At 48.5% G+C, this 237,267-nt stretch overlaps 4 protein-coding genes, 2 long non-coding RNA genes and 1 pseudogene across 30 annotated transcripts; 3 read left to right on the plus strand and 4 right to left on the minus strand.

Moving 5' to 3' along the window:
* Nucleotides 1-5,989: 5,989 nt before the first annotated feature.
* Nucleotides 5,990-58,220, minus strand: EFCAB8 (EF-hand calcium binding domain 8). The gene is given in 27 exon segments (XM_086332382.1): nucleotides 5,990-6,645; nucleotides 7,869-8,032; nucleotides 8,035-8,255; nucleotides 9,824-9,956; nucleotides 13,816-13,984; nucleotides 16,383-16,520; nucleotides 17,064-17,285; nucleotides 20,449-20,583; nucleotides 21,545-21,757; nucleotides 22,596-22,800; nucleotides 23,837-23,907; nucleotides 25,094-25,321; nucleotides 26,469-26,582; nucleotides 27,936-28,073; nucleotides 29,952-30,103; nucleotides 30,425-30,492; nucleotides 34,657-34,787; nucleotides 36,905-36,978; nucleotides 38,916-39,040; nucleotides 40,131-40,215; nucleotides 40,447-40,552; nucleotides 43,819-43,954; nucleotides 44,425-44,528; nucleotides 46,061-46,179; nucleotides 51,375-51,543; nucleotides 54,075-54,126; nucleotides 58,002-58,220. Coding segments are annotated over 27 exon segments (3,858 nt in total). The 5' UTR covers nucleotides 58,091-58,220; the 3' UTR covers nucleotides 5,990-6,348.
* Nucleotides 58,221-64,686: 6,466 nt separating this feature from the next.
* MAPRE1 (microtubule associated protein RP/EB family member 1) lies at nucleotides 64,687-92,677 on the minus strand. Of its 6 annotated transcripts, none has more exons than XM_086332377.1 (8): nucleotides 92,626-92,677; nucleotides 88,006-88,129; nucleotides 77,867-78,012; nucleotides 75,991-76,198; nucleotides 73,654-73,734; nucleotides 73,329-73,450; nucleotides 68,388-68,540; nucleotides 64,687-66,391 (listed from the first exon to the last, which is right to left on the minus strand). In XM_086332377.1, exons 2-8 carry the CDS (start codon nucleotides 88,124-88,126, stop codon nucleotides 66,335-66,337), a joined length of 888 nt encoding a protein of 295 aa, XP_086188503.1. In that variant the 5' UTR covers nucleotides 88,127-88,129; nucleotides 92,626-92,677; the 3' UTR covers nucleotides 64,687-66,334. The 6 variants fall into 6 exon arrangements, with proteins under 6 accessions (XP_086188503.1, XP_086188502.1, XP_086188504.1 ...); XM_086332376.1 differs by having other exon boundaries at nucleotides 92,592-92,677; XM_086332378.1 differs by lacking the exon at nucleotides 92,626-92,677 and adding an exon at nucleotides 92,115-92,365.
* Nucleotides 92,678-98,275: 5,598 nt separating this feature from the next.
* DNMT3B (DNA methyltransferase 3 beta) lies at nucleotides 98,276-133,144 on the minus strand. 12 transcript variants are annotated; one of them, XM_086332386.1, is made up of 23 exons: nucleotides 132,173-132,307; nucleotides 120,305-120,467; nucleotides 119,480-119,541; nucleotides 117,924-118,031; nucleotides 116,910-117,035; nucleotides 116,049-116,258; nucleotides 114,901-115,059; nucleotides 113,084-113,191; nucleotides 112,146-112,290; nucleotides 111,542-111,601; nucleotides 110,402-110,527; nucleotides 110,226-110,270; nucleotides 109,023-109,102; nucleotides 108,615-108,727; nucleotides 108,044-108,227; nucleotides 107,519-107,603; nucleotides 106,475-106,620; nucleotides 106,059-106,149; nucleotides 105,593-105,741; nucleotides 104,491-104,576; nucleotides 101,981-102,050; nucleotides 101,172-101,290; nucleotides 98,276-99,846 (listed from the first exon to the last, which is right to left on the minus strand). In XM_086332386.1, the coding sequence occupies exons 2-23, from the start codon at nucleotides 120,459-120,461 to the stop codon at nucleotides 99,705-99,707; spliced, it is 2,571 nt and encodes an 856-aa protein (XP_086188512.1). In that variant the 5' UTR covers nucleotides 120,462-120,467; nucleotides 132,173-132,307; the 3' UTR covers nucleotides 98,276-99,704. The 12 variants fall into 12 exon arrangements, with proteins under 12 accessions (XP_086188512.1, XP_086188511.1, XP_086188510.1 ...); XM_086332385.1 differs by having other exon boundaries at nucleotides 120,296-120,467; XM_086332384.1 differs by having other exon boundaries at nucleotides 120,287-120,467.
* Nucleotides 133,145-144,288: 11,144 nt separating this feature from the next.
* Nucleotides 144,289-172,507, plus strand: COMMD7 (COMM domain containing 7). 8 transcript variants are annotated; one of them, XM_086332397.1, is made up of 9 exons: nucleotides 144,289-144,438; nucleotides 156,142-156,195; nucleotides 156,293-156,395; nucleotides 168,800-168,856; nucleotides 168,939-168,976; nucleotides 169,411-169,501; nucleotides 169,818-169,867; nucleotides 170,718-170,766; nucleotides 171,756-172,507. In XM_086332397.1, exons 1-9 carry the CDS (start codon nucleotides 144,355-144,357, stop codon nucleotides 171,830-171,832), a joined length of 603 nt encoding a protein of 200 aa, XP_086188523.1. In that variant the 5' UTR covers nucleotides 144,289-144,354; the 3' UTR covers nucleotides 171,833-172,507. The 8 variants fall into 8 exon arrangements, 7 of the variants coding, with proteins under 7 accessions (XP_086188523.1, XP_086188524.1, XP_086188525.1 ...); XR_015139137.1 differs by lacking the exon at nucleotides 169,411-169,501; XM_086332398.1 differs by lacking the exon at nucleotides 170,718-170,766 and having other exon boundaries at nucleotides 171,773-172,507.
* Nucleotides 172,508-181,713: 9,206 nt separating this feature from the next.
* On the minus strand, nucleotides 181,714-182,036 carry LOC147360411 (coiled-coil domain-containing protein 167 pseudogene; annotated as a pseudogene).
* Nucleotides 182,037-199,925: 17,889 nt separating this feature from the next.
* Nucleotides 199,926-206,582, plus strand: LOC147360412 (uncharacterized). 2 transcript variants are annotated; one of them, XR_015139138.1, is made up of 3 exons: nucleotides 199,926-202,406; nucleotides 202,921-203,045; nucleotides 204,624-205,182. It is a non-coding gene; the product is annotated as an uncharacterized LOC147360412 (long non-coding RNA). The 2 variants fall into 2 exon arrangements; XR_015139139.1 differs by lacking the exon at nucleotides 204,624-205,182 and adding an exon at nucleotides 206,364-206,582 and having other exon boundaries at nucleotides 202,268-202,406.
* Nucleotides 206,583-214,555: 7,973 nt separating this feature from the next.
* On the plus strand, nucleotides 214,556-217,947 carry LOC147360413 (uncharacterized). The gene is made up of 2 exons (XR_015139140.1): nucleotides 214,556-214,863; nucleotides 216,176-217,947. It is a non-coding gene; the product is annotated as an uncharacterized LOC147360413 (long non-coding RNA).
* The last annotated feature ends 19,320 nt before the right edge of the window (nucleotides 217,948-237,267 follow it).

Raw genomic sequence — 237,267 nt, forward strand, 5'->3', positions numbered from 1 at the left:
AATGACCACTGTCAACCTCTGGCCCCAGGCAGGTGATAAGAGGCCCAGTCCTTGGGGACAAGGTGATGCTGTCCGAGATGGGGGCAGGCTGGTCCAGTTGGAAAGGGCACAGGAAGTCTTCAAGGGAGGGACTTCATAAAGCCAGAGACAGGCAGGTGGAGAGGCTGGCAAGGGCTCAACTGGGCGTTAGAAATGTAGGTAAATCAGAAACATACTTGTCTCCTGAGAGATCATCCTGGACAAGCCTCTGTCCTACTGCAGAAGCTGCCCCTCTGGCCATCAGTCAGGCTCCTCACCAGCCCCTGGGGACTCACCAGCCCCTGGTGACCCTCCAGCACATGGCCCCAGGGCCTGTCCTTTGATGGTCTCCATGGTCAGAGGGGGCTTCAAGGGGTCACAGCATCCTGACACTCCCTGTCCCTCCCAGCACTCAGTGGACCTGGGAGCCACACATATCCAACCTGGTATTATCCCACAGTTTCTATGAAAATTATTCTTGTTATTAGTAAGAATGTTATTAACACACCATATTGAGGTTTGAGGAAAAGTGAACCCAGAGACACCCCACTCCCTCCCCCAAATGCCTCTCCCAATCTCACTCTTCCAGTCATCCTACAACTTTCTTCCAAAAATTTGTCTTTTAACTTTATTCAAAGTATTTTATTTTTTTAGAAAATGTTATGTACAAAGTCAAATCAGTCTTTTCCTTTGTAGCTTCTAAGATGTATGTGTTGCTAGGAAGGTTCTGCCCAGTTCCAAGATTACAACAATATATTCCTATACTTCCTTCTAGTAATTTTATAATTTATATATGATGTATATACATACCTACATACTGTAGATATAGATATGAGCTCTTTGGTGCACACATATAAGATTTAAATGTGTAAAAGCTTTATAATGCATCTGAAATTTATTTTTATTCCTGGTGTAAGATAGAGATCTAGTTTAATTTTAAAACTAAATTGCTTCCTAGAAACCACAATACTGTATTAAATGGTCCATCTTCCATCTGTAGCTTGGAAACAGAGTCAGTGCAGAGCCTCTGGGCTTCATCACTTCATTGGGTTCCCTGCTTTGTCCTGTACGAAACCGTACTCTTCAAGTTACTCCAGCTTTGGAATGTGTGTTGGTATGTGCTGTACTGAGTGTGTGCGCGCATGCTCAGTGGCTAAGTTGTGTCTGACTCTGCAACCCCATGGACTGTCCCCTCCTCTGTCCATGGGATTATCCTGCCAAGAATATTGGACTGGGTTGCCATTTCCTCCTCCAGGAGCTATATTGAGTACCATTCTCTTTATTTCTGCTTTTCATACACTTCTCTTTCAAGGCAAACATTTTTTTCTTTTTTTGGCAGCAACAGGTCTTAGCTGCAGCCTGCAGACTTCTCTCTAGTTGATGCATGTGGACTCAGTAGTTATGGGATGCAGGCTTGGTTGCCTCTCAGCATGTGAGATCTTAGTTCTCTGGCCAGGGATCAAACCCACATCCCCTCCGTTGGAAGATAGTCCTAACCACTGGACAACCAGGGAAGTCTGTCAAGGCAAACTTTAGAATCAGCTTTGTCAAGTTGCATTTTTTTAACAGCTAAACTTGCACTGGTTTTATGAATTCGTGGATGAAAACTAAGTGTCTTGGCCACACGTCAGCTCTTCTCCTTCCGGAACATGGGATCCTACTTCAACACCTTTAATGAAGTGCCATTGCTTTCTTCATATGAATTCTCTGCCTTTCTGGTCAGATTTTAGTTCCAGATATTTTAATCAGTTTTAGGCTGATTGTAAATGGGATCTTTACCCTCAGGGACATTCTCTATGGTCACAGCTGCTGTGGAAGAAAATCATGCAACCTCACTCCGCCATGGTCCTCTCCCTCTTGAGTTTTCTAGACGGACAAGCGTATTGTCCACAAACATTCCATAATGCACAGGTGCGCTCACACTCATCTTCCCACCTCCTCCTCACCACAGGGACCAAGCCTCCCTACAGACAGGGCAACTGAGGCACCGAGAGGTGGAGTCATTTCCTAAGGTGACGGAAGGGGCCATGGCGGAGCTGCAACACCAACCCAGACCTTCCTGGCCCAAAGTGCTTGCTCACCCACCCAAGCCCTCTCACATCATTTCAAATTCCAGTCGGTTCAGGTGGACTGATTATGGAAGCCGAAGGGAGGGCAGGATTCCAGGGTCTGTCCCCACTGTGCCCCAGAGAGCAGCCTGCCCGTCCCGCCCACTCCAGGCTGCTGAGTAGGTGCACAGACTGCAGGGAAGGGCACAGCCAGGGGGCTCTCATCCACGGGGAGGGGGTGGGGCTGCTCTTCACCAGGACCCCTCACTGCAGGCAGCTCAGCCTTTTGCTTTATTCAGGTCCTCCTTACTCACCACTGTCCTCCCTTCACCTGCCCCAGAAGTGTCCCTTCCATGCCCCACAGCACCCGTCCTTCAAAATCACTAGACCCTGGGTTGGGCATTGCAGTCCCCAGAGCCTTTGAACAACCCCACTGCACAGACAAGGAGACGGGCCCCTTGTTGTTCAGTCGCCAAGTCATGTCTGACACTTTGCAACCACATCGGCTGCAGCATACCAGGTTCCTCTGTCCCTCATAATCTCCCGGGGTTTGCTCAAACTCATGTGCATTGAATTGGTGATGCCATCCAACCATCTCATCCTCTGTTGTCCCCTTATTCTCCTGCCCTCAATCTTTCCCAACATCAGGGTCTTTTCCAATGAGTCAGCTCTTCACATTAGGTGGCCAAATTGGACCTTCAGATTCAGTATCAGTCCTTCCAATGAATATTCAGGGTTGATTTCCTTTAGGATTGACTGGTTGGATCTCCTTGCAGTGCAAGGGGCTCTCAAGAGTCTTCTCCAACATCGCAATTCGAAAGCATCAGTTCTTCAGCACTCAGCCTTCTTTATGGTCCAACTCTCACATCCATACGTGACTACTGGAAAAACCATAGCTTTGACTAGACAGAGCTTTGTCAGCAAAGTGATGTCTCTGCTTTTTAATATGCTAAGTTTGTCATAGCTTTTCTTCCAAGGAGCAAGCATCTTTTACTTTCATGGCTGCAGTCACCATTCACAGTGATTTTGGAGCCCAAGAAAATAAAGTCTGTCACTGTTTCCATTTTTTCCCCATCTATTTGTCATGATGGACCCCTAGAGGGACCCAGAGCAATCCAAGGCCTACAACATAGGCCTGCTCTAGTCAGAAGGGGCTTGGCTCTGGGGCAGCATCCTGCAGGAGAACAAAGGGGTCTTGCGGCCTACCCCCATTCCCCACACCCATTCCAGGCCCACAATGCACAAGGCTTGCCGCCTTCCCACCACCCGGCCCACCCACTAGACAGGAGCAGAGGAGCAGGCGGCCAGCCAGGGTGGGAGTTTACTCTCTGCAGTGACCAAGACAGAACCGGAGGTACAGAGCGCCAAGTCATCCCCCACGGTCCCCGGAGTGGCGCCTCCGGTAAGCCTAGCTCAAGCCCCAGGATTTTCATTAATCCTACTAATCCCTGAATGCCAGGCCAGGTAGGCCTGGGGCTGATGGGCAGGGCCTCCCTTCTGCAAGACTCAGAGCTGCCTCAACCAGTGATGAGGCAAAATCCTAGGCCCTGCCCCTGCCCTGAGCTCCCTCACCCTGCGACCTGGACAAAGTTTCCCTCTTAGCCTCAATTTCCCCATATTGTGCCCAGGAGATACTAGTCCTCACCTCCTCCCAGAGGCCAGAGTGAACCGAGGCCCCCAAATCCTGGCATGGAAGGCCCTTGTCGATTGTGATGATGGCTATGAGCCCTTCACACAAAGTGGAGGAAATAATACAGCCTTTACTTCTCCAAACCAGAGCCAGCTCTGAGGAATCACACAGCTTGGCCAGTGGGAAGCCCTACAGTGGTCACAGTGGTTTCTCAGGCCACTTTCACCCTCCCAGGGCTCTGGGGATGACTCATCTCTACAGAGGAGGGATTGAGACTGCTGGTTACCATGTGTCATGGTCAAGGTCAGGGAGCATAAACTGGAGTGCCCCTATCCACCCCTCTTCCCCATCATGGGGCCTACAGGCTTATGGGAAGCTCTAGGTAGCCTGGAAGGCTGGCCCAGACTCTGGGGTCCTAGAATCCCCTCCATCCTGGGTGTGTGGACACCACCTGGTCCTGCCTCTCACTCTGGTAAAGAGCCTCCTGCTCTGTTCTGTTCTCAGACACTGGCCCTGGGGCAGTTCCCTGGGGCTGGGCTCCAGGAGGGGTCTGTCCCCAACACTCAGCCCCAAGTCCTTTGAGTCCCTCAGCTTTGGCAGTGGTTCTGGAGTCAGAAAGGGGAGGAAAGGGAGGCCTCGTTCACCGCCAGAGCTCAGAACAGCAGACCTCCTGGCGCCCTCTCCCTTCTTAACCTGCCAGTTTGTCTCCCATCAATGCTACCAACCCACCACGTGGCCAAGTGAGGACATCCCCTCCAGAAGGTCCCTCTGTGACAGGAAGGAAGGTCTCAGGTGACCCTTCAAAAGAGCACAGACACATCAGGCAACATCCTAGGATACCTGAGACCTGGGCTTCGCAAGGGAGGGGAGAAATAAAAATCACCCTAATAAGCACCCTTCATGGAGGGCTTGCCCTGCTGGACCTGTAGATGGGAACTCACTGTACCGCCCCCTGCCCTCTTCTCCTGGCAGCCCCTCGAAAGAGGCACAACTTTGGGAAACGAGAGGGATGTGGCCTGTATGTGGTCACAGAGCTCAAGAGTTGCAGGGCAGGAATTCCAGCCTGGCTATCTGGCTCTGCAGTCACTGCTGACGGGGTGTCCAGGAAAGGAAGGGCTGGTGATAGGGGTCCGTAGTGGGCACTAGGTCTCTCCTGTGGCCCCTGTAAGAAGCTGGGGGCACACGGTCTGGCATCCCCACTGCCTCCCTCATCACCTTCCTGGACAGAACTGGGCCAAAGCAGGAAGTAAACATGGATGCCACCTAAGGAAGGATGTTCTAACAGTCCCCAACTCTGCAAGGACTGAGCCCCTTGTCCCAGGAGGTATGCAAGCCAGGTGGGATAGCGTTGAGAGACTAGGATTGAGAGACCTGGATTTTCTGGATTCTCTCACCAGGCTTTAGAGGTATCTCTTTCCTCCTCCACTCTGAGAGGTCTTCAGCCCTAGACTATCTATCCAGTGTCACCCACTGAGAACACTGTCTTTTATTTTAATCTTTTAAAACACCAGGAGGGTCTGCCTAGCTTTCAGACAGGACTGGGAGAGATTTAGTCCTGGCAGATGGTCACCCAGCCAGTGTGGGGCGAGAACACAAAGGCACCCTGGAGAGGGAAGCCGGGCTCAAGCGTCAGCCTGGCCTGGGTGCGGATCCCACTCTGGCTTCCATGCTGGATGACCCCGGGCAAGTTACTTCCCCTCTCTGAGCCTCTGTTCCCTTCTGTAAAATGGGGAGAAGATGACTACCTTCCTGGGAGTTCAGTAGGACTTGCCGTGTACAGGCCTCAGGACAAAAACCAGCCAAGTCGGGCAAGACACTCTCACCCCCACAGTCTGCTCTGCACATCGGCACCCCCACCTTCACCTCCTGACCATCCCCCTCACCCTCTGACCAGCTCCGCCATCGCTGCTCAGAACAGCCTCCTCTCGGCTCCGCTTCAATCCCATCATGTCGCACTCTGGCTCCAGCCCCTGCAATGGCTCCCGTCTCACTCAGAGTCACTCCAGATGTGTTTTCCTGGTCTTCAAGGTCCCACCCGCCTGGCTGACCTCCTCTCCTCTCCTCCGCTGCTTCCCCCTCTCCGCTCACTCGCACTACCCACCACAGCACCTCCAGGGCTTGTGAAGCCCCTGCCCCTGCTTTGGCCTGTTACTTGCCAGCCAGCCACACCAGGTGTCCTGAGAGGAGGGACTGTCCTCCCCACGTCCCCTTGCCTAGGGGAGCACAACCCCAAATCAGAGACACAGCCTGGTGCCTAAGGTGTGAGGGACACACAGCCCAATCCCAAGGCCGGTGGGGCTTCAACATCTGAGAACATTTATTTTTCTTCTCCAGGACTCTGGCGAAGAAGGTTGGCTTCACCAGATGGCAGAGTGGGGAGAGCCAGGGCGAGGTCTGTACCCTCTGGGCCTGGCAGAGGGTAAGCCAGGGACAGACAGGACCTCATGAGCCTGGTGGCCCTGCTGGCGGACTGGAGAGAGGATGGGCCACCTCAGAGCCTAATGTGGGAGGATGGAAGGTGGGCCTTCAGAGGCCTGGAGAGCAGCCTGAGGGAGGGGCCGTGGGGCAGGGAAGACACCAGCCTCTGCAGGACGTGCCCGGATACCTGGGACAGGTCCACGGGGGAGGACAGGGTGCAGGAGTGGATGGGGGCTACAAAAAGGATCGGGAGGGCTGGGACCATGAGGAAGGGGCCAGGCCAGACGCCAGGAGCCCGGAGCCCGAGGCTGACAGCGAGGGTGAGGAAGGCGAGGAGGCCGTGGTGGTGGGCGAGCTGGCCGGGTGCTCAGGCACGGTGTCCCTGTAGGGACCCAGGTCCTTCCGGATGCGCTGGGTCACCAGGAGGGTGAGCCAGCTCTGCTGGTCCAGGACTTTTTGTGTCTTAAAGGCAGGGTTCTGGGTGGACGCCAGCTCATTGAAGCGCAGGCTCTGGTAGATCTGAGGTGAGATCTGCAGGGAACAGAGCAGGGGAGCGTGGAGAACAGCAAGGGCCAAGAGCAGGTTCCCAGGGAGGACGGACTCTGGGGGCTTCCTTTGAGAGAGGAGCCATCCCCAGAGTTGCACGCCTGTTGCTGATGACCTGGGAGGGACAGGGAGGCCTGGAATGCTGCAGTCGTTGGGGCCACAAAGAATAGGATGTGACTTAGCGACTGAACAGCAACATTAGTGATGACCACACTCGGCCGAGCAGTGAGCCCACTGGGCACCAGGCCCAGCCCCCGGCCCTTCTCTTGGTGCTACCAACAGTCCTGTGAGGTCAGTGCTGGACCATCCCCATCTCACAATGAGGCCTCGAGCTGGACCCTGAATGGGGCTCGAATGCAAGGAACTCTCCAGACATGCCCCCACCTCTCCCAGCAGCACTCGCCACGCTGTGCTGGGAGTCCCATCTCCAGGAAAGGGCAAGGAAGCCAAGTTCCTTTTTGGCACTGGCCTCTCCCCAGCCTGGGGCCAGGGGTTTGCCTTTGAGTCCACATCCCAGAGGATGGGAGATCCCCCGAGGAGGAGAAAGAGGTTGAGAGAGGCTGGGATCTGCCCAAGCAAGAGGGAGGATGGGACTCTAGGCTGGTCTGTCCAAAGTCCCTGGTCCCTTTCTCTCCCCAAGGACAGGCCTGTTCCACTCCCTCTGTCTCTTGCTGACTGTGTGCCTAGCACCGTGAGGCCCTGTGTCTGCTCCAGAATGGCACCCATTGAGACCCCATGGACCGCAGCCCACCAGGCTCCTCTGTCCATGGGATTTTCCAGGCGAGAATGCTGGAGTGGGTTGCCATTTCCTTCTCCAGGGGATCTTCCTGACCCAGGGATTGAACTGGGGTCTCCTGCACTGCAGGCAGATTCTTTACCAACTAAGCTACAAGGGAAGCCCAGCAAACAAGCAGACTCTGGGAAATGCTTTGAAGGCGAGCAACAGATTCCAAGTCCACAAACAACCTCCTCCCATAGGCTTGATGAGGTTTGTCCTCAAGGACAAAAACTGTGTCCATGGCCTCAAGCAGGGCCTTGGCAAACAAACCAGCCAGAACAGCTTCATCCCAGAGCTGCCTATGGCCCAGAATCCTGCTAAGGAAAGGTGCGCCCCTCACTCCCACTGGAGGGCCATGTGGGCATGATGGAGGTGGGAGCCCCAGCCTCTAGGCCCAGCATCTCAGGGAGCTAACCCCACCCTGACTCACCTGGTGCCTCATGCAGCCATACTGCACGTTGGTGAACAGGAGTCCAGGGCTCCGCAACCGCTCCTTGGGCTTGTATGCTGCTCCCAGGACTTTGCTCTCCTGCAGGGGTCCCAGGCAAGGGCGAGGGCTCAGGGCTGAGGGTTGAGGGCTTCCCTACCCACTCAGTGCCCCGCCAGCCTCACCTGCTTGCCCTTGGATTCCCACTTGCACCAGGTATCCTCAATGTCTTCCGGGGAGCGCTTTCCAGTCCATGGGGACATCGGGGTTATCTTTTGCAGCCTGGCCCAGGCTTTAGCCTCCGTGTCTGCCTTCCCATTCAGCAGATCCAAGAGGACTACCTGTTCCCGCCGCTGGTACATCAGGGCCTCAGCAAGATCTCGCTCCTCCCTGATGTGAGGGGCTTTCCTTCACAAGATGCCCTCTGTACCACGTGGTGGGACATCCCTCCCCAGGCAGGTTTCTCCTTTCTGGGCTGGATCCTCTCCAACCTTCTCATCCCTCCCCTGAGGCTGTACAGCCCAGGGCCCATCAGTGGGCAAGTGTTCAATTAACACTAACAAAGCCCTGCTTATCCTGGCCTCCAACAAGTCCTGCGACACCTCCCACCACCCGACATACTCTTCTATGGAGGCCTGACACCCCATCCAGACTTCCCCTGGGCCTCCCCTTGTAGAACACCTAAACTTCCTCTCCCTGCAAGGGGAACCTTGCCTCTGTCTTGTTGATATATCCTGATAGGACTGTAAAAGCCTAAGCCTTGACAGGAGCATAGGAGCCACGAGGACTCTATGGTGCCTGACAAACTCTTACCTACATGACAAAACCCAACTCCAAAATCTCTCTTCTATGAAGCCTTCCTTACTTGCTCCACCCAGTCAGGTGATTATCCTCTGAGCCAAGCCTGTCTTAATAGTCCTATTGTTTACCACATAGAACTGTAGCCATGGGTTACATATTCATCTCCCTCATTGGACTGGGAGTTCTCTGAGGCAGGACCTATGTCTGGATAGTTTTGGATGTCCAGAACCTAGCACAACCTGGCAGTCAATAAATATTTTTTGAATGACCCAACCAAAGCTATGGTTTTTCCAGTAGTCATGTACAGATGTGAGAGTTGGACCATCTCTCAAAAGACTGAGTGCCAAAGAATTGATGCTTTCAAACTGTGGTGCTGGAGAAGACTCTTGAGAGTCCCTGGGATGCAAGGAGATCAAACCAGTCAATCCTAAAGGAAATCAGTCCTGAATATTCATTGAAGGACTAATACTGAAGCTCAAGCTCCAATATTTTGGCCACTTGATGCAAAGCGCTGACTCATTGGAAAAGACCCTGATGCTGGGAAAGATGGAAGGCAGGAGGAGAAGGGGACAACAGAGGATGAGATGGTTGGATAGCACCACTGACTCAATGGACATGAGTTTGAGCAAACTCTGGAAGATAGTGAAGAACTGGGAAGCCTGGTGTGCTGCAGTTCATGGGGTCGCAAAGAGTTGGACATGACTTAGCAACTGAACAACAAAAAATTTATCTGAGACTTGGTCAGGAATAGGGATAGAGCACAGGTGGAGGAGGAACCTGTAGAGGAAAGAACAGGTAGCAAGCAACCTGCCTCCCCCAACTCAGAGAAATAACACATATGTCAAGACCAGAACCCTGGGCTGTCCCAGCAGGGGCCCTGATTCTGGAGCAGGGTCCCCATCTAAGGACTTGGGTTTTATATTTTCTGGTTTTCACTGCTCAATCTTACAGCTGATCTGGGCTAGTACGGAGCCTCGGGCTCTGAGGCCACAGCCACCACCTGTAGAGTCAAGTCACCTGCAATTCCCATGCCTGTGACATTCTGAAGGCCCTGCCTGCATATGCCCAGCACTACCCTACAAGGGGGAGCTCCTGGGATCCAGACCAGAGTTAACCAGTTGACCAGTGACTGACTAGTGACCATTGTGATAACTCACTGCAGCTCTAGATGGAAGGTCTTCTCATTGGGGTCGAAGAAGTCACCCTCCTTCTTTAATCTTTCATTTAGTTCGCCATCAGTCATCATTGGGGTATCCTGCAGCCTTTTCCAAACACTCAAGCCAAACGTCCCTGTGATTTAACCAGACCCAGTTCAGTAGCAAGGACTGGCCAGCCACTCCCTCCTCTAAACACTCTGTCCCTCACCACCCACCCTCAAGAGGCAGCCAGCAATCCCTTATTCCTGGCCTACACCTAACTATGCCCAACATATCCCAGGCATTATGCTAGCTACTTGGCAAATATCTGGAGGAGTCAGACCCTAAGCCTAGGATATACTTGGAGTTCAGGCCTAAAGCATCCTGCCCCACATATAGGCTAAGATGGAGAAGGTTCTATGGCAATGACTGAATAGTCCTCAGATGGGCTTTAAGTGGCTCACACATAAAATGGCAATGGTGCAAGACTACAGGCATCTATCAGCCACCTATCAGATGTGAAATTAGGAATGGGTCTGTGGAGGATCAGGGCTGGGGTAGAAAGTAGGTAGTAAGAATAGAGAAATATGAGTCCTACTTCTGGGCAGGGCATAGTGAGTTGTAGGCCATTTTCATGCTGCAGAATTCTTTTTAATTAAGAAAACCAAAGCAGATGTGTTACAAAGTCATATTTTTACAAATCACTGGAGAAGAATAAGATATCACCTCACACCAATGAGAATGGTGATCATCAAAAAGAACACAGATAATGAATGTTGGCGAGGATCTGGAACAAAAGGAACCCTGTACACTATTTGTGGGAATGTAAATGAGTGCGGCCGCTGTGAAAAACAGCATAGGGGGTTCTCCAAAACTAAAAATAGGACTACCATACAATCCAACAACTCCACTCCTGGGTATACATGCAAAAAGAAATCAAAAAGATACAGCCCAATGCTCATAGCAGCTTTATTTATAATTGCCAAGATACGGAAGCAACCTAAGAAGATGTGGTATGTATATCAATACATATAATTGATATGTAAAAAGCTACTTTATGACTGAAAGCTACTCAGTCATAAAGAAAAAACAAAATTTCACCGTTTGTGGCAACAAGAATGAACCTAGTGAAATAATCAGTCAGTCAAAGACAAACATTATATCGCTTATAAGTGGAATCTAAAAAATAGAACCAATTGATGAATATAATAAAAAATAAGCAGACTCACAGACATAGAGAACAAACTAGTGATTACCAGCGGGGAGGTACAAACTATAGGTGTAAGACAGGCTCAAGGATGTACGCTGCCCAACACAGGGAATTCAGCCAATATTTTGTAATAACTGTAAATGGAAAGGAACTTCTAAAAACTGTATTTAAAAAAATCACTGGAGAGCTATAGAAGCAAAGAAGACTAGACAAACCAAATTACAGAAAGGAAAGAGTCCTTCCCAGAAGAACTAAAATTGGGAACTGCTTTTTTCTCTGGGAGCAATTTTCTGAGTATGGACACATGGTGAATGAGAATCAGGCTCCGTTTAGCAGAAGAAAGATACCCAAAGATAGGGAAACCAGCAGAGTTTCTAAGAGCCAATCTGGCTGGCATGACAGATTAAGTCTAGTGGAGTCCCAAAGGCATGGTTGTTTTCCCTACAGGAGAGCTTAGAGAATATGACTCAGTCATAAAAAAAGAGAAGTCTTGCCATTTGTGACAACACGGGTGGCTCTGGAAAGTACTGTGTTAAGTAAAACAAGTTAAAGAAAGACAAATGCCTCATGATCTCAGTTATATAATCTAAAAAACGAAACAGACAAATGAAACAAACAAAAACAGACTTAGAGATCATAGGACAAATGAGCGGTCGCCACGTGGAAAGAAGATCAGGGCCTGCAATTGCTTAAGTTCTGAGGGTTGGGCTAGAAAGACAGAATGAGCTCACTAGGAGTCAAGAGTCTCACTGGAGGAAGAAGCCAACAGCAAACACAACAGGCTTTACCCTGGAATCAGCTGAACCCAGAAGTAAACTAGGGCTTCTGGAGCTACAATCTAGCCCCAACCCAGCTCACTTCCTAACCGCACTGAGACGAGAAGCGCTATGCAGAGGAAAGAGCAACGCACTGGAGGAAAATCATATCAGCTTCAGTCTTTGCAGTTTCTTTTCTACAAAGTTCAGGAAAGTTCAGCTTGATTTGGGTTGGGTTTTTGTTCGGTTTGGTTTCATGGAGTTTTTCTATACATGACATGTGAAAATGCAGGAAAATATAACCAATAATCAAAAGAAGAAATAGGCATTAGAATCAGACTCACAGATAATTCAGACATTGGAGTTAATAGGTAAATACTTTAAAACAACTGTTGTAAAAATGTTAAATAAAATAAAGGAAAATATGAATAGAATGGAGGAAAAGAAGCAGAATTTCAACTATTAATCGACATTTGTAGAAAAAATCAAATGAGTGTTCTAGAACTAAAAAATACAGTATCTGGATGGATTTAATAGCAGGCTGCACATAGGAGACAAGATTAACGAACTGGAAGGCAGGTCAGTAGAAAATATTCAAAATGGAATGCAGAGACAGGAAAAAAAAAAATGTAAAGAACAGAAGAGAGAATGAGAGATATGGGACAACTATAAAATATACAATTGATCAATAAACATATGATCAATAAATACATAAATAGATATTCAACCTCTACTCATCAGGGATTCAAATTAAAACCGCAATAAAATGCCACTACATATTCACCAAAATGGCTAAAATTTAATGCAATGACGATATCAAGCGGTCACAAAGTTATGACTCAGTAAGAGCCGCTGTATGCAGCTGGTGAAAGAGTGAAAACTGGTGAGCACTTTGAAAGATAGTTTAAAGCATCTACTGACACTGAATGTGTATACTCTGTGGTTCAGCAATTCCATTATAAATACATATCTAACAGAAATGCATACACTTGTTCAAAAAAAAACCTGTATGAGGGTGTTCACAGCAGTGTTTGTTTTTAATAGCCTGCTGCTGCTACTGCTAAGTCGCTTCAGTCGTGTCCGACTCTGTGCGACGCCATAGATGGCAGCCCACCAGGCTCCCCTGTCCCTGGGATTCTCCAGGCAAGAACACTGGAGTGGGTTGCCATTTCCTTCTCCAATGCATGAAAGTGAAAAGTGAAAGTGAAGTCGCTCAGTCGTGTCTGACTTTTAGCGACCCCATGGACTGAAGCCCACCAGACTCCTCCGTCCATGGGATTTTCCAGGCAAGAGTACTGGAGTGGGGTGCCATTGCCTTCTCCGTTTAATAGCCTACAATAGTCCTAATGCCCACCAACAATAGCACAGATAGACAAAGTACGGTATCAACAACAGAATACCACTCAGCAGTAAGAATGAATGAGCTGCTACAGTCAACGAATGGCTGAATGGCACAAACATATGGTGTTTGAAAGAAAGAAGCCAGACACAAAGGAGAAACTATCAAATGATTCCATTTAGACAAAGTTCAAAGTGAGACTAATATAAGCTTTGGATTTAGGAACCAGAACAGTGGTGACTTTTGGAAAGGTGTTGGTAGAGACAGTGGGTCGGGAGGTGAGGGAAGCCCTGAGTCCTGGTGATGTTCTGTTTCTTGATACAATGATGGTTATACGGCTATACGTTTACCTCCTGAAAATTCACTAAGCTGAGAATACTTTTGGTTTGTGGGCTTTTCATTACATATGTTATACCTCAAGAATTAAGTTTATTTTTAAAAAGTAAATGGACTGTACCTTATCAGATATATGATCTGATATGCAAAGGCAAATAGTGTTGAGCAGATGAGTGAATGAGCGGATGGACAGACTGCTGAATGGACAATTGGACAGACTCACACCTTGTGATACTATTTGAGGAAAGACAGCTGCTGTGGTCTGAAACTCCCACCCCATGGGATATGAGGTTTATGCCAGCTTGTGTTCTAACAGGGTCAGGGCCAGGAAGGGCCATGGTGCATGACTGAGCTTCAGCAGGACCGTCCGTACCAATGGCGTCACCAGAGAGTTTCCAAGCCTTGACGTCCCGGTCCTGGCCAGCACTTATAACCAGCTGGAGGCTGTCCACATATAGGATGTCTGCCACACTATCCAAATGGGCCTTCCAGCTAATCAGAAGCTGGGGTGGAACCAGGGAAATGGTCTGGCCGGCCTCCACCTACAGGGGACAGTGCAAGAGAATTAATTAAACTCCCAAGACGCTGGCTCAGCAGAGAGCACCCAGGGATGGAGGTAGCAGAGGCTTCTGGAAGGAGCTGGGACATGGGCCACAGTTCTAGTTCTAGATACACCCCCACATGAACTTTCTGGTGACCTTACGTAAATCCAAGCACTTCTCTGGCCCTCACTGGTCCCTTCAGTAAAATCATTAAAAAAAAAAAAATGCATATTGTTGTATTGCTTGCCCGCTTCCTGTGTACAGATTTTTTCGTTTGCACATCAGAATAACCTTATGGGATGTGTATGAGTCTCACCACTGCAGAGAGGAGAGAAGTGAGAGTCAGAAACATTCAGTAATCAGCCCAGAACCACACAGCTAGAAAGCGATGGGGCTAGACAAGAACCCAGGTCTTTCTTTCAAGATATTTAGTTGGGCATCAGGCATGGAATAGTGAGAAATGGAGTGATATATCACAGTGTACTATGAAAGAATAAAATCCTACTTAATTGGAAAATGAGTGTAAATATCCAAGACTATTTTCAAATAAAACAAAATTAATGAAGGAGGACATGTTTTATCATACTCGAGTATGTTACATCACAGTAATAAAAACTAGACAATGGAAGACAATATCTCAGAAACCAACCCAAATATATATTTAAAACGTTGATAACAAGAATGGTAGGAAATTGGTGGTGATAGAGAACAGGATTCAATCAACAGTGTTGGAATTCCTGATAAACTAAGTAGTGAAACTTAAATCATTGTCTTATAAGTAAACACTAGAAGGGTTGAAGAATCCTTTTTAATGAAACCATAAAATATTGAAGAGAAAGAATGACTATTATCTCTGATAAGGAAGTGATAAGCGACAGGAAATATCACAATGGGAAGAAAAATTGACCACCAAAAAATATGTTGTAATTTAAAACTCATCATAAATTAAAAGGCAAATGACAACCTGGGGGGAGGGGATGTTTGTAATACATATGACAGGCAATGAGTTAATGTCTTTTAATATGTTTTAAGATGATTGTACATCATTTATAAAAGATGGTCACCACAAAAGAAAACTGGACCAAGGACATGAAGAGGTAATTCACAAAATATATATAGCCAATAAAATAAGGACAGATGTCAATATAAGCAAAGATATTTTCAGAAAATCAAAAGAAACTGTTTATATCTAAAAATCAGTAAAAGGTTTTTTTTTCACTTTAAACATTTATTTATTGAATGCCTTCTATATCTATCAGGGGGTGCTCACTCAGATAAATACTGTTAATGATAAAAACTTTATGCTGTCAAGGATAAAGCAAAACAAACTAATAAAGTGAAAACCTACATAAACTTTCTGGAATGCAGTACGGCAGTAGCATTAAAGGCCTTAGATTGACGTCCTTTTACATACTACTTCCTTGGGATAAATTACCAGATGTGTAGATAAACAATTACAAACAAAGATTCGTTAAAAAAAAAAACAAAACCAAAAAAGAATATTTGTCCTATTGTTTCTATAACTTTTAAACACAGTTTTATTGAAATACAATTCACACACAACGTACCTATTTAAAGTGCTGGCTTCGGTGGCTTTTCATATATTCAGAGTTACAACCATCAAAATAAGCAATTTTAGATTGGTTATCACCAGTTGACCTATATTCTTGCCAATATTTGGCATTGCCTGTCATTTCAGTTTTAGTCATTCTGGTAGATAAGCAGTGATATCACCTTTGGGTTTTAATTTACATTTTCCTGACAACTAAGGAAAAGGTGCTCAAATTCACTAGTCATCGGGGAAATATCCAGTGATTTCTGAGCTACGTAGATGCATTATCTGGGCTTCCCAACATGGCCTTATTGGTAAAGAACCCGCCAGGAGACAAAAGACACGTGGGTTCGATCCCTGGGTTGAGAAGATCCCCTGCAGGAGGGCATGGCAACCCACTCCAGTATTCTTGCCTAAAAAATCCCAAGGACAGAGAAACCTGGCAGGCTACGTCCATAGAGTCACAAAGACTGGGACACGACTGAAGCGACTTAGCACACACGCAAATGCATTACCTACTCAAGAAAATACATAAATATTTTCATTACTTTTTAAAGGAATTTATGACCTCAGGGCCTTCATTGCAAAGATCAAAGCCCATGGAAGGTATGCATATGTGTGTACGTGTATACATGTGTGTGCACGTGAGTGTGTTTGGTGTGTGCATACTTATGTTTCACTGGTTAATAGTGACTTCTGGTGAGCAGAAAACCTTTTCCACATCAATCAGACAACCTTGGACGGAAAACATGGAAGATTCCTAATCTCAGTGTGGGACCCATGGTCCCAACTCATTGGCGGGGCTCAGAGGCACTTTTCTCAGCAATTGCCCAGTAATCATCCTACCTTCTTCTCCTCCGGGGGACTGTAGTTTGGGAGGCTGACCTGAATCCGTTCAGAAATTAAGAACCGAAACTTGTTGATCTCACTAGGATGGTTTGTCTGCTTGTCAGAATGTGCACAGTAATCCTTGATGTCCCAGATCTAGACACAAAGCATGGATTAGTAGCCCAGCACTCCCTGACCCCCAACACCGACTCACTCTGAGGGTCCCCCCCAGACCATTTCTCTTCACTGCAGGGGGCTGGTTCTTACCCACACCCCCGAGGGGACCATGGCATCTTCTAGGCCAGACCTTTAGCTAGCATACAGGGAGAGTGTGACAGACCCAGTGATGGAACATTCACACCCCACATCACCACAAAGCACAAAATCAGCTCCTGAGACAGCTGATCACAGATCAGAGGCACAGCTGGGGGTGAGGGAGCAGCAGGAAGAGAATTCTAAAGCACAGGACCCACAGGAAGGCTTCTGGGCGGGGGACCCCCTGATCAAACCCTCTTTCACTTCCCTGGGCCCACGAGGGCAGGAGAGGACTCTGAGGGAACCCACCCCACCACCCACTGTGTTACAAGTGAATCAAGTGCCCAGAGGACATAGGGATGGGGCGAGGACCACCGATGGCAAAGAGGAGGCCAGAGCATGGCTCAGGCCAGCCCCTCGATCCCAGGGCCAGTTCTTTCTCACCTTGATGCACCCTTTGCAATCCCCTGTGACAAGAATCCAGTCATTTTGATCCGTGGCCATGGCACCCACAACCACGTCCCCCTCGTCTACAGAGTCCACAGGGAACTTGCCCAGCAGGCCTCCGCTCCCGTGGATGGACCAGGCATAGATGTAACCGTCCATGCAGCTGCTCAGCAAGGCAGCCGAGTGTGGCAGGCGAGGCCTGGTCTGTAAGAAGATTATCTGTGCGAGAGAGGCGAACCCGCTCAGGGGTGCTGGGAGCCGGAGCTCCCCTGTGGCACAGTGCTGAGATGCCTGGGCAAGGAGCCACACCCACCTGGTCCCCCAGTTTCCTAGACGCCCAGTGAGAACAGTGATGGAATACCACCTTACCTACCCAGTTGGTGACTAGGAACGTTTGGCCAGACTATGAGCTCCCCAAGGACTGGGATTTGTATCTTTTTTGTTCATGACTTTATCCCATATGACACTGCCTGACACATCATAATAGATCAATGAACGGCTACCGAATGAAGACAGGAATACCAGACCACCTGACCTGCCTCTTGAGAAATTTATATGCAGGTCAGGAAGCAACAGTTAGAACTGGATATGGAACAACAGACTGGTTCCAAATAGGAAAAGGAGTACGTCAAGGCTGTATATTGTCACCCTGCTCATTTAACTTATATGCAGAGTACATCATGAGAAACGCTGGACTGGAAGAAACACAAGCTGGAATCAAGACTGCCGGGAGAAATATCAATAACCTCAGATATGCAGACGTCACCACCCTTATGGTAGAAAGTGCTGCTGCTGCTGCTGCTAAGTCACTTTAGTTGTGTCCGACTCTGTGCGACCCCATAGACGGCAGCCCACCAGGCTTCCCCATCCCTGGGATTCTCCAGGCAAGAGTACTGGAGTGGGGTGCCATTGCCTTCTCCATGGCAGAAAGTGAAGAGGAGCTAAAAAGCCTCTTGATGAAAGTGAAAGTGGGGAGTGAAAAAGTTGGCTTAAAGCTCAACATTCAGAAAACGAAGATCATGGCATCCGGTCCCATCACTTCATGGCAAATAGATGGGGAAACAGTGGAAACAGTGTCAGACTTTATTTTTTGGAGCTCCAAAATCACTGCAGATGGTGACTGCAGCCATGAAATTAAAAGACGCTTACTCCTTGGAAGGAAAATTATGACCAACGAGATAGCATATTCAAAAGCAAAGACATTACTTTGCCAACAAAAGTTCGTCTAGTCAAGGCTATAGTTTTTCCTGTGGTCATGTATGGATGTGAGAGTTGGACTGTGAAGAAGGCTGAGTGCCGAAAAATTGATGCTTTTGAACTGTGGTGTTGGAGAAGACTCTTGAGAGTCCCTTGGACTGCAAGGAGATCCAACCAGTCCATTCTGAAGGAGATCAGCCCTGGGATTTCTTTGGAAGGAATGATGCTAAAGCTGAAACTCCAGTACTTTGGCCACCTCATGCAAAGAGTTGACTCATTGGAAAAGACTCTGAAGCTGGGAGGGATTGGGGGCAGGAGGAGAAGGGAACGACAGAGGATGAGATGGCTGGATGGCATCACTGACTCGATGGACATGAGTCTGGGTGAACTCCGGGAGTTGGTGATGGACAGGGAGGCCTGGCGTGCTGCGATTCATGGGGTCGCAAAGAGTCAGACACGACTGAACAACTGAACTGAACTGAAGGCTCAAACAAGATTTTTCTAAAGACCTGTACTCAACTCAGAATGATGCAGAAAACAAACTCGTTCCCCTTGATATATTTGTACAGTGAGATGCCAGGGTTCGGTCCCTAGTCCGGGAAGATTCTACATGCCGTGAAGCAACTCAGCCACACGCCACAACCACTCAGCCCGTGCTCTAGTCTCCAGGAGTCGGAACCACTGAAGCTGCGTGCCCTAGAGCCCACGCTGTGCAACAAGAGAAGCCTACGCAGTGAGAAGCCTGTGCACCTCACCCAAGAGTAGCCTCTGCTTACTGCATCTAGAGAAAGGCCTGTGCACAGCAATGGAGACCCAGAGCAACCAAAAATAAAACTAATTAACTAATTAAAAAAAAAGTTAAAACCTCAATGTGACACCCTGAAGGCTGATGAGGTGAAAATATCTCCAAGACACAACAGGCAAAGGATTCATTTCCAGAACATATAGACAGCTCCAAGAAATTAACACAAAAAAGAATGGAAAAGGATATGAATATGCATTTATGCCACTGTCTTCAGTCTATGCAACTGTCTAACAAAAATACAAAAAGCTCAGCATCACAAATAACCAAAGAAATATCAAAAGACAATATTTTCCACGTATCAAACTGGCAGAAATGAAGACAAGGCTGATGTCTAGGACCGGCTTAGTGTGAGGACAAAGGCAGACTCATGTACTATTAAAGAAATGTAGATTTAAGAAAATAATTTTTTAACCTAACAAAGGAATAAGCTGAATCCAAATCACTAAGGAGAAAACATATCCATAATATAGTTAAATTTTAAAAGCAAATGCACGTAGCTATATAATTTAACATCACTTCCCTAAAAAAAAAAAAAAAAAAGACAAAGCTAAACCAACCTTTTCATAGTGATTGCGACCACTGTTGGGGGATGAGACGGAGTACACAGTGAGAAACATGGACCTTTTATTTTTTGCTTTACACATATTTCTATTTTTTTAACCAATACTACTTTTTTAAGTTTTGGAGGGTTTTTTTAAGCCATGTTTTTAAAAACAGAGGAAAGCACATTCAGAACCTGAAGGAGAGAAGGTCCAGCCCCTGGTAGCTCTCTGCTCCATTCCACAGGACCCAGTCCCACAGGACACTGCTCCCCTGTTCTTGAGTCCCAGAAACTGGGCCATGGAGCAGCCCTGCTGCAACCTACAGCTATTAATTATATTCTCATTGGGCTCATGGTAGGAGCCTAGGGGACCCATATAGAATTACCCTATTATTTCAGATTAAACCTGGAAGGGGCCTTAGAGGTCACCTTACCCAGGGGTGACAGCAGAGGGAGACGTGTCCAAGCTCAGAAAGGGGGAAGGTACAGGAGGAGGAAGAACAGAGATAACCCAATCCCCACTCACGCATCACGCAAAATTCAGGAGGGCATTTCACCAGTGGGTTCTGAACATGCCTCATCTCCTACCTCCCAGTCCAGCCCCCCAACCAGGAAGGAACACTGCTCCCCTCCCTGGACAGCCCCACACACTGGGGACACCCCCCAAATGGCAGCCCTGTAGCCAAGATCCTGAGCACTGCCATCACGTCCAACAGGCTTCTCCAGGTCCTGGGAGAACGAGGCTGGGCTCCCAGACCCCCAGGTGCCACATCTCCAGTCTGCATCCCAACTGTCCAGCCCCTGGCTCACAACCCAGCCCCTGCCTGAACATGGCCAACCTTCTCCACCGATGCATTGGACTGCAGCAACAGCTTCTTCTGGAAGTCTGCTTTTTTCCTTTCAGCCTCTTTGAGAGTTGAGTGTCTGTCAAGGGATAATCTTGACTGACTGAGGCTGCTAGCACTGAGAGGTTTCTGGAAAAAAAAAAAAAAATGGGCCTCCCAGTTCAGCTTGAGACAATCTCTGGGGAACAGAGACAGAGGCAAATGCTGAAAGAGTGGACACCTCCCCCCAAAAGATACAGCTGGGTGTTCAAAGGATCCTGGGCATAAAGACACTCCAACGCTGGAGAATCTCAGGTTTAAGTTACCGGCAGCTTCTGCTTTCAGGGCAGAGAGCACAGTTGGCTTCTGGGGAAGCCCCCTCCTTCATCCTGGGAAAGACACTCTGGCTAGAGGTGAGGATCAAGGGCTGTGTATGTAGTTATACAACCCTGACACTTCAAGGATGGTCTGAGAGCCTCAGAGTGACAGGTGTGCATGTATCCAGCAGATTATGTGGGTTGAGGTTCAGACTGCCCTGTGCCTCACAAGCTCTCTGTGTCTGGGGAAGGTGGGGTTTCTCACTGAGGCCCAGCTCTCCAGAATGGGAATTAGACTGCAGGTGCTGAGACAATCTGACTGGTCCCTCAAGCCTCTCACTGGAGATAACGGTCTTCGTGGCTGAGGGTCAGAGGCCAATGCACGCTGAGTCAGCAGGAGACAGTAGATACCCCCTGCTCTTCCTTCCAACTCCCCCGCTCCAGAACAGGGCTGTCAGACAAGCCTGGGGAGGTTAACCTGGGGCAGAGGCCAGGACTCAGAGGAGGAGGGAAGTGGTGGCTGCCTCTGGGCTTCAGACCCCCACAGCTCGTTCTCTGGGGCAGGAGGCATGGTGGCTCATCTTTGCCTGGGTGATGGGAGCCCAAGGACAGAGAAAGGCTTGAACTTCAGCTGTACCCTTGACCCTCGAGCCTGCAGACACTAGGTCTGTACTGGCCGTGCTCCTGGAAGAGACTGGGCCCAGGCCCGAGGCAGCAATGGGCCTAATCGGAAGGGACCCCACCCGGGCCTGGCCAAGGCGCCTCCTTGGGTGGTGGGGACATGGGGCGGCCACCTTCAGGGGCACCGGCTTGGCCGGCTCCTTGTCTCTGGGGTGTCTCATCACTGGAGGCGCCGACATCAGGTTCCGTCGCAGGTTGGCATCGACCATGGCCCTCGTGCGAAGGCCTGGGGGCTGTAGGTGCAGTTTGTAAGCCCACTTCTCCTGCTCGATGCAGGGCTTGCTGGGCCTGTGGCTATCGAACACACAGTCGTTCACATCCTTCACCTGTGCATGGGAGGGAGCCCCATGAGGCATTGCAGCGTCCCGGTTGGAAGGGAGGCCTCCCTGCCCAAAGCCAACACCACAGGGCCCTCCGGGTGTGTTGGGCTTGCTTCCCAGAAACCCTGTACCCTTAACAGCATTGAACCAAAGCTTAGAAGCCTGTCCCCGGGGCACCCACGGGCAGGGGACAGTGTCCAGGAAGGACTCGGTCTCCCCAACTGTAAGTGGACAGTGCTTCCCAAGTATTTTTGAAGTAGTTTTTAGTCTGAAGGGAAACTCCAAAGTGTAAAATACACAAAAAGCTGAAGCGTCCTGGAGAAGCTGCTGTAATAGCCTCTAAGCCTCTCTCCACAAGTTTGGAAAACTACTGGACAGGGTGACCCCAAAGGTCCCTTCCAGCTTTAATCCACAAAGATACAGTCATTCAGAGACTGTGGGGGCTTCCCAAGTCCTACCAAGAGCCCAGTGAGCCCAGAGCAGTAATCTGTAGTAGTGATGGGTCAATGTGAGCCACCTTCAAAGAGACAGTAATCTCCTCGGGAGACTAGGATTAGAGCCACAAGGCTCTGGAGTCAGACAGCCTGGATTTGGATCTATTACTTGATGGCTGTGTGACCTCAGGAGAGATACTTAACGTCTCTGTGCCTGTTTCCTCATGTGTCAAATGAGAATAATTATAAGAACTACCACCTACCTCCCTAGCTCCCAAACTCCTTCAGAACAAGTCACCATCACTCCGTTCCACCTCCCAGGGTGTCCCTGACCCACTCCCCAGCCCTACATGGTTCTGGCCCACAGCTAAGAGAGCACGAAGAAGACAGCATGCTTCTGCTGACTGTACCCTCTTGGGCAGCAAGGGCAAGGGGCTCTGAGAGGCGTTGAAATTGAGGATGGGCCTGAAGGTGCCGATGTTCCAGAACAGGATGTCCCCGTTGTAGGAGGAGGTGGCGATGAACTGGTTCTGGTACTTGGCCATGCTTAGGACATCCTCCGTGTGGAAGGTCTGCCAGTGGTGGCATAAGAGCACCGGCTTGATCTTGTGGAACCTGCACACGTGCCCGGAGGCAGGAGGGTGGAGCGCTCAGCCTTATTGGTATCCTGGGAGAAGAACATCCAAGCCTCTGGGATTCCAAGCTCTGACCCAGAGGAGGACCCCTCCAGAGGAGGCGTAGAGCAGAGTTGGAGTTCTGCCCGGCTGACTGCATTAACTGAGCATCTGCTATGTGCCTGCTGTAAAGGCCTGGTCCTAGGGGCTTCACATACACTAATCTTACAGATTCGCCCCCTTCAGACACCTGAGTAAGACCTCAGGCTGAAAGAAGGGGAAATCATGACCCTAGAAAGGCTCTCTGAAGAGGACGGGACCCTACACTTGCTATTCCTCTGCCTATAATGTCGCTCCTGTCCCCAGCCCCTCACTGCTTCTCTAAGACCTCTCCTGCTCACTCTTCAGATCCCACTCCACTCATGACACCTCAGATGACCCTTTTCTGATGGCCCCTGACACTAGATCAGATTTTGTCCCCTCCCCATAGAAACCTGTATTGTTTTTTTCATAGCACTGAACAGACTATCATTATAAATTAAGTTATTTGATTAGTGTCTGAGTTCCAGGAGGATGGAGACTTCATGTTCTTGCTTATATCCATTCCCAGCACCTAGTACAAAGCCTGTTGGCCTCATGGAGTGATGAATAAGTGGACAGATGAGAGGACGAAGCAGTAAACCTCACCCTGCACTAATTTCCTGCTTGGTGTTCCAGCCGCCAGCAACGTTAGGGATGGAGGAGCCCATCTTTAGTAAAGAAAGAAGGGCCAGCTGCCCTTACCCCCCACGTGCGCCCTGGCCACTGGCAGTGATTTCCGCGCTCAGTCATGTCCGACTCTTTGCAACCCTGTGGACTGTAGCCCGCCAGGCTCCTCTGTCCATGGAATTCTCCAGGCGAGAATACTGGAGTGGGTTGCCATTTCCTTCTCCAGAGGATCTTCCCATCCAAGGGATTGAACTCGGGTCTCCTACGTTGCAGGCAGATTCTTTACTGTCTGAGCCAAATCAGGGAAGCCCTGTACCCTGGCTACTCACGTGTAATAAGTGATTCTCTTACTCCATCCAGTCGTGTAGAACACTTTGTTCATGTGGACAATCCCACTAATCTATTGAAGAGGAAAGGAAACAGAACACTAAGGTACCTCAGAGAAAATGGCCCCAGGCCCCAAATGTCTTCCTAACCATACCAAGCAGGAAATCCAAACTCTCCATGATAATGAGACTTCCCCTAGCGGTGAAACCACTATATTTTTTTTCAGAGTGCTCTCACATCCCATTATCCATGTGATGGACCTGGAGGTGGCAGATTGGGTAAGTGTCCATGTCCATCTCATAGGGGACAGGAGGGAAGCCAAGGTCAAGCCTGGCTAAGGTCACACAACTGAGTCATAGGATCTGGACCAGTCCCTAATCCCTGGCTTCTTGGCCAAGTGCTCCTTCTGAGTTTCTTAAAGAACTGTGTCACAAGTTTGTAACAGGCTCAAGTCCCAAAGAGGAACTGCTGGCTTTGCACTTTGCCACAGCCACAGATCTTCCTCACAACCCTGGCAGGCATTTCCCAAACAGGGGTATGGGTGGCTCTGAATCACAGGACCCCACTGCCAACGATGCCACCTAAAGTCCTAAGATGTAGGGCACCTGTGTGCTCAGTCGCTCAGTCGTGTCTCTTTGCGATGCTATGGACTGCGCCCACCAGGCTCCTCTGTCCGTGAAATTCCCCAAGCAAAAATACTGGAGCAGTTTGCCATTTTCTATTTCAGGGGATCTTCCTGACCCAGGGATCAAACCCACTAACTCAGGACCTCCTGAGTCTCCTGCATTGGCAGGTGGATTCCTTACCACCGGAGCCACCTGGGAAAATCCTCCCAAGATATAAGATGAGAAGAGTAGCTGACATCCGAAGAACATTTGTGGAGGACAGGCCCTATTATCTATCTTCATTTTATTTATTAAGATTTTTTTTATGTGGACCATTTTTTGTCTTTATTGAATTTGTTACCATATTGCTTTTGTTTTATGTGTTGGGTTTTTTTTTTTTGGCCTCAAGGCATGTGGGATCTTGGCTCCCCAACCAAGGATCAAACCTCCACCCCCTGCAATGGAAGGTGAAGTCTTAACCACTAGACCTTCAGGGAAGTCTCAACTAGCTTCATTTTATGCACAAAGCCTCAGGGAGGCAAAAGCCAGGGAGTTTGTGTGCACAGCCTTTCAGGGAGACATGAAAAATAGCATGTGCTGGGGTCACAGGAGCTGTGAGGGGCCCCCAGGCCCCAGATGATGGGCCAGACTGACCTCTAACTGGTCCGCTTTGGGGAAGGTCAGCAGGCATTCGCCAACGCTGTAGTTCCACATCTTCACGGTGCCATCACGCAGACCCGTGAGCAGGCACCCCTCTGACTCATCCAGGGACATGGCGGTCAGCTCCACTTGCTGGTCACCCGTCACTGAGAACTCCATCAGCCTCCTGCCCGTCACGACCTCCCACACACTCACCATGCCGCTCAGACAGCCGCTCACCACCTGTGGGGGAGCACACAGCCAGGCCTCCTGGGGAGGGGAAGGCCCCCACTCCCAAGGGCAGCCGCCAGCTGGCATGACTGCTGGTAGCCCAGCCACCACTCAGTGTACCGAGAAGACAGGCACTCTGAGCCCTCCTGCTGCAGGACAACCCACTCTCGAAAACAGGCCTTCCTCTGCCCTGTGCAAACTGGCACAGTTCTTTTAGAAGGAACCGCTTTGGTGAAATCCCCTTTAACTCTGAAATGGAATTTATCAGAATCTTTCCAGAGAAAATCATACCAAATCCAGAAAAGACACTTACTGAAAAAGCATTAACATGGAGGATAGGAAAAAAACAACAAGAAATACACTAAAGGCCCCCTAAGCAGGGAAATGTTGGTTAAAGATAGGTCACCCCAACCTGAAGCAACATCACGACTGTGACGATGAAACAGCAACAGGAGATGTTCCTTCAGACTAACCTTCCCATTGAGAACATCTAGAAAAGCTAGATAAGGAGGGTTTTTTTAAAACTGGTTAAGGGCATTGAGAAGCCCTAAGGTATGAGGAGTGGTGGTGCCAGGAGCCAGAACGAGAGAGGGAAACCCAAAGAGGTAAGTGCTGGCCTCCCACCGCCAAGGCCACGTTGCAGCAGACAGAGCCGCCCTACCCAGAGCCCCAGCCAGGAAATGGGTACCAGTGAGAGGGGGCAGAGGGCCCAGGAGCCCCTGCTGTCCCCACACTTCAGAATCTACATGCCTAGTTGCTCTGCCCAATGCAGAGGTCTCTGCTCAGGACCACAGCCTGGGCCTCCCTCCCCTTCCATAACAAAGCTGAACCACGGTTTCCCTGGAAATGACCTCCAGGGGCAACACCCACCCCAGGATCCTCAAAGAGCAGCCCACACCCCGTGTTCCATCACACACAGCGGAAAGAAGGCTGCCCAGAGCTGACCTGGGGTGGTAGCCAGGGGCACACAGGCTCAGAGGAGTTTGGTGACCCAGTGGCCACTTGGTGGAGCTCCGGTCTCCCCCAGGGCAACCCTTGTGCAAGACAGCTGCTCGCCGACCTCCCGCTGCCCATACCACCACCCAAGCTCTGAGAGTCCTGCCCCAGCCCGCCCCCTGTGCCTGCTGCCAGCCCTAGAGATAAGCTGCTGCCCACTGACCTGCTTGAAAACCTTGCTGTAGAGGACGGCGCACAGGGGCGTGCTGTAAGTCGTGGTCTTCTCCTCTGCTCTCCCAGGCCCCTGCGTCTCCAGGTACCCTTTCAGGATTCCAATCTGTAGGGGAGGAGGTGCAGACAGTTGGACAGTCAGAAGGGCCCGCTGTCAGTGACTGGCCCCAGGGAGAAACTTCCAGTAAACCAAGACACCAAGACATCCTCAACCGCATGTAGGCTTACTGACAGCTCACCCCAAATCCATGCCCCCACTTCCTGAGATCAGAGCTTCCAAACCCTAGAGCTCCTACAACCCCAAAGCACAAATCCAAGTCCCTTTTATAACTTCTGAAAAGCATAACGCCTCGATCTGGTGTTCCCTCCTCCAGGAAGCCTTCCCTGACTGCCTTAGCCTCCAGCCAGGCTCGGGATCCTTTCTCTGTGCTCCATGAGGCACCCAGCACACATCTACATATAATGCACAGCATTTTCTATTAAAATTATCTGTTATGCTACTCCCCCATGAGTTCCTTGAGGGATGGGCCAGTGCCTAATTAATATACTCTCTGCTTTGAAATGAAATTCAAAGGTCTGTTGAATTCAACAATCGCTGACAGCCGTCCTGACACTCAGCAGAGGGGAAGGAACCCACCAACTCCCTTCTCAGGACACCTGCCATCTGGGAGAGTCAGCCAACGGCACAAGGACACTGAGTGTGTCAGCTGGCCAACAGAGGGAAGAAGAGCCATGTAGGGCTACCACTTCCTCTCAACCACAGGTGACACCCTCGTCTCCCTTTCTGGATCGAACCTCTTCTACTGGCTGCCAAGCATCCCTATAGCCCCCTAACTTCCATCTTGTCACATCGCTGCCCCCCTCCCCGCACTGGCACCATGGACAGTCAGCCCTTTGTGCTTCTCCCAGGCTGTCCCACCCTGAGGGGTTCAGGGCAGACCTCACATGGGCACCAGCTGAGTCACGGCTCACAGGCAGGCTTCACGGCAGGTCCCCCCAGGTTCTCTCCTTCACAGGGACTGCTCGGGTGTGGGTGTGGGCCCTGCCCTCCTGGGGTTCATGATTTGGCAGGAAAGACAGTCATGTAATCATGACAGGACAGAGTCATAAGGGCTGTGATCCAGGCCAGGCAAAGGAGCTTGGAGTGAAGGCTTCTAACCTAGCCTGGGGGTCAAGGCGGGCTTCCAGAAGGAAGGACTGGAGGAGGCAAAGGTCAAGAGAGCAGCAAGAGCAACATAGAGGGTGACCACTGGGGGCCTAGAAGCAGTCCTCCAGGAAATCGCAGGGGATAGCACTTTGAGGGCCAGGCCACAGAGCCCAGCAGCTTTGTCCTCATGGCATAAAGCAGTCTCGGTCAGGACAGGATGTGACCACCCCTCAGTGTCCTGTGGGTCAGCAGACCATGGCCCCTCCCCTCCTCGTGCAGCCGTGGCCCGCCTCCCTCCCGCACAGCACTCACTGAATAGGTGCTGCAGATGAGCGAGTTGTCCTCTTTGTGGAAGTAGATGCTGGTGATGGGGCAATGTCCCAGGGCAAAATGCTTCCCGCAGAAGGACTGAAGACACTGGTAGTCTTGCATGTCCCACACGCGAATATTCTGGGGGTGGGAAATCAGCAGAGAGGTCAAGAGTGGGTTCTCAGGGATGCGGCTGGCCCGAGGCCTGGGGGTGCTCCTGGGAGCACAGCCACCACGCTGTCACTGCCACAGACCACAAGCCCATGACAGAGACACTGTGCGTGTATGCTTGGTCGCTCAGTCATGTCTGACTCTGTGCGACCCCATGGACTGTAGCCTGCCAGGCTCCTCTGTCCATTGGATTTCCCAGGCAAGAATACTGGAGTGGATTGCCATGCCTTCCTCTGTGGGACCTTCCCTATCTAGGGATCAAACCCACATCCCTTACATCTTCTGCATTGGCAGGCAGGCTCTTTACCACTAGCTCCACCTGGGAAGCCCAGAGACATCGTTCAGTTCAGGTTCAGTTCAGTCACTCAGTTCAGTTGCTCAGTCGTGTCTGACTCTTTGCAACCCCATGGACTGCAGCATACCAGGCTTCCCTGGCCACCACCAACTCCCGAAGTTTACTCAAACTCATGTCCATTGAGTCAGTGATGCCATCCAACCATCTCATCCTCTGTCGTCCCCTTCTCTTCCTGCCTTCAATCATTCCCAGCATCAGGGTCTCTTCAAATGAGTCGGTTCTTGGCATCAGGTGGCCAAAGTATTGGAGTTTCAGCTTCAGCATCAGTCTTTGCTTATGGTCACATGAGGCAACTGAGCCATACACACCACTCCCAGTCTCCTCCTCCCCAGACGTCTACCCTGCTTGAGCACCTGCTGCTCATCAGCTGAGGATGGAGACCTCACCAGGCAGCCCATGCCCCCTAGACACGCAGCTCCCACCCCGGCATCCCTCCAGTAAAGCCAGGCAGGGCACAGACAGAACTGCCAACTTAGTTGCCCAAAAGGCCAGCCTGTTCCCCTGGCTTCCTCCCAGGTTACGGAAGTGTCCCCAGAGGGCCCGTGGAAGTTCCTGTGGGACACTCCTCACCCGGGGGCATCGGCAGCAAACCGGACAGGGCAGGGGCTTGAATCCACGGACCCATCCACATCCTGGCTCCACTCATCACTGACCATGAGTGTCTGTTTCCATCTCCCCACCCCTCCAGTCTCAGAGTCTCCATCAGAGGGGATGATGCCCAGCTCCTGGTGCTGCCAGCAGCATTCCAGACAATAAGAAGTGTGGGGTGTGCTGGGGAGCATGTCCTGGTGACCCAAGGGCCCTGCCTGCTCCTGATCTACCGAGTCCCAGAAGACACAAACTTGTCCCCTGCAGGAAGACACCTGGGACTGTTGACGTGCAGTCCCCAGTAGGTGGGGAGAGATCCTGAACCCATAGCTCAGAGGAGCAGAGTAACGGACCTGAGCAGAGGAGCTGGGGCATTTGAGAAAGGTCCAGCCAGAGCAGGCAAGCGAGGTCACTGGGAGAGCTGAGAGCAGCAAATCTGGGTCTGGGGGAGGGGAAAGGCTCACCTGTGTTGTACACCTACTATGTGTCAGTCCGGCCACTGCTCCTTTACCAGCTGCCCTCCTCTAAACCACTCAACAGCCATTCTCTGGATGAGGAGACTGAGACCCAGTTAAGCGAAGGGCCCCGCCCAGGACCACAAACCACGTAGCCAGGCTGGGCCACATGGAAAGCAGCTCTAGTGGGCTGCTCAGAGCTGGGCTCAGGCTTCTATTGTGGTGGGGGGTGAGGTGGTCAGAGACCCATGGTGCCACCTGGGGTACCCCCCTCTAGGCCTTTGGGCAGGGGTGGGACCATGGGCAGGGAGGTGCCACCATTCCCTGAGCCTCTCCAACTGGCAGCCCCCTGGCTGGCTGAGCTAGCTCATTATCAATGGGCCAGCATCTTTGGGAAACGGGAACTTATGGGCCGGGGGGCGTCAGGGCTGGGCTCCCCCAGGGTGACACCTTGTCCTTGGAGACGCTGAGGAGGATGCTGCTGTCCTTGCTGTTCACAACGATGTGTGTCACCGAAGTCTGATGCCCCTTCATCATCCACACGGGCTTTCTTGAGAAGAAGGGGTTCCACAGGCGGATGAGGGGGTCATAGCCACCAGTCACTGGAGTTGAAAACCGTGTATCAGCCACTAGGGGCTTGTGCTGGGACCTTGTCCTGGACAGGCCTCAGACTCCGGCCAGATGACAGCTGCTGTTACGACCCATACCTGCCCTCCCCACCCCATCCCCTCCACCACCAAGCCAAGCAAGCCCGTGTCACCACTCCACCCCAGGTGCCCATGAGCGGGCACCGGAGCTGCCAGAGGCCAGATGCCAGATGCCACGAGGCCTCCCCCTCAACTCTAATAGGTCGCACACCCTCAGCAGCCCTCACCCTCATTCTGCCAGACCAGCACCTTCCACATGATACAAAGGTTACTTACCCAGGACGTTCTTGTCTGGGCAGTAATCGAAGCAAAGAATCCCTTTTCTCAAATTCAGCACGGACACCCTACAACAGCAAAGGAGGCAGGGGTTCCGGGAAGGTCAGGGAGAAAGTCAAGCCCAATGGCCTCACAGGCCCCAGAGCCCTAGAAGCTCTGTGCCTTTGCGCGTGCTATTCCCTCATGTCCACACATCCTGCCCCACCAACTCTTTCTATTCAAACTCTCCCTTCAAAACTCAACTCTAGGCCTTTACTGGTGGCACAGTGGATAAGAATCATCCTGACAACGCAGGGGGTATGGGTCGATCCCCAGTCCAGGAAGATCCCACATGCTGTGGAACAACTAAGCCCGTGCGCTGCAACTACTGAGGCCCGTGCACCTCCAGCTTGTACTCTGCAATAAGAGAAGCCCCTGCAACGAGATGCTCCCGCACTGCAGTGAAGAGCAGCCCTCACTCACAGCAACTAGAGAAAGCCCGCACATAGCAATGAAGACCCAGCACAGCCATAAGTAAATGAACTCAACTCCAGCATGTTCTCAACCAAACTTGGCCCTGAACTGCTCCTCTGCCACTACCCGGGGGCCTAAGCCTGGTTATCACCGTAGAGGCTCCCTCTCCTGAATTCCCATTATTCAGCCGAGCCCCAAATCCTCTTTGCCCACATCCCACCAGGGCCCAGGCCCCCTTCACTTCTGTATCAGCCTCCTGGGGTGGGGGGCTCTTAATCTCCTGCCTTTCTGCCACTTCCCTGTGCTCCCCACTCCACAGCCAGAAGGATTCCTCTAAAACTCAAAAGTTCAAGAAAAGCATATGAAATATCTGTGTTGTCAAACCAGATATATCTCCCTCCACACTGAATGTATGCAAAGAAATATTCTGGAAGAACTGTCACAAAATGTTACTAGAAATTATTTCAGGCTGATTCACCCATCTATTCAAGGAAGGTTTCCCAGTTCCTATGCCCTTCCAGGATGAGCAGACAGGATGCTCCTGCCTTCACTGGAGCTTCCCTTCTAGAGGAAAACCACTGAGAGAGTAAAGAATAGAGAGACAAGGAAATGGGCATGTACACATCATGGCAAGTCCTGCAGGGAAATAAACAGACCGCTGGAGGAGACCAGGTCTGCAGGAGACTTCTGTGTGGAGAAGAGATTGGAAGGTCAGGGTATGACTCAGGGAAGAAGTCCACAAGGCCACTCCAGAGGCAGAATTTGGGTTGACAGTGCCAGCCCCACCTGCAGAGGCCATGCCCCAAGAGGGCATCACCTAACTCACTGGAAAAGACCCTGATGCTGGGAAAGATTAAAGGCAGGAGGCGAAGAGGATGACAGAGGATGAGATGATTGGAAGGCATCATGGACTCAATGGACATGAGTTTGAGCAAGTTCCGGGAGTTGGTGATGGGCAGGGAAGCCTGGCGTGCTGCAGTCCGTGGGCTCGCAGCCCTGAACTCAACTGAGAGACTGAACAAGAGCAGTCAATGGTGTCACCTGCTGGCCAGGGTGTGTACTGCACTCACACATGAAGAAACGGGGTATGTGCACATGTGTATAACTATATATTCTGCAACCCACCCCTAAAATAAATCTCGATGTCCACTCCTGGCGGACTCCAGGCCACCATCGTGTGTGCCCTGAATTAATACAATGGCATCCTTACTGGTGTCCTTATTTCCCCTCCTGCCCATATACAGCTTCCCTCTTAGCTCAGTGGGTAAAGAATCTGCCTGCAATGAAGGAGACCCGGGTTAATTCCTGGGTCAGGAAGATCCCCTGGAGAAGGAGACAGCAACCCACTCCAGTATTCTTGCCTAGAGAATCCCATGAACAGAGGAGCCTGGCAGGCTGCAGTCTATGTGTTCACAAGAGTTGGACACGACTTAGCGACTTATACCACCACGACCACCACTTGCAACAGAGCAGCCAGAATGATGCTCTGCATGTCAGACCACACCATTCCTCTGCCCAGAACCATCCTAGAAACCTTGCCCATATCTAATTCCAAATAATAATAAAAAGATGTTTTTGAGACACTTGGGTAAAGATTAACTTGGATAGTACTAGGAATATTAAAGTGTTAGTTGCTCAGTTGTGTCCAACTCTTTGCAACCCCATGGACTGTAGACCACCAGGCTCCTCTGTCTATGAGATTTTCCAGGCAAGAATACTGGAGTGGGTAGCCATTCCCTTCTTAAGGGGAATCTTCTCAACCTAGGGATCAAACTTAGAAAGCATTATACTATTTCTCTACTTCTATTTGTTTAAAATCTTTCATAAAAGGAAAAATGTTTCAAAAACAAAACAAACAAACAAAAAAAAAAACCAGGCAGACAGGACCAATGCAGGCCTGGGGGCAGGAACATGCTTGAACCACGAGGGGGCCAGTGTGGCTAGAGTGGGAAGGCAGCAGGGCCAGCCACCGAGGCCCTCGTGGCCACAACGCAGTAATCCCCATGACAGCCTCCTGCCACTGAGACCCAATAAAACAAGAAGCTGAATGAAAGACATATCACCAACATGAGGTAATACTCCCACCAAATCAGAGGAACCAAACAGACAAACCAGCTCCAAGCAAAATGCCACCACACCACTCCACTCAAAGCACAAAGGCAAGATAGAAGCCTCCCCATCACCTCAGGCATATGCTCCCCTCCTCCAGCCTAGAGTTAGTTCCAGGACTTGAGGACTGGATAAGGGAGCGGGGAGAGGAGGGGGCCCCACAAGATTCCAGATTCATTTATGTTTGAATCTTCTTTACGTATATACATATACCTGTATGACTAACAGCTGATTTTATTTTCTTGGCTGCACAACGCAGTTTGTGGGATCTTAGCTGTTCAATCATGGATGAAACCTGGGCCCTCAGTAGCGAAATCGTGGAGAAGGCAATGGCACCCCACTCCAGTACTCTTGCCTGGAAAATCCCATGGATGGAGGAGCCTGGTAGGCTGCAGTCCATGGGCTCGCTAAGAGTCGGACACGACTGAGCGACTTCACTTTCACTTTTCAGTTTCATGCATTGGAGAAGGAAATGGCAACCCACTCCAGTGTTCTTGCCTGGAGAATCCCAGGGACGGAGGAGCCTGGTGGGCCGCCGTCTATGGGGTCGCACAGAGTCGGACATGACTGAAGCGACTTAGCAGCAGCAGCAGCAGCAACCACTGGACCACAAGGGAATTCCTAACAGTTTATTTTCAAAAAAAAAAAAAGACAACAGAAGAAAATATTCCCTCTGGGGTAAAGGAATCAAACATGAAGGAAATATATTAGAACTGTCTCCAAAGAATTAGTGTGGCCAACTACCGAACACAGGCCACGTACAGTGCTCACTCACGTAAGCCTTGAGGTAAGTGAAGGGCTATTATCGTCCCCTTTGAGAACAGGAGGAAACTGAGGTTCACAGAAGTAAAGCAACCCACATTCATCCCTTCACTCAGAAAACATTTTTCTGACTGTCTCATTCTACGTGCCAGCCTTTGTGCTGAATTTTGTGTATAGATTGGTGGATAAAAGAGACCTTACATTTTTGCTGCTGGTGGCAATGCCAGAATGATTAAAACCAGACTCCATAAAAGTTCTCATCGCAGGAAAGGAAAAAAGGAACGTGTAACTGTGTGTGGTGATAGATGTTAACTAGACTTACTGTGATCATCTCACAATACATGTGTTTAGTCACTCAGTCATGTGCAATTCTTTGGGACCCCATGGAGCGTAGCCCGCCAGGCTCCTCTGTCCATGGGATTCTCCAGGCAAGAGTACTGGAGGGGGTTGCCCTGCCCTCCTCCAGGGGATCTTCCCAACCCAGGAGTCGAACCCAGGTCTCCCACATTGCAGGTGGATTCTTTACTGACTGAGCCACCAGGGAAGCCCTCACAAATTATATATGAGTATCAAATCATTCTATTGCACACCTGAAACTTAATATAATATTATATGTCAATTTTCAAAACTGACAATCTCAAATTTTAAAAATGAAAAACAGACTCCAGAGCCCATATTCCAGCCACCACAGCCCACTGTTGGCTCTTAGGACATACAGTGATTCTTTGTACCCAGCCTGATCCACAGGCCTCTGTACTGCCCACAGGAGATGCCACTGTCCTGGAGGCAGGCCACCTCTCAGCAGGGACGGCCATGTGTGGCTGAACTGAAGCTGGCATCTCAGAGTCAGTGTCACCACCCACCCTCTCCAGACCCACCACCTCCACCTGGAGATGGGTGCCCCTTACTTGAGGCTGTCTGGGACTTTGGATGGCAACACTGTCAGCACCAGAGAGGACTTGTCAATGGCTGAACAGGAGGCCACCAGGTTCAGCTGGGGGATGAACTTGACCTGTTGACACCAGTTGAGGTGGAGAGCCTGGAAAGAGAGCGATGGTGGTGGAAGACCCAACTCAAGCACAGTCGTCCAGGCCCAGCCCCACCTCGTCCAGGCCCAGCTCCCAGAAAGTGGCAGAGATCGGGGGCTGGAAGGGCCAGGAGATCCTGAGTCTAGTGCTAGTGATCAAGGCTCTGGCAAAGTGCTCCGGCCCCGCAGTTCTAGCCCAGGTAATGCGACCAGGACAGTATGGCCACCAGTTGTCAATGGAACAGGTGAGAAGCACTGAAATCTCCTGTCACGTGAACTCTTATTTATAGATCAGAGGACAGGCTAGGTCAAGTGCATACTAATACCATTCTCTGTGGCCCCATCCCAAGGTGGGAGGCAGGATGGGTCCAAGTCTGCCTAGTCCACAGTCCCTGTCATCCACCCTCATCCCTAGTCGACAGGGAACCAGCGCTCCCCTACACCCGCCTTGTGTTTGTCAGGATGAGGTATGCAGAACACGAGGATGTTATCTGGTGCAACTTGGGTGGAAAAAAGGCTGCAACCCACAGGCCAAGGGCATGGCCTAGCTGGATGCACTCTGAGGTCTGGCCCTATGCTTGGCCTTCCAGTTAGGAGATTTTCCTCTCCAGGACAAAAATGGACAAGGTGACTGGAGGGGTCGTCAGGCACTGAGCTGGGTCTCACATGCGCTGTTTCACCAAGTGCCTGTCACGGTCAAGGCTGGAGGATGATTTGATTACCAGTGGCTGACGAAGCGAGCAGTCATGCCTGCGTAACGAAGCCGCCATAGAAACCCAAAAGGATGGGATTCAGAAAGCTTCTGGGCTGGAGAACGCGTACAGGGAGAGTGGGGACCCAGACAGGGATGGGAGCTCCACACCCACTTCTGCCGTGCCTTCTGCATCTCTGCCACCTGGCTGTTCCTAAATTACATCTTTTTATTTAAAACAAAAACAACGGTGATCTAGTGAAGTAAAACGTTTCTCGAAGTTCTATGAGCTACTCTGGCAAATTAATCGAACCCAAGGAGGGCAGTCATGGGAACCTCACTTATGCCGGTGGGTCAGAATCACAGGTGACAGCCTGAACTTGCACTTGGCATCGGAAGTGGAGGGCAGTCACGTGGCATCGGAAGTGGAGGGCAGTCACGTGGGACCCTTAACCTGCAGGGTCTGAGGCTATCTTTGGGTAGACAGTGTTAGGATTGAGCTGAATTGTAGGAAAGCCAGCTCATGTCAGAGAACAGCTCAGAGGCATGGGAGAAAAACAGTCATCGTGACAGGCGCCACAGTCCTATATGCCAGGGGGTACCCGACCTCCAGGACCTAATGCCTGATGATCTGAGGTGGAACTGATGTAATAATAATAGAAATAAGGTGCACAATAAATGAAATGCACTTCAATCACCCTGACACCATCCCCTACCCCAGTCAATGGAAAAACTGTCTTCTATGAAACCATTCCCTCATGCCAGGTTGGGGACCACTGCTATCAGCACTGCAGCGCAGGGATGAAGGCAGAGGTGGATGGCAAGCAGGGCTGTGCTAGGCTGGCTGCTTAGGACCCAAAGCAAACAGAGGGGTGCGTACAGTAAGTGGGGGGAGAACACAGTAGCCTAAAGGAATGGCATGTGCCAAGGCCCTGCAGTGCCAAGGGCTTCGCACTCAGAGAACAGCAGTTTGCTGGCATTTCTGTGGCAGAGTGAGGAGAAGCAAGGTAGAAAGCAAGACCAGAAACAAGCCAGGGGCCAGAGCCCTTCCCGTCCTGATGGTCGTGGGGTGCACTTGAGACTTTGTTCAAACAGGACAGCTACTGGGATTTTGAGCAAATGAGTGACCTGACTGTATTTCTAGCTCATGATTCTTTAAGTTGCTGAATGCAGAAAGCACCATATGGAGAAAGGAATTGGGCAATGGTGAGAAGCCACCCAGGAGGGGCCGCAAGGAAGGTGTTGAGAGAGACCAGCCTCGCCTGGGGATTCTGCAGAAAGAGCTGGCGGGATCCAGCAGGTGCCTCCACCCCCTTCCCCGGGGACCATTGCCTAACGCCACAGACCCAAGGGCAGATCCACCTGCTGTATTTATTTCTGAGTGGTACATGTGTACAGCTAGTTACCATGGAAACAGCCAAGGAAAGAGCCCCCTTACCTTCAGCCGGTAACTTCTATACATAGGGGACTTCTCACTTAGAAGCCTCCGGGTAGAAACGTTGATCCAGTTATCTGATAGGGGAGAAAATCAAGGCCCAGGTCACCAGGTCTTCCCATTTGCAGGACAAACAAGACCTCAAGAGCAAGACCCCTTGAGCTGGTTTGCAACTCCCATGCATCTCAAAAGGCTTTCCCATACAAATGCTCGCTCAAGCTTCCCTGTGTCCTGGCAAGTTCAGTGCAGACACTGAACTTGGCACCCAGGAAACAGACCTGAGCCAATAAACACTGCTGCTCAGAGTCCCCCTGTCAGCCCCTGGCAGAGCTGGAGCCAGATTTTGGAGACTCAACTCTCCCCTGTTGAGTCTCCATTAGAGAGCTCGGACTCTGCAGGAGCGGAGAATGAACTGAGATCCTGGGCTCTTATTCATTCTGAAAACAGTCATTTGGGAGTTTGTCATTCTGCTTCAAACTACATGCCCCATCTTGTCTGGCAAATACAAGTTCCAAGAAGAAGTTGCATGCATGCGTCGTAAAGCAAGCATGTCTGGAGCCTGCATGGTGAGCATAGCCCTGCCCCCACTTTCTCTCCTTCCACCTCTAGCAAATCCATGAACTGAATGTGCTCATCCCCATTTGAATAAGGGAACCGAGGCACAGAGAGGTTCAGCCGCGGGGTCCAGGTCACACAGAGCTGGTCTGTCCAGCCCCTCCCAAGTCCGCGCACTGCTGGATGCCCCTTCTTGTTTGTCCCCGGCCCTCAGGCAGCATGTGACATGGAAGGACTCCCATCCAACACTCCAGCCTCATCCGCCTCCCTTCCAATTTCCTGTCCACCACTCAGCTCAAAGACCACCACAGCCTCCTGTGCCAATCTGCAGGGTGGCATAGTGACCAGGGTGGGCTGGCTCAGGACAGGGTGGGCACCAGGGGTAGAGGCTGATGAGGCAGGCACATGGGGTGCCAGACCCCTTCTGCGTCCAGGGCAGGACCCGTCTTCTGCCTGGCTGGTAGTGAATGCTGCCCAACAAGCTAGGCAGGAGGTGTCACCAAGGCCTGGGAGCCCCTGGAGAGAGGAGAGACCCGCTCAGAAACTCCGGAAGGCCAAGAGGCCGCTCTGGAATCCTGGATGGAGGGGAGCCAGTGTTCCTGGGGGCTGGGGCCCCTAGTGGCCTCCGCCTCCTCTAGATGGACGTGGAGCAGCCTGAAGGACTGCCACTGCGGGTCGAAGCCTCGATCCTGGGCAGGGTCCAGCTCAGACAAGCCCGGACAGCCCCAGGCTCCGAGGCCGTGGGATCCCTTGCCGCTTGGCAGAGCATCCCCAAACAGCACCCTCCAACATTTAGTCAGCTTGAGATACAGCCCAGCAAGAGGTTCAGGTGCCAGCTCTGGGGCAGACTGCCTGCCTGGGATCTCAGTCGTCACTGTGGGGCCTGTGCAAGCCTTCACCCCCTTTACCCTCCCCTGCTCCTCCCTTAACAGACTGTGACAACATCAGCCCCTCCTGGCACAGGTAAACTGTAGGAGGTGACGTGCTCAGCCCCCGAGGGCTCGGTGAAGGTCACGTGCTGATTCATGCTGTGGAGCTGGGCTTTCCTCCAGGCCCTGCAGAGCCCACCTTCAGGGCAGCCCCTCAGCTCCACCCTACTCCCCACCTACAGGCAGCTCCCAGCCATGGGGAGCAGAACTCTGCTCACACAATGAAGGAAGCATGCCCTTGTCCCAGAGCCCAGAGGGGTCACTCAGCTGCCACAGGTTTTTTCTCCCTAGGATGAGAAGGGTTCTGAAGACTCCCTGTTTCAGCCCCCGAACCAGCCCTCACAGGCACAATTTCCCACCTTCAGAGGGACTGCCTGTCTCCTCAGCCCTGTCCCTGCCCCGCGGTCACCCATCCCCTACCCCTATAGTGGTTCTGAGCTGAGCGCACTGGTGTGCCTCCTCCCCAGGGATGGGACAGGGAGGAGCTCCCAAGACAGGACCGTCTCCTCTGACTCCCCACGTCTCCCTACCCCATTTGGAGGTCCTGGGGAGGACTCGGGGGTTGAAGAGCCCGGTGGTCACATCGTCAGAGGTGAAGATGATGACATTGCCTTTGGTGTCCCCATAGCAGAACACAGCCCTGTGGTAGTCCGACCTGGAAACGGGGAGACAGAGAAGACCATGGAGCAGCTGGGCACGTCCGGCAGCACCGCCCACCTCTCCCTGGCTCCCGAGGCCCTCCTCCACCTCAGAAGTGAGGGCAGAGCCCACACAGCTTTCCAGCCTGGACCCCAACAGCTGACAAACATGGGTCCATCCACCCGGATCCAAACCATCAGGGAACCAGGTCCAAGAGAAATCAACACATTTTTAAAAAAGCAAAATATGTACCCCAATGTTCATCGCAGCACTGTTTATAATAGCCAGGACATGGAAGCAACCTAGATGTCCATCAGCAGATGAATGGATAAGAAAGCTGTGGTACATATACACAATGGAGTATTACTCAGCCATTAAAAAGAATACATTTGAATCAGTTCTAATGAGGTGGATGAAACTGGAGACTATTATACAGAGTGAAGTAAGCCAGAAGGAAAAACATAAATACAGTATACTAACGCATGTATATGGAATTTAGAAAGATGGTAACGATAACCCTGTGTACGAGACAGCAAAAGAGACACTGATGTATAGAACAGTCTTATGGACTCTGTGGGAGAGGGTGGGAAGATTTGGGAGAATGTCATTGAAACATGTGAAATGTCATGTATGAAACGAGATGCCAGTCCAGGTTCAGTGCACGATGCTGGATGCTTGGGGCTGGTGCGCTGGGAAGGCCCAGGGGGATGGTATGGGGAGGTTGGGAGGGAGGAGGGTTAAAAAAAAAAATAAAAATAAAAATAAAAAAGCAAAATAAATGGCTCCTTGCTCCTTCGGCTGCTCTTTGCCAGGTCACCCTACCAATGGACCATGATGTGCTCAGAGCCCTTAGGCCACAGCAGGACAGGCCAGTTTGACGGCTGACCCAGTTTGAGAGGGAAAGGAAGAGGAGCCGATGACGACTCTGCGGTCTGAGTGACCGCGAAGAGGGGCCTGACAGAGGAGCGGCTTGGAGGAAAGAGGACACAGGCGCAGAGGGTGGGGTCACTCCAGAGCCACTTCCAGAGAGGTTTTCTGGAGACCCCAGCCCCACTGAGTGATGCGGCTGCTGCCGAGACCCTGCAGCGCTCTCCCAGGAGACTCACCAGTAGTTCATGGTCAGGACGCAGCTGTCCAGATCAGTGAAGGTGAAGACCCGGGCACATTTGTGGCTACTGATATCAAAGAACTCTGGGGAAGAGACAGAGGAGTAGGCCCGCATGGGAACCCAAACCCGTGTCCTAGGCCAGAGGCAGGGGGTGGTCATCTCTGGTGACAGTGAGCAGCCTCACTAGTCACCACCCAGCAATCCTCCCAGGGACTCCAGTCCAGCTCATGGTTGGCTGAGCGACAGATCTCTCCCAGTGCCAATGCATGGCTGCCAGCGGCTGGGGGCGGGCCTGTGGGGTGGCGGGGACTCACCTATCTTCTGGTCTGTGGACGCCACGGCCACCAGGTTCATGTTGTGCAGACACACCATGTCGATGACCCACATCTGCTGGCTGTGGGACGGCTGGATCTGGTAAAGCTGCCAGAGGGGGACAGAGGACACCTGGTCCGGGGCGGCTCACCTGGGAGAGCACAGGAGCACAGGGTCCCCACAAACCCTCTCCTGTCCCCCGAGGCCCCAGAGCCAGGCACAGACCTGGTAAGGAGCCCAGCCTTACCACGAACTACAATAGTGGGCCTTGGATAAGCTTCCAATTTAAAAACCAATTTCCATGTCTGTAAAATGCTTGCTCCTTGGAAGAAAAGCTATGACAAACCTAGGTAGTGTATTAAAAAGCAGAGACATCACTGCGCCGACAAAGGTCCATCTAGTCAAAGCTATGGTTTTTCCAGTAGTCATGTATGGATGTGAGAGTTGGCCCATAAAGAAGGTTGAGTGCCGAAGAATTGATGCTTTTGAACTGTGGTGTTGGAGAAGACTCCTGAGAGTCCCTTGAACTACAAGGAGATCCAATCAGTCATCCTAAAAGAAATTAACCCTGAATATGGGGGAGCCTGGTGGGCTGCTGTCTATGGGGTCGCACAGAGTTGGACACAACTGAAGCGACTTAGCAGGGGCAGCAGCAGCATTTATTGGTATGACTGATGCTGAATCTAAAGCTCCAATACTTTGGCCATCTGATGTAAAGAGCCAACTTGTTGGAAAAGACCCTGATGCTGGGAGAGACTGAAGGCAGGAGGAGAAGGGGATAACAGAGGATGAGATGGTTGGATGGCATCACCGACTCAGTGAACATGAGTCTGAGCAAACTCAGGGAGATAGTGAAGGACAGAGAAGCCTGGCATGCTGCAGTCCATAGGGTCACAAAGAGTCAGACATGACTGAGCACTGAACAACAACAAAAAAACAAATTGGGCTTACAGAACACTTAGCCTCACAACCCCTTTTTAGAGCAGTTTGACAAGCTCATCCAAGTTTTAACTGTGCAGTTTGTGATCCTGGGATCCATTTCCAAGAGGCATCTAAGGATGTGTTTGCAGGTATTCACAGAGAAGCGTAAACAGGAACGGGCACTGCTGCCCAGCTATGATAGCAACAGACCAGACGTTGCCTGGAAAGGACGCCCTACATAAACCCACACACCAACTGCTGCCCAGACATTAGGAGCGAGGGAGCTGTGTACATACAAGGCAGAATAGTTACCAAGATCTATTATTAAGTGAAAAAGTGAGGTGAAAAGCAGCATTCTAATGTGCTACCACTTGTGTATTTAGAAAGAAAGGTGGGGTGTGTGTACAGGCTGTCCATGGAGGAGCACCCCCAAACTGGTCACAGCAGTTGCCTCCAGTGAACAGAATTAGAGTCGGAGAGAGACAGGGAAACTGACTTTTCCACACCTGCCCCTCTATGCCTGAATCTTTTTTCTCCGATTTTTACTGAGATATAATTGACACCTAACATTGGTATTCATTCTGTTTGTTTTGCCTGAATCTTGTTTACCATCTGCCAGTGTCACCTGGCTTATTAACGAGAAACCGACCTGTCAGGTTGTGAGGAATGAATGGAACCATGACAAATAAAGCATCTGAGTGCTGCCTGGCATCAGGGGGAGCTGGGCCAGGCAGGGGTGCCTCCCGCCCTGGTGCCAGCCTCGCACAACTCTTACACAGACAGAACCTGAGCTGGCATTCCCGGCGGGGGACACCCGTGCAAAGATGGGTCAGCAGAAATGAGCTGCACTGTCCAGGGAAGAGGAGGAACTTGCATTTTACTCCCTGAATAATGCCACGCAGGCTCTGAACTGTCCCATCAGAACCCAGAGCACCAAGAGCAGGGGCCTGCACTGACAGCAGAGGTGGTAAGGACACTGGACCAGGGCCCCAGAAGCCCCTCTCTGGCACCAGGCTAGGGTCTCACCCACACACAATGGAGGTGATGGTAACGCCCATCACCCCCTCTACCGCCCCCACCACACACACACACACACATGCTGGTGTTCAGACTAGAAATGGACCCCTGGGAAGTCTCAGAGACTTGCCCAAGCTTGCACAGTTGGTAAGTGAAGCCCAGACTCTGGGGCTTTCAGTCTGGACGACTGTGGACCTAAGTGAGTGTATGAGGCCGGTGCTTGGCGGCTCACTCTTGCCAACATCCACTTGCCCAAGCAGCCCCTCAGGGAAGGAGGCCCACATCTGCGGCCCTCTACAGGAGCCTCCCTCTGTCCTCTTTGGCCCTCCCAGGCTATGGCCCTTGGGAGTGCCGAGGTGACCAAGTAGGAGCCACAAGCAGAATCTCAGGCTATAATGTGTTCCCCCAATAAGCACACAAGAGAAAAAGAGGGTGGAATGTGCCAGAAACCCCAGCCTCAGGAACACAGGGACAAATTACCAGGAGCAGCTGAGCGAGTTCCTGGAACTCCAGGCCTCAGGTCCCTCCATCAGCCACCGGGGATGGGGGATGCCCCAGAATCCTCCCAGCCCAAAGGATGACGTGACCCCTGATGCAACTAGGAAACGCTCTGCAGGCACACAGCATGCTCACTCAGCCTCCCCTGAAGAGCAGCCTTCCTCATCTGCTGGAGGAGGCTGGACTGGCCTGGCAATGCCAAGTCCACAGCGGGTGTTCCTGAGCGTTTTATCATTCACCGCACTGGGCTGGGAGCCGACGGCTCAGACGACCGTGATGATGACAATGTCAGCTTATGTTGGTCAGGTGTTTACTGTGTACCTTGCCCTACTCCAAGCACCAGGCATGGGTTATGTCATGAAATTCTCCTGGCAGCCCTGTGTGTAGGGGGTACTATTACTAAGCCTACTTGACAGATGGGGAAACTGCTACATGGAGGGCGCTGTAGTCACTTCCGGGGTCACACAGCTGAGAGATGCTGCAGTCAGGCAGCATCTACGCCTGGCAGTTGGGCTCCAAGGCCCATGTTCATAGTCACTGTGACTTCCTCCCTGGTCCAAGCAGAAGATTTGAACCAGCAGGACTTGGTGGTGGAGTGGGTGGGACAGGGACAGGAGGTTGATCACAAGAACCTTGGTGGATGGTGATGCCATTCACTGCCTTGGGGGTACAGGACAAGGAAGTTTGGTGGACAAGGTAGGCTACAATTACAGTCAATTTGGACCAAGTGGGTTTAGGGTGTCTGTTGGGCATACAAGTGCAGTGGACATCCAGGTGGAATCCTAGTCTCAGAAGAGAAGCGTGAGGCTCATGGCCCCACAGGAAAGCCAGACCTGCCCCCAAGAGCAAGCACGGATGCCTAGCCCACAGGCCCAGAGGAGGAGCCTGCTGGGCGTGAAGGCAGAGGCTCTTCAACCACCCGTGTGGGCCCCGCTCACCCTGAAGGAGCTGGTCAGCATGAAGGATTCCGACCAGAACTGCAGGATGCCGTCCTTGGTGACAGTCAGGAAATGGCCAATCTTCTTGAGCCGCTGGACTAAGAACTCCACTTTCACGATCTCACACCCATGATTCCTGTGGAAGGTGATGAGAGGGGAGCCCAGGCCAAAGCGGAAAAATGCCCAGAGGACAGACAAGCTTCCCACACCGGTACCCCGAGAAGCTCGCTCCTTGAGATGCGGGCTCTGCCTCTCCCCCAGGGGACTGTCACCACTAACAATGGTGGGCAGAAAGGAAAGAGACCCACGAATGATGCTGGGGTGATGCGGGGACCCCAGAGTCAGAAGTTTAACCTGTGAAATAGTGAGTCAGCTCCCTCATGATGGGACAGGCCAGACAAGATAGGGAATAGATGTTCTTTTAAGGGAAAAACAGCCCACGGAAGGCAAGTAGAGTGGGCTTGTGATGAAAACTGCAAAATAAAAGTGTATCCAGCCACAACTCTAGTGCTTAGAGATGGAGAGGGGGCTCAGGAAGGGGCGCGGGTGCAGGCCGGCCCCAGCCTTGTCCAGACACACCCTTCAGCCCAGGGAGAGGCTCCTTACAGGGGGATGATCCTCATGGGAAGGTGGAAGCGTAGGCGGTACTGGCCCCTCATCATTTTCTCCTTCCCCTGGAACTCGCGCATCACGTAGTCCACGTACTCCTGCTGCCTCGGGAAGAAGCGCCAGCAGGTGGGTGTCGGCCAAACCAAGCACCGGCTTCCAGGGCCTTCCCCTTCTCCCCAGCCCCTTCCAAGGGTCTCTGGGAGCCCCTGGAGGCTCTGGTGGAGGGAGGCCACCAAGCACTGGTGCTGTTCTTGGATCTACACTGTGCAGAGGGCCTATTTGCACATGTAAGTGAAGACGGCACAACAGTACCTCCCACCTTATCTCATTCTGTAAGCAAATGATCCTCACCTCGCTCCACAGCTGGCATCTCCTCAGAGTCCCTTCATTCCTCCCACTGTACAGATAATAAGACTGAGGCCCACATAAGTATAGATGCGTTGCCCCAGCTCATATGTCAAGTCAATAGCAGAGAAGCACCCGTAAGCCACAAGGGCACCTCTAGGCTCTATTGAGCAGCCTCATGAAAATACGGCCAAGGCCAGAGCGGACCACCAGGTGAAGCCGTAACAAGAGACAGGGAGCTATGAAGAAAGATCATGGTGTAGATGACAGAGTGCTAGAAACATGTTTGTTATAGAATGTTAAGAGAAATGGGCAGTGGAGGTTCAAGAAGGAAGGGACATATGTATACTCATGACTGATCCACATTGTTGTGTGGCAGAAACCAACACAACGTTGAAAAGCAATTATCTTCCAATTAAAAGTAAATTTAAAAAAAGAAATGAAAGCAAAAACCGCATATAAAAACAGAATGCACATCCATGCTTGGGGGGAGGTGTGACAGAGCTGACTACACATGGACTCTTGGAGGAAAATCCCTAGGTCTGAAGACTGACTCAGCTAAAGTAACTCTGTAAGCTCGGGCCAGTTTATTCTTCTCTTGCCTCAGTTTCCCAGTCTGTCAAATAGAGGTACGTTACCAGCACCTACCCCGTAGGGTTCCTGCGAGGTTTGAGTATAATGATATTTAGACTGCTTAGGTCTATATCGGCTACAAATGCCAGTTGGCGTTGTCAGCATGGCTACATCAATACATCAGACTGATTTTTTCTGTACTTTACTGTGTTCTGCATTGTTAAATGTTGTATATGCTCATTGTAGAACATTTAAAATTGGGGCAGGAAGTAGCGTTATTATAAATATGCTCTAAAACTCTGACATTTTGTGATTTAACAGGCACTGTTAAATGAGTGAGCATCAAGGGCCAGGAGATGGTTGTGGCACTGGCGGGAACCCCCTTAGCCAAATGGGAGGCCGGTGTGCAGGAGCGTTACATGACAGCTGGAGGCCTCTGCTGCTCACCACTGGGGGCATAGCCGGCCTCATGCAGGGGTCACCAGCCTTTGTTACACACTCTCCTGTCCCCCCGAGGGGAACAAGCTGCAACGAGTCCAGCTCTCAGGAGTCTCAACAGGGCCCCCTTGAAGACTCCAAGTGTTCCCTCTACCCAGAAAGTCCCCCAGAATCTGCCCCCCAGATCCTCAGCCCTCCTTGTGCCCCTCTGACCAGCCACGGCCCATGCCTCCCAGCCTCCCCCAGCTCTCTGAGGCAGCAGGGGCGCCCTCCTCACCCAGGTGATGAAGCCGTTACAGTTCAAGTCCACCTTCAAAAACAGCGCCTCCAGCATCTCTTCTGACATATTGCTCAGAATCTTCTTCACAGCCTTAATGAAAGTTTTCATGTCCAGGGCTTCAAGAAAGAGAAGGGAGAACACCATCCTCTTCATTGCAAGTCCCCTGGCCCCATCACCAGCCACAGTGTTCCTGGACTTCTGGGTGTTGGGGGGCGGGGGGTTGGGCACACAGAGGGTCACGCTGCTGGGTCATCTTTTCCATCTTATCTGTTCAACATTCAATCACCCACAAATCCTGGCTCCACACCTGCTGCATGAGAGCACTGTGGTGGCCCCAGGGCAGTGAGGGGGGACGGGTACTAAAAAAGATCAGATCCAAGATCAGATCCCATTTCTGAGCAAATAAGACAGACCAGGCACTGAGACAAAGAAAACTGATGAAAACTCATAAATAAATAAATAGGAAAGGAGAAAAACTTCAACAATGGCAACAAAGAGACATAAATAAATCCAAAGCTATAGAGGGACAAGAGATGTGCATCTTTTAGAGGCAATTAAAATGCGACGTTGGGCTGGAGAGAAAGATGGAAAGGGGAGAGAAGCAAGGAACAGAAGGACAAGAACCAAATCCTTTTCCCCTGCTGGGTTTTGTGGCTACAAGGAAATCTGTCTGCAGATGGGTCAATTACTCCTGTCTAGGTTTTTAAAAAATAATCACGGTCTTTAAAAAGCGCACTCTATGGGGTGCTCCCTGCTGGTCCAGCTCCCAGTGCAGGGGGCCTCGATTTGATCACTGGTCAGGGAACTAGATCCCACATACCGCAAGTAAAGATACCCAGTGCCACAGCTAAGACACACTGCAGCCAAAAAAATAAATAGAAACATTTATTTAAGTGCTTCTAAAAAGCACTTAAAAAAGCACTTCAGGCCGAGGTGGAACTCTCACCTAGGCCTGAAGGCTCTTCTCTAGGACCTTACCTCCCACCACTGTCCCTTTCATTCTCTGCTGCAGCCACCATGTCACCTCAAGGCCTTTGTGCTGCCTGGTTCCTCCACAGGGAAGCCTTTTCCCAGAGACTCTCTAAGGAGGTGGCACACCACCCTGCCTGGTTCTGCTGCCCCCTGACCTTCCTCATTACCACCCTGGCCGTGAGCTCAGGGAGTACAGGGCTAAGCCTGATCCCTCCATGACCGAGTCCTTACGTGAAGCAGATGTTTGTTCCCTGAGTGTTTCCTTCAGCCCTGGGGGATGTGATGATGATGACTGAGTACCAGTATCATCTGAGTTTATTCACACTGACTGGCTGATGGTGGCAGGGGGTGGGGGGTGGGGGCTGGGGGGCAGGGCATGAGGAAACTGTGACACAAAGAGGTGGGCTGTGAGCCCAAGGTCACATAGCTGGTGAGTGGTGGCACCGAGCCATTCCCAGCAATCTGGGGTCATGCTCTCACCCTGCTCCGTGCTCCTCATGAAACAACCAGCTCTGTGCTACAGTGACAACTGTCATCGCTTATGGCTAGATTGAGGAACAAATGAAAGGCTGAACGAAAGGTGCCGTGCTTAAAGAAAGATCCAGCCTGCTCATCTGAAGTGATTGCCAAGAGCTTTACACGTTTGAGTGACACGTAACGGTCCCTCTGTGTATCAGACAGACGTCAGCCCACGAGCTCAGAGCCATCCCCTCGGGGAAGAGCTGGCAGTCAAAATGCCTTTGTGCAGAATTAATGAACAAACTCCTCTTGACAGCACTACAGGGAGAGTCCTTTCACTGCTGTTTAAGAACCTATATATATTGTTCACTGCCGTATTATTTTCATATTCTTCTCCTTAAAAACAGCTAACATTCAGAAAACTAAGATCATGGCATCTGGTCCCATCACTTCATGGGAAATAGATGGGGAAACAATGGAAACAGTGTCAGACTTTATTTTTCTGGGCTCCAAAATCACTGCAGATGGTGATTGCAGCCATGAAATTAAAAGACACTTACTCCTTGGAAAGAAGGTTATGACCAACCTAGAGAGCATATTACAAAGTGAGACATTACTTTGTTAACAAAGGTCCGTCTGGTCAAGGCTATGGTGTTTGCAGTGGTCATGTATGGATGTGAGAGTTGGACTATAAAGAAGAATAGAAGAATTATAATAGAAGACTATAATAGAAGAATTGGACTGAGTGCCAAAGAATTGACGCTTTTGAACCGTGGTGTTGGAGAAGACTCTTGAGAGTCCCTTGGACTGTAAGGAGATCCAACCAGTCCATTCTAAAGGAGATCAGTCCTGGGTGTTCATTGGAAGGACTGATGTTGAAGCTGAAACTCCAATACTTTGGCCACCTGATGCGAAGAGCTGACTCATTTGAAAAGACCCTGATGCTGGGAAAGAGTGAGGGCAGGAGGAGAAGGGGACGACAGAGGATGAGATGGTTGGATGGCATCACCGACTCAATGGACATGGGTTTGGGTGGACTCCAGGAGTTGGTGATGGACAGGCAGGCCTGGCGTGCTGCGGTTCATGGGGTCGCAAAGAGTGGGACATGACTGAGCGACTGAACTGAACTGAAAAAAACTGTTGAATATAAGAAGAGACTAGACACAAAGGTGTCCTGGAAAGGATGGGTACACTGTGGGAACCAGTCAGGTCCCCTGCACATTGCTGCTAAAAAGAAACACTCACCCAAGCTCACACGTATAATGAACAAATGGTTCATTAATAGCTCTTGTGGTCCAGTGGTCAAGAATCTACCTTGCAACACAGGGGACATGGGTTCAATCCTTGGTTGGGGAACTAAGATTCCACCAGCCGAGGAGCAACGAGGCCCACATGCTGCAACTCCTGAAGGCTGCGTGCTCTGAAGCCCATCTGACACCACTTGAGAGAGTCTGTGTGCCGCCAGGAAAGATCCTGCATGACTCAACTAAGACCTGACACAGCTAAATAAATACACAATTTTTAAAAATAGCTCTTGGAGCACAAAAGTGAAAATATCATGTCCCTGGGGAGGGAGGGAGGGAGGGAGGGAGGGAATGAGAGTCGCTCAGTCGTGTCCAACTCTTTGCGACCCTATGGATTGTATGTAGCCTGCCAGGCTCTTCTGTCCAGACAAGAATACTGGAGTGGGTTGCCATTTCCTTCTCCAGGGGATCTTCCTGACCCAGGGATCGAACACAGGTCTCCTGCATTGCAGGCAGATTCTTTACCATCTGAGCCACCAGGGAAGCCTGGCTACCCTTAATACATTCCCTAGGATCAGCATTGTAAAAATACTGTTATTTTTACTGTTATTGTTAAAAAAAAATAGTAGTCTACTTCAAAAATAGGGAGAGGTGATGGCACTTTTTAAATTTTGACCTGTGTGAATATATCACCTGTTCAAAACAAAATGCAATAAAACCTGTGGCCAAAACTGTGATTGTCGGGTCCTCCAAGACAGGGGTGGCGCCTCCTGGCCGCCAAACACCAACACCCAAAGAGCTCAGAGGAGGAAGCATCTCAGCTTCAGGTCAGACACAAACGGTCCCTCCCCAGCCTCACTCTGCTCTTTATAAACAGGCCATTTGTTACCCTTCCTGCCCACATCACAGTGTGGCTGTCAAACTCAAACTGACGGGGCAAGTAGCCATGGCCCCAGCATTGGTGCTCCGAGTCTACTGGATAGAAATAAAGATGCCTTAAAGAACTCCAGTAGGAATAATAAGTAAGCTTTATGTGTATTTTCCCAAGGGGAAAATTCAAGCTCTGAAAAGAAAAAAAACAAACAAACAAAAACTTATGTACAAAGGATGTTCTTCACAATGTTATTTAAACTTGGTAAAAATCTAAAAGTTGGGGACTTCCCTGGTGGTCCAGTAGTTAAGAATCCTTCTTGCAATGCAGGGGACATGGGTTCAGTGCCTGGTCAGGGAACTAATATCCCATATGTCGTAAGCCCATGCACTGCAACTGCTGAGACTGTGTACTCCAGGATCTGTGTGCTCCACGGACCCTCTAGTGCACACCACTAGAGGGTCCATGCACCGCCAGGAAAGATCCCGTATGAGGCAACAGAGACGCCAAGAGCCACAACAAATAAACAAATGTTTAAAAAAAAACTAAATGTTTCATTTAGGGAAATGGCTTAGTCAACCAGTGGAGCCCTTGCATTCACTGCTAATGATGGTTCAGCAGATCACATAACATATGAAAAAAAAAACTCTTAAGAAATTAACATTAAGAGAAAAAGGAGGGTGTGAAATTAAAGTATGGTTACAGACATGTGAAAACACACGTAGTCATCTGGGGCAAAGAGACTGAAGGTGACCCAGACCTCCTAGCATTCACACCCCGCTGAGTGTGGTGGAACCTACGCTTCTGACCAACGGAAGACGGCAAAGGTGACAGGCTATATGCGACTGTGTGCGCAGGACTATGTGATGGCAGCTCACCTCATGCTGATTTTCTACCTCCCTGCCTGGCTTGAGTGTTGAAGTCAGCCTTGTTGGTGAGTCCCAGAGGGCCAGGAACCGGGCAGCTCTAAGAGCTGAAGACAGTTGCCCTCCAATAGCCAGGACAAAATGAGAGCCCTTCGTCCTGTAGCTTCAAGAAACTGAATTCAGCCAACAACCTGCATAAACTTAGAAGTGGATCTTTCACAAGGACTTCCCTGATGGTTCAGTGGCTAAGACTCCACACCTCCCAAGGCAGGGGGCCTGGGTTCGATCGCTGGTCAGAGAACTAGATCCCACATGTCCCAACTAAAGATCTCAGGTGCTGCAGCTGAGAGTTCACACGCCTCAGCTAAAGATCCCAAATGCCACAACTAAGACCCAGTATAGCCTAATAAATAAATAAAATATTTTTTTTAAAAAAAGAAGTGAATCCTTCCCAATCAAGCCTAGTTGATACTGCAGCCCCAGCTGACTCCTTGATCACAGCCTAGTGAGACCCTGAGCAGAGGAGCCAGCTAAACTCTGCCCAGATTCCTGACTCACTGAAATGGTGAGATAGTAAACGTGGGCTGATTTAAGCCATGAATTCTGTAGAAATACCGTTACACAGCAATAGACAGGAAGTCATGCATATGAAATTGTTCAGTGCAAACATGCTGAAATGCTGACAGTGGTTACCTAAGTGTCTAGATCAGGGGTATTTTTTCCCTCGGTCCCAAATAGCCTCTACTGGGCTTACAATACTCACAGAGCATAATGATGAAAAGTTTTAAAGGACATACAGGATGCAAAAATGCTTATGCAGCCTGCACCCTCTGCCCAGGCTGGGTCCTGGGTCCCACCCTATGCAGAGGCCAAAGGCTGGGCCCATGACATAGCCTCACCTCCAGTTGAGTTGACCTCACTTTGAAACGTCTTCTCCATCTCAGCCAGGTGTGCCTCAGTGAACAGCTGAGATTCATACTGGAAGTCAGACGTCTGGCTAACAGAGATGGATGGTGCTGGGGAGCTGAGACCCTCTTTGCTCTTCCTGGGTCCACCTGCGAAGGACACCTGGAACGCAGATGATGACAAGAACCAGGCTCTGAGAGGGGTGACTTCCAGAGCCGAACAGCTTTAAGCACATCTATTGAAAGAGAACATCTGTGGGGTACGTAGTGTTATGGTGTGTTACTTACTGATGCAAACAAGTAGGTCTGAGCCACTTTTAGCCCTAAGAAGTCCAAGGAAGGTTTGACTGCATCCCCTGACTCTGGGGAGTTAACTGTTGCTCCTCTTTTACAGATGTGCTGTGATTGAGGCTTAGAGGTTAGTGCCCACAGCCAAGATCCCACCTCACACATCACAGGACTCTAATTTATAAGGTGCTTCAGTTTGGTATCTATATAGTTCCACATCTTCAGTGGTCGGAATTCAAGACCCCAAGGAGTCCAGCTCCATCTTCCACAGCTATCACGATCTTGTCCTGACCAGACCAGACACGCCAGGTCAGATCAGATCACCTGCACACACAGCCCAGCTCACGTAGTCCCTGCCATCAGGGACTCTCAGCTTCTTCCTCCTCCTGCTCACCTTCCCACATCCCCTACCTAGCCTTCCCCAGCCCTCCACAACACTTCTGCTCTGCAGCCCCTACACGAGACTCATTTTGACACTTAGCACATTGTTTCAGGTTACTGGAGGCTCAGGTCATCAAAGGCTGCCTCTCCCAGAAGACTCCAGGTGTGGACTATGTGATAACTGTTGAGTGTTGCCCACTGAAATACACTGCTCTGGGTGCTGGGCAGTCAAGGAGACATCGGTCCAGAAAGTCAAAGACAAGCAGAGGTTGGATTACTCACTCTCACTATGCCAAGTGCACCAACCACAGAGCTCATCCACCTGCAAATCCAACTGTGAACTTGCCCTCATTCACTCAGGGTCTATGCACATTTGTTGAGTCCCAGACACTGTGAACACACCAGTGAACAGAGTGGAGACCTGCCTTCATGGAGCCCAGCAGACGAGCTGGTTAATTCTCTCACCAGCCATGCAGCCGCCAGATTAGACATCCCAGCACCTCTGCCTCCCTTGCATTCTTACTGACCTTCATATTGCCTCTTACTGTAATCCAGTTCCTACATCTAAACCTTCCCCTCCCCGACCCCTGGCCCAACTTAAGCCCTAGCCTTCTGCTGGGACAAGTGCTGTGCCCTTCCCCAACTGGGACCAGAGTTTGTTCTTCCCTTCCAATCCACTGCCCAACACTGGAGCCAATCTTCTTTCTGGAAGGCAAGTCTGATCATGACTTGACCCCAGCTGACGCTTTCCAGATTACTCCCATCATCCCCATCAACTCCTGAGCATGGCACTCAAAGCCCTTTGCCATGCAGCTCTGACCTGCTTCTAGTTTCATTGCACACACCCCAGCCCAGGCACACAAACTGCTCTCCACCACCCCACAATCACAGCCAACATTCCACATCTACTCGCGTCTTTCCCTATCTGCGACACAGACCATCAATTCCAGAGGTGAAGTCACACCCATTCTTCAAAGTCTGGCTCAAATGCACCTCCTCCGAGGAGCTCCTCAGTGACTTTCAGGTGAGAGTCATCACCGCCACCTCTGTGCTCCCAAATTCTTTGTTCCTATCTGCCATGCATACATGACTCCTGTGCATGCCTGTCCATACATGTAGCAGCAAGGCATGGTGGGAAACATGACGGTAGAGTCCCAGATCTCTGGACTAGGATTCTGCCTGGCTCCCAGGCTCATTTAGTGTGGGCTTATTACCTCACTTCTCTGAGCCACAGAGAGACTCTCTCTCCCTAATACCCACCTTGCAGGGTTGTAGTGAGACAAAATGACATCTGAACACACGTGAAGCCCCACCACATTGTATCACACAATCCATGAGAACTGTTATATCTCTCCATCTCACAGTGAGCTCTTTATTTATTTATTTTTGGCTGCACTGGGTCTTCCCTGCTGTACACGGCCTCTTTGTTTGGGAGCACAGGGGCCTCTCTAGTTGTGGAGCACCAGCCCTTGGGCGCATGGGCTCAGTAGTTGTGACACGCAGGTTTAGTTACCCCATGACATATGGGATCTTAGTTCCCCGACCAGGGATCCAACCAACCCACATCCCCTGCACTGAAAGGCGGATTCTTAACCACTATACCCCCAGCGAAGTACCAAAGTGGGCTCTTGGAAGGCCGGGGCATTTTAAATTTATCCTCATTTAATCTACACTAGTTGTCTTTTCCCAGCCCCACGCACACAAAGGACACTGCATACTCATCTGACTTGATAATACTCTGTACAGCCCACCCCACCGTTATCGCAACGTGGCTGGACAAAATTAAGTAGAGTCCAAGTAGATACTACAGATCGGTGACCTCAGATTTATTGCATTTGGCCCATGAAGTGCTTCAAAAGGCAAAACCAGCCTACTGCAGCTTAGACTTAAGTTATCAACATTTTGTAAATATCTAAGCTTGCAACCCCTGGTGCGGAGGCTGATAACCTGATAATCAACAGATGTGGATGCTGTCTGGCAGCTCTGGAATACCCCTCCCATTACCAACTCTGATGATTTGCTTACCTTTCGAGGCAGAGGCTTGTCTCTTAAGTCCTCAGAAGACACAGCTCTTGACCTAGAATAGGGAATCATAGTGGCTTTAACTCTGATCTTTGTAAGGACCATGCAGAGGCTGACCTAGCTGAATCACAGGAGGATGGAAAAGAAGTTAAGGTCAAGGGAGAAGGTGGCTGCCCCAGGCCTGTGGACCCCCAACTCGCATTTGACAAGCACCCCACGTCCCATTGGGGCTCCTCCAACACAGAGCTTTTCCAGAGCTTATACCTGCAAGCCTTCTTTCCGCTGATGGGAGAGCTGTCTTCCTGATGACCTGAGGCTTCTCAGGTTACTATACTCCTGGCTTCATGCCAGCAGCTTCCTAAAGGGAGTCACCCATTTTACAGAAGTAGAAAGGGCTTAGAAGGTCATGCGGGGGGTCCAACTGTAATCCACAGATTAGGGAAATAATGTCCGAGGAAAGCACGTCTCCAGAGGGTCAAAGGTTTCCATTCATCAAAGGTGGGGCAAGAAGAGCCCCTGACTCTCCACGATGGGCACCCCCACGCCCAGCCCTCGATGTCCTTGGAGGAAGGACTTCTTTAGGGAGCTGACAGGACTCCCTGCACGCAGCATGGGGGCAGGTGCGAGTGCGTGGGAGAGGTCTGTTCCATGGAGCTCTGCTCTGAGAATACAAAGGGCACACCGCCTGGGTCAAGGAACCTCCACAGAGGGTGGTAGACAGTGTTGTGTTAGGGTTATTAGGAGCATCCATCCACCCCATCAGCAAGTACCACCAGCAGGAATCAAGGGGGCACTTCAGGACGGCAGGGGGATAGCCAGGAAAGAGATGAGTCCCAGACAAGCTCGGGGGACACAGCAAATGAGTCAGTTTGGCTAGACAAAGGCCTCCTGGGTGGGAGGGGAGGAATAGTGCAAGAGGAAGGAGGAGAGAAATGGAAGCAGAATCTTAAATACCTTCACCAGGAAGTCTGAACAGGACAAAGGGCAGTTACGAAAACTCTCCAGCATACGATGTGGGGAGTGAGAAGGAGGAAGACTAGATGACCGTCCAATGGTGTCCTAACCTAAACCGTGTCTCGGTGACAGCCCAGATATAAGGACCGAAGGCGAGAGAAGAGCCAAAGGAAAGGAGACTTGGAAGCCAGGAACCAAGTAACTGAGGGAAATGCCAGAAACATTTCCAGGAAAGGAAATAATGAGGGAAAGTGGTTTAATGCACGTGATGCTGGGCTATATGATTAGAAATAAAAAGCAAGTTCCTAGAAATATGGGGACTGAAAAATGGCTACACTGAGGGGATAGAGAGAGCAGGAAAAACACACAAAAGGCAGGGTGAGTCAACTCAAGTCTGGGATGCTCCAGAGTGAGCCGCGGTGATAAGGAAGGACACTGAACACGGCGATGCAAGGTCACCAGTGAGAAAGCTGCAGAGGTGTATTCATGAGTCCATTTCTGTTAAGAATATTCCATGGAGGTGTTGGCACATGCCTAGAGAGAGAGCCTGGAAAAATATACTCCAGAAGTAATGGCAGCTATTTCTGGCAGGTGAGATCAAAGAGAATGTCTACAGTATAAAACCATGCGTTTCTCTTTATTTTTTAATTCAGAAAAGATTCATGGTAATCTTGAAGATTTAAAGAGTGAATGGTGGGTACAATTTAGTCATCTGTGAAAGCTCACAGGAATGCTGGCGGCAGCGTCGTTCACAGCATCAGGTACGGCGGACGCCTCTCAGTAGACGAATGCTGAGTAAGTCAGTGCGCCTGCACTCAGGACGCCACCCAAGGAGCCAAAGGATGAACCAGACCTTCAGCAGACGACCAGGGGGAGTTTCCAGGAGACACTCAAAACAAGAGTGCACAGAATGAGGCCAATATTTACAAAAGGATGATGAATAGGTGCGTGCTGATACATAGAATGTGCGTGTACACATACACACATCTGTAAAGAGGTCTCCCCTAAGTTACGGGGCCAAGGGCAAAAGAATACTGGTCCACACAGCAAGTCTAGTTACTTAAAATGTTCATAGATCAATATACTGTTAAATAAAACACATTCTATTCACGTGCCTCCACAAATACTTTTCATAACGACCTGGAAGGCCTCCAAGCCCTCTGTCCTGCTGCCCTCTCATTCCTGCCGGTGGGGGGGGGGGTGGAGCTTGTAAATGGTGGCATGTGGATGGCCACCGTCACCCGTACACCCACACATCCCATGCCTCCACGGCTCCGTGGCCACCGCAAGCCTAGGCAGGACTGCCCTCAAGGCATGCACTGAGCGACTTCCCTGGTGGTCCAACGGTTAGGACTCCGCACATCCAACTGCAGGGGATGCAGGTTCCATCCCTGGTTGGAGAACTAAGATCTCATATGCTGCAAGGAACAGCCAAAAAATAAAAAGAATTTTTTAAAAAGGTTTTAATGATGCACTAAGGAATAGGCCCCCAGACTCTGGAATCAGGTTCAAAGGGATTTGGGCAGGTAATTCCAATATTGAGAGCAGTGCGGGAAGAGGGGCAGTGCACCAGCAGGGCTGACCAGCCATCCTCTTAGCCCCTGGGACCTCCCTCATCTAGTACAAAGGGACATGGTCAGACAGGGGACAGAGTAGGTTGCCTGGCTCAGAACAGGGGCCTTTCTGGCCTGGGTCTAAGGGGCTCCTGTACTGTTAGTACACACAAAACTATCAGCATCATGGAGAGTAGGGGTCCAGTGTGGCAAAAAAGGTGGGCCAGGAATAAAGGAATACAAAAAGTCTGCACTAACAGAAGGCGCATGTATCATCCCGTTTATATTAAAAAGGCAAGCATGGGTTTCTCTTTTGCTTTAAAGTCTGGGTTAACAAGTAACTAAAGTCAACATCACTCATGAGGGAGCCAAAGGCCATGCCTCACGGTGTGCTGGACTCTGGACCACTGCTTCTGCACTACAAACCCATAACCTGACAATCCCAAATTGAAGGACGTTCTACTAAGTAAGTGGGCTTCACTCTTAAAAATCTTAGTGTCATGAAGGACAAAGATTAAAGGACATCAAAGGTGGCTGCAGAGAGGTAACAACTAAAGGCAATGTGTGATCTGAACTGGATCCTAGACTCGGGAAGCAAAAGGTCTCAGGGCCATTAGGACCATCAGTGAAATTTAAACATGCCTTTACATTTTTAGGTGATATTGATGTTGTTTCCTGCTTATTAGAACTGGGCAAAGGGGAGTTCTTTATACTATTCTTAAAACTACTTAAAATTTTATTATTTCAAAACTATAAGTTTTATGAGAGAAATATGAGTTTAACCAGAAGAGCGGAGCTGTTTGTGTTCAAGGACTGAGGCCACAAAAGGGAAAAAATACTGGTGGAGGACAATTAATGATACCCAAGAGCAAAGCACAAGAAGCAGAGAGAAGTACTGGCAGGAAAAGTGGATTCAGCAGGAGAGTTAAATACCCATGTAGGATGAGAGCAGATGAGAGGAAGGAGGCTGGGGTTGGGGGCGCTGGGTGGGGTGCTACAAACCTGGAAACAAGAGTGGGAGCTTAGAACTGCCACTAGGGGAGCAGGCGGGCAATCGGAGAATAACTGGTTTGCTGTTTGTAAGCATCTGTAGCAGCATGTGACTGAAGACCAAGTGCAGCTGAGAGAGGCTCAGCTCTCCTGTCTGGCCTTGAGTCTCAGAACTGACTCATCAGAAAAGACCCTGATGCTGGCAAAGATTGAAGGCAGGAAAAGGGGACAACAGAGGATGAGATGGTTGGATGGCATCACCGACTGGATGGTCAGGAGTTTGGGCAAGCTCCGGGAGATGGTGAAGGACAGGGAAGCCTGGTGTGCTGCAGTCCATAGGGTGACAGAGCTGGACACAACTGAACGACTGAATCCTGGATCTTAGGGCCCAGGGGTCCAGTGTTTTAGAGACTAACCCCAGACTCTCACTCACCCTGACCCAATATGCTCTCCCCAGTTAATACTGCTCGTTGTATTTAACGGAGACTTATTGGCTTTCAACTTCCTCCTCGACTGAGACATCTTGGCAGCCACCAAGTCCAGAGTGGCTCCTCTGTGAAGTCGCTGTGGAACTCCGAGGGCCTCCACAGACTGCGGGGCCAGTTGGCCACACTTAGAACCAGGAAAATGAGATAGAATTCCACACAGAGAACACAAAATGGAACATCAGAATCCATCCCACAAACCGTTACCACACGGCCATTTTTCATCCAATCTGAGACATTCTTGTTATTGATGAAGTTGAACGAGAGCAGACAGCCAACAGGAGCTCCAGTACTTGGAGCCAGAACAAATATGAGTGGAGGACAATCCACAGGACAAAGGCAGCACGGAGAACCCACCTGCCATGGAAACCATGGAAAATGCCAGCAAGTCTAATGATAAATGCAGAAGGCCAACTGGCCCCACAGCTGGGGGACAGGAGAAGGCACAGCAGCCCCTAACATGAGCTACACAAGCTCCAGGTCTTCATCTGGCTGCACTGGGTCTCAGCTGCAGCATGCGGGATCGTCACTGCAGCCCTCTAACATGAGCTGCACAAGCTCCAGGTCTTCATCTGGCTGCACTGGGTCTCAGCTGCAGATGCGGGATCCTCACTGCCACTGGTGGGTCTTTTGTTGCAGCGTACCAACTCTAGTCGTGGCTCGAGGGCTCCAGTTACCGTAGCTCAAGGGCTCCAGGAGTTGAGGCTCGTGGGTTGAGTTGTTCTGTGGCAGGTGGGATCTTAGTTCCCCAACCAGGGACTGAACCTCTGTCCCCTGCACTGCATGGAGGATTCTTAACCACTGGACCACCAGGGAAATCCTGAGCTCCAAAACAGAGGAAGGTGACAAGAGAACTGTGTGTAACACGAGGGTCTTATAAACCCAGACTTCATGGCAGGCCTGGACTTGAGGCAGCACTGTTCAGTCTTAACCCTGGCACAATTCAGCAGCGTCAGTTGGTCAAAGGTAAATCTCTTGGGGGAGAATTCAACCAGGGACATGGATTCCACACTGAGTCACATTTCATGATCACCTAGATGTTACCAAAATGTTAACTGACCACTAAGCCAAGACCACCCTCCCCAGATCTTCACCACATAGAGACCACCCACAGACAGAAAAAAATTCCTGCTCCCATTTCATCAACAGTGAAGACAAAAGATTTCATCATATTGTAAAACATGAGAAGTAGAGTGGCTCAATGAAATGTCATAAAAGATGCAGGTCTTTTAAACCAGTTTTATTAAACTAGGTATTAATAAACTAGAAGGGTTTATTTAAAATTAAAAAAAAAAAAGAAACAAAGCTGATGATGCTACAGTTGACTGTTCCCCACTGTTTCTTTGACTTGAAGCTTTCATTTTCCAATCCAATGTTATCATTTCTACTTACAGCTGTCCATGTTTATCCACATTTTTTACATAAGTCTAAAACACGCTAGATTCATTCACAATAAATATCATTTTCCTTCCCAAAGAAGAAACATCCGAACAGGGAAATTAAGATGTATTCCATTTTTTAGGTAAGAAAAACTTCAGAAAACCCCCACCTAAAAAGAAAAAAATCATGATAATCAATAACTCATTTAAAAACAGAAGCAGGAGGAAAGGTGTTGAAGGAAAAAAAAAATCTCCTAGACAAAACCTCTGTACAAAACAATCCTGGAGAAAGTGCAAAGTCCTACTCAATGCCTACAAGTTCGGGCATCACTTGCCAATGCCAAGGAGACCCTACTCTGCTCCCTAACAGTGGAGTTGGGATGGGTGCTGCTGGAAGGCTTCAAGGGCACTCAAGGACATGGCTGACTCATCCAGGGAAGGTGGCCCCGCTCTGCTCAGAAGTGGTACTAACTCTGCTCTCTTCAGCTTTACCACTGCGGTTTTTAAAATGTCGAGAATTGTATCCTGGGACCTCCCTGGGGGTCCAGTGGTTCAGACTCCACATTTCCAATGCAGGGGGCTCAGTCAGGTTCAATCCCAGGTCAGGGAACTACGATCCCTCATGATTCACAGTGTGGCCCCCCAAATTTTTTTTAATTTTAAAAAGTTGTATCCTAACATACTTTTTTTTAAAAATTTATTCCTTAATAAAGTTAACAAAAGTGAAAACTTGTATCCTCAGCTTTATAAAATGTACCAAAAATTTTAAGGTGCAACTTGATGCTAAGGAGAGGCTTTTTCCTTTTCAAAATCAAATAAACAAGACAGAAGCCAGTAACCGCTGGGAACTGCAGGGGACCCAGATTAATGAATGTTAAGATTACACCTTCAGTTGAGACCAACAACTCAGCTCACATGTCACTTAAAACAATGCTCTTCCCACCACACCCCACCGCCAGAGAGAATTCACAGTTCAAATACCAAAGATTTCAAAATACCATGCATGATTCAAGAAAACAGTAGCTTCTTGGGGTGTTTTAGTATCTACTTACCCACTTCCTTCCAAAAAAGAATGAAAAACAAAAATTGAGTCAAGAGAGCTACAGATGTTCGGGGAATTTGTTTTAAAATAACTTTATTTCGTTCAACGTATTTGTTTCTTCTCTCCGCCTTTAAAATTAGTAGGGAGGGAGGGGCACACACAGGGGCAAGCTGGGATTCGCCTACAGCTACCTGTAAAAAAAAGTTTATTCCATTCTTCTTGGTAGCGTTTAAATTTCAAAGTAAAAACAGCAGTCATATATAATTACACATATTTAACTCACATTATTTTGTAGAAAAACACATAAAATACAAAAAAAAAAAAGGCAATATCAGGTGAGAAACCTTTAGAATGCAAAAAACCCAGATGACCCTGAGGTACGCTGGATCTTAAAATCATTAGAACTACTCCAAAATATATAAATGAGCCCGATCAGGAGAAATGTAAAATAAGAATGTGATAAAGTAACTGTGAAGCAAGCAAGAGAGGAAAGAAATCTGAAGGTCACTCAAGATTAGACAAGGATAAACCATGACAGATCTGGTGGGAGCAATACATTTCTATTCCTGCACTAAATGGCGGGCCAGGAAAGGCCATATTAGCAAAGCTCTCCCTGCAGCTTGCAGCCTATGGGGGGAGGGCGGGGGCAGCAGAGAGCCAAACTCACGTGTTGAGCCACTTTTTATTTCACCTGTCAAAATCTCTTCTTTCAGGGTCGAAAACTTTTATTAAAACACAAAAGGATGTACACTTTACAAACCATTTCATTGTCAGTGCGAGTTTTTTCAAAATTTCACACACAAAATGTCACCGATGCTGAAAAACATTGTGCTTTTTTTTTGAACCAAAATTGTTTAACTGATGAAACCTGGCCTCCAGAGGCAACAGTTGCTGGAACTGGGCACTCTCCCACTCTTGCTGGCTCTGGTATCCTGCTGGCTTCTACAGATCCAAGTAATTTTTCCTGGCTCAGAAGGGATCCCAGGGAAAAAATCCTCACTCATCTCCTAACTGAGGCAAAGTAAAGCTCCGCAGACCATGCAGGGCCTGGAGGAGGACACTGGTCTCAACTCCTGGCCCTTGGCCTCCTGATCACAGCACTTCTCCTTCGTTCCTCTTGATAAAGGTCAGAAAAGGGCTCCAGTCACATATTCCCTTTATATATTCAGTCCCCCCACTTGCATGCTTGAGCCTGGCTTAATTTTATAATAGTCTACACTGCAGTTTGTGAATCATCCATGAAGGTTGTCTTAGAAACCCATCTTTGTCCCTGCTGGAAACTAGTAAGAGCCATAAAGACAGCTTTGTTAAGACCTAGCCTGGTGGACTGAACCTCACTAGCGGCTTCCCAAATCTCATTCTCCCACTAGAAATGAAAATTAAAGACATCAGCAAATACAGTAAACTGCTCTTTCTCCTCTCCTTCATACCTGCATCCACCCTATCCTCACCAATTCCTACAGACTGAAAAATATTCAGTCGTCCAGGAAGAAGGGAAAAATTTTTTTTGAATTTTTAAGGTAAGATGTCTTACAGAATATCAAACAGCTAACAGATCACTCTGTAATTCTAAGTCTCTCAATACCATTTCTGAAGTTCTAGGCTTTGATGGCTAACTTGCTTTGCTCTTCCTATGATCACAAGATAAAGATCTGTCTCTTTTTTTTTCTCATCCTACCCCCAGAAACATGTTTGTGAAGGCTACGTTCATTTTACATTTCAGAACCTCGGAGCCTCCAATTCAAAAGAAATATAGGTTATTTTAATTTTTTAAATTTCTTTATGTATATATACATAGTCCTGGAATAAGGGCCCAGAATTCCAACTCTAAGGTTAGACCTGCTTATCTAGATAATGAATTTAGTGAAGCAACCTGACCACAACCTCAACAGAAAGCTGTGCGCTAGGCTAAGGTAACACTGCTTTCCAATTCAGAAAAGGGAAACAGACCTTCACAAATTTTAGCTACTTAACAATCTGGCTGAAGGCATGTGCGGTAACGGTCAAGTTCAGTGTAAAAGCACAGAATACTTCTGTGGGCTTTCCTTCAGAAAAGGACTCTGCGTACTCAAGTCTCAGACGTGAAAACTGACAAAAGAGCAGCAAGTGTCAGAAATACACATGAACTCATCAGGTTTTAAAACGTTGTAACTGGAATGTATGAATTCAAAACTACAATATAGGCCTGATTTTAAATCAATGGCAACAGTGCCAGACCAGCAAAATGACTGGTGATTCAGGAACACTGACCACAGACAGGCTCAGGCTCAGGCTCCGCTTGGCTCAAAGCAATCACTTCCACTCTGCTGACAGCAGTCAGATTTGGGTCACCCACATACCAGCTAGCTAATCTGATCAAGCTGATCAGGCCTAAAGCTGAGGTTTTGTTTGTAGACTATGCTGAACTATGGGTAACCATCAGAAAAGGAGTTCTTCATACCAAATCTCATAAAACAATCCTTAAAGAAAAATTTCCCTAGACTTATCTTGGTTATAGCAAAAGGAAACGGCTTCCTTTCCAACACCTTATTATATCCTAAAGAAAACACTTATCTTTAAATCAATGAATCTGAATTACTGAATCACCGAATCTTCATTCAAAAGAAGAAGGTGAAAGGTGTGTTTAGACCATTATTTCACTTGGGGGGAAAAAGGGATGAAAATGATAGTCCCAAAAGAAAGGAGCTGCACTCATCAATCGCCCAAGCTGAAAAAAAAAATTAGTACTTGTTACATATAATTTTACAAAATACTCAAAGCCTATCTGAAGAATCGCCTGCCTGAATTCTCAGGATACAAAACCCCTGGCCTAAGCTTTTCTGATCCATAAGCTTCAAACTGGATCTGAAGAACCAAGCAGTGCTTTCTAACGCTGTGGTTACCTTTTCTGGTTCTCAGCTCATTCTGATGCCAGCAAGCACCAGGTGAGGGAGGCGCTGCAGTCACCATTGTCATCCTTGTTTTGCAAGTCAGAACAAGCGATCAATTATTAATAATGTAAAAGTCACAAAGCTAGAAGCAATCTACAAGAACTCTAACCTGACACCCCCTGCCAGCTACATTTGCGCTCACAGAGATAAGTGTTACGACCAAAATTAGCTCTGAAAACTACATTAAACCAGGTCATCTGAGGCACATAGTAAAATGCAAATTTCTAATCACCTAACTGAGAATCTCTGCCAACTGGACTTCAGAAATTTTATGTCAGTCAAGTTTCACAGGTGATTTCTGAAACCCATCAGTCTGAGGACCACCAGCACGAGTGAATCCTAAATCCAAATCCAGCCATCTGTTTACCTATCCTGCACACAACACAGGCCTTGCCAAGCAAACCAAGCAGCTTATTCAAGATCACAGCACCCATGACCTAACCTAAATGAGACCCATTTCAATACTACATGCCTCAGCCGAAATACCCAGGCCAATGGACTTACTAGGTCAGAAGTACACACGGTATCAGCTTCACTCTTTCCAAGGCAACTTCTCAGCTGACAATACTCAACATTTTATTCACAAACTCCATGCACTCCTGGACGTATCTTCTTATAGATTATCAACACACATGGTATCCAATCCCTTCTGAAGGTGTGTAACATTTCAGTGAAGGCATCATACTGTTAACTTCTACAGGAAGTAACATGGAAGTAATTCTAGTGAAAATCATGAAGTTTGGTTTACAAATCATCCATAACTGTGGTCGGTACCCTAAAAATCATACTGAAAACTACCTTCTGCCCATTTAACTTTTATTTCATACTGAAAATAGCAGCACCTCACCTTCTGAACTCATTTCTTAGAGTATAGAATTTTTAAAGATGATTTCGGATTGTTACAGATTGGCTGTGTTTACTGACTTTGAAACACACTTTCAGGGGAAAAAATAAAACAGTACTGCCCCATGGTATCCACCAAGCTTGTCCTGTAGATTTTCTCTGAAGGAAACAGCCTGAAGTAGCTCCATGGCATTGAGGCCAAGCCCTGCACTTCTGAAAGCCCTCCCACAGTAACACAAAAGTGAGGAAATGTCAGGAGGCTTAGAAGCATACTGTTTGAATGGAGAAAAAAGAAACGGCCTTAGAAATAAGCACGTCTGAAAAAAACAGTGAAGGATTTCAAAAGATCAGCCCTAATTTAAGGAAGATGCATGGCTACCTTATCATTTGAACCTAAAAGAATATACCCAGGGCAAGACAAATTTCAGAAGACATGACACTCTTGAAATACAGAATTTTATTTAGAAACTGTTTAAAAGTAGAAAAAAACCCTGTCAAGAAAGACCAGGTGGAAAATGGGTTCCCAACAAAATGGAATTTTAGGGCAACAGAAGTCGAAAAGGCCACAAAAGAGAAACAGCACCACTGCTGTTTGAACAGCGGCTAGCTACTTGCATTTTTTGGCATTGTTAATCACTGAATCTGGGTTTTCCTCTGAATTCCACACAGAGCATGCACTACACAACAATTTTATCATAAAATACCTGCTTGCTACACACATTTCAGGACAAGCTACCACCAGAAACAAATCAATACAAATACATCAGGGGCTGAACAATCTCAGTAGTGGGTGACACACACGTTGCAGAATTCTGCCAAACAAAGGAAATGAGTCGGCTGTGAGCAAAGCAAATGAGGGAGCTAAGGAATGAAATATTTTAAATATTAATAATTAATTCAGACATGGTACTATATTTTCTGCAAAAGAAAATTAACATTTAGTAACACACTAACATTTTTATCTCCAAAGAGATTAGTGCACTGGCAAAGTATTCCGATAACAGTGGAGGGCTGTGGACAGCAGGTACCGAAAACACCCAGCCTTGCAGATCCCAAGGGAGTGGTGGCCTTCACTGATCACTCCCTTTGCCAGAGGTCCAAAAAGAACTTGCAGTATGATCACCTGCCTGCTGAACTTCCACTCTAAGCAGCAAATTTTAAGGAGCCAAAGAGGAGTCCCCAGTGGGCAAGGGGAGCAGAGAAGAGGAACATGTTAAATGTAAACTTAAAAGACAGTAAAACGGGACACAGCCCCCATTCAAATCCCAGAGATGTGGGCAAGTCCCCAAAAGCAGTTGTTAGGTTTAAAAACTGGACACACCTCATTTCAAAAAAAAAAAAAACACGCACAGTACACAGAATTATCAGGGATAACTGGAAAATCACCAGAGAAATGCTCAATGAAAATCAAGCTCTTTGACTCAGACCTCTCAGGCCTGAAACACACCCTCTATTCATCCAGGCAACAATGCCTCTTGCTTCTTAACAGGCATGCTATTGGTCAAGGACATCAAAATGGCTTACAAAATAACTTTTCAAATTTTGCTTTTGGGCCAACGTCTGGGCTTATGAGGATCAAGCAGTCCTGCGAAGGCTGGGAACAGCAGGTCCCAAAGGCTCCAGGTTCCAGCCCTTCCTTCCCAGACACAATGTCAAACACACATTTTATATTTTGAAATATGGAAGCATCTTTTAAATACTCTTAAGGCATTTATTTATTAAAACGTTCTCTGCCAAGATTTCACATTAACTTAAAATTCAAATCAGTCTTTACATTTCTCTACTGAGGTCTCCACCTTCTCCAGCTATCAGTGCTACCAGCATCCACAAAGCAAGCCCATGGTCAGCCTCTTTGTTCCCTGGGTGAACAACTAGATGTTAATACTGCTCTGCTACAAGGTAAACGCTCCTAACTCAAACTTATTGGAAAAGGAGTGAAACTTCTGCAAAGTGCACTTTTAGAAGAGGTACTTTTGCTTATGAAAAGAAACCAGTGAGTCCTCTAAGAATAATAAAAGGGAGTATTTTACAGTTAAGCACATGATTTGGAGTGAAGAATTCAGATGTTGCTCGGCTGGTCCAGGCTATTAATACTCTTCCTGTTCCTCCTGTGGGCCCCCTTCATCAGGTATCACGAAGCCTTCCTGAAATGGGAAAATGGGAGGGGAAAGCTATTATTCAACGCTGAATGAAAGACCAGTTTCTACTGTGGGTTCCCTTTCCTCATATTTAAAGCCTCTCAAAGTCAACGGTTCTTCCTGTCTCTACCACACACTTGGCATTGAATGGCACAAGACCAAGTGACTGCTTTTCTATTAGTTAGGCAGTGGAACCACATCGCACAGAAGGACAAAACTGAGCACAAACTCACCCGCACGCTGTTCAGGGTGATGGATGTGTCCACTGTCTTGATGATGGCAATGATGTCATACATCAAGTTGTTGTTAAACCAACCGAACCTCAATAAAGCTATTTAAGAAAACTGACCCTCAAAAATCCCTGAAGTCACCGTAATAGTACCAGATCATCTCCTCTCAATAACCTGTCCACATTGCCAGCTTTTCCTTCGTGCCTTCTTTTGACTGCACTTAGGTACCTGCATCCCCTTTAGGAGAAGGGGACGACAGAAGATGAGATGGTGGATGGCATCACTGACACAATGGACATGAATCTGAGCAAGCTCCAGGAGATGATGAAAGACAGGGAAGCCTGGTGTGCTGCAGTCCATGGGGTCGCAAAGAGTCGGACACGACTGAGTGACTGAACAAGAAGGAACCTGCATACTACTGCAGGTGCTGTGGGTGGTCTGTTTACCCACAACTAACTAGGCTGACCAAACATGAGAGGCATGGGAAACCTCGGATGTGTGGCTCCCACCTCACACTCACTCCAGACATCTGGTATGAGCTAATGGCTGCTGCTGCTGCTGCTAAGTCGCTTCAGTCGTGTCCGACTCTGTGCGACCCCATAGACGGCAGCCCACCAGGTTCCCCCATCCATGGGATTCTCCAGGCAAGAACACTGGAGTGGGTTGCCATTTCCTTCTCCAATGCATGAAAGTGAAAAGTGAAAGTAAAGTTGCTCAGTCGTGTCCATCTCCTAGGGACCCCATGGACTGCAGCCTACCAGGCTCCTCTGTCCATGGGATTTGCCAGCCAAGAGTAGTGGAGTGGGATGCCATTGCCTTCTTAAAACACTTAGACTCCCCCTTCACCCACCATCTATTGTTTAAACTAAACCTCTATGGCTAAATTTACTCAACATATGACTCCACTAAAACAATACTCGGACTAAACCCAAAGACACCTGTATCTTCATTAACTCTGTCTGCATTATCTGGTATATAGCAAGCCTGAAACACAGGTTTATTGAACAAATTATCAACTTTTCAGTCATCAGTCTTAACACCCCCAAATTCACTTAATACGTTTAGAGGATAGTGCTAATAACATTAATGTTACCTTATATTTGTATATGGCCACATACTGTGAAACACTTAGGCAAGACACATACTATAGCTTGACCCTCAAGACCCTGCTGGGCATGGCAGAATTATTAATAATTATAGCCATTAAACAGTGGACAGAGCAAAATGTCAAATCCTAAATCCAGGGAAAATGAGTCTTCCCTATTCAGCTGCCGAATACACATGACTCCCAAGAGATCTGACCACAGGAGAGTGTGGAGAAATGGGAAGCGGGCACACTCCAGCGTGGGAGGAAAAAGGCACCTCTCACAGCTGTGGGCAGCAGACCTCAAACAGGGCCATGTGCCTAACCCTCCAGGGCACACCTGGGGCATAGGAAAAAGAGGCAGCAACTCGGACCAAGGGGTCCACGCTGAGTGGGGTGGAGGCGGGGATGGCAGGATTAAGAGCACTTGGTGGCACTCGTGACCTACCAGTGGCCACAAGCTACAGAAGCAGGGCAGCCCGCCACCTCACTGTCCCTTCAGACCTCAAAGCAGAAGCTGAAGTCCCCCCTCTGGCTGACTCTTGAGGGTCAATGATGAAGTCTTTAAATGAATGCTATGCTGAAACACAACAAGCATCAGTACTGAGCTTGCCAAAAACCACCACATAAAATGTATTTTCTCTTAGGTGGCAAAATGGCAAGAAAACATCCCCAAGTCAGCACATACGTCTGTGGCGTAGAGAATGTCCACAATCCTCTGCAGCACAGGGTTGTTCTCCCCCTCGTTCTCCTGGCAAATCAACTCAATGTTCCTCAGCTTTCCAAAATAGAAGTCTCTCTCCTTCTCCAAGTCTTCCACAGTCAGCTTCAATACATTGACCTGCACAAAACATTAGAAAGGGTCAGACACCTGGAATTCATACACCAACAACACATCAGATTAAACCTCCAACCCGGAAGGAGATGTGTGGTCTTTCATCAAATTCCCTAACAAGGACAAAACTCCCATTTTAATTTGATGTCAATTTTCTTCAGCTCCAGATCAATACCATGGGCTGATTCATGGCACTCTGACTATAACAATTCCTGCAAAAGGACAGGCTACATGAGGAAACATGTAGGTATTTCTCAGAGACTAAGACAAGATCAAAGAGAAAAAGGCATGGCTGCTGAGACAAATATAGAAAAAGAATCCACAACCTGGCCCAGCAGAGTGGCTGCCAATTATATACTGAGTCCACACCAGGACATTTGGTCAGTTAATCCAGGTCTTTCTGCAAGCTGAAGTCAACGGTAAGGCAGGGTCTGGTCCAAGAGAGCAGGATAGAAATGATGAGCAGGAGGGCAAAACTATTTAAAGACAACTAATACTGGCCAAAGATAGCTAGCACTGAGGGGCACCTGGGCATAGAAACTCAATAGTTATTTTTCCCCCCAGTATGTTGAGGCTAGGGTGTGATCCATGACTAAAAGAAAAGCATCCTCTGATGAGAGGGTCCCTGCGTCACTCTCTCCCTCAAGACAGTCTCAAAAGGGAGAGACAAGGGCAGAGGAGAGGGGCACACCCCACCATATTCCACCCCTAGCTCCCTGAGCATATCATCAGCTCACCACTCATGCCACAGGATCTTCCAGGAGCCTCACTGAGGGAATCTAATTTCCACAAAGAGGCAATGACAAAACAAATCTCAGTGAATGGGTCAGGACTCTGTTCAGCCAAGAATAATAAAAGTCATAACTTTTATTATGTTATCATAACATAATAATAACAATACCATAACAACTCTCACAGTCCAGTGTGTCTTCATTCCAGAATACTCAACCATGACTCTCACTGAATGCAAATTACATGGCAAATGGTACAATATATCTTCTCAGGCCTTACAGGCTAGGGCCCCATGGAAAGCCCAGCCAGGGAATCAAAGGTGCAGCTGCTGAGAACAATGTGGGTAGTGGAATTCTGAGAGCCAGAGGCACTACAGGAACCTAGTCCACCTTCTGAACGTCTAGTTACTAAAACAGCTCATCCAGCTTCCCCACAGCCTGATGAAGAAGCCAGGCCCAACCAAAGGGATCAAGTCCTGCTCCCTCACAACCTGCAGTTGAGAGGCATCAGAGATGAGGAGCAGGTGACTGGAACCACCAGGACCATTTTGTCAAAGACTTAATTTCAATGTTTGCCATCAAAGGCCTGAACAGACCGATCCAGAATCAAGGCTCTAGAAACAAGGTTCTAGACACTCTCACTAAAGGAATTTAGCAACCACAGGAATCACTTTAAAAAATAACTGCGGGGCCTCCCTGCTGGCTCAGCAGTAAAGAATGGCCTGCCAACGCAAGAGACACAGGTTCGATCCCTGATCCAGGAAGATCCTACATGCTGCAGAGCAAGTAAGCCTGTGCTCTGCAGCAAGAGAAGCCACTGCACTGAGGAGCCCACACGCCCAACAAGAGAGTAGCCCTTGCTTCTGAAACGAGCGAAAAGCCCACAGAGCAACACAGATCCAGCAAAACCAAAAACAAATAATTTAAAAATAAATGAATAAAAATAGTTGAAAGTTTCAATAAAGTACTAACACCACCTAGTCGCCTGCAAAACAAAATAATTCATCCACCTCCACTCTCCCCACCCCTGCTTTAAATGCTGTTTGTAGCCTTTCCTTAAACTATCAGTTACTCCCGAAGTGGAGGGGGAGAAGGGGACTAAAGGATCAGAGGTGACTATCCCCAGCAGTGAAAGCTGCTTGGATCTTCGGCCCAAGGTCCATGAGTGAGAAGAGGCCCGTAATCACGAGAAGGAAAGGGAAGCACTTGGCACGGCGCGGCAGCCTGGAGCCCACTAGTACACGCACGTTACACCGGCGCCTCCCTCGTAAGCCCACTGAAACCTCCTTCCACCTATACATCACCCAGGGCGCCAGAAACCAGCCCGACAGGCCCCACCCACAGGCCAAGGCAGCAGCCCTCCCTGACATCCCTCAACAACCATGAATCCACAAGAAACAATCCACAAGCATACAATTCTCTTACAGCGAAGTAATAGCTGGAACCCAGGAAGCCCAAGGAGAATGTTTTCGACCTGGCACTGGCCGATACGGTAGCTATGAGCCACAGGTGGTGTTCTGAGCACTTGAAATGTAGCCAGTGCAATTGAGACAGGCTGTAGCTATCAAATACACACTGGATTTCAAAGACCCAGTACAGTGTTCAAATGTAAAACATCTCACTGATAACTATTTATAATGATCACATCAGAATGCTAATACTTTAAATATATTGAGTAATGTGTTATTAGAATTAACCTGTCTCTTATTACAATTTTTTTCAGCGTGACTACCAGAAAACTTTCAGTTCTATATACGTATATCTCACATTTCCAGTTTACATTTTATTTCTACTCAATAGTGTTGCTTTGGAACAGTACATTTCTCCCAAATGACGTAAGAATGTGGAATCGGGCTTCCCTGGTGTTCCAGTGGTTGCAGTGCAGGGGACACCAGTTCAATCCCTGGTCTGAGAAGACCCCACATGGCTTGGAGCGACTAAGCTCATGTGCCATAAGCACTAAAGCCTATGTTCTAGAGTTTGTGCTCCACAAAAGAGAAGCCAACTGCAACAGGAAGCCTGTGCACCTCAACTAGAGAACAGCCCCAGCTCTCCGCAACTAGCGAAAACCCACGCACAATACTGAAGACCCAGTGCAGTCAAAAATAAAAATTACATTTAAAAAAACGAATATGGAATCACTGAAGCTATCCCAAGGCTATGAACACCAAAAGGTACTTTGTGTAGAACACACTGCCCACCAAGCCCGTGAGGCTCCACTTTTCATGACCAATATGGTCCTGTCTCCCAGACCTCCATCCCTTCATCAAGTGCACCACTTTTAATACTCTCAGGGTCAGAGAGATCATGTATACGAGCCATGGGAGTTAGTAACAGGGTGTGCAACCTGCAAAGAACCTAAAATCCTTCACATTGAAAATAAGAATGGTAAAAATCAAAGCCCTGTGCTGGCCACACACGTTATTTCTGAGGCAGGGCTGGGCAGGATGGTGTGAGCTGCACTGCTGTCCTTCTCTGGAACCCCTCACGGAGCTGCTGCAAAAGTGAAAGCAAAACGCTTAATCCAGCACTGGCGCCTGCACTCTAAAAGTGCTGGTTTTGTTTTTGCTGTTAACAGTTGTATATTTCACCAAAAAAAAAATCTGACTCCTGTGAACTTTGAAAACATATTTCAAAACCTTTTTCACTCTATCAAGACCACAGACAAGAACTTCCATAATAATCACAACTGTCTTTCATCCACCCCCACTTACCCCATTTATCCCAAACCCTTCCAGGCACTTGGCAAAACGTCAGCTTGTGAAATCCATCCAACCACTGAGAGTAAAGTATCTGCCCCGCCGCATATGAGGCAGCGAGTTCAGAGGTTAACTGACTCGCCCCAAGTTAGAAGTGGAGCCAGGACCAGCCGCAAATCTACAGCCCCCTCAAATCCAGTGCTCCCTCACCTAGAACACCAGCTGGGCAGCAGTCCCATGGAATCCATCGCATCTTCTTCTGGAGACCGTGAGGCCAACCCTATGCTGGCTGCCAAGTCTCAGTACTGACACCTCTTTACTCTATTTCTGAGACCACTTTCTGTGTACACCTGTGCCTGGAAACCAGAAGTTCCAGGGACACCTCCTCAACCTCCAGGACTTCTGCACTCACAGCCACAGTGCCCACAGGGCGCTTGAGGCCGCCACAACCACGGGGATGCTGACCTGGTCACCTTCCACCCTCCCGAGGCACCTACACCGTGGGGCACATGCAGATCAGAGAACGAAAAATAACAGTGAATGTGGTCTTGGGGACAGGCTTTTAGGTCCTGACTTCCTCAGAGTTTGGTCTGGGCCACAAAAGGTTCTGGATTAAAGTGAGGCTGTTTCCCCCAAGCTTTAGGACTTGGCTTTCAGGAAAGTGAAAAGGTTCATTCCTAAACTCACAGGAATTACAGAGCATCCTTGATTTTTAAATCTGGAATTAATTACAAGGAACATCCAAAAGCAAACAAAACAACTATAAGAATTAGTGAGAAAATGTCTAAAAATCGAAAATTTGTTCTGATCTATGGAGACCTCTACCAATTATTTTCAGATACTTAACTGGTTCAAAACAAGACGTTTCAAATCATCTACCTATTAAGAAGAGAAAAGCCATAGGCTTTGCACATCAGCTGCACTCTCCATTCGATTCTCCAGTGAGCCAGGATGTCAGCAGGGACACTGTAGAATACTTTTTTTTAATTATTATTTAGAAAGGAGCTCTCCATTATCTCCTGTTAGAGCCAAAATTCAAGAGACAGTCTCTGAATCCCAGGAACCCTGACAGTGTTCCAGAGACTTTGAACAGGTTCTACCTTATGCGTGCATTTCCAAACAGATACTGGTTTCTAATAGAAACAATGGAGCTTAGAAACAGCTGCCCACCCCGCTCTTCCATCTTCATGTCCGCGCTCACAGTCCCCACACAGGTCCCAAAGCCCTGACACATGTCACGAGGACTGTTGTGATACACAGACAAGGCAGGTCTTCCCACAAGAACACAGACAAAGCTCCCCAGTCAGGGCAGCAAGCGCCCCTTCCCCCAAAGGGTTCCTGTTGTGGACACAGGAGATGCCTACCTGCTGCATCAATTCAGCTGCTTCGTCATCTCCATTCCCTACACCGGGATTCTTCCGCACCACACCCGGGCCAGCTTTAGGGGTTGCAGTAGTTCTGTGTGTTGTAATGGGCCTCTGTGGAGCTGAGAGGGGGACAGAGTTGGCTTTTTTTTTAAGAGGAGAAATTTCAAAACAAAAAGAACCCACCAGACAACAAGAGAAGGCTGTGACCAACTGCTCTCCACAGTTATGCAGTGAAGAGGCCTACCGCAGAGAGCCCAGCATGCAAGATTACACCCCATGATCACCCAAAGTGATTCTGCATCCTGGCAACACAGGGAAGTACCAATTTTAGCCATGATCTTTCGTGCTGGCAATAAGTCTTTTGGTGTGGTCTTTTTTCCGCTGGGGTGGACGGGACTATCATCTGAAAGAGGCAAAGTCAACCTGGTACAAACAGATGAACTACCTGAACCCAGCTCTAACTAAATGCACAGACAGGCAGCTTCATGGAGCAGAGGGAAAGAGCCCACAGCCCCAGCTGTGGGGCACCCATGACACCCCATCTGGAAAGTAAGGTGTCTCCCAACTCAGAACCTGACACTCCTTGGATTAGGAAGATGAGCGAGTGGGTAGAGACTGCTCTGACCACTAATGGCTTCCAAACCCCTTCCTGTTTCCTTGTTTAGAGGGTCAGGAGAGAAAAGCAGCACAGTGACTAGGATAGACAGACTTCTCTCAGTAAGAATGACCAAAGCAAAGATGAGGAAAACAGTAACGGGGCCAACCTATTGGCAAGTTAAAATAATAAAGAATAATCTGGAATGGGCTACCTCAAGGCAAATTTATCATTCATGACTTTAGTTATGCATTCAGCGAGTATTTTGCAAAGTTTATATATTATGCCAGGCTTAGAAATATCTCATCTTCCTAACATTCTGAACTATTCAACAACCATATGACCTTAAAGCCACCCAGAGTAACAGGCATTTCCGCTGGAGGATCTCTAGCATATGTTTAAACTGAAGACTAAATACTCAATCCAAGTCTCCACATGCCTGTTAGCAGCATCTGAAATATGAAATGCACAGGGTTATCTATGCAATTCCCCATTCTAAAAAGCCAAAGAATCAAAGTACTCAATATCTGGAGAAATCTGAACCCTCATATACTCTGCTTGGGAAAATAAATGTTTCAGCCACTCTGGAAAACAGTCAGGTAGTTCTATCAAACGTTAAACACAGAGTTATCACATGACCCAAAAATTCTGCTCCAAGAGTATGTACTCTTGGATACACACCCAAGAGAAATGAAAATATATGCCCACACAGAAACTTGCATATGAATGGTCATAGCAGCCCTGTTCATAATAGCTTAAAAACAGAAAGAACTCAAATCATCATCAACTGATGAATAAATAAAATGTGCTACAACCACACGATGGAATATTATTTAACCATAAAAAGGAGTCCTGATACATGATACAACATGGATGAACCTTGAAAACATTATGCTAAATGAAAGAAATCAGACATAAAAGGCCACATATTCTATAATTCCATTCAGAAATATTCAGAATAGGTAAATCCACAGAGGATCAGCAGTTGCCCAGGACTATCAGGGAGGGAGGAGTTTTGGGGAGAAATGGGAAGTGACTGCTACCGGGAGCACGTGAGGTTTCTTTTGGGGGGTAATGATAATGTTCTAAAACTGATTATGGCAATAGAATAATATTACCTATGTATGCACTAAAAACCATTCAATTGTACACTTGAAAACTCTGAATGCATGAACTGTATTTAAGTCAATCAAGAGCTCAATAAAGCTATAAAAATTACAAAGCACTCAACATCCCTTTCTACCTACCAGATAGATCAGCCCCTCCCTCAAGGTACTATCCAACTTTAATTAATGTTCTTGCCACCTTCTGGAAAGGAGGAGTTAGCATCTGTAGAATACCCACCGCTCACAAGGTACACACACATTCTGTGAGTATATCACTACAAACACATTTAGGAAAACCCACTAGGCCAGGACTTCAAAAGATAGTCTCTTATAAACAGCCTGCCCCTGCCTCCTGGATTCTGCTGGCATCACAGAACTTAGCAGCTGAGGTTCTAGGGAGGGCAGGGAAGCCGTGAATAAGCACAAGCAGCTGGTCTGCAGACAGAAGGACAATGCAGAACCAAGAGCAGCCCCCGAGGGACCTGGAAAGCTCTTTCAGTTTCTGAGAGTTCAGGTCCGGTTGCAAATTTCCATTCCAGGGCTCTAAGATGAAATGTCCTTGTGTTCCAACTAACTCTCCTTTATGTGAGCTAACCTGAGGGATTTCTATTCCATACAACTAACGAGTGTTGGCAAAACTGCCAACAGTAACTCATTCAGGCTTCAAGACCAGCTCTCTGGGGCCAGTACTGCAATTCCCCTCTTACAGAGGAAGAAACAGGGCAGAGATGAAGCGCTAATAGAGGCTCCAGAGATCTAAGAGCAAACGCTGGGCCCTGATGTCACAATCCATGCTCCTGCCATAAGGCTGGGATTATGCTACTTCAGATCCCTAAGCCTATGGCTACTGAATGAATGAATGAATAACTAGACTACCATTATTTGGAAATGGCATTATTTGTGCGGGGGGGGGGGGGGGGGGGGGTTGGGGGTGGGGCGCGGTTGGTTTGTTTTTTACCTGCACTGCTAGAGCTGAGAGGTTTCTTCGGTTTGTTCAGAGCGGGAGCAACAAGGGAGGGGGCCATTGCAGTTTCTTGACCTTGTCTGGCAGCCACAGGGTCATACTCTTTTCCATCATAGTTTGCATCAAAAAACTTCTTGAACCACTGAACGAATTCAAAATTGTCCTGAAACTTTCCTTTTACTAATTTGTCCACAGGAATTATCTGCAGAAAATTATAAGATTCTTTAGTTCAAAGCAAGAGGTTTCTGGCAGGCATCAAAGGTGTTCACATTCATCAAAATCAGTATAAAGCTCTGCTAAAAGGAGACAAAGAGGCAAGAACTAAATGTTCAGTAAGCCCCTGGAAGGTTGTAGAGCAAGTTTCATTCAATTTACCTTCCACAGAGAACTTAACAACAGCCAATCCCCACAGTTCAATTCCATCAAAAGAAATCAGAAACGCAAAAGAAACAAGTATCATACAGAAGTCACACACACATCCAAACACATTTTAAGATACGTCATTTCACTGTAAAAAGTAAACCTCCCATGGAACTTGCATGGCCACAGTGCCCGACACAAGGTACCAAGTCCAGACCACAAAATAACAAGTATTCTCGATGAACTGTGTTAAAAAAAACATTACCTTAAAAATAGGTCAAGGTACAGAATCAATCCTGGGATAGACTTCTACAAAATGGCATGTTTTTCAAGTAATTGCAATCCTATTAAAACACACTTTAAAGGACCCTCTAAGATTTTTATTGTGCTATCAGGTATTACTTTAAATGGTCAGAGCATAACTATCTTTTAACTCCTCAAGGATTCCAGTTACAATCTGAACTATCCACCCCTCTGAACAAGCAAACTTTAAAAAATTTCTTGGTATGAAACATTAACAAATAAAGCTAAATCTGGAACTTACTTCAAAATAATCCAGGACTACAGGGGGTGGAGTAGAGATAATATGAAATAAGACCACCCCTGAGTTGATGATCACGAAGTACACGGGGGATCCCTGCACTATTCTACTTTTATATACTCTAGGAATCTGCCTTATTCAAAACATTAATTCCATAAAAAGAAAAAGAAAAACTACTGTGTATAATAAGACAAACCTAGTTTAAACCATGCCTGACAACTAAATGATATCCTTACAATACTAATGCACATTTTATATATTGCAGAGACAATATTAAATTAAGACTGATTTCAAAGTAAATAAAAAATCAGATATAGAAGCAAGATAATTAGGGGGTGATTACAAGCTTTACTGAAAAATGTTCCCCGCCCTCAAAATGGCTTAAAGATTAAGCCCTTTTGATGGGGGGGGGGACTGCTTAACTGCAATAACGTATTATCTACTAAAACAGAGGTTTTTTTCCCAATGAAGCTTTGTGGACTCTGTTTCTTATAGCTTCACATAACCTTGAGGGCAAGAGGGAACTTTCCAGCACCTACTAGCTATAAAAATATTGTAATTTATACTTTGGTTTTATACTTCACTAAAAAAGTCAAGCAGTTCTAGAATCTTCTCTATTAGAACTACTTATTCTACCATATGGTATGTTTTACAGAAGCAAATTCAGAGATTAAAAGAATTAGATCTCAGATTAATATATTACAGTTAAAAAAAAATGGGTACAGATTTACAGACTGGTTTTCCAGACAGCCGCCAACTTCACAATGAAGAAAGACGACCACACGGGAACCAGGGATAGGACAACAGAGGGACACATTGCTCCCGGTAAACTGTTAACTCGAGAAAAGATAACTATACAAATTGGGAAAAGAAAAACAAAAACATCCAAAGTCATGGGCCAGCACTGGTAGCCTTGGTAATCATGACGAGTTAAGAAATACCCTAAATGAAAGAATAAAGCTTACTTACTTTGTCAACACCCATCCTCTTAAAACCTGCTTGTAGTATTTTGAAGTTCTGGATGTATTCATGTTCTAGTTTGGCTTGGAATTTCACTTTCTTCAAGGCAATGGAGCCAGGGAACAACATGTCCATAAACTGACAGTAGGCAGCCCCTGAGTGAGTAAAAGAAGAAGAAAACACACACTGGAACATTAAACGCACTAGCTATTAAAGAAACAGGCTAAAAAGTTACCAACTCGCTTAACCCACGTACAATTTGAAAAGTTGTGGAAGTGTACCTACAAAATCCCAAAGCATCATTTCCACTTGACTTTGAAATCAGTAACAGAACTGTGGTTCTACTTAAGTTCTACAACATACCTGCAACCTGAAATCCCATGATGAAGAGAAAAGGAATGGTCCTATGAAATTTTAAGACTATTCTTTGTAGGAAACAGAAATGACAATAAAATGACAACTAAAAGAAAAATGAATGCCAGCAGGAGGAGGAGTTCCCCAATATGGCAAAGATCCGTCCTCTGATCAAAGATCCATCCTCTGACTTAGGTTAAAAACATGTTTTTTCTAAGATGTCTGCCTCCCTGGGCTTTTTACATCTCTAAATAAACTTAATTAACCTATCAGTTTATAAACAAAATTGAATAGAAGGAATCTTTGAGTTTTTCCATTTAAATTTTTTCAATTTTAAAGAAATTATTATAAGAATACTATAAGAAATTATTGCATATATTTCATCCCATTTGCTCCCCAATTTCATTCCTTCCTCCACTTATTCATTTTTATCCATCACTACCCCCAAAAGTGTTTTCTTGGCACTTAAAATTTAGGAATGCCATTTCTCTAATGCCTACTAAAATGCACTCTCCTAATAGAGGGCAGGCTCCATGTACACTTACTGTCTTTTCAGGAAAAGGAGACGAGAAATCCAGCGACTACGCAATAGGTGTTCTGCAGAATGAGGCAGCCTTAATAAGCATATTCAACTTATTTTACATCAGGCCAAACTGGCTTCCTGCCAGATCTGGCATAAAGAGTGCCATTATCGTTATTTTGGGGAAGATGCAAAGAGAGCTGGAGAAGGCACTGGCACCCCACTCCAGTACTCTTGCCTGGAAAATCCCATGGACGGAGGAGCCTGGTAGGCTGCTGTCCATGGGGTTGCTAAGAGTCAGACATGACTGAGTGACTTCACTTTCACTTATCACTTTCATGCATTGGAGAAGGAAATGGCAACCCACTCCAGTGTTCTTGCCTGGAGAATCCCAGGGACGGGGGAGCCTGGTGGGTTTCCATCTAGGGGGTCGCACAGAGTCGGACACGACTGAAGCGACTTAGCAGCAGCAGCAAAGAGAGCAGAAGCACTTCAGTGATCAGAGTGACATTCTTAGTAGAAAGGAGCACTAGAAAGTGAAAGCCTGATTCCTAAAGTGGCTTGATTTATTTACTCATCCAACAAAAATATACTATGCGAATTCTATGTACCAGGCAGTGAATTAGCAATATTTATGCTTTTTAAAATAGAGGCACTAATAGCTTCCTCAATTTCGTAAGACAACGACCCAGTCTCTTTAACAAGTTAATAGCACGAAGAGTGATGATTGCTGCATTTTAAGGGAGATTTAAAAGTCCACTTTCTGTTGACTGCAATAATTTACCAACTGCAATATATAGATCTGGTTTGGATCCTGATACATACATACCAACTTAAAACACACATATACACAAGGACATAATCTATGAAGCATCTATACCTACAGCACTGCTTCACACATGAAAGATATTTTTTCTGAACCAGCAAAATAAAGTACATTTACTAAATACACAGTTTTCTCAAGCCATTCATGAGACTTTCCATTCAAAACCACTTAAAAGCATCAGTCATCTGCTCTTAAAAACCTGCCTGAAGAACTTTCAGTTTTTATTTTAGAGCTAGAAGAATCCTTAGAGCCATTATAAATTTAAAACCTGACGACCAAAAACTGCGGCTCACGACCACAGAGGCCAGAGACCAAGCTTAGAGCCAGATTCCAGGTATTCTGACTCCCTGTCCACTGCTCTTTCCTATGTCATTATGCACTTTCTTAGAACACCCTACTCCAGACTAAAGCATTTCCTGGCTCAGGGAAGAAAGAGGTATATACCATGCTGCTACACTCTAGCTGGCTGAAACAGAGATAATACACAAAGAAAAACACAAGGACTTCAATAAAAATAGACAAATCAATTGGACAATTCACACACACAAAAATGTAAACACCTAATAAACACACGGGGATCCAACCTAAGGGATCTAAGGGAATCATTTCTTTTTTTTAAATATAGCAAGGGGAATTCCCTGGCAGTCCAGTAGCTAGGACTCACAGTACAGCCAAGAAAAAGGAAAAAAAGTAAACTTAGAAGAAAGGGGAAAAAAAGTAAATTTAATAAAGTAACACACATTAAAAATACATCTAGCAAAGACTTACACATGAAAGTTGTATAACTTCATTCAGGAGAGGAAAAAATGGAAGCAACCTGTATGTCCAACAGCAGGAGCAATCAGTTACATAAATTCGTACAACACTGCCTAAGAGAGTATTACGCAAGCAATCAAAGCACATTTTTTGGTGGGGGTTGGGAGAAGAGCTCAAGACTTAATGTTAAAAGAAAACGTAAGATACAAAAACGTTATCTATAACATGTCTTCATGTATGTAAAAACGTTCATCTTTATACGTATAGAAAAAAACTGGGAGAAAGCACACTGTATTACACCATACAAGGTTACTGTTTTGGAGATCAAATATGACTGAACAGTGGCCATCTCTGGGAGGTGGTATGGAACATATTATTTTTTAAAATATTATTATATACAATGAAAATTACTTTTATTATAAGCACACAAAATAAGAAGATAAATGCTTAAAAGGAAGAAGTCTGTCAGGTGGTTATTTACAAAAGGGCTCAACACTCCTGGCCTGTAGATGTCTCAAGTGGGTACAGAAGAGGTTCAAAGGGGCTTTCCTTCCAGTCTCGGCCTTAATAACAAAGCCTGGCAACACAAGGTGCAGAAGAGGACTGCTCTTAGATGACCGCTATCCCAGTGCTTTGGGGCAGGAGAGCAGGTTCACGTAACCTGTGGCTGGAAGATGCAGACAGCCTTAGGGTGGGACCAGATGTGTCATGACATCAACCACCAGGTCTCCGCTGACTACCACAGCGCCGTCCTACGGAGATCTGTGCTACAAGCAGAGAACACACAGGGCACAGTGCAGCCCTGCGCCCAACGCCTGCACTATCTCAAGTGCACAGGCTCTCAGCCATCTTGGGCCAGGGCCCCTTGGAGAATTAGATGAAAGCTGAAGTCAACAATCTATACAGGCCAGGACTTCCTTGGTGGTCCAGTGGTTGGCAAGTCCATCTGCCAAATTAGGGGACAAGGGTTTGATCCCCAGTCCAGAAGATTCCATATGTGGAGAGGTACCACAACTACTGAAGCCTGTGCGCCCTAGAGCCCATGCTCTGCAACAAGAGGAGCCACCGCAATGACAAGCCTGTGCATGGCAACTAGAGAGTAGTCCCCCTCTCGCTTCGACTAGAGAAAGCCCACGAGCAGCAATGAAGACCCAGCACAGTCAAAAATTTATTAATTTTTAAAAAATGATTCATGTTGATGTATGGCAAAAACCACCACAATATTGTAATTATCCTCCAATTAAAATAAATTTTTTTAAAAAATGAGTTTAGGTGTGAGACTCTGACCAAGAGCATCACCATAACTAAGAGTGAGGGGAAAAACAGATTAAAACAAAAAAGAGAATTCTACGTAAGACAGATGCCCTCCTATCAGAAAACTCCACATTAAGAACTCTCAAAGTTTTACACACAGGAAACACGCTCCATTAAATGCAAAAGTGTTCAGGCTTTGGAAGTAGGTGAGGCTTAAGTCATTTTAAAGGATGAATACAATTTGGAAATAGTCCCTGTCCAGGCATCAAAAAAATAACCAAAACAATCTGAAAATAGAAGACTGTGAGGCGTCATTAATGCAGACATTAAAAGTCGGTCTGAAGACATCTGAACATGAGAAAAACTACCCTATTTTAATTTTAAAAGAAAGAAAACTGTACAACACTGTGTGCTTGTATTTGATACTTACTACAACAGTCTGTAACAGCAACAGACTGGAAATAAATGAAATGTCCATTAACAAGGGACTGATTCAAAGAAATCACGGTGCTACAGAGCCACAGAAGGAGAACGCGGCGCACGCTGCACGGGTAGTGGACGCTCCCCAGAACGCCCGACGTGCTCGAGCGCCCCCGGGCGTGTAGAACGGGGGAAAGAGAAGCACACGCACAGAACATGGGCAGATGGACGTTTCTGCTCCTACACACTCTCCCTGGAGGCCACCCAGCTGACAACACTGGTCACTTCTGCTCTTTTCACAGGAAGGCTTTCCACTGTTTATCTTTTTGTTTCTTTTGAATTCTAAACCATTTTGAGACTTGGTTATTCAAAACGTATGTCAATTACATTTTAAAATTATGGAAAATACTGAAAATACAGCTAAAATGAGTAACCTTGGACAAGTCAGTTAACTTCTCTCAGTTTCTCTATAACATGGGAATGACAGACCTTACCTTCAAAATACAATTAAAAGATAACAGTGATTATCACTTGTGACAGTACAACAGATTACAGTTTTATTCTTAATGTTTCTATGTTGCTGTTCAGTGCTAAGTCACATCCGACTCTATGCAACCCCGTGGACTGCAGCACACCAGGCTTCCCTGTCCTTCACTGTCACCCAGCTCAAATTCACGTCCATTGAGTCAGTGATGCTATCTAAACATCTCATCCTCGGCCACCCACTTCTTTTTTGCCTTCCATCTTTCCCAGCATCAGGGTCTTGTCCAATGAGTCAGCTCTTCATATCACGTGGCCAAAGTATTGGAGCTTCAGCTTCAGCATCAGTCCTACCAATGAGTATTCAAGGTTGATTTCCTTTAGGATTGACTGGTTGGATCTCTTTGCACTTCAACAGATCAAGAGTCTTCTCCAGCACATTTCCCAAAACACCAATTCTTCGCCATTCAGTGTTCTTTCAGTCCAACGCTCATACCGTACGTTACTCCTGGGAAAACCAAAGCTTTGACTCTATGAACCTTTATCGGCAAAGTGATGTCTCTGCTCTTTAATATGCTGTATAGGTTTGTTGTAGCTTTCCTTCCAAGGAGCAAACATCTTTTATTCTCGTGGCTGCAGTCACTATCTGCAGTGATTTTGAAGCCCAAGAAAATAAAATCTGTTACTCTTCCAATCTCTCCCCTTCTAGCTGCCATGAAGTAATGGGACAGGATGCAAAGATGTTAGTTTTTTAATGTTGTGCTTTAAGCTAGCTTTCTTTTTTAATACATTTCTATAAAGAAGACCTAATTACTTATACTCAGAAGAAAATAAGTTTGTCTTCTGCTTCAATTAACACAAAGAGGTATTTGAAGAATTAATTAAGCAAAAAAAAATTTAAAGAGCTACTTTCGTGAGCAGAGGAGTGACTCAATAAAAATGGTCTCTTCAAAAGGCCGTAGACAACCATGGGACAAGCAGAGAGGTGTGTAGGGCCCAGTGCAGAGGCCACTGTGGCAGCAGCCTGCAAACTGAGAAAGGCTACAGCCAAAAGACCCTGCAGAAGACCCAGAACTCTGTGAGTTAGCCTCAAAGGATGCTTCTCAGGCCTGAGACATTGGAAGAATGGCCGAATTCAGGTCCAAAATGGAAAAGGGAGTCAACTTGAGAAAACAAAATGGGAGAGGCCTGGTCAGGGGCAGGTCTCCCTCTCAGAACGGCTCCAGAAAAAGACTGACAGCTGTGTTATATAAACTAAAGGCACCACGGCCCCACAATAAGCTAAGAAGAAAGGAAATCTAGCATTTGCCTGGGAGCATCTGAACACCTCTCCCATTCAGCAGAGCACAGGAACTGTGAAGCTGGCTGGCCTGGACAAGAGAAGGCAAAGAAGGGAGCTCTGAGGACATTCACACTCAGAGCACCATGCTGGGCCCTTAGAAAAGTGCAGAGGGGCCTGGTCAGGGACTGGAACCGAAGGGAGAGAGGAATGGAATGGAAAGCAATCAGCATTCTTCACCCCCTCTCCCAACTCCAGTTTGTTTGTTTTTTTGGCCTTGCCATCACGCTGGTGAGATCTTAGTTTCCCAACTGGGGATTAAACCCAGGCCACAACAGTGAAAGCCCCAAATCCTAACCACTAGTCTACCAGGGAAATCTTCTTTTATTCTTTCCTTTCCTGCATCCCCCTTTTGACACAAGCAATCCCTCATCGCAATCACTCTTTGTGACCAGGGTCTTTTTTCTTGATAACTATCTTTCCAAAATACTTGATGACTAACTCTCCAAAACAGAGAGACTACAGAACACAATGAACCTTGAAACAACCAGCCAACCCTATCACTGAAGTCCTCCGCACCTTATCTCACTACAAGAGCCAAGCAGAGGTTCCTTTCACCGTTGGACGCAGGGAGCACACAATGCTGATAAACTCAGCCACTTTGCAGGCAGCCAGCACATGAATAGTGTAGAACCTCAGGGCTTTGCCCTCTCGAGCGGAAAACCTATTCCTACCTCTCAAAGCTTGTGCACGGTCAGAGAATTCTGGTGTGCCTGCCTCTCTGCTTAACGAAGGTAAGATCAGGAGGGACCAGGCACCAGTGATAAAGGTCCCTGGGATTCTCCTGAGGCCTCAGTAAACACAAGGATCTGAGGAGCCTGGCTTTCTCTCTGACTCCAATCCCCTGGAAGCAGACCTTCTTCAGGGACACAGTGTCTACAGTTCATCCTGTTTGGAAGTTGAGACCCCATTTCCTAAACACCAACATGCACACAATGCAACCTCTACATACTCAGAAAAGCCCCACACCACTCTCAAGGGGGGAACAAGCTGTGAACAGAAGTTTGTTTACAAATCACAAAGTATTCTGAATGTTCCACTGGGAAAAAGCACTTTATAATAAGAAAAATGGCAGGCAGCAGGCAAAATTCAAACTCTTTACAGATTTTTAATGAAACAATATCGCTGTAATTGGTAATATATTTTAATTTGTTCAACTCTCTTCCAAATGCTTCTTTTCAAAAGATATAGCATGGATGAACTTCCCTGGTGGTCCAGTGGTTAAGAATCCACCTGCCAACACAGGGGACATGGGTTCAATCCCTGCTCCGGGAAGATCCCACATGCCAAGGGCAACAAAGCCCATGTGCCACAACTACTGAGCCCATGATCTGCAACAAGAGAAGCCATGGCAATGAGAAGCCTGTGCATCCCAACTACAGTAGCCCCCACTCACTGCAACGAGAGAAAGCCCACAGGCAGCAATGAAGACCCAGTGCAGTCAAAAAAATAAAATAAAAAGATAAAGCATGTACACAGCAGAAAGAGTACAGGCTATGTGGCCAGAAAGATCTGGATGCAAAATCAGGCTCTATAATGCATAAGCTGTGCCCCATGCAGGCTCCTCTGAAAAACAACCATGTGTCCTGTCCCTTGAGAAACCCAGCCTCACATCCAGGGGCTGGCACAGAATCAGTATCTGAGAGCTATTTTTACAGGTGAGTCTCACAACAGCCCAACAGGTGAACCAGATCTTAAGAGCTTCCCTGGTGGCTCAAACGGTAAAGCGTCTGTCTGCAATGCAGGAGACTCAGGTTCGATCCCTGGGTCAGGAAGATCCCCTGGAGAAGGAAATGGCAACCCACTCCAGTATTCTTGCCTGGAGAATTCCGTGGATTCAGGAGCCTGGTAGGCTACAGTCCACGGGGTCGCAAAGTCAGACACGACTGAGCAACTTCGCTTCGCTTCACTTATCCCAGTTTACAGATGAAGAACCAGAACATCAGGGTCCCATCAAAAGTCACACGCTTAGGGCAGACTGGGGTCTCTTCGTGCCCTGACTACCAACGACAGCTCCCTGACTGAATGAGAGAAACCTGGAGCCAGATGAGCACACGTACAGTCTTACCTACACATGAAAAGAGATCTCATTTTTTAATTAAGTGAAATACATCTTGAAGTGTATTTATAGAAAAAGACAAATTTCAGGGAGAAATTGCTGGTTAAAAAGCTGGCTCCAAACAAAATTAAGATGACCTCATCCCCCCCATTAGTCATTAATCACGGGGCAAACGAGTGCTTTAAAAGCCTCCAACAAAAGGGGATGTGGTGGTGAAATGAAACTAGAGGAAAAGCAGCACAGATCCAACGGCACCTACGACTCACAGAGAAACTGACGCTTAGTAGGCGTGACTCCTGGGCCCCCCCTCACTGTACGACTTCACAACGAGCCTCTCTGACCATCTATAGAACTGGGATTAAATCTCACAGAGGAAGTAACAAGACCAGCAAATGAAACTAAGACCAAGACTCAGCTACAAAACAAGGAAGTACAGAAGCTGAATTCATTTAGAAAATTTTCATATAAATGAAAGCAATAATTTTAAGGAGATCTGAATGGCACTAGTTGGTCAAAGAAAAGTCTGAAGAACAAGTATGGTACAGAGGCTGAAGGACATGGGCTCTTGATTTCAAATATGGTTCAAGCCTCAATTCTATTCTGGGTTGTTTAAACCTATACTTATTATTCAATTTCTCTAAGCCCATTTTCTCATCTGTAAAAAAAAGGTTAATAAACATCCCCACCTCACAGTTCAGTTCAGTTCAGTCCAGTCACTCAGTCATGTCCAACTCTGCAACCCACGGACTTCAGCACACCAGGCCTCCCTGTTTATCAGCAACTCCCGGAGTTTACTCAAACTCATGTCCATTGAGTCGGTGATGCCATCCAACCATCTCATCCTCTGTCGCCCCCTTCTCCTTCCACCTTCAATCTTTCCCAGCATCACGGTCTTTGCAAATAAGTCAGCTCTTCGCATCAGGTGGCCAAAGTATTGGAGTTTCAGCTTCAACATCAGTCCTTCCAATGAATATTCAGGACTGATTTCCTTTAGGATGGACTGGTTGGATCTCCTTGCAGTCCAAGGGACTCCCAAGAGTATTCTCCAACACCGCAGTTCAAAAGCATCAATTCTTCAGCACTCAGCTTTCTTTATAGTCCAACTCTCACATCCATACATGACTGCTGGAAAAACCATAGCCTTGACTAGACAGACCTTTGTTGGAAAAGTAATGCCTCTGCTTTTTAATGGGTTGTCTAGGTTGGTCATAACTTTCCTTCCAAGGAGTAAGCGTCTTTTAATTTCATGGCTGCAGTCACCATCTGCAGTGATTTTGGAGCCCCCCAAAATAAAGTCTGTCACTGTTTCCCCATCTATTTGCCATGAGGTGATGGGACCAGATGCCATGATCTTAGTTTTCTGAATGTTGAGCTTTAAGCCAACTTTTTTACTCTCCTCTTTCACTTTCATCAAGAGGCCACCTCACAGAGGTACAGTGATAAAAAGATATTTGAAAGCATTTACATAACCCTGGCACACAAGTGTTCAATTAAATAACTGTTGTTATGATTACTAGGAGAAGCTGAAGGTTCTAATTCTCTACCCAAAGATCAAGATAAGAATTCAAGTAGCAGCAGGATATACAGCTCATCCTTCTACTGTCATATTCTTGACCCCACCTCCTATCTGGGGTAAATCCATTTTAATAAGCCTAACACATAATGTATGTTCTCGTTTTAAATCAGCACTTCTCTGTCATATTCTTAACAAACAGTAGTTCAATAAAGTTGTGGCTGAAATAGCAAACCGGCCTGACTTTGGTCTTGAGTTATGTGGAAGTAAGAAATGCCACTGATAAACTAATACAGAACTAGAACAATTACAATTATTGTCCTCAAATATAAGTCACTTCAAATCTGGATGCAAAGAGTGCAGACGGAGCAGCTGAGGCTAAGTAAGCTGCAGGCCTCAGAATGGAGCCACTATAGCGGGCGACGGTGGACATACAGGCCAGAAGAGAGCAGGCTCCTTTCAAGCACAGTCCCACTCACAAGTGGAACCAAGGCAAGGCTGAAACAAACAGAGCAGCCCTAACACAGAACCCGAACCTGTGGCTTTTGCAATCAGACATGGACCGACCTGTGCATCCCTGAAGGACCCGCAGGCTTACTTGGGGAAAGGGGTCTACTGAACTCTTACCTGAGCACAACTGTTCGATCTTTGTCAGATTCAACTGCAGAGACTCATTGATCCAGGCCAGCATGTCATGTCGACTGAGGTTATCACTGGTGACCGACGTTGAGTACACGTTCACTGCCATCTTCTACAGCACGTGAGAAAAGAGAAGGGATCGCATTACTGGGCAGCAAGAAAGCGCAAGCATTTCCTGGAGTCACCAGAGCAGAAGTATGGGGACACTCAACTTGGAAGCCTCACCCCCATTCTTCCCCAAGATACCAAATCAAAGACCTAGGGTTCCAGCCACAAGCCTAGATTTCCAGGAGTAAACATAACCTGAAATGAACGGCTCAACACCAGCCAGCCTAAAATTCAGGCCCCATTTTAATGTGACTGGTATAAAAATGTGCTTGCTATGCTATGCTATGCTAAGTCACTTCAGTCGTGTCCGACTCTGTGTGACCCTATAGACGGCAGCCTACCAGGCTCCCCTGTCCCTGGGATTCTCCAGGCAAGAACACTGGAGTGGGTTGCCATTTCCTTCTCCAATGCATGAAACTGAAAAGTGAAAGTGAAGTCGCTCAGTCGTGTCCGACTCTTAGCAACCCCATGGACAGCAGCCTACCAGGCTCCTCCGTCCAAGGGATTTTCCAGGCAAGAGTACTGGAGTGGGGTGCCATTGCCTTCTCCGATAAAAATGTGCTTAGAAAACATCAATTCATTTATCCATTAATGTATCAAAATGTTTACACCAGTTTTCTTCAGATGGTGGGCTTTTTATTAATTTCTCTTTATAGTTTCCACTACGAAGTTCTCCGAATTTTCTTAAAGACTATGTCCACTTTTACAATAGAAAAAGTAACCTTTTCTATAACCTAAGTACTACTGAGGTGGTGGCAAATGACCTCACAGAGAAGAGTCCTTAGTAAAATTCTCTGCTGAACCTACTGAGGACAGGAGGCCATCTGCAGGCCTACTAAGCACCAGGAGCTTAGCAGACACTTGGCTAAGCTAAGTGAGAAGCTTAAGCAGAGTGGCTACAGCCCCGCAAGCAGGAGGGTAAGGAGCAACAGAAGTGGGAAAAGTGAAGAAGCCAGATCCTGTTAGGACTCTGCAGGCATGATGAATTCAGATGTTATCTCTTAACTGTTCAAGAATCCCTTCCTGGGATTTAAATGGGGGAGAATCACCATTTAAGTTTGAAAAAGGTCACCGACTGCTGGTGAACAGATAATGGGAAGAGAAGATTCAATATGAGATAAGGGCAGGTGGATCCAGACCTAAATGAGATTCCTGGGCAATTACCATGAGGACTCATGACTACGCAACAGCAGTCCCCAACCTTTTTGACACCAGGGACTGGTTCTGTGGATGGCAGTCTTTCCATGGACAGACTGGGGAAAGGGGGGAGGAGGCAGGCAGGATGGTTTTCAAATGATTCAAAGTGCATTATGTTATTGCGCACTTTATTTCTAGTATTATTATATCAGCTCCACCTCAGATCATCAGGCATTAAATCCTGGAGGTTGGGGACTTCTGCTAGAAAATACTAAATTTCACAATGACCAACACTTGTAATTTTCCTCATTTCATGTGACATCAATATGATCAATGGGGGAAGAAAAACTCAGGAAATTTGGAACCACCATGGGACTCTGAGCACTTCATTCCTCCACCAAGGGACTAGCTAGTCTTCCCTTGCGTCTCCAGCACACCTCACAAGTCAAACGGGCCGGAAATGATGGAGATCTACCACACAAGCTCCTCTTTATCTGATGTCTCAGGCTTGTGCCCTCACACCCCACATCCCCCTCCCCTGAGGACTTGGCACAGCATATCACACAGTGGGCTCAGGAAAGGCTACCTGTCTTCAGGCTGGCAGGACAGTGTCAAGCAGAGAAAAATGTGTCTCAGAAAGCAAATTATCAACTCTCTTACCTAAACTCAGATGATAAAACCATATTATACTAGAAGTCAACACAATTTAGTTCCTGACTCCACTGGGAAATTAATCCCTATGTTCCCACAGCATTTCACTCAAACCTCTACAACTGTCATTATCTCTTCATTTCTGAATCATTCCCAGATGGGATCTGAACCAGTAGGAAATTTGCTCTATGCAAAGGGCTGAGTATTTGAAGCCTGGGTTTGAACATGAGGCTCTCACTCAGTTGTATGAACTTGGGCAAGTTACTTAACTTCAATACACCTCATTCATCTTATGAGTGAATGCCCCCTATTTGAGGTGACGTTTAAATGAGGTAAGGCACAAAAAATGGTTTGGTATTAAACAAACAAGTCCAGGAGAGAGACCTTGTCTCATTTATCCTATCTCCAGTGCCAAAAACAGCACCTGAGACCTGTCACTACCATCTCTCACCTCCATCCACTGCAACAGACATCAAATTAGTCTCTGTCTCAAACTGTTTTTATGCAACACCCAAGGAGAATTTTCTGAATCAAAAATCAGACCAAGTGACTTCTGTGTTTAAAATCCCTAAAGGAAGAAATGAAATGCAGACTGTGTGGTATCAAAGAGAAACACATGCAAACAAAAACCACCACAGCCCCAGGGTGAGCACCTGTAATCTATTTTGGCGATATTCATACATACATCCATCCGGTACTGTGTGTATCATGCTACCATAAAACGTAAGCAGCTGGTAAAGCCACGTGTGTCTCCTGACCACACCTCAGCTCAGAAAACCTTAATGGCCTTTCCTCATCATAAATTTAAAACTCTTTCATTAGCAGCACATTAATACCTGGCCCCATGTGCTCCGCAAACTCTGAAGCCACTAAATACATGGGGCTAGGCACCCTGTGGATGTGCAATAAACATCCACTGACTCAACTATTTAATTTGCTCTTCCAGGCAGTCAAAAGAGACCAGCTCTCAGAGCCTCAGCTACAGCTAGCGACAGCTCATTCTCTTCCTCCATAAGGATTCCTCTGCTTGGCCTCAATGGAAGACAGACCCCATGATCACCATATAAACCTCACCCTTCCTTGATCCACATTTAAACTTCCTTAAAAAAGCCTCCCCTTACCTCTCCATATATAGCCTCTCCTAAAGGCTCCCAAACCCACTCCAATTCAAGGCTGGTTGATGAGCACTTATCACTTTCAAGGTACCATACTGAGCACTATGGAATGGGTGGAGGGGACCCCCCCCAAAAAAAGCAATGTGGCCCTAGGTAAATACCTCACCTTTCCGGATCACAAATAGCTCATCTGCTCATCCCGAGGAGGCAGTGAGGATTAACTAAGACTCTAAGTGAAAAACACAGCATGTCCTAAGCTTCCCTATGTGTCATAAACCGCTATACATTTCTTAACCACAAAAACTGTATACATATATACACCATCATAAAGGGCACACTGGAAACACACTGTCTAGATCCGGACCTCAGGGAAGCAGCGTAATACAGAGATTAAGGGCCTGGACTCAAAGAGTCACAGACTTGGGTTCAGCCACTTGCTGGACACCATAAAGCAAATAACCTCTCAGAGTCTCGGTCCCCTAATTTGTAAAATGAAGATAAAATCTGTTAAGAGACAAGTGCAATATTAAATGACATAAAACCACACAACACCTGGCACATAGCAAGTGCCCAATTAGCAAAGAGCTGCTATTACCACTACTCTTACAGATACCCCATCAGAGAGGTGGATGGCAGGCCTGGTGCATCTTCCTTCAATGAACTTCAGGAGTTTCAATCCCAAAATGGAGTAGAAGCCCAGCTCTGCCCTGCAGCACCCCAGGTCAGCTGTGAAACCACGTACTGAAAAAGCACTGTTCATATATTACACTGTCCCGCCAGTGATCATACGAAATTCTTTTCCATATATTAATTTTCTCATTTCCATGTATTTTTTCATTTTCGGTCTCCCCACCACAACGTAGACTACTAAAAAGCAGGCCTTTGCCCTCCTGCTCCTGGGTGTATGGCCAGTGCTTAACACAGTGCCTAGCGCTCCGTGGACGCTCAACAAATACTGATGAAGAAAGGAAAAAGTCCAGGGAGTTGGCTTGCTTTTCGCCATACTCGGGGACAAGCCCTTTGTAGTATTATCTTTCTCTCGCGTTCTACAGATGAGGAAACTGAGGCCCAGAGAGGTTAAAGCACCTGCCCAAGGTCGCACAGCAGGGAATTCAATACAGATTGGACTCCAAAACCTGGACTCTTAAATCATCAGGCGGCCCCGTCTCCTACAGTGGGGGGGTCCTCAGAACTTCCAGCAGGCCCACTCCAACTCCACACACGCCCCCTACCCGGCCCAACCACCCCGGAACCTCCTGCCTCCTGTCCTGGTTCCACGCCTAGGCCGCGGCCCATAAGCCCCCACGCCGCCGAGGGGCAGCCCCCACTTCCGGCCCGACGTCCCGCCCCCGCTCCCCCACCCGCCCCCGGCGGAGCGAAGAGCGCGCGCCCCTCAGCCCGCGCGCGCCGGGTCATGGCCCCGCCCTTCCCCCACCCGGCCCGAACCGCACCGCCGTGGGGAGCGGCCCGAGCACTGCCCGCGAGGCCCACTGGCGCTCGGCTCGGCTCGAGGCCCGCCCAGCCGCCCCCCAGCCACCGCCCCGTGCCCGCTGGCCGGCTCACCGGCTCTCGGTTGGACCGCGTCCGCTACCCGTACCCGGCTCCGGTTCCGTCTTCGTCTCGTTCAAACCGCCTGACCCCGCCCGCCCGCCCGCGCGATGACCTCACACGCACCCCCCCCTTACGCGCCGACGTAAAGGCTCGTCATCGCCCGCCGGCTCCTTTTATAGAGAGGGACGAAGCGGCGCGCTGGGGGCGGAGCCCGAAGCTTGATCGACGGCTGGAGTGCCCTAGGGGCGGGGCGCCGGCTGCCGGGGCAATGCAACTGCGCGAGGTCTGCCGCAACCAATGAGATCCCACCTCGGGCAGATGTGACCCCGCCTAGAAGGCGGGATCCAGTTACAAATTCTCCACCCCAGTAGCCAAAAAATTGGTTTTACAATGAATTTCTATAAAAAAATGGATTATTAGATAAAAAAATAAATCGATAGGCGCTTTGAGGAAGGACTTAAAAGTCACAGTAGAGACATATTCTGCGACTTTTTTTTCTAGAATGACCCTGTAAATCTCATCATCCGTTTTTTTCTTAGCATAGTAATCTCGTTTAATTGTTTATGCCTTTATTGTCTGCTTTTCCATAAATTCCACGGAAGCAAGAATCTTCTCAATCCTGTTCCCACGGTGTCCAAGAGCCTGATAATCAATGGCACCCCACTTCAGTACTGTTGCCTGGAATCCCACTCCAGTACTCTTGCCTGGGAAATCCCATGGACGGAGGATCCTGGTAGGCTACAGTCCATGGGGTCGCTAAGAGTCGTACCCGACTGAGCGACTTCACTTGCACTTTTCAGTTTCATGCATTGGAGAAGGAAATGGCAACCCACTCCAGTGTTCTTGCCTGGAGAATCCCGGAGACGGGGAAGTCTGATGGGCTGCCGTCTATGGGGTCGCACAGAGTCGGACACGACTGATGCGACTTAGCAGCAGCAGCAGAGACTTGTTCAAAGAATGAGTTACACCCACTTTATGGAAGAGAAAACTGAGGGTCAGAGAGATCAGTTGCCCTGCATCACAAAGATTGATCCAAGTTTTGAGCTGGTTTTCTTGTCAAAATATCATTGATTCATGTGTTCAGCAAATATTTCTTTTCCCTGATTAATCAAACCCTAGGGATTCGGCAGTGACCAAGAAACAGACATACCCTCTGAGCTCTTAAAGTTTCCAATCTGTCAGGGAAGGCAAAGCACATAACTAATTACACATCACTGTTTAATTACAAGGGCTTCCCTGCTGACTCAGCGGTAAAGAACCAGCCTGCAATGCAGGAGACATAAGAGACACTGGTTTGATCCCTAGGTTGGGAAGATCCCCTGGAGGAGGAAATGGTAATCTACCCCTGTATTCTTGCCTGGAAAATGCGATGGACAAGAGGAGCCTGGCAGACTACGGTCCCGAGGGTCGCAAAGAGTCAGACACCACTAAGCACAATGAGCATGTTTAATTACAAACCAGACTTCGTTAGACAGGAATGGGCTGTGGCAGGAAAGATAGCACCTGCATTGCAAGGAGAAGGGGCCTAGAGGCCTCTTCTGGGCTGGGTCTCATCCAAGTAGTTGCTGACGCAGGGGGAGATGTTCAGGGAAGAATGGGTTAGGGAGCTGGGACAGGAGCTCTTTATCAACTGGTCTGGAGGCATTTCAATATTTTAACCACCAGTACTGCTGGGTTGTCTTGCTGGTAAGTACCGCTCCAAGAGTATACAGCAGGAGAAAACCTGACCTCACCTAAACAGTGTGGGAAGGCTTCCTAGAGATGATACTTGCCCTAAAATATAGGATGTTAACCTAGCGAGAGGGTAGAAAGACAAACAAAAGGATGCAGCAAAGAACCCTGTAACAAATGATTATAGTAATAGTAGTAATAGCAGCACTATATGGATAATTGAATAGTCATAGTGATTTGGGCATTTGTGTTAATTACCCCCAACTTATACACAAGGATGTTAAGTCTCCAACGCTTTCAGTAAATTTTGTAAGTAGCAAAGCCACCAGGTCTAGGTTCAAATCCTGACTCTGCTAGGGGTTAGAATCAAATGAGATGTATGTAATGTTCTTAGACCACTCCCAGCACATAGTATGTGCTCAATCAATGTTAATGGTTTCAAAGTCCCTTTCAGTTGATGTCAATATTCAACTTCTGTCAACTGATATGCTGTCAGCAGTACCTGAAAGCCATTTGGGGTCGGGGAGGAATGGGTGTGGGAAATGAAAGTCAAGTCAAGAAGGGCCTCAGGTGTCGGACTACCATTCGAACCTGGTTCTGGAGACACAGGACATCATAGGTCTCTGAGCTAGAGCCTGAGAAATAAAACTCATCTGCCCTCCCAGGCAACAGTGCCCCAAAGAGATGAGAAAGGGCCATGTGACCTACTTAGGCTCCACCCTCCTCTCTGAGAAGGGGGTTAAGCCAAGGTTGTCTGAGTCACATTAAGCTCTAACTGTGAAAGACCAGAGGGTAAAAAGAAAAAAGAATTTCCATCCAGTAGGACAAAGTTGGGAGATTTTACTATGTGCTTTTAAGTGACTTTTAATATATGCAATAATCTCTAAACTGTAAGTCTCCTCCTCAAAAACAAATAAAAAACTATGACTTCAAACCTGAGTTTTCCAAATGTATGACAAGCTTATTGAACTAAAAACTGGTGTTAGGAGGGCTCATCTGCCTTAAGCACCTCACAAGCTCATGAAAGAGATGGGTACAAAAATAAGAAATAATACAGAGTACTTTGTGCTGAGATATTCTCCTATCAGTCCACAGGGAAGGACAGATTAGAGAATGTCTCTTAGTGCTGCCTAGAATGGGGGCAAAGAAGTCTTCCTGGAAGAGGTGAGAACTGAAGGACCAGGCAAAAGGGAGAAGGCTGTTCTGGGGAGAGAACAACATGCACAAAGACTCAGTTAAGCAGCCACCAAATCCAGTAATAAAGTTAAACAGAAGAAGGGATAGAAGGCAGAAAGGAGAGAAGGAAGGTAAGTTGAAAAAAAGTAAGAGAAGGAAGCAAAAAGGTCAATTTTATCATAGGCTGCAAAGGGCAGCAGGTAACTTCAGAATCCAGACACACACACATACACAGATGCAGGGGAGACCAATGGATTCACAAAACAGATTTCAATTCACAACTTCTTTGCACTGGCTGTGTGGCCTTGGATACCCACATCTGAGTCTCAGTTCTTTTACCTGGGATCACTGTAACCACTGCCTCACTTCAGGGTTGCTGGGAGGACTCTAAACAGTAAACAATAAAGCAGCTGTTGTGTACTCAGCACTCACTACCCACAAGCACTCTGCATGAGTGATCCACACATCAGCCTTATGAAGTTATTATCCTTGCCTTACAGCTGCATAAATGGAGGCTCAGAGTGGCTACGGAGCACATTCAAGGTCACAAGCTAGGAGATAAAGCAAGGAGAGGCATACCGTCTGGGTGCAGGAAGGAATTAAGGACCAGCCAAGCACAAGCCTGGAACAGAAAATCACTCAAGAGCCAATTGACTGAGGTAGGCTGGGGGATCCCCTCTGTCCAGTGCTGATCCCCCACCAAATAACCATGGAACTGTTCAGAGGTCAGTCAAGCACCACCAGGGAAAATCCCTTTCACAGATCTCTGGGGTGCCAGACTCCAAAGCCACCCACACTTACTCTCCCTAACAAGGAGCACGGGGACCCCAACATGTTGTGGATGGGGTGATGGACACAATTTCAGCACCAAATACTGCTGTTGCTCAGCTCTTTTGCAACACTTAGATGAAAATTACCTGTCCTTTTTTAAGATTTTATTAACACATTAATATTGGATGTTACCATCACTATAAGGGTTTTGTTATCACAATGCCATTCAGTACATGTGAGGGCTCACTGTGTGCCAGGCACCAGGCAAAACAAGTTACCCAGGTTAGAGCCTTAAACATTTACAGCAGCCCTAGGAAGCAGGTAGGATTTATGATCCTCACTTTTGAAAAGTTCCAAGGTGATACATGTGAGCCCCCAGATACAGCCCCAGGCAGCCAGAAGATAGTTTCAGAAAAGGTCTGCTTGAGGTACAAACCCCAACTACTTTGCCAAGATCAGAATGTCCATCACATTCTCCACCTGGCCCCCATCTTGAGAAAACAGAGAACTGCCCCCACAGACCCTCCAAGGTCTCCCCTTAAGGCTGCTCCCAAGCAGGCCACAAGACCCAAGGGCCCCTCACCTGGATGGCTAGTCCATCTCCTCTCCTGGGGTTTCGAGGCCGAGGCTGTTTATTTCGCTTCATCCTGTCCTGGCACTTGGTGCAGCACTGTATACGAGATGGCTTAATAAGGCAGCCAAGGCCCCTGGGGCCTGAACACCTGAGCAGAGCACCAGCAGGATTGGCTTGCTAATTGCCAATGTCTCACCATGGTGACTTGCACCTGGGCTGTTCTATTCTAGCCTGCTGCTGCTGCTGCTAAGTCGCTTCAGTCGTGTCAGACTCTGTGCGACCCCATAGATGGAAGCCCACCAGGCTCCCCCGTCCCTGGGATTCTCCAGGCAAGAACACTGGAATGGGTTGCCATTTCCTTCTCCAATGCATGAAAGTGAAAAGTGAAAGTGAAGTCGCTCAGTCGTGTCCAACTCCTAGTGACCCCAGGGACTGCAGCCTAAGAGGCTCCTCTGTCCATGGGATTCTCTGGGCAAGAGTACTGGAGTGGATTGCCATTGCCTTCTCCCTAAAGGAACCAGATGACCAATCTTAACCTCTGGAAAGCTACTAGATTCTTCATCAGCACCGTTTCACTGACCAAAGGCTAGAGGTAGTGACACAGAATTATGACATGATGGACTCTGGGCTTTGGGCCACATGGCTGGGTGGACCCAGGTGAATTACTGAAGGGAGTTGCAACATTAAACTTACCAAGGGCTAGAAACACAGTCCACCCAAAGAACTGGGGGGCCACAGGCAGCTGTCAAAAATTGATCCTGGGTCTTTCCCAAGGAGTCTCCCCTCACTGGAGCCAAGTCCCCTCACTGACCATGGCTCAGTTATGACATGACAACTTAGGAGTGGTGGAACAAAGTGCAGGAGAAGCCTACAAAGGGACAAGGAACTGGACGGTCAGCCATGGGATTTTTGACTCATCTCAACCAGCTATGCAATAGCTTTGAGAAATGACCTGGACATGACTGATCCAGACATCAAGGCTTTCAATGAACTTGTTATTTGGGGAAACAAGGTTTAGAAATCCATTCACTATCACAGATTGGTCGTTGGAAGAGCATCAAGGAATTCTCAGGCTCCACTTTAGAGTTAATGTATCAAAAACTCTAGCAGTAGGGCTTGTTCTCCACTGAACAAGCCTTACAGGGGATGCTGATACATTGGAGTTTGGGGAACATGGTACTAGACTTGGGGGTCACCTGTGGTACTTAAAAGGGCTTCCCAGGTGGCTCAGAATCCACCTTCAATGCAAAAGACATTCCCCTGGGTTGGGAAGATCCCCTGGAGAAAGAAATGGCAAGCACTTCAGTATTTTCGCCTGGAGGATCCCATGACAGAGAAGCCTGGTGGGCTATCGTCCATAGGGTGGCAAATGAGTCGGACGATACTGAGGCAAACTTCCACACTGGTGGGTTACTGAAGGGGGGTTATTTCAACCATCCACCTTTCCACTTTCCCCCACATACCCCACCCATTTGATCTGCAAAAGAACAAAAGGGACACCAGATTGTTAGAGAAATACTGATTTTAATTCAACATAAGGTAAACTCTAGGCATCTGTCATCTTTCAGCCTAAAAATTAGCAAAACTGTTGAAACAAGGCACAATTTTTCCCCATACTTGTGGCTCCAGTTACAAAAAAAATTATGAAAATGTTTAAACAAAAATAGAAGTCTGAGATTAAAAAAAAAAGTATATAAAAAAACCTCCCACGAAACCTGTCAACATTGTTCTTTATTCTACAAAATAGCACCAGTAAGAGTAAAAGGTGTTAAAAACCATTACGACAGCATTTCTGAAATGCAGCTTGTCTGACCTCCCACTCCCCCTAAAAAAAAAAAGATTTATTGATTCATCATGGAATAAAAAAGGACTTTAAAATCTCAGGAGGGAGGGAGGGTTGAGCTTTTATTGCAGTTTTCCCCCTGCAGTCTCTTAGAGAAGGGGAAAGTGCGAGGACTGTGCTTCTGCCCCTGGCTGAGAAGATGGGGTGTTACACTGGGGACCTGTGCCTGCAGAGTAGCCTGGAGGGGTGTGGGGTAGGGTGGGGGAGGGTCTCATGTAAGCTTCCTCCTCCTCTCCTCTCACATGGGTATAAAGGGGGAAGACAGTGAGAAACCATACCTGTCTATACCAATATATGGCAGCTTATAACCCAGCCCACCCCTTCCTGAGTTTCCAGAGGGTTCTATTGCAGTCACTGGGAGGGATTTAGCTAAGGGTAGCCCTGCCCTCAGATTTATGGGAAAAACATAGCCCTGAATGTGATGATGATGTCATCCCTGCTGAAATCATCATCCTTGTGGAAAATACTCTAAATGGGCCAGAGATCCCAGCCCTTTACACTGAGGTGGGGGCGGGGTGGGGCGGGTGGGGACGACGACGTGCCAGGGAAGAACTCAAGACAGACATGGACATCATGTCCTCTTATCTAGCACTAGAAAAAAACCATACTGGGCCCTTCAAAGGTCCCTTAGCTACCTGTCTACCGCTGCACACTCCTGGAAACAAGGAGCCGCAGACATTTTAAAAAATTAAAGTCTTGCAATAACTGTCTTGGGTGATTTTTCAGCATTAACCTGAGTCTTGGAGAGCTGTCGGCACTGTGGTTTTGGTATCTTAGCCATCGTTTCTCTGAGCTGTAAACCCAGAAAGGAGGGGGGAAAAAAAAGCCATCTTACTACCTATTTCAAGTTTTAAAGTTTTAAAGTTTCAGGAGAAGATAAAACGAGCACCGTGTTTGGCCGCTCCGAGCGGCCGGGTCTGTGTTGTGCACAAGGAGGTGGCACCTCGGGGTCCCCAGGGAGGGGACAGGCAGCTCTGCTCCCAACGAGGTGCTCGGCGAGACCCCGCAAGCACAGCTGGGCTGGCAAGGGCAGAGCCGGGCTGCACCTCCTGGGTTGTGGCTCTGCCCACACGCCCTGGTGCCTAGGGGACTATTCACAGGCAAAGTAGTCCTTCAGGGGGGCGAAGAGGTGTCGGATGACAGGCACGCTCCAGGACCTCCCAAGCAGCTTCTGACGGGCCACACGGCCCATGTTGGAGACGTCTGTGTAGTGTACAGGGAAGCCGAAGATCCTGGGTCGGGGAGGGTACCAGAGTGAAAAGACAAGGAGTCAGATGCGCTCCCACCAGCATGCTTAGCGCCTCTGGGAGACTCCTGGCCGAGGCAGCCCATGTAGCTCTGCTCTTCCTGCCCTTTGACCCGTCCCTTCCGCCAGGCTTTCCCGTGAGCCCCCTCTTGACCCCCAGAGGTCAAGTCCACCAGTTCTTCGGCTCACAGATGCCTGTCATGAGGGCACAGTCCCTCTTTTGAGGGTACTTGTCTTGTGCACGGCCCCACGCTTGCACTGTACTGCTGCCACATGATGCTCGCTGGACTTTTCTTGCATGAATGACTGAATGAATGCCAAGATGGCCAGCCAGTCAGCAGACAAGTACCTATCTTCACATCACAAAAGGCTAGAAAGTTAAGCCATTGCCATACTAAGGAATAGGGACACTCACAAAGCAGATCTTTTGTCTAATCATCAGATGCTCAGGTAATTGACCATGAGTAAACTGAAGCATCCTGCATTTTCTTTCCCTCTTCAAAGCAAATTGCTGGATCAAGGCCCAAGCTGGACTTAAATGGCAGATGGCAACGAAATATACCAACAGCCTCCTGAGTGGCATTCTACCACAGGAGAAGAGGTACAGGTCTGGAAAGAGGCTACAGATACACTGGCCCTCACTCTTTCCCAGGTTTACAGTCCATACTACGAATTAAACCAAGAAATACATCCAGCTTTAGAACTAAACTATCTGGAGTGGAAAATACTCTATCAAAATAACCCTAAGACACTGCCAAAAATGTAAAGAGGAATGTTCACAACCCTTACTACAGTCTCATCACAATAACAAAATAAAACAAGAAAAAAAAAAAAGTTAAATGCAGAACAGGAGAAATTAAATCAAAGAGTTGGTTCTTCAAAATAGATAAAATCCAGACTTAGCCAAATAAATGGATAAGGGGCAGGACAGACTTTGGCTAAGGAGTTTTGGAACAAGCAACTCAGCAGGAGGAATCCTGAGAAAGAAGGAACGGCTTGCCGGTAGAGTTTCCTTTAGCTGGATCCTCACACATCCTAGGGTCCCAGCATGTCAGGGCAGGCAAATGCCAGGGAAACACAGCCAGGTGAGACAGATGTGCTGTCTCATGGCCTCAGGTTTCAGATTCCTCACCACCGGCCCTTTTGCCATTTCTGCTAGGAAATAAGCACCAACTGGAAAGGTTACTCCCAGCCCTGCTAACGTAGAAGGTCAGTGAGACTATGTGGAACATGCTGCTGGCCTTAACCATGGTTTCTACCCCCTTTCTCTCTGTCTGCTTGATTCCCCTTTCCACGAACAGCCTTGCTCACCTTTCTAGCTCAGTGCACCACAAAACATCTTCTTTGCCATTCATGACAACAGGGAAAAGTTGGTTTTTCCCCTGTCTGATCGAGTTCGACTTGGTGGTTATTGTCTGTACTTTCTTTAACTGGAGAACAAAATGACATCATGGAGTGAGCACAGAATGAACGGTTCTGGGTCAAGGCTCAGAAGCACCTAAGGAAGGTGGAGGAGGAGGGAGGGCAGGTGTGGGAGAGAGGGTGGCAGGGCCAGGCTCAGATAGGGAACGAGAAAAGGAGAGACGGAAGGACACACTCTGTGCTTCCCACAAAAGCCAAGAAGTTAATGAGCAGGAAGGACCAGCCTCAGAGAGAACAAGAGATAAACAAAAGTGTCCATGAATGAGATCAGATGGGCATCAAGGAAACAGTTATTGCTGAAGCAAGATTAAGCAAAAGGAAAAGTTCCCCCAGATTATAGAGGATGGTCAAGCAGGGATTGAATGGAACTTAGCTTAATGGAAGCTTTGAAAATTAAGTTTCTGGAGATATTAATAAATTATTTATGACTTAATAGCAGATTTTTTTTTTTTTCTTGCAAAAGTGTACTCATTTCTCACTTGGGAGTCTCCATGGAGTGTGCATTCACAATGGGAAAGTCTAGTTGCCCTCTCTCACTTTCTTTATCAAGAACCCCTCCTCCTCTGTATTTGAAGATGGGATAGAACAACTGTGTGGGGAAGGAAGCCCAGCACCAGGGAGTCGTGTGGGGTGAGGACACCAAGGTTCAGTCCCATTGGAAGGTCACCAAGTGGTGGGCCAGGCAGCGCGCCGCTTACCTTTGCTGTCCTATTGAACTCCAGGCAGTCCTGCAGCTCGAGCTTATCATTCTTGGATGCTATCACAGGCCTGGGAACATCCAAAACCCATTACTTCCTACTGCCCGGAAAAGGGCCTTGGCTCGGTGCCTCCCAGGCTGGGAGTGAGAGCCCAAGCTGCAAAATGTGCTCTAGCCATGAACTTGCTACAGAAATATGATAAAAAGGGCCCAGGCGTGAGCATAAGCCTGGGGGTCAAGTCAGGGACAGGCTAGCTGCTTGGGGCAGGAAGCCCCAGGTGCAGCAGTGAATGGTCCCCCTACCCAAATGCTAACAGTAGTCAAAGCTCCTTCACTGAGGAGAGCAGGATGGTGAAGCACATGATTAGAGTGGTCAGGAGACACTTCAGTCTTAGCCCCACTGCTCACTGGCTGAATGAGTGACCCTGAGCAAATTCTGCCATCTCTGAGCCTCAGGAGCCTGGATTAAGTCTTTGTGGGTCTACTCAATACAAGTAGTACATCAAATCCATGATTTGGTGGCTTACTGCTGGAACGCAGCCTCAGGAGGCTCTAACAGTGGGGTCCAGTTAAGGACAGTAGTTAAGTGGTTCACATTAAGGGCTACAATTCCCCTTGTAACTTTCACCATTGAAACCTGCAAATGCAGAGAGAGGCAAACAGATGCTTGACAAAGAGGATGGATAGAACTTTAGATACTGAAGTGGTTAAGCAGGTCCAAAGCAGAAAACTAGGAAGAGGTCTGAATGTACAGGGTTGATGACCACCACAGCATCCCTGGGTAAGGAACTCAGAGGCCAAAATGAAATCAGATGTCAGATTGGACACGGTGCCCACAAGAGGAGCCACTGAACACAAAATACCACACTGACCTCACCCTCTCTCCATTCCCAACTCTTTCATGGACTAAGGGTTCACAGCCCTGCCCTACATTCTGTTGATTCTAGGACTGAAATCTTAAAAACCAAGGTGTTTAGTCTAAGGGCTAGATTTGGTCTGTGACCTATGGTTGATGTTGAGTCACTGATCCTAAGATCCCGACTGTAGCAGCTCACTTCTCATCCCAACTCAGACAAAGTTCTGCAAATCCCAGTATCTAGAATCTGATCCCTCTTTGCAATTCCACAGGACACCTTCCTGGAGCCACCACGCTCATTGTTTTCAGTGCATGTGGATGCTACCTCTTGGTACCAACACAAGCACAGAGTTGTCCTCCTCTGAACCACATCTGAGCTGCCTCCCCACTTCTGTTCTCATCTCATCATGTCTATTCTTCCACTAAAAATCCCAGAGAACCAGAAACACATCTCATGCACGAAAAACTCACCTGAACTCCCTGAGCCAGAGTACATTTAACTGTTGCCATGGCCACAGGCCTCATGTAATTTGGCCTATTTCGCGCTCCTCTCCCTGACTCCTAAAATACTGTTTTTGGAGCTGCTCTGTGAACACCCTGTGACTATGACCCCTGACCTTTTCCCTCTGAACTTCATGCCTCTGCTCCTTCTCTTCTGGTCCTGCTGGAATAAGGAGCCTCCCCATCAACTTTTCCAGTGCCCTCTCCAGCCCTGACCCTGAATTTCTGTCTTTCCTGTGCCTACCCCACTGGCAGGGTCAGCTCTGCTAGAGCCAAGACTGGCATTGTCACAGCACAGCTGGCAGCAGGGAGTGCAGCGTCCGGCAGGGCGAGAGCGAAGAAGCAGGTCCAGATGTGGACACTGCTCCATCTGACAGGCAGATCAGCCAAACGAAAATGTCAGATACCCAATAAAAATTCCAAACTATTCCAGTACCTTCTCACCTCTGTCCACACTTTGCTAAATGCCTGAAAGTTATAATTCCAACACTTCCTTTTAAAGAATCTTTTTTTGAAGCTAACTTATTTGCAAGTCCTATTATCATCACATTTGGTATCTTAATTAGCAGGTTGTTCTCCCTGAAGCCACATGAAAGAGGTAATTAATCATCAGTAATACCACTTGTTTTCTTGGCTTTCACCATGACAGGACTAATGAAAAGTTGGGTAAAGAACTCAGTTAAGAAAATCCAAAGACAGGCTTTGGGCTACTGACGGTTATCTCAGCTCTGCCACCTGATTGGTCACCTCAGGCCTGGTCCAGGGATCACCACTTCATCCTGGAGGTAAGGAGACTGGGAAAAGTTCATTTCCCAATGGACCACAACAGGGAGGTGGAGAAGCGTCAATGTCCCTGGCTGTGACAAAGCCTGCTCCAGCACATAGTACCAGGTTTAAGCACCAGGTCCGTGGGCAGAGCAGGAGTAAAGTATATTGTGGAATCCTGGCCTGAGTCTCAGGCAGTTGCTATACAGCCTAACAAGCTTCAACCATAACACTAAGGGTTGGTCTGAAGCAGAAGGTGAGGCCTTTCTCAGCAGAGCAGCTCTTTATACAAGGTTCCAATGTGCCCCTCTCCTAAGAGTTGGTGGTTACGGCTCACACCATTATATTTAACTCGGCTGTTACCGGTCCCACCAGGAGCCCCTTGTTACCTGTTCATCCCGGGCAGGTTGCCCCAGAAGTATCGGGCTCTGTGAGCAGCAGACACTTTGATGGCATCAATCATCACTGGGTTACACTGTGGGGAGAGAACAGGGCAGCTGCTGGGAGCTCAGGGCAGAATGCAGGTGGCACTGGGGACATGGCTGTCCCTGACTGTGCGGGAGGTATGACTCCTGCCAGGCGAGGGACTGACCAATTCCCCGCAAGAATCTGTCTGAAGGACCAAGCCTGTGTCTCTCTGTTAATGGTGGGGAAAGAGACCAGATCAGACTTGCTGCTTAAGAGGCGGTATTCCCTGGGCATGTCAAATCATTACAGAAGCCCTGGGTACGGGTGGTAAAGGAAGCTCAAAACTGAAACCCAGCAAAATGGATGAGGTCCTGGTTATGCAAATGCAGTGCTGGCAAAATCTGACTTCTGTCACTGATCAGCCAACGTTCACAAGGCATGAGGAATGGACCAACCAGTTCCAGAACCTCCCTAGTAGAACAGAGGCTTTAAAGTCGGGGGGAAGTAAGTCTATGTGTGTGTGTGTATCTGTGCTCAGTCATGTCCTACTCTTTGTGGCCCCATGGACTGTAGCTTGCCAGGCTCCTCTGTGCGTGGAATTTTCCAGGCAAGAATACTGGAGTGGGTTGCCATTTCCTCAAGATCTTCCTGACCCAGGGATCAAAACCTGCATTGGCAGGCAGATTCTTTACCACTAGCACAACTTGGGAAGCTTATATACATACATACATACATGTAAATACATAGTATTTACTACCATGCTTGATGCATACTAAGCAGTAGGTAATGATCTTTCTTATGGTCCCTAAAGCAGAAGTTCTGAGCATAAGGGTGAGAAAAATTCAAGTAAAAAGTGTCTGGTCCGCTCTCATGGTGCCTCCAAAAGTATGCTAGTTTCATCATCTCAACTTCAGTGGGTTTAGAGTGAGGTGAGAGATCAAACATTTCCCACATACTCTCACAACTAGCCATGCCCTCCACGGGAAAACCATCAATTCCAACTCTGGAAATAACCCTCACCCCAGTGCCAGCAAGCCTTCCCATTTGTGTTACCCTGAGAATCAAGACTCCAGACGTCCTCACCTCCAAAAACCGAGAGATGTCCCGCTTGTCGCCAACCTTCATGGCCACCACATTCTCAAACATCCAGAAGAAAGGCCGGTCTTCACCCTCCTTGGGGCGAGTGTAATTCAGCAGGTGGTAGAACTCAAAGAAGAGCCGGCCTGTGCCCTCTGAGCCCACGAAAGACAATGGCAAAGCCAGGTTCAAACCCTTCAGCCCACTCTTCCATATTGAGACCAACATATTCCCAAGGACTAGCTATGCTGATGACTTACTGTCCCCTCTCCCTGCCACCATCTAGAAAGCCAGGCATCAGCCATGCGAGATTCATTTTTATCTCTGGAAAATGAGGAGTCACAATGAGGGATGAACAGAGCCAGCAAGTACAGTTGGCCAGAAGATAACAGCTCCTTCTCAGGGCACTCTTCCTGGCCAGCAGTCAGGGGACATAGGGTCTCTTGGGGTCTATGTGAGAAGGGATGCTCACCATACAGGCCTTTTCTGGCAGGGTTCACATTGGAGAGATCATTGCATGGGCTTCCACCAATCACCAAGTCAAATGGGCCCCATTCTTCAATCTGCAGGAGAAAAACAGTCAGGGCTGGGGCTGGGGATGGAGAGATGAACAGCCTGGATTCCAGGTAACTAGCTAGAAGAAAACCCACTTCCAAGTCTTGCTTGGTCATTTAAATTTCCCAGCTTCACTTTTGACCCAAGAAATCCAAAAGCTCAAGCTTCTCTGAGATTGCTTTACATATGAAGGATTTTCAAGTTGTGAGCTTAACACTACAGATGGATGTAACCAAAGCTGTTCTTCTGCCACAACCCTGGGCAGGTAGGTGACCAGTTGGTTGTAAGGATGTATGGGGTTCAGGGAGAAGAAGAAGTGGGTGTTGCCCTCACGTTTTTCTTTGTGATATTCCTGACGTCATTCACGTATTTGATGTTGCCCTCGTGCTTAACGGTGCCAACGGCAATGGACTCTTCACACACTTCGGAGGCCACGTATTTCTCCACTTTGATGCCCAGTTCTTTGAGGACCAAGTACCCTATGGGAGGTGGGGGTGGTTGTCAAGGGGAAGAGAAAATCTATCAGGATTGTCCTGCCCAGGGCCCATCCTTCCAGTGATTGTCTAGAAGCCATCTCTAGACAATCTTTAGAACTCAGACCAGAGACATAAAGATCATGGCAGTCCTCAAGGGAAGCCATGCTGTCAGCAATGAAACTGGGCTCCCCAGACTCTCTGCTGTGTCCACTGGCCGTTATGTATCAAAACTGACTAGTGCATAGCCAATGCTGAGCACCATCCGCTCCAGGACAATCAAATACATTTCTGGCAAGCTACAGTGAGAATAAGCCATTGTACAAACACAAATAGTTTTTTAGAACCTACTTTCCCCAAAGGGAGGGGAAAACAAGCCACTGGTGATGACCTGGAGTCTTTTAAAGCTATCAGTATTTTAGGCAGGTGGACACTGGTGAACAAAAGTAAATATTAATACAAGTGATGCTAAATACACAGCAACTGATTCTCACTGCTTCCTACTCTGGTAAAAGGGAAATATTCCTAACAATATATTATAGGGCACTTCTGAGGAATGAATCAGGCAAAGCCCCCAGAGGCAACACATGTTGGCTATGCTAATTCTATACATGGGAAACCTGGGGGAAATGGGAAGGAACTGTGATGAGTTCAGAATTAATCTCCAATATATCTATGATATGAAACAGCAAATAATTTCCCAAGATTCCTACACATAAAAAATAAAATCCATGCCTTTAAAGGAGGAGGACCAGTTATGTGAAATGATGGATTCAAGGAGAGAAACAAGGAACCAATGGATTTCTCAGAACAGGTGAGCAATGGGTAACCCCAGGGGTCTTTCCTAACATTGAAATCAGATACCTGAAGCAGGTAAGCATCCCTAGGTGAGCTCTAAACTCACCTGTTGCAATTCCATCAAACAGTGACAAGACTCGAATAGGCCGCCTTCGGTTTGCAGGAATCGCAGGGTATAACTTGGGGGCTTCCTGCCAGGTTAATAAAAATAGAGATCATAGAGGTGGAGGTGCGGAGGTGGGGCTGGCCTTCCTGAGGGGCAACAAGCCATGTGTTTTAACCTTTCTGAGCTGGGATGCCCTGAGCATGACCCTTCTACCCTGAGGACATGGAACAACGAGACTTTGACACCACTCCAGACGTGTTCCTCCATAAACAACAGCAAGCAGCCCAGGAAAAGCCACTTTCAGCCAGACCTGAGAGTAAGTCAAAGGCTTCCCTCCCCCCTGCAGTTCTACTAAAACTAAGACTGGGTCAGTTCCATCTTATTTCTTCAGCAGGCCCTTGAAAACCCAAGCCAAGAAGGAGGGGAGGGAAGAACCCCAGAGCCGCCTGGGTCTCCAGCCTGAGACAGATGCTCCTTTGGACAGCGGAGCTTTGTTTGACAGACTGGGGCGGATGCCAGGCTTACATATTCGAGCCCAGGGTCGCTGGTGAAGAAGGCCTGCAGACGCACACTCCAGTCCTTGCGGCGCCGCAGGATGCCGTGGCAACGCTGCGGGAGACACATGTAGCAACTCCAGGGCTCCTGCAGCTTGGCCTCTGCCGCCGTGCCCGCGCCCACCAGCACCTCCAGACACTCCACGCAGAAGCACCTGTGCCAGGCAGCGGGGGAGGAGGGTGCCTGTCATCCGATGGCTCTCCTGTGACCCAACCCTCCCCATGGAGATGGCTCGTGCTGGCTGAAACCTTCTCAGGCCCCTAGCTGCCCCTCCCCAAGGGCGGGAAGGCCTGTGTTTGGGGAACACCGACCTCTTCCTTGGGGACCCATGCCATGCCCAGAATTGGCTGAGCTCTGGGGGTGATGGATCCTCCTCTCTCATGCCCTGAGCTTGTCCATACATCCTAGTGCTACTGTAGGGATGTACAAGCACTTCAAGGACAGGCCCCCGCAGAATAATTCTGGCTCCGGGCCCTGGTTCCCAGTCAGCGAGGCGCCAGTGCCCAGGCCTGGAACCCGTCCGGGGAGCCCTGCGGCTCACCGGCAGCAGCTCGTGTTGCTGCACAGGAGCAGCTCGCGGCCCTCGCAGCACACGGTGCAGTACGACTGGTAGCCGTCGTCGTCGTACATGTAGAAGAGCTCGAGGAAGCGGTCCTGGCAGCCAGAGAGAGACGCCTGTGAAGCCGGAGGCCGGGCACAGCCAGCCAAGTCCATCGGGCTCGTCGGCCCTCAGACACAGCCACACAGCAGGTCGCTGGTGGCCTGGTGCTCTTTACAGGGACCACTGGCCTGGGTCTGCAGGCCAGCACCCTTGGGAGGGAAGGGTAGGGTGATTAGCCCCCCTAGAACCTTTCCTGCTGCCTACACTTGGGAGGCTTTTTTTGAGGAAGTACGGGACGTCACGGAGCAGGCAGGGGGCGGGAAAGTTCAGGGTGGGGATTGGACTTACCCGGCATGTCTGGCAGAGCCCACCCTCAAAGAGAGGATGGAAGGACACGGGGTTTTTCCTACCACAGGACAAACAGCTATCTGTAAGAAAGACAAGGCCGCTGCTAAAGCCTTGGGTCTTACTGCGCTTTACTCCATGCTAGGATTATGCAACGATTTGTCTCTGGAACCATCCTCGATCCCACAAGGAGACGGTTAAATCAACAGCTCCAAGCAGAAGGTCCCACAAGACAGGCAAAGGATTGGCCCAGAAGGAAGAACGCGGGGCTTGGGGCAGGTGGGGGGTGGGGGGACCTAGGTGTGCAGGGGGGCAACAAGTAGCTGCACCAGCAGAGGCATATGCTTGGAGAGTCTGGTATGAAAATCTTTCAAGACTCTACACAGACTGGCACTTCTGAGGAATTTGTGGTCATGCCAACTTGCCCGTCGTCCTAGGATAGGACTTGACTGTGACCAATCCTACACACAGACTATAATCTGTGATTTCAAGAGCCGGGGTCCTTTTCCTATTAGGCTATCCAGCCTCACGTCCCATCAGCGGGTCTTACAGATCTGACCAAGTGGGCCGAATACCAAGGACCCTCACCCCACGCCCATCCAGGAAGCAGACAGATGGCTGAAGGAGTCTTGAGAGCTGGGGAAGATCATGGGTCCATGTCCTGAGGATTGTCAGGGTCTGCTCCAAATGTGGGCTCCCTGGGTCAGCAGCTGTGCCGTTTTCCAACCCTGAAGTGACTAACCACTTCATATTTTGACTAAAGACATGGGCCTGAGGATGCAACAGACAGCCTTCATCACACATCCCGAGATCCATTAGAAGTGTACTGGGTTCCCAGCCAGGGCAAAGGAACCAGAGCTGGTTTGAGAATGACAGTCTTCCACCTCTGAGGCAGTTGCAGTGCTTGTTCAGGGGGCTAAAGAGGCCACAGATCGTAGTTTCAGGTTTGTGACTCTCCTGGCCCAAGTGTCATTTCCTTCCTGTCCCCAAGCATCCTTCGTGCCCACTGACCTTAGGAATCACCCTCAGTGAAAATCAGGTGACTCATTCTAAGTAGCACCTGAGTAAGGTAGGTGTCCACACCTCACCCTGAGGTCAAGGCAGAGTTCGGGGTTAACCTCTGCAGGGCAGGGCAGACCAGCAGCACTGGAGCACTAGCTGGGAGCACTACTGAGGAAGGGAAGCCAGCAAGGGAGAGGGCGTTACCTTCCAGATTGCCTTTGTTGCTGGCAACATCCGAAGCCATTTGTTCTGTTAAGAAAAGACAAGGTGATGAGAAAAGATAAGGTCAGAGAGCCTTGTGCTGGGTGTTCCTCCCTACCTGCCCACAGCCAACTGAGGATGCATGGGTCCCTAGCCTCCCCTCCCCACCCCACAGTCACCTCGACTCTGGTCCTCCTCTCCTCGGTCCTTGCCATTGTTGTAACAATTTGTCTTGAGGCGCTTGGGTGGGGGACAGTAGTCAGAGGTGGCTGAGTCGTCAGCTGTGCGTCTCCGCGTCTTATTCTCTGTGAAAGGTGAGAAGGCAGCCGCGGCTGGGTGGGAGGAGGGTGCTGGGAGCACAGGACCCTGTGTGCTAGGCCTGGGTGCCAGCTGCATCTGGCTGTGACCCGCTGGGTGTCACATGGCCCCTCTTTGGACAACTTGGATGAGGACGACGTTATCTGAAACTCACGTGCCTGACCCATGTACAGGGCCTTAAACAGCTATAGATGCAAAATGCATCCACCAGATCCAGCTCAGTCTACAGATGCCACCAACTCTGCCTGAGATCTCTGATAAGCTGAAAGCCACAGGAAGCTACTGAGAACAGCAATCTCTCACCATTGTGACTGAGGGACTGTGTTTTAATTTAATTCCGATGCACATTTTAAAACTTTTGATAGATCCCATTAACTAGTCCATTGGGAACAAGCTGGACGTTGGTGAAAACACCAATCAACTGTTTGTAATGAACACTTAGTGTCCCAATTGAGATGTTCTAAGACACTTAAAGCAAGATATTGAAAAGAGGACTATCATTTTTTGTACTAAATGCTGGGAACAGATTAAGTGTATGATCAATATTAATTTAAGCTTTTTGATGTGGCTGCCAATAAATACTGAATTATGTTAGGTGGCTACTGTTTTTATTTCTATAAATTCTATTTTTATTCAATCTACACAGAATAATCTATTAAGGGACATGGTTTAATTTGACTCTGTCCCTGGGAGAGAAAATTACACAGCCATTAATAAGGACACTTTAGTGAAAAAATGACATTTTACAGTGCTTATACCATAAATATTGAGAAATGAAGGGAAAGTAGAAATCCAACCAGTGTACAGGAAGAGCTGGAAGGATGTGCACACCCAACCCCAGTCACCTGGAAGGCAGTCGTGAGGGCTGGAGGGAAGGGGAAGGTGAGAGTTCAGGGTGACTTTTCAACAGATTTGATTCTTTTCGGGGTACTTTATGTGCAAACAGATTGAAAGAAAGTGCAGAGAAAAGAGGGCATAGTCAAAAGATGGTGAATGAATACCGTGTTTCCTGGCTTCTAAGTTCCTACTGCCTGTACGACGAACCTTCGATTTATTAACCACTTTTTGCGGGGGAGGGACAAAACAGAACAGAAAACACTGCGTTAAATGGAAGGATGAGAAGACATTCTGGATTTCTGGAGAGAAACAGAAAAGCAGCTGTCTAAACACGGAGGAACTGCAATATTGGTCAACTTGAGGATGAATGGTGCCCCTTTCTAAATGGAGGTGACCTAGATTTTGGTTGTTTTGAGGGATTTTTTTTTAACACTTTCCTAGTTTTCTCCAATATTAAGGGCTTAATTTCTTCCCCTTAAAAAAAATAAATAAATAAGGTGCTAGTGTACATTCCGCCTTGACTGTTTACTGATCTGTTCTGAAACAGATTCAATCTCAATTATCTGTACTTGACCGTTTAGCAGGAAAAGCGGCCAGTGAAACTAGAAATGTTTGGGCTGTTTTTTGGGAAAAAACTAACTAGTCAGCCAGGGAAAACTGACTGCTGGAAAGCCGGGGTGAGGTGAGAGGCAGCAGGCATGGCTGCACCACCCAAGGGTGCTCTCACCAGCAGTGTGGCATGGGTGTGCCACAGGGCATCATTCATACCTGGTTGCTTGTTGTTAGGTTTGAGACCCTCGACCCCAGTGGGCTTAAAGCCTCCATGGGCCCACTCCAACATGGGCTTCAGCTGATCCTCCAGTGAGTCTCCAGGGCTGCTGGGGAACATCTTGCCAGCCCGGATCCTGGCTTTCTGCCGAGACAGAGATAGAATCTGATAAATAGGCAGGATGGGTATTTGCCTGGCTTGCCCCACCCAGGGACTCCCCTTGCTGGGGCCTCATTCCCCTTCGCACTGGGCCCTTTCATAGCCAGACAGCTGTCCTGAGCTATGGTATGTGACAGGGAGGGAGGAGCAGGGACAGGCCACGAAGGAGCGTTCAGTCTCCCCACAGAGGCACCAAATGTGATCTCTTCCCTGTAGAGAACTGGAGTGGTCAGGTCAGATCAGTCAGCATTGTCTCATGGGCTCTGAGAAAGCTCCAAGTTATTAATGAAGGTGTGGCGGTGAAGGCTTAATGTCTAACTAAGCCTAGTGCTTGGTCTCACACATGCTGGACAGATGACACTAATCACTGCAAACCCAACTGAAGGTAGAGGACGGACAGAGCCTGACGGGTCCCGTGGACAAGGGGAGGAAGCAGCTGACCTCAGCAGCTGCATAGTCTTGGCCTTTTGAACCACAAGCTCTGCAAAAGCTTGCTCACTAATGCTAATATCGCTGCTCACTAATGCTGATACTGCCTCCTACTTCCCAGGGGTCCTCCTTCCTCATTCAGAGGGCAATTCAGACAGACATCAGTGGGGCACTGGGAAATTATGGACAGTCTCAAACCCCTTCCTTCCCTTCTCAGCATAGCCTATTAGACCGCTATCTTTTAACCTCCTCCCTCTGGTTGCCCAGGTCCCCTCTGAGTCATTCTTGGCCACACTGTGGATTGAATTGGCTTTCTGTATGTTCCTTCAGCCACCCACTGCCAAGTTACCTCCAGAGCATGGTACATGGCCTTCCTGTAAGAGACCAGCTTATTGAAGGTCGCCAAGTTAAAGTGCTGGCTGAACAATCCCAATGCCACCAACTTATCTGCCGGAATCTAGAAGAGAAAGTTATCATCAACCTCCACCCACAGCCTGTATCTGGGGTACCCTGGGTTTCTAATGAGTTTATCTCTGAGGATCAAGTTCACAGATATTTTAAGAGCAAATGACCTAAATAGTCCCTGGTGTGGCCCCCTTGCAGCTCAGTTTTACAATTTTCCATGGATGCTCCAACTTTCAAAGGGTTTGGTACATGTTCTTACCTCCTTCCTAAGCATAACAAATAGCTATGACTACTATTTACTATTTATTTCAGCCATTTATTAAGTAAGCTAAGGGATGGGATTAGAGAATAGTACATGGCACAGAGTTAAGCTCTTTTTAGTAATTATGATTTGTTGATACATGAATTACACTGGGGCTAATGATGTAAAAGTCTCATTCCCACGTCCCCAGGTCATGCATGAACCATTCAGGCCGCCAATGAGATGAAACCGGGCATTCAGGTTTCAGAGCTCAAGTGACATGTAATGTCTCATTCTCCCCAGTGATGGCACTCGTGATCACCTCTATTTACATTTCTAAGCCTGATCACCCATAGGGGTGTCATCCCCACTGATGAAAAGAAACTGCGGTTCAACAGTTGTGCATGGAAATGCAGGTGCCATCGCAAGGCCAAACTGTTTCAATACAGCCTACAGCCTAAGCACCAGGCCCCATATTGCAATCACACCCTGTAATGCTAAGACAACAGCATCTTACTAGAATCAGATACGGTTATGCTAAGCACATTTTATGTCACTCGCCAAAGAAATTACAAACCCTCCATGTTTCTTTTCATTTCATTTCACACAAGTCATTGCCCACTTTCTTGTAATTAGATGCTTCTGGGGGCGCACAGGCCCCAGATATTTGTCCTTTGGCGCCCCCTGCTGGCCAGGGAGGACCTCTACATGTGAACTCTCCCTATCCCGGAGACTCCAGGTCATACTACTGTCACCCTTTGAGAACATTGTTGCTAATGGGAAAGATCCAATGAGAAAATCAGAGTCTCAACTTACTAGCTGGTTCTTCATTCTCAAACCTGCCTCCATCCCTGCCAACCTGACAACTTGTTCCTCACCTAACCTCTGAACACACTGGATGTTCCTCACCTAACCTCTGGACACACTTTAGCTCTGGATGAGCTAAATACAACATCACAGGAAAAGTATTGTTCCTTGCATTCTAATCAAAACCTGGAGTCTAAGAAGATGTCTTCAAAGGTGGAAGAATCAAATCAACCTGATTCACCCCCAACACAGATTCTCAATAAGAAAGATGAGCTTTAAATGGCTAATATCAAAATCAAGAAATGCTGAAATCTCCAAAGAACTTTCATAACTGTCACCAAGCAACCCTGGATTCATCTCTAAGCCCAGCCAGGGATGTCCTGGCCCCCAGGGCTAAATGATAAGTCAGAGACCCCTCTCTTCTTCTTTCAGGCTTCTCAAATGGAATACTTTGAGAGTATTTTCCCAGGTGGCCACTCTTACCCCTCAGAACCTATACTGGTGACTCTGCCACAGAGAAATAAACTGGAGGCCAAGTCACCATGGATCAGAGCTCTGGGCCGGTATGAGCCCCTGGACACACGGAGTCACTGAGCCACATCCATCGCAGAGAGCAGGCTGTTATGTTAAAGGGCAACTGTAAAAGTAAGGGAAGGAAACCCTGGCTCTGTCCATAAGCCCATTAAGTAAGGCCCATCTCATCCTGGACTCACCTCGGAGAACTTGCCATCACCAAACCACTGGACCCACCGCATGCCAGACATTGCCTGCCGCTTGGAGGTGGCCTTCCAGGACACCACCATGGCAGGCCACCAGGAGAAACCCTTGATCTTTCCCCACACAAGATCTCCTATTCCAAACTCCTTCCCATCCTGCAAGAAGAAAAACCACATGAACAAAATCGCAATGAGACAGACTGGTTGGACGGAGGAAAAACCTTCCCTGTCCCACCAACCCTGATGGCCATTGCCTTAAGAGTCCAGCACAGGGCTTCCTGCAAGTGCAGGCAGAGTTCCTCAGGAAATTCCCTACCCCCGCCAACACACTTCCTGGTTGAAAACTCAGGAGAATTGCTTGAAATAAGGAGCAGAGGATAGGCAGGTTTGGTTGCATGATAAGAACATGAGCTTTTATAGGTTGGATCTACAGTATGTCACCTGTAATATCTGGGAAACATGTTAAGCTGCCAAGTCAAAAAAAAACAAAAACAAAAAACTGAAAACTCATGGGAAGAATCGAGTAAAAATCCTGGATATTCCCACAGGCCATCAAATGGGATAGTACAAGTCGTTAGAATGTAAAAAAAAAAAAATTGGGCCATTTGCACGTAAAAAGCTTGCTGTAAAAGGGAATCATGCAAGCTATTAAAATGCATAAGATTTACTCTGAAGTCATGTACTCGGAAAACAGATTTCTACACGGTATGTGTACATAGAGCAATACATATGTAGCAAAGCCTGAGTGAAGCCAACAAGCTCAACTGGTTGGTGATGAACAAAACCTGATGGGGTAGACACGAAAGTGGGGCAACTTCAGTTCCTCAGTTAAAGAAGCCAATCAAAAACTGCGTGTATATACAGATGATGAATAGAATTATCAAAAACTGCGTGTATATACACACATGATGAATAGAATTATGGATTATCTATATATACATTTCTAAGTACAAAATGTTCAGAAAAACTTAGGAGGGAAACTAATCTGGTGCCTGAGTCAATGTTGAGATAAGGATACAGGAAGGGACACTTGACAAATGGAAAACGCACTTGGAGAATGAATCAATTATTGTGATATAAGTGACCAAAAGTCTTAAGTCACCTCTGGGTAACTTTTCGCTGTATTCAGCCCTTCCCAGCAGTACCTGATACTCAGTGCTGTCTGCATCTCTGCCGTCTGCGTCCAGCTGCGAGGACTCCATGCTCTCCTGCTGGCTGTCCTGGCCCAGGCGGGCGTAGGGCGTGCTGCTGCTCTGCGGCACCACATCCTCGTCTGTGAGGTCGATGGTGAGGTAGGGGCTGGCGGGGGACGGCCATGGCGTGCCTGCAGAGGATCCCGTCCTTCGCCTCAGGGACTGTGAACACAGGACGCATAGCATGGGCCACAGCAGACCGGGGCGGGGGGTGGCGACCAGAGGCAGAGGGGCACCCACTGCTTCTCAGTCAAGCAGAAGTGAAGCAGAGACATAAGGTAATGGAAGAGAGACCAACAGGGATAGTTTTCCAGGAACAAGTGAGTGTCCCTTAAGTGGGGAAAGAAACAACTTCCGGAAGAACAAGGACAGAATTAAGGACCAAGACAGGATAACAAGTGATGCGCAGAGAGGGCTTCCTGGTGCCTAGCCTTGCCGTAGGAGTTGAGAGTTGCTGTAACCCATGGGGTTGGCTCTAGAAGAGTCACTGAAGATACTAAGGAGACAAGACAGTTCTGAAATCAGTGGTTTGAGCTTATTCTGAGGAAGTGTAAGGACCCAGTTCACAGGGAATTCTTGCACTTCCCACCAGGGTTCCGTCTAGGGTTTAGGCCAGGAGAGAAGTCATCAGGCTTAGGAAGAGCTTAGCTAGCTCCCAGGAGAGAAAGGAAAGGCAGGAACCTGAAAGGGAGAGGAGGGTGAAGAAAGGAAGCAGGTTATATAAAGAGCAGCCACTTGGTGTGGTGAGAGGGGCAGAGCTTCCAGTTAAGAGACTGGGCGGGGGGTAGGGATCTGAGCATCCGGGGAACCAACCCTGGTAGTTGAGAACGCCACGGGGGATTCATCCACGTGGTTGCGGCCCTGCCGGCCTCGGGTGGAACGTAGGGAGGGCCTGTGCCTCTCCCGGGTGGAGGTACTGCTGTTATTTCGGGTTCGGACCTGGAAGCAGGAGAGGACAAGCACAAGGCCTTTGGTGAATGGAGGCTGGAGGCTCAGCCCGAGGGCCCAGAGATCAACGCTTGAGAGGCCGCCTCAGGCCAACAGGAGTGAAGGCGGTGGTTGAGTCACTCTGGTCTAACTTCCCACCCCTGAATTCCCTAGTGCGAGCGGAATAAGGGGGCAGTGTGGCTGGCAGGGCTGCCTGACAATCCACAGCAGGTCCTACTTGGCCTGGTACAGCTGAAACTGGCACCTGCAAACTGAACTGACAAAATCCACATTTATTCCCAAAGACTTCTTTCCTGCAAGCATTATTACAATTGTTGCATTCTTCAAGATAGATGAGAACTCCCTTAGGCTTTCTTCTCAAAATGGCATGAACTTGAGTGTTGCAGACCGTGTTCAAATCCTGCACGCAAGAAGTTAATGCTTAACCATGGGTAAACTACTGGCATTTTCTGTCATCTGTGAAAACAGGATGATAGACATCATGTGCTGGATAGGATTATCAGTGGCATATGCCACGGTCACCAAGTGTCAGTCTGCTTCCTAACAGCAGGCTGGGTGACTGTGAGCAATAACTGCCTTCTCATTTCCAGACATTTTAGTCATAGAATCCACCTACAGAAGCAACTTGGTCCCAAAGGTAACTGGCTGGCCTGGAGTCAGCCACCTGTAAACTGTACCCCTGGGCACTTCTTAGAATGCTCCCCAGAAAAGTAGAGAACTGCCATGTGAAAACCATCTCAATCATAATTAATGAGGTTTGCTGTCATTTTCCAATTTCAGGACATTTGTTCAAAGTTCCTCCAGGGAGATCCTAGACAAGGCTTTTAATGCAGGCACGTGGTGTGCTTGAAGTGCCTCAGCTCAGGGGTAGACACTTACAGCTGGGCTTTCAGACCGAGTCCTGGTTTCTCGGAAGAGCTTTGGCATCACTGGAGTGTCGGAGCCATCCCCGTCTTCTCCCTCGCCATCTCCATCACCCGTCAGGTCCTTTATAAATGAAAAATTATTAATTTTAGATGTCATATAACCAAGATAGTTTAAAAATGAAGAGTCAGTCATATTGAAAACAATATTGGTCTGAGTGACTTTAAAAGATCTGCAACCTCATATTGTTCAAAAGATTTTACAGGTATGAGCACAAAAGGCTTCAGATGCCCTTTGCATTGACACCTTTTCTTTGGTTTTCTAATTCCACTGGGGTTTCTCCTGCATTCAAAATCATGATTTCATGGTTAGACTAACTTGCCATGCCCAGCAGGGAGACCTGGTCAATTTCCACAATTAACAGCATCTGGGGAAAACAGGCTTGAGGAAGATGCTTCCTGATACAGTGACCCAGAAGAAATGGCACGAGTCCTGTGTCGAGTACACATCCCATGCTGCACACTGAACTCAACAAAACTCAGCATGAGAGCCAGAGAGGTGGGGAGTGGTCCGATGTCTGGCCAGCGTGTTAAGAACCTGACTTTTCCCTTGCCAACTAAGGTCTTGAGTGGGTCCATTCCTCTCTTTAAAACTGGCACAATGGTTCTTCCCTTACAGCACAACAGAGTTATAGTAAGAATCAAGTAATGCATGCTTGCCAACGCAAGGCACAGAGGAGGTTCCAAGAGATCAGAACAGCTGTTCTGAGCCTGTTCCAGCGCTGTCCCTACCCGGTCCCCTCAGCTCCTGATCCTCATTATCTGGGTGCGCACCTGTGGTCCTCCATAAGGACAAGACAAGCCGTATGAGGGGGAGTTTTCATTGTCTACAACTTTCAACCGTGACTTTGTCCCCAGTGCCTGATAATGACCTGAATTAACAAAACTCTAATATGATTCATAGGAAAACAGAAGACATAAATAGCGTCATGAGTAAAAAAAACACGGAAAAGCTACAAGTTGGAAAAAAACTAATCAAGTAGAAACCCTGACATTGCAACACTGGTAAAAGATACTTCAATGATTGTTAAAAATCCCCTAATAAGGCAGGCAAGTTCTTTCCAAAAGGAAAAAAAAAATCCTTGAGGCCACAGGGCCACACAGTCTTACTATCAAACCAGACACAGGTATATTACAAGCAATAAAATCATACATTTATTTTCCTCATGAATAGATGTTAAATTCTAAAATAGATCCAATTCAAAACATACCATGAGCAAGCTGGATTCCTTTCAGGGATAAAAAAAAAAATCTTGTTACAGTAGAAATTTATCAGTTCAATTGATCATCCAGATTGAGAAAAACATTCATTTCAAAAACTCAGCATGTGAGAGCAGCAAATGCCATTCTAAGTGAGGTTGTTCTAAGTCTTCTGTGTACCTAGCAGTGTTCAAATTCCTCATTCAGCAAGTATTTGCTGGCCATCAGTTTAAGTGGGCCTCAGGTCCCCTACTTAATATGCAAACCATAGAGTTCCCCTGAATCCCAGAAATGTGACCACAGAACCAGTACCTGAGTATAACTTAGCAGGCTGGAGACCTCCCTCTTGGACAGTCGTGAGCTTGATCTGCGGCCTGGAAGGAGGAACCAGAGTCTGTTGCGAAGAAGGGGCTCTCCTGGTCTCCCTAAACCCACTGACATCCTCAGGGGTTAAATCCTAGCCCTTGAACAGTTCCTTCCTATGCTGCCCAAATCAGTGGCCACTAACTCCACCAAAGGAGCAACCCAGTGCCTGCCATCGCAGCCACATTAAGTACTCATGTGTGGCTCCTCACGGTCATGTGAACAATGCAGAAAGAGAACACTTTCAGCCTCTAGAAAGTTCTATGGGAAGGTGTAACTTGAAGAGTTCTCTTGACAGCAGGATGAGACAATACAGGGGTTTCCAAACCAGCTGGGCCAGAAAATCTCAGCAGGGAGGGTCCCAGGTGATGTGAGCAGCAGAGGAGAGGGGAAGAGAGAGGGTGGGACTGGCAGCAAGCCTGATATGCTCACTGCCTCTATTTCTTCCCAGAAAAATGACAGGCCCAGCTGCAAGGGGAGAGGGTGTCCCCTCAGAAGTGTCAAAGACCCCAGTCTACTTATGCTGTGCCCACCCCCTTGTCTGGAACAGAAGGGCTCATTGGCTTGGGGTCACCTACTCTGTCCCAGCGGAGGTGCCAGGATAAAGGGAGCAGCTCTTCCCTTCCCTGAGGCTGGGGCAGGGGTCGTCAGAGCCCAGACTCCCACAGCTGCCTTGAGCCTGCTCAGGGGCCTGTGTCCCAGCTGTGGTCCACCGTGACCACCCTCCTCACCCCTCCTCCCCACGGGCCACGCCACCTCTGCCACCTCTGCCACCTCGGATCTCAGGGGTGCTGATAGCCTCCAGGATCGGGGGTGAGGGTGCGTCCTTGGAGTCGGAAGACTGGTCGCTGCAGCCCCCGTTGGTGAGGACGGAGTCTTCCCTCCTGCTGGCGTCCTCCTCTCCATTGAGTTGCCTGGTGTCTCCCTTCATTGTTTCCTGTAGGAAGGCCAGAGTGAGGAGGGTAGCAGAGATGCAAGGGTGGCTGGGGGGAGTGTGCCCCCAAACCTCTGCCAATGTCACCAAGTCCTCAGGCCAAGAGAGGGCCTGGGAGTGGTTCTCAGGACCCCACCCAGGCCGCCCCCCATAGCCTGCCCCCCTCACCAAACTCGGAGGCTCAGGACTTGGTTCCATGTGGCCACTCGACCCGAAGGCTCAGAAGCCAGCACCCAGGACAGAGGAGGGGGCTGGGCCGTGGTCTGAGGCTCAGGCTGCTCTGTGCAATTAGCCGGCCACTTCAAACAATGCCATCTAAGGCCGGCCTGCCTGCCGCCAGCCTTGGTCCCCTCTGCCCCTGGCGCGCTCTCCCTGCCCAGTCTCTGCAGGGCCTCGGGAAGTCAGTGCATTATTTTCCCTCCTGACCCCTTTGTTTGCTCTCTCCCTTCCCCTCAATCTCCAGGTCCTCTTCCCACCGTCCCCTCCTCCCCCACAGAACAGCTTCTCTCTTCTCCATGGCAGCACAAGCCCCGCCCCATCACAACCTCGGGGGCCCATTGGTCTGCAGGCCTGTCGCTCACTCTCCTCCTCCCTTACCAGCTGGGGCTCAGAGTCCCAAGTTCCCAAGAAGGGAACGAATGGAGGAGACACAGGGGGAAGGACTGGGACGGGTTAACCAGGGACATGTTCCTCATCTGCTCCAACCCCACCCCACCTCTGGGCCTTTGCCTCCCCATCCCTGCCCACCCTGGTAACTGCATCATCACTAGGCTATTAAGCTAAGACCAGCTCCAGCCAGGGTCTTCAGGCATGCATTGGAGGGCTGTGTGACCTTTGACCTGGCCCTACTGCCTGCAACATTGGCCTCAAGAACATGTACCTTACTCTCATTTATTCCTCTTAATGTGATGTGGGCCCATTTTATAGAACAGGAAAACTAACCCACAGACCTGGTCAATCTTCAACATCAAAAATAAAAATCTCACATGTAAGAGGAAGGGTGAAGCCCCAAATGGAGGTTAAGTATTTGGTGCCACAGGAACCCTGCTTGTGAAGTTTCCCCAGCAAACAGCTGCCTATGGGCGCTGAGCACTCCTGGTCCGTGTTCCCTATCATGGGAGACAGACTCACCACATAGTACCCAATGACCCAAGCAAGCCTCCCAGGGTACCTTCTAGAAGCGTCATCTAGGTTACAGGGCTGTGAGCTGCAGTGGGGATGCTGCCAGCATACCCACCAGGGGGCGCTGTGGGGTTCAGTGATTAACTTCTCATCGCACCCCCCCCACCCCCCCACACCCCCAATCCCGGCAGGTATGCAATGTCCTATGGATTCTTAATTCCACCCTGGGCATCAGTCCATCCCCCAGGTGTGGGTGTGTGATAAGTAGACCTCTGATGCTCCCCACAAGGCAGAGGGACCATGGAATCATGCTGCAGAATTCTCAGGCACTTACTAAATCAGGATAAACGTTTGCACAGGATCCCTGGGTAACCAATATGCAAGTTAAAGAAACACTGCCTTGGAATTCCCTGGCAGTCCAGTGGTTAGTTATTTCACTGTGGAGCCCAGGGTTTGACCAAGATTCTGCAAGCTGGATTCTGAGCAGTTCGATGAAAAGGAGGAAAAAAAAAAAAAAATACTGCATGGGTCACAAATGCATACACTGATACAGAGCATTTAACTAAGCCACGTGGTCCAGAGTGTGCAGGTTCACAGCTCCCAGTGTATTTTCTCTCAATACGTATTAAGGAATCTCACCAGCCCCAAGGAAAAGAAGGAATGCCTAACCCAGCCTAATTAGCAGCTTCTCTAGCCCTTTTACTCTCAAGCCCTGACCCGGAAGAACAGGTTATCTGACCCCACGGCCAGTTCCTGTGAGTCCAAGTGGCCAGTATCTCAGGAAAACTGCTGGAGTGTGGTTCAGAGTAATCATTAATTTCCAGTGTTTTGCCTCAGGCCAGACTAGTGAACTAAGTTACCTGGATGGCCTGGCAGAGGGTGGGAGACTTGGCCATGGGGTACATGACACCAGGAGGTTCCACGGGAGCTCTGGGGAGGGGAGAGGGGTAGACTGAAGACAGTCAGGAGGAGGTAGCAGGTCAGAGGCTGAAATCAAGGGACAAGGCTTCCTTCCCTCTTATGCGGGGCTCAGAGTTCCCTCAGACAGTCCCCACCTGGGTCAAAAGGAATCTCTCTCCTAGACAGACCCATTTGGAGCCTGCAGCCCAAAGCAGACAATGATTAACTATGACTAACCACCTCAGGCTTCCCTGGGGCCTCAGCAGTGCCAACTTGTCTGCCAGCCTGCTAGAGGGATGTGAGCAGAGCTCCTTCCCAAAGTCAGATCTCAACAGTCAGGAAAAATTCTGCCCACAGGGACTGGAGGAAGATTTCAGGGAAGGAAACCAACCTGCTGTATGACCAACTACCTGGGTGCCCTGGGGTGAGCTAGGTAGGTAAAATAGTCTTACTTCCAGTGGCATCATTCAATGTGATTTCATTACAAGTTCCTTCCCTGTAGTTTTCACCACCCAGAATTTGCAATGACAGATTCCTGGGTTGGGAAGATCAGCTGGAGAAGGGCTAGGCTGCCCACTCCAGTATTCTTGGGCTTCCCTGGTGGCTCAGCTGCTAAAGAATCCACCTGCAATGCGGGAGACCTGGGTTCAATCCCTGGGTTGGGAAGATCTCCTGGAATAGGGAGCCAACTACCCACGCCAGTATTCTGACTCTGAGAATTCCATGGACTGTATAATCCATGGGGTCACAAAGAGTCGGATACGGCTGTGCAACTTTCACTTTCACTTCACTAGTTACAACACACACACACCAGAGTCCAGAACTGGCAAGATTTAAAGATGCCCAGCTCGGTTCCTCGACATTTTACACACATTATATTTCCTCCACATTATACACATGACCCAAACAGCTGCAGGCATGTGCTACTGTTAGGCCCTCAACTTAGAAGCCCTATCACGTATTCAGATTTCAGAAACCACAGGTAAAACAAGGAGGGCTTCTCTCAAAGGCTTCCTCATGAAGATCCACACATCTTGATCACTTTTCTCAGTATTTACTACCATATGCCAGGCACCCTTGTGCTTTACCTGTATGAATTCACTTAATCCTTACATACCATTAATGTTATCCCTGTATAACAGATGAGCAAACTGAGGTTAGGCAACATGGTTTGTACTCACTTAAAAGAATGCTCCCAGGGAACTTAAACAAGAAGGCGTGAATTTTAACTAGCTGCTTTTGGCAACAGGAAGATCTTAGCACTAGGGATTGGTTTGTAATGGTAGATAATACATCTCCCTCACTAAGTTGTTTGGTTTCTAATGAGTCAAAATTGGCATTTCCCAGATAATGTGGCCCCCAGCACAAGCCAGCTCCTTTATCTAGAGCGATCCCAATCCTGAGCAGTGGCATCTTCCCCAGGGATTTTCCCAGAGGGGCTGACATACCAGCTCCAGAACACTTGCCACTTGGCTGTTAGCATGTCCCAGGCCCCTCCTGTCTGCTAAAGCCAGAACTGACACCTCTTAACCCCCACCCCAACCCGAGGCAAGTCCTCTCATCAACCTGCTCTCAACAGGCTCAAATGAATTAAGTCACCCAGCAAAGTGGCAGTGCCAAACTCATGCCCAGGCAATCCAGGGCACGTGCCTGGAACTGTTGTGCCTGAGATGAGTTATGAACAATGCACCATTCGTTCCAGGAGCTTCGGGAGCTGTATGGCTGAGGGACTTACACCAGCTGTTCACCTTCACAGGAGGTGGTGGTCCAACCTCGAGATGCAGGTGAACTCTGACCCTTTCCCAGAGGCTGGGGTCCAGCACGTGACTTCGGGATGGTCAGCGGTGCTGGGTGGGCTCACAGGCAAGGTTCCCCCTGCAAGACCCTGCCTCATTAGTGCAGGATGCTTGTGTCCTGACTGAACCAGGTCAGACGTGTCCAAATGCAATGTGGCAGACAGAAGGGTGGGTGGCACCCCCAATTAGACTCAGGGAGGAGGCGGCCCAGGGACTCCCCGCAACCCAGCTATAAACCTGAGAAGTAAAGTCATTCATTTCCTCCAGGCTGGTACCAGCAGCAGAACTATTTCCTGGCACCCTGTAAATGTTAATTGCATTAATTAAACTTCCAGTGCAGGAAGGGGGTGATGGTGGGCCTGATGGCAAGGTTAGCAGGGGAGGACCTTGGGCATCCCTGACCGACTCTGTCCACCCAGGGTTTAGAGATTTGTAAAGCAAAAGAGGGAGAGGGTGAAAGACATTCCCACCTCCCCTATTTAAAAAGTTCCTCCTTGGCCTGTGGGAGGGGAATCGACTCCTGACTCCTCCCCTTGAACTGCTCAAGTATTCTTAGCTGTTTCCCAAAATGGCTGAGCTAGAGCACTCAGCATGTACCACAGAAGAGTTAGTCACTCTTATGATCCCCATTCTGTAGATGGGGAAACAAGCTCAGAGGAAACAGATAAGCAGTTTCCTTGATGAGGTTCCCAGAGTGACTGAGTGATGGAGACTGAGGCCTTAGTCCAGGGGGGAGATCTTAAAGACATCATAAAACAATGCAGTAAGCACAGTTTTTAAGTTTAAACAGTTTAACAAGTTTACGGCCGGGGAGGGACAGCTCACCCGGGTGAGTGAAGAGAAGGGAGGCAGTGGACACAGTACAGACAAAGTCAAGGAGGACGAAACAGCTGTCCCCCTGGCTGGGGACAGAGCACAGGGTCCCAGTTCCCTATGCCTGATCAGGAATCTCCAGTGAATTCCATAAAAAAGATCAGGTTCACAGGGAAACGGGAAGAAAATGTCCTCCTTGTCCTTCTCAAGCCTCAGTCATACAGCCTAGGCAATAAGTGACCTCATCTAATTCCCTAGGTGGTTGGTGCTACAGATCCCAAAGCAGATGGCAAAACCTTAAAACCTGGAGATTACACAGTCTCGTGTGCTGTCGTGCCAGATTTCCCAGCTTAGGCTCACAAAGGGATGCATCCCTTCATCCATGATGACTCAAGTTTGGAGAATTTTTCAGTGCCTCTGGGTCATGGCTACATGCACCACTGTCATTGTGCGATAATAGTTCATCCTGGGCACATTTATCAGAATCTTAGTAAGGACTGACTCCAGTAGTCAGTCTGGGCAAGTATGAGAAAAGCTGGCTATGAAGATGTTCCAGTAGTCAGTCTGGGCAAGTATGAGAGAAGCTGGCTATGAAGATGTTCCTTGCAACATTGCTCATTAATAGCAAAATTATAGAGAAACATTGGTACATCTGGATATTTGTCAATAGACTTCAATAAAATTATATACCATTACCTTCTAGATAATTTACAGGAAAACCTAGGAACTTACAGAAAGATCTGAAATGAGAGCTTCAACTGGAGTTTGGAGTCAAACTTTTTACCCTATGGAAACAAGTTGCAAGCAACTAGTCCCTTCTGCCTAAAAGTTATTTGAGAAGCCCTAGGAAGGTCATGCAGATTAAGACACGGAACCCATGGGTCACCCAGAATGCCATGTGGGGCATCCTAAGGCTGAGGATTTGGGAGCTGCTATACCCACTCCTGCGGCCTTGTTCCCCTAGGCAAAATCCAGCCAAAGTGTCCTCTGCCCTCTTCCCAGCAGGAATGGAGAAAGGAGACCGCTATTCTCAAAGTCACTCCCTCAGCTCTGCCCCTCGCAGCAGCCTGCACCTGTTGCTACTGCCATTGCCTAAAACCTCAGCCCATCTATATACCAATGCTGTGGGGATACTGATTCAGTATTGAAGATGGCAATCTGACAGTATGACCTCAAGTGCCAAGTGTCCATATCCTGTTATACAGGAATTCTACTGCTAGGAATCCACTCAGCGCAAAGTTCTTCCCAAAACCTGTGGGCAAGACTGGCACTGCCTTCATTGTCAAAGTAAAAGCTACCAACAAATGATCAATGGGAGACTGTCTAAATTACATGCAGCCACACTGGGGAGACCACTGAGAGCCAAAGAATAGGGCAGCTGGTTCTAGATGAAACCATGTAAAGTGAAAAAGTCCACCTAACAATACAATCGCGTTTAATAGGTTACTGTGTATATTAAGCCATGTTCCTCCAGCATTTTTTAACTTCTCAGCAAGGTAGCTTGTGGAAGAATAGACAACCATATCTATCCCCATGTGACTTTTACAATCAAAAAGTCAACTTTAAAATGTCACTTTTGAAAATGATCATTTAAGTTTAGTCAATCTGAAGTTTTTTGAATGGTATAAGGTAGAATGCTCAATTTTCTCCATAAGGAAAGTCAGACATACAATGACTAGTATGACCCAACTCTACCTCTTCTATATATGTCCCCTATATACATGGGATGTTTCTGGTTTCACTTCTCTTTTTGGTATTTAGCCCTTGACACCTCTTTTAATCATGATACATTAACAATAAATGCTCATATCTGCTTGGACACGCCTGCCAACCTTAAAGTTTCATTGATTTTCTTGATTTCACCCGTACCTGTATGCACATTTGCTCAGAACTGTCCATATCCTATTGCTGCCTCCCTGGTAACCTAGAAAATCCCTGAGGACAGCACCTGCCCATCCAGGCATCCTGCCTAACACTGCACATCTGTGTCCCAGGTGAGGCTTCCTTCCACTCACCTGCAGTATCTCCTCCGCTTCCAGTGCTTCAGCCACAGGACACCCAGGTTTGTCCAAGGCCTGCTTTGGTGTCACCCAGCACACATTCACACACCCCAGCACCATGCTGGCCGCTGGGAACATCCACCAGGAAGGCACCATCCCTTCTCCAGGAGCTGAAGGGCAGTGGAAGGCCCTGGCTCTGGCCCCAGCAGGCCCATTTGCAACTGGAAGCAAATGCAACTGGAAATAAATGCTGCTTAGGAAGCCCCATTAACCTCAGAAGGTGGAAGTACAGGAAAGGATGAAGAAATAGGTAGGTAATGACTTCTCCACCCAGGCTGCAACACAAGAGACCTGACTCAGGGGAAAAATTAATGCCAGACTGATAACTCCCCAGTCCCTTTTCTAGCTGCCAGACCTGTACCACTGGGCAGGGCATTGGACGATCCCTCTGCTCCAGGGAATGGGGAATAAGACATACCAATATCAGAGAGCTACCTTCAGATTTTGGGAGACCCAGAGACAAGTTCCAGTCCATGTCCCACACAGTAAGCCTCCAGTTTTAAATCCTTCTGAATACAGAGGTACAGTTCAAAACTAAAATATGAAAAACAAAAACAGTAAAAAAAAAAAAAAGACACTTAGAAATATTGGATGGAGCTCTACACACTAAAATTAAAACAAGGGGATAAAGGATGTGTCCAAAAACAAGATGAAGACACCATTACAAGTGAAATTCTTAAGACAGGAACCCTTCAAAGCAGAAAAGCTGAGGACACCAGAAAGCAGAACTAAGGACAAATTGACCAGGCCAGGAGGTGCCGCATCTGATGAGTTGTACAGAGTACAAAAAACAAGGGGTGTAATAGCTCAAGGAAATTTATTCCCTCAACTTTAGGGTAGGAACCCTCAGTGACACTGAGCCCTTCTCCTCCAGTACCAGCTCCTCATACACACCTGGTCAGCATCATCTGTCCCCGAGAGGAAATTAATTGGTTAAGAACATTTCCCCACGACCTCTCCCACCCATCAATTCTTAACAAGGCATTTCTAATTTCCTGCTCATAATTTCTCAATGACTAATGCTCTACCCACAAATTTCATAGACTATCAAAGGCCATTGAGACAGAAGCCCTACTGCTACTACTAAAGTCCGTACTCTCTCTAGAGCCACTGAAATGAGAAACCCACACACCACCAACTAGAGAAGACTGCCTGCTTGCCACAATAGAGAAAAGCCCACACAGCAAGGACCCAGAACAACCAAAAATAAAATTTATATATATATATATATGAAGGAGAAAAAATTACTCTGAAAAGAGAAAAACCTCTGCAGGTGAAGTTATTTAGAAAAACGTGGTCAGGCTGAGCTGGGCAATGAGCAGAGGCCAATGGTTCTGTAAAAGGTCCTCCCATCCACGTGGGGAGCTGGCCCCAGATGACCAGTGCACTGGGAAACCTCGCCAACGGAGGGCCTTTCCTCACCACACTGCACTTGCCCTGGCTTCTTGTCTTTTTGCTTAGGATGGACTGCTGCTCCTCTCTACGCTTTCTCCACTTCTAGAAGAAACTGAAAGGGCCCCCAAATGAAAGTAAAACATTGATTACCTTGGGCCTGTGAGATTACAGGCCGTGATCTGTTTTTTCTTTGCATCTGAACATGGCAAATTTGATTTTCATTTGTATCAAACACAATGGAAATCCTTTTGATAAAATATTCTAATTCCCTACACAAAACAGATCCTCCTCACTTTTTGCATATTTCCTCAGGAATGCCAACTGTTTCTCTCAGCAAGTAAATAATGACCATTAGCCATCATCTCAATATTGACTACACAATGTGACATTTATTAAATCCTCATTATGTGCACTTTTTAATAGGATCTCAACTGACTTCAACATTCCCTTAACTGGCCAACAACGCATCCCCATTTTACAGATGGAGCAACTGAGGCTCAGGTCACTAGCTTATAAATGTAGTGAGTTGGATATAAATCCTGATTTGATTTGGCAGCCCAGGCTGCATGAGTATGTTGATTCCAGTGACTAACATGACCTACAACATACCAGACTTTTTACAATATCTCAGGGCCCCCACCTAACTTATTTTGAAAATGCCTAAGTCCTAAAAGGATTCCATTTCATCCTCCTACCAACTCTACTGGGGTATGTACATCTTCACTCACTTTACATACAGGTATTAATCAGCACAGGGGCTCCACGGGCAGGCTCCCTCTGCATTTACCAGGCCACTTCCCTCCATCCACAGCCAGATACATCTGAACACCTGGACTCGGCTTTTTCCCTTTTAGCGGCAGATGTGAAAGTTCTGTAAAGCACTAATCATCAGGCTACCGAAGTACCTGCATCTCTCCGAGTTCCATCAGCGGCAAATTTTTGACCCTGTGAGAACATGAGCCCATCGTTTTACAAAGAGGGTGCTGACATGAGGAATTCTGTACTCCTGCAGCCCTGATCTGCCATGAAACTGAAAAAAAAAAAAAAAACTAAACTAAAAACACCCTAAATTCATGATTTTAAAACTCAACACCAAGAGTGCACCTGTACTTTTCTGGAGGGTTGGGGTAGAAGCACTTGCCATGGTGTCAGACCAAGCGGCCTTTCAGATTTAGCGTGGATCATCTTGGGTGAAATGGAAAAGTATCTGAGCCTGGAGGGACAGCAGGCAGGAGAGCTGGTCTGAGACAAAGGAGTTAGTTCCGGGGAAGTTTTTCTGGGAAGAACTTACCCAAACCCTCCATCAAGGAGCTTGGGGCTGTAGTATGAGAAAGGGAGACAGGCCCCTCTGGGTTGCAGGCCCCACGTGGCAGGAGGAAAGGAAGGAGAGGAAGCAACCTCTGGCAGCCCCACCTCCCTGGCTCCTCCCCTTCACCCCCTGCAGCTCCCAAATACCCTCCTACCCTCCCTGCAAACTGCAGGGGTTGGAGGTAATGCTTATGGCTTTAAGGAGCAGGATGGAGCCAGCCCTAACCCCAGCCCCTTTGTCTCAGCCTTCTCCACCCTAACAGAGAAAAGTAAAGGCTCTCCCTTAGTTCTGCACCCTCAAGGCAGGTCCCAAACTTGGGTGGGGGTGTAAAAATGACCACAATCCATAAAACAAAAACCTGCTCCTTTCAAAAAGGAACAAAGGCACCCTTTCCTGCCAACTCCCAAATCGAGGACAATGATTTGGAAAACCTTCCATAGTTGAGAGGAGTACCTTGGTGGGAGGAAAGGAGGGGATGGCAGAGTTGGCCTGCATCCTCCCCAATTCTCATTAATGGCCACCCTAAAAAGAGGGGCTAATGGTTAATACAATACCATTCACTACCTGCTATACCAAGCACTAACGTATTGACTCCTAACCCAAGCCTAATGTGATAGGAATTATCGCATCATCTGAGGAACACAGAGGGTTAGAGTTTAAATTGTGTAAAACTGGTTTCCTTCTTACCCAACTTGGAGTTATTAGTATGACTGTTCCTATTTCACACATGTAATAAGGCACAGAGGGCCACAGATTAACATGGATAGACTTAAACACACGCCAAAGATCTATGCATCCCCCTTAAAGGAAGCAGCCTACTTATCCCACATGATAGATAAGGAGTGGCAAGACTTTATTGGGAGATTACTGTATGCCAGCCCTATAAAATAGGTAGCATCATCTCAAAGCTGGAAAAACCAAGTCTGCACCTGGGGATTCCAGTGGCTGGGGTGCAAGAAATCACAGCAGTCCTGGTGGAGAACAGAGGCAGGTCAGTGTCCTGGATCCTGGAAATGTGGGCGCCAGCAGGGATCTGGCTCCCTAAAACAACTGCCACCAGTTCGCCAAAACTCACAGCATCCAGAAATCAGGAGGCAGAAAGTCACACATCATAACCTTGTCCTTAATTCTCTTTAATTCATATGCCTCTCAACTTGGGGTGGGGAAGCATTAGGGCCCAGTCAGCCTCTTTCCGCCCGGGAGGTAAGTGAAGGAGGCAGCGTGGACAACCTGGCCTGAGCCCAGAACTCCTGCAGCCCTTCCCTGCCACAGGTGAGTGACTCTAGCAGGAAAACCCCGGCCGAAGAGCAACTCTGTTGCTAACTTGCTACCTCTGCCGGCTCTTCCCTAACTTCCACTTTCTCTTCTTGAAAGTGGGACTCAAAACCCACCCACCCGCGGCAAACAATCCCACTGGGCACCGAGGTAGTGCTGGAGGTTTTCAGGCCTCAGTTTGCAAGTTTGCGAAGTGGGACCAGCCTGACCCTTGGAAGAGGGGGAAAAATGGAAAGTGAGGCCCCAGGGCAGGCAGCGTGGCTGGGCAGGGAGGCGCCGCACCGGGCCGGCTCCTCCCCGGCCAGGTGTGCACAAGCGTAAAGGCAGCCTCTCCTTAGGGCATCCCCGCAACCCCGCCGCACCTCGGTCTCCGTAGGTCCCCTAGGGAGGACCCCGCGAGCCCGCCCCTCTGGCACACGCCCCTGGGAAGCGCTCACATACCGGTCCACCTGTTCTCCCGCGCCCATCCACTACCTCTCCCCCGTCCCTGGGAGAGAAGAAAAAAAAAAAAAAGTCCCTCGGCTGAACCCCCAGGGTCCAAGTCGTAAAGGACGGACGCTCGTCTCCTCGACAGAACTCTCTTCTGTACCGTTCCCCTTCCCAAGTAGACTCTCTCTCTCTAGCCGAGGCCAGGTAAAAATACCCCTGCTTCACTAACTCCAGTTCTCTCCAGTAGGAGACCTCCTCCCCTCGGCTCTAGACCCCAGGAAGGCCGTCCAGCACCCTCCCTGGGGACGATCCTCTCTCCTCCTCTGGGTCTCCTGAACACCTCAAGTATCCCTTTCACTCGTATCCCTGTAATACACATGCCTTCCCCGTCGCCAATTTTATCCTCATTGCCCATTTCCCCGCAATAAGATCAGGGACTTCTCCTCCCCAACCATGCCCGGTCTCCAGCCGTACGGGAGCCGCCTCCCCAGGACGTCCCGGAACGGGATTCCCTCCCTGCGGTGGCTGGACCCCTCCACGGTCCCTTCCCCCACCAGCCCACGGAGCCCTCGGGCTGGCAAGCCTCCCCGGGGGCCACGGGGCGCTCACCTGCCGAGAGCCTGGCTCGGGCGCGGCTCCGCGGGTCGAGCCGCGGGTTCGGACAGGCGGGCGGGAGGCCGGCGGGCGGCCGCGCGGGGCGCTCGGCTCGCGAATCTCCGGCGCCGATCGCCGAGCTACGTTTACTTGGGTCACTTAACCCCCGCGCTGCCGGCCGGGCGCGGCCGCCCGCTCGCCTGCCTGCCTGCCTGCCTGCCTGCCAGTGAGCCGGTGGCGTCCGTCGGGGGGCGCTCGGGGCGTCCACGCAGGCTGCGGCAGCCGGGCTAGGGAGGGGGTGCGGCTGCTGCGAGGAAGCGGCGCGGGCAGGACCTGGCAGCTGGAGTGGGTGGGGAGGGGGCGGTGCCGAGTCCCCTTGTAACCCCGGCCCGGCACTCGCCCCGCCCCCGCCCGGGGGCGCCCCTGCCGCAGCCACTCAGAGCAGGGCCTCGAGCGCGAGGGGCGGGGGGCGGGGACGAGGGAAATTTGAAATCGCTCCGGAGCCTCCCCTCCGCCCCTCCTCCACAGGCGCCGCCTCCCGCCCCCCCACCCCCACACACACACTGGTCGGTTAAATCTCCACCCGGATAACAGGCGCGTCTTGGGGACCCCGCAGACGTCGCCCAACTCTCGAGACTCCTCCCGGGGCCCCTCTTCCCCGATCCCCACCCCGACCCAGAACACACGGGCTGGTCTGGATGCCGGGGGCCCAGGGAAGGAAGAACCCCGTCCCCCGCCCCAGAGTCACACAGCAGCCGGGTCTCCCCTTTACCCCAACTCCCAGCCGCAAGGCCACCTGGGCGCTGCGGTGCCCCCGCGGGTCAGTCAACTCGCTCTGGACCCTCGGACTAGTCCTTTCTCCCTTCCTCCCACCCTGCTGGGCCTTTGTCGGCCATCTTGAGCGGATGGGAGGGAGAGCGGAGGAGCCAAGGTAGTCAGGTCCCTGGCTGGCTTCTGGGTTACAGTCGGCATTACTTGAAGGAGAAGCCCCACTGTTAGCAGGTCTTGATGGCTTCTGCCCTTTAAGGGACATTATGTGTCAGTCGCTCTGTCGTGTCCGGCTCTGTGTGACCCCATGGACTGTAGCCCGCCAGGCTCCTCTGTCCAGGGGATTCTCCAGGCAAGAGTACTGGAGTGGGTTGCCATTTCTTTCTCCAAAAGGGGCACTGAACTATTGGAAAACAGCACTTCCTAATATTTCCCATACCTGGCATCTACACTTACTTACCTGCTTATTTTTGTGTCAATCTGCAAGGCAGGAGGCCTGGGTTCGATTCCTGGGTTGGGAAGATCCCCTAGAGGAGGGCATGGCAACCCACTTTAGTATTCTTGCCTGGAGAATCCCCATGGACAGAGGAGCCCGGTGGGCTACAGTCCATGGGGTCACAGAAGAGTCAGACACGAACGACTGAGAGACTGAGCACAGAACATTGTGTGTCTATGTATCCAACTGTGAGAGCAGTGTCTCAGTATGTCTTAGCACACAGTAGATGCCAAATAAATGTTGAATGAATGAGAGCAAATGAATGATGACACGATGGGCTGCAAAGGCCCTAGCTGAGCTGGTTCCTGCCTGCCTTCCCAGGTACCGCCTATCCTCACCCCTCCCCTCACTTCACTCTAATCTTCTAATCTTTGCTGTTCCTCAAATACATCAAGCTTGGTTCTGGGTGTTCTTTTTCCAGATCTCTATACCATTCAGTTCTCTCCCAAAGTGTCACCTTCTGGACAGACTTTTCTGACCAAGCAACCTGAATAGTCCCCTCCTTCACTCCTATTTCATTCTCTCTGTAGCACGTATAGCTATTTGATGTTGGAAGTGTGAAAGTGAGATGGGCTCAGTGACCAGGCAAGCCTCATGTAAATGAGTGGCAGGAACTCCTTGACCTTCTGGCACAAACATCCAAAACTGGGTTCCAGTCAGTTGGTGCAAGAAGATCTCTGAAGAGGGCCTGCCGCTTGTTCTCACCATCTGGGGTAAGTCTTCAGAGGAAAGAAATTATATATGAAGCTGGTGGGTCTGTGGGGAGGGCTGCTGGGTCTCTGTTTTCTGATCCATAAGCTCTAAGACCTCCATGGGTCAAAGGATGTCTGTATACCACCAGGAATGCCTGGAAGGTATAGTAAAGATGACAAAGAGTAGGGTTCGGGGGGACATGGCAGACATTTCTGGGGACATCAAAGTGCCTAACTCCAGGAAGAAAAACAGACAAGATCTGAATAAGCAAGTGGTCTCTGTCCTGTCATTTGGAAAGGAAGTGAAACAAAAATGGCATGTTTCCCTGTGGCACAGAACTTTGTAGTTTCCAAAGTTCATTGGTCATATTCACTACCTCCTTTGAGCCTCTCAGCCACTCCACGAGAAATCAAGGCAGGGAGAATTGGGTGCTCATTTCAGATTAGGTGACTGAGGCCCAGAGACTAGAAGGACTTATGTGAAGTGAGTCAACCATGTAGCCTGACTTTGAGCACCTGCTATGTGGCAGCTACCTGACTAGGAATTCAGAAGGGAAGGTTCAGAGCTTACCTGATGGTTGGGGAGGGTGGCTAAATCTGGGAAGAAGATAAAATGGAGGCTGGAATGATGTAGCCAGGGGAAGACCCAGGTCAGGATCCAGCTTGGCATGTGGGAGGGACAGCCAGGAAGCCAATGTGGCCAGGGCACAGGGAGTAAGGAGGGAAAAAGTAACAGGGGCCAAGCCATGGTGGATATGTCCCCATTTAAGCCATGTTCTGACTCATGTTTAAAACACACCTGAGTAGGATTTCAGATTTTCCTCTGGTTGCATACTGGTGCAACAGTGTTTACTTAAAAATTTACTGTGACACATCACAATCATTATAATCATGATGCCAATCAATATTTATTAAGGATACAACAAAAATTCTGTGATTAAAGTACATTTGTTATCAAAAAGATATATAGATAGATAGATAAGAGGGAGTACTCTGGTGGTCCAGTGGTTAGAAAGCCATGCTTCCAGTGCCTTGGCCTGGGTTCAATCCCTGCTCCTAGAATTGAGATCGTGCAAGCCAAGAGGCATGGTCAAAAAAATAAACAACAACAAAATAACATAAAGAGAATACTCTTAGGAAATAAACAGGAAAGTATTAAAGCATAAATGGGCACAATGTTATCACCAAGTTGCCTATAAAATGGTTCAGAAACAATAATATGCATATATATGGCAGAGGGAGAATGGATAGAAAATGGGGCAAAAATGTAAACAAATGGAAAATCTGGTTAAAAAGACATTCTTGAGTTCCTTATGCTAGTCTTACAAGTTGTCCGTAAATTAGGAACTATCTCAAATTTTAAAAACCTCCTCCTAAAAAAATTAACATTAAAAAGAAAAAAATACACATGCATTATTACACCCTTAATGCCCTCATGCTAATAAATCAACCGATGATGGATTTTTGCCTGTGTTGAGATTAAATATTCTATATGTGTGGAATTATACCATCCTCTTTTCAGCTCTTAGAGCAGCTGCAGCTTTTCAATAACACATGAAAGTGTCTAATGCCCAGTAGGCTCTCCGTATATGGTCGGTATTTTTTTTTATATTATTTTTATTTATTTAGCTATTTGGCTGCACCAGGTCTTAGTTGCGGCATGCGGGATCTAGTTCCCTGATCAAGGATGGAACCCGGGCCCTCTGTATTGGGAGCTCGAAGTCTTAGCCATTGGACCACCAAGGAAGTCCCTATGGTCGGTATTTTTATGAGCAAGTAACTTCATCTCTGTGTGCCTTAATTTCTTCACCTGTAAAATGAAAGTAGTAATTCCTTCACAGGGTTGTTGGGAGATCTGTATGGGTTAATAGATGGAAGGCATTTTGAACATATAAACTACCATAAAAGTGCTTGTTAAATTAAAAAACTACCTTATTAATGATGAGTATGTGCTACACTGGGCCCCTGGCTGGTACAGAGATGAACATCCACCCTTCCTCCTCAGGGTGACACAACCCAGTCCCTTAGGCTCCCAGCTGCTGATGCCAGCCCAGTTCACCTCTACAAGCGGAATCTAGTAGGATGAACTCCATCTTACAGACAAAACTCTGCGTAGTGAGGCAGTTAGGCTGAGCCACAGCTGGTGGGTGGCAGCTCAGGACTAGACTCCCAGCTCAACCCCCACTCGCTGTGACCCCCCCCACCCCCACTCCTCGAGTGCTATGCTAAGGAGTTTGAGCCTCAGTCTTCTTCCCCTTCTAATTGGAATAATAATAATAGTGATGCCTACTTCCAGGAGTGACTGCGGGGATTTCACAGAGCCCATGTATGTGAAAGAACCCCATTGAAAAGTACTCAGTCTTAATTGTAGTGTCATTAGAGGCCACGTTCATTTGCAAAGTGGGTTCCTTACCTTCCCTTTTCAACAGGAACACCCAGACTTCTGCCCTTGTTGACTTGCTACCAGAGAGCTCCTAGACATTTTCAGTTTTAAGAATTACTGTTAAATTGTCACAAGTGACTTGACTATATAACAATTTATTAATTATTTTTATAATGTTCCAACATTTTATTATGAAAACGTTCAAGTATTCAATGAAGTTGAAAGAGATTATGAAGAACACTCTTATACCCACCGAGCTTCCCTCGTGGCTCAGCTGGTAAAGAATCCGCCTGCAATGTGGAGACCTGGGTTCAATCCCTGGGTTGGGAAGATCCCTTGGAGAAGGGAAAGGCTACCCACCCCAGTATTCTGGCCTGAAGAATTCCCTTGACTGTATAGTCTATGGGGGTCGCAAAGAGTCAGACAAGACTGAGTGACTTTCACTTTCACTTATATCCACCACCCAGCTTACACATCTATACTTTTATCCATCTTACTTTTAGAAGCATTTCAAAATATAAGTTGCAGACATCAGTGTACTTCCTCTAAATATTTCAACCTGCATATCACTAACTGGAGTTTATTTTTGTTTACAGTTGCTTTGTCTCCAAGATAAATTTTACACACACTGATACACAGAAATCTCAGATGTACATTTGCTGAACATTCATACACACACACACATGCACGCATGCCTGTGTAACCCATCCCCTATCAAGATATAGAACATCACCATCTGATATGTAGTAATAATAACAATTGTTGTTGAGGGATTGGAAAGGAAGGATTCTACTTCCTGAGTTTGCTCCGGATCTGGACTCTGCCTCCTCTTTTATTTCAGGATAAGCATAGAAGGGATGGAATCCCCTTGTCCAGACCTGCCCTTATCTCTTCTGGGCAGGCCCTCTCCCTCCAATCTGCAGGAAGTCCATATACACAGGGTGGCAATAACCCTGCCTGCAGGCTGGGCTTTGGAAAGTGACTGTGAGTTGTGGAGTAGTGGGAAAAGACTGGGTGACATGCTTAGGGCCCCAGGACTTCCATCGGGTTGTTTAAGTCATCTGTTCAAGGCCTGAGGACTCTGCTTAACTTTCATTTGTCTGCTCATGCCTGGCTTCTTTTACCCCTATCCTCACTGAACCTGCCCACAAGTTCCTACTCTCTTCCTGGCATTTATCCAGGAAGTGACTCTTGGATAAATGTGACCCTTGGATAAAAAGTGACTCTTCAAAAATACAGCATGTCTCCTCCATCAGATTGGGAGCTGCACGGAGGCAGTGCAGTAGCCTGTCTTGTTCACTGCTGTGTCCGGGGCACCTAGCACAGAGCCTGGCACAGAGTAGGTGCTCAATAAGTATCTGCTGCCTTGGGGGAGAATGGATACATGTATATGTATGGCTGAGTCCCTTAGCTGTCAGCCTAAAACTAACACAACATTGTTAATGGGCTATACTCCAATATAAAATAAAAAGTTAAAAAAAAAAAAAAAAAGAATATCTGCTACTTCAAAGAATCAGTAGGCTCCTCCAGGTTTCAGATAATCAAAGTGGTCTAGAAGAGAAAGTTCCCCAGGGACTCCTCCAAGGTTACACCCAGGTTGTGTTCACTACACCCAGCAGTAATTTGCATTGCAGCCCTAAATTGGGGCCCAAGCCAGGCATTCACTTTATAATCATCCTGAGGAGAAAAACAAAGCAGACAATAGGGATCCAAGGCCTCATTTTCTCAGGCAAAGTGAATCCCACCTTGAATTTGAAATAAGCAGTGAGATTCCGAAAGGGTAGAGGCATTATCACCCCCACCCTCAAAACTAGGAAGTGCCAAAGGGCCCTTTAAGAAGCAAATTTCTGGAGGGGACAGTGTAAATGTCCACTGGAGCTAATGCCAAGGATCTTAAACAGGTTTAAACTTTACCCCAGGAATTCCACTTCTCAAATTTGTCTCAAGGAAAAATCTTGAGATTTATTAGAGAAATATTATTAAACAGACAAATAAGTATTAATACATCACCACATCCTATATAAAAGTAAAAAAACTGGAACTGTCCTGGGAGTCTAACAGTAGATTGTTTGCATTCATTTACATGCATAAGGATAAACTAAAAGTGGAATGACTCTTCTTCCTTGGTCCACAGGATCGCAAAGAGACAGACACAACTCAAGTAACAGCATGCACGCATGCACCCCTGGCTTCCAGCAAGCTCAGAGCCCATTTAAAAACTAATCAGTAATGCCTCCACGGACCCATGTGTTCATGAATTTGCTTCCTACCTGGTCCTGATTTACTATCTTTCTATTTTTTAAATCTTCCTATTTTAAGCTCTTCATTTCCTCTGCCCTTAATAGCCTCCCAACCAGGGCATTTTTGTCTAGCTCACTGCTTTGTCCCAGCATCCAGCACCATGCTGCATAATAGGTGTTCAATAAAGACGTGTCCCATGAATGGACAAACGTATTCACAAAACTGACTCCAAATCTTCCTGGGCGTTTGGCAAATCCTTCCCAAATGGAAGCTACTGACCCAGTGAGAATTCCCTAGTTGTCCAGTGGGTAGGGCTTGGCCCTTTCACTGCCAGAGTCCAGGTTCAATCCCTGGTCACAGGGAATGAGTGGCCTGACCAAAAAAAAAAAAGGTACCGACCCAGCAATTCCATTCATTAGAGAACAACTATCTGTATATGTAAGAATGTCCCCTCTAGCTTTGTTCGTAAGTTTGTAATAGTGCAAACGTGGATAAACCGTAAGTGTCCATCAGTAGGAGCCTGGTTAGATCAGGTGGGATTTATCCAGGCTATACAGCTATTATAAAGGAAATAGCAAGTCTGTAAATGCTGATGTGGAGGGAACTGCAAGATGTACTGCTAAGTGAAAAGGCAAGATGCTAAGTGCTATAAACTGTGTGTGTGTATGTGTGTGTGTGTTTAGTCGCTAAGCTGTGACTCTTGTGATCCCATGGACTATATAGCCCAGCAGGCTCCTCTGTCCATGGGATTTCCCAGGCCAGAATACCAGAGTGGGTTGCCTGGTATTCTGGTATTCTGATTCTTTACCACTGCACCACCTAGCAAGCTCTGTATATATGAGTCCATGGTTCAAAAAAATATATATGGAGAAAGAATTCTATTAGGCCATTCCAGAAGGATCCTGAGAACACCTTTGGGAGGTTTCAACCTCAGTCCTACCCTTAATCAGCAATGTCCTTGATTAGCTCCTTTCTTCTCTAAGTGTATCCCCCCTTCTACAAAAAAAAAAAAAAAAAAAAGACCAAGGTTAAGTTAAGACCTCCTGGTAGGGTTACTGAGAGGATTAAGGAAGAAAATGCATAAATGCCAGGCACCTCTCCCAGAATGAGTACTCAAAGATATATTAGTTAAAATAGAAAATAATTTATCATGTGACAGGATGTGAGAAAAATTCCTTTAAAATATATTCTGTAAATAAACTGAAATTCACAAAACAGTTGCGAGCATAATACAAAGAATCCATGTATATTCTTTACCCAGTCACCAACTGTTAACATTTGACATATTTGCACTATCCCCTCATTTCTTTTCTTCAGTCACTTCATCCCTCTTTACCTTAATACATTCAGCTTGTATTAAGAAAAAAAAGACATTCTCTTACATAAATCAAACACAAAGATCAAATACAGGAAATTAAACATTGATACAATATTATTATGCAATCTATAAGTTGTATTCAAATGTTATCAATTGTCTCAATAATGTCATTTTTAAAAACTATGGTTAAAAGAAAAGCACATCACATAAAATTTACCATCTTCTTTCATTCTTTTAAAATACTTTTTGGCTGTGCCATTCAGCTTGTGAGATCTTAGTTCCCCAACCAGGGACTGACCCCAGGCCCTTGGCAGTGAAAGCTTGGAGTCCTAACCACTGGAGCACCAGGAAACTCCCTTAGCCATGTCTATGTGTACAGTTCAGTAGTAGTAAGGATATTCGCATTGTTGTGCCAATAATATCTTTTATAGCAATCGTTTACCTCCATCCAGGATCTTACATTGCATTCATGTAGTCACTTTGTCTTTTTCAGTGTCTTTTAATATGGAAAAATTCCTTCACCTTCCTTTGTTGATGACTTTAATAACTTAGGTGTTTTGAAGAGTCTAGGGTAACTGTAATCTTGTGACTTTTGTTACATGTTTTTATAATAAAGAAGATAATATTGAAAGTATGATGAGGATAATCACCAATGGAAACATAAAAATATCCATAGCATTTTCCCCCTAGGTTTTGGCAGAAGGAGGATCTGGAGTTTGTTCCTTCTGTTAAAATGCAGGATCCCTGTGGTGATGGAGATGTTCTGTATCTTTGCACCAACATCAGTATCCGGCTTGGGAGATTTCACTCTAGCTTTGCAAGATGGGATCTGTGCACAGAGAGAAACTCGAAAAAGAATACAGTGGTCTCTCTCCATGATTTCTTACAAGTGCAAGTAAATCTACAATTATGTCAAAATAAAAAGTTTAATTAAAAAAAAAAAAGATGTCTTTTGACATATCAGAGCCTAAAGTGTCAACCATTCTCCTGGGGAGAACCTAGCCCCTTGGTGAAATTCCCAGCAGGAATCCTCTAGCCTGAGAAAGGACTTCTTAATGAACCCCTTTCACTTGCAGGGGTGGGGGTTGGGGGCCTCCTTTGCCCTCTGCGGGGACATTTTAAAGTGAATGGAGGGAGCTAGGTCCCTCATTAAGGCTGAAATGGGAGCTGCTGGGGGCGGGGGTTCTCTAGAAGGAGGCTTGGCCCCAGGTCTGCATTTCCTGCTACAAACTTACCTCATTAATAGTGATCACCACTCCTTTCTGTCTGAGTGGGTTGTGAAGGATACCATTGGAAAGATAATTTTTATCTATTGTCTTTGTTAGTTGCCAAGTTCTTAATAAAATTGAAAAATTGTAAAGACCTGAACGGGCAACCAATGGGGATTCCTTATGAGCATCATTATATTCTCACTCAGTAGAATATTATGCCGCATTTTATGATGATGTTTTTGTAGCATTTATAATTGAAACCAAGATGCTGTTGTGTGAGACTTTGAGGTTTCTCTTAGAGGACTTGGAATTCTCAGGTCTGAGAGATGTGGGTTAGGGAAGCAGGGTCCTCTTCAGGGAAATGAGCCTGCTGCCAGGCTTCTGTTCAGGCTGAAATGCTAATTTCCGGGTGTTCTCAATCATTGTCTAGCCTGTCCCTTACTTGAAAATTTGTCATCCTAGCACTATTTTGAACCCTGAACGTCTGAACATAATACCCTTGACCTTCTAGGAATTTCTCCTCAAGGAATAATCAGATGTGAAAAATGAATTGTGTACAGGATGCTTATTGCCAAGTTCTTTTTATAAGATTCAAAAGTTGGAGTACTATTCCTAACAAGCTTTTGCTGAGCACTTACTGAATGGGCCAGTTGCTGTGCTAAGTGTTTTACAAGCATTATCTCATTTCATCTTTTCTAGTAGGTTCTACTATTGTCTCCATTTGTACAAATGGAAAAAGAAGTGGAAGCACAGAAAGGTTAGTAATTTGCTCAAGACAACATAATTAGTAAACAGAGGAGACAGATGTGTAAATGACAGCAGAAACACAATGTGATAAACATTAAAACAGAAATAAAATGAGGGACAAGACATAGACAATTGAAAGTATAATTGAAGGTATTTGAATTGAAAGTATTTGAAGTAATTCAAAGTATGATTAAATATCATACAAGGTGTGTCTTTGGGTGCTTAAAATAAAGCCCAGCATGTGGTGGGCATTTTAAAACAGTGATTATTTGTACCTCAAACTTGAATGTGATCAGGAGTCACCTGGGGATTTAGTTTAAAATGCTGGGTCAGCAGGTCTGGGGTAAGCCTGGGAATCTGCATTTCCACCCTGCTCCAGGTGATGTCCTAGCTGCTGCTGCAAGGACCACACTCTGAGTACCAGAGATTAAATAGCTTGGCAAAGTGGGAGAGCCCAGAATATGTAAAAAACGAAACAAATCACAGAAGCCCCAGTGACCTGTGAAGTAGAAAAAGACTGGAAAACAATACAATTACCGTCTCACCTACGGTTTTGGACTGCAATTTCAAGTGAATTTCTTTCCGTTTATCTATTTTCTGTCACATTCAACTCCACGAATATTTATTGAGTGCCTCAGCACCAGCCACTGTGAGAGCAGAAATGAAGGAAATCTAGTGGTTTCCGCAAGGTTCTTTTTTTTTTTTCTCAAGTTAAAAATAATTTAAAGAAACATACTTAAAATGGGAGCATTTCATTGTATATAAATTATATCTGAACAAAGTTGATTTAATACTCAAAGATATGAATAAATATAAGGCCCTGACAGGGATCATTTTTAATAGGTTAAGACTATTTTAAAATTAAAATTCCTGGACGGTGAGTCAGGGGGTCTGAGCTCAGTCCCTGTCTGTCAGTAACTTGAAGGTTTACTCTCTTCCAGGTACTTCGGACTTGGACAGGTGCCCTGTATACATTCTCAAAGCACTTTGTACCTCTTGGCATCAGTTAATAATTTCACACATGTGTGATTTTTCACGTGTGTGTCTATCTCCCAGATTACACTCTGACTTCTTCTAGACCATACACTACATCTGATTTTGTCACTGTGGAGTCCCAGCACCTGTCAGGACATGTGCCCCAGGGGTGGCACTCACTCGGATTATCTGTTGAATGAATGCATGAAGGAGTGTTGTTCATACCTTTCCAGAAGGGATTTTTTGGGGAAGGGTAGAGGAATGCCAGTCTTCCCCACACTCCCCCACCCAGGTTTCTAGGCACCCACTCCCTACTCTCAAGTCTGAGCTAAGAGGCAGGTGAAGATGCTTCTGGGCTTTGGTGTCAGGACCTAGATTCCAGGGAGCATGCCTTGGTTTTCTCATCTGTCCAATGGGGATCAGGTAATATCTGGGACTTCAAGGGATCCTTGGGAAGAGAACATGGGGATTACAGTGTTTCAAGGGCTGCAGTGATTGTCACTGGCCCCCAAATCTCCCCTCCACCAATCTGACCATCTTCCTCTTCTGTGGGTCAGTTTCTTCCACGCCAGAGTTTCCCCAAGTGCGGTCTTTGGGAAGATGTTGGAAATGGAAAATTCTCAGGATCCATCCCAGGCTTTTCTAAGCAGAGCCTTTGGAGGTGGGTCCCAGCAATTGGCATTATAGCAAGCCCTCCAGATGACGCTGGTGCAAGCCCAAGTTTGAGATTTTATGGCTTTGCTCTGCTCTGACCCAAGCTCTCTCAGGGACACTGGGCCTGTCTGTTCACTTTTCTATTGCCAGTGCCTGGCATCTAAGAGGAGGCATGCACTGAATACATGCAGAATGCATCATAACGATGATAATGATAGCAGATAGCTATTGATTGAGGACCTTCTGTGTGCTAGGCTATCTTCTGAATATTTTAGGAGAGTTAGCTCATTTAAGGCGCCACCCCCGCGATCGTTTACACGGAGAGTGAAACAAGTTTACACCCCAGCGATCGTTTACACGGAGAGTGAAGCGGGCAAGCGCAGTGCCCAGGGGTCATCCAGCGGCGGCGGGAGACCCCGCTGGGAGTCCGGGTCTCACCGATTTGCTGCTCAGGGTCCTGGCCTGGGCACAGCGACTGCTGGTATCCTGGGCTCCCCCAGGGCGCCCCTGCCCCGCCCCACACGGGGTCCGCGCGCGAGTGCGCGGCTCGGCCAGGGCGCCCCCGCGGACCCGCCCGGGGGGAGCGCTGCGGCGGCGGGGCCCGCAGCCGGTGGCGAAAGTGCGGCTGCGGAAGCGCGGCCACTCCGGCCGCGCGAAGGAGGAAGTCGGGGGAGGCGCGGGAGCCGGGGGCCTGCGGGGTCGGGCGGACGCCATGGGCCGGCTGCACTGCACACAGGACCCCGTGCCCGAGGCCGTGGGCGGCGACATGCAGCAGCTGAACCAGCTGAGCGCTCAGGTGGGCCCGGCGGCCGCGGCGCGGGGCCGGGGCGGTTCCGGGGGAGGGGAGGAGGGTTAGGCCGCGGCAGGCCGCTGTGCGAGCCTGGCTGGGGGGTGGTGGGTTCGGAGAAGGGCTTAGGGGAGTTAGGGTCTCAGGCCAGTTTTGAGGGCCGGGCGATTAAGGGAGGCCTGAGGCCAAGCTGAAGGGCCCCAGGGAAACCTCGGCGGCCAAGAAACGGTACGAGGAGACTTACGAGGGTCCTGGGGAGGAGGAGAGTTTGCAGGATCCCGGAAGAAGGGCTGAGGGGAGTCTTGATGTGGCTGAAAGCAGTTTAAAGTAACGCAGTAAGGGCTTTGGGAGGCCGATGGAGTTTGGGGGAGCTGTGGAATTTGGTGGGTCAGGTGAGGGACTGAGACGTTTAGTAGGAAGACGCGGGGAGGGGGGTTTTGGGGGAGACTGAGGAGGGTCTTAACATCTCAAGGGGGCAGAAGCTGCCTGGAGTGGGGCACGTCATCTGAGAATGGGATGTGGGTGCAGGTAATAGCCAAGCCAGAGTGGCTCTGTGGGCAGGCTGGTGATGACATCCTCTCCTCATCCCCACCCCCACCCCCCAGTTAAGGGAGATAATGGTAGTCCATGGCAGCCCTCTCCAGGATTCTTGCCTGGAGAATCCCCATGGACAAAGGAGCCTGGCGGTGGCTACCGTCCATGGACTCACAAAGAGTCTGACACGACTAAGCACAGCACAGCACAGCACTTGGAGTCCCCAAGGAAAGAACCATGTACCCTATACAGTGGAGGGCAGGTCCTTGATGATAGTGGAGCTGTCAAAGGCTTCTTCTCACTCTTCAGGCTGCAGGTGCCAGCCAGTCAACCTTGAAGGCTTCCTGCTCCTGTGTTGTTTGGGATGTCCCTTTCCTACCACCAAGGCAGCCAAATTAAGCAAGTTAAAATGACAGGTCTCAGGATCACTGCAAGGGTACATCTGTTCCCCCCACCGTGTTGTAACTTCCCAGGAGGTGGGGCCACTCTCTGCCATCTCAGCATCCTCACGACTTGGTGTTTTCTCATAAAGGAACACTAACTGTGATGGCAGTCGTGTTCTACGGCCGTGGTGTCCGAGAGAAATAAACTACAAGCCACAGGCCTACTTTTACATTTTATAGTAGCCACATTTAAAAACTAAAAAGAAAGAGGAAATGAATTTAATGTGTTTTCTTTAACCCACTCTATCAAAGTATTATCATTTCCATGTGTAACCCACATAAAAAATAGCGATGAGATGTTTCACTTTTTTTGGTACTAAGGTTTTTGATTCTAGTCTGTATTTTAAAGCACATCTCAAATTGGATTAGCGTTGTTTTTTTTTGGATTAGCCTTTTTCAAGAGCTCAATATGGTTAGTGACCATTGTACTGCATAGCACAGTTTTAAGTGCTTTTATGTGTATTGAGTCACTGAGTTCTTGCAACTACCCTAGGAGTCAGGTACTATTACCATTCCCATTTTACAGATAAGAAAAAATGGTTTAGGGAAATAATTTGAGCAGTTTAAGGCAATTTAAGAGTGCTGTGAAAGTGCTGCACTCAATATGCCAGCAAATCTGGAAGACTCAGCAGTGGCCACAGGACTGGAAAAGGTCAGTTTTCATTCCAATCCCAAAGAAAGGCAATGCCAAAGAATGCTCAAACTACCACACAATTGCACTCATCTCACACACTAGTAAAGTAATGCTCAAAATTCTCCAAGCCAGGCTTCAGCAATATGTGAGCCGTGAACTTCCTGATGTTCAAGCTGGTTTTACAAAAGGCAGAGGAACCAGAGATCAAATTGCAACATCTGCTGGATCATGGAAAAAGCAACAGAGTTCCAGAAAAACATCTATTTCTGCTTTATTGACTATGCCAAAGCCTTTGACTGTGTGGATCACAATAAACTGTGGAAAATTCTGAAAGAGATGGAAATACCAGACCACCTGATCTGCCTCTTGAGAAATTTGTATGCAGGTCAGGAAGCAACAGTTGGAACTGGACATGGAACAACAGACTGGTTCCAAATAGGAAAAGGAGTCCGTCAAGGCTGTATATTGTCACCCTGCTTATTTAACTTATATGCAGAGTACATCGTGAGAAATACTGGGCTGGAGGAAGCACAAGCTGGAATCAAGATTGCCGGGAGAAATATCAATAACCTCAGATATGCAGATGACACCACGCTTACAGCAGAAAGTAAAGAAGAACTAAAAAGCCTCTTGATGAAAGTGAAAGAAGAGAATGAAAAAGTTGGCTTAAAGCTCAGCATTCAGAAAAGATCATGGCATCCGGTCCCATCACTTCATGGCAAATAGATGGGGAAACAGTGGCTGACTTTATTTTTCTGGGCTCCAAATCACTGCAGATGGTGATTGCAGCCATGAAATTAAAAGACGCTTACTCCTTGGAAGGAAAGTTATGACCAACCTAGATAGCATAGTCAAAAGCAGAGACATTACTTTGCCAACAAAGTTCCGTCTAGTCAAGGCTATGGTTTTCCCAGTGGTCATGTATGGAGTGAGAGTTGGACTATAAAGAAAGCTGAGCACCGACGAATTGATGCTTTTGAACTCTGGTGTTGGAGAAAACTGTTGAGAGTCCTTTGGACTGTAAGGAGATCCAACCAGTCCATTCTAAAGGAGATCAGTCCTGGGTGTTCATTGGTAGGACTGATTTTGAAGCTGAAACTCCAATATTTTGGCCACCTGATGCGAAGAGCTGACTCGTTTGAAAAGACCCTGATGCTGGGAAAGATTGAGCGCAGGAGGAGAAGGGGACGACACAGGATGAAATGGTTGGATGGCATCACTGACTCAATGAACATGAGTTTCGGTGAACTCCGGGAGTTGGTGATGGACAGGGGGGTCTGGCGTGCTGCAGTTTATGGGGTCGCAAAGAGTTGGACACAACTGAGTGAATGAACTGAACTGAACTGAACTTAAGGGCAGGCAGCCCTTATCGAAGTCCTTTGGGCCGTTTTCACCCCTTTTCTTGGGTGATCAGACTTCTCTGAGTAGCCAGTCTATTAGCTGGCTTTCTTTAGCCAGCTATTCTGGCAATTTCTATCAGCTATTGCTGCTGCTGCTAAGTCACTTCAGTTGTGTCCGACTCTGTGCGACCCCATAGATGGCAGCCCACCAGGCTCCCCCGTCCCTGGGATTCTCCAGGCAAGAACACTGGGGTGGGTTGCCATTTCCTTCTCCAATGCATGAAAGTGAAAAGTGAAAGTGAAGCTGCTGAGTTGTGTCCGACCCTCAGTGACCCCATGGACTGCAGCCTTCCAGGCTCCTCTGTCCATGGGATTTTCCAGGCAAGAGTACTGGAGTGTGGTGCCATTGCCTTCTCAGTCTATTAGCTATTAGCTATTTCTTTTAGCTATTACTTTCATTAGCTTTTTACTTGAGACCTAGGCCTCAAGGAGGAAGAGAATCATTGTGTTAATGTCGGCATCACTATTTATTGCTTATTTGATACATATTTATCTGAATGCCTACTATGCACCAGTTCAGTTCAGTTCAGTTCAGTTGCTCAGTCGTGTCCGACTCTTTGCGACCCCATGAATCGCAGCACGCCAGGCCTCCCTGTCCATCACCAGCTCCTGGAGTTCACCCAGACTCACGTCCATCAAGTCAGTGATGCCATCCAGCCATCTCATCCTCTGTTGTTCCCTTCTCCTCCTGCCCCCAATCCCTCCCAGCATCAGGGTCTTTTCCAATGAGTCAACTCTTCGCATGAGGTGGCCAAAGTACTGGAGTTTCAGCTTTAGCATCATTCCTTCCAAAGAAATCCCAGGGCTGATCTCCTTCAGAATGGACTGGCTGGATCTCCTTGCAGTCTAAGGGACTCTCAAGAGTCTTCTCCAACACCACAGTTCAAAAGCATCAGTTCTTTGGCGCTCAGCCTTCTTCACAGTCCAACTCTCACGTCCATACATGACCACAGGAAAAACCATAGCCTTGACTAGATGAACCTTTGTTGGCAAAGTAATATCTCTGCTTTTGAATATGCTATCTAGGTTGGTCAAAACTTTCCTTCCAAGGAGTAAGTGTCTTTTAATTTCATGGCTGCAGTCACCATCTGCAGTGATTTTGGAGCCCAGAAAAATAAAGTCTGACACTGTTTCCACTGTTTCCCCATCTATTTGCCATGAAGTGATGGGACCGGATGCCATGATCTTCGTTTTCTGAATGTTGAGCTTTAAGCCAACTTTTTCACTCTCCACTTTCACTTTCGTCAAGAGGCTTTTTAGTTCCTCTTCACTTTCTACCATAAGGGTGGTGTCATCTGCATATCTGAGGTTATTGATATTTCTCCTGGCAATCTTGATTCCAGCTTGTGTTTCTTCCAGCCCAGTGTTTCTCATGATGTACTCTGCATATAAGTTAAATAAGCAGGGTGACAATATACAGCCTTGACGGACTCCTTTTCCTATTTGGAACCAGTCTGTTGTTCCATGTCCAGTTCCAACTGTTGCTTCCTGACTTGCATACAAATTTCTCAAGAGGCAGATCAGGTGGTCTGGTATTTCCATCTCTTTCAGAATTTTCCACAGTTTATTGTGATCCACACAGTCAAAGGCTTTGGCATAGTCAATAAAGCAGAAATAGATGTTTTTCTAGAACTCTGTTGCTTTTTCCATGATCCAGCAGATGTTGCAATTTGATCTCTGGTTCCTCTGCCTTTTGTAAAACCAGCTTGAACATCAGGAAGTTCACGGCTCACATATTGCTGAAGCCTGGCTTGGAGAATTTTGAGCATTACTTTACTAGTGTGTGAGATGAGTGCAATTGTGTGGTAGTTTGAGCATTCTTTGGCATTGCCTTTCTTTGGGATTGGAATGAAAACTGACCTTTTCCAGTCCTGTAGCCACTGCTGAGTTTTCCAGATTTGCTGGCATATTGAGTACAGCAGTTTCACAGCATCATCTTCCAGAATTTGAAATAGCTCAACTGGAATTCCATCACCTGCACTAGCTTTGTTCTTAGTGATGCTTTCTAAGGCCCACTTGACTTCACATTCCAGGATGTCTGGCTCTAGATCAGTGATCACACCATCATGATTATCTGGGTCGTGAAGATCTTTTTTGTACAGTTCTTCTGTGTATTCTTGCCATCTCTTCTTAATATCTTCTGCTTCTGTTAGGTCCACACCATTTCTATCCTTTATCGAGCCCATTTTTGCATGAAATGTTCCCTTGGTATCTCTAATTTTCTTGAAGAGATCCCTAGTCTTTCCCATTCTGTTGTTTTCCTCTATTTCTTTGCATTGATCGCTGAAGAAGGTTTTCTTATCTCTTCTTGCTATTCTTTGGAACTCTGCATTCAGATGCTTATATCTTTCCTTTTCTCCTTTGCTTTTTGCTTCTCTTCTTTTCACAGCTATTTGTAAGGTCTCCCCAGATAGCCATTTTGCTTTTTTGCATTTCTTTTCCACAGGGATGGTCTTGATCCCTGTCTCCTGTACAGTGTCACGAACCTCATTCCATAGTTCATCAGGCAGTCTATCTATCAGATCTAGGCCCTTAAATCTATTTCTCACTTCCACTGTATAATCATAAATAGCCGCTAAACCCAGTAAAGTTTACAAAGTCTTGATGAATGAGGCCTGTTGTGCTGGGGAAGTTGTGATCTACTGCGGCAGGTCAGAAAATGGTGACACAGTACATTATTATGTGAATCTGCATGTTTTCTGTGATGCTGTGATCAGTTCTAGGTAACATGGAGCCTTGAGAGTAGGTAGGATTAAAAGAATCATTTTTAGCATGGTTATCAGAGGAAATTCAGAAAAAATATAAAGAAGGAAACAAATGGTCAACAGTCTCTCACTTAGCAGCATACAAGTTTAGAAAATTCAGACAGTAGTGAAAGATACAAAGTTAAAATAAAAATACCTATTTCTCTTGTCTCCAGAAATCATCATTTTAATAGTTTCTCATATGTCTTTATAGAAATAAATCTGCATCTGCCATCACATTTATGGGTAAAAAAAGTTTAAAAACTTTTTTTTTTTTGACAGTAAAGGCATTTTGTGATATTCCTTAAAATGGATATAGCATAATCTAGTCCCCTGTTAATAGACACTTCAGTTGCTTTCAGTTTTTTATTTTTGTTTGTTGCTGTCAACAAACTGCCTTGTTTATGTCTGGGTTTACTTTTGGGGACATCTCTGAAGGGTATGCTTTGTGAGTGGAATTACCAGGTCAAAGGGTTTGATCGTTTGAACAATTAGACATGGATTGCCAAATTGTAATCCAGAAAGTTTGCCCCAGTTTATCTCCTCAACAGTGTGCAGTCACGTCTGTTACTTTCCAACCCTGCTGCCATCAGACAATTAGTTTTGAAGATCTGACAAATGAAAAATGGTATCTCCTTGTTCTGCTGATTTGCATTTCTCATCTGGAATAATCTTGGGCATCTTTTCATATGTTTAACTGGTGAGAATTCGTTAAGATTTTGATTTCATGGCTAGTCATGAGCAGGTAAGCATTCCAGGGAGAGAGAGGTATGCAGGTACAAAGGCAAAGAATGGGGAAAGTGTTTAGGGAAGATTTGTTCAACAGATACTTAACTCTGCACTTACAGTAATTAAGGTTCTGTGACCCTAAGAAGGTGGAGGAGAAACCTTCTCTGTTAAGACAGGTCTGTGCTCCTTATCAAGATAGAAAATTCTAAGTGCCCCCAGGTGAGGTTCCAAGAGGGAGCCTCAGAAGTTAAGAATTTGGATAGGTCCCTTTCTTGTTGGGAGAGTCCTGGTATCTGGGCAGGGCTTTGAAGGATAAGGAGGGTTTGAAAAAGTGGAGATAGGGGTGGGGGTTGATAACAGCCTACAGATCAGAGTAGCTTGAGGCTGTTCATGGGCGGGAAGGCAGGGATGAGAACGCACAAGGAGCTCCATCCTGAGTGTTAGGCCGAGGCCTGGAAATGAAAGAGCAGCTGGAGGCCCTCTCAGCCACCCTGTTTTTTTTTAAGGCCCTAGTGGCATAGGAAACATGGTTGGCCAAAGATGGGACAGTTCCACAGATCTGTAGCAAAAAGAATTAAAAGAAGAGAGGAAAACTGTTTGAGGACCCATTCTGAAGCTAGTCTTGACTCTTCTGTTTTCACTCTGTCAACGTTTGTGCAAGACTGATGCCCAATGTCGTAAATATCGCAGAAAGAAAGACCCTGGACCAGCAAGGCTAGAGTGTCTCTGCGGAATATCCATGGGGTTCTGGGAAAGCAGAGACGCTAAGATGCCATTAGCTGCTGGGAGTGTAGATCCGTGCAACTTCTCTACAAGGCAATTTGGCAATATTTTCTCAGAATTTAAAACTCACATATCTTAGAGAATAAACTAGTGGTTTCCAGAGGGGAGTGGGGAGGGGAGATAGGGATAGAAGGTTAAGAGACACAAACTATTATGTAAAAGATAAATAAGCTATTGTTAGGATGGGCTTCTCTCTTGGCTCAGTGGTAAAGAATCTGCCTGCTAATCCAGGATATACGGGTTCGATCCCTGGGTTGGGAGAATCCCCCAGAGAAGAAAACGGCAAACCACTCCAGTATTCTTGCATGGAAAATCCCATGAACAGAGCAGCCTGGCTGGCTAGTCTATGGGGTTGCAAAAGAGTCAGACACGAATTAGCAACTAAACAACAACAATAATTATAAGGATATAATGTACAATACAGGGAATATAGCCAATATTTTATAATAACTGTGAATGGATATGACCTTTAAAAGTTAGCAATTACTGTGTTGTATACTTGAAACTTACATAATATTTTACATCAACTATACCTCAGTTTTTAAAATGTATATAGGACTTCCCCAGCAGTCCAGTGGTTAAGACTCTGTGCTTCCACTGCAGTGGGCACAGGTTTGATCCTTGATGGGGGAACTAAGATTTCACCTGCCATATGGCATGGCATGGCCAAAAAAAACAATTTTTTTAAAAGCGTATCCTTTCACCTAGAATACATTTTAAGAATACATCTTATAGACATACACATACATATTTCATAAAGAAGTATGTGGGAGGATATTCGTCTCAGCATCATTAACATAAGATCAACACATACACACACTAATGTTCATTTCTAGGGAGCTAAATTATGCTGTCTTAACTGTTGAATGCCATGCGGTTATTAAAAGACCTGGGTGGATTTATATCTGCTGACATGATTGATCTCTAAAGTGTAACTGAGTGGGAAAAAAGGTGAAGTGCAGGGAGTGGGTTCAGTATGATCCCATTTCTATTTAAAAGAAACTGAAGAAAAATGAAATGATGGGAAGGCCACAGAGGTGTTAGCATAATTACCTATGGGTAGTGGGACTGAGGTGGGAGGGGGCAGGGAGAGAGTGAGATGTTTTATTTTATATTCTTTTATGCTAGCTGGGTGGGTCTTTTTAAAAACCTTGCGTGTATATTACTTTTACATTTCCAAAGACTAGTCTTATATTTTAAAACAGAACACATTTTAGAATAAAATAATACAGAACCTTGCCAGGGGTTTGTGTAAAGTTTATGTGTCATGGAAAAAGGGGCAAATGCATTTGACAGTCATATGTACAGTTTTGGGGGCTTTGAGCCGCAATATGTGCCTGTTGTCTTTTTTGTCTAAATGTTAAAGGTGGATCTAATGGCATAGTGACTTTTAACTGTGGCTGTGGTAACTGCTACACATACATACATACATACTAGAGGCTTGTTGAGCTTCTAGTCTGACACTACTGGAGGCTTTGTATGAGCTGATTAGTACTGTTCTGGAAGCTATGTATTATTACCTCTGTCTTTCTGATGGTGACTGAGACACAGTGAGGCTAAGTGACTTGCCCAGGGTCACCTGGATGATCAGAAGAACAGTGTTTCACATCTGGGTCTTTTAAACTCTTGTGTCTTGGTTTCCTTCACTGTGCCACACACACCGTGTCCATCAGGAGAGAACACTGGAAAATAATGATAAATGTCTCAGTCTGTGCGAGCTGCTGTAACAAAATACCACCCACTGGGTGGCTTGGACAACAGAAATTATTCCTCATAGTTCCAGAGGCTGGAAGTCCAAGATTAGGGTACCCACAGATTCATTTCCTAGTGAAAGCTCTCTTCCTGGCTTGCCTTCTTCATGCGGTGTCTTCATAACGTGGGCCTCACAGAAAGAGCTCTAGGGTGACTTCCTCAGAACTTCCTGGTGCTTACAAGGGCACTGGCCCTATCAGATTAGGGCCCCACCATTATGACCTCTTTAACCTTGTCACCTCTTCACAGGCACTTTCTTCAAATACAGTAGTATTGGGGTTAGGACTTCAACCTATGAATTTTGGGGCACACAGATACTCAGTTCTTAGTAATATAGTACTGATAAAGAGGTTCACATGCACAAAAGAAAAAGTGACTGGCAACCCACTCCAGTCTTCTTGCCTGGAGAGTTCCATAGACAGAGGAGCCTGGCTGGCTACAGTCCATGGAATCACAAAGACTCAGACACGACTGAATGACTATCACTAAGATGATGTACAATAACGTGTTAAAATTTGCTATTCTGTCACATATTCAACAAGATGTTTATTGTGGGGAAGAGAAACCCAGAAAATATGGATAGACAACACAGAAGAAAATAAAAATCACCTAAAATCTTGCCACACAGAAGTAACTGCTTTCAAAACAAGGTAGAGGGACTTACTTCCCTCTTCCCTGGCGGTACCAGTAGTTAAGACTCCATGCTTCCAGTGCATGGGGCTCACCTTCAATCCCTAGTCAGAGAACTAACATCCCACATGCCACATGCAGTGCCCCCCTCAAAAAAAAGTAAGGTAGAGAAAAAGTTCATATAGTATGTTACCATTTATGAGAGTGAAAATGGGAAAAATTATATTATTTGGATTGATTTATGTTTGAATAATAAATATGTGAAAGTATAAGCAAAAAGAGCGAGTATGTGCGTGCTTAGTCACTCAGACGTGTCTGACTCTTTGTGACCCCATGGACTGTAGCTTGACAGGCTTCTCTGTCCACAGGATTTCCCAGGCAAGAATATTGGAGTGGGTTGCCATTTCCTCCTCCAGGGAATCTTCTTGACCCAGGGATCAAACCCACGTCTCTTATGTTTCCTGTATAAAAGGTGGATTCTTTACCACTTGAGCCACCTGGGCCTTACAAAACAAAGGGAAGGAAAAAAAAAAACACTATTTCAGTGATTTTTTTTAGATCTTATTTTGGGGGAGGTGTTAGAAGGTATTTGACCCCTTAAGATTTATGTGTGAACATGTGTGCACACAGTCAGTCTCTCAATATGTATCTTGTAAGCATCCCAACAAAACATGAGTTTTTTAGACAATCGAGTGGTAGGTATAGTTAGATGGACACTGGTGGTGGGTATTGTGAGTATTTGTAACTGGTTTTTTTTTTCTTTTTTACTGAAATATAGTTGACATAGACCATGTTAGTGTCAGGTGAACTACGTAGTGACTTGACATTGCATACATTATGAAATGATCGCCATGCTAAGTCTAGTAACCATCTGTCACTATGCTAACTTTTTACAGTATTATCGACCACATTCCTCATGCTGTGTATTACATCCCTATGGCTAATGTACAAACCTCTTAATCCCCTTAGCCTGTTTCATACCCCACCCCTCTCCCTTCTGTATCTGTGAGTCTATTTTTGTTTTATTTGGTTTTTCAGATTCTATGTATGAGATCATATGGCATTTGTCTTTCTCTGGCTTACTTCACGTAGCATAATACCCTCTAGATCCATCCATGTTGCTGCCAATGGCAAGATTTCATTCTTTTCATGGCTGAGTGATATTCCATTGTATGTATGGAGCGTATCTTTATCCACTTATCTGTTGATAGACACCTAGGTTGCCTCATTATCTCAGCTATTGTGCATAGTGCTGCAGTGAACATTAATGTGCTTCTTTTTTTTTTAATTTTATTTTATTTTTAAACTTTACAAATTGTATTAGTTTTGCCAAATATCAAAAAGAATCCGCCACAGGTATACATGTGTTCCCCATCCTGAACCCTCCTCCCTTCTCCCTCCCCATACCATCCCTCTGGGTTGTCCCAATGCACTAGCCCCAAGCATCCAGTACCGTGCATCAAACCTGGACTGGCAACTCGTTTCATACATGATATTATACATGTTTCAATGCCATTCTCCCAGATCTTCCCACTCTCTCCCTCTGCAACAGAGCATTAATGTGCTTCTATCTTTTCAAATTACAAATGTTTGTAACTCTAAGATAATCAAAACTGATATCAACATCTATGTTCTCTTCACTTCTCTCTTTTTTAAAAAAAGATAAATTGTTTATTTTTTTATTTGGCTTTGCTGAGTCTTTGTTGCCAAGCAGGCTTTTGCCTAGTTGTGATGAACAGTGGCTGCGTTCTCTAGCTGCAGTTTGCAGGCTTCTCATTATGGTGGCTTCTCTTGTTCTTGAGAGGGCTTCAGTAGTTGCAGCACGTAGGCTCAGTATTTGGCTCCTGGACTCTAGAGCACAGGCTCAGTAGTTGTGCATGGGCTTGGTTGCTCCATGGCATGTGGGATCTTCTCAGTTCAAGGATCATTTTCAGGCAGACTCTTTTCCACTGAGCCACCATGGAAGCCCCCTCTTCTCTCTTAAGGGGCTGTAGTTGGATGGAATGGGGAAACACTGATCCAGGAGTAGAGTTTTCTGATGTTCTGTGTTCTTCTCTTCACAGCAATTCTCAGCCCTGACTGAAGTGCTCTTCCACTTCCTAACTGAGCCAAAAGAGGTGAAGTATCTTGTGATAAGGAGAGTTCCCGAGGGTGGGTCTGCGGTCCTGAGGTGCTTGAAGTGAAGGCCTGGTTTGTGTTGTCCCCCATCTGCAGGTGGAAAGGTTTCTGGCTCAGCTCTCTGAATTTGCCGCCACCAACCAGATCAGTCTTGGCCCCCTGAGAAGCATCGTGAAGAGCCTCCTCCTGGTTCCAAATGGTGAGTAGCCCCTCCCAGCAGCCGAGGCCAGAGACATTGTTTGAACATTCCCTCAATCCACCGAGTTGGCAGGCGTGCTCTGGGCACTGAGCCAGAGCGCTTGGTAGGGAACCAGACATGGGCGGGACTGCAGTCAAGGCAGGGAAGCCAGGTGAACAGACAGCCGTGGGAGAGCATAATTGCAGTCTGCATCCCCACTTCGTTCCCCAGACTTACCTTTCCTCTACATGGTAGGTACAAGATTGAGACTAAGGGTTTATAAACTTTTATAGCAACTTGACAAAGTTTCTCTCTTTTTAAAATATTTATTTATTTATATTTATTTATTTGGCTGCCTTGGGTCCGAGCTGCGGCATGCAGGATCTTCGTTTCGGCACAGACTCATTAGCTGTGGTGCACAGGCTTAGTTGCTATGTGGCACCTGGGATCTTAGTTCCCCGACAGAGGATGGAACCCTCGGTCCCCTGCATTGCAAGGCAGATTCTTAACCACTGAACCATCAGGGGCAGTCCCTTGACAAAGTTTCTTGAATCTACTAATTTTAAAAAATGGGACTTGCATTTTTTTAATGTGGTAGAATATATGTAACATATAATTGACCATTGTAACCATTTGGAGCTTTTTTTTTTTTCCCCTAGATCGTAAACATTAATCAGTACATGTTTTGTGGCCAGTTTTGGATACATAAATTTTTTTCTAGCAGGGTAGCATGCCTGGAGCTCAACAAAAACCTGAACTAATGAGAGTCTCACAATCTTTTAATGATTTATTAGGGTAATCATAGCATAGAAATTTATCTAAATTAAAAAAATTTTTTGATCCAGTTATTGGATGAGCCTTTAGCTCAGTTATCCTCACCCTTATCCTTGCTAAGACTTTAGTACATATTTTGTAAGAACAAAAACATTTTCTTTCACAACTGCAGCACAGTTATCAAAAGCAGGAAGTTTATACTGATTTAACACTTTTATCTAATCTGTGATGTGTATTCACATTTCACTAAGAGTTATTTGGGGCTTATATTTTGTAAGCTTTTTTTCATTTCATATTTCTAGGAATTAATTTTCATTGTATTGTACAAAAGTATCAGTCCATGGTAGATTGAAAATTTTAAAAATAGGTCTTTTGATGCAGATGGTTTGAGAAGCAGGGTTTGCTTTAGAGCAGTCAGGGAAAGATTCTAGCCAGGAGGGAGGTGATCACAAAGCTTGAGCTTCAGGGTTGTCTGTCGTAACACTGTTTATCACAGAAAAATTAGAAGCAATCCAGTTACCCAGCTGTTGAAAATTGTTGTGATGTGCTGTGGTCCAGTTTTGCAGAGGAGTATGGTGGTGGTGCTTGTAGTAAAGAACCTGCCAGTCAGTGCAGGAGATGTAAGAGATGTAGGTTTAACCCCTGGGTTGGGAAGATTCTCTGAAGGAGGACATGGCAGCCCACTCCAGTCTTCTTGCCTGGAGAATCCCATGGACAGAGGAGCGTGGTGGGCTGTAGTCCATAGGGTCACAAAGAGTTGGACACGACTGAAGCGACGTAGTACACACGCATGGTAGTGATCAAGAATTCAGTCTGAGTTAGTAGGAACCGGGTGTGAATCCCAGTCTGACTCTTGATAAGTAGTGTGGCTTTGGTACCCAGTCTCTTTCAATCCCTAGCAATAACCCTCCCCCAGCAGTTGTTCCACTCCCATCTAAGCTTGTTTTGGTGTGTGTGGGGGGTGGTTTTGAAGATTAATTAAGATAATGTAAATAAAATACTGAATAAATATTAATAAATAAATGTCCATCGACTCTATAGACCTGAGTTTGAGCAAGTGCCAGGAGTTGGTGATGGACAGGGAAGCCTGGCATGCTGCAGTCCATGGGTTGCAAAGAGTCGGACATGACTGAGCAACTGAACTGAACTGAAATAAAATGCTTAGCACAGTTTCTCCGCAAAAGGTTCTTATTTTTCATGTTATGTATTAATATTAATTTTTTAACATGTTAAGAAAAATGTAATGATATGGAAAACCTTTCACAATATTCTGTTTAGTTCTGTCTGCCACAGTCCTATTTTTGTGTAAAAAAAAAAAAAGTTAACTGTGGCTCTGTCCGGGTGATAAGACAGCAGGTTATCTTACTTGTTTCAGTTCAGTTCAGTCGCTCAGTCGTGTCCAACTCTTTGCAACCCCATGAATCGCAGCTCGCCAGGCCTCCCTGTCCATCACCATCTCCCAGAGTTCACTCAAACTCACGTCCATCGAGTCGGTGATGCCATCCAGCCATCTCATCCTCTGTCGTCCCCTTTTCCTCCTGCCCCCAATCCCTCCTAGCATCAGAGTCTTTTCCAGTGAGTCAATTCTTCGCGTGAGGTGGGCGTTTACTTGTTTATTTTTAGCTAAATATTGTCTTAAAAGTTGCTAGAATTAATTTGGCAACTTAATTAAAAGTTAATTTTATTTAAAGAGAGGTGACATTTGAGCCCAGGCTTAAAGAATGAATAAATGTCGACTGGGCTGAGAGGAGGTAAAACAGTATCCCCAGTTTGCATATTTTAAAAATTAGTAATAAGCGGATCTTCCCAATATCTCAGCCTAATGATGCATTAAAAGTTGGGAACATGATTTGTTTGTACCTTCTGGTATATTCTTCATGCAGATCCTTTTCTTTGGCCTGTCTTGTGCTCCTAAGGGTTTGGGGTGTGAATCAGAAGATCCCTGAGGTTTCCAGCTGTGGAATTTTATGATCCTCTGTTTGTGAGATTCTTGCCTTCTTTGCTCTCATGGCGGGTTAAAAGCATCAGAACCACAAGGCTGGATGAGAATTGCAGTCTTCCCTGGTGGCTCTGATGGTGAAGAATCCGCCTGCAATGTTGGAGACCTGGGTTCGATCCCTAGGTTGGGAAGATCCCCTGGAGGAGGGAAAGGCTACCCACTCCAGTATTCTGGCCTGGAGAATTCCATGGACAGAGAGTCACAAAGAGTCAGACACAACTGAGCGACTTTCACTTTCACTTAACACAAGAATTAATTTTCATTGCAAACTTAAAACTGCAGAGCTCTGGACAGTCAAAAGGGAAATTTCTTTTTTAACCCTCATCCGACTCTTGTCTCTAGAAATAATCGTGGTATAATTTTGGCATGTATCCTTTTCTATTTTTATGTACACCGACAGACAGAGCCATATACATTCATATCGTTTTGTTTTTCATCAGTGGCAATAAACCACAGAATTGCTCTGTGGCTTGCATTTTTCCATACCTAGTACATCATGAAGATTTCCCCACATCAGCTTCATTCTTCTGGTAATTGCAGTGGACTTTGAACTGAATTAATCTTCTTTTACTTAATCCATTTCCTGTTGCTGGACATTTTAGTTCTGATCCTTCACTCTTAGAAAGTGTACCGTACCACAGTGAACATCCTTAGGAAATCTGTGTATTTAGTGTGTGTGAGCATTTCTGTAGGACAGGTGTCCAGCTTATAGAACCAGGAGTTTTTATCCTCTTTATTCTCGTTGTCCAGCCTACACCTGTGGGAATGAGGAAACCTGGGAGCTATTGTGGGCACTGATTTTTCAGGAGACCTCTGTCTGTCGTCCCTGCCTCCGTTCTTCCCGGTCTTTGTCATCTCTGCACCCTGCCCCCATTCAGTCCTGCCAGACTGCCTTAGTTCTGCTCAGTGCTGCGCTCTAGCCCCAGTACTACCTCTGCAGAGTGTCTTCCCAAACCATCTCAATCCATGGTGACCTCCCCTTCCGCTCCGCAACTGAGATAGGTTCTTTTATCTGCAGCCCTTTTTGGAGCATAATGATTTAGTCTTCTGTTGATCATGCTGTTTTGTATGTATCTATCTCGTGGTCCTAACAGATAGTTCCTTGAAGTCCTGGGCGGGTCTGTACTACTTTCCTAAGCCACAGTTACAAGTGAAATGATGACATAGAACAAGAGCTTTTGATTCATGCTGGGTGACTTGAGCTGAACTTGGGAGATCCTGTGACCCTCCCAGGGGATGTTGGGTGTATATTCTTCAAGCAGGATTGATGAGCAGTGTTTATAGCAGACTGTTTTCTGTAGGTCCAGAGAACACAGGTGTGCTGAGTTCCAGGGACGGGCTTTGCAAGCTCACCTGGATTTGAGTCTTGGGCATATCACTTTAGGTAGCTATTTGGCCTTGGACAAATCAGCCTCTTGGGGCCTCAATTTCTATCTGAAAAACGGAGTAGTAAGAGCAGTTTATGGTGATGCTTTAGAAATAAATGAGTTAGTATCCATAAAGCATGGATATACCATGCTTTTTGGATGTTCAGCATCCAAATACCATGCCTGCTGAACTTTACATGGTTTGTTTATTTATTCTTGGCTGTGCTGCATCTTCATTGCTGTATAAGTTTTCTCTAGTTGGGGTGAGCAGGGGCTACCCCCTACTTGTGGCATAAGGGTTTCTCACTGTCGTGGCTTCTGTGGTTTTGGAGCACAGGCTCTAGGCGCACAGGCTTCAGTAGTTTCAGCACCCAGGCTAAGTAGCTATGGTTCCCGGCTCTAGAGCACAGGCTTAATAGTTGTGGCTCACAGGCTTAGTTGCTCCACAGCATGTGGGATCTTCCCCGACCAGGGATGAAACTGGTGTCTCCTGCACTGACAGGCAAATTCTTTACCACTGAGCCACCAGGAAAGCCCTACATTGTTTATTGATAGTTCAGTTAGTTTCTCTTATGTGCCTCGATGTCAAATCATCAGATAAAACACCCCTTCCCTCAATGGAGAGGATATGAATTCTCTTGATTGTTTAATTCAGTTCAGTTCGGTTCATTTAGGCAGTCACGTCCAACTCTTTGCAACCCCATGGACTGCAGCACACCAGACTTCCTTGTCCATCACCAACTCCTGGAGCTTGCTCAAACTCATGTCCTTCCAATTGGTGATGTCATGCCTCAAAGCTTTTCAAGCTTTTCAAGTTCTAGAGTTGAAGTCTCAGGTTTGCTGAACTCCTCAGTAGCTCTCAACAATTTCTGTTTGTTTTACTCTTTTTTTTTGTTCTCATGCAATCTGACTTTTCCCTTCCTACAGAGTTCAAGAGTTCTGCATTTCTTCCAGAGCATCTGCTAATCATCTGAGGTAGCTTGTAAGTCTCTTGGCCTCTTCCTCATCCCTTGGCCTGATGAGGGATTATCTTTTCAGTCCCAAAGGCTGCCATCCCAGAACAAATTCCCGGCCCTTCATGCCTTGTTATGGCAGCAGCCTCTCCACTTCTGTTCTCCCATCCAGATTCTAGTTTGCCCTGGAACACAGAACGACTTGGACCCTGCTGCTCCTCTCAACTGTTTACTTTGCCTAATGGACTCTGTAGTCCTTAACTTGGCCATCAAGGCCTTCCCCTGTCTAGTCTGAAAGTGCCCTCATTGCCTTATCCTTCCTTCATCCTGGTATGGCTTGTTGGAGTTCAAGAGACCCCAAAGACCTTCTAGATCAGTCTTCCCCAAATTGGTGTTTTCATCCAGAAAAGACTTCAGTGGCCAGGCAGGGTCATAAAGTTCTGTCCCTGCACCTCCCAGCCTTGGAATCTTGGAGATTCACACACACATTAACATACCTCAGTCTCTGAAAAGCCCTGCAGTAAACTGGTTGACCTGCTTAACCAGTATCTGCGAAACAGTTAACCCTGGAACTCTTCTTTTTGGGGGCAGGAGTAAGTGCACAGGGGGAGGGTTAAGTAAAAGCTTTGTAAAGCGCTGATCTAGTCTGATCTTTGTCTTGGAGATAAAGAAACAGAGCCCAGAGAGGGGAAGTGACTTGCTTTAGATCTTATAGACGAAAAGCTGTTGCTGCACCCTCCTTGATTAGCTCAAAGCTTGTGGGTTTGTTGTTTTTTTTTTAATATTTTTCTTTTACTATTAAGTATGTAATTCTTAAAAGCTCCTGAGGGCTTCCCTGGTGGCTCAATGGTAAAGAATCCACCTGACAATGCAGGAGACATGGGTTCGATTCCTGGTTTGGGAAGATCCCACATGCAGCGGAGCAACTAAGCCTGTGCCCATCACTATTGAGCCTGGGCTCTAGAACCTGGTAACTGCTGCTACTGAGCTCATGTGCCACAACTACTGAAGCCATGTGCCTTAGAGCGCATGCTCTGCAGCAAGAGAAGCCACCGCAATGAGAAGCCCAAGCACTGCAACTAGAAAGAGTATTCCCTGCTTGCTGCAACTAGAGAAAAGCCCTCACAGCAACAAAGACCCAGCACAACTAAAATAAATAAATAAAAATAAGTCCATGAAGAATTGTTCTCTTAAAAAAAAAAACTTGATTTCAACCTTTATCAACTCATGTCCAGATTGCTTCACCTGTGCCCCACCTACTTCAACTCATTGCTCTCCAAACTGGATTATTTTTAAACAAATCTCAGACATCATATCATTTCATTCAATTCCTAGTTATATATCTCTAAAACATAAAGGACTTTCTCTCCCTTATCAAACCACTATGCAATGATCATATCTAAAATTAAACTACAAAGTCAGAGTTCAAACTTCCCCATTGTCTCATCCATTTTGTTTGTAAGTGTTCTCATTAAGATCCAGATAAGGCCCCACCTTGCATTTGGTTCCTGCACGGCCCTTGTATGCTTACTTCACAGCTCTGAGACCTTGAGCCAAGTCATGTAACCACTCTGAGAATCAGTTTCTTCAGGAATAAAATGGAGCTAATACTAGTAGCTCATACTTTGTTTCAAGAGTGGAGAAAGATGGCGATCCAAGGTTAAATTTGGCACTTTCAGCACAGGGGTCCCGTTCAGTCTGTGGTCAGGGAGCTAAGATCCCACAAGCCATGCAGTGCAGCCAAAAAAATAAAAATAATTTTTAAAGAATTTCTTTTTAAAATATGGAGAAAGATAATAAATGTAAAGTGCTTGCTTCAATAGTAAGTGGTAGTAGCTACATTGCTGTTAGTATTGATAGTCATTATCATGAGTTGTCACCTAGAAAAGATTACAGATAACTTTGCAGTAGGGATATAATTTAAGCTGGTTTTTACTTTAATATCTGGCCCTTGTGGGTACCCAGTAACTGGTTGTTATTTATTCACTTATTTATTTGGCTACGTCAGGTCTTAGTTTCATCATGCAAGCAGATTTTCTTGTGGTGCGCAGGCTTATTTGCTCCTCAACATGTGGAATCTTCCCTGACCAGGGATCAAACCCATGTCCCCTGCATTGCAGGAGGATTCTTAACCACTGGACCACCAGGGAAATCTCCACTGGTTGGTGGGTTTTGTTTTTGTTTAAAAAAAAAGCAATAACTTCCTTTCCACACTTAAAGGAGTCTGTCTGGCTGGGCCAAAAAAGGAATAATCAGCATTGAACAATAATCACAAATGGTATTTAATCAAATGCTGGACTAAGTTCCCTGGGGGTTCCCAACCTTACCCTGCTCTATTTCCTATGTGGCACTTTTCAGTAATCCCCTACATGGAATAATACTCTATATAATAGAATCCACTGCAATGCAAGAGGCCTGGGCTCAATCCCTGGGTTGGGAAGAGTCCCTGGAGAAGGGCATGGCAACCCACTCCTGTATTCTTGCCTGGAGAATCCCATGGACAGAGGAGCCCAGTGAGGTATAGACCAGGGGATCGCGAAGAATCGGACATGACTGAGCGACTAACACTTTCACTATAGGACTTACCTACTTGTTACATTATTGTTATAATGTATTATATATGTTATATTGTTATATCTCAAAAGATTGTGAGCCTCAGGAGGATAGAGACTGTTGCCTGTTCAGTTTTTGATGCCTTCCAACATCCAGCTCAGTGCTGGCACATGGCAGTCTCAGGACATCTGTATACAGTGACTGTGACCTCTATTTGCACGGGAACCTTGCAGGGGTGGGTTCAGCTGATGAGCCTTCAGGGTCAGTAATCACTGAGTGAATGGGGCTCACATGCTCTCCCATCTGATTCACCAAGGTTTAGTTCTGTTCCTTGGACTTCCCTTACTTCTTTGAATAAACTTAGGAAGGTTTTGGCTAGAAGAGTAGTGTTTGCTAACTTTCCAGCCGTTTCCTGAAACCCTCTGCTTGTCACCCACACTATTTGATGGCAGTGGGGGTTTGCCTAAGGCAACTGTTCCAATGAAAAGTGGAGCTCAAGGACTTATAAACCATCCCAGATGGTTATCTGTATTTAAAGGACATTCTCAGATTTACCCTAGTGACATGTTCTAGTGACTGCAGCCCTGGAGTTCAGATTTTTCTGACTGACGTGGGGTCAAGGCTGCAGCCCTGTCTTGTGCTTACAAGACAGAGGAATCACCAAAGGAAAAAGCTGAAAAAGAAGCTAAGGGCTTGAGGCCTAACGTGATGCAAATATGTGTATTTCTTTTTTTTAAGATCATGTTTTTTTTGTTTTTTTAAAAAACATTTATTCATCTATTTGGCTGCCCTGGGTTGTAGTTGCAGCATGCAAACTCTTAGTTGAGACGTTGGATCTAGTTCCCTGACCAAGGTTTGAATCCAGGGCCACTGCATTGGGAGTGTGAGTCTTAGCCACTGGACCACCTGGGAAGTCCCTCTCTGTATGTTTCTAAAGTATGGCTCCTGCCTGCCTCAGGTAGTAAGGTTCCATCAGGACAGAGAGCTTGCTTCGGCCCCTGCAGCGCGGTAGCCTCAGTTGTCAGTTACTGTCCAGTTGTGGCCTGGTCTTACTCCCCGACAGCATCTCAAAATGACCTGGAATGGAAAGAGCCTGAATTTGGGGGCCAACTGCCCCATAAGCTACTTTCTCTGCTACTTGCCTGCTGTGTGGCCCTGGGCAATACATTTAACCTTTTTTCCTGGGAGGGAGGGGTTTTTTTTTTTAATTATAGAAAAGCACAGGAAAGCACACAAAAATGACTCACAATTTTACTGCCTTCCTATTAAGAAAGAACATGCAGCTAGGATGTTTTTAAATGACACCAAGGAAGAAAAGTCCTACCCAGTCCCTTTCCTCAAAGGGATCCTCTGTTTTGTGGATATGTTCACCAAAAATGCACCTCACATCTCTCAATTTAGCCATAAGATAAGCATGTAATTAAAGCTATATGCAGAGTACATCATGAGAAACGCTGGACTGGAAGAAACACAAGCCAGAATCAAGATTGCCGGGAGAAATATCAATAACCTCAGATATGCAGGTGACACCACCCTTATGGCAGAAAGTGAAGAGGAACTAAAAAGCCTCTTGACGAAAGTGAAAGTGGAGAGTGAAAAAGTTGGCTTAAAGCTCAACATTCAGAAAATGAAGATCATGGCATCCAGTCCCATCACTTCATGGGAAATAGATGGGGAAACAGTGGAAACAGTGTCAGACTTTATTTTTCTGGGCTCCAAAATCACTGCAGATGGTGACTGCAGCCATGAAATTAAAAGACGCCTACTCCTTGGAAGGAAAGTTATGACCAACCTAGATAGCATATTCAAAAGCAGAGACATTGCTTTGCCAACAAAGGTTCATCTAGTCAAGGCTATGGTATTTCCAGTGGTCATGTGTGGATGTGAGAGTTGGACTGTGAAGAAGGCTGAGTGCCAAAGAATTGGTGCTTTTGAACTGTGGTGTTGGAGAAGACTGTTGAGAGTCCCTTGGACTGCAAGGAGATCCAACCAGTCCATTCTAAAGGAGATCAGCCCTGGGATTTCTTTGGAAGGAATGATGCTAAAGCTGAAACTCCAGTACTTTGGCCACCTCATGCGAAGAGTTGACTCATTGGAAAAGACTCTGATGCTGGGAGGGATTGGGGGCAAGAGGAGAAGGGGACAACAGAGGATGAGATGGCTGGATGGCATCACAGACTTGATGGACATAAGTCTGAGTGAACTCCGGGAGTTGGTGATGGACAGGGAGGCCTGGCGTGCTGCGATTCATGGGGTCTCAAAGAGTTGGACACGACTGAGCGACTGATCTCTCTCTCAAAGCTATAAGTAAGAATAGATAATATACCCTTCTTTATTTATGCAAAAGGGACCACATTAAGCAGACTGTTCATACCTTTTCTTTTCTTTTAATTATATTTTGCAAATAGGCAGGTCAGGAGCTACCTTATTTTTAAAGGCTGTATAGCATTCCGTTGTACGGATTCTTTGATTCATGTGTTTAATGAATTGAGGGCCAACAAGCGAACAGTGCCTGGCTTTTTTTTTTAGTAACTTGGGACACAGCAGTGGGCAAAACCAACCAAGTCCTTGTTCTCAACAAACTGACTTTTGTGAGAAAATTGGCAATAAATACGTAGCATGAAGTTGGATAGTTATAAATTGCCAGTGCAGAAAAGGACACTTGAAGATTGGTCAGGGACCCTTTCAGAGGAGGTGCAATTCAAGCCCATTCCTGAGGAAAGTGAGGAGTGAGCATGTGCCGATTTGAGGAAGCGTGTTTCCTGCAGGAGCAACTGCAGGGGTGGACGCATGGAGGTAGGAGCCTGCCTAGTAAATAATGGGAAAAACTGAGTAAGCGAGGGAGAGGGCAGAGGGTTCTGCAGAAGTTCAGATCCACAGAGCATTGTGAGAACTTCGGGATGTACAATGCGTGGAACAGGAGCTATTCGAGGGTTTTGAGCAGAGAGGAGACACGGTCTGACTTAAGTTTTAACAAAATTACCTTGGTGCCCAGGCTGCTTGTGTGGACACACCAAAATCAGTGTACCGTTTCTGAGTTTTCCGTCTCTCCTGCCCACACTGCTAAAGAGCTTCCCTCGCAGATCTCAGTGTATGGAGGGGGCAGAGCTGTAGGTGAGCTCTTAGCAGTGCAGTTGTCGACTCTGGATTTGTCAAATCCTCTCCCCACAAAGCTTAACCTTTCTCATCTTTAATTTCCTGGTAAATTAAAAGTTACAATGGTATTCTCCACCTCGGAGTATTTGGGGATCTTCAGATGGAATGTTGGATTTGAACTGGATATAAACTAAGGAGCGGCACGCCAAGAGTTGATTGGAGTGACTGGACTAACAGCCTTCTTGGAGAGCTTTTATGGCCAAGGTTTCCTGGGGTCTTGCCTTTTTTTTATTTCCCTGTGGCTTCCTTGCTCAGTCTGATTTTGGAGATAAAAGGTTTCCTCCCTTTGTTGACACCGTTGATTTTGCAGAGGACAACAGCCCTTCAGATTGTTTTTCTGGAGTGGATGGGGGTGGGGGCTCGGGTTTAGGGTGTTACTTCAGGGCCCTCCCTGGACCATGGTGGACAACTTCTTATACTTTGATTAGTCATCTTCTGAAGGACTAAAACGTGGAAAATTTTCAAGGTGACTGGACGCTGTAGCCTGCAGGTTAAATGTTGAGAAGCCCGGATTGCTGGGAGCACTTTATTTTCAGAAATGGGAGCCTGCGAGCGGAACAAAGGAGGGGGGTGCAGGGCAAGAGTAGGAGGGTGGGGTTTCCCAGGGCTCCTGAGGGGAGGGGCTTGACAGCCCCTCCGCAAGCCACTTGGCAACTGTAGAGGCTGAACTGCTTAGTCCATCTGCGTTTGCTTCCGGAGGGCTGACCTTCTGGGGCAGGCTGTCCCGTGTGGAGACAAGAATGCTCTGTAATCCGCCCTAACCGGTGCTGTGACCACTGGGCCTGCGTGGCTCCTGAGCACTTGGAACAGCTGGTGCAGCTGAGGAACAGAACACTACATTTCCTTTCATTTTAGTTCATTAACAGTTAAAGAAAGGAATTCCCTGGAGATCCAGTGGTTAGGACTTGGCACTTTCACTAATGAGGGCCTGGGTTCCATCCCTGGTCAGGGAACTAAAATCCCACAAGCCACGTGGCAAGGCCAAAAAAGAAAAAGTTAAAGAGCCTCATGTGTTTGGTGGTTACAGATGGCACAGTGGCAGCTTTGGGCTGTTACCCCTGTGCCCGCCTGACCTTGAACTCCCCCACTTGGCTCCAGGAGTCTTGGCCTTATTTCCTCAGATGAGTCACCCCTTCCCCAAGTCCAGACAGTCTTTTCTTTTGTCTGTAACTTCATCTATACTTTCTGGAGGGGCCAATGCTTGTGTGGCACCTAAAGTGAAGTTAAAGTTGCTCAGTTGTGTCAGACTCTTGGCGACCCCATGGACTGTAGCCCGCCAGGCTCCTCTGTCCATGGAATTCTCCAGGCAAGAATCCTGGAGTGGGTTGCCATGCCCTTCTCCAGGGATCCTCCCGACCCAGGGATTGAACCCAGGTCTCCCACATTGCAGGCAGATTCTTTGCTGTTGGAGCTGCTCAGGAATCTGCCAAAAAACGCCCCCTAGAACGTGCTGCCTTGTTCCCCCTCATCTCCTTCCTGCCTGGCTGCACCGAGATCACGCCTAGTGAGCTGAGTCTGTGCGTTCCCTTTGTCGTCCCTGCCACTTAAGTTATGCCCATTGAATACTTCCTGCCAGCGGATTGATTGATTTGCCCTTTCTGACTGATTTTTCTCTTCTCCCAGGTGCCTTGAAGAAGAGTCTCACAGCTGAGCAGGTCCGGGCCGACTTCATGACTCTGGGTAGGTGGCCACCGCAGGTTCCTCAGGTGACAGGCCCTGCGGCCCTTCCCCGTGGTCATGTCTGCCTTCTGTTCTCTTCCAGGTCTCAGTGAGGAGAAAGCCATCTACTTTTCTGAAAAGGTATCAGAATCCCTCTTAATCAAAGTGAATTAAGATTGTTTGCTTTTATTTCCTGAAAACATACAAATGGAGAACACCGACCAAGGAAAAACCATCAATCATCTTATGTCATTTCCCAGCTTACAGTTTTCACTCGGTTTCATGCAGATGACATACATGCCTGAAAACACTACTCAGTGCACCTAATATTTTCCCTCTGATTTGACTAAATATAAATATCATACAGTTTTTGTTCCAACCTGGATTAAATCTTGGAATAAAGGAAGATTCCCGCTGCCCCTCTCGACCCGGATCTGTGCACACAGGCCGAGCCCGTGCCTCTGCACTCTGCCCACTGTCTGTGTAAAGACTAAACGTTGCATTGGGGGCGGAATAAAGAGGGTTTTTTCTTTTCTTTCCATTGTGATGACTTTGGCTTTCTGCTTTTGTTCCAGTGGAAGCAGAATGCCCCCACCCTTGCTCGATGGGCCGTAGGTCAGACTCTGATGATTAACCAGCTTGTAGATATGGAATGGAAATTTGGAGGTAACCAGTTAGAGCCAGTCCTGGGTCACTTGGATGTTGCAGGGTTGGGTGGCAGAGGCTCTCAGATGACTTCAATGGGGAAGCGGGATCCTTGGTCCCCTAAGATTGTTGGGTCCAGCAGCTGCTTCCCTGTGTCACTGTCCACATTCAGCAGCTCTTTCTACCCACGGCTGTCCGTGAGTTCACTTCCTGAAAAGCACATTCTCCTGTCTTCATCCTGGCCCCCACATGGCTCCTGCTTTAAAACTTACAAGATTGGGCTCTTCAGAGTTAGTCCTCAACCAGTCACTTACTATTTTTTTCTTTTGTGTCACAGTGACGTCTGGGAGCAGCGAACTGGAAAAAGTAGGAAGTATTTTTTTACAAGTAAGTCTTTTTCTGATCTCTGAAAATTGGGAGATTTTTGACTTGGTTATAAAGTATTACATCTACATTTTACAATGAAAAGTGAAAGTGAAGTCGCTCAGTAGTGTCCGACTCTTTGCAACCCTGTGGACTATAGCCCACCAGGCTCCTCCGTCCATGGGATTCTCCAGGCAATAATACTGGAGTGGGTTGCCATTTCCTTCTCTAGGAGATCTTCCCAACCTAGAGATCGAACCCAGGTCTCCCACATTGCAGGCAGATGCTTTAACTTCTGAGCTACCAGGGAAGCGCTCACATTCTACAATATTCTAATGCAGTTACTCACTCAGTCATGTCCAACTCTTTGCGACCCCATGGACTGTAGCCCACCAGGCTCCTTTATCCTTGGGATTTCCCAGGCAAGAATACTAGAGTGGGTTGCCATTCCCTCCTCCAGGGGATCTTCCCCACCTGGGGATTGAACCTGGGTCTCCTGCATTGCAGGCAGATTCTTTACCATCTAAGCCATCAAATCTACCTTGGGTTTCTTTACTATCCAGTTAAACCAATGTTCCACTGAAGTGCCTTGTGTATTTCAGAGCAATGTGGTCAGCCAAAGATGTGGTTACTAACATGCTTACTTTCAGATGAATAAGATCTGGATATCGTTCTTGAAAGTTTTGATTGTTCCTGTCATCATGGGAATTGTTAGAAGTTTTGGTGTTGGACAATCTAGACAGCTCTCAAGTAACTCTCAAGACACTGGATGGTTTAATGTTTCTGTGAAAGTTCAGGTTTCAGGAATTTCTTTGCCCAATTGTCATCGTTTTAATTTAAATATTTTATTTCTTTTTTTCCTTTTTTGGCTCAGTTAAAGTTGGTGGTTAAGAAAGGAAATCAAACTGAAAATGTATACATAGGTGAGTCCAGATTCCCATTTGAATCCTTCCACTTTTTCCATGTTTTCTTTAGTCCTTAGGCTCCTGAGTGTGTGTTAGTCGCTCAGTCATGCCCGACTCTTTGCAACCCCATGAACTGCAGTGCACCCGGCTCCTGTGTCCATGAGATTGTCCAGGCAAGGATACTGGAATGGGTTGCCATTTCCTTCTCCTTAGGCTCCTGAAGCCCACCACTGATCATTTTTCCATAAAAAAAGTCATAATTGGACTGTGGAACCTCCATTTTTCCACCTTTGCTCTCCTAAATGATAAGCCATTAGCAAGTTGGAGACCCCATAGTCAATGAACTTTTTGCTAAAGGGAAAGTGTGGGGTAGGAAAGTCACTCAGTTGTGTCTGACTCTTTGCGACCCCTGAACTATACAGTCCATGGAATTCTCCAGTCCAGAATACTGGAGTGGGTAGCCTTTCCCATCTCCAGGGGATCTTCCCAACCCAGGGATCGAACCCAGGTGTCCCGCATTGCAGGAGGATTCTTTACCAGCTGAGCCACAAGGGATGCCCAAGAATACTGGAGTGGGTAGCCTATCCCTTCTCCAGCAGGCCTTCTGACCCAGGAATCAAACTGGGGTCTCCTGCATTGCAGGCGGATTCTTTTCAAACTGAGCTATCAGGGAAGCTTGGGGTAGGAACGGTGAATATGTAAGAGCAAGAAGCTCTGGGGCTATGGGAATCACATCAGCTGTCCTGAATGGCACTTTTTTCATCCCTTTGTGTTGGGGAGTTAATGCCATTTAAAATCCCCCCTCCACTTTTTTTTTTTTTTAAATGGAGCTGAGAACTTTCTGTGTTCAAGGCTTCAGTTCTTTATTATGATCAATTACCCATCCAGAACTGCTTAGAGGTATTAAGTCAAAAAATAAAAAGGAAGTCGCTGGGTGGAAATTCATTTTCTTGGGTGATTCTGTGGAGTTGGAAACATTTACCTGAAGCCGCGTTTTCTCTCCCCAGAATTAACCTTGCCTCAGTTCTACAGCTTCCTGCATGAGATGGAGCGAGTCAGAACCAGCATGGAGTGTTTCAGCTGATTTCTGTCCCTGCCTTGCATCTCCACCCCCACCCCCCACCCCCCCCTCCTCTTTCCCGGTGACCCACTCTGAGAGGCTGCTGGGCTCCCAGGCCTGTGGCCTCTCCTCTGGGCCTGCCTGCCTCTTGGGAGCCCGTGTGCAAAGTTTCTGAAAAACAAAGGATTAAGTACTGAAGGAGCCCGGACATGATGACCCTGAAGAGTCTTCATGAGGCACCCTCCACCACATATCTCCCAGGTCACTGTTTAGATATTCAGAAAGGTGATTGCATCTCAGATGCAGGGGAGGAAGTAAGTCAAGTCACCTCCCCTTCAAAGCTCCAGAGTACACAAATGGTCTGTTGCTCAAGATACCAACACTGATGACCTTCCCCACAAGACAGCAAGGGCTTGTTTATGACTAAGGAAGAGGTGGATTTCATGAATGACCCAAAGGAAGCTCCCAGCAGAGTTCCTACAGTTTGTGGTGGTGGGGCCTTGCTGATCGGTCTTTAGTGGACACCTGTGTAAAAGTGTGGGCTGGGTCTGCTCTGAAAAAAAAAAAAACAGGCTTCACTTCAGGTTTTGCCCCATTGTGGGTAATGAGGCGGACCTTTTGAGGTTATTTCAGCTTGTTTTGGTTCAAGCTGACCTTCTGTGGTGGTTAGCTGAAGAATAAAGAAGATTCTGAAGAACAGGTCTGCATCCGGTTGTCTCTGTGCGTGAATTAAAGAGTCATTTGCCTTGCAGAGAACTAGTGCTCTCATCTTCAAAAATTATCTTCCTGGTTTTAGTGAGGGCCCTGGGGCTTCAATGAAATTCGCTGTAGTCCCAAGTGGGTGTTTGTAAGAGCAGTTCAGGGGAGACTCAGGTCAAAAATATGAAAAGTGGAGTAGATGAATACTTTGTGTTCAGATAACTTTAGTACCAACCTGGCATGTGACTTCTCCTCCTACCTCTCCCCTCCGCCTCAGAAATTTTTTAAAGTCCTGAATGGATAATACATGCCCATGATTCAAAAAATACAGTGTAAAGTAATTCCTTCTGCTGCCCACTCCCCACTTAGCTAGTTCCCCTCCCTGTAGAGAAGTCCTGTCTTTAGTTTATTCTGTGATCATGCATTTGCAAATATATAGGCACAGAATTTGACTTTTCTTCCCACACAAATGGTAGCATCCTATATACACAGCATCCTGCATCTTGCTCTTTCCCACTTCATTTGGAAATCACATCAGAACAAAGAGAGCAGCCTCATTCTTTGTAACAAATGGATGGTTTATTTAACCGCTTTCCTGCTGATGGGTATTTAGGTGCTTTCCATTCTTCTCTTATGAATGATGCTACAACTGAATTTTTAAAAAATATTTATTTTTGTTTTACTTGTTTGGCTGCGCCAGGTCTTAATTGTGGCACTCAGGATCTTTTGCGGCATGTGGGGTCTATTGATAGTTCCCTGAAACCAGGGGTCACATCTGGGTCTCCTGCATTGGGATTGAGGATTCTCAGCCACTGGGCCACCAAGGAAATCCCCTGGATATTTTTTCTAATATATATAATACCATTTTACATGAGGGGAAGTGTATTTATAAGGTAAAGGTGAAAGTGAAAGTTGCTCAGTCTCGTCCAACTCTTTGCGACCCCTTGGACTATACAGTCCATGGAATTCTCTAGGTCAGAATACTGGAGTGAGTAAGCGTTCCCTTCTCCAGGGAATCTTCCAACCTGGTGACTGAACCCAGGTCTCCCACATTGCAGGTGGATTCTTTACCAACTAAGCCACCAACATATGGATGTAGAATTGCTGGGTCAATTTATCAATGAATATGTTCATTTATCAAAGAATGTAGAAAGAGTAAAGCAAAAAGCCCCTCTGCCTGGTTTCCCATTACTCGGTTACCCCACTGCCCTCCTCCAACAGGTAACCCTGCTGTTAGTTTCTTAGCTATCCTTCCAGAGTTCCCCACACACACACATGTAAGCAATAGGACTTTTAATATTTTTGTTGCTTGCATACTGTACACATTATTCTTAATATATCTTGGAGATCTTCCCATGTCAGTACATAAATAGACTGCATCGTTTTCTGTGACTACAGCATATTCTGATATGTGGATGGGTTATAACCAGCATTTGCAATTTTGATAAATAGTGCAGGTATTAGTGTTCTCCAGAGAGCAGAACCAGCTGTGTGTGTGTGAGAGAGAGAGAGAGAGAAAGAGAAGGAGGGGATTGATTTGTTTTAAGAATCGGTTCACAGGATTATGGAGGTTTGGTAAATCCAAAATCTGTAGTGTAGGCTGGCTGGCTCGAGACCCAGGGATGAGTTGCAGATCCAGTGCAGAGGCAGTCTGCTGACAGAATTCCTTCTTGCTGGGAGGAGGCATGGGAGTCAGTCTCTGGGCTAATAAAACCTTCAACTGATTAGATGAGGCCCACCCACATTATGCAGGGGAATCTACTTTACTCTGATTTTAAATCCACAAACTTAAATGTTAATCTCATCCCCAAGACACCTTTATAGAAACATCCAGAATAGTGTTTGGCCAAATATCTGGGCACAGTGGCTCAGCCAAGTTAACACACACACGAAACCATCACAGTGCCAAACTCACCTCTTCAGTATGTGTGTGAGTCGCTCAGTCATGTCCGACTCTTTGCGACCCTATGAACTGTATGTATCCTGCCAGGTTCTTCTGTCCATGGAATTCTCCAGGCAAGAATGCTGGAGTGGTCTGCCATTCCCTTCTCCAGGGGATCTTCCTGACCCAGGGATTGAACCCAGGTCTCCCTCGATGTAGGCAGATTCTTTACAGCTGAACTACCAGGGAAGCCCTGTTTCAGTCTACAGAAGATCACTGCCCACAGGTCCCAAAGAAGAGCAAGTCAGTGCCTTTGAACAGAACTTACAAATGTGTCCATGAGGTTTCGTGTGCCTGACACTATAGGAATCTCATGTAAAAAGAATTCACAGAATGTCAGAACAGGAAGTTACCTAAAGTGCAATCTAATTAAATCCCTTCGTATTACAGAAGGGGAAACAGACTAGAGAGCGAAATTGGTTGTTGGCCAGTGGTCTGGGCTGCCCTGTGAACCATGGGGTCTGCCTGGTTCAGAAACAGCAGAATCCTGAGAGACCCAAGAGGATCAGCCCAGCAAACTACCCAGGGCTGGTTTGCATTAGATGCTCTGTGAGACCTGACCCTGGCTCCACTGGGTGGATTCTGACCAAGGGGTTCCTGGCCCTGTCCAGTTCAGGCTCTCCTGCCCACCTGCACCACTGCAGTGGCTTCCTTTTGGCTCCACCCCAGTTCTCAGCTTTCCAGCTTCTGTAGCCTGGCCTGTCCCTACGTGAGCATTCTCCTAGGCAAGACTCATGTCAACCAACAGATCCAAAGGCTCATGGCTCTGCCGGGGTCCTGGATAAAGTGCGAAAGCCTGACAGTCTGGCCCTGCTTGTATCTCCCACAGCTCCACTTCCACGGCCTCCTGGCTAGGTCCTATACTGGAGGGTCTGGTCCACCATGAGGCCATCGGCTTCTCCTGCCCTTGGGAGCCAGTGCTTCCCCACACCTCTAGAGGTAGCATCCTTGACAGGTCTGAGAGCCTCCCTTGACGGCTCCAGGCCTCCGCTCCCTAAAGCTCGGCTGCAGGGGCGAGGAGGGCGGTCCTGGAGTCATGTCTCTCAGGTTCCTTTCCCAGCCCCTCTATTCACTGCCTGTGTGACCTCGGGTAAGCTCCTAACCTCTCAGAACCTTAGTTTCCTCTTTTTAAAATGGGCATATGGGACTTCCTTGGTGGTCCAGTGGCTAAGACTCTGAGCTCCTGATGCAGGGGGCCCAGGTTCGATCCCTGGTTGGGGAACTAGATCCCATATGCAGCAACGAAGACACAGTGCAGCCAAATAAAACAAATTATAAAATGGGTACAGTTCTTGGACTTCCTGGGAGGTCCGGTGGTTAAGACTGTGCTTCCACACCAAGGGGCATGGGTTTGATCAGTAGTCAGGGAACTAAGACCTCACAAGCCGCCCAGCATGGCCAAAAATTTTTGAAAAATAAAATGGGCATGGTTCTCACCTCTCAACGTTATTGGACAGGCCACTTAGCACAATGCCTGCCCGACTAACAGTCAGCTCTTCATTATCAAATTAATATCACTGTTTCCAGAATTCTGTTCCCCACTAGTGTGTGAACTTCTTGATAAGAGGTTTGCTTTTCAGCTCAGTCGTGCCATCACCTGGTATCAGTCAGCTCTACTCCTTCCCGCCCCTGTCTGGTAACGGGGTAACAGGCCCTGTCGTTAGGTTTTTTGAACTTACATCAGAGTGTCGTTTTTATGTTATTCATTTATTTTTGGCTGCTCTGGGTCTCCATTGCTTTGCGCCGGCTCTCTCCAGTTGCATTGAGCAGGACCAGTCTTCGTTGCCAAGTGCAGGCTTCTCGTTGCTATGGCCTCGCTTGCTGCAGAGCACAGGCTCTAGGTTCTCGGGCTTCAGTAGTTGTGGCTCCCAGGCCCCAGAGCTCGGGCTCAGTAGTGTGGCGTCTGGGCTTAGTTGCTCCTCGGTATGTGGAATCTTCCTGGACCAGGGATCAAACCTGTGCCCCCTGCTTTGGCAAGTGGATTCTACTGTGCCAGCAGGGAAGTCCCTGGAGTATAGTTGATTAACAGTGTTGTCATCAGCTTCAGGAATACAGCAAAAATGATTCAGTTATACATATACATGTATCTATTCTTTTTTTCAAATTCTTTTCCCATTTGTTACGTAACAGTCTAACAGTTATGTAGAATAGGAACTTACATTATAAGGCACAGTTCCCTGCCTTATACAGTAGGTCCTCCATTGTTTATCCATTTTAAATAAAGCAGTGTGTACATGTCAACCCCAAACTCCCTGTGTCCCTCCCCTCACCTGTTCTTAGTTGAAATGAGGCTTTATAGACCCTCCATGGCAGACTGTTAACAAACCTGCGTGGCTTTATTTTTTATTTTTTGGCTGTACTGCAGCATGTGGGATCTTGGTTCCCTGATCAGGGATCAAACCCACACCCCCTGCCTTGGGAGCATGGCATCTTAACCCCTGGACGATGCAGCAATTCCCTGCATGGCTTTAGAATAAATGAGGGGAAACTGGTTTGATTGTTGATCATTTTTAACATGGATCATAGATGAGTCTTTAGCGTGAAGCAGCTGGGTTGAGCACCCATCTTCCAGGGGCCGTCTTCCAATGCCTTGTTCCCTGACTCCACAAACATTCTTGGAGCGCCTCCTGTGGGCCAGAGTTCCACCGGGCCCTGTGGGAGCAAGTTATAAACTGTACGTACAGAGAACTGACCCTTTGTTTTCAGCGACCTTATTTCTCCGAAAGAGATTATATCCTCACTTCCATTTGTAGTTCCAATTCCATCATGAACTCCAGGAACTACTTCAATCCCTTGGTTGTATTGGAATTTCATCACAAATGTAAGCTGTTGGGTCAGGCACATTGATCAGGGCCTCACACTGCAGGGCAGGGGTTTCACCGCAGTGCTGTGAGCAGATTGTTTTTCACTGTTAGCACTTCATCTTTGCATTGATCCCCTCTTGTTCCTATTCTTATTAGAAATCTGCTATCCATTAGGGTAGTTTTTGGCTGCAGGTTATTCTTGTTTATATTTTATTTACTTTTGGAGCATGGTGTTCAGTAAGATGGCAATGGTCAGGCCAAGAGAAAATCAACCAGAAAGACCTGTATTCTTTCCCTGGAGGGGAAAGGCTGTCCTGGTTGGGGTGGAAGGGGGCGTTTCCTATTCTTTCAGTTCTGACACCGTTGTTTCTTTTTCCTCTAGTGATGTTAAAACAAAAAACAGGTGATAACAAGGAGAATCCCCAAATAGTCCAATGGTCAGCTGTTGCCCAGTGAGACCAGCTGCCCAACCATGAGCATTTGTTAGAATGTAGAAATGAGCTTTCCAAAAGGCAACCCAGTAACACTTATTTTGCTGAGCATGTTTGGTCTTTTCGAGATTGTATTTTTTATATTTGCCATGTTTCACAAAGGTATTTCAGAATTTCTATGAAAAGTACTATAGATAGTGCCTGATGGATGATACTTTATACTTGGGAAGCACTAGACCTTTTTTTAAATTTTTTTGGCCGCACTCCGTGACTTGTAGGATCTTAGTTACCTGACCAGGGATTGAACCCAGGCCCTCAGCAGTAAAGTGCAGACTCCTAACCGCTGGACTGCCAGGGAATTCCCTAAACATTGTTTTTTTGAGGGGAGTCAAAGTTACTAAGGCATAATTTACATACAGTAAAATTCACCCTTTTTTAAGGCTGCAGTTCAATGAGTTTTGAAAACCATAACCGCCACTGCAATCAACATGTAAAATACTTCCACCACCCCGGAAAGTCCCCTCGTGGGCCTTTTTTTAAGATTTATTTTTTCATTTTAATTTTGGCTGTGCTGGGTCTTCACTGCCGTGCAGGGGCTTTGTCTGACTGTGGTGCCTGGGCTTCTCATTGCTGCGGAGCACCCGCTCTAGGCACAGGGGCTCAGTAGTTGTGGCGCATGGGCTTAGTTGCCCTGAAGCCTGTGGGATCTTCCCCGAGCAGGGATCGCATCCATGTCCCCTACGTTGGCAGGTGGAAGCCCCCCTCAGGAGTTTTTACAGTCAGTCCCCTTCGCTCACTCCTAGCCCTGGTAACTACTGTCCCCTCAGTTTACCTTTTCCAGAATGTTGTATAAATGAAATAACTCAGTACATAGCCTTGTGTGACTAGCTTCTTCCACTTCAGATCAAATCAGTCGCTCAGTCGTGTCCGACTCTTTGCGACCCCATGAATCGCAGCACGCCAGGCCTCCCTGTCCATCACCAACTCCCGGAGTTCACTCAGAATCATGTCCATCAAGTCAGTGATGCCATCCACCATCTCGTCCTCTGTTGTCCCCTTCTCCTCTTGCCCCCAATCCCTCCCAGCATCAGAGTCTTTTCCAATGAATCAACTCTTCGCATGAGGTGGCCAAAGTACTAGAGTTTCAGCTTTAGCATCATTCCTTCCAAAGAAATCCCAGGGCTGATCTCCTTTAGAATGGACTGGTTGGATCTCCTTGCAGTCCAAGGGACTCTCAACAGTCTTCTCCAACACCACAGTTCAAAAGCATCAATTCTTCGGCACTCAGCCTTCTTCACAGTCCAACTCTCACATCCATACATGACCACAGGAAAAACCATAGCCTTGACTAGACGAACCTTTGTTGGCAAAGTAATATCTCTGCTTTTGAATATGCTGTCTAGGTTGGTCATAACTTTCCTTCCAAGGAGTAGGCGTCTTTTAATTTCATGGCTGCAGTCACCATCTGCAGTGATTTTGGAGCCCAGAAAAGTAAAGTCTGACACTGTTTCCACTGTTTCCCCATCTATTTGCCATGAAGTGATGGGACCGGATGCCATGATCTTCGTTTTCTGAATGTTGAGCTTTAAGCCAACTTTTTCACTCTCCACTTTCACCTTCATCAAGAGGCTTTTTAGTTCCTCTTCACTTTCTGCCATAAGGGTGGTGTCATCTGCATATCTGAGGTTATTGATATTTCTCCCGACAATCTTGATTCCAGCTTGTGTTTCTTCCAGTCCAGCGTTTCTCATGATGTACTCTGCATATAAGTTAAATAAACAGGGTGAAAACATACAGCCTTGACGGACTCCTTTTCCTATTTGGAACCAGTCTGTTGTTCCATGTCCAGTTCTAACTGTTGCTTCCTGACCTGCATACATATTTCTCAAGAGGCAGATCAGGTGGTCTGGTATTCCCTTCTCTTTCAGAATTTTCCACAGTTTATTGTGATCCACACAGTCAAAGGCTTTGGCATAGTCAATAAAGCAGAAATAGATGTTTCTCTGGAGCTCTCTTGCTTTTTCCATGATCCAGCGGATGTTGGCAATTTGATCTCTGTTCCTCTGCCATTTCTAAAACCAGCTTGAATATCAGGAAGTTCACGGTTCACATATTGCTGAAGCCTGGCTTGGAGAATTCTTCCACTTAGCACAGTATATTTCAGATTCCTCTATATTATTGACATGTCAGTAGTTTTTTTCCTTTTTATCCCTGACTTAAGGCTACATCCCAGTTTCTAAAATCTGGAATGGATTATTTCTTGCTTCAGTGATTATGAATAAAGAACAGCATTCATTCCTTCAGATCCATCATCTTGTTTGAACTTCAGGACACTCTGAGAGTTGCATATTGTCACACCAGTGTCTGAGAAAAAGGACACACCAACGGTTACACTGCATGAGGTCACGTGGCAACAGTTGGGATTTTAGTCTTCTGCCTCCCAACTAGAAAGGATTTTTGTTTTTTACCAAGATACAATTCACATTCCATAGAATTACAACTAGAAAGGTTTTAATTGAACTTAACGTAAATTAAGAAGTATTACAAAATCAAACCCATACTGAAACATCTCCATGAATATTTCATTTCTCACTCTGTGTTATCTCTTGATCCAATGGGGCTCTTTTAAACCATGGGTAACTCTAAAATGAATAAAGTGTACTAGTCCAAAATAAACTAAAATTGATATAACAAATAATGGAAACAATCTAATATCAGGCAATAGATTGGGTATATCCATTATGGTGTAGGTAAGTAATGGACAAGCATGCAGCCATTGAAATGGATATTGAAGAAGACAGTAAAAGGACCTTGGTCATGATATACAGCTAAAAAAAATCAGGTTACAAAACAATAAGATCAAGGTGAACCTACTCTTGTAAAGTTTACATAGAAATTAGTTGATAAAGTGAATATAAAGGAAAATATTATCAGTGGTGGTTTCTGGGCCATGGAATAACAGGTTTTGAATTTTTTCTTTTGGTTATCCATACTATCTAAATTTTTCAATGTAAGCATCAATTTGTGATGTTTAGTCGCCAAGTCATGTCTGATTCTGTGAGTCCACAGACTGTAGCCCACCAGGCTCCTCTGCCCATGGGATTTCCCAGGCAAGAATACTGGAGTGGGTTGTCATTTGCTTCTCCAGGGGATCGTCCTGACCCAGGGATTGAACCTGCATCTCCTGAGGTGGCAGGCAGATTCTTTGCCACTGAGCCACCGGGGAAGCCCAGTTAGTGTGATCTATTTGTAGAGATAATACATGAAAGGTGCACAGTGACAAATTCAAAGAGAACTCCTTCCCTACCCCCTAGATTGCTAAAAAGAACATCTGTTTTTTTTTTTTAAGTTTTTTCAACCAAAACAACTACACTTCCTCCACTCCACCTACCTGAATTATTTCTAGATGCCTCGCCTCTGATGAGGTCGGGTGACGCCCTGGGGCTGATCTGGGCCCTTAACCTGGGCCTTGTCTTCACTCCTCTGGCAGGTGATCCCACTTCTCCCCTGTAGCCCCTCTGGGACTAGCTTCTCCCTACTGCTTTTCATTTCTGCTCCCCTGGGTCAGACCCTGAACCCTCACAGGAGACTCAGAGAAGCTTTAGTCAGATCACTGCTTTCATAGAGAAAAGAAAGTCATAGAGAGAGGAAGGAGGGAGAGAAAAACTTCCTTCCGCCCCAGAGCTTCCATAACCTCCTTCAGCACTTCCTGCTAGTGTGGTGGAATGAGTCTGAGCTTTGACATCAGACGTGGGTTCAAATAGCTATCTATGTTCACAGATGCATTCACTCGGTGAGAATATTTTGACTCTCTCGCCGTGCACCCGCTCCTGGGTGAAGCGGTGTGAGACCTTGAGGAGGTTTGCTTCACCTCTCCTCTCTGGTTCATTGGTAAAATGGAGACAGTGTCAACCTCACAGGGTAATTGTGAGGGTCTTTTTATAATTAATTTTCGATTTTTATTTTTGGCTATGCTTGCGTGGGCTTTTCTCTAGTTTCAGTGAGCAGGGAAATAATGACTCCGGGACTCTCTTAAATATTGCTGCGCTGACCGGAGAAATCTCAGGCTCGCCAGGCCCAGGAGGCGTAGACGAGGGTCAGGAGGAGGAAGGTGGCCACAGACAGCAGCATGTCCTTGTGGTTCTCCTGCCGAACCAATTTCAGCTCCTTCTCATAGTTGGAGGCTTTGTTCATCAGGCTGCTTTTCTCCTTCTCCAGAGACCTCCTGGGCTCTGAGCTCAGCTCCGCCCCACAGAGCCTGGAGTTCTCAGCCTCCAGGTCTCTCTGACATTGTGGCAGCTTCTTTCTAGCCCATGAATCTCTAGAGTGATGCCCAAATTGTCTTGCTTCATTTTAGTCCTGTTACTTGTCAGGTTCTTGGAGCCATTATTTCCCCGCTCTGGTTGCCGTGTGCAGGCTTCTCATCACGGTGACTTCTGTTGTGGGGCATAGCCTCTTGGGCATGCAGACTTCAGTAGCTGCAGCATATGGGCTCAGTGGTTGCATCTCCCAGGCTTTAGAGCACAGGCTCAATAGTTGTGTCGTCCTGGCTTTTTTGTTCCACGGCATGTGGGATCTTCCTGGATCGGGGCTCAAACCCATGTCTCCTGCATTGGTGCATTGGTGGTTTCTTTACCACTGAGCTACCAGGGAAGCCCAGTTGTGAGGACTGAATGAGGTGGTCTCCATGGGGCACGCAGCCTGCACCGTCATCCCCTCACTAACTTAGTACTGAGCCTGGTATTCTGAGCAAAGGGGAAACCAAAACAAAACACGTTCAGTGGCAGTAGGTGGATGCCGCAGGACTCACCCCAGGACTAAATGAGAGGCTAGACTAGTGGTTCTCAAAGTGTAGTCCCAGGACCCACAGTGTGAGCATCTCCTGGGAACTTTGGAGAAATACAAGTTCTTGGGCCCTCCTTTAGACCTGTGCATCAGGAACTCTGGGGTTGTGACCCAGTGCTCTGCGTGGTAACCGGCCCTCGGAGGGTAACTATGACGCACGCCTGCCTTTGAGGGCCACTGGGCTATCCCACCCCCTGCATTTAAGAGACCACCAACTATGTCGTTAATAAACACAGGGTATGACCAGCCCAGGGGAGACCCCCCTCTAAGATCATACCGTCTAACAGAGACACCTCTAGATTGGGCTGTGGAGCCTTGAAAGCACCCCAAAATTTAGGGACAGCCCCTAAAACACCTGGGTTTCCCTTCAGGAGCAACTTGTGACTCAGCCTTGAATTTAGTGAAGAGTTTTCATCCGTTCCCTTGAGTTAAGAGATTCCTAATTTTCATCCTGCTGAATGAAACAGAGAAGCTGTGAGACTTCATGGGTGCTTTGGTCTGGGCTGCAGACAGAAGGGGAGACAGACTCTCCCTTCATACCCTGGGAATTTCAGTTCAATCAGCAGTTCTCTGAGCTGCTCACTACGTTTTTGGCAGCCCCAACTTCAAATATTCCGTCCCTTTGTCCCTTTGGGGACCCTTATACTTGTTAGATCTTTCCCATGGGTTTTTGATTTGGAAGTGATGGTCCCTGTAACTGTGCAAAGGGCACGGTGCTGGGGTGGTAGGGGCTGTGATGAATTAGGACACCTGCCACTCACCCTCGAGGAACTTGAAATCAAGAAATGCACAGGAAATTGTAAATCCACGTGGACAAGCAGTGGAGTGGAGGAGGACACTGGGTCACAGCGCCCTGGGAGGAGAGGTGGCCAGGAGCTCCAGACTGGTCCAGAGTCAGGGCGTGGTCACTTTGCCCTGACAGGCCCAAAGAGAGGGATCTGAGGGCCACACTTCCAAGTCACGTGGCCTGTGCATTGTGAGAAATGAAGAAGCTGCCTCTGGCCTCTTTGGAGAGCCCCGTTTACCTACTGTTGACTAAATAAAGGCTTAGAGAGGCTTATGGAATAAGGCTGCTTTCACATCAAAGGGCTCTTACAAAACAGCTTGGTGATGAGTTAAGTACAAATGAATCAGAAACAGATGGACTCAATTTCCTCGAAAATACCCCTGGGCTTCAACAAGAAGGGGGAAAGTGCTCAGCCAAAGGCATTGTGGGTTTTTGCTGATCCTAAAATATGCTCGGTGATTTGGCCTGAAACAGAGCCGAGATGTAGGGACTGTCAGACTCCAAGTCATTACAGGGTCCAGCTGGCGTCTGGCCAACACATCAGCTGATCCCCAGCAGGCCCTCCTTGCTCTCCTCGATGGCCCAGGAGGAGACCCCATTGGCTTGGTCCTGCTCTGGCTTTGCAAGCCTAGACAGAAAAGCCAGTGAGACCTTCCTTTTCCCTGGCTCTAAAATGCAAGAGTTAATTTAGATGATCTCTTAAGGCTTTTTCAGCATGGGTGTTCCATGAGCAATAATAACAGTAATAATTGCCAGCATTTACTGAAAGATTCCTTATGCCAGGCACTGCTGCGTTAAAAGCTTTATATACATTGGCTTGTTTTACTTCTTTCAGCAGCCCTGGGCTAGCACTATAATTATCTCTATTGTACAGATGAGGAAACTGAGACTCAGAGAGTTAAATAGCTGGCCCAAAGGCCTACAGCTGGTACACGGCAGAGTCTGGATTTTAACCGAGTGATAAGGTATCTTGGTAATATCTAGCCTGTCAAGTTCTGGATTTCCATTCTCATGGCAACTTTCTAGTCCTTGAGTTGGTATTAAGTAGTCTTCTGACTGCCCAGCCAGAGGCTGTCCATTCTCTAAGAAGTCTTTAGAACTTTGGCCAAAGTAAACCAAAAACACAACTTGCCCTTGCTACCCTCCTCTCCCCCAGACCCTTAAGTGCCTGTGTCAGATGCTGGGGACACCCAGCCTCCTTTCCGGGAGGTGGACAGTGACTTTGAGACAACATGACCCACTAGAGGAAGTCTGCAGAACATGCCCTAGGAGCCCCGATGGAGCCTTCTGACTGACTGGGTGAAGCCCAGCAGGAGTGAGGAAGGCTGGCAAGGGGAGATTGAGGACCCAGCAGTGGGTAATGGCAGGAGCTCCCTTGGCAGGGAAGTGGGAAAAACTCGTGGTGCTTGTGGAAGAACTAGAGGTCATTTAAGATGAGGAAGGCCCTGGGGTATGTGTTGGGGAACCAGAGCCACAGGAGAGAAGGCTGGGAAGATAGTCAGGGACCAGATCCTACCAGATGAGCCTTAGAACTTGATCTTAAAGGGAGTCACAAACAGGGGTTAACCAGGAGAGGGGCAGGAGCATCAGTGCCCACCCGCCCCCGGCCTGGTCCCCTTCCAGGCTGTCTCCCAGCCCCAGTGGGAGTGGAGGCTTTAAGGGCAAGGGCGTGTCCAGCACAGCTCACAGCAAGCACTCAATCAGTGTTTACCTAACATCCACAGCCCACAAGAAGAGCCAGGTCCCCTGACTTGGGTCAGCGAAAGCAGTCTAGAAAGCAAGGACCTGGGGAGTGGTTCCTAACCCTGGCAGCACTGTAGAATCACCTGGGGAATGCTTGAAAACCCCCAGCCCTTGGGTCAGGATCTCTGTACAGAGGGGCTTGGTGTCAGTTTTCCAGAGCTGCTCAGGTCACTACAGTGTCCGGCCAGCGCTGGAATCACTGACAGCCTCCAGTGATTCCATCACTGGAGGAATGATGTGTGTGCGTCAAAACCTCCCCAGGTGCTTGCCTTGCCCAAGCTCAGACAAACCTGTGCAATCAGCATGGGCCCAAGCAGGCAGGGGTCAGGGCATCTGCGGTCCTCACAGGATCCCTGGGTGATTCCAATGGATGTACAATGTTGAGATTCTTGATCCTCTGACTTGGGTATGTTTGCCTTAGCTTCTAAAGTAGGTCTGAGTCCTGGTGGGTCAGAGCTGATCAGCAGTCGATCAGAAGGGTGACCCAGATGTAGCTTGAAACCCTTCTCATGAAGCAGTGAGTGAGTGACGACCCTGCCACTCCCGGGGGCACAGAGAATAGAAACAAGGGCAGTTTCAGAGAACAGCCTCCTGCAGCACCCACAGCGCCCAGCTGTCAGTGCACCTACTTAGCTGGGCGGCCCGAGCGGCCCTGTTCCTGGGCTCCCAGCTCCTGGCTCCACCCTCACCCTCCAGTGCTCTTCTGAGTCCCTCTGTCATGAACACCAAATAAGAATGATGAACGGGGAAGATGTGTTCTGATCATTTAACTGCTCAACTTAGTGGTGTGGTCAGAGGATAAAGGGACTTCAGTGCCAGCCTGAGGGGTTCTGATGGTACACAATGAGAAATCGTTCATTTTTCATGCAACAAATATTTATCGAGGGCCTGTTTCATACCAAGCACTGTGCAAGGCCTTGACATCATCGTGAGTAAAACCAACCTCACAGGCTTACTCTCCCCGGGGAGACAGGCAGTTGACAGGTGAAGAAGTACATGATTAACATGTACTATGGATTAGCATGGGAGTAGTTTTCATGCGAGGCTAGGGAATAGTGTTGGGGGGTGTTTCTCGTGATGGTCAGGGAAGGTCTCTCTGAGGTGACATGGAACCTAATCCTGCAGGATGCTAGGGAGCCTGACATGTAATGAATGGAAGGGAGAAGGAGCAGGCATGTGCAAAGGCCCTGAGGCACCCTAGGTGTGCTTGAGAAACAAGTGGTTGCAGAAGGAGAGCACATGGGAATGTGGTGAGGGTGGAGGGAAGCAGGGCCCAGGCACACAGGGCTGTGATAAAGAATCCAGTTCTTCAGCAGGAGAGTCACCTGCCTTTTATCTCCCAAGTAAGAGAGTGCATCGGGGTTTGAGTGGTGGGAAGTGAGAAGAACGTGGCATATCATTGGCAGTTCGAGGATGTGGGCTTCCAGTTTGAACTCACATGTGACCTGAGGCAAGTTGCTGACCACCCTGGCCCCCCCAGTTTTCTTCTGTTGGAGGACTGGCTGTGTGTGGTCCGTGTCTAGCTACATTGAGTGAGGTGTCCTAGGAGCCTCCAGCTATTCATACAAAAACCGAAGATAAAGAAGTGCCCATGACCCAGGTGGCCATGACACAGAAAACCCTTTGGAAGCTGTGTCACCGACTTTTGTTCATAATTGAGTGAAGCAGTCACTCTTCTTGACTCAGCTGTTGGGCTGTTGTCCCCAGGGCAGGCGACCCATACGTAAATACTGATTTATGGAGGCTGAACTGGCCTTATTTCTTGTAATCCCAGAAGAAGAGTACAGAGTGGTTCGGGGGGTGCAGGAGGGAGGGCTGGAGGCCCTGTGGTTGTGGGGCTGGGGGCGGTGTGGACAGTGGCTGGGGCGAGGCCGGGTGCTGGCGGCTGGGAAGGTGTCATATTTTATGAATGATTTCCTGACAGGTAGAGCGGCTGACTCAGCTGGCAGCCTCCCATGGGTTGGTGTGTGGGGCCTGCTTTTCCGGAGTCGAATGCTAATCTGCCAGGGGCAGCTGGCTCGGGGGAAGGAAGGGCCCCCAGCTCAGTGGGCTGGGGCGGGCAACTGTGCATCTTTGGCGGTTGTTCTCCCCCCAGAGCTTTTCTTAGCTTGTCCGGGGTGGGCCATGGGGGGTGAGCAGGACCCCCTCCGTCTCTCCTCCTCCTCCTCGTGTCTTCCTTTACCATCTCCCCCCTCCTCCCCTCCACACTCCTCCTCAGAGGCTTGCTGTCAGCAGCTTTCAGCTCCACTGCCTGCCTAGTGCCCTTCAGCAGGCATGAGCCAGATGTGGGAGGGGGTGAAGGCTGCTCCCCAGGAGCCCCTCCCCCCAGCAGGCCCCCGCCCTCTGCAATCAGGAGACTCTTGGGGGATGGGGGTAGTGGGAGCTGAGCTCTCAGAAAACCAGGGTGGCAGAAGCGAAGTGGGATCCTCTGTCCGCTCCAGGCCCTGGGAGTGCTCTCTTTCAGGAGACGTCCATCTCTCTCTGCATCCCGCCCCAGGTCAGAGAAGCCATCCAGAGAGAAGCCCTGTGCTTGAGGCCAGCGGAGGAGGATGTTCAGGCCTGTCGGAAAGGCCGGGCAGAGAACGTGTGTTTCTGAGTTTGGGTGTATTTGCCATCACAGAGCGAGACAGGGAGGAAGTCCACGGAGTGTCTGACGGCCTAGGTGGCCTCAGAAAGGCCAGCCAGGGGGCAGGGAGGAGCGGTCCATCCCACAGACACCTTATTCCACTGAATTCTCACCACAAAATTAAGAAGCAGTTATTCCTCTTTTTTTTTTTTGATCACATGGCATGTGGGATGCTAGTACCCCCAACCAGGGATCGAACCTACACTTCCTGCATTGGAAGCACAGAGTCTTAACCACTGAACCAACAGGAAAGCTCCTTTTTCCTTTAAGAAGTAGTTATCTTCCCCGTTTTACAGATGAGGAAATCGACTCAGAGAAGGAAATGCATTCGCCCAAAGCCAAATTAAGTGGGGGAGTGAGGCTTCAAAGCAGTCTGCCGAGGTCCAAAGCCATTCCTTACATGTCACTTCCTGCCTCTTGGAGGGAAAGCCTGTGAAGAAGGTGAATTGGGAGGAAGGGCCCCTCTTATTGGTGAGAAGTAGGGGATGGGGGAGTCAGGGACTTGCATCTAAATTGCCGGGTGATCCTGGGTGACCTGTGCCCTTTCTCTGCTCCTCTGTTACCCTATCTGGACCAGGGAAAATTTAAACTAGATGCTTTTGAGATCCCTGCTCCTTGGCAGCATTTTCCTCCTCAAACCACCTCGCCAAGGCCCAGAGTTTTGGAAGAGGCTGGATGCTGGCTGGCCTGAGAGTCCTGGCCAGCTATGGCCATCAGGGGCATCTCCCTGTGGGCCTCCCACTCTGCTTGTGAGGCTTGCTCAGCTCAGGGAAGGAGAGCTTGGCCTGGAAGGGTCCAGTGACCTTGGCCTGCCCAGGTCTCAGAGAACCAGGCCCAGGACCCCCATTATGCCTCCATCCTCAGGGTTCAGAAGGATGCCCAGTGAGAGCAGGATGCCCAGGGCTCTAGGACACCCACACCCAGGGTTCTAGGACACACACAGACACACACACACAGACACACACACAGACACACACACACACACACACACACACACCCCTGCTTCCTCCCTCTCAGGTGTTGATTAGATGATTGGGGGCCTCCAGTAATTATCAACATTTGGCAATTTGCAGGCTACTGATGCAGGTGGTGGGGGTGGAGGAGAGGAGGCAGCCTCTGTAGAGCAGAGGAAATCTAGTAACTGTGAACCCCCTGGGTCACGGTCTCCTCCTCCCAGGCTTGTCTGCAGGCCGAGTCAGCCTTGCCCCCTGGTCCTGGTCTTTGTGTCACACCTGGGAAGAGATCCCACGCTGTTAGGCTGGGATGAGCAGAGTAGCAAGGGTGGCTAGTGATGCTGACAATAAGGCGGGACCAGGTGGCAGGTTTAAACACACTGGCGCCCGGAAGCCCCGCCGCTGTTACCTTGGGGGAGCATCTCTGGAGCAATGTGCCAGCCTCCTCCTTCCAGACCACCCTTAGTGCCCGGGGGCCCATGGGCAAGTCTCTCACCTCTCCGTGCCTCGGTTTCCTCATCTCTGATCTGGGAGCCATGGCTATTCTGGAACTGGGAGGAATGCGTGACGACAAGCATGCGTTCTTGGGGCGCAGTGAGCCCGTCGGTGGCAGCCGTCACTGCTGGGGTGGCTGTCATTGTGGCTGGTGTGACACCTCGCCCAGCACCCCTCTTGCTAATCCCGAGTGGAGACAGCCATCTCCCTCATCCCCTCCACCTCACCGCACAGGGTCTTGACGGGGCTTCCGTCCGATCACCTGAACTGTACTTGCTTCTCTCCATGTCTGGCTCCTAAACAGCACAGGCCTGGAATTCTAGGGCCCTGCACCCACAGCCGACACCCATTCTTGGTGGGTGGACACTTCGACCATCTCGGCAGGGGGAGGACAGGAGGCAGGGCGTCTCCCGCCGAGACTTCTCTGCGCTGCCCCTTCTCTGCCGGGGTTCCTCTAGGTGAGGCGGCCACTGCAGAAACCCTGTCGCACCACCAGGAGAAGCCAGAGGTTGCCCAGACAACAGCCTTGGCCTTAGGAAGGAGCCCAGCTTCAGCTCATGCACTTCCTCTTCCTTTCACACCTGCCACATCCTGAACCGAGGTTTCTGTTCCTCTATCAGAGCTGATAAACCCGCCCCCATCACACTTCCCCCAGCGGAGCTTTCTAGAAGGCCCCAAACCTCGGAGGTGCCCGGTATGGATTACTGGATACCTGCTCTCATGGGGTGGGGTCTTCTTCCCCAGGCACCAGCAAGGTAGAGGGGGACAGCTGGCTAAATAAACAGCCCCCCAATCACCGAAGTCTGAAGCGTGGCTCTGCTGGCTTCTGCCCTTGACGTGTGAGCTAGTAGTGGGCTTACTGGGATGCAGATTAGAGGTGAAGCCGGATGCGGCACTGGCTCTTTGGGGATCCACAATGCTCTCAGCCCCGCCAAGCCCCCACATCGTGATGACAGCTCTAATCAGCAGCAAGCAGTGAGGGCCAGGAGGGCCCCCAGGCACAGATGCAGCCGCTGCATGGCTGACTCTGCCTGTGGGCTGCAACTTGGGCCAGGGCAGCCTCGGAGCAGCCTGCTCGCTCTCAGGGCCCCTGCTGTTTTGCAGGCATTGGGCAGCATCCTGGAGATGTGATGCTGAGATCCCACTCAACGAATGGGATGAGCGTCTACTACACGCAGAGCACTGGGCCCCCGCGGCGGCCAATGCAGCCCTGCCCCGGGAAGCCCCAGGTGGACGCATGACCCACACCAGGTGACTCCGCTCTGTTTGAACAGAGAGTTGTTACCTTGAGTGGGGACAGTTAGGAAGGGAGCAGCCGCCTAGCCGCAGGGCCGTGTGCAAGTCACCGGGACCTGCCTCGGCTTCCCCGTCTGTCAGGCCATCCTGCACGATCCAGCCCCCGCTTCTCCTGTCACGTCCCGTCCTGCCGGCCTCCCCATCACTGCCTCTGCAGTGCCGGCCTCCTGTGGCCTCCTGGGCTAACTCTTCCTCCTTAGCCAAGTCTCAGCTCAGGTGTCACCTCCTCCTGGGGGCCTGCCCTGGCCACCCGCCTCTGCCTCCTCCCCTCCCCCAGGTCCCTCTGGCGCTTGCATCAAGTCCGACAGTATGTTTCTATGCTGCGGCTTGTCTCTCTCCCAAGCCCAGAGCTCGGCACTGAATACATATTTGCTGAATGAATGAATGAATGTGCTAGATCCCATAGGGCCTTGCTCATCACGCCACATGCTGCTCCTAGAGGGCGGGAAAAGCTTGAAGGACTGTAATAAAGCAGCAACAACAAGACCACAATTGTGTTGTTAAAGAGCCTTCCTGCCGCCCTGTGAGGGTGAGGAGAGAGGGAGGCGGGAGACCAGCCTAGAGTCTGCCACTGCCTCTTTTTCTGCCTCCTTCTCCTCCAGGCCCCACCTCTTCCAAAATGGATTTTTTTTTTTCCAACTCACAGCACAGTTCCTCATGAACTGTCATTGTAAATAAGCAGCCTGGAGGCCAGGAAAAAGATTCCTTTTTCACTCTTTTTTCCTCCTTGAAAGACTAGCTTGCTGAATGAGCCAGGAGCACTGCTGTTCCCCTCAGTGTGGGTGCCTGATGCATGGTGTGACTCAGAAGTGAGTGTTGGGTGTGTCCTGGCATCTGAGCAGCGACAAGAGGGTCGATGCTGCAGGAGACACCTCGAACCCTTGGGGCCGGGCAGGAGGAAGGCCCTTTGGACACCTGGAAATTCAGGAGCAGCTTGTGGGTGGCTGGGTTCCGCAAGGAGACATCCTCCCTTCCTGTCATTGGGTGGCAGGGTGAGCGGTGGACGCCATGGTGAGCTTACCTTAGACAAGCCTCTCCTCCTCTGAGCCCAGCATCCCAGCCACGCTGTAGAGGTGTCCCTAGGAGAGGGTGTCGGGTAAGAAGGACCCTGGGGGTTGAAGTCTTTTTTAAAATATTTATTTATTTGGCAGCATCAGGCCTTAGTTGTGGCATGCAAACCCACAGCTGTAGCTTGTGGGCTCTAGTTCCCCAGCCAGAGAGCAAACCCAGGGCCCCTGCATTGGGAGTACAGAGTCTTAGCCACTGGGCCACCAGGGAAGTCTCTGATTATTTTAGCCACACAGACAAAGGGAGGAATCCTTGCCTGGATTCCCTGGGGTGTGGCAAGGGGAGGGGGGTGAACATGGCCCACAAGGAGGGCCCCAAACCTGTGGCAGAAATGATTGGCATGCTCCCAGCAAATAGGAGAGATTGGGTACAGGGACATGGAATCACGAAAATGCAGAGAGAGGAGAGGTTAGCAGGCTGAGCAGGAACTCAAAGCCTGGGGTCCCTGCTTGGGGTCAGGGCTGAGCTCATTGAGTTTATCTGAGTTTATCTGGGTTCTCTCCTCTGGGCTGTTGTCTATTGTGCAGCATGGGCCGTGCCGGCCTCGGTTTTCCTACCTATTCACAGGAATAACAAGATCTGTAGCATCCATTTGTCATGAAGCCCATGAAAGACATTGCACAAGTCAAGTTCCAAATTCTAACCATCCGAACTCTGACTGAGGAGCTTTGAGAGAAGAGGGTGGCAGAGGATGAGATGGTTAGACAGCATCACTGACTCAGTGGACATGAATTTGAGCAAACTCTGGGAGATAGTGGAGGACAAAGGAGCCTGGCATGCTGCAGTCCATGGGGTTGCAAAGAGTCAGACACGACTTAGCGACTGAACCACAACAGCAAGCTTTGAGAGATGAAGATCTGGACAGAAATAAACCCAGCAGAACAATATAAGGATGAAAGAGTTAAAATTGCCTTTTTTTGTTCTTTTGTTCTTTTTTTTTGGTAAGAGGCGTTTTTTTTCGAGGAAGAGCAGACATAGATACTATCTGTATCAAAAGCTCTGAAGGTGGGATGAAGTAACCCTGGCACATCCTTTGCGGTGGGCTGGGTATTGTCATTTTTGTCCTGTAAGTTCAGGAACTTGGGACTTTCCTGGTGGTCCAGAGGCTAAGACTCTGCACTCCCAATGCAGGGGGCCTGGGTCCGCTCCCTGGTCAGGGAACTAGATCCCACATGCTGCAACTAAGACTGATGCTGCCAAATAAATATTTTAAAAACAAATAAATAAATCTAGGCATTCTGGGGACTTTCCTGGTGGTTCAGGAATATAGGGATGCAGGGGGGTAGGGTTTGATCCCTGATCAGGAAAGTAAGATTCTACATGCTGTGTGGAGCAGTCAAAAAAAAAAAAAATCCAGGCGCACTCTAGGCTAACCTGATGGAACCCCTGACTCAAAGGCGTCCCCTGGTGGTCGGTTCTAAAAACACTGAAGGTTCTCGCACTTGCATTTTTTTTCTCCTTTATTAAGGATGCTCTCCTTTACTATTACGGGATTCCCTGGTGGCTCAGACGGTAAAGCATCTACCTGCAAGACGGGAGACCTGGGTTCAATCGCTGGGTTGGGAAGATCCCCTGGAGAAGGAAATGGCAACCCACTCCAATACTCTTGCCTAGAAAATTCCGTGGATGGAGGATTCTGGTGGGCTACAGTCCATGGGGTTGCAAAGAGTCAGACATGACTGAGCGACTTCACTTTTCCTTTACTACTGAGCTTCACTGATGGCTCAGCTGGTAAAGAATCCACTTGCAATGCGGTAGAACTGAGTCCAGTACCTGGGTTGGGAAGATCCCCTGGTGGAGGACATAGCAACCTAAACCAGTATTCTTACCTGGAGAATCCCCATGGAGAAAGGAGCCTGGCAGGCTACAGTCCATGGGATCCCAAAGAGTAGGACACGACTGAGCGGCTAAGCACATAGCAAAGTATTGTACTTTTTTCTGAATACCAGACTAATACATCCAAAAACAACATATCTTCTGTAGGACAAGTTCCTAGAAGCACCAGGGCTGAGTTGGTAGATGCTAGCATTTTTCCCTTTCCAAAACAGTTTGGTTCAGATTAACATAAACACCAAGATGAGACAAGGTGGGTCACTTCCCCCATGTGTCCTGGCCATAAAATGAAAGGGCTGGATTTTTTTTTTTTTTTTAAGAAACAAAGTAAGGAAACAATCTTCTCTGAACAGCGAAGCCCCTGCTTTGTGCTCACAGGTGGGTGTGTTAAGACTCACCTACAGCTGAACCAGCCAAGGCTGGAAGAGGCTGGCCAGGCAGTGCCTTGCCCAGGCTTGCACAGCTAGCGGGTCTTCCCAAGCCTGCCTGATTGCCAGACCCTCTGCTACTCCACGACCCCACCATCCTCCCCAGCTTCTTCATTCATTCTATCAGCAAAACAGTGCTGCGTGGCCACCGGAGCCAGGCTCTCTGCACCACGGAGGGGACGCCACAGGAGCAAAAGCAGACGTGTCTGTGCATACTGGAAGAATCTCACAAATAAACACACGTGTGCAAACGGAGCCAAACGGTGAGGCAAGAGGCACAGATGAGTGCAGGGTCAGGGGAGCCTGGAGCTGGCCAGCCGGTCCTTATGCTGAGGGCACAGGGTCACTGTGAGGGATTTTAAGCAGGGGAGGGGTGACCTAGTGAAAATCAAGCAGAAAGACCAGCGTGCGCTTCAGAAGCTGCCATCTGTCCGTCTCATGTCCCTTGGAGCCACACCTGGGTTCCTGGGCCTGGGGGACCTGTGGTGGCTGCCATGTGGGGAGCCTGTGGCCGTTGAGCCCACCTCCGGCAGCCAGGTCTGAGGAGCCGGCCACTTCCACCCCCTGCTCTCCCTGTGGTTGGCTGCTGGGGCCGGGACACCTCGGCCAGCGCAGAGGGGAGCGGGCGGAGGCAGCGGGACGGCCCCAGGAGGGGCCGGGGCCTCCTGCCTCCCCGTTGTCTGTGGTTCTCAGGGCCCGGCCAGCTTCTTCCTGCCATTTGTCCCAGCCCCGGGCCTTATCAGAAAGGACTCTTTCCACGGCTTCTCCCCACCCGGTCCCCTCTGCCTCTCCCTAGGGGACAGAGAGGTGCCTCCAGGCTGTGAGTGGGGACAGAGAGGTGCCCAGTCCTCCTGGCAGAGGGGTCTTGGTGCTGGGGGCGGGCTTCTTTTATGGACACTCCTTCCGAACAGTTTTCATCCTTCCCTTCCCAAGTCCTTCTGGGTCTCCTGGGCCTGATGCCAGCGTCGCCTCCCCAGGTCTAGTCAGAATCCCCTTTTCACCCAACAGTGTGCGCCAGGCCCCCACGTGATGCCAGGGCTAGTTAGACGGGCTGGGGGGAGACCAGGACAGAGGGTGGGCCGCACCCTGCCCTCCGGAGCTCACAGCCCAGTGGGAAGATGCAGGGCCATCTCCAAGTAAGGGAGAGAAATATTCTTCTAGAACTGTGTGTGTAAAACACTGGGGGCTTGAAGGAAGAAGGGGAGGGTGGGGTGGTGATCAGAGAAGGAAGAGCCCATGACTTCCTCCCCTAGAGTTCCAGACATAAGGTCTGGTGTGATGAGAAATAGGGAGGGCATGGGAAGCAACACGCACACACATGCACACGCACACGCACACGCACGCATGCACGCACGCACGCTGTGGCTCGTTTCCCCCACAGAACTAGGCTACTTAATTTGCAGCGCTGTTATTCAGTCTGAAACGATAGCCTTCCTGGTTTTTGGTGTTTTGATGTCCTTTCCAGAAGGCGCTTGGTTGTTGTTTTTATTGTGGTTAAAGAGGACATAACATGCGTTCTGCTCTTGTAACAAAACGTTGAGTGTACGGCCCAGAATTGTTAACTGGATGCCCAGTGCTGCACAGCACATCCTTAGAACTTAGTCCTCTTGCTTAACTGAAAGTCCACCCTCGTTGACAGCAATTCCCCTCCCCTCAGCTCCTGTCAACCACCCTTCTCCTTTCTGTTTCTATGAGTTCGACTGTTCTAGGTACCTCGTGTAAGTGGAATCGTACAATATCTATCCTGCTGTGACCGGCTGATTTCACTTAGCATGTCCTCAAGTTTTCATCGGTGTTTAGCCTAAGATAGGATTTCCTTCTTTTCTGTGGCTGAATAGCATTTCATTGTACATATCCACCACATTTTCTTTTTTTTTTTTTAACGTGCGTCTTTCAATTATTTAAACATTGTATTTATTTTATTTAAAATTTTTATTGCTTTATTTTTGGCTCAGTAGTTGTGGCACATGAGCCAGTTGCCCATGTGGGATCCTCCCGGACCGGGCTTTGAACCCAAGGCCGCTGAACTGGCAGGTGGACTCCCAGCCACTGGACTACCAGGGAGGCACCACCACATTTTCCTCACTCTCACCCATCCGTCAGTGAGCGTGGAGCTTTCCAGTTCTGTTGCGATGTTAGAGTCCACATGGGAATGCAAATGTATTTTGGGGATCCTGATTTCACTTTTGGATATATATCTGAAAGTGCAATTGCTAGATCACATGGTATTTACTTTATTTTGAGGAACCCCTGTACTGTCCTCCCTAACAGCTGCACCGTTTTACATCCCCACCAACAGTGCACAAGGGTTCCCTTCTTTATATCCCCCAACACTTGTTAACTCTTGTCTTTTCGATAATAGCCGTTCTAACCCGTGTGAGCTGACATCTTACTGCAGTTCATGCATTTACTTGATGATAAGGGATGTTGTACACCTTTCACACACTTGTTGGCCATCTGGGTCTCTTTGGGAAAAAGTCTGTTCAGGCCCTTTTTATTTTTTTTAGGATGTGTTTATTCATTATTTCATTTCTTTCTTTATGGCTGCGCTGGGTCTTTGCTGCTGCTCTGGCTTTTCTCTAGCGGTGGCGAGCGGAGGCTACTCTCTGGTTGTGGTGCCTGGGTTTCTCATTGCCGTAGCTTCTCTTGTTGCGGAACATGGGCTCTAGAGCACTGGCTCAGTAGTTGTGACACAAGGGTTTAGTTGTCCCGAGGCCTGTGGGATCTTCACGGAGCAGGGATCGAACCCGTGTCCCCTGCATTGGCAGGTGGATTCTTTACTACTGAGTCACCAGAGAAGCCCCCCTTTGCCCATTTTTAAATTTGGTTATTTGCATTTTTGCTTTTGAGTTGTAGGAGTTTCTCATCTATTATAATATATGAGTGCTATGTGCTAAGTAGCTTCAGTCGTGTCTGACTCTTTGCAACCCCATGGACTGTAGCCCGCCAGGCTCCTCTGTCCATGGGATTCTCCAGGCAAGAGTACTGGATCGGGTTGCCGTGCCCTCCTCCAGGGGATCTTCCCGACCCAGGGATCGAACCACATCTCTTACGTCCCCTCCATTGGCAGGCGGGTTCTTTAGCACTAGCTCCACCTGGGAAGACGATCATATATATGGCTCACGAATTCTTTCTGTAAGGTTGCCTTTTTGTTGATTGTTTCTCTTGCTGTGCAGCAGCTTTTTGGGCTGATATAGACCCACTTGTCTAGTTCTGCTCTTGTTGACTGTGCTTTTGGTGTCATACCCAAGAAATCATTGCTGAGACCAATGTTACAAAACTTTTCCCTATGTTTTCTCCTAGCAGTCCCATAGTTTCAGGTCCTACGTTTAAGTCTTCAGTCCATTTAGAGTTGACTGTATATGGTGGAAGATAAGGGTCCTGTTTTATCCTTTTGCTCATGGATATCCAGTTTTCCCAGCACCATTCATTGTTTGGTGTTAAGGGCCTACTTTGGCAGAATAACAAATTTTCAGTCCTTTGAAGGTTCCCTAAGGTTTCCTTAGAAATGTTACTGGTCTGTGAAATCCTGAGAACCAGATTCTCATAACTCTATTATCGTGACTAATTATATTTTAAAAACTAGGATGTGTGGGCCAGTATACACATGCCTGTTATGAAAAGAGTGGGTCAGTCAGCAAAGTTCCAGAAAATCAGGGCCGTCGGTAGGGTCCATGTACTTGGCGGCCACATCCCAATCTGACTGGCAGCTCATTCCTTCTCCCCAATCAGACCGTGAGCACTTTGGAGTTCACAGCTCTGCAGAGGAGGTGCTCATTAACATCTGCTCACTGCCTTGCAGCCAGGGGTGCCAAGATCAGAGAGGTGAAGCTCTCTGCCCACAGCACAGAGCGGCTCAGGCAGAGGCAGCCCGGCCTGGGGTCTCCAGTTCTTGGGCCAGCACTGTTTTGACTGCCCTGTAATCAGCATGTGTCTCTCTGCCTGCACTGAACAAAACCTCCCTCCCCCTGTAGTCCAGGTTGGCTGACAAAGAGCTTTTTTCCTTCTGAACTAGAAAGCCTTGATATTGCAGCGATGGAGCTTGTGCCATCTCAGCGTGTCCCCCAGCGGCCAGCATGGCACCTGGCACATGAGGAGAACATGCAAACTGTCTGAATGAAGGGATGACCAGCATTTCCAACTGGGAGCCAGAAATCAGAAAATTTAGAGTCTGTTTCCTGCCTGGCTGCAGGTTTGTTATGTGACACTGAGCAGGTCCCCTCCTGTCCCTTGGCCTTAGTCATCTCATCTGTTAGTAATAACAGCAACAATCATAATAGATCAGGTGTAATGAGTGCCTCATATAAGCCAGGCACTATGCTAGCCACTGGTTTTCTTTTTCAAAAAAAAATCGCACACTTTACTTTTTAAAAATTTTATTAATTTTTTGATTGCACTGAGTCTTCATTTCTGGGCTTGGGCTGTCTCTAGTTGCAGCAAGCGAGGGGCTGCTCTTCGTGGTGGTACACAGACTTCTGTCTGCGGTAGCCTCTCTTGTGGAACACAGGCTCTAGGTGTGTGGGCTTCAGTAGTTGTGGAGCACGGGCTTAGTTGCCCTGCAGCATATGAAATCTTCCCGGACCGGGGATCGAACCTGTGTCCCCTGCACTGGCAGACAAATTCTCAGCCGCTGTGCCACCAGGGAAGTCAGCCAACTGCGTTTATAGGTATAAACCCATTTACTCCTCCCAGTCACCCCCAGAGGTAGAGATTATGATACCTCTGGAATACAGATGAGGAAACACTAACCCAAAAGGATCAATTATCTTGTCCAAGGTCACACGGTTAGTTAGAAAGACAGCAGGGATTCAAGAGCAGGCAGGCTGGTCCCAGAGATCACCTCATCACTAGTTGATACTGAGCGTTAGAAGATTTATCTTTTCTTGCTCAGAAATGCAGTGATTCTTTGAGATACAGAAAGTGGCAGCCGTTTCAATTCTGAGCCTTTGGCAAAATGTTTCTGGTTGAGTTCCTGTAGACTTTGTTAAATAGCAACTATGCAGATCTCTTCCTGGGAGGAAGGCAACTGTTAAGACAGGGTTACATGTCTATCACAGGGTTATAATGATAATAATTTCTATATTGACTCTATGTTGAAATGATAACATTTGAGGTATATTGGGTTAAATAAAATACATTATTAAAATGAAATTCACCTGTTTTTTCTTTTTACTTTTTTTTTTTTTAACAACAATCCTGGTATTTATTCTGAAAGGTAATTGTGTGTTCCAAGTAGCATAACAACTTCCAACATGATCTCTAAACCTCTAGGAATAATTAATGGTTCTGAACCATGCTTTGGAAAAGCATTTCCAGCTGTCTGCACGGGATTTATCTCTGTGTCACCGTTGGTAATAGGTGCACTTGTTGCTAAAGGAACTTTAAATTCTTCTGCTGCAAACTTTAAGACTGTTGTGAAAGGTGTATTTTTGGGAACACTGAGTACTCTGTAAGGCAGCCTTGGGTCCAAGGTCAGTGTGATCTTAAAGGAAACTGTGGTGGAACCAGCCTGGACAAACACCCCGTACCAACTCCCTCTTTTTCCTCTTCTTCCTGTGGCTACTAGAAAATTGTAAGTTGCACATGTGGCTGGCATTCTGTTCCTATTGGACGGTGCCTCTCTAGCCGCGCTGGCTTTCCTTCAGCTCCTGCAGGGCGCCAAGCTCTTCCCAGCCCCTGATCCCTCTTCCCAAAGCTCTTCTCCACCCCCTTCTCAGCTGCCCCGCCCCACCCCCACCCCTGCTGCCTGACCACATGCCTCCATTGCAGGACCACAGAGAACCCTTCTGTTTGCATGTTTTTGTTTTTGTTTCAACATTTTTCTCTTTTTGGCTGTGCTGGGTCTTCATTGCTTTCTCTAGTTGCCGCAAACAGTGGTGCATGGGATTCTCATTGCGGTGGCTCTTCTTGTTGCAGAGCGTGGGCTCTGCCCTACCCGAGTAGGGTACTCGGGCTTAATAGTTGTGGCTCACGGACTGAGTTGCCCCGGGGCATATGGGATCTTCCCGGACCAGGGATCGAACCTGTGTCCCCTGCACTGGCACATAGAGTCCTAACCACTGGACTACCAGGGAAGTCCTGTTGGCAGGTGTTTTTCATCTTTCTCCCTCCAGATGGGATGCAGACTCCGGAGGCTCTAGTTTTAGCCCAGTACCTGGGTCCTCTTCGGTTGGGGAAGGCCGATGGTCAGTCAGAGGCCTGAGTTCGGGGGAAGGATGAGAGCTGGCCCAGACTCCTCCACCTGGAGGTGGGGGCAGGGGTCTTAGGTCAGAGGGCTCCTCCTGCTATTGGCCAGGGTTTCCCTGAACCAGGGGTAGGTAGTCAGTGGCTCTGAGTGGAACACACGGGCTGTAAAGGGGCTTTGGGCTTTTCGTGGGGTGCTGGGAACCTGCTGCCTGGGTAGACCTCGGGCTGCAGAGCCTCCCAGGCTTCATGAGAACTCATCTGGCAGCCGGGCCAGTTGCCACCGTCTGCCAGGCCCTCAGGAAACACCAGGGCCAGAGGACTTGGGCTTTGCTGGGATTCCCCAGGGTCCGTCTCAGCTCTGCTGCTCACCAGCACGTGACCTCGACGGGTCACTCGACTCCCCTCCAGATGAGTCTTAGCTTGCTGCCTGGGGCCGGTGAAGACACAGGGAGGGCTGTCCTCTCTCCAGCGCTGACGGGGCATCGTGTGGGAGCACACAGAAGTGCAGGTCACCCCAGTGTCCTTGTGCCCAGCGCTCCCTCCCTGCCATCAGCCGCCCCTGCAGGGCCACCATGGGGACAGAAGCAGTGCATGGCCTCCGTTCCTGAGCAAGAACCCCGCCTCCTGCTACGCGAGGACCACTAGCTCACTGTGTTCTCATCCCGAGGACGCCGACCAAGGCAGGATCTGGAGGAGGAGGCAGCACCACCGTTTCTGTGAAGAGTCCTGTGGGTTTTAATTGGCCACAAGCTCAGAGGGAGCCCACGGGTGACCTGATTGCTAAAATAGCCGGGGAGGAGGACAGAAGCTTCCAGAACCGGGAGGAGGTGGCAGAAAGGAAGTGAGGGCGCTGTTCTGGGAACTGGTCCCCCTCTGGAGAGCAGGGAGCCCCCCCCCACCCGCCTCTGGAAACCTCTGCTGGCCCAGCCCCTGTGGGTGAGAGCAGGGTGGGCAAAAGCAGGTGCCTGCCAGCCACAGGGCTGGGCCACTGGGGACAGGGCAAATGCCACTTTCTGACTCTCCAGTCTTCTCCAAACACTGCTCTTGAATGAATCCGGATGGCTTTTCTAAGACAGGGCCAGCGCCCCTGGGCCTTTGCCACTCAGGTTAGACACAGCCGGGAGCGTTGGGGTTAGAAGGGCCCCAGGGGACCAGGTGGCCCAGGCGTTCCAGTCCCACACGGGGAAGCTGGGAGCCTGCCTGAAGACGACAAAGGCCAGTTCTCCTTCTGCCCTCCTGCTCTCTGAAAGAAACACAAGGAACAAAGAAGACGGCTTCTCTCATAGTAGATAATGAATGTTCTGACTCTCAGCCCTGGGGAGGATCATCTCCCAGAGTCCCCAGCCAGGAAATTTACAGACCCTTCCAGAGGACCTGTTGGGGGGAGCCTGGGCCCCAAGAGGGCAGCATCCCCTTGCTGGTTCCTCCATGGGCTGGGGTGGCTGGTGAGTCCCCTGACCTCTGGCGGGGACAGAGGCCAGCGGCCCCCGGCTTGGTGTGGGGGAAGGGGCAAGGTGGGGAGGGTGAGCTTGGGCTAGAGTAAGCCCGACACTGCTTTTTGTTTTATGTCTAATTATAAAAGCAATTCGTACTCATTATAAAATTTGGGAACTACAAAAAGGTAGAAAGGAGAAAATGAAAGTCATCCATCATCCCGGTGCTCAGAGATAACACTTGCAGTTTTGTTGCAGTTCTCTCCAGTCCTGTTTTTCTGCATGGGTCACACATGAATATATTAGTGTGTGTTTTAATTGTGGCCGTACTCTATAGCTGATTCCCCCTCCTCCCCCCACCCCACATTACATTATATTGTGAACACTTTTTCACAGCATTCATATTTCCTTTAAAGTTATTTAATGGCTGTATAATATTCTATTAATAATTTAGCCATTCTCCTCCTTTTTAATTCTTCTCTTTTGATGCTCTTTCTCTTTTTTTTTAACCAAGGGAATTGGGCAGTTTTAAAACTTCCACTTAAAAATATAAACCCAGCTTTTCGGTCACCGAGATGGAAGGACCCTCAGCCATGCTGTCTGCCAGTCACACTGAGAAAGACCCTTGGTTTAACATCTCTGAGCAACAACAAAGGATGAGCTTTTGGAAAAAATGAACAATAAAACCTAGCAGCACCACCGGGGAGGGTGAGGAAGAGGGCTTCCCTCTGTGCCCGGAGCCAGCGTGGGTGTGCCCGTCCTCTGGGCAGCGTCCCAGGATGCCAGCTGGAGGAAAGGGTTGGGCCGTTCGCTGCTCACCCTCTGCTTGTGATGAGCTGACGTGTGGACTCGGGCAAGTCCTCTTACGGCTCCGTATCTCCTCTCCCTAGGCTGTAGCGTGGAACTGACCCTGGAGTGGCTGGAATCAAACCCCATGATGGCGCCTCTGACCCAGCACTGCCTCACTAGGGACGAAAGGAACCAGGGCTTGGTGGGGCCTGGGTGGCCTCAGCAAGGAACCTTTGCCCTGTAAGAGCCATGGACCCTCTCCCGGCTCCGATTCTCTCCCCTGTCCCCGGCCCCAGGAGTCTGTGGCTTTCCTCCAAATGGCTGGCCCTTGGCATTCCGGTTGTCCAGACTGGATGACTCCAGACCCCTTGGAATAGCTCAGGCCTCCCCACGGCCCTGATGTAGTCCCTAGCAAGGCACTTATCAGGCTTCCCTGCCTTTTCCAGATCCCTGCTCACCAGCCCAGAACCAGGCCTCGGTATGACCCATGGAGACCCATGAGGTCTGCTGCCTCCCCCAGCCCTTCCCAAGAAATCTCCTGTTGTAGTTGGAGCTCAGGAGTCACGCAAGCAGGGCTTTTTTGGGATTCAAAGCTGGACATTCTGGAATGTATGCTTCAGGAGGGCAGGAGCCCTGTACCGTCAGAGCCCAGCACTAGGCCTGGCCTGCAGTAGACCCTCAGGAACTACTAGTGAATCGAGGCCAGCAGGGGCCTCAGGCTGCTTCACTTCCCCTTTCCCTCCTGCCCTGCCAGGCCATGAGCTCTGGGAGAGCGGAGATCAGCCAGGTTTACCTGAGTCCTCAGTGCCCAGCAAAGACCCTGGCACGTGAAGAGGGTCCACGGATGTGCAGAGGAACCAAGACTGGGTGGATGGATGAGTAAGTTATGTCCCACGAGAGTCAGAGCTCACGATGCCAGCCCTGCCTTCTCCCCACCTCTTCCATATGGCTCCCTTCCCTCCCACTGAAGGGTGCCTTCCTCTGTCCCTTCTTGGTTAAAACTGAAGCTTGCCGGCTGTGTCACTCAACGTCTCTGAACCTCCATTGCCTTTTCTGTAAAATGAGGCTGATATTGAAAGCATGGGGAGGCTTTGGTGGCTAGCACAGTCAGTGCCTGGCTGGCGGCCGTCACTCAGGGAGAAGGGGCCCCTCTCCTGGGTGGCGGTCTGGCCTCTCTAGTGATGTGAGCCCCATGACACCAGCTGGCTGGCTGCTGACCAATGAAGTGTACAAGATGCTCTCGGGCAGAGGTCGTGGAGGGTCCTGGATCCCATGAGACCTGGCAGCTGTCCCTGGCACTTTGCCCTTGGGTGTCCTCTCTCCTACTGGGAGTGTAGGTGTTGGGGGCGCTCAGCCAGGAGGGGGGCCTGCTCCTTTGGAGAGCAGCGGGAAGCAGACTGGCCGCACCCCTCTCCAGGATTTGGCGCCTGTCATCCCCGGGGCAGACCAGGGACAGCAGCTGCGTGATGGAGGCTCCAGGTCCTCTTGGCCCCCTCACTCAACTGTCTGGGCTTCCAGGCTTTAAAATGGGGGGAAATACAGCCAGACTGAAGATTTATAAGCCTGTTGAAAGCAGCAAATGAGAGGGTGTCCATGAAAGTGGCCACTGTCACACATGCTCCCGAGATTATAATACAATCACTAGCTCGACTAGGAGCTGGTCCGCAGAGGTGGGCACATGGCCACCCCCTCAAGGCTGCAAGAGGCTGCCATCCTTCTCACACAGGTGCTGTAAGGGGTGGGCAGCTGACTTCTTCCCTCAGCTTCTGTGTCCTCATCTGCAAAGTGAGGGCAGCCACCCTCCAGGGATCCTGTGAGGAGTCGCTGAAGCTGTATACACGAGGGGCCTGGCTAAGTCCAGACTCAAGGATAGTGACTGCTCCGGGGGCCTCCCTGGCCACGCACTCGAAGGATCTTCCCCGACCAGGGATTGAACCCAGGCCACCACAGCAAAAACCCAGAATCCTAACCATTAGGCCACAAGGGAAGTCCTCCCTGGCCTTCACTTTGGCCACCTGTAATATGAAGATGACAATCCCACCCACCCTTTAGGTCATCTGCTGATGGTGGTAGTAGCTAAGTCATTTCTGACTCTTGCAACCCCATGGACTGTAGCCTCCCAGGCTCTTCTGTCCATGGAATTTCCAAGCAAGAATACTGGAGTGGGTTGCCATTTCTTTCTCCAGGGGATCTTCCCGACCCAGGGATCGAACCCATGTCTCCTGCATTGTAGGCTGATTCTTTATCATCTGAGCCACGAGGGAAGCCCCAGGTCATTTGGAGTTCTCAATAAAATGAACCACAAGACTCCCTTCCCCCAGCTCCAACCAGCATGAGTGCCTAGCATGCAGAAAGTACTCATTTATCTTTTTCCATGGGAATTTTGCTGCTGGTAGCAAAGCCAGGCAGGGTGAGCACCTGCCCCACACCTCTCCCACCCCCACCCTCTGCCTGCAGCTCTCCTCCTTGGCCCACGATGGGAGACTTGGACAGATGGGAGCGGTGTGACATCCATCCAGCTCGCCAGGCCAAACTGCGTTCCCAGCATCTTTGGAGAAGGAAGCCAGCATGATGGCCCGGCAGCAGCTGCCACCTGCAACCTGAAGGTGGCCGAGTGTCCAGGCTGGGCCTTGGGGTTGTGGCTAGGCCTGGTCTTCTCCTGCCCAGCCCCTGGGCCGTCTGCCAGCTGCTTCAGGGCCATCCCAATCTCCCATTCTGCTCACACAGTGCCAGAGCTCCAGGGAAATATCCAAGACACAGCAAAAAGCTTTATTCTTTTTTTTTTTTTTTTTTTCTGGCTGTAAAAGTAATTTCTGTTCATTGCAGGAAAAAAAATAGAAAAATATAAAAAAAAAGAGCACCCCAAATTTCAAACTTCTGACTGTTTTTCTGCATATCCACATATAGGGGTAGAGAGTTTTTACAAGAATGGAATCCTATGATACTCAATTTTTAAAAATTGGAATGAGTATATTTTTAATTAAAAAATTGAATAATTAAATACTTTTAAAAAGTATGTAATTATTTACTTAATTCTGGCTGTGCTGGGTCTTCACTGCTGCTTGGGCTTTTCTCTAGTTCCGGAAAGCGGGCGCTTCTGTCAAGTTGCGTCGCACACGCTTCTCACTGTGGCGGCTTCTCTTGCCGCAGAGCATGCGCTGTAGGGCGCACGGGCTTCAGTAGTTTTGACGTACAAGCTCAGTAATCCTGGCGCACGGGCTTTGTTGCTCTGGCATGTGGGATCTTTCCGGACCAGGGACCAAACCTATGTCTCCTGCATTGGCAGGCAGATTCTTTACCACTGAGACAGCAGGGAAGCCCTACTTTCCTTTCTAAATCTTTTTTTTTTTTTTTTAAATTATTTATTTATCTGACCGCATCAGATTTTAGTTACGGCACGCGGGACCTTTCGTCCTGGCTCTCCGCTTCTCTGGTTGTGGTGCTTGGGCTTAGTTGCCCTGCAGCCTGTGGGATCTGAGCTCTCCAATCAGGGATCAAACCTTCGTCCCCTGCACTGGACCACCAGAGAAGTCCCTTTTAAATCTTTTTATTGTAAAATATAACACATAGAAAGACTACATAAAATGCTTGCTCAGCTCAGCATATTATAAGGCAAACACCTTGGAACCTCTGCCCGGGTGAAGAACTCTTCCCTGCCCCGAGAAGTCCTCAGTGTGCCCCATCTCAGTCATGCTCCCTACCTCCCCCCAAAAAAGTTTCCACTATCCAGATTTTTAAGACGATCACTTTCTTGCTTGTTGTCACTCAAGTGTGCATCCCTAGATGCTGTGCTGTGCTTAGTCGCTCAAGCGTGTCCGACTCTTTGTAACCCCATGGACTGTAGCCCGCCACGCTCCTCTGTCTATTGAATTCTCCAGTTAAGAATATTAGAGTGGGTAGCGATTCCCTTCTCCAAGAGATCTTCCTGACCCAGGAGTCAAACTGGGGTCTCCTGCATTGCAGGTGGATTCTTTACCAGCTGAGCTACGAGGAAAACCCTAGATGCTATAATTTTGCTTTAAAAAAAATCTTGTATTTTAAATCCCTTTCTTGTTTCTTATTGTTTAAAACACTTGTTTATTCATGGCAGCTCGAAGTCTTTGCTGCTGGGCCTGTGCCCTCTCTAGTTGTGGCGAGAGGGGCCACTCTTGGATGTGGCATGTGGGCTTCTCACTGCTGTGACTTCTCTTGTTGCAGAGCACAGGCTCCAGGGCGTGTGGACTTCAGCAGTTGTGGTGCACGGGCTTAGTTGCTCTGAGGCATGTGGAATCTTCCTGGACCAGGGATCGAACCCCTATCCCCCACATTGGTAGATGGATTCTTTATCACCGAGCTACCAAGAAGCCCCAAGTCCCTTTAAGCTACAGGTTTATTTTTGTAACTTGTTTTTAAAAAATTAAAAAATCTTGCAGTGTATCCTGGGCCTTGTCCTTGTGATTCTCATTTTTAATGAATCCATTGTTCCATCCTGGAATGAACATAACCCACTCATTTCCCTACTGAGGGACACTTAGGTTATTCTCACAATTTTGCCGTTACATACAACACTGTGATGGAAAGCTTTTGGCATGTTTTTGTGAACAATTCCCTAGGAGTTTCTAGAAGTCTTATCGTGGGTCCAAAGCACAGGCTCTTTTTTCAGATATGAGGCTCATGACATATGTGTGTGTGCGCACTCTGTCGTGTCCGACTCTGTGCGACCCCATGGACTGTAGTCCACCAGGCTCCTCCATTCCTGGGATTCTCCAGGCCAGAACACTGGAGTGGGTTGCCATTTCCTTCTCCAACATACATAATTCACCCATTTAAAGCATATGATTTAGTGTTTTTTAGCACACGCTGAGCTGTGAGACCGTCACCACCGTCAATTTTAGAACATTTTCATCATCCCATGAAGGACCCCACTCCCATTTCCCCCAGTCCTCTCCACTGGTCTGAGGCAGCCATTCCCATAAAACACAATCTTCTTGGGACTCCCCTGGCAGTCTAGTGTTGAGACTCCATGCTTGCAATGCAGGGGGGCACAGATTTGATTGGGAAACTAGAATCCCACATGCCATGTGCCTCCCCTGAAAAGACAATCTTCTTTGGACCTCTGTGGATTTGCCTGTTCTGGACATTTTCTATGAATGAAATCATACGATGTGTGACCCTTGTAACTGACTTTCAGTTAGCTTAATGTTTTCAAGGTTTATCCATGTCACACATGCATCAGACTTAATTCCTTTTTATTGGTGAACAGTATTCCATTGCATGGTCATACCACAATTTATTTTATTCATTCATCAGTCTATGGACATTTGGGTTGTTTCTGCTTTTAGCTTTTATGAATGTAAACATTCATGTAAGTTTTTGTGTGAATGTATGTTTTCATTTCTCTTGGATATATATCTCCTAGGTGTGGAATTGTTGGGTCATATGCTAATTCTTTGTGCCAATACTTTGGCCACCTGATGCAAAGAACTGACTCATTGGAAAAGACCCTGATGCTGGGAAAGATCGAAGGCAGGAGAAGAAAGGGACGACAGAGGATGAGATGGTTGGATGGCATCACTGACTGGATGGACATGAGTTTTAGCAAGCTCCAGGAGTTGGTGATGGACAAGGCGTGCTGTAGTCCATGGGGTTGAAAAGAGCTGGACACGACTGAGCTACTGAACTGTCAACTGATGCTAATTCCATTTAACCTTTTGAAGAACTGCTAGATGATTTTCCAAAGTGGCTGCATCCTTTTAAATTCCTCCCAGTAGTATGTGAGGGTTCTGAGTTCTCCGCATCCTTGCCAACACTTGTTATTATCTGTTTTTTTTTTTAATAGGCAACCAAGTGGTCATGATGTAGTATCTTATGGGTTTAATTTGCATTTCCCTGATGGCTAATGATATTTAGCACCTTTTATGAACTAAGGGCCATTTATATATCTTCTTTGGATCAATGTGTGGTCATCATTTGTCCATTTTTAAATTAGCTTCTTTGTCTTTTATTATTGAGCTGTAAGAGTTCTTTATATAGTCTGGTTGTGATTCCTTATCAAATACATGATTTGCAAATATTTTCTCCCATTCTATGGGTTGTCTTTTACTTTCTTAATGATATCCTTTGCAGCACAAAAATTTTATTTTGATGATGTCCAGATTTTCTATTTTTTTTCCTTTTGTTGCTATGCTTTTGATGTCATATTTAAGGAACTCTTGCCTAATACTAGGTCATGAAGATTTATGGCTATGTTTTCTTCAAAGAGTTTTACAGTTTTAACTTTTCCATTTGGGTCTAGATTCATTTTGAGTAAATTTTTGTGTAGGGTGTGAGGAAGGGGGCTTCCCTGGTGGCTCAATGGTTAAGAATCCGCCTATCAATGCAGGAGACACAAAAGATACAGGTTCAATTTCTGCATTGGGAAGATCCCCTGGAGCAGGAAATGGCAATTCACCCCAGTATTATTGCCTGGGAAACCTCATGGGTAGAGGAGCCTGGTCGGCTACAGTCCCTGGGGTTGCAGAAGAGTTTAGTTGTTTAGCAACTAAACAGCAGCAAATGACAGCCAGTTGTCCCAGCGCCATTTGCTGGAAAGACTGTGCTTTCCCCCACTGAGTTGTCTTGGTACTTTTGCTGAAAACCAATTAACTGAAAATGTGCAGCCTTATTTTTGAACTCTCAATTCTATTCCGTTCATCTCACGTGTCTGTCCTGATGCCAGGACCACTCTGTTTTGATCGCTGTGGCTTTGCAGGAAGTTTTGAAATCACAAGTGTGAGTCCTCCAACATTGTTCTTCCTTCAATATTGTTTTGGCTATTTGGGGGGTCACAAATTTTCATATGAGTTTTAAGATCAGCTTGTCAATTTCTGCAAAGGTGCAAATTGACATTTTGATGGGGATTTGGGGAGTCTTGCCATCTTAATGATATTAGATCTTCAGATCCATGAACATGGGATGTTTTTCCATTTATTTAGGTCTTCTTTAACTTCTTTTTAATACTATTTTATAGGTTTTATAGTATGAGTTTCATACTGCCTTCGTTTAGTCCTTTACATGTTATTCTCTTTGATGCTAGTATAAATGGAATTATTTTCTTAATTACATTCTTGAAGTGTTCATTGCAAATGCATAGAGATGCAATTGATTTTTGTATATTCCACTTCTATCCTTCAACCTTGCTGAAGTTGTTAATTAATTCTAGTCTTTTTGGGTGGATTCTTTAGGATTTTCTATATACGTTAGTTACCTGAAAATAGAGATAGTCTTATTTCTTCCTTTGCAATCTTAATGACTTTCTTTTCTTGCCTGAGTGCCCTGGCTGGAACTTCCAGTACAGTGCTGGACAGAAATGGTGAGAGTGGATATTCTTGCCTTGTTCTTGATCTCAGGGGGAAAGCACCCAGTCTTTCACCATTAAATGCAGTACTCGCTGTAGGAAGGCTCATTTTAAGATTTCCTGGGAGGTTGGCTGGATAGAGTCTTACCACTAGTGTGTATGAGAAGGATATCAGTCCCCTTGCCCCTTGCCAACATGGTAGCCCCAGGTTTTAAAGGTGAGGACCCCAAGGCCAGGGAGGGGAAGTGTTGCATGCCCCATGACACAATTGCTCAGCCACCTTCCGTCCAGCTGTCCACAGTCACTGGAGAGTCAAGCCTGGTGGACACTTAGCCTTCCTTCCCCTAGTAGAGATGCCTTGAGACCCACCAAGGGCAGCCACTGGTACAGAGGGAAGCCTGGGTTCTGTTCTTGGCTTGACCACTATATTTCTATATGATCTTGGGCAAGTCGCTCCATCCTTCCTTCCCTGGGTCTCGGTGTTTCCATCTGTGCAGAGGAACAAGTGAGCCACTCAAGTCCTTCTGTTTCTGACCGATGCTGCTGCTGCTAAGTCACTTCAGTCGTGTCCAACTCTGTGCAACCCCAGAGATGGCAGCCCACCAGACTCCTCTGTCCCTGGGATTCTCTAGGCAAGAATACTGGAGTGGGTTGCCATTTCCTTCTCCAATGCATGCAGGCATGCTGAGTCGCTTCAGTTGTGTCCGACTCTGTGCGACCCCATGGATCTCAGCCCACCAGGCTCCTCTGTCCAAGAGATTCTCTAGGCAAGAATACTGGAGTAGGGTGCCATTGCCTCCTCCCCTGTTTCTGACTGCTACTGCTACTGCTAAGTCACTTCAGTCGTGTCCAACTCTGTGCGACCCCACAGACGGCAGCCCACCAGGCTCCCCCGTCCCTGGGATTCTCCAGGCAAGAACACTGGAGTGGGTTGCCATTTCCTTCTCCAATGCATGGAAGTGAAAACTGAAAGTGAAGTCGCTCAGTCGTGTCCGACTCTTCGCGACCCCATGGACTGCAGCCTACCAGGCTCCTCCATCAATGGGATTTTCCAGGCAAGAGTACTGGAGTGGGGTGCCATTACACATCCCTAAACCCACTGCTGCTTCTGCCGCTCCCCAGGAAGACCACCAGAGGGCGCCCCAGACCAGCATTTGGCCCGGCTCCGGTGCAGGTGGCCCCAGGGAGGCTGAGAGGCAGGACGTGTTTTCCTGGAGCCACTAGTGGTTATGCATCGCTCTGGCTTAGCACGGATCTCTGAGGAGGGAGGATGGAGACATTACGGTCAAAGCCAGCAACCTTGCCCTCATCTCTGTCTGCTTTGGGTTGGCCTCATTAGGCCATGTCCCATTGACAACGCCAATAGCCTTGAGTTTCTCAACCTCAAAAGGTTTCCACTGTCTCTAGGCCTCTTATGGGTAATGCACCCTTCCCCCACCGCATTACCCAGCAGTAGGGAGCCCCTATCCTGGGGAGTGCCTGGCCACCTGGAAGGGACACCTCACAGCCCGTTTTGCATATGGATGGATTCTCAATGGGGGCCCTGGACAGTGTAATCTCAGAAACCACAGTATCTGGACCCCTGGATACCTCACATGGCAGACCCCGGAACTGTAGAAATTGGGACTATGGACCTTAGGGACCACCTGGCACTTTCGAGAGCAGAGTGTCTGACCCTGTTTGTAAAGGATTCTCCTGAGAACGCCAGAGGGGCTCCATCAGGCCCCTTCCAGACTCTCCTAATGCTGACCGGACCCTCAAACAGAAGCAGAACCTTTGCTTTGCCACCAAGCTCCAGAGCAGCCTCTCTCAGCCCATGGCACGGAGGGACGCCACAGCCCCTCGCCTGGATGCCTGCAGCTCGCCTTGGTTCCATTACTTCTGTGTGTGCCGGTGTTTGTTTATCGCTGGGTCTTCGTTGCCACGCATGGGTTTTTCTTTAGTTGCGGCACGTGGGGGCGCTACTCTCCGCTGCAGCGCATGGGCTCCTCATTGCGGTGGGTTCTCTTGTTGCAGAGCATGGGCTGTCAGGCGTGTGGGCTTCAGTCGTTGCGGCTTTGGGGCTTTAGAGCACAGACTCAGAAGCTGTGGCACCTGGGTTTAGTTGCCCCGTGGTATGTGGGATCTCCCCGGAGCGGGGATTGAACCCGTGTTCCCTGCTTTGGCAGGCAGATTCTTTACCTCTGGGCCGCCAGGGAAGCCCATTACTTGTATTTTTCTCTCCCCTTGCAGACCGGCCCCCTCGAAGGGCAAGAGTGGCTTTCTCCTTCCCCTCAGCTCCCTCCGTGGTGGCTGGTTCATGACTCGGGGTCCCCCCCAAAGGTGGGGGCTGCCCTTGCTCCTCAGCCACAGGACTCTGGGCCACTTGCTGAGCCTCCCTGAGCTTTCCGTTTTCGTCTTTGCTGCTCTGCTTTCCTCAGAAGGTTGTCGGGGTCAGGGAGGATGTGAGAGCCCTGTGTGAAGAGCGACATGCTCTCCCTGTGTCAAGTGTGATGGTCCTCAGAGCACGGGGCTGCCCGCGGAGGCCACGTGGAGGCGAGACGGGGGTCAGGCCACACCCGCCCGCCTGCCCCAGTTTTCCGATAACAGTGGCGGGCACTTCCTGGGTCTGTTCCATGGACCGGACACCGTGCAGAGCATCTCACCCAGACTCTCTCTCTCTCTGTCTCTCTCTTTGATCCTCTCTGGGAGCCTTGGCGTAGGCAGCATGACCTCCCCCAGCTGAGGATGGGGCCACCGAGGCACATGGCAGCTAAGCTGTGTTGCCTGAGGTCACACACTTGACCGATGGTGGGGCTGGAACCTGGACCCTGGCATCTGGCCTCCAAAGCCCAGGCTCTTAGGTACTGAGCCTCCTGGCTAAGCCAACGCAGGGCAGAGAGAGGCAGCCCTGGGGTCCTCGTATCCACTCTCTAGGAACCTTCAGGGGTCAGAGAGCATTTGCTCTGATCGGCCTTTTTCGGCACTGAAGCACTGAAGCCCAAAGAAGAGCTTCCCTCCGTCTCTTTCACGCCCACCAGGCATCTGAGGCAAAGCAGGAGCCTGGCAACATCTGCCGGAAACCTGGGTGATGCCTAAGCCTGTGAGTCTCAGCGTCTACGACTCTAAAAACTGTCCTGGGGCCTCGTTTCCAGCAGCCAGCTGCTGTCAGGGTTGGACTCCTCTGCCCAACTCTGGGGTCTTGGAGGGAGGGAGTGATAGGAGATTCAAGGGCTCAAAATGATGCCCACCCACCAGGCTCCTCCTCCCCAACGCCCAGGCCCTTATCAGGAAAGCAATTTGGGTTGGTGGGGAGGGGAAGTCCAAGGCCCCGGGCAAGGTGGGGAGGAGAGATAGGGAAGTGGGGAGGGGGTCACAGGGCTTCTGCTGAGAGGCCCAGAGCCAGCACCGTCCTTGCTGGCCTGGCCCCACGACACGGTTCCACCCTTGCCAGGCAAGACGCCCGCACCTTTAATTAGCAAGCAGCAGCCTCTCCCCGATTCATCACAGTCACTGTTTAATTAGCCGCACACAAGGCACCCCTACCCCCGGCCCTGGGCTGGCGGCCTGCCTGTCTCATGGAGGCCGCCACCACCTCACGGTGCCCCCTGTCACCCCCCACCCCCACCACCCCGTCCTTATTCAGCTCCCAGACTGGGAGATGGGGCGGGCATGCCTGGCTGAAGCCTCAAGGAGATTCTGGGCATTGACACTTGCGTTGAAGGCATCCAGCAAACATTATTAGGGCCTCGGGTCTGTGCCGGGCTGGCGCTGGGCGGAACCCAGGCTGGACTGGGGTGACTGTCCCGGCTCTGTGTGACAGCTGTGGACAGCTTTTCCCTTTGTGTTGCTCCCACCCCACATCCGGAAAGGGACGGTCACCCGTTTTCCTGTTCTCGCTGTCCCAGAGCCCAGCAGACTCCCCAGAGAAGGCTGACCCTCCGGGATGGAGGGGGTGTCCATCCTCCCACCTACAGCAGATCTCAGAGGCCCAGGGCAGAGGCGGGTGCTGGAGGGTCTCGCCCCACTCCACATCTGCAGGGCCCTGGGCGTCAGGCGCACATGAGTGAGCCCACAGTGTGTGACTGAAGCAGGCACTCTGTTTCCCGGGAGTGGGGCAGGGCTGGTGGCCCTGGCAGCGACACCCCACACCCTTCCTGAGGAGCCAGGGCAGCTGCCGCCGGGGGGCACCAGCTGGAGCGTGGAGGCTCAGGTTCCAGCCCAACCCTGTGCTCCGGTCCATCTGCGGCTTCAGGCAAATCAGCCATCCTGGGGCCTCAGCATCCTGGGTGCCAACAGAAGGGTGCCAACCCCCCAGCTCTGATGCGGATGGACTAAGGGCGGGGAGGATCCACGTTTATTCTGGTTCCGGGAGGAGGTGCCCAAGCCCGCCTGCCCTGGGCTGGCCATCTGTGTGGCCTCAGCCTCCACTGAACTGTGCTGGCCTCAGTTTCCCCACAAGTAGCTGCTGCCTCATGGGTTATCATGGGATGAAGGGATTTACAGTGTTTAGTGCACTTGGAACAAGTGTGAGTCCTCAGGCATCGTGGCTGTTTTTTTGTGTTTTTTTTTTTACCATTATTTCCCCTCCTTTTATCAATCAGTATTAATTGCCAGGTGAGGAAATGGCAAGCCACTCCATTATTCTTGCCTGGGAAATCCTACGGACAGAGGAGCCTAGCAGGCTACAGTCCGTGGGTCGCAAAGAGTCAGGCATGACTGAGCGACTGAGCACCGTGGTGAGGGTGTTGGTGGAGAGTGAGGCAATCTCCCTGCTTTCAGTTTTCCTTCCAGTGGGGGAGGCAGCTGAAAACAAGTAGTCAATAAAGGGAAAGTAGAATTTCATCTGAATTAAATCTGCAGTTTAGTTAATGGTAATACACTGGTGTTAATTTCTTCGTTTTGACAGAGGTACCGCCATTAGGTAATGAGCTGACATTAGGAAAACTGGGTGAAGGATACACAGGAACCCTCTGTACTGTCTTTGCAACTTTCATGTGAATTTAAAACTAGTCCCTAAAAAGAACTTATTCAAAAATACAATTTGGGGGCTTCCCTGGTGTCTCGGTGATAAAGAATCCGCCTGACAATGCAGGAGACACGGGTTTGATGCCTGATCTGGGAAGATCCCACATGCCATGGAGCAACTAAGCCTGTATGCCACAACTATTGAGCCTGTGTTCTAGAGCCCAGGAACTGCAGCTACTGAGCCTGTGTGCTTCAACTGCCGAAGCCCACACCTCCAAGAGCCCAAGCTCCACAAGAGAAGACACTGCAATGAGAAGCCTGTGCACCGCAACTGGAGAGCAGCCTCCTCTTGCAGCAACTAGAGAAAAGCCCAAGCTGCCACGAAGACCCAGCACAACCAAAATTTAAAAAAGAAACAAACATTGTGGGGCAATGGTAAGTACCATGAGGAAAATAAACAGGGGCAAGAGATAGAGGAGGGGGTGGGGCCATTTCAGACACGGGGCTTCTCTCAGAGGAGGCCAGCAGTTGGGAGTAATTGCGTGATGAAAAGATCAGGGGAGGGCTGGCCAGGAGGGATGAGCAGGGGCAAAGGGCTGGAGGCAGGAATTGGCCTCGGAGGCTTGAGGTCCGCCTGCAGGTGGGAGGGGGCTTGGTGGCTAGAGATGAGCTCCAGGATATCCGTGGCTTTCCTTCACATTTTTCCCTTCCAGAAGACAAGGAGTGGAACTCTGGGCTGGGAACTGTATCTGACCCTTTCCACAAATTAGCACCTCATTAGAGCTTCCCTGGTGTCTCAGACGGTAAAGAATCTGCCTGCAGTGCAGGAGACAGGGGTTCAATCCCTGGGTCAGGATGATCCCTTGGAGGAGGGCATTGCAATGGCACTCCAGTATTCTTGCCTGGAGAATCCTATGAACAGAGGAGCCTGGCAGGCTACAGTCATGGGGTCGCAAAGAGTCCGACACCACTAAGAGATTAACACACACTGTGATAATTATTTAGGCTTTCCTGGTGGCTCAGATGGTTAAGAATCTGCCTGCACTGCAGGAGACCCAGGTTCAATCCTTGGGTCAGGAAGATCCCCTGGAGGTGGGTATGGTAACCCACTCCAGTATCGTTGCCTGGAGAATCCCACGGACAGAGGAACCTAGAGAGCTACAGTCACACAGAGTCAGACATGTCTGAGTGACTAACACTTTCACTTTCACGCTTTAGTTCTTACAGTTAGCCCAGGAGATACCAGCATCTCACTTACAGGTGAGAACAGAGGCTCAGCCTACATCCCATGGTAAAAGGGACAAGCCTGTCTTGGAAGGAGAGACCTTATGGCCCTTGAGGCTGTGCTGGGGACTTGCTGGGAGACTGGAGTGAGCTAAAAGGCAGGGCCTGGAAGAGGCCGGGCTGTGGCTACCGAGGGGTGGGCAAAGCAGAAAGGGGGCACCGGAAGGATGGAGTCTCTGGCCTGCACAAGGCTGTGTGTCAGGGCAGGGAGCATCTTTGTACAATAGCTTTGTAATCAACTTTAGAAATAGTAATACTCCACAGTTGTACTGGCTTTGCCAAAAATTTTATTCTGATTTTCTGTACCATCTTACAGAAAAACCAGAGCAAAGTTTTTGGCCAACCCGATAATACAAAATTCTAAAGGCACAAAACAACATACAGAGAAAGTTAAGGCTCCCCCTGCCCACTTTCCCTGGCCAGAGATGCCCCTCTGAGATCTGTTTCTTGTGCTTCTTTGCAGAGCAGCACCTTGACCGCAACCCTAGCAAACCATCAGCAGGCCCCACGGATCTGCCAGGCACCACCTGCCAGAAAGCCCTAGATAGATGTACAGTTGTCACATTTAATCTTTATACCAACCGCTGTTGTGTGTGTATCAATCGCTCTGTTTTAAATTGAAGTAAACCGAGGCACAGACAGGTGAAGTCACTCACCCACACAGCTCACTCAGGCTTTGGACTCAGGGACTCTGATGGCATTGATGAAGAATCTGAGGCACAGAGAGGTAGAGTAACCAGCCCCAGGTGACCCAGCAAGGAGGTGGAGGAGCCAGAACTCTAGCCCAGCAGTCTTGATCCTGAATCTGCATCCCTGAGCCCTGCACTGTAGTAGGAGAGGGGACCCCCAACTCCAGAGTCAGCCAACCCTGGGAGAGATGCCTGGCACTGCCTGGCTGATGGCCTGGCACAAGTCCCTGTCTTCTCCGTGAACTGGCTCCCCACTCAGGATGGAGATAAGGAAGCCTGCTGTCAGATGGCTTGAGGATGAGCTCGGGTGAAGGATAGGCTCTGGCACACAGTGGCACTTGGGAGGTTGCTCTCCCACAGTGTCCAATGGGCACTTCCTGTAAAGGGCAGATGGAAAGGTGTGGCCAGGTGAGGGTGGGCCGGGAACTCCAGGTGGGATGTCCCTTCCCTGCAGCTGTGCAGACAGAGCAGGTGAGGGCCCCCCCGGAGAGCATCCGCCCTCTCCCCAGCCCACAGCCCCACTGCCGAAGGAATTCTGGGGAGTCGGGGAGGAGAGAGGGGTTTCCCAAGGTCTGTGCAGAGGGCCTAACCCCCTAGGCTGTGTGCCAGGACCCTGAGAGGTGGGCGAGGCAGGAGGCAGGAAAGGAGGCTGCAGCCAAGAGCCATAGGAATGGCAAAGAGAAAAGGGGCCCAGCCCTGGTTGCCAGCTCCGGCTGGGTTCCCAGGGGGGTGGTCTTTGGGTTGGCAGGGTTACCTCCTCAGGCCGGTGGGCTGGCCTTCAGCTTAGCAGACTCAGAAAACTGATTTTTTTTCTACATCTCCCAGTCCGCATACCAAAGATGATCAGGGGACTGGGGCCCAGCCAGCCAGTTCTCCAGGACATGGGCTGTGAAGTGAAATGTTAATCTCTCAGTCGTGTCCAACTCTTTGCTACCCCATGGCCTACAGTCCACCAGGCTCCTCTGTCCATGGGATTTTACAAGCAAGAATACTGGAGTGAATTGCCATTTCCTTCTCCAGGAATCTTCCAGACCCAGGAATCGAACCCAGGTCTCTTGTATTGCAAGCAGATTCTTTACCATCTGAGCCACCAGGGAAGCCCAGGACAGGATTAACAAACCCAAATGCCAGTTTCTTCATGGGCCAGAGCATTAGGGGCCAGACTGTTTTTCTCCCCCTGATTCCCATCCTCATACCCCAGCCTGGGGAGCCTGGGTTAATAATGAGTGGGGCCTAGGGGGCGAGGTCAGAAACACAGTATGTAGCAGCTGTCAGTGGTCTCAGCCAGGCTGCCCAGAAACAGCACGATGGGGTGCAGGGTGGGGGGTGGGCATGTGGGAAATTAGGGAGTCGAAACCAGGTTTGGGTTTGAATCCAAGCTCTGCTTTGTCCCTGGTCATGTTAACTCACCACCGTGAGCCTCAGTTTCCCTGTCTGTAAAATGGGGTTATTATCAGAATTGAGATCTCATCATAATGGCAGAGCTTCTTACACAAAGCACCCAGCATGTGGTAGGTGCTCAATAAATGGAACTCTCCTCCACTGACTCACTGATTCAGCTCATTTTTCCAAACCCCACAGGCCTGGAGATGAATTTTGGCACTTGTCCTGTGCTCGCGCGGCCAGTGGGGAGATGTACTCTTGTCGCCAAATATTAGAACTGCAGAAACACTTACAGGGAGACAGGGAAGGTGACTGTATTAGGAAGTGGTGCTGACCCTCCTGATGGAGGCTGGCGGCCCCAGGGCCTCCTAAGGCATCTCCCCTGCCTGAGGCTGGGCTGGCTCAACCCACAGCCGCTCGTTTTTGGCAACTGCTTCTCTAGAAGGCTCCCAGAAGACACCGCCTACTGTCCTGACAGTGTTCTGGGCGTGCCGTCTGGTCTGGAGCTGGAGGCGGCTGCAGGGGGTGGAAGGGAGCTGGGCCAGTCCTAGGGGCTTCCATGAGGGGGCCTTCTCCACCTGGTCCTCTCTGCCCCAGGGAGCAGGGCTGAGGGTGTATCGCAGGCTTGCAGAGCTTTTCTGTGGGCGAGTGTCAAAGTGCTGGAAAAACTGGCAGGGGCTTCTCCAATGCAGGGATGAAAAATCTTTAGAAAACCTTCTGTCTCTTCTGTGAGGCAGAAACTACAAGCTAGAAATGACCTTGACCATCAGTGTTTTTCCAGGAGGATGTTAAATTGGTATTGGGCAGAAAAGGGTGTTTATGGTCTAATAAATTCGGGAAAACACTGACTTAACCACTCGACATGGTTTCTCCTCTGCGGGGTTTCTCAGAGCCTTTCATGTGCACTGGTGAAGTTCTAGAGGCAGCGGCTCTGTCTACACAGCAGCCAGACCTCTCTGAGGGTCCTTTTCAATTATCCTGGACCATCTCGCAGGCTTAGCGGGCTCTGAAACCTACTTTGGGAGGTAACAGCATAGTAAAGGGGCTTCCCTTGTGGCTCAGCTGGTAAAGAATCCGCCTGCAATGCAGGAGACCTGGCTTCCATCCCCGGGTTGGGAAGATCCCCTGGAGAAGGGAAAGGCTACCCACTCCGGTATTCTGGCCTGGAGAATTCCATGGACTGTATAGTCCATGGGGTCGAAAAGAGTTGGACAAGACTGAGCCACTTTCACTTTCAACATAGTAAAGAAGTTTGTGCCACTCTACATATCAGAGCTGAAGAAATCTTAGGACTCTGGAAGAATCTTGAGGAGTGTGGGGTTCAGAGAAAAAAAATTCAGAAGATGCTCTCACCTTTATTTGTGTGCTTATTTATTTTATTTGGCCATGCTGGGTCTTTGCTACAGCACATGGGCTCTTCTTGGGGGCATGTGGACTTGCTCTAGCCGTGGCCTGTGAGCCTATTGGATGCCCAGCAGCACATAGGGTCTTAGTTCCCTGACCAGAGATCAGACCTACGTACCCTGCGTTGGAAGGCAGCTTCTCAACCGCTGAACTACCAGGGAAGTCCCACTCTCGGCTTTATTTTAAAGTAAGACTTTATCCGTGTGTGTGTGTGTGTGTGTGCGCGCGCACAGTCGCTCAGTCGTGAGTGACTCTTTGCGACCCCATGGACTGCAGCCCTCCAGGCTCCTCCATCCATGGGATTTTCTGGCAAGAATACTGCAGTGGGTTGCCATTTCCTTCCCCAGGGGATCTTCCCAACCCAGGGATTGAACCGGTGTCTTCCTGCATCCAGTGCCTTGGCAGACACATTCTTCCTCACTGAGCCACCTGGGAAGACTTTATCCCTATTTTCCCTATTAACACATTTAATCTTCGTACCACCCTAGAAGATAAGGACTGTTGTCGTCTTCACTGGCTTCCTCGAGGGTAAACCAAGGCACAGAGAGACAAGTCCTGGTCCAGGTTCACAGCTGGTAAGTGGTGGTGCTGGGATCTGAAGCCAGGCTGCCTGAGTGAGGGGCTGCTCTCATAGCCACTGCACGGTCCACCTTCTGGGGTCCACAGGGCCCCAAAAGCTGCCCGGCCCTTGTAGCCCTGCATGAAGCTCCTGCCTGAGGGAGCAGCTCCCAGCAAGTGGCTGGTCTCTAAAGTTCTCAGGAGAGTCTGTGCCTGCTGTTTCCCAGGGTGAGAGTCTTCTGGTTCTGAGTGCAGGGGGTGGGGATGCCCCATGGGTGAGCTGTGCCGTCCACAGCCTGGCTCCACCAGAGGCCGAGTTAAGGCCCCGTGATGCTCTCATTTCATCCTCACCCTGATGAGCTTTGTTCCAAGCTTCATTCCACAGGAGAATCTCAGAGGGGATCCAAGGCTCAGAGAGGGAAAGTATTGTGCCCAGTTACACAGCAAGGAGGTGGTGGGATTGACATTTGAACTCAGGCAGCTGGACTCCAAAGCTGGGTGTTCAAGATACGGGTGCCCTTGGTGACAAAGCAGTGGGTCCTTGTGGCCAGGGCAGAGGCACAGCTGTGGGGTCATGCCCCCTCAGGCTCTGCTCTCCCCTGACTGGCTGCTGCCCCTGCACACCCACTACAGCCTGCTCTGGACAGACGTCATCTACAGTTCCCTGCTAATCTCCTGGGCCTCCCCTTCCCGGTCTCACGTGGGCCAACAGTCAGTAGCGTGAAAATTGGCAGAGAGGTCATCACCACCAAAGACATGAGGAGTTGTCATGGTGGCCTCTAGGCACTCAGGGCTTTATCTCTGCCTCCTGGAGCAAGACCTCGGGAGGGTCTTCCTTCTTGGGTGCAGACTTTTTGTCCTGAGTGTTTTTTCTCTCCCTTCAGCTCACCAGTTCCTGGAGATAGAGTTGTTCTTCTCTCTGTCCACCCGTGGACCTGGGCATCTGCTGTGCACCTGGCCCTCCTCCAGGCTGGGTGGCTGTGTTGGCCTTCACTTGTCCCAAGGGTGGGCAAGCCTCCAGCGTGTATCCAGAGCTCCTTGGAGGCAGAGGTGCACGCCTGCAAGTGCAGGATCTATCGGTCCAGCGGTGTGTGTACTCAGTCGCTTCAGTCGTGTCCGACTCTTTGCGACCCCATGGGCTGTAGCCTCCCAGGCTCCTCTGTCCAGGGATTCTCCAGGCGAGATTATTGGAATGGGTTGCCATGCCCTCCTCCAGGGGATCTTCCCGACCCAGAGATAGAACACACGTCTCTTACATCTCCTGCGTTGGCAGGCCAGTTCTTTACCACTAGAGCCACCTGGGAAGCCCTGGTACAGCAGGACCTGGCTCCAAATCCTACTTCCAATATCTTAATAATAAAGATACAAATAACCAAATTTTTTAAATGAGTCAAGGATCCGAGTAGAGATTTCTCCAAGGAAGACATAAAAAGAGCCCACAAATTCATGAAAGACACTCAACACCATGAACCATCAGTTCAGTCACGTCCGACTCTTTGTGACCCCATGGACTACAGCATGCCAGGCTTCCCTGTCCTTCACCATCTCCAGGAGCTTGCTCAAACTCATGTCCATTGAACCGGTAAAGCCATCCAACCATCTCATCCACTGTCGTCCCCTTCTCCTTCTGCCTTCAATCTTTCCCAGCATCAGTGTCTTTTCCAATGAGTCAGTTCTTCACATTAGGTGGACATAGATTGGAGCTTCAGCATCAGTCTTTCCAATGAATATTTAGGACTGATTTCCTTTGGGATTGACTGGTTTGATCTTGCTGTCCAAGGGACTCTCAAGAGTCTTCTCCAACACCACAGTTCAAAAGCATCAATTCTTTGGTGCTCAGCCTTCTTAATGGTACAATTCTCACATCCATACATGACTACTGGAAAACCATAGCTTTGACTAGACAGACCTTTGTCTGCAAAGTAATATCTCTGCTTTTTAGTATGCTGTCTAGGTTGGTCATAACTTTTTTTCCAAGGAGCAAGTGTCTTTTAATTTCATGGCTGCAGTCACCATCTGCAGTGATTTTGGAGCCCAAGAAGATAAAGTCTCTCACTGTTTCTACTGTTTCCACATTTATTTGCCATGCAGTGATGGGACCGGATGCTATGATCTTCATTTTTTGAATGTTGAGTTTTAAGCCAGCTTTTTCACTCTCCTCTTTCACTTTCATCAAGAGGTTCTTTAGTTCTCCTTCGCTTTCTGCATAAGGGTGGTGTCATCTGCATATGTAAGGTTATTGATATTTCTCCCAGCAATCTTGATTCCAGCTTGTGCTTCATCTACCCTGCCATTTTGCATGATGTACTCTGCTTATAAGTTAAATAAGCAGGGCGGCAATATACAGCCTTGACATATTCCTTTCCCAATTTGGAACCAGTGCATTGTTCCATGTCCGGTTTTAACTGTTACTTCTTGACCTGCATACAGATTTCTCAGGAGGCAGGTCAGGTGGTCTGGTATTCCCATCTCTTGAAGAATTCTCCACAGTTTGTTGTGATCCACACAGTCAAAAGCTTTGGCATAGTCAATAAAGCAGAAGTAGACATTTTTCTGGAACTCTCTTGCTTTTTCTATGATCCAACGGATGTTGGCAATTCGATCTCTGGTTCCTCTGCCTTTTCTAAATCCAGCTTGAACATCAGAGACATGCAAATCCAAACCTCATGAGATACCACCTCACACCCACTAGACGGCTAGAATCAGAAAGATAGATAACAACATATGTTGGCAAGGATGTAGTGAAACCGTGCCCTTATCTGGTGGGGATGTAAAATGGTGCAGTCTTATTGGAGAACAGTCTGAAAGTTCTTCAAAAGCTTGAACTTGAAGTTACCTATGACTCAGCAATTGTGCTCTGAGATATCTATCCAAGAGAATTAAAAACACCTGTCCACCCCCAAAAATGACACAAATGTTAATAGCAGCATTATTCACAATAGCCAAAAGGTAGAAATAATGTAAATGCCTTTGCACAAATGAATTGATAAATATAATATGGAATAGTATTTGGCCATAAAAACAAATGACTTTCTGATACACACTACAACATGGGTTGTAGACATTATACTGAGTGAAAGAAACCAGTCATGATGACCGCGTGCATTAATCTTTTTGTGTGAGTTGTCTAGAACAGGCAAATCTATGGGGAGTTTGGGGAAGTGGGGAGTGGCTGCTAACGGGTAGGGGTTTTGAGGAGAGGGATGATGCTAATATTTGAAAACAGTGTTGTGCCTTCCCTGGTGGCCCAGTGGCCAAGACTCTACACTTAATACAGGGGGCCTGGGTTCAAACCCTGGTCAGGGAACCAGATCCCACCTGCTGCAACCGAGAGTCCACGTGCCACAGCTACAGATCCGGTGTACTGCAACTAAGACCACGAGTGCCCAACTAAGACCCAGCGCAGTCAAAGACATAAATAAATACTTAAAAAAGAGAACCGTGGTGATGGTTGCACGACTCTAAATAAACTAAAAAGCCATTGAATGGGACACTAAATGGGTGAATTGTATGCTGTGTGAATTATAACTCCAGAAAGCTGCTATAAAAAATTAGGAAATACACATAAGCAGAAGAAAAAAGAAAAAAAGGTAGGTCCATAATCCTCTCACCTAGAGACAACCACTGTCAACATTTTAACGATGCTCTTTCAAATTATACTCTGTTGCCCTATATGCTGCTTTTTCATTTAATAATAGATTGTAAACATTTTTCCATGTCAATAAACATACCTCTACGTGAAAACAGATCCTACTTCCACCGCCCACTGGCTGTGGGCTGTGGGAAGCAACCTCATGGCTCAGAGCCTTGGTCTTCCCCACTGTAAGGTGGGGTAAATGAAGGACGCCCTGCGGAGGAAGCTGTGAGGAGGAAAGGAGACTCCTTTGGGGAGTCCCACTCCCCTGGGACCTGGTGCAGCCCCCGGCCTGAGGAAGACACTGCGGAAGCAGAGGCCCTGTCACGGTGGCGGTTGTGGGCTCACGGACACTGGAGGGGAGGGGAGGCGATGGTGAGACGGATGGCGAGAGCAGCATGGAAGCATGTACACCATTACGAGTGAAAGAGGTAGCCAGTGGGAATTCACTGTATAACTCAGGGAGCTCAAACCTGGGTTCCATAACAACCTAGAGGGGCAGGAAGGGGTGGGAGGGGGGAGGAAGGTTAGAGAGGGACGGGACACGTGTATACCTGTGGCTGACTCCTACGGATGTGTGGCAGAGGCCAACACAATATTATGAAGCAATTTTCCTTCGACTAAAAGTAAATAAGTTTGGGGGGAGGGAAAGAGAGTTGTGCCAGCCTGGAGTGCTCCAACCAGGGTCAGCTCATTTCTGTGTATTCTGTAAGCTTCACATGTACCGTGATTCCAAACATCCATAGTTTGGGGGCTTTCCTGGTGGTCCAGTGGCTAAGACTCCAATGCAAGGGGCCCGGATTCTATCCCTGGTCAGGGAACTAGATCCCACATGCCACAGCTGACGATCCCACGCGCTGTAACTTAATAAAAAGAAAGATCTCATGTGCCACAACTAAGACCTGGTGCAGCCAAATAAATAAATCTTTCTTTATTTAAAAAGAAAAAACTCATAGTTTAAAAGTAGGTCCAGGGCCAGGTTCGGACCCTGGGAGGGCCCTGGGGGTTGTTGTGACCCTCAGTGGAAAGCACCACTTTTCGGAGCTCCTACTGTGTGCCCAGCCCTTTCTCGTGGTGTCTCCTTAAATCCTCACAATGACTGTTGTCCACCTCCTGTGAACAGAACAGGAAACCAAGCCTCGGGAGGTGCAGTCACTTGACCTTTTCCAACATGTGAGGGTGGACCTAGGGGTCATTTCCAGGTTTACTGGTTGAAAGCCTGTGCTCTTGCTGCTTCTCTGCCCTCCAAAGAAGGAATTTTTAAAATTTTATTTATTTTTAATTGAAAGATAATTGCTTTACAATATTGCTTTCTGCCAATACAGTAGGCTTTCTGCTTTCTGCCAATACAGCAGGCTTTCCTGGTAGCCCAGCTGGTGAAGAATCCACCTGCAATGCAGGAGACCCCGGTTCAAGATTCCTGGGTCGGGAAGATCCCCTGGAGTTGGTATAATCTCCAGCATTCTTGCCTGGAGAATCCCATGGATAGCGGAGCCTGGCAGGGTACAGTCCATGGGATCGAAAAGAGTCGGACATGACTGAGTAACCAAGCACAGCAGAGCACTGCCATACGTCAACATGAATCAGCCATCGGTATACGTATGTCCCCTCCCTCTTGAACCTCCCTCCTACCTCCCACCCGTGATGCGATGATTTTGAAAAGGCCTGCATTCTGTCCAAATGAGGGAGTGTTACTTTTCCCCAGACCTGGAGCAGGGCATCCAAATGGGGAAATGACTGCTGTATGATTTAATCACAGGCTGTGCTGGTGTGTGCCTTGTACACTGAGTCCTCTGTGGGGTCACAGTAGAGCCTTGAATGCAGTGTCTGCTGGGATGCACAGGCTGGCAGGGTGGGAGCCAGGGTAAGCTGGGGCCCCACGTATGGGCAGGTGTTAGGGGCACACAGGAGCCAGACAGTTGAAGTTGGAAACCCTACTCTGCTGGTGTCTTGGGCAGTTTCTTCTCTGTGTGAACTGGGTTTCTCTGTCTATATTAGGAGAGTGTAAGATATTAGATAGGGACATCCCTGTTGGCTCAGTGGTAAAGAATCTGCCTGCAATGCAGGAGACATAGGAGATGCGGGTTCGATCCCTGGGTTGGGAAAAGCCCCTGGAGAAGGAAATGGCAATCCACTCCAGTATATTCTTGCCTGGAGAATCCCATGGATAGCAACCCTGGCAGGCTACAGTCCCTGGGGTCGCAAAGTGTCGGACACGATTGAAGTGACTGAGCACGCACACACGCAAGAATTAGGTAACTTAGAGTGCCCTGAGGCACTCAGCCACCTTCTGACACAGAATAAGCTTTGGTGCCACCAAGAATAAGTTTTGGTATCACCATGGTGATGGGGGCCCAGGAGGAGTGGCAGGGAGAGGGGCCACTGCCCAGCCCGGCCTTATCACACTGCTGTGCAGGCCCACGTGAGGGCTGGCAGACGGTCGCTCATGGCTTCCATACCCACTTCCGAGAGAGGAAGAGAGGACACCTCCACTAAGAAGTCTGCCCCCGTCTCCCCAGCCAAGCCTGATCCCTCTAGTCCCCGCATCCTGGGCAGCTGCTCTGCACTTCTGGCACATGGATCCCAGCCCGCCCGGTCCAGGGTCTCTGTCCTCCTCCCCTGCCTCCTGCCCGCCTCCTCTTGGTCACCCTTGGCACCACCCCAGGCCAGCCACCTAGTGGGACTCCACCTCTCTGAGCCTCCTTCCTTCTCAAGGGCACCGAGGTCAGCAGTGGGCTCTAGAGTCTGATTCTGACTCCCCACTTACTAGCTGCGGCCCCCTGAGAAAGGTGCTCAGCTTCCCCAGCCTCAATCTCCTCATCTGCAAATTAGGGGCAACAGCACCTCTCAGAGATTTGAGAATCAAGTGAGAAAACAAAACACACATAAAGAGCCCAGAACTCTGCTTGAGCCATCATGAGTATTTAGCATATGTTGGCCATGGTTTCTGTGATCCTGGCCTTTTAGGACTGTTGCAAAGTGCAGGGCGTCCTGCCCCAGAGACCCCATCCCCAAATGCTGGGCCTTCGGCTTCATGTACATCTGGGTGTGAGGGCTTTTGAGGCTCTTATCCTGGCCTCTGCCCCTCCTCCACCAGGCCATCAGATGGGGCACTCTCCTTCCTGCAACCCCCTCCCCACCCACTGACACCATGCATGCTGATGTCTGTAGAGCAAGTTGCCCTGAAGACCAAATGTGTGAGAGGAAGGCCAAGAGGCTCCACCTTTTGCAGGAAAATGCAGATTCATTCATTCATTCATTCATTCATTCCACTGATACCTGCTGACCACCTACTGTTCTAGGCACTGGGGATATGACAGTAAACGAGGCTGACGAAACTCCTGTCCTGGTAGAGCTAACACTCTAGTGGGAGAGACAGACCCCAGACAAAATGAACAGTGACATATGGGGAATGTCGCCTGGTGGTCGACACCGAGGAAGCTGGGACAGCCGGAAGTGGGGGTGGTCCTGGGGAGAGGACTTGTCATGTGAGACAGTGTGACCAGGGAAGGCCCCACAGAGAAGGTGACATTTGAGCAAAGATTCAAAGGAGAGAGTGTTATTGTTTGCTCACCTGTCCATCTATTCATTCATAGGCATTCATTCATTCGTTCCTTGAGGCGGTCAACCAGCATCAGTAAACCTTGCCTTGGGCCTGTTCGGTGGCTTTGGCGGGGCGTGGGGAAGCGGGCTCGCCCCAAGTGGCTCACAGACAGTTACTCCCAGCAACGGGGTCTGATCCACCCTGTAAGAGCCACTGAGGTCTGCCAGGGGCTAAGGGGTTTTTAGGACGCGTGACTTTCAGTGCTCAACAGTAAATTCCTGGGCAAACCAGCATGAGGGATCCCCCTATAGAGGCCGAGGAAAGCCTCTGCTTCTCTGAGGACGTGGAAGGCGAGGCTGTGCGTCCACGCCAGGTAAGCAAGAAGGGCAGATGCTCCAAGACCCAAATGCCACAGAGTGTGGGGAGCGGGCTGGCGTGGAGGCAAGGCTGCCTCCCAGGGTCAGTGATGAGGAGGCCAGAAGGGACAGAGGGGCCTTGGGTGTCCAAGAAGGGTCTGCATTGACTGTGGACAGCAGGCCTCCAATCAGGTAAGTGACTCCACTGTGTCCGCCTTTTATAAAGAGCAGTGTTTCGCCTTGCAGGGCTCTTCGCTGGGGCAGAGGGCTGAGAGCGGAGCAACACGGTATCCTTGTTCCTTCTTTGCTTCCTTCCAGTGGGTGCCGAGCACCTTCCAAGCCCCAGCCCTGGCCTGAGATATCTGCCCTGGGTCAGCAAGACCAGGTGAGGGATGGAAGAAGTGACTAGTGAAGAATCTAGTGAAGGGCATGTGGGTGTTTGTCTTACTGTGTCTCGGAGGCCTAGACATTTTCCAAATAAAGTATTAGGGGGAATAAATGCAATAAATCTGGTTCCCAGTTGAAGTGTTTGGGGGAGAAAAGGCAGGTCCTTCTCTCCAGCAACTTAGGGTCTGCTGCAGGAGCTGGGTGGGTAAACCCAGCCTTCATGGCGTGGGCGCTCCACGTACACCAGATCCTCGGAGGAAGGAGACGGAGGCAGTGGGAGGCCAGGGATGTTTCACCAGAGAGGGAGGGAAAGGGGAGGGCTGGCAGAGGTATAGCCGAGGAAACGCACAGGGATGCTGGGGAATAGGTGGGTCTGTGTGGGTCAGTGGAGGGCTCTTTTGTAAAAATTACTTTTTATTTATTTGGCTGCTTTGGCTCTTAGTTGTAGCACCCAGGATCATCCTTGCACTTTCTTTGTGGTGAACGAACTCTCTAGTGGCGGCGTGAGGGCTTAGTTGCTCCATGGCATGTGGGATCTTAGTTCCCCAATCAGGGATGGAACCCGTTGTCCCTGCATTGCCAGGGAACTCCCAGTGGAGATTTCTTGGTAGGCCAGGAGGTAGAGTTCAGAGGAGGCTGGAAAAGGAAGTCCTGGCCTCACAGAGCTTGTCTCCTAGAATCAGACTCCAAAAACAAAAGTGAGACTGGTTCACTGTTGCAAAATCAGAGAACACAGGAAATTATTTGTAAAAAGGAAATACAACCCCTAGGTTAGCCCATCACCAGAGATAACCACTGTGAAGCATTGGATACATTTCTTCCTGATACGCGTGTGTATATAGATACATCCTGAGAATAATATAATAGTGTGCATCTTGCTATTTTTTTTTCTCTTAAAATCACATCAGATGCATTTTCTGGTAGCACGAAATAATCTCTGAAAACCTGACTTCTAAGCCCTTCAGAGGACTCCAGCCGGCAGTGAACTCCTGGCTAGGAGAACATTTCTCAGCGCTCGACACTGAGGCTGTTTCCATTTGTTTGCTTTAACAAAGAACACCGTGATAAACAGCCTCCACACATACATAATTCCATGTCCACATCGCTGATTATTGTGTTTTTTTCCTGATTAATTCTTAGACATGAGATTCTTGGAAGCCCTGCTGGGTGCAGAGCTGGCTGGGCAACCAGGAGAGGAGGTGGGTTTCCCAGGGCCACGTGTCCCCGCCCGAGGATAGCCTGGCCCCAGCTGGAAGGAACACCTTGCCCTTTCTGGATACTGTACGCTCTCTGCTACGTCCCAGCTGCTTTGTCCGAGCTGTTCCAGGCCCCCACCCCCAGCTCTCTCTCCCTGATTCCCTGTCTGGCTACCTCTTCCTCGTCTTTGCAGATGCCCGACAAAACCTTCTAAAGAAAGCTTTCCCAGAGCCCCAGGGTGGGGAGCCCCCACGCCCACCCGCCTCTGCTGCTGTGCCCAGGCCACCTTCCTCAGAGCTGCTGTCTCACTGGGTTGCGAGCGCTATGTCTTTGTCTGGTTTTCTTTGTCCCCTGAGGACAAGGCCCAGGCTAGTTTCATCTTTGAATTTCCAGCACCGGGGATTGAGCTGGCTCATTTCAGTTTCAGTAAATGTTTGTTGAGCAAAGGAATGAAGAGCCAGACGAATGAATGAACCAATGAAACAAAGTCCGTGGGGCAAGGCTGAAACTCAGACTCTGGGTTCCAGACAAGCCTCCAGTCCAGGGGGACAGAGGGAGGTGTGGACTGGGGAGCTGGAGGCAAGACTCCTGTGAAAGGAGGCTGGGACCAGGGGCCCGGGCAGTGCAGTGCTGTGAAAGGAAGGGGAAGTTAGTGGCAGTGATGGCCAGGGTGGGCAGGTCAGTCTGAGGAGTCGGAGGTCGGGGCACCAACAGGTAATGTGGGCAAGAACATTCCAGAAGAGGGCAAAGTTACACGGGTTCTGGAGCCTGCTGCTGCTAAGTCGCTTCAGTCGTGTCCGACTCTGTGCGACCCATAGAAGGCAGCCCACCAGGCTTCCCGTCCCTGGGATTCTCCAGGCAAGAACACTGGAGTGGGCTGCCATTTCCTTCTCCAATGCATGAAAGTGAAAAGTGAAAGCGAAGTCGCTCAGTTGTGTCCGACTCCAGCGACCCCATAGACTGCAGCCCACCAGGCTCCTCCGTCCATGGGATTTTCTAGGCAAAAGTACTGGAGTGGGGTGCCATTACTTGGGTTCAAATCCTGACCCTGCTGCTTTGAGCTGTGTGACTTCAAGCCAGTGACTTAACTTCTCTGTGCCTCAGTTTTTCCATCTATAAAACGAGAATAATAAATGTTAGTGCTTCATTTATTCATTCGCCTTTTTTGTTCTGGGTCCAGGGCTGGAGGCTGAGAGGGAGCTGACCCTGCAGCTGGACGCAGACTGGGTTTGCCGCCCACGGGTCCTGTGCAAAGTGCCCTGCCGTCTAGCTCTCGGGGCCGTTGTGAGGACCGGGTGAAGTGCTGGCACTGGGGAATCACTTACTAAGCACGCGCTGCTATCATGGCCTTCCTATGGTGTCATCGATGCCGAGGGGACAGTTGCAATGTCAGGCCTGCACTGACCACTCACAAAGTCTTTCCTCCCCTTCCCAGCCTCGCTTTCCTTTAGGGCAACTAACCACCCTAGTTTGCCTGGGAATGAGGGTTTTCCTGGGAGGCGGGACTCTCAGAACTAAAACTGGGACAGTCCCCAGGCAAACGAGGTGGTCACCCTTGCTTCTTCATCTCTAACATGGGGAACTCTACACCTCCCGGGAGTGTTGTGCAGAACAGAAGTTAGTACGGGGCAGGCACAAAACCATGAGGCCAGAATTCCAGATCTGATTACGGGTGAAGGCTGGAGTGGTTGCGAATTCACCTTCCAATGCAGGGGATGTGGATTTGATCCTTGGTGGGGGAACTAAGATCCCACACACCGTGGGACAGCTAAGCCTGCGCACCACAACCGCTGAGCCTGTGAGCTCTGCAGCCCGTGTGCCACTTAGAGAGGACCTCGCTCACGACAACGAAAGATGCTGCGTGCTGCAACTAAGCCAGACTAATGAATTAGTTTTTTTTTTTTTTAATTCTGTATGTCATGGAAGTCCAGGCATGAAAAAGAATGAGTTGGCTCGGATGGACTGCTATGAAAAAGCTCTAAAACAATGCATATTTTTGGTGAAAAAGGCAAAGGACAAAACAGTTTTTGCGGTGTGCTTCTGCTAGTATGGGAAGGGCGGGTTCTGAACACACCCACCTGCTTCTGCATCCAGTGGATCCTCCTAGAAAGGAACTGATGGGCTGGGAGCAAAGTAGGGGCATGACTTGTCACTGTATAACCTTTGCATTATTTGAATTATTTTAACCCTTTGTTTTCATTATCTGACCGAAAAACTCCCCAACTCTGCCAAAAAAACCAAAAACTTAAACCACCTCCCCCTGCTCCCAAACAAAATTACAAGGTCACAGTTAGAGAGTAAGGAAAGTGCCTAGCTCAGGGCTCAGAACCAGGAATTGTTCCACCATCGGCCTTCTCCCCGCTCCCACCCCTGGAGCGCATCCACCCCGGGGCCAGGTGCCCAGGGGCACAGGTGGGCCACTGGCTCCTCTGGTGCTGTGTTTGCCAGGTTCAGCAGTGAGCGCCATCTGGGAAGACACCCTCAGGGTCCACACAGCACCCTACATGTGGGTCTGGGGGCTAGTGGGGTCCCCCGTGCACTGCTCTGCCCTCCTGTCTGAGGTCACCCCCTCTGCCAGGTTGTGGGGGCCGCCCAGCCTCACAGGGCAAAAGTAGGCCCATCTGGCAGAGAAAGTGGGCCGAGTTCCTCTACCTCCAGACCAGGGAGTCTGCTATGCTGCCGCTGCCAAAGCCAGTTCTTTCTGCCTCTGGAAGGAGCCACAGCTGGTTTAGGAAGAGGCTCCAGGTGCGGCCTCAGGAACCCAGCAGGCCTGACCCTACAGACTTGCCCCCCACGAGCCCTTGGCCCAGCCCTCACTCAGGCTCCCAGCCACGTGGCCAGGCTCCTTCTAAAATTTAGCATCACATACATATTTTAGGAAAATATTCTCATTGTAATATCTCAAACGTTAATAAAAATGTAGCCAATAAAAGCGCAAGTAAGAACTTCCCTGCCCGTCCAATGGGTAAGACTGTGCTCCCAACGCAGGGGGGCCGTGGTCAGGGGACTAGATCCCACATGCTAAGAATTCACACACCGCAGCTGAAAGATCCCTCATGTCGCAAGTAAGAACCGGTGCAGCCAAGCCAATGATTATTCTTAAAAAGGCCTGAATGATTTCCCTGAGCTTCTCGAATTCCATTTCCCTGAAACATTTCTGTCAGTCGGTTGGCATCCTTTCGAAAGTTTTACTCTTTGTATATATCTATACCTTTATATCTATATCTCAATTTTTATCTATACCTATATCTATGGGGCTTCCCTGGTGACTCAGTGGTCAAGAATCTGCCTGCCAATGCAGGAGACTGCCAGGAGATAGGGGTTCGATCCCTGGGTCGGGAAGATCCCCTGGAGAAGGAAATGGTAACCCACTCCAGTATCCTTGTCCACGGGAAATCCCATGGACCAGGGGAGCCTGGTGAGCTCCAGTCCATGGGGTTGCAAGAGCCAGACACGACCAAACAATTAAACAATAACGTGCCTGTGTCTATATCCATATCTGTATCATCTGTAACTACGGATTTTGGTGTGTCTGTAGAGATGGTGTGCTTCTCACATAAATTGGTAACAGTCTGTGTGTCTTCTTCTGCAGGATGCATTATTTTCACTGAACGTGTTATGGACAGTTTTTGTGCCTGTACAGGTATAATCACCTCTGTCTTTTTAACAGGTACCCATGCGGTATTCTGTGATGTGAGTTGGCCCATCATTTCTTTGTAGTCCCCACTTGGTGGACACTGACATTGTTTCCGTTGCTTTCTTTCCACAAACAGCCCCGGCCTCATTGTGCACTCGAGCAATTTCTCAGGGAGAGGTACCTGGCTAGCCCCTGGAAGCGCTGAAGGGCTGGGGAGAACGTGGGCTAGCTACTCACAAACCACGCTCCAGGAAGCCTTAGTCATGCTCCCACCCAAGGGTGTAGACCGCCTGCGTCTGTCCATGCTCATCACCAGCACTGAGCTGTCTCTCCGGTCACACCTTTGCATCAGGCCTCCTTTCCTGGCATAATCCTTCCTCATTGAGCCTCCAATCACTCCCCTGGCTTGGCTTTGAAGCCTGGGTCACGGGGAACTTCCCCGCCATCATGGCTTGCCCTTCTGGTGAGTAGCCTGCTGCCTGTGGTGATTTCAGAGAGAAGGCAGAAATCCCACATCCCCAGACTTCTCCCTCTTCTGAAGGCCACCCCTCCTGAAATTCCTCCATGAAGGTGAGAGGTTTGGTGAAGGCCCTACTCCCTTCAGGAGACCTTTTACCTGAGGCTTCCGGCTACATGGGCAGCGTGGGGCAAAGAAGGGTGGAAAGGTGGAACACGCAGGGGCACCAAAGAAACAGAACCATCCTAAGGGCCTCTTCCTTATACAGTGCCTCCTGCACGCCTGGAGCCACCCCAGCCTGAAGCACTCACTCTGCGGTGGGTTCTATAATCCTGCAAGTGAGGAGGCAGAGGACGGCGAAGGAGCCAGGGATTGAGCTCAGGCCTCCGTAGCCCCAGAACCTGGGCCCTGCACCCATAGGATCTCAGACGTGTGTAGGAGGTGGTGCTGGCTCCCCGGAACACCCGAGATCAATGAACGATAGAAAAGTGTGTCTGTGCATGCGTGCATGCGGGTATATGTGCATGTGTGTATACATGCATGCGTGCGCACGCGTGTGTGTGTTGTAAGGAGGGAGCATCTGGAGAGACGGGTAGGATTTGGGGACAAAGGGAAGGGCCTTCCAGGTGAGTGGAAGAGCCTGAACAAAAGCCTGAGTTGGGAATGAACCTGGAATGTTTTCTGTTTGTTTGGTTTTTGTTTCTAGTTTCATTTTATAATTTTTATTTTGACCACACCACGGGGCTTGCAGGATCTTAGTGCCCTAACCCGGGATCAAACCGGAGCCTTGGGCAGTGAGAGTGCTAAGTCCTAACTACTGAACCACCAGAGAATTCCCTACCTGGCGTGTTCATGGTGGAAAAGCCTGGTCTGGGTCATGGTGCCGAGGGCAGAGCTGGAAGCTGTGGGAGACCAGGCCTGCCCTGTGGGCCATGGAGGCTGGGGATTGGCTGGCAGTTCATTACTACCCTCGTTTTCACCTGTAGCCAATGACACCTGCCTTACTAATACTGATGCCCGTGCTCTGGCCTTCCATACATGCAAACTCACTCTCCCAACAGCTCCAGGAGATGGACACCGTAATGTCCATTTAACAGATTAGAAAATTGTCTAGACTGGAAGCCCCATGAAGGCAGGGTCAAAGCCACTGACTCACCCCTGTATGCCTGTACCCAGCACTGGGTCTCTGCTATAGGAGGAATGGATTGGACTGGATGGATGGATGGCTAATGGGTGGATGGATGGATGGGTGGGTGGGTGGGTAGATGGATATCTTTGAGCCTCCATTTCTAGTCTCTAAAATGCAGATAACACTAGTGCCTCCCTTTAGAGTCACACTGAGGATGAAGTGAGAAAAGCCAGGGCAGAGACCTGGTGAGGAGGGGCAGGGATAATGATAACAATCGTGGCAGGTGCGTCCTGTAGCCTCGTCGGGGGCCAGGTGCTCTTTCAAGGGCCTTGCTTTCATTTTCTCACTCACGGCATCGGAAGACATGCACCGTCACTGTCGCTTGCACTGATGGGATTCCTGCAAATGGCTGGGGCTGGCCCTCCTCAGCCCTCCTGCTCCAAGTCATTTTGACCCAGTGACCCGTGAGTCCCCAGGGCTGACATGAGCTGCAGGGCTGGCTCGGGACCCTCTTTCCTGAAGCCGCATCTGGAGTTCTTTCTCCCACGTTCCAAGTGAAAACCCCACGTGTCCCGTGGACAGCTGGACCCAAGAGGACTCTGGGGATAATTGGCTACTCCAAGATCTGGAAAAGAGCAGGTTCTTTGGGTCTGGGCCTGGCAGAACCTCAGTTTCTCCATCAGTAAGATAGACACGGTCGTGTGTGCTGTGCTTATTCGCTCAGTCATGTCCAACTCTTTGTGACCCCATGAACTGTAGCCCACCAGGCTCCTCAGTCCATGGGGATTCTCTAGACAAGAATACTGAAGTGGATTTCCATGCCCTTCTCCATGGGATCTTCCTAACCCAGGGATCAAACCCAGGTCTCCCACATTGCAGGCAGATTCTTTACCATCTGAGCCACCAGGGAAGCCCAGACATGGTCATATTCAGATTGAATGATTTCTAAGGGCGTTTTTGTCTGTCTTGGACTCCTGCTTTTTGACCACTAGTCTCAGGAAATGTGCTGCTAGAGGTAGTAGATCCTGGCCTGGCCTCTGACTTCTGCCAGCCTGTCTCAGGAGGCTACTGAGGGGACCTCTGGACCAGGGCATCAGCTGTGAGTTCAGGTTCTGTTCCCAGCACCTTCTAGCTGCTGATCGATGTATGCTAGGATCCCACCACCTAGTAGGTGCTGGACGTCATGACCCCTCTCTCCCTTTCCCTGCTATTTCTCTGAGTTTCAGTCTCCTCGTGTGTACGATGCTGATCCTCATTGCAGCCAAGCACCAGGACTGTTAGAAGATAGTGTAAGAGGCTGGATGGGAAAGAGCTTCCCATATGAAAAAGTTTGATCCATTGGGAAGATTTATTGACAATCTTTATTGATGGCTCATGTGACGTTAAGTGTGAGGTCCAGAAGCCGTCAGGACCGGGTGGTCCTCACCCCGAAGGCTTTGAGGAAATCTGGGCTGCTCTCCTTCCATCAGCGACGGAAGGACAAACCGCCTTCTCCCCAGGGCTCTGCTGTCTGGGGGCATGTCAGGGCTGGGATCTCTGTCAGCAAACATTTTCCCTTTTATTTTTGCATGTTCATGCCATGCAGAGCCCTGGTCGGCATTTAAGTGACCAGGGTCTGGGGCGGTGGGCCGAGGCAGCCGGAAGGGCAGCCCACGCCTTCCCTGCCTCTCAGCCCCACATCCTATCACTTCTTCCCTTTCCCCTGTGACCCATTACCCCAGGGGCCTTGCCTCACCCATGGCCCTTGCCCCTGCCATCTTCTCCTCCCTCCCTCATGCCCCTGCCATTTCCACCTTGGCCCCCAGGGATCTTTGGAAAACAAGGACCCTAGCAGGGATCTTGGCTGAATGCCTTTCAGATGGCCTCAGCCAAGGCCTGTGCAGAGCCCCAAGGAGCGACAGGGACCAAAGGAGAGGAAAGGATGTCCCTGTGGCCTGTGGCCAGCTGACCCCTGGCCTGCAGTGTCCCACTGCTCCTGGCCCCATGTCTTGTGGAGGGCGGGGGTGCACCCCACACTCCTACCCACAGGAGGCTGTCCCGGGCCTGCTCCCTCTCCCCTCTGCTGGGCCCGCTTCTCCCCTTAGGCCCGCGATTTCCTCACAGACATCACCCACCCCTTCCCATGTCCCCCCGTGGAGTGAGCGCCTCGTGTCACTGCTGTGCGTCTCTCTAAGGGGATCCTGAGCCCCAGAAGGTGGAGGTAGGCCTGCTTCATGGCTGGGGCTCTGGACCCTACGTGGTGTCCAGTGAAGGCCCCTGAGAATGCTTGTCAGACACCCGGACAAGTGGAAGCTACTCACTGGCCCCGGTGCGGCCACCCCAGCCAGTTGGGAGCATGTGTGACCTCGAGCTCAGCCAGGCTGAGCTATATTTAGACACTGGGGCCAGAATGATCTCCTGGGGCTGAGGAGGTGGTGGGGCCCACAGTAGGGCCCCAGGGGGACCTTCTTGTTCCGGGCGACAGTCCCCGTGTGGCAGGCCCAAGCCCAGACCAGGCCCCCACTGTCCCACAAGGGCTGAGGGAAGACTCTGAACAAAGGAGCTGCTCTGGTGGGGTTTTGTGTGTGTGTGTGTATGTTGATAACTAGAAAAAATAAGTTCCGGCCTGGCTGGTCAGCTCCAAGAGTGAACCGTGGGGGGGCGGGGGGCGGGTGGAAGTGGGGTTGGGGGCCCGTAGGAGCTGCCTGCCCGCCGCCTTAGCTGCCTGAATGGCTCTCCTCCGCCCTGCACCTCGGGTGGGCATCGTGCCAGGCCAGGGTGCGGCCACCCGCCGGCAGGCGAGGAGGGGCTGCCCTGGCCCTGGCTGTTCACTACCCCGCTCTCCGGGGCAGGCAGGAGGCAGGATGGATGTTCGCAATAATTACCCAGCTGCAGCTTCCCCAGAGCTGCCGCCATAGCAACGGTGCCGGGCGCCCCAGCCAAGCGGCCAAGTGGCAGGAGGGGGCGCGGGCGCTCTGGGCAGGTCGGGGAGGGGTGGCACGAGCCCCGGGCGCAGCCCCACCGGCTCCCTTTGTCAGCTCCCCAACTCGGCTGCCCCCTCCCCAGAGGCTAGAGGGAAAGGGGCTTTGTCTGGGCACCAGGAGGCTGGCACGGCCCAGGGGAGGCCCCAGCAGATGCCTGTTCCTGCTGCTGGGCCCGTGGGGCGAGGGGGAGCAGGTGTCAGGAGGGCTGGGGGTGCTC

Source organism: Bos grunniens, chromosome 13 (genome assembly GCF_055505025.1).
Source record: "Bos grunniens cultivar Pamir isolate PY7600 chromosome 13, Bosgru_T2T1.0, whole genome shotgun sequence".
NCBI classification, from domain to species: Eukaryota; Metazoa; Chordata; class Mammalia; order Artiodactyla; family Bovidae; genus Bos; species Bos grunniens.

Excerpts from the sequence above, each read along its gene's own strand:
- MAPRE1 (XM_086332377.1), bottom strand. The coding sequence starts at position 88,126 with ATGGCAGTGAACGTGTACTCAACGTCGGTCACCAGTGATAACCTCAGT. Across the intron at positions 73,735-75,990 it reads TCTCAGCTCTAGCAGTGCAG|ATGATAGTCCCGTCCACCCC; the intron begins GTAAAAAACAAA and ends TGCCTCTTTCAG. Across the intron at positions 73,451-73,653 it reads AAAGATCATGGCTAAAATTG|CTCCACAGAGGCCCATTACA; the intron begins GTACTTCCCTGT and ends TCCCCCTCTCAG.
- DNMT3B (XM_086332396.1), bottom strand. The coding sequence starts at position 133,129 with ATGCCGACTGTAACCCAGAAGCCAGCCAGGGACCTGACTACCTTGGCT. Across the intron at positions 117,036-117,923 it reads CTCGGTCTGAAAGCCCAGCT|GTCCGAACCCGAAATAACAG; the intron begins GTAAGTGTCTAC and ends TCCTGCTTCCAG. Across the intron at positions 108,228-108,614 it reads AGCAACACGAGCTGCTGCCG|GTGCTTCTGCGTGGAGTGTC; the intron begins GTGAGCCGCAGG and ends TGCCTGGCACAG.
- COMMD7 (XM_086332397.1), top strand. The coding sequence starts at position 144,355 with ATGGGCCGGCTGCACTGCACACAGGACCCCGTGCCCGAGGCCGTGGGC. Across the intron at positions 168,857-168,938 it reads GGCCGACTTCATGACTCTGG|GTCTCAGTGAGGAGAAAGCC; the intron begins GTAGGTGGCCAC and ends GTTCTCTTCCAG. Across the intron at positions 169,868-170,717 it reads TAGGAAGTATTTTTTTACAA|TTAAAGTTGGTGGTTAAGAA; the intron begins GTAAGTCTTTTT and ends TTTTTGGCTCAG.